At 39.4% G+C, this 288,358-nt stretch overlaps 3 protein-coding genes across 7 annotated transcripts; 2 read left to right on the top strand and 1 right to left on the bottom strand.

The window, feature by feature from the left end:
- Positions 1-5,563: 5,563 nt before the first annotated feature.
- Positions 5,564-14,351, bottom strand: Vim (vimentin). The gene is made up of 9 exons (XM_090318964.1): positions 13,693-14,351; positions 12,903-12,963; positions 9,729-9,824; positions 9,482-9,643; positions 8,959-9,084; positions 7,588-7,808; positions 7,141-7,184; positions 6,336-6,421; positions 5,564-5,929 (listed from the first exon to the last, which is right to left on the bottom strand). The coding sequence occupies exons 1-9, from the start codon at positions 14,253-14,255 to the stop codon at positions 5,888-5,890; spliced, it is 1,401 nt and encodes a 466-aa protein (XP_090175090.1). The 5' UTR covers positions 14,256-14,351; the 3' UTR covers positions 5,564-5,887.
- A 16,887-nt stretch (positions 14,352-31,238) lies between these two features.
- On the top strand, positions 31,239-76,544 carry Trdmt1 (tRNA aspartic acid methyltransferase 1). Of its 5 annotated transcripts, none has more exons than XM_090318961.1 (12): positions 31,239-31,358; positions 43,126-43,235; positions 48,911-48,987; positions 51,937-52,008; positions 52,712-52,777; positions 54,771-54,840; positions 56,296-56,379; positions 58,746-59,089; positions 61,032-61,089; positions 62,772-62,901; positions 68,687-68,809; positions 75,150-76,544. In XM_090318961.1, exons 1-11 carry the CDS (start codon positions 31,295-31,297, stop codon positions 68,785-68,787), a joined length of 1,176 nt encoding a protein of 391 aa, XP_090175087.1. In that variant the 5' UTR covers positions 31,239-31,294; the 3' UTR covers positions 68,788-68,809; positions 75,150-76,544. The 5 variants fall into 5 exon arrangements, with proteins under 5 accessions (XP_090175087.1, XP_090175086.1, XP_090175085.1 ...); XM_090318960.1 differs by lacking the exon at positions 75,150-76,544 and adding an exon at positions 71,928-72,484; XM_090318959.1 differs by lacking the exon at positions 75,150-76,544 and having other exon boundaries at positions 68,687-71,299.
- Positions 76,545-85,602: 9,058 nt separating this feature from the next.
- Cubn (cubilin) lies at positions 85,603-285,409 on the top strand. Its single transcript, XM_090318958.1, has 69 exons — positions 85,603-85,975; positions 86,676-86,704; positions 91,459-91,627; positions 92,382-92,511; positions 94,408-94,503; positions 95,133-95,171; positions 98,328-98,429; positions 99,553-99,656; positions 105,367-105,493; positions 106,580-106,736; positions 109,220-109,351; positions 110,419-110,514; positions 111,616-111,734; positions 112,556-112,742; positions 113,840-113,949; positions 115,833-116,067; positions 117,893-118,074; positions 120,660-120,822; positions 122,810-123,000; positions 133,503-133,647; positions 134,072-134,250; positions 136,601-136,766; positions 137,403-137,619; positions 138,289-138,419; positions 147,170-147,359; positions 148,665-148,825; positions 150,415-150,596; positions 152,665-152,821; positions 154,978-155,165; positions 166,518-166,668; positions 183,494-183,675; positions 188,311-188,479; positions 190,485-190,654; positions 203,044-203,203; positions 204,201-204,314; positions 205,926-206,036; positions 206,785-206,913; positions 207,585-207,717; positions 213,015-213,220; positions 214,529-214,713; positions 215,990-216,182; positions 219,249-219,446; positions 222,404-222,550; positions 225,715-225,908; positions 226,042-226,225; positions 226,671-226,845; positions 228,042-228,220; positions 229,359-229,565; positions 230,393-230,533; positions 231,373-231,554; positions 234,421-234,592; positions 236,363-236,569; positions 239,449-239,598; positions 241,598-241,719; positions 242,809-243,034; positions 244,664-244,851; positions 249,948-250,104; positions 250,949-251,098; positions 254,830-255,030; positions 256,073-256,199; positions 259,531-259,748; positions 275,971-276,176; positions 277,598-277,760; positions 278,370-278,575; positions 279,194-279,341; positions 281,152-281,333; positions 282,496-282,661; positions 283,591-283,826; positions 285,023-285,409. Exons 3-69 carry the CDS (start codon positions 91,536-91,538, stop codon positions 285,128-285,130), a joined length of 10,821 nt encoding a protein of 3,606 aa, XP_090175084.1. The 5' UTR covers positions 85,603-85,975; positions 86,676-86,704; positions 91,459-91,535; the 3' UTR covers positions 285,131-285,409.
- Positions 285,410-288,358: the final 2,949 nt, after the last annotated feature.

The raw sequence follows: 288,358 nt of genomic DNA, 5'->3' as shown, positions 1-288,358 counted from the left end.
TCCATGCATTGAAACGACTGAAGTCTTCGGAACCATTTCACGTCATTAAAAATAAAAAAGGAATCCTTTATAGACGAAGCTAATTAATAGAAGCTGTCTCCAGGTTCCTGACCACTAGAGGGGGTGGAAATGCAACAGATTTCTTCTACTCCGTTCTATCCTGCCCCAGCAGCATCCTGAGAGCACCATGGGTGTTTCCAGGCAATGGGGTATGTCAGGCCTTCCTCTGACTGTTTCATTGAGAACCTTCTCCCTATCACTCATGAGCACACTGAAGGTTGAGAAGCACTCTCAGAAACCACAGCTTGATCAGCAAGAAGGAAAGGGTTCCAGAATGCTTCTCTACTCTAAGTGTAATCAGAAGCTCATTATTGAAGGTTTGGTGTGAATGATGAATTTTGTATCTCTTGTGTATAGTTATTCATAATAAGAATCATTAATCCCCTTTCTCAGCAGAGAAAAAAAAAATGAGTTTCAAAGAGGTAAAGTGACTTCATAGAAACAAAGCCAATAAATGGACGTTGTTGGCTTTGCACATATATCTACCTTCTGACTGTGCAATATGGTTTCCCATTGTTTTTGCTGCTTTTTTGAAGTATTGTTTCTGAGAGCTTAAATTCTAGGGTTATAACAGAATTTTGTTTAGCTGCCTCTTCTTTACAAATGCTGCTTTCTGGCTGTTTCAAGGATAAGGTTTTAGTCATTATCCATGCACCTGCTAGATTAGATAGATTGTAATAAATAATTAACAAATAAAAAATTAGTCTTAGTGGTTACATAAGCTAACATTTTACTTTGAATATGTCTTCAGGAATGCTGTTAAAGCCATTGGATCCCAACACTCCCCTCCCCTCTCCCCCCATCTAAATGGCCCTTGGAAAGGGCCCATGGTTCCTGGAGCCACCAGCAGATGGCAGCATTTCTTTGGGTACATTCATGGGCATACCCCTTCAGACTAAGATCAATGACGTGTGAAGAAAGGGCAAAGACTCCTTGTACATTTCTCACTTAATTGGAACACTCTTCTGCGGTAAATATTTTCAAGGGAGCTAGTGACCCATAAGTAATTTTTTTAAGAAGAAGGCGACAGCAAGGGGAAAGGGTTGCTTAGAACCTGGGGACTTTGTGCATGCTGAACTAGAACGCATCACTGGCTCCAAAGCAATTCCTTCTATTTTCCATCTTCTCCCTCCCTCCTTCCCTCCTTCCCTACTTGCTTTATTTCTTCTCTGTGTCTTTTTCTCTCTCTTCCTCTGCCTAAATTCTTAGCTCCAAATCCACACTTACTTTAAAAAAAAATGAATGGTGACTTTTGCCTATGAAGATCCTTCTGTGCAGATGTTTAAAAAAACAAACAATTTTTAAACACTAAAGCCAGCTTTTTGTTGTTGTTCAGGTCTTCCACCTGGTAAACCAGCAGACCCCACCCTCCAGGAATTTAGCAATCCCATCATGCTAACTTTCAATCCAAAAAGAAATATCCTTGAGGAAAGGGAATAAGAAATCTGCCCAATAGGTGGCTCACTTTGAATTTCATGAGTTAGGGTAAGACTTAACTTTGCACCGTGACTTCATTTCTTTCTCAAATAACATTTCTTATGCAAATATTTCCTAGAGCCTGTTTCAGAACATCATTAAATGTGTAAGGCAGCTGAATAAGTGACCAGGTTAACTAATAACTAGAATTTAAGTTGACGTGCATTTGATTTTAGGTGCTACTGTCTGATTTGTGTGGCTTTTTGTATGCCTGCCAGCACTGCTAATAACAATTAGATTCTTCCCAGCTGAGTGCTTTTTCTTATTTGCTTTCCAGAATCATTCTGGAACTTCTACTTTAGATTAACCACATAAAAAATCATTTGACAGGTGTCTGAAGAGACTCACTTGTCTGACAAAGGAGGTTATTAGTAACTTCTCAGTGAGGGAAAAAAGAAATCCTGAGAGGGATTAAATAAGAGAAACACTTTCTGAGTCATTAGATGCTAGACAGGTTAAAGTACCAGAAAAATACACTGTAGCAGACAATTTGGCACTGGGTAATGACTTAATGGTTCTCTACATTTCTAATGTTCTATGAGGAACATGTAAGCCCTTCTGAGCCCTGATTAGCACAGTCTTACATTGCATTGCCAAAATGGATGTAATCAATTGTAACTTGAAAAATGCAGAAGTGTGTTAAGATTATTTGCAATGTCTATTTTATAATTTACCTATTATGTAGATTGGTGAAAACGATCTACAAGTTTGGAAATTGATTGCTTTCTTTCTTAGCACTTCAACTATTTACAAGCTATGGTTTTATTATTTGGGAATGGGGGGGGGGTATTTTGTAATTCCCTAGCTGGATGTCCTGTCAATGCTGCTTAACTTCTGTTTGCCTTACCTTTCATCTGTAAAATAGGGATTATAGTGGCTGAGATATAGGATGCTTGTTTGGTATTCACAATGCAGCTAGGAGAGTATCTTTTTTTTTCTGTCCCCATTTCCCATCCATGGGGAGGTGAGTCTACCTGATATTTGATGTCCATGTGCAATGCTCTATCTAGCACACACAGTGTGTCAGGCAGTATTTACTGAATGTTGATACAGTGCCCATGGGCAGAAGGAAGGACACTCCTGAGCTCAGAGGGTTCTTATTCTACTTAGAGTCACAGGAAAGCATTGAGTCAACAGACACATACATATAATAACCGATGGTAATGAGTTTGTTAAAGGAAAACAAACTCATTTTTGTGAATAATAAGGTATATTCAAGAAATAATAAGTAAAGATGGTCCAAGAAAGTCATTATGATGACATTTAAAGAAAGTGTTAACTTCAAAACTTCACCTAGGCTGGATGCTGGTGGCTCACATCTGTAATCCTAGCTACTCAGAAGGCTGAGATCTGATGATCATGGTTCAAAGCCAGCCCATGCACAAAAGTCCATGAGACTCTTTTCTCCAATGAATCCCAGAAAACAAGAAGAGGCACTGTGAGCTGAGGGGACTTCCAGGGAGCAGGATGTACCTGGAACATTGGCATCCATGGAGGAGAGCCCAAGTCAGAGGATGCAGAGACTCCCCACACGAGACCAATGGCATTGCCAAGTTGATTATGGGCAGAGAAAGAGACAGACGTAGGCATGTGAGAGATTAAAAAAAACAAAGTGAAGATTTATCATGCATAATGCTTTCCAGAAAGCATTCCACCACAGATGCCATAAGGCAGCCATTTCTTATGGACCACCATGAAACTGGAGCAATGGGCACTGAAGCAGGACCCACAATACAGACATCCATTTACCCCCAAACAACCCAGCTACTGCTGAATCCGATTAGTAAATTGGAGAAAGCCTGACCACTCCTGCTACATCCTCGAGAGATTATTTCCATTATAAAGTCTCATTTTTGTCATTGAGTTTAACAGAGACAATGAAATCTCTTCAACATGTTATCAAGAGAACTTAAAATGAAGTCAAGAAATGCCATCACACCATGGTCCTGAAAGGCAGACATAGGTGTCAAAATATCAGCTTCATGAATCAAATCAACTAGGGCTACATAGATGACATTCTGCCTCTGTGGTGCTCTGTCAATTAGAAGGAAAAGAACTCTAACAGTAACTCAGGAGCTTGAGAGGTGACAACTCAGAACAGGCAGAATGATTTGCTGAAGCTTATGGCAACTGGAACAAAAATTGCCTGTTACTGTCAACCCCATAGGGAGAAATGTTTTGAAAATGAATTTTGCCTGCAGGAGATTGCATTGTTTCATAGACACTTCATTGTATCTACCACCTGGGGACACTTCAAGCTATCCATTTCATTTTTTTCTCACCATAAACCAATTTGTGATCAATGAGACCCAGAGGGGAAGTGAATTTATCTGTTAGTTGTGGGACAAATGCTCGATTATGTTGCCATTCTCATACATACATAATCCTACATGTATTAGATCATGTGACCCCAGCTTCTATTATCTATAGTTAACTGAAATGGTGACGTGGATTGTAGATAGTGCCTTTTTTCTGTATCTTACTGGAAGAGGAAAATAAGCTCCTTTGGACTTCTTCTGTGAGGCTATGAATCCTATTGATGAGAGCTCTGCCCTTTTGAACAAATCACTTCCACAAGGTTCTACCATTACACTGGAAATTAGGCTTCACCCATATCCATTTGGGAAGGATACCACTTTCAGACCCCAGCTGGGGAAGTTGATATTCTTCTCCTCCATCATTTAACACTTTTATCCTTTCATACCATAGCCTTAGGAAAGAGATTTTTGTTTTCTTAACAGCTTTGGTAAAGGCTGATATTCAAGGTAGACTACTGCAGTTTATTATAGGCTAAGATAAGACAACTTCTTCCATCTGTCCCTACTGAGAGAAAACTCATCAAGGCTTTGCACTGATATTCCCACACATGTTACAATCCCCTCTGTAACGTATTTCTTGAGACTTACACATTCAGGAGGCTGAGATCTGGAGGACTGTGGGTTTGATGCCAATCTGGGAAAAAATTCACTAGAAAACAGCCCTGTATTCAAATCCTAATACTACCCCAATAAGAAAAATGTCTACCGCATGAATTTTTGAAGAAAGAGATAATGATCATATAGGAAGTTGGGACTCTGAGAAATCTAGGAATGTACCTAAAAGGGTTTCATTACAGAACACCCACTATCACCCATTACAACTGTTGCAGGAAAACATTTTCTCTCTTCCAAATTTTATGTTCCATTTACTGAATTCTATCTACCTTCTTACATTGAATGGCATGGGGAAAGCTTTGCATTACTAGATGATGTAGTCTCATTGCTCAGGCTTTGAATCCTTGCAAAGTTACAGTCAGTCTTGGTTTTTCAAGTCTGCATTTACAGATCTAAAGATCATGGCTCAAAAACAGCCAGGGCAAGAAAGTCCATGAGACTCTTATCTCCTCCAAGTATTTACCAAAAAGCCAGAAATGGAGCTGTTGGTCAAGTGATAGAGCATTATTAGTCTCAAGACAAAAAGTGCAGGGACAGAACATGGGTCCTGAATTCAAGCCCCAGAACTAGAACAAAAAAATAAAAAATAAATTAACTTGGGGCTGTGGTTTGCTGCTACCCCAAGTATTTCTAGAGATGATTGTACTGAACATCACTAGCCCAGAAAAGAAATGCAAACTTCAAAGTATTACCTCCTGAACATCACTAGCCCAGAAAAGAAATGCAAACTTCAAAGTATTACCTGCCGTCTTTGTAAAATTATGAAGTCTTAATAAGCAGAACCTTTGTAAACTAGGAACCATCTGGGTGTGTGTATACACATGCAAGGGTACATAAACTCTTGTGAATGCTCTAAGATTTGAACACCCTGGCCTTTGTCATGCAAGGTATACTTCTACCAATAAGCTGCACAACAAGCTTATGTAAAATAATAATAATAATAATAACAATTGAATAGAAATGAACTCTCTCAAACTAACCCTTCGGTATAAATTTCAATAAATTACCTTAAAACCTAAAATTGATTTTAGGAGCAAATTAACCAATAGAACCTAAAAGAAAATGGGTGATCTAAAGTAAAGAACACAACAGAAGAGTTTTTCCAAAGATTTATTAAAGCAGAAACAAGTTGGTCATATACTTGCTGGGAAAAAAAGCAGTTTTAATGGTATTCAAAAATACTTCTTAAAAAGTATTCTAGCACAAGATTTCTTTGTAAACTAGATTATGTTGTAAACGGTTTTTGTTTTTTAATCTTTTAGAAGTGTTGGTTGTTAAGAACTAGAGCTTTTAACTATCCAAATCTATCTTGCGCTTCTGGAAAACTGCAGAAAGGCACTTGAAAGCTGTTTCTGTAAGATATGGATCTTTTTTTATTCTTGCTGGTAATGTATTGCTGCACCAAATGTGTGCAATTTTTATTCAAGATCATCATGATGCTGAGAAGTTTCATTGATAACCTGTCAAAAAAAGAAATGAGACTTAAATCGGATAGAATGCTATATACAAACCTGTAAATTATCCCATCAATCATGGCAAAAACAAATCCTACTAAGCATTGCCTCATGTGTGGTGCAAGTTGGAAGCTCATGCTGTTCTACATGGCAAGGGTGACAAGGAAAAACAACTACACATGTAAGATCACCTTCATCTACAGGTAAAATAAATGTCCAGTGGAGTGCTGTGACATATCACAAGTTGCCTGTTTTTTTAATAGACACAAGGGAAGCAAGAACTTCTCAAGGCAGCTAGCTATGCATGATACATTGACTTAAATAAGAATGAGTGCCTATCTGGAATGACTGCATTAAAAAAAATTGTTATTCATTGCTTAAATGCTTTTTTTTTAATCTAAAACATACCAACCTGCCCATCTCTAGTTTCCACTGTCTTGATCAGAAGTGTTCTTTTTGAATGGGTATCAACCAGAGGAAGTGAATCCAGATTAGTTTCTGAATTAAAAAATAAAAATGAATAATAAAAATGAAAAAGTAATCATTTACTTAAGGCATTCTAATTTTTGCAACTGTTTGAAGAGCTATTTCAAAATATTTCTATAAGGCATTATTGCTTGAAAAGTTGGTAGTTAATACCTGCTAATTTCTGGGTAAGCTAACGCTCGAATGTGCTAGATTTCCTTTAGGAAATCTTGTGGTAGAAAATACAAGAGTATACTTAGGTTAGAAAATTATAGTTCAAATGATGAGCACTGGAATCATATCACAAGGCCATAGGTCTGAACCGCATAAAAGTAAAAATATAAGCTGGGTATCCTTGTCCAAGGCTCATGCCTATAATCCTTAACTACTCTGGAACCTGAGATCTGAGGATCTTGGCTTTAAGCCAGCATGGCTGAAAAAGTTTGAGAGACCCTTATCTACACCTCCCCAGCAAAACTGGAAATATGGGTTGGTTCATAAGGTCGGATATTATCTGTAAGTGAAAAAGCCAAGTGAGAATACCTGTCTGTGAGTTCAAGGACTAGTACTGAATTCAAGACCTAGTACCACCAGATAAATTAATTAGTTAATTAATTAATTAATTAAAATCTATGATGAAAAAGGAAATGATGGATATTTTATGTAATTTTTCTCTTGTAGGCATCTTGGGGCTATCATTTAAAATGAGTGTAGCAATTATTTTGGTTTCATAAATGAAATAAATTATTTACCTCTCAGGTTCAAGGAGGCAAAATTTGGAAGAGGCAGAGAAATCCTATAAAAAAGATAAAGAAAAATCAGTAAAATTGTTGGATAATAGCCAACAAGGAATACATTCTTACACAACATGTTTTTGTTAAATAGGCAAACTGCCTATGGTAATTTGTAGGTTGTTTTCTAAAGCATTTATGTTTTCAAATGTACATTTGTACATGTGAAATATTTTACTTCAAGTGTTTTCTCCACCAAGATGTGAACTACTGGGATTCTGGAACAGAATCTTTGACCAAGACTTGGGTTCAAATCCCAAATCTGCCATTGATTAGCTCTAACTATGGCAAGTCATTCAAATCCACAGCTATACAATGATCTTTCTGGAGGAAATGCCCTAGCCGAAGAGACAAAGCACTTTGTGAAAGTCAACCATTCATTCACACATGCAAGTCTGTGTCCTCTACCTGCTCTCCTCGCCCTCCAGCAGCTTCCTGTAGGTGGCAATCTCAATGTCAAGAGCCATCTTAACATTGAGCAAGTCCTGGTATTCACGAAGGTGACGAGCCATCTCTTCCTTCATGTTCTGAATCTCATCCTGAAGGCGCCCAATAGTGTCTTGGTAGTTAGCAGCTTCAAGAGAAAAGTTGTCTTCCATTTCACGCATCTGACGTTCCAGAGACTCATTCTGCAAGGAGGGAGAGAGGCCTCCAAGGTTACATTCCACAAACACCCAGCTATTCTGAGAATTACTTATACATCATGTGCAAGGATTTATCTTACTGACATTCATCCCCCCACACCCCCATCTAATTTGCAGTGGAGAATAAAAGAACTAAGTCTTCTTCTGGGTATTTTTGCTTTGTTTGGTTAGGGTCAGGTCTCACTCTACAGGACAGGCCACCTTCAAACTCACAATCCTCCTGTTGTACCCTCCCCCCCAAGGTGCTGAGATTACAGGCCTGCCACACCACTGTGTCCCTTGGAAGCAATGATATATATATAAACTAAACACCTAGGCTCTCCATCAAGTGGCTTCCCAACCTGTCCAGGCAATTCACTTAATTGGATTAAAAATATAAAAATTTAGGTTATTGTACAGAGGGGTTACCATGTCATAAATCAGGTTATGAATATTTCCTTTTTTATTGTTGTTGCTGTTGTTTTTTGAGTCATGGGGCTTGAACTCAGGGCCTGAGCACTGTCCTGGGACTTTTTCTCAAGGCCAGAGCTCTACCACTTGAACCACAACACCACTTCCAGCTTTTTTCTATGTATGTAGTACCAAGGAATTGAACCTGGGCCTTCATGCATGTTAGGCAAGCACCCTACCACTAGGCCACACTCCTAGCCAAATTTTTTAAACATCTTAATAATATCAATAAAATCATGTATGTATATATCCATATATATATACACAAGTATGTGTGTGTATATGTATATACATATAATTTTTAATCAACTACTTGTTGGCTCACACCTGCAACCATAATTCTAGCTACTCGGGGGCTCAGATCTGAGGCTTGAGATTCAAAGGCAATATGGGCAGAAAAGTTCATGAGATTCTTATCTCTAATTAACTAGCAAAAGACCAGAAATGGAGGTTGAACTCAAATAAGCAGAGCCCAAACACTGAAATGAAGAAGTCAAGCTAGAGTGCAAGGCCCTGAGTTCAAGCCCCCAGAACTAGCACCAGTCTATCTATCTATCTATCTATCTCTGTCTGTCTTAATATATATAATTTAATTTGAACATTTTCTCAGGTATCGCCGCTGGCTTGGTCACCAGCCTGGGTACAGACTCATTATTCCTCAGTTTCACCATGGCCTGGTACTTACAGTTCCTTTAAGCGCATCCACTTCACAGGTGAGAGACTGCACCTGTCTCCGGTACTCATTGGACTCCTGCTTTGCCTGGCGCAGGGCATCATTGTTGCGGTTGGCAGCCTCTGAGAGGTCAGCAAACTGTCAGAAAGAAATCAGCATGAAGACCAGCCACATTCCAACCTTTCCCCTCGCTTAGGAAGAGAACTCATAACCCTCAGTGCATTCTCAAATGTCACTGAATCTCTGTTTTTCAAGCCAAAGAAAGATCCGTGGAATGTTGAAGCTGGTATTTTGCAAGTGGAATTCAGTCCACTTTTCTCACTTAAAAACAATGGTGGAGGTCAAAGGCAGGGTGAAAGATAGTGAAAGGGTTCCCTGCAGTTCTAACAGAGGCTCTGGGAGCAGTTTGAGCAAGTTAGAAGCCAGGTTTGGGATGGAAGGGAGCTGAAATGATACCTAGGAATCACAAAAAGGCACACGTGTGTAGAGGAAAGCTCTTTGCTTTCGTTCTGGCCCACACTGGTTGTTCGCCTACCTTGGACTTGTACCATTCCTCCGCCTCCTGGAGGTTCTTGGCAGCCACGCTTTCGTACTGCTGGCGGACGTCCCGCAGAGCAGCAGTGAGGTCAGGCTTAGATACGTCCATGTCGATCTGGACATGCTGCTCCTGAATCTGAGCCTGCAGCTCCTGGATTTCCTGAAGGAAGAAGAGATGGGCTAGTCACGCAGATTCCTGGAGGTAGCTTTGACCTCATTCATATGCTCAGCCTTGGTCTACGTACCTCATCATGTAGCTTCTTCAAAAAGGCAATCTCTTCTTGCAATGATTCCACTTTGCGCTCAAGGTCAAGGCGTGACAGAGAGGCATTATCCACATCCTATTTGGAACAGAGAAATGAGGATAGGAAGAGGATTTATATCACTTATCTATTATGAATTAATCATTCAGACCTAGTATCTTTACTCAAGGGTAGCAGTCTACCACTTGAGCCATAGCACCACTTCCAGCGTTTTCTTTGTATGTGGTACCAAGGAATTGAACCCCAGTCTTTGTGCATGCTAGGCAAGCACTCTACCATTAGGTAACACTCCCAGCCAAGGTTAAGGTTTTTTTTATTCTTGAATAAGTATCAATCACTCAGGGTTGTGCTAACAATATTTTCTTAGCCCATGACTTTGAATCAGGAGATGCTGTGTTTATAGATAACTTATAAATAATTGTATGTCAAGATGATAACATACACACAATTCTCATTGAACCCACACTTTTATCATGGAGGTTTAATGTTTACTTTTTTTTAAAAATCCATGATGTTTTTAAGATTTAATTTTTGTAATTTAAGGAGTTAACAAGAGTTTACAACTCCATGAGTTTACAATGTATGACTTTGTTTAGCATAGAAAGTCATACTTCTGAAGTTTCCTCAGATTTTAAGGTACTTTTTAACTGTAATATGTCTTCTGCATTAATTTGGCATTTGGAATACATGTCTACATGTTACTGTCAAGTAGCAATTCCTTCAAGTTCAAGAAATGCACTGGTAAAAAGTAATTCAAGAATAAAGAAAAGGAATGTAACTCTCAATTGTATTTGCCTTTTTTTGGTGGCTTTTTTTTTTAGCCTGAAAACTCCCCTGACCTGTCTTCCAACGGTGTGTCTGTGTTTCTCACTTGCTACATGCCAATTTTAGTTATTTTATCTGCATCAGAATGACTGGTCAAGATGTGTACATAGAATCAAACTATGTGCATGAAAATTTTTTAAGGTTCTACATACCAAACTAAATGTGCGATCTCACCACTAAGGGTTTATGACCCATTAAGGGAATGACAGGAAGGTGACAATTGTATTTGCACTATAGTTTATGGCCTTACCATCTACGTTAGATAGTCTTATGATCATCCTGGGAACATAATAAATAATCAAAAGGTAATGATGATAAATGGGGTGGGAATTTTTTATCCTTGCTATTATCTTAAAGTTATAAAAGATAATTGATTATTCTCTTTTATAAAGTTCAATGGGACATTCTGTTTCACAGAAGAAAATGAAGAATCTTATTTAATCTCCAAATAAGGAATATTTTACATTCATTCATTTTAACTCACTACTCTGCAGAAAATATTGCAGAAGGAATGGCCATGAGCCAGGTATTGGTGGCTCATGCCTATAATCATAATTACTCAGGAGGTCAACTTGGCCAGTAAAGTCTGTAAGACTCCTGTCTCCAATTAACTACCAAAAATGTCAGAAGTAGAGTTGTGGCTCATGTGGTAGAATGCTAGCCTTGGGGGGAGGGAGGAGAAGAAGAAGAAAAGCTCAAGGACAGTGCCTGAGTTCAAACCCCAAGACCAACACTACACACAGACACACTACCTTAGACTATTTATCTGAAAGTGTTTTGTAGTTAATCCCAGTATTCTTGATAATAAAGTATACTAAAAATCTTCCTGCTGAGAATCTTTAGTTTTGAGTTTATTTTGTTTAAAGAGCATATGTATGTGAGTGTGTATGTGTTTTTAAAAATGTAAGAACTCAATAAAGAGAGACTTTTCAAAATGTGAGAAATGATTGTAGCTTTGCAGAATTTTTCACATCATGTCCTTCCCAAGTCTGGGCTAGATAATAGATAACGGAGGATAGCAAATACTCTGTCCAATTAGAACAGTGCTTACATCATTACATATTCAATAAGAATGTAGCCTGTTGCGAAGCTGCTGTGGGAACACAAAGACTCCTATTATTTCTGTCCAGAGCCACACATTTGCCAGAATGTCTGTATCTACATTCCGTAGTGAATCCCATAGAAACCATTAATACCCTTCAGACACGGGGACAGATGGGTTCTTTTCACCCTTATTAGATCACAAAATAGTTCTGCATAGTGATACGTCTATCTAACTTTACTTGCAACAGAACTTGCAGGGGGAAAATGTGCTGGCTTCATTCCAGTTAAACTAAGTTTCTTACTCTCAGGACAGTTGATGTTTAAATACTCAGAAAGAAAACTGGGCACCAATGGCTCATGCCTGTAATCCTAGCTACTAAGGAAGCTGAGATCTGAGGATCCCAGTTCAAAGCCAGCGCAGTCAGGAAAGTCCGAGAGAGTCTTAGCTCCTATTAACCACCTGAAAACTAGAAGTGGTGCTGTGGCTGAAAGTGGCAGAGCACTAGCCATGAGCAAAAGGAGCCCAGGAACAGAGCCCAGGCCCAGAGGTCAATTCCTAAGACCAGCAAAAACAAACAAACAAAAAAAAAACTGAGTTACTCAAGAAGCTGAGATCTGAGGATCTCAGGATCTCAGCCTGGCAGAAAACTTCTCAGACTTTATGCTTTCAACCAGTTAACCATTTCCAGTTATCCGTCTCCAATTAACCATCAAAACACTAGAAGTGGAGATGTGGTTCAAATGGTAGAACACTAGCTTTAAGCAAAAGAAGCTTAGGGACAGCAAACCAGGCCTGAAGTTTAAGGCCTAATGGTGACACACACACACTCACTCACACACACACACACACACACACACACACACACACACACACAAGGGGGGGGGTTGGGGGCACAAGTCTTCCAGGGACAAACCACTTTTTGGGACTTGGTTAAAAGTTAGCTAGCCTGGCTAAGCACACAAAGCCAAAGTCAAAATGTAGCTATTTGAAACAAGTGCTAAGGTGTTGCACAATAAAAAAAGTTACAACCCTCCTTTGGGAAGAAAAAAAAAGTATCTTGAAACAAAGGAGAGTCCGGTTTTCTTTTTGTCCTTAGGGACAGCTGAAATCCCAAGGTTTTGATTCCCAGAAGCTCCATTAAGGGAGCTCGCCTCCACTAGAGGACTGTGTCAAGCTCTGCAGAGTTTAAAAACTGGAGTGGAGTTTCACTTTTAGAATTTCCTGTGGGCTGGGTGGGGGGGTGAGGGGGGTCCGGTGGTCATGAGTGGTGAAGAGAGTCTACAAACCTGTCTGAAAGATTGCAGGGTGCTCTCGGCTTCCTCTCTCTGCAGCATCTCTTCCTGCAATCTGAAACAGTTTGCGCATGAACCAAAAGGGAACTGGGAAACTGCCACGGGTGGGGCAGCCACACCCAACCACCAAGTCGCCCCAGCCCTTGTTTGCTCCTCCACCAACCACCACCACTGTGAGCAACCAGCGACACGGTGGCTTTTAGAACTATCCCGGGCAAGTTTGAGGGGGATCCGTGGCACGGTGCAGAAAAGTAAATCACTTGAAGTTGCACAGTCCTGCAAGACAAACTCCCCCACCACCCCGCCTCCCAGAGAGAGGTCTCTAGGTCACCCCTTTGTCTCTCAGCCTTCGGGGTCACAACTCTCCTCCAGCCTGGTAAACTGGCCGCTCACCAGAAAGAGCCACAGAAACTTTTGGAAAACTTTAGAGAGAGCATTTGGAAAACTTGCAGTGGCCTCTCCTCCACCTTTAGGTTAAGGGAGTTTGCATTAATTGCAAAAGTTCTGGAACTGGGGGGTGGGGGGGCGAGAGAAGGGAAATAAGTGCCAGCTACAAAGTCGGGGTTCAGGGCGGGGTTGCAAGGCGCAGCCAGGGCCCTGCCCCCTCCTCGTTGTCCGCCCCCCCCCCAGCCACCGCCCCGCCACATAGCCAAGGGCGTGGCAGCCCTTTGAAAGGGGGTGAGATCTTTCCCTCGCCCTGCTCCCTCTCTTCCTCCCTCCCTCCTTCCCTCCTCCCTTGCGCGCTTTTGCTACTTGGGGGTTCGGGGGGGGGGCACCTCCTTACTTCTCTCGAAGCCGCATAATGTCCTCGCCCAGGTTGTCGCGTTCCACCTCCACGCGGGCTTTCTCGTTGGTGAGCTGGTCCACCTGGCGTCGCAGCTCCCGCATCTCCTCCTCGTACAGGTCGCCCAGCCTCGACTTCCCCTGGCCCTTGAGCTGCTCCAGCTCGGCCAGCAGGATCTTGTTCTGCTGCTCCAAGAAGCGCACCTTGTCGATGTAGTTGGCGAAGCGGTCGTTGAGCTCCTGCAGCTCCACCTTCTCGTTGGTGCGGGTGTTCTTGAACTCGGTGTTGATGGCATCGGCCAGGGAGAAGTCCACCGAGTCCTGCAGCAGGCGCACGCCGGGCACCGCGCTGCGCACCCGCACGGCGGAGGAGCGGGTCACGTAGCCACCGCCCGGGGACGAGGCGTAGAGGCTCCGGGTGGTGCTGGGGCGCAGCGCGCTGCCCAGGCTGTAGGTGCGGGTGGACGTGGTCACGTAGCTGCGGCTGGAGCTCGGGCGGCTCCCGGTGCCGGGGCCGCCGAACATCCTGCGGTAGGAGGAGGAGGACACGGATCGCGAGGACATGGCTGCGAGGAGACGCGGCGGGCGGACCGGCTGTGCGCAGAGAGGCTGCGAGCGAGGGCGCGCGGTGGGTGCGGGCGGAGGGGGGCCGGACTGCTGCGTCTCTGGCGCGGGGACCCCGGAGCAGGAGCGGCAGAGGACGGGACCCCGCCAAAGACGCGGTTTTTATAACCCCGTTCGGAAAGGGGGGTCCCCTCCCCCCCTCCCACGGCCGTCCCCACCTCGGAGCGCGCCAGCCAATGGGGACCCGGCGAGAAGTGAAGCCGGAGGGCGGGGAGGGCGGGGTGCGGCCCGGGCGGCCCCCCCTCTCCCTCCTGAGCCTTCTTTCTGGGGCGTCCCGGACCGGGGCACAGTCCCGTTACTTCTTAGACCACTCTGGGACGGTCGGGGGCTTTCCGGAGGGTGGCCCCCGACTCTGCTCCGGCTGGAGGGGGTGCTGGGAAAGATGGGGTGACCCAAAAGTTAGCCAGAGAAATCCAGCCTAAGGGGCGTGGAAGGGAGCGGCCGCGGGGCTGGGTGGGTGGGTAGGTGGGTGGGGAGAGCCGCGGGCAGAGGAGCTGGAGAGGGGCGGGGAAGTTCAGGGATCCAGGGGATGGCGAGAAACACAAAGGAGGAACAAAAGAGGGACCCGGGCCGGAGACGGGGGCGCGGGGTGCGGGCGCGCACAGCCCAGGACGCCTCCTTGGGCACCGCCCTCTCGCCAAGCGAAGATTGCAGCTCCAGGGCGTGCGCCTCGGTGCGCCTTCTTTCTCGGGGAGTCCTGATCTCAGGGACCACATGGATTCGGTCCAACTGTGGACGCTGGAGCTCGGAGGAAAGCCCAGGGGAGCGGGGTGGGGCCCTGGAGTCACCGGCCAATGAGTCACCCAGGCCCCGCCGAAATTGCAGGCTCCTAACGGGTTTAGGAGAAACCGTTAGATGAGATTGACTCACGCCTCCCCTGGCGAAGCCCGCGCGGCCAGGTTCTAACTTTTCCCGACTTAGATCCAGGCTGGTGTTTGGTGTGCAGCCCCTCGAACCCGGTCGTGGGGGAGCCAAGCGCGCCTGGAATTGTTAGGAACTCGCCCATTGGCTTTATTCCAATGTGAGCACTTTTCTTAGGGCGAAACTTTGTGCGCACTGGATGGAGAGCTGCCGAAGGCGGGGCCCGGGACCACGCACACAGTGGAAGAGACTTTTCTTGTGAAGTTCCTTGCCGCTCCCCTCCCCCCTTCCCTCTCTTCTCTTTCTATCCCCCCTCCCTCCCCGTGAAACCACACCCCACGTTTAGCACTAGCAGAAAAGTTCTGGGTGAAAGAGGAAACTCAGCGATTCGTGTTTCAAAAATCAAAATCTAGCGATCACGGCTTTTATTTCTGCTAGTGGGAGGTTATAAAAGTACAATCTGAACCAATTCAAGAATTAAATTAAATTAGGTTAGGCTCACCTCCCTCCTCCCCCAGTTTGATGAATGAGCTCAAATGGAAGACAGTTATATAACTCAAACGCTAGTGTTTGGAGGAAATAGATTTATGGTGATAATTTGAGGACAGAGATGGACACGCCAGCAATCGGATCATGTCTGTCTGGGTAATGTCAGAAGGTCCTGTTTTCCACAAGGGTATGTGCAATCAGATTTTTGGAACGACAGAGCTGAAACTCTCCATAGAGCAAAATGCCTGGGGTGCAGGGCTGTTCTGACCCAGCCACCTTCACATCCCCAGGGAAATAAATCCTCAAGTACTGAGAATGGAGAACCAGCACGACTCAGGGGTCCCTGTACTTGGAGCAGCAATTGAAAAATATGTACTGGGAGACAGCATTGGTGGCTCAGGCCTGCCTGCAATCCTGAGGTGTCCAGGGGCTGAGATCTGAGGATCTTGAAACTAGTGGGGCCTGCCTGTGAGACTCATATCTCCAATTAAAAAAAAAACAACAAAAAGCCAGCATTGGAGCTGTGGCTCAAGTGGCAGAACATTTACCTTGAGCAAAAAATCTCAGGGATAGCACCTAAGCCCCGAGTTCAAGCCCCAGGACACTTTCTCTGTCTCTCTGTCAATCTCTGTCTCTGTCTGTCTCTCTGTCTCTCTCTGTCTCTGTCTCTCTCTGTCTCTGTCTCTCTCTGTCTCTGTCTCTCTGTCTCTCTGTCTCTCTCTCTCTCTCTCTCTCTCTCTCACACACACACACACACACACACACACACATACACACAAAGAAATAGAAAAAAAAAGAAACATAAGGCTTCTTTTTCTCCTGTTTCAGAGTCTTTAGATTTACAAAGTACTGACAGAATTGACTTGAGAAACACTAAAAATGTGTTCTACAGTGAATGGTTAAGTGAAAAAACTGACTTTCCCGTTTGAGCAGGGGCATAAAGTGCTAGAGATTACTTGGCATTTAAAAGAGATGCGCCACATAAAGGATTTATGCTGACTTCTTTGTACAAAGCTCTTTTTTTTCTTCAAGCAATAATTTGTTTACCTCTTCTCAGTTAGTTTTGCTGAAAGTCTCTGCCAAGGTTGAGCTGCAAGACCCTCTGGGGCCCAGCTCTTCTGCTGTGGCTTTATGTTCTCTTTCATTGAGAGGCTGAGAGTCTTTCCCAAATAGCATTCCTGGGGTGAGCCCTGCTTCACATTACCATCTTGCTTACTGAGAGTCCTTTATTTAAGCCACTGGCCAGCAAATGTCACCATTGTGAGTTTGCCTGGAAGCCCTAGGCTGAGAATAGCCCCTTCCCTGCAGTGCCTGGGGAAAGGCAGGGCGGACCTTTCTCCCACATGGAATGTGGATTCCAGGGCAATGCAGTGGCATTTTCAGTGGACATTTGCTGCCTGACTCACTGTGGAAAATGAGGGCTAGGCTCCGGTGTGGCTTGGCAGGGTGCCATGTGGACACCCATGGCAGATTCCTTATAGCTGTGAGGACTTCTAGGATCAGCTCTTGCTTTCCTTACCATCTTACCATCACCTTTCTCCCACCCACCTCCATGCTCCAGCCTCAGGGACCTGTGGATGGCTGCTTCTGTACTGCTGATAAATGTGTTTGATATCTTTAAAACATACATACAAAAGAGTTTATCAGTGTGCATGGGTGCGTATGCGTATATATACACCCAATGTACGGTCTCCAATGTGGTTTTTGATTTGAAGTTGTCATTGTTTAGAGAGAATGGGGAAGTGAAAATTAAGAAACTGCTTTTATTCATTCCTGGAGAATGCATGAGATGTGGAAAGGCTTCATTTCTTGCTTTAGCAAAATACACAGTGCTGAGCCAGGCTCCAGGGGCTCACATTCTAGCTAGTCAGAAGGATCTGAGGATGGCAGTTCAAAGCCAGTCCAGGCAAGAAAGTCTGTAAGATTCTTATCTCCACTAAACTGCCTTCCCTCCCCCAAAAAGTGAAGTGGTGCTGTGGCTCAAGTGGTAGAGTGCTAGCCTTGAGCACAAAAAGCTCAGGGATAGATCCCAGGCCCAGAGTTCAAGCCCCCAGGACTGGCGCACAAACAAACATAAACACACATAAACACACACACACACACACACACACACACACACACACACGAATACACAATGCCAGATCACAGTAGCAGTCCAGTGCCTCTCTCAGATGGTGATGGGTAACAGGGAGAGAAGTCAAGTCAATATGTCTGAATGGATTCCTTTACTCCCACAATTCATCCTTCTATCTTTGCCACGAATATGCCATCTGGGAATTAAACAGAGATAGGTGTGTCAGCTTTCCTATTTATTTTTTGATTGCTGTGCAAACCTATCTCAGAAGTATTTTTTAAAAGTTATACCACACATGACGTAACCTGTGCATAAATAAGGACATGATGGTATGCTATGTAGGCCAGGCCTAAACACTACCACATCCAAAGCACTAATAGTGACTCTGGAATTTGCAGGCTGGGTGATATCAGTTGAATTGGGTGACTTGAACTGACAAATCAGCCAGCCATGTGGACAAGAGCTTAGTGGCCTGTAGAGCCTCTGGGAAAGCTGGCTAGCCAGATGCACCATCCAGAGGACAGCAGCTCCCTGGTCTCTCTGGATGGAATATTATAAATGAGAAGATAGGTAAATATAAGTTGGGAATATCACATAGTACTTTACGTGTGTACATATTAGTTTTCTTTTTGCTGGTCTTGGGTCTTGAACTGGGTGCTGTCCCTGAGAGTCTTTTGCTCAAGGCTAGCACTCTATCACTTGAGTCACAGCTCCACTTCTGGCTTTTTTTCCTGGTTAATTGGAGATGAGAATCTCACAGACGTTCCTGCATTAGCAGACTTTGAACCCCACTCTTCAGATCTCAGTTTCCTGAGTAGCTAGCATTACAGGCATGAGCTACCAGTATTCAGCTGAGTATGTATATGCTTATGTGTCAATTTAAGAGATGTTTTTAAAACAAGAAGTTGAAAACCTTAATAAAGCATAGAGGCTTACTGTCAACCAATTCAATTCACAATTAACACTTAGGTACCTGATATGTTGTGTAAACTGAAGAGTCAGGATGATTACCATGGTTCTTGCTTCAAGAACAGTCTTCTAGAGAAAACTGGCAAAGAATGTCTTTTATGTTGATGTTGAAGTGATGTGAGATTGGTCAAATATATTAAATATCAGAAAATAAAAAGAGATAACAGATAAGAGATAAGAATGGCATTGGCATCAAATGGCTTCTGTAGCACAGTGGTAAAGCATTCATCTAGCATTCATAAGGTCCTGGGTTTGAGCCTCAAACTACCAAAAATAAAACTGAGATTTATTTTCCACAAGTATTCTGAATCCACATTCTGTATGGTGTCTCTTTCACAGGCATCCCAATCAAAATTAAATGTGATGGGCTGGGAATGTGGCTTAGGGGTAGAGTGTCTGCCTAGCATGCATAAAGCCCTGAGTTTGATTCCTCAGTACCACAGAAATGGAAAAAAAGCTGGAATTGGCACTGTGGCTAAAAGTGGTAGAGGGACAGCATCCAGGCCTGGAGTTCAAGACCTACCACTGACAAAAAAAATTAAATGTGGCTCATCACACACAATAAAACCCACTGGAAGTAGCTCCTTCTTCCAACTTCCTTTTTGGGGGCAATACTGTAAAGCAGAGTAACAAAACTGAACATTTTAATTACTGAGCCTCCAGAGTGCATGTACTCAAGTAAATAAAAATTTAAAATTTCAAACTGCAATGGAGACCATGAAGAAATCTGCTGCTGAAGATGCTGAGGCTCATAATTAACTCAAGTATTGTCTTTGAGAGTTAAACGGAGTGTAATCTTTCTTCCTCCTTTTCCAGTGTTTCCTGTAAAGGAGCAATTTCAGTGAGACCCTGAGCACTGTGCCATTTGTATGACACATTTTCTCATCCTCGGATCTTTCTTCATATTTCCTCAATAGATTGCCATACAGTCGGGTCTACTTATTTGATGTTTTTCTTCTTACCCTTGGCCAATTGTGCTCCAGAATTATGGTACAGCACAAAAAGATGGTATTTTGAGAAAGAGACCACATTTATATAAGTTTATATTATATAAAATATACTATTAGTGGTGCTGTAAGTGCTCAAATAGATAAGAGCTAGCTTTGAACACAAAGAGGCTTCTGGATGGAGCTCAGGCCCTGAGTTCAAGGCCTCCCAACTGGAGAAAAAGTATCTTGTTGTCATTGTCCTATTTTATTAATTATCACTATTAATCTCTTAGTGTCAAATATATAATTAAACATTATAGATGCATATAAAAGGAAAGGTTTGAATCATTTCATAGTATATTCTGATGAGTCAGAAATTTTTTGTGCCTCTAGGAAAAGACTCAGAACCACATGAATAGCAACATACGGTAAGAGTAAGCCAAAGGGACATGTCAATGAAATGTTTTTGATAAGAAATGATATATTGAGGGAAAGGGAGGGGATCAGAAAATGTACTCAGAAAAAAATAGTACTTGCAGAGTGTGTAAGATTTCTGCACTATCATGGTAGTGAATGGTGACCTTCACTGACCATAGTGTAGATGCAAACATTTCATAGATGAGTGCCAGGGCATTTTAGAGAGTAGCAAGAATCCCAGGGTTACTGGAATTGTGGAGCAGTTGGAGGGGAGAAAAGGAATCGAAAGTTAGCATGGGACTCTGCGTAGGAGGACTAAATAGCAGAGAGAGGAGGTGATTCTTAATGGGGAGGGCAGTGAGAGTTCACTGCAGTTTTTCATAAGAAGAAAGGCGTGTTCGCTCATAGTGGTATTTCAGGGAGTGAGGGTAGCTCTAGCGTATCTTGGATGAATTGAGAGGCTGATTGGAGAGCTTTTAGTAGATAAAGGGAATGGTGGCTAGAAACTAAAGCAGAGATGATTGTCAGAGGAAGGATGTGTAACATTAAGTGAACTCTGAGCTTTCAGACCTGGGAACTCAAGGGTATAGTTAGATAAGAAATTCATGTAAGGTGAAAGATGATTAATGTGGATTCTGTGATATGAAATTCCTTTCTTTACTCTAGGCCTTGTAAACTAAAATTTCATAACTGTAACTGGATGGCATAGTCTTATGCTCTACAGGACTTCCAACCTCTTACCCATAGCAGTAGCTAATATTTGCTATCTTGTATTGTCTCTTAGCTGCATTGAGTGTGTTAGTTTGTTCGCCATAGCTTGTCTGAAATCAAGAACTTCTTCAGTATTCTTTAAAACAGCCCAAAAAATGAAACCTAAGGAAACTTTCTGGGAAATTTGAAAGGGAAAATAAAATAGACAACAGTTTTCCATAGAACTCTGCATGAATTCTAACTTCATAAAAGTCTGATTTACCATCCACAACAGATTAAGAAAAGTGGTAAACATGTAGAAGGAACAAAAACATTCATTTATGTTAACATGGGGGGAAAGAGTACAAAAAAAAAATCTCAACTGATATTGTACAGGGAAGTGAAGCTGGGTTTTCAGGATTGGTTCGCTTGAGGGGGGTTAAGAAGGAGAAAAGAAAAGAAACAACCCCCTCCACACACCAGCCCAATAATAAAAGTGAGAGGCCAATTGTAAGTGCACTAAATCATACTGCCACAGTGCAGGTACTCCCTAAAACAACCACAAGAAAACTAACTGGTGTTTTCCCAGTAACTTATAATGTTTTGTCACTTTTTTAAGGCCAAGGAAAGGTTGTGTTACCGCTAGAAAAAATGCCCACCACATGACATTCTGGGAATTTACTTTGCTTTATTTGGAGGAGGTGGCATAGTTCCCTTGGGAGTTCCCCAAGAAATATTTAAGTTAAGGGTCAAATAACACTAACTTTTTTACTAGCACAATTTTCTTTTAAAATACTGAAACAGCTTTGTAAAAACAATATTGGAACTTATTAAATTAGAAAGGGAACATTGATCCATATAGCCATGAATTATTTCATTTTATATTTGAGACAAATAAGGCAACTCCATTCTTTATCTCAAAAGTGAATGAAGGAAGAGAGAGAGAGAGAGAGAGAGAGAGAGAGAGAGAGAGAGAGAGAGAGAGAGAGAGAGAGATTTTCATGGTTTTGAATTTAAGTCCCAGTATTAGAGCCAGAAAGAAAAAAGAAAATGAGACTGGAAGTAATTATAGTGTTAACCTGTCACATTTCCCAGGGGGGAAAGCATGCATATGATTGTCAAAAAGCCCCCATGAAATCCTAAAGAAGTACCTTCAAAGATTCTGTAAACACACACACACACACACACACACACACACACACACACACACACACACACACCAACAACTGGAGTCAATGTTTCAGTTAGTAAAGAGCTAGCTAATGAGTAAAAGCACCAGGTACCAAGTTTATGGCCTGGTCCTGGGCCAATAAAGAAAGAAGGAAGGAAGGAAAGAAAAGGAAAGGAAAGGGAAAAGGGAAAAGGAAAAGGAAAAAGAATCAGCAACCCCATTCACTTGTTGTATTTTGAACCCTTCTGTGTCAGGTTCTCCACTCATTGCTTAGGCCACAAAAACCAAGTACAACCCCTCCCTTGTGCTTTGAGGGTGTCTTATGTACTTCTCTCTTCTCTGCTAAACACTTTCACCCCTAGGCCTTGCGTAATGCTAGGTCTACATTGAGCTCCATGCCTTTGTGAAATAATATTGACTTGGACTCCAAAATCCATGGAAATATAAAGTTTACCGTTTTGTTATTCCTTGGCAAAATACAACACAATACCTAGTTGCTGGGTTACTACATAAAACCCAGATTCCAGACTGCAGCAGGAAAGAGCAGTTAGCAATTAAGTAAAGGAAATGACTAGTGGGTTTGAAACTCAACCCACTACCCTGTACTCCTTCACATAACCAGGCGCTTCTCTCACTAAGGAAGTACTTGTGACTCATTCTCAAAGGACTTTAAGCCAGAAGGAGGATGATATGGTTTTACTGCTTGGTTACCTATTCTTCATTGGCTGGCTCCAATGTAGAAATGTAATGGCCTTGTAATGATCAGAGTAAAAGCTTACAATATATTTGTATGTTCATGGTAGCTCTAATCATATATTCCCTAACTAGAAATGTTATATCTCATAATAATATTTTTCATCAATTATTTTGTATGGAATATAATGGTACTATTATAGTATTATAGAATACCTTATTCTATAACAAACATGTCTTCCCCCCCCCCAAAAAAAAGAGACGAAAACTAGAATTAAAATATCTAAGACTTGTCTATGTAAAAGCATCCTGGCTTTGACTCCAGGTTTATTTGTTTGTTTTTTGGAATCTCTCTGGTGCCCAGACTCCAGTGGGGTCAGAAAAACTCACCTGAATTGCCAAAACAACTTTTGTCCTGATTTTAGTCATAATGCTATAAAAATTTAGATCATGTTATTTAGTTGTTTCATTGTACTTTCCATGTAGTTTAGTTCTGTTAAAAAATTCGTTTTTGCCAGTCTTGGTGCTTGAACTTGTGGCCTAGGCACTATTCCTGAGCTTCTCTGCTCAAAGCTAGCACTCTACTACTTGAACCACAGCACTGCTTCCAGTTTTTCCTGTTTATGTGATGCTGGGGACTCAAACCTAAGGCTTTGTACATACTAGGTAAACACTCTACCACTAAGTCACATTCCCAGCCCCTCGGCTTTTAATTATGTAGGTAGGAAGAGTCAAGCAAAAGCAATGAGTCAAGACAAATGTTCCTCTTTTCTCCATATAGAAGCCTCCAAGTCAAGGCATTGTGCCAACCTTGGCATGTGACCATTTTCTGGAAGGAGATTTTGAGAGACGGGGTAGAAGTACTAGCTCAGTGCTTCTCTTAGGGTGGTGCCCCAACAGGCTTGATAGAAACTTCAACTATCAGTCTTACACGAACTAACTGAATCAGAAACTCCAGAGGTGGGTGGGGTCCAGCAATCTCGGTCTTAATAAGAATTCCAGGTGATTCTGAGAAGTACTGTGATAGTGAGCTAGTGAATTGTTACTCTATGTGGCCTTGTAGATTATGAATAATATAATGCTTGGAGACTGGGGGAAACTGATGCGTCTTTGTTTAAGAAGTAATGAAGAAATGAGAGGAAACAATGCTTTCATGTCTTGAATTCAACCAAGAAGAACACGTTAAAAGCTCAGAGTTTAATTTGTGAAGCTAATTGCTTGCGTGACTGTTGTCTCCCAGAGAGGAAATACCGATGATGAGGTCTGTATGAAACAGAGTGTCTTGGTTCTGAAATTCTAGAAAAATCTCTCTAGTAAGAAACTGGTATGCATATTGCATTTTTAAGAACTTTTACTTTTAGTTTCTTCATTAAAATATTATGTCAATGATATCAAGGATTTCTGTAAAAAGATAAGAAAATGTTTTTATTTTTATTTATTTATTTTTGCCAGTCCTGGGACTTGAACTCTGGACCTGGGCACTGTCCTTGAGCTTCTTTTGCTCAAGGCCAGCAGCGCTCTACCACTTGAGCCACAGTGCCACTTCCAGCTTTTTCTGTTTATGTGGTACTGAGAAATCAAACCCAGGTTTCTTGCATGCTAGGCATGCACCCTATCACTAAACCACATTCCTACCCCCAAAATGTAGTTTTTAAAGATTAAACATTACCAAATTTAGTTGTGATTCTTTTGGCCATTGTTATTTTATGTATGGGTGGAGTAAGCTTCATGAATGTTGACATAATGACATCATTCAGGAGTTTAGGATAAGTATATGCATCAGCAAATCTTATGGCTGGGAAATACAGCTATGTTTATTTGTCTGCTAATTGTCCCTCCTGCGGAATGTTTCAGCCTTCTCATGAAATGCGGGAGATGGACATATGCTTTATTAAAGAAAGCAAGCATAATATTTTGAATCCTTTGAACTAGAAGACTACAAGTTCATTTCCTTTTTCAAAGAAGATAGGAGACTCTGTAGTCAGATGGCCTGAGTTAAATTTCTGACCAAGAAACTCCTAAGAAATAGAGATGTAGTTCAGTGGTAGAGCACTTGTGTATGAGGCCCTGGGCTCAATTCTAGCACTGTAAAAATTTAAAAATAGCAAACACATAAAAAGAAGACATTAGATCCCATGTAGATCATGCTAAATAATAGTATAGTGAGTTGAAAAAGAAGCATTACAAACCAGTCTTGAAAAACTGGATAATTTGATGGATATTTGATTTAAAACCACATATATGAAAAACAGTCATAAAAATGACATGAAAATATAGATAAATTTTGCTTACCTGGAGCAAAACATGAGATCCTAGCTGAAAAAAGTAGCAGAATCAAAAGAAGTGAATGGTTGGCTCAAGGATAGAGTGTTTGCCTAACAAGATTGAGTCCCTGAGTTCAAATTCCGTCCTGAAAATAATAAGGAAGAGCTGGGAATGCGGCTTAGTGCTAGAGTGATTGCTGAGCATGCGTGAAGCCCACCTCAGCACCACAAAAACAAACAAAACAAGCCAGAAGTGACACCGTGGCTCAAGTGGTAGAGTGGTAGCCTTGAGCAAAAGCTCAGGGAATGTGCCCAGACTCTAAGCTCAAGCCGTAGAACTGGCAAAAATAAATAAATAATAAGGAAAATGTAGATAATAAAAGCCTTTTTGCCCAGCAACTCCACTTTTAAACTTTATCTAATAAAACTATCAGAAAGCCTTGAATAGTAACAGGCAGGAATGTTCATTCCAGATTCTTAGAATAAAAGGCTGAAAGTCCTTAATAGTCAGTGCTGAATAAATAGGAGAATAAATTATTACTGTGTATATACCACAAAACAAGACAGGAAACAATATTCCATAAACCATTAAAAGTAGTAGCTATGCAGACAACAAGACAAAACCAACCTTTACAGGAGCACAAATCTCATTATTTTCTGTACTTGTGTAATTTGTTTTACCATTAACAACGAGCATATGTTATTTCTAAATTTCAGAAACAATAAACATCACATTTAAAATTTGTGTATCTCATTGAATGATTCCATGATATGGTAAGAGAACAATAGGATAATATATGTAACATAGCTAAGAGGTTTCTTTGATTTGTTTGGTTTTTTTTTCATTTCTTGTGGTGGCATTGGGGTTTGAACTCAGGCTCATGGTTGCTAGACAAGTACCTTACCACTTTAGCCACATCCTTCATCCTGTAAACTAGACCAGAGAATCAAATTAGCACTCTGATTTTGATAAAAGGTGATGAATACAAAGACAGAAAGGAACACCAAAGTGTTAGATATGGTTCTCTTGTGGATTCATTTTTTTCATACATGTTGTTGTATTGTACAATGGGTATAAATAGTTTACTATTACCCTAAAAGAGAAAGAATGGTCAAAAGGGTGACCTTTTGCAGTTGTATTGAGCATCCAATGTTCTAGATTTTTCTCAGTTTTGTCAGTTCGGTCCTTTTCCTTTTAGGCTATACTGGAAATTTTGTTTTCTTCATGTGTCATCCTTATAGAGAATAAGCTAATATGATGCCACTTGTTCTTGGGTTTTAAAACTACAATTGCTTCCTGTTGCCTCATTTTCCTCCCTGTTCAAAATTTACTCCTAAAATGATAGGAGTAAAGAGCGTTATAACACACATTCCTGACATTCTTTCCTAGCCAGAATCATTTTAAACTCCTAAGATAAAATTCTTCCTCAAAATTTATGCCAGCTCCATTTCACTTGTTATTTGTTGACTGTCAGACCTTTAAGGAAAATACTGGTGTTAAGTTTATTTTTAATTGTGTTTAAATATATGTATAAATAAATAAGTTAGCTGAGAGAATATGGATGTATGTGATACTGGTGTTTTCTTGAAAATTGAATGTTGAAGAAAAGCTTACAGAGCTAACATAGGTTAATGAACAATTTAAATATTTATGAAATAATTTGAATCATATAGTTTGATATTGTATTATTTTTCTTATTCTGCTATTAGTAAACTATACTTAACCTTATCAACTGAAATCTAGTCTATTTTAGACAACCAGTATTTTCTGAGTGACTAAACACAAGACAGTTCCTTTTGGGGAACTTAGATATTTTAACTCAGTAGTAATTACCTTAGATGGAAAGGAAGCTCTCAGTGGCTCTGCAGGAAAAAGCTTAACTCAATAAAGTCAGGGTTGAAGGTCTCTGCATTCCATGTATAAAAAGACAGGGAAATGAGATGTGCATGTGTGTGTGTGTATCCTGGTCCTGGAGATCTAACTCAGGGCCTAGGTGTTGTCCCTGAGCTTTTAGGCTTAAGGATAATGTTTTACCATTTGAGCTACAGCTCTACTTCTGGTTCTCTGTTCTCTGTCTCAGTGTGTGTGTGTGTGTGTGTGTGTGTGTGTGTGTGTGTGTGTGTGTGTGTGTGTGTGTGTGTGATTAATTGGAGGTATGAATCTCATGGACTTTCCTGCCCAGGTTGGCTTTGAACTTCAATCCATAGATCTCAGCCTCCGGAGTAGCTAGGATTATAGGGGTGAACCACCAATGGCTTGGCCTATGCCAGCTTTCTGAACTTCCATGTTTTTATCTCTAAATGTGAAGTGGGATGGAAGCTAAAGTTTATAATCTAGGTCTTCCAGGGTTATTTAGAGACCACCAGGCATGTGGGTGAGGGTAGTGGAATTGAACTGGCATTGTTCCATGCCCACTCCCACCACACTTTAACAACAGTTCAGAGTGTGTATGTGTGTGTGTGTGTGTATGCATGCTCCCACACATGTGTTTGTGTGCGCTGCACACATGTACCTGATCTCCTTCCTCAACTCTCTCTGCACTGATTCTAAGTAAGAACTAGTTTGAAAGACAGTCTCCATCTCTAAAAATAGTTTTAAAAAACCCACTGGACCAAATAGTACTTAAATTTCCTTCTAGCTCTAATTTTCTGTAAGCTTGTAAAAGCAGCTTTAAAGAGAGAATCCTACTACTTTTAACTTAACTGAATCATAATCTTTAAGGTGTTTCTGCAAAACAATTCTCAATTAAAATTTCAGAAATGACAACAGAATCAAATCAATGTCAACATTTCCAAATGAGGATGCACTCTTAGACAAACTGCAATTTGGTTTTTTTTCTTTTCCAGTAGAAACTATAATGAATTTTCTCCTCGACTTGAACTTAAAAAAACGTTTATTTTCTCGAGTCCTTCTGAGGTATGAGATTATATTATTTGTAGTTGCAAGTCACTGGAATATACTTTTCAATCAAAAAGTAAAGATAGCAGGATCTCCATTTTCTGTCCTTTTGTTTCTGGGAAGTTTGTTGTCTTGCCATGGAATCCATTTCTGCCTTCTGTTTCCTTTCTTAGGTGACTGTCAATCAATAAAGTATCAGGATACCAGAGAAATAAGGAGAAGAGAAGGCAAGCTTTGGCACAATTTTTGCCTTAAGTTCCTTCTAATTTCTTATTTTTTTTCTTTTTGCCAGTCTTGGGGCAACTGAAAAATAAAGATCTAGAAGTATGAATCAGAACCCACCTAAGAAGCAACAGGCTTTGTGTTCAAACCCCAAAGAGAGATTTTTCTAGAGTTACACTGGCCAAATCTGGAGATTTGAATTTCAATTAATTTAGTTAACATAAAATCTTAGTTCACTAGCCCCATCGGACACATACAAAATGCTCAGTGCTCCCCGATGGCTAGTGCCTGTTGCAGGCACAGATAGCTGATACTTTCATCATCACAAGAAGGTTCCATCAGTATATGCATTAATTACTTAATAGATCCATATTGAACACAGTTAGTATATGGCCCCCAAATAAGGAGTAGGGCCAGTAGTTTGGACTAGTGGTAGAGTGCTTGCCTAGCATGCACAAAGACCAGGGTTTGATTCCCTGGTACCACATACACAGAGAAAGCTGGAAGTAGTGGTGTGGTTCAAGTGGCAGAGCACTAGCTTTGAGGAGTATCTGTATCTCAGTAACTGAGAGAGACCAAGTACTTGAGCTGAAGCAAGAAGTCTAGCAGGACAGCTGCACTTGAACAAAAGGTTTTGAGGAAGGGTTAGAGAAGCAGCAGACAGGTAGAGTGAAAATGTGTCTGGGGAAGGCTGAGCAGGTCAGTTTATAGCAAAGTTCAAGAAAGCCAGGGTCAAGCAACAAGTGGGGTATCTGTGGCTTACACCTGCCAGCTACCCAGGAGGTGGAGATGTGAGAATTGAGGCTCAAAGACAGCCTGGGTATGAGACTCCTATCTCCAATTAACAAGTTAGATGTGGAGCTGTGGCTCAAGTGGTAAAGTACTATCTATCCTTGGGCAAAAACAGTGCAGGTTCAGCTCCCTGGCCAAGTTCAAGCTCCTAGACTGGCACCACTCTCCCCTCCCCACACACACCCTGAAAAAAAAGGGGAGAAAAAACGCTAAGAGTGAAAGTGTATTTGTGGCCACATCAGGAAGATCCTCAAGCATCAATGTAAACAATTTGAAATCAGCCTCTGTGCAAGGGGCTGGAATTTTCACCCTCTCTGTTGCCATGAGTATATCTCTTTCCCTCACAGATAAGATACTTAGTTATGTTTATTTTGATTTATAACACAAATGCTGAGCAAACTCTATAGAGTTATTTAATATATTGGTGGCTGACTATATATAAATTGCTAGGAATATATAGCAACTTGTATGTTATGTGTCCATATTATTTATGATATTGATAGTGTGTAATAAATACTAGAAATTGCTTTCATGAATTATGCAGTTATTAGTGTGTACATGTCTTCCATAAACTGGATTGATTTAAGAGTATATTTATATATATATTACACATAGTTTGGTTTAAACAGAAAATTGGCAGGGAGCCAAGAAAAAGCATACTTTTTCCAGCATGAATTCAGCCCTGTGATGGTGAAACTACAAAGCCTTCAGCAACATTGCTCTCTTTTCCTTCCTCTTTATTTTACTGATGAGGAAACCCAGTTTACCTCAGTCACACAACTGGTTACTGACAATGTCAAGGCCAAAACAGAGTTCTGTGGTATTTTTCTCTTTTTTAAAAATATATTTTTATTGTAATTAATGGAAGGGTTACATTATATTCGCTAAATAGAAGGTGCATTACTTCACAAACATTGCTATCCCTTCTCATGTTTTTGTCCCCATCTGGTATTTTCTAACATAAGACCTCTTCTCCTGTAAAAGAAGTGACCAACAAGAACATTTACTGTTTGATGAACATATGTTATTTAAAAAGCTAATTCACAGACCACATGGAATATAGCTGTCAGCTCTATAATTCAGATACTGAACTTTATACTTAACAGCATGGCATCCAAGTTTGGGGTAGGTCAGTTATTTTTATTCTAAGTGGAACCCCCAGATTCCTTTCACCAAGAATTAACTGGTGGCAGTGTTGAGAAATGGAAGGATGGAAGTGGCCCCTATTCAGAAACACATCAGATAGAAAAGCATCAAGGGCCACAACCCTCTGCTCAAACAACACATATACAAAGACAGGAACATCTCTATGACCCTTCTCAGCCTGAACAAGTTACTAAAATCAGGGTTTTTAGTATCCTGTCAGTGTGGTGTGGGGTGTGAATGAGGCCTCTTTTATGGACATAGGCACAGAGAGATAGCAAGGGCCAGGTGGAAAGGAGCAGTGAACCAAGTGGGTGAAGCTGGCTAACTACAACACAAAATGAGTCACAGATGCAACATGGGCAGATGAAATACAGATATGAAGACTCTCAGGATGGTCAGCCATCAGAAACAGACAGCCAGTCAACAGGATCCTCGCACAGACAGAAAGGAGATAGCTAGACATCCACGAATACCAGAGAATACCAGAGAGCCCCACAGAGCAGTGACAGTCACAGCAGTTAAGGGTTAAAGCGTTCTTGCCTAGCTGCTTCCAATCTTTCATTCATGAATGGCATCCAAATATACCTTTTACTTCCCCCATTTTCCTGGGTGGGAACATTCTTTTTCACTTGGCTGTATAGATTCCTTATCTTGGTTTAGTTTTAAATGGGACTTCTAGCAGTCTGGACACTCCTTCTAGGAGTCTCTAAGTGCTATCAACAGCAACATCATCTAAGCCAAAGGTGATTAACCCTATTAACCCTGTCAGCAAGCATCATCACAAGGACCCCCCCCCCCCCCCCACTCAGGGTGTCCTCTTGGGAGGTTCTGGGACTTGGTCTTAGGAAGAAGCCAGTGGGGTTTTTCTCCATCACATCACTGAGCATGCAGTGTGAGCTCCAAGAGGAGTGGAAGGAACGCTTGACCAGCTCAGACTCCCCAAGGGTCGACCGGGCTCCTCGCCTAAAAGAAAAAGACTTTTTTTTTTTTTAAATTCCTGAATTCAGATCAGTAATCCCCTTTGAAGTGAAAAAAGACAATTTTTTTCCCCCCCACCTAAGGCTTCAGAAAACTCCACATAAGGGAGCTCGAGCGTACATGAGGCTCCCGGGGGCGGGGCGCCGCCATTCAGTCGGAAGCCCTTATTATTTTCTGTCCTTTGTCCCCTCGCCGACCCCCGGCCAGGCCCCCAGGCCCCGCGGCGCCCTGCGGAGGCCACAGCTAGAGCGACCCGGGCGGGGGGGAACCGAAATGCCGCGGAACCACAGACGCCGGGGGCGGCGCGGAAGTGGGCGCGGGGGAAACCGGAACCCGCGGAGGCCTAGCACCCAGGCTTCGGCGGGGGAGCGGCGGCCAGCCGGGGATGGAGCCCCTGCGGGTCCTGGAGCTGTACAGCGGCATTGGCGGCATGCACCACGCGCTGAGAGGTGAGGGCAGGCCCGGCGGACGGAACGCCGAGTTTCTTCCGTTCGAATCCCAGCTCTGACGCCGGGGAGGGAGGCGGAGTGAAGGGGCGGGTGGGCGGGGGGAAGGGGGCGGGGAGCCAGGGGGCGGGGAGCCAGGGGGCGGGGCTCGGTTGTCATGGAAACCGCGCGCGCGCGCGAGGCGGCCCTCAGAAGTTGGGGAGGCCACGCGGTACCCTTAGCATGTGGATGTTCGATCCAAACAGTACAAGAGCGAGGACTCAATATGTGGGTCCCCAAGGTTACGGATATGGTAATGGAGGTATAAACATAAGTACATAGACATAAAAAAATCTACGATGGGGTATAAACTCTACAGACGTAATGTTATATAGATTGATATGTATCTATGACAAACCCTCAGCTTAATCTTAATTATGTTCAGAATTCTACGTGCCAGTGATTGTACATAGAGAATCCCTTCTTGAAGACTTGTTTGTTAAACATGAAATATGATGTAAAAATCAATGTTAATAACATCTGAGAAAAAAATACTGATCAAGGCTGAGTCGTAGACTGCTTGCCTAGGTTCAATTCCTGAGTACCACATAAACAGAAAAAGCCAGAAGTGGGCTGTGCCTCAGGTGACAGGGGGCTAGCCTTGAGCGAAGGCCCTGAGGACAAGAAAGAAAGAAAGAAAGAGAGAAAGAAAGAGAGAAAGAGAGAAAGAAAGAAAGAAAAGAAAGAAAGAAAAGAAGAAAAGAGAAAGGAAATAAAGAAAGTTAGTTTAAGAAAGAATATGACCTAGAACAAATCACACTTAAGTGATGTAAGCCAGGCTCAAAGAGACAAAAGCCACATTTTCTCTCATATGTGTGAAGCTAGATCTAAAATGCAAATATTCATGAAAACATATATAGAGATCAATGCATTTGCACACAAATAAAGTGACTAAAGGATGGCATGTTTAGGAACAGAATCCAAAGGCATAATTCCTCTAAACAACTGAATGCCAGGAAGTACAGACAAGATTTGGGAGGAGGAGGAGCACATGAGTAGAAAAGGAAGGGTGAGCATGTGTAGTCAATGTATTGACTCTACACTGTGTAAAAAAATGAGCTAGTGACTTGAGGGGAGAGAGAGGAGGAGAAAAATGGCGGAGAAGGAAGGAAAGGGTGGCATCCACCACGAGGCATTGTACTCATAACCTAACTTATGAAATTGTAACCTTTTTGTTCAACTGCTTAATAGTAATAAAAAATAGGAAAAATATTTATTGAGTGAGTTCCTCCGTTCTGTGCCAAGCCGGACACTTGGGATACAGAAGGACAAACTTTGAACGTGTGTGTTTACATGTTTGTGATTAAATTACCAAGGCAACCAGAAAACTGAAACCTTCCAGCTTCTCTTTTTAGTACCAAGGGTGAGGAGAGGTTGACAGTATAAAATAGTGACAGTATCTAATGAATTGAACATTACTGAATTCAGATGGCCATTTTAAAATTACAGGGTGGGTGTCCATGGCTCACCCCTGTTACTTAGCTACTCAGGAGTGTGGAATCTGAGGATCATGGTTCAAAGCCAGCTTGAGCAGAAAAATCCCTGTGAAACTTTTATCTTGAATTAACCACCTTGAAAACTGGAATTGACACTGTAGCTCAAAGTGGTAGTTATCCTTGAGATGAATATTTTAATATCTCAAAACTCTTGGTGAGACCAAGAATGACAGCTCATTCCTGTAATCTTAGTTTCTTGGGAGGTAGAGATTATTTAGAACAATTGTGGGTTGACACTAGCAACAAAAGTTAGGGAGAACCTATCTCAGCAAGCCAGCTGTGATAGTTCATATCTCTAGTCTTAGCTATAAGGGAAAATGTAGATAGTCTGATTGCATTCTGAAGCTGACCTCTGGGGAAAAAAAAAAACATGAAACCCTACCCGAAGAAACAAAGTTAAGGTAGGGTGGGGAGGGAGATGACTTGAGCACTTGCCTAGAAAGTGTGAGGTCTGAGTTCAAATCCAAGTATCATCAATATTTTTTCATTCTTAGAAGCTTATGTAATGTGCTATTGCATTGTTGCAATAATTATGCAGATGGCTTGAAAAAAATACAATATTAATACCTAACATTGAGTCTATGTGTCTTGTCTCAGTAGAAAAAGATTGGCAGATAATTATGTGGTTGAGAGGAGACTGCAAAGGGGAGGTGAGGAAGGAAGCCACAGCAGAGTATACACACCTAGCTGGCCTAGTGAGAAATTGTATAACTTTTTTTTCTTTTTAAAGCGGCCTGTAGCAAAACTTACAGCATTTTACGGGCTAAGACTTGAAACTTCAAGTCAATAATAAGGCAAGTATAAGCTTTCAGGAAAGGTTAACAGTAAAACAAAGAAAGTGCAGAATGGCAGGTCACATTTAGATAGGATTTTTTCTAAGTTGATTTTACAGATTTCTTTGATAACAATTATATTTTTGTAACAAATCCTTTTTGTGCAGTTTTCAGTGAGTATCTGGGTCACTTCATAGTAAATGTCTGGGTATGTTTTATATAAAAATTTTTCATGTTACAAAGAAACATTGTAGTATAATGTAATTAGTTGGCTAGATCACACGTATTTGTATTACTTGTTAATTAATTTTTATCTTTTAAATTCTATATGTATACGAATGGGTGACTTTCACCACGGGATCTTTAGCCATATTCCAATTACTTGGTGGTCTTTAAAAGACTATAAAGTCGTTAATTTTAATATTTTTGACAGTTGTTAAGTTGATTTGATAAAATAATGCATTGTTTTGCTTACTGTGTTTGTTTGCCTCCTCTAACTGGTACACTATTTTTCTTCATTTTGCTGTTTCTCAGGATCATAACCAAAAGAAATATTAAATTATTTTGTTCCATGGTAAAATAATAGTTCCTTTGTTTGTGTTATCCTAATTATAAAAGTCGTTCCTTCTGCTAGGCATGGCTATCCTGATCTATCATGTCAGTACCTGGGCTGTTGAGGAAGGAGAAGGGTTGAGAGTTCAATGGTAGCCAAGGTTCCATAGTGAGATCTTGCCTTGAAAAAACAAAACAAACAAGGAAAAGTTCATTTAGGAATCAGTAAATATTGATCACAGTACCCATTCTGTACTGACTGCCTGACAATAACACAATAGTATTATATTTAAGAAGTTTGCAAAATAACTAAATTACATAGGCCAGCCTGGGATCTTCATTGTAAGTGTCTTCAAGGTGAAAAGTTTGACCTCATGTAAACAATCTACTTTAAGGTGAACTTTCAGGTAGATATTCATAAACACATAAGTATAGGCTTACGAGACAATTTTTTCCCTAACGAGTTGTGTTCCTAAGAACAGAATCAATCAGAAATTGAATTTAAAATTCATACTTCTCTCATTCTTATGTATTTGTCCAGTCAAAGGGCCCTTCCTGGGTGCCTGTCTGCACCAGTTAACAGCCATATTTAAGTACAGGGAGTTCCTAGATGCGTGGGACAGGGCCTGGCTCTGTCAGATAGTTTAGTCTAGCGAGAGAGGAGATGCCCTTGGGAAAATGTGAACTAGATTATGAACAGAGCCTTCGGGACTAGGAGGCCTTAGGAGAAGGTGGTCATGCCTGATCTGAATCCCCAGGGACCAATAATAATAATCAGGAATAAAAGAGATAGTGTCAGAGGTTGGACAACATGAGGCGCGTCCTGACATGATATGCAGAGTTGGTAGGATTGAGAAAGAAGACCAGCAAAATGCTATGTGTCATTCGGTGTTCTCTGAAGGAAAAGTGGATGTATTTGAGCATGGTGCCTGCGAATTGGAAGCTGCTGTTTTTTTGCAGTACGTTTTTATTTTTTCCATATTTTTATTAGCACCAATTGGCTGTGCCAGCGGGTTTTATATTGACACATTCATACCTTGTGCCTTGAGTAGACTCACTTCCTCCTCCATTCCCCCACCGTCTTTCCAACCAGCAAGCTTCATTGCTCCATTATCACACGTGTGCCGAGTGTACTCACTTACCTTCACCCTCTCCATTTTTGTCCTCTTCCTTCCCACTAGTGCCCCTACCCCAGATGTGCCCTTCTTACAGTCTTGGCATTCAGTTTTTGTTGTTGTCTTGTTTTGTTTTTGTCAGTCATGGGACTTGAACTCTGGGCCTGGGCATTGTCCCTGTCCTCTTCAGCTCAAGGCTACTGCCCTACCCCTTGAGCCACAGCCCCACTTCCAGTTTTCTAGAGGTTAATTGGAGATAAGTCTCAGGTCCTTTTGTGCCTGGGCTGGCTTTGAACTGCAATTCTCAGATCTCAGCCTCCTGAGTAGCTAGGATTACAGGCGTGAGCCACTGTGCCCAGCTTGGCATTCAGTTTTTAAAGTATGTGTAAGTATTCAGATGGGTTTCACTGTGGTATTCCACATGTGAATAGATAGCATTTTAATCAGGCTGACTCCTCAGTCGCCCCTCCTCCCATGCTGTTATTCAGCAGCTTTCACTGAATTTAGTTATTGATACTGTCATTTATTTCTATTTTATTGGTGCCCATTCTGGAGCTTGAACTCAGACCCCAGAACTCTCCTTGGGCTTTTTGGCTCAAAGTTAGCACTCTAACACTTGAGCAACTGTTTCATTTATAGTTTTTTGGTAGTTAATTGGAGGTAAGATTTCTCACAGGCTTTCCCACCTCAGCTGGCTTTGAACTCCAGTCCTCAGGCCTCAGCCTCCTGAGTAGCTGGGACTGTAGGTGTGAGCCACCAGCGCCTGGTAGTGCTGTGATTTTTAACTAACATTAGGTCTCAGCCTCCTGATTATATGTACCAGTATATGTGGGTTTATCATAACCATGTTTATTTACTATCTTTAAGGGATCAAATCCCTTTTTATGAGGTTTCTAAGACAGGTCTTTCTATAAGAAACAATCCGTATGTATGTATGTATGTATGTATGTATGTATGTATGTATGTATGTATGTATTTATTTCCAGTCCTGAGGCTTGAACTCAAGACCTGGGCACTGTCCTTGGGCTTTCTCCACGCTAGAGCTCTACCACTGGAGCCACAGCACCACTTCTGGCTTTTTGTGTGTATGTGGTACTGAGGAACCAAACCTGAGTCTTCATGAGTGCTAGGCAACCACTGTACCACTAAGCCAAGACACAATCCTTATAAAGATGGACTTTTCCTTTAACACACATGATTTTAAAATAGTCTCATCACTTTCCAAGAGAGTTTTGTCTTTATTGTTCTCAAAAGTTGATGGAAGAAAGCATCTCAATTTTAGAACAGTAAGTTATTGAAAAACACCAAATACTATTTGGAAGAATTAGGGCTTATAAATGGAATAATTGTTCAAAGACAAGTTAGATGGAAATCTGAGAAACTGAAGGAGTTGCTTTTCCGGGGTTAATGATAGGGCGCTAGATTAGCAAGTACCAGGCTCTATAGCAGACCAAACAAGTGGTAATGACCCTGGACAGAGGAAGGGCGTGATGTCCCACAGCTCCCTGTGCTTATCACCTCAGGGCTGGGGGAAAAGCTTATCACTGCTGCTCTCCTGCCATTACATATTAGTCTGTTATTACTTTTTTGTTGTTTTTTTTTGTTTTGTTTTGTTTTGGTCATGGGGATTGGACTCTGGGCTTGTGCGCTGTCCCTGAGCTCTTCAGCTCAAGGCTACCTCCCTACCCCTGGGCCTGGGCGTTGTTCCTGTGCTCTTCAACGCAATGCTACCACCCTATCCTTTGAGCCACAACCCCACTTCTCTAGTGGTTAATTGGAGATAAGAGTCTCATGGTCTTTAGTGCCTAGGCTGGCTTTGAACTAAGATATTCAGATCTGAGCCTCCTGAGTAGCTAGGATTACAGGTGTGAGCCACCACACCCAGCTTACTTAGTATTTTTTTTTTTTTTTTTTTTTTTTTTGCCAGTCCTGGGCTTGAGCTCAGGGCCTGAGCTCTGTCCTTGGACTTTCTCAAGGCTAGAACTCTACCACTTGAGCCTCAGCACCACTTCCGGCTTTTTCTATGTATGTGGTACCAAGGAATCGAACCCGGGTCTTCACGCATGCTAGGCAAGCACTTTAACCACGAGGCCAAACTCCCGGCCCCTTACTTAGTATTTTTATAGCAAAGGTTAAAGCCATCTAACTTCTGTCATTTGTGAAAATACCTCCCTCTTAGGTTACTCTAAAATCTTTTGAAGATGTTTATCCTGAAGTTTGTCTCTAAGATGAGTAGTTTTATAACATTGAAAATTCTCTCACTAGTCTCATCTAATTTTAATTAAAATCATCATCATCATTAGCTCGTATACTAAATTATCTATTAAATTTACCTACAGTGTATTTCAAGTAAATGCCAGGCAGTGAATAGAATTTTCAATAATTACTGAGCATCTTCGTGTTGGCAGGTATTTTATAGACTCAATTTAATTTTTATGCTGCTGTAAAGCTGTTTTTATGTGAGTTCCATTGATGAGTAGGCGGAGGGTTGGAGATGATAAATTTGTTTCCCAAGGCTGCCCACCTAGTAAGTGGCAGGAATCTCCCCAATAGAAGCTGTGCTTCTATTCAGGACTTCTGTTTATGTGGCACTTACTAACTGTGCTGAGCGTCATGGTAGCCCACAAGACAGATGTATTTACATTTAAAATAGAGATGGAGTTCCTTGGTTGTACTGCTCACATGTTGCATGGGTAGTACTCATCCATAATGCGACAGCTACCACATTGAGCAGCATAGATACAGAGCAAGTTCATCCCTGTAGAAAGTCTTATGGAGGGTTGGGAATGTGGCTTAGTGGTAAAGTGCTAGTTTAGTAGGCATGAAGCCCCAGGTTCAATTCCTCAGTACCACATACACAGAAAAAAACCAGGAGTGGTGCTGTGGCTCAAGTGGTAGAGTGCTACCCTTGAGCAAAAGAAGCTCAAGGACAGTGCCCAGACTTTGAGTTCAAGCCCCAGGACTGGCAAAAAGAAAAAGGACGTGTCATTGGATGGAACAGCCGTAGTTTCAGAGTGACAATTTCAACTATCTGTGTATAGAAACAAATCATTTTGGAGATCAGTGTATGATCCTAGAAGTTGAGTCCACTCACGTCTTCAGGACTGAGAGTATGAGCAGTGTTGTTCAGTGTTGGGTAGCCACTGGCCAAAAGGAGAATGGGGTGGAAATGGGACACGGTACTAGCTACCTTTGTACACACTGTGTTAAATGGACTTTTCTGGAAACAGGGGAGATTTCTTATGCCTTAAGTTCCTTTCTCAAGGTTCTCCTCAAAATCTGTTGCCTCTTTGCCTCTATGTTTCACTGTTTGTTTATACAAATTGTTTTTTTTTTTTTTTGCCATGCTAACTCCCTTATCTGTGTGTGGTCTGTTTTTACTTTTAATATTACTTGGACGTATTCCTCTCCTGTATCAATTCTCCAGCACTGGCCTATCTTCTGGCATGGTTGAAGAACAGTGTTTCAATTTCCTAAGATCAGTGCCAAGGCCATCACCAGTTCACAGATGAGAAGCGCTGCCCAGCCATATCTGCCTGGTGGCCTCTAATGTGTACTCAGATGTCAGGAGCAGTAAAGGATGGCTGACCCAAAGAAAATTCATTTCATTGGATAGTAGCTGAACTTCTAAGGAGACTTTTCAAGGAAACTGAATGGTCATTACATGCAGTATTTAAACTCATTTTATATTTTATTCATAGAAATATCATTAGTGAGTTTCAAAATGCAGAAACAAATTAAGAGCCAAGAAATGTATTTTTCTTTGCTAATAGCAGTTAAATATTGGATGTTTATTTACTTTATTTTATTTATTTACTTTTTTTTTTACTTATTTATTTATATTGCTTGCAGAACTGGGAGTTGAACCCCAGTCCTCCCATGGCTCTACCACCAGAGCCATGCCACTAGTCCTTTGATTTTGATCTTAAATTCAGAATCCTTATATATCTATTTGTATTTTGTTCCAAGTTGTCACTTGGAATGAAAGGAAATAGACATTGGTTATACTCAACTGATTGAGCTCCCATTTCACAACTAGATGTCAGTGTTAGCATACCTGAGTAAATGGTTCAGGTGTGCTTATAATGAGGCAATTCAAATTCTTAACCTATGTGGGATACAGATCAGAAAATAAACCATGGGAAGTTCAAAGTGGGAAGATTAGTGCCATATTTACATTCCAAAAGTTTTGTGCTTCTTCTATTTTAATCATTATGTATGAACAGAGTATACATTTGTACCTTTTATTCCAAACCAAAAGTCCTCCACTACCAGAAATTGTAATCCCCTACCAGGTTTACCAGAAATCAAAGAGAGAGCATTCACATTTAAATGTAAATTTGCATTTTAGCAATCAGTTCCCATAAATAGAAGCATAGCATCTTTGTTCTTTTCTTATAGATTCAGTGTGGTAATCTTTAAACACAATGGAAATCATGTGTATCTAGAATGTCTGTTTCTCTATCTAGAGAAAATTCTGTTTCCCTATCAAGAATGGCTCACCTTACTGTGTTTCTCACCTTTTTTTTTAACCTATACTTCCTATTGTTCAACCTGAAATCCAGTAACTGAAATCTCATGAACAAAAGCTGGGCAAATTAATAGATTAAAATATTAAAAGCACAGGACCGGGAGTTTGGCCTAGTGGTAGAATGCTTGCCTAGCATGCACGAAGACCTGGGTTCAATTCCTTGGTACCATATACTTAGAAAAAGCCAGAAGTGGTGCTGAGGCTCAAGTGGTAGAGTTCTAGCCTTGAGAAAAATCCAAGGACAGTGCTCAGGCCCTGAGCTCAAGCCCAGGACTGGCAAAAAAAAAAAAAAAATAATAATAATAATTAAAAGCACACCCCTCCTTTCATCTCTTCCAAAATCTTGATGTGTTCTTTTTCCCAGTTCTTTCTCCTTTGAAAATTCTTGGATCACTTATATGAAAGAGTTCATATGAGAACATTTCCACTTTGACATTTTTAGAAATATAGTTTCCAAATATGTATATTCTACTTAAAGTTTTTTTTAAAAATTTTATTGTTGGGGTGATATACAGAGGGGTTACAGTTACATTCATCAGGTAGTGGGTACATTACTTCTTGGACACTGTTACTCCTTCCCATGTTTTTCTCCAACTTTACCCACCCCCATTTAAAGGGTTTTTTTTAAGAGTATAAGTTTAAACTATATGCTAGGAAATATTAAGGCAACTTACCTTTGGGGCTCACTTTAACATTTTGACAAAAATACTAAGCTTGCCTTTTCTATTTCTACTTATAAGTGTAATTTTTCCTTTAAAAATGAATTCATATCTAGAAACAATTCTATTTTGAAAGACAAGATGAACTAATGTAATTATCTCAGTTCTGGACAAATATCCCTAATCCCCAAACTCCAAAATCCAATTATTTTTAGTATCAATATGAAATCATGAGTGGAAATTCTTACTCCTAATCTCATGATTTTGGTTACAGTAAAATATGCAGGTGCACTAAATTTCTCTTTTTTGCAAAATCACCTTTAGGATTTGTGTTTTTGATTGTTTTTTGCCAGTTTTGGAGATTAAATTCAGGGCTTGGGCACTGTCCCTAAGCTGCTTTTGCTCAAGGCTAGCACTCTACCATTTGAGCCACAGGGGCCACTTCTGGCTTTTTATGTTTATGTGATACTGAGGAATGGAACCCAGGGCTTCCTGCATGCCAGTCAAGCACTTCACCACTAAGCCATGTTCCCAGCCCACCAATGAGTTTTATGTTTAGAGTCCCACTCCGAAGCTATGCAGCTGTTTTAAAATTTGAAACACTTTGGGTTCTAGTCCCAAGAATTTTGGAATTAGAATATCTAACTTATATACTGTATATCTGGATTTTTGGAGTTTGGGGGTTTTTTTTGGTGGTACTACATGGATTTGAATTCAGGGCCTCACCCTTGCTGGAAACGGGTATTCTACCACTGGAGCCATAACCTCAGCCCTTATATTCATTTTTGTTCACTAAAGGAAATAATTTTTTGAGTCGTTCTGTCTAAAACCTGGACATCAATGTATGAAACTGTATGTTTATTGACTTTAAAATCCATTCTTTTCTGAGAAAGAATTTTCAGTTCATCGGTTTTGGATCTTCACTAGAAACACCCACATACAATTACTTTTTGTCAGATTTTATGACCTGCAGGCACATCATGCACAAACACAAAATTAACTATTGATTTTGGTATAAATTTGGTACATCACTCTGGATTTTCAGTCAGCCTGAGAAGGAGGTGAAAGTCATGTTAACCAGCTCTAGGCAGACCTGCTTGCTGCATAAACAGTGGAAATGTGAGCACCACTACTGATGGAAGTAGATCTTATTCAGAAGACATTAAGTGCTATGGGGAATGTTTATTTACTCTTGAGTCTCATGCAATGATTAGTAATAGTTTACTTCTTAACCTGAATTATACATTTTGTGATTTTGCAAATTAATCTTTGACTAATGATTTTTGTCTGGTCTAGAAGCCTTCTTAATTTATGTTTCAAGATCTTTCTGATGTTTTTGACAAAGATATAATTCAGAACCTATTGTTTAAGGGAATTAAGTCTAAAGCAATTAAGCACCTGTTGATTTTAAATTCAGTTGGAGGCAGCTGACTAGTGGTATTACTGTCTAAACTCAAGGTTTGAAATTTCCCTTATAAAAGCACAGAAGACCATGCTTTGTAGAAGGATATCTGGGGAATCTGAGTGATTAAAACCTAAGAGACACTTGGTAAATACTTTCCTGGAGATATCTGACTTCATCTCATATTTTTGCCAGTCCTGGAGCTTGGACTCAGGGCCTGAGCACTATCCTTGGGCTTTCTCAAGGCTAGCGCTCTACCACTTGAACGAACCACAGCACCACTTCTGGCTTTTTCTGTGTATGTGGTACCAAGAAATCGAACCCAGGGCTTCATGCATGTGATGCAAGCACTCTACCACTAGGCCACGCTCCTGGTCCCAAGGTCACATTTTTTTTTTTCCTGACTGTATGTGGGCCATTCTTCTGCACTCCGGTTTTATTTCCAGAGTCTGTTAATTACGTTCTCTATCCTTACCCCAATTTTTTTTTTCTTATTCGCTTAAAAAAATAATGTTTACACTGATTTAAGATCTCCATCAAGCAGCAGATAGCTGTTATCAAAGAAATAACCACCATATCTATGCGTGTATGGTCCAAGGAGACAGCTATTGCTCAGAATGTGCAGAATTCAGTTCTGTGAAATTACAGTAGCTCTGAGCATCCATACCTGGAAACTTCATGGGATTAGGAGCATCACAGTCGCAAAGTTACTGCTGCTCACCAAAGATAAGATGGGTGCCCCATGCTGCTCAATTTATACTAAAGACACACTTTCAACAAATGTAAAATTTCCATCTTATCACTTCAATTCAACACATTGTAGGCCTTTTGAGTTTTAGGGTGTTATAGTTCTGGGCCCCATTTGCTTTGACAGAAGTGTGTCATTTATTTCTATAAAATTTCAAAGTAGAATATAGTAAATTTCATTTCAAATATGCTATGTTTTTCTATTTGTTTTAACTCAGGAAAATTTTCTAGTTGGCTCAAAAGCATACATCTTTATGATATAAAAAACCAAATATAAGAAGTAATAACCGAAATTTAAATCCTCCTTTCCTGATTCTCTATGGATGGGTTGAAAACTGGCTAGATAATTAAGGAAAGCCATATATTCCTAAATCCTGCAATTTTAGCTTTTCTCCGTGATGAACCGAGTGTTCCTAAAGGAGTTTTCTTTGTAAGACATTCCATTTATCATTTCAGAAAGCTGTGTACCCTCACAAGTGGTGGCCGCCATCGATGTGAACACCGTTGCGAATGAAGTCTACAAGCATAATTTTCCTCACACACCATTACTAGAGAAGACAATTGAAGTGAGTAATTAGTATTAATTTCAAACATATGTAACCAGAAAAATGGGACTGAAAAACACTCCCAGATCCTGGTTTCTCTTGGTTTAATTGGATGGTGAATCATGCAGATCATAAAAGTTTAGAAGGCAATTAATGGTTTCTATTCTATTAGAAGACAAACTGTTTCAATGGGATATTATATACTACAGTATGTGTATCTAGTCACATGCTGTTGTTTTCTGTTTGAGGCTATTACTAGTAAAGTTGCTCTGAACATTCATGTACAAGTTTTTGTGTGAATTTTTGTATTTTCTCTGTCAAGAAATCTCTTGGACATCTGTCTTCCAGAATGTTTTTAACACCCTAAGAGATAATCTTATACACATTAGCAATGTTATTCATCCTACTTCAATTCCTAGAAGCCAGCAATCTACTTTTTCTCTTTATTGTTTTGACTTTGCTGGACATTTGCTATAAGTGGACTTAGATAACATATGACCTTATGTCTAGGTTCTGTTGCTTAATATGTTTTCAAAGTTCATTTGCATTGTAGCATGAATTAGTATTTAATTTCTTTTTTATTGATACAGTGTTTCATTGTATGAATTTATTACACTTAGTTTTTGAAAAAAATTGTTTCATGCCTTTTGGAGATAAGCGTTTCAGGGACTTTCCAGCCTGAGATAGCTTTGAACTGTGGCCCTTAGATCTCGGCCTCCAGGATCTAGGATACAGGTGTGAGCCACTGGCACTGCTTAGTATTTTTAAAAAGACTATATGTAGCTGGGTGTGGTGGCTCATACCTGTAATCCTAGCCACTCAGGAGCTGAGATCTGAAGACCATGGCTCAAAGCCAGTCTGAGCACTAAAGTACATGAGACTCTTTATCTCCAATTAACCACTAGGAAACCGGAGGTGCCGCTGTGGCTCAAGGGATAGGGCAGTAGCCTTGAGCTGAAGAGCTCAGGGACAAAGCCCAAGACCAGAATTCAAGTCCCATGTCTGACAAAAAAAAAAAACAAAAAAAAACAAAGACAAATGTAGCATACTTGGGGAGGCTGAGATCAGAGATGGCCAATCCAAGACAGTCTGCTTTAGGAATCTGTTAGACTCTTATCTCCAGTTAATCACAGTAAAGGTCAGAACTGGCACTGTGGCTCAAGTGGTAGAGTGCTAGCTGTGAGTAAAAGGAGCTTAGGGACAGCACCCAATCCCAGAATTTGAGCTCCAGGACTGCAAAAAACAAACAAAAAAGCAGAATATACAAATCAAGAAACAACAAGATCTTTACTAAATCAAGGCATTTTCAAATAAGATATTAAGTAACAAGTAACTAGTAGCTCAGGGAGCAATGAGAGTGTCAGGAAAGTATTAGGTGTGGGAAATAAAAGTAAGGGCAGAATGAACCCATTGCAGAATGAGGACATTTAGGAGGAGAAAAAAGCATGTTACAGCAAACTGTAAACAATCTTCTGAACATTGGATCTCAAGGAAGTGAAAGGAGAGTCACATGGAAAATAATAAGACAGAGAATGTTATGTAGCTACTGAAGATGAGCATGGCCCATGAGGACTTTAATGAGTGAAAACTGTAAATGAAATGGAATGAAAATATAAACAGAAATAGATAGAAAAATTATAAAACACAAAAGAACTGCAACAGCCCTTCTAGTTATGACTCACTTCATCTAGCCAAGCAACAAGTGATTGAAAGTGGAGAACTAGGCGTGAAACTTCCATATGAGAAAGAAATTATGGATAGGGAGTAAAAAAAGTACCAAAGCTATTGTATATATGTTTACTTGTTTATTTGAAATAGGGAAGAGAAGGGGAAAAACAAGATGATTGGAAGGGGTGGAAGGAGGGAAAGTGAGAGAAAAACATGGGAAAGGGGTATCAATATTCAAGAAGTAATGTACCAAGAAACACAACAAATCAGAGAAAGGCTGGATAAGTGGGACTGCATTAAACTGCAAAGCTTCTTCTGTATGGCAAAGGACATAGCTAGCAAATTAACTAGAAAGCGTACAGAGTGGGAGAAGATCTTCACTAACGATACAAGGGACAAAGGCCTCATATCCAAAATATATCAACAGCTCAAAAAATTGAATCACTCCAAAACTAATCTCCAAAGAAACAACAATCCCATTAAAAGATGGGCCAAAGACTTAAAGAGAATCTTCTCTGAAGAAGAAACAAAAATGGTCTATAGACACATGAAGAAATGCTCAACATCTCTGGCCATAAAAGAAATGTAAATCTAAACAACTCTAAGATTCCACCTCACTCCAGTTAGAATGGCCATGATCAAGAAATCTAATAACAACAGATGCTAGAGAGGATGCGGCCAGGAGGGATCACTACTACACTGTTGGTGGGAGTGCAAACTTGTTCAACCACTATGGAAAGCAGTGTGGCAGTTCCTCAAAGACTAAACATAGAGCTCCCCTATGACCCAGCATTCCACTACTTGGCATTTACCCAAGTAAATTTACATACTAAATCCTCTAGCACAATGATGTTCATTGCAGCACTATTTACCATAGCAAAGATATGGAACCAACCCAGATGCCCCTCAGTTGATGAGTAGATCAATGAGATGAGGTATTTATACACAATGGAATTCTATGCTGCTGTCAGAAAGAACAACATTGTGCCATTTGTAAGGAAATAGAAAGACTTAGAAAAAAATCATATTAAGTGAAGTAAGCCAGACTCAAAGGAACATAGGCTCAATGGTCTCCCTCATTTGTCATAATCAGAGGAAACCTTGGGCTCTCCTAGCAGAGATTTACAATAGAACAAAACCTAGAGACATAAAGCCATATAGTATGACACTAAATAAAAGGACCTCCAGGATATAGAAACAAAAGGCATATAATGAGTGATTGTTGTCCTTAATGTACTATGTTATCTCTCATCTCTTTTGCTGTCCCTTGGTTATCATATTGTTACAGTATTTCACCTGCTTATATTGGATATATGCATGTTTGGTTATTTGAAATCGGATAGGGAAGGGGGAAAACAAGATGAGGGTCGGGGGTCAGGGGAGGGAAATGGGGACCAAGACATGAGAAAGGGTATCAATGTATGTGAAGTAATGCACCCTCTATCTGGTGAACATAATGTAACCCTTCTATTAATTACAATAAAAATATATGGAAAAAAAGAAGTAATGTACTTACCTGATGAGTATAACTGTAACCCTTCTATATATCACCCTGTCAATAAAATACAACTTCCAAAATAAAAAAATACCAAAGCTTTGGGATATAGATATAATGTCTAATTGAATAAGAAGGAGAAGGAAGGCTCATAGTATGCTTCTGGCAAATAAATGAAGCTGTGAGTTGTTCATAAAAACTAATAATATTGTCAGGAACTCATCAAAGCTGAGAGAACTGAGCTGGCAGGGGTCAGAGCAGTAGATCAAAGCAATAATACTATAATGAAAATTAAGTTGTACTCACCATGATGACAATAGCAAGGATTTAAAACCATAGAAAACACCCTCCTACCCCCATTCCATGTAGTACTGTGGACTCATGCAAATGTACCTTGGGCCTAGGAGAGTAAGGAGGGTGAGTTCAAGGGCAAAACTTCTTGACTGGAAGCTGTGGCAGGTGACTTCTACTCCAGTCATTGGTTGGTATATTCCCAGGCCAGTATAGTACTGGAACAACATATTCTGCCTATAAAGTGCACAAAGAAATAATAGACAATGCTCATAAAAGACAGAAGGATTTTCCAAATTGATATTATGTCAGATGGATTTCAAGGCCAAAAAAAATAGAAGAAAGTTATATTATAATGATAATTGGACCTCATAAAAGGTCTAATAATCATGTACATGCATACATAAAATACCTTCAGAGTTCATAGGGCAAGACATGATAAGGGAAATCCCTCCTCTCAATAAGCTTTTATTATGTACCTCAAAATAAGAAAACAATTATGAATAAGATGATTATATGTGCATGTCATGACAAGGATAATAACTGAGCAATGTTATCAAAAATTTAAAAAGTCATTTATGAATAGATATGTAAAAACTTCCTAGACTTTTTGCCAAAGACCATTACTTATATGATTGTATGTTATATATAATATGTAGTTTGTAATGTATTAATTATTTATATATAAGCTTGTTCATAAGATGATCATCTCATATATATCCATACATATCTATTTTAATCTTGTTTACAATCTTTGGAAGTTTTTTTTGTTTGTTTTTTTGCTGATCCCAGGGCTTGAACTCATGGCCTGGGCACTGTCCTTGAATTCCTTTTGTTCAAGGCTAGTTAGAACTTTACCACTTGAGCCACAACACCACTTACAGCTTTTTCTGTGATTAATTGGAGATAAGAGTCTCGTGGGCTTTTCTGTCTGTGCTGGCATCAAACCATGATCCTCAGATCTCAGCTTCCTGAGTAGCTAGGATTACAGGCGTGAGCCATCAGCACCCAGCTCTTTTTGGAAGGTCTTTGCAAACAGTGTCAAAACAACAAAGTAATTGTACACAGCAGAAAATGAAACCTTTTCTGTTTGTTGACATGTTATCAGAGATTACAGGACAAGGATGAAAAATATATTATCAAAATAAAAGAAAGTCATTAATGAGTAGATACTTTAAAAATTCCTAGAGGTATGGACATGGTATTGGAAATATAAACAACTACATAGACATAAAAACCTATGACTCTATAGACATAATGTTTTATTACATAGATTAATATGTATCTATGACGTACAAACCCTCAGCCTAACTTTAATTATATTCTAAAATCTAAGTACCAGTGATTGTATATTGAGATTCCCTTCTTGAATACTTGTTTGTTAAACAGGTCATTTGAAATATATAAAAAATCAATGTTAAATTCTTTAATAAAAAAATTCCTAAAGGGCTGGGAGTTTGGCCTAGTGGTATCGTGCTTGCCTAGCATGCACAAAGACCCAGGTTTGATTCCTTGGTTCCATATTCATAAGAAAAAGCTGGAAGTGGTGCTGTGGCTCTAGTGGTCGAGCACTAGCCTTGAGAAAGCCCAAGGACAGTGTTCAGGCTCTGGGTTCAAGCCCCAGGACTGGAAAAAAAAAATTCCTAGAATTTATGCCAAAGATTGTTAATTATAAACTAATGTTCTCTCTAATTGTATTTAGAAAACAAAGTAGCAGTGAGACACCCTAGAGACTGAGTACAAGACTTAGGTCAGAAGACAATGCTGTTCTATCACTGTGGCTGCCAGCCCACAACTTTGGGAGAAGTCACATGACTTCTTATCGCTTTAGTGTTGTGCCTTCTTTCCTCACAGGATTATATTGAGAAGTTAGCTTAACAGGCTCATTTAAAGAGTATTGTGTATATAAACTGTTAACTATTTCTGATACATTTAATTGGTTAGCAATTTCCTTCATTTATGTTTTGCACTCTCTTAATGTTTGAGTTCATATGTATTTTTTCTTTGTTTTACACTGCTAATATTTGAGTTCACATCTATTTTTTTACTATTATTATTATTTAGTAGTTGTACAAAGGGTTCTAATTCCACAAGTCAAGTTATAAGTACAATACTTATTTTGTTCTTTTGTCTTTCTTATTTTGCCCCTCTTGTCCCTAGCCACAGGTTACACAGTTCACTTTTTACCTAGTGTACGTTGAATGTTTGTGTTTTAATGTTCTTTTTCACTGATATTCTTTAGGGTATTACATTGGAGGATTTTGACAAATTATCTTTCAATATGATTTTAATGAGCCCTCCGTGTCAGCCATTCACAAGGTATGTTAAATATTCCTCTGATCAGAAATAATGCTTTGGGGTTGGGGGTATAGTTCAGTGGTGACAAGCTGAGACCCTGGGTTTCATCTTTGAAGATTCCCTACTCCCTTCCCACTAAAAAGAAGAAAGGAGCTAGGTGCTAGTAGCTAATGCCTTTAACCTTGGCTACTCAGAAGGTTGAGATCTGAGGATCATTGTTTGAATCCAGCCCAGGAAGGAAAGTCCTTAAGACTAACTAGCCAGCAAAAAGTGGGTCTAGGAGTGTGGCCTAGTAGTAGAGTGCTTGTCTAGCATGCACAAAGCTGGTACCACATACAGAGAAAAAGCCAGAGGTACTGCTGTTGCGGAAGTGGTAGAACTCTAGCCTTAAGGCCAAGGACAGTGTCCTGGTCCTGAATTCAAGCCCCACGACTGGCACAAAGAAAATATCTCACGGACTTTCCTGCCCAGGGTGGCTATGTAACTAAATCCTCAGATCTCAGCCTCCTGAGAAGCCAGGATTGCAGGAGTCAGCCACCAGGTATGGCTTGCAACATTCATTTCTGATCCAAATCACCTTTATTTATAAGTACTGAGTGTTCTAATATTGATTAAGAAGTAGTTTGTAAATTACTTAGTTTTAAAATTTGAAAGCTAGTCTAGAGTGCTTTTGTGCATTATACATTCCTTAAATTGATATATGTATTTAATGTGATTTTTCTTAGTTATGTTATAACTTGTTCAGTAAAACAATTACATTGTATTTACTTAGCTATATGTTTCAAGGAATCACTTCTTACAGAAATCTTGACTGATTCATTTTCACTTAGACATTTAAAAGTATTTTTTATTATTTAAATACTAATAATAGTAATCCTTTTAAATTTCTTACATAGAATATGTAATTTACTTTAATAATTGTATAGGGGTAGGCATTATTGTTGTTATTTTACAGGTGAGAAATTGAGACATAGAAAGCTTAAGGAAGGAAAGTTCCATGAATCTCAATGAGAGAATGCCAGAGGCAGGATTTGTTAATCATTTAAAATGTTTTAATGTACGGAACTTTATATGGAAGGTTACAGCTAACAAATACCTGTTTTTAGTGGATATTCTCATGCTCTTCTGTTGTGTGTTTATGTGCCATACATTGCTTTTGGCACTATAGTTCTTTCTCTGGAGTGACAGTTATAGTCTACTAGAAGAAAACAACAAATAATTATGACATAAATTATATAGTGCCGTGAGAGTATAGAGAAGAAAGTGGCTTAATGCCTAGCAAGAGAAGGAAAATATTTTAGGTGCTGTGTGCACTGTCTGGAACAGATTAGTTTATCAGAGAAGGCAGAGAACATTCCATATAAAGATGGCTCAAACGCATGTGCAAGAATGTGACCTGTTATAGACATTGAGTAGAGATGTATACTTATACACCACAGCACTGTAAAGCCGCCTAATTTACAGCATACAAACCATTAGCCCAACTCCAGCTGCTGAAGGCAGCAGGAACTCGTCATCACTGAGTGGTAAACAGTTCCTCTGAATCTGTTTATGCCCAATTTAATCTCCTAGTTAAGCTCCAGATCCACTGATGTTTTCTTCCCTGCAGTGTGAGGAAATTGATAAGTGATGTCAAGTAACTTATTTAAGATAGGAGGCTAATAAGCACCAAGGTTTTAAACCCTGGTCCCCTGTTCCTGTTATTCAGTCCCATCTAAGGCTTCCTTTTTGCTTGAACCTTGGTCATGTTGTGAACCTTCCTTGTGAGGTTTATTTGCTAGCCCAAGTACTGCCTGTTTACATGGCTTGATCTGATCCTAGTTAGTCTAACCAAGTTGTAACTCTGCTTATAGAATCAAGCCTTCAGATTAAGTGTCTGTTTACATTGGACAAAAATACCCCTGTATTGCTTATTATTTAACCTGCTGAGGTGATGGCCAATGCCATAGGTAATGAGCTTCTTGCTACCTTACCCTGGGTAGAGCCAAAGATGCCAGCGGCACATTATGGGTGTATATGTGAATTTTCCCTAAACAAGAGGATTTTAAAAGAGTGATCGATTTTTCTTCCCATTGGTTTCTTGTTCTTGTTTCATGTAAGTTACTTGGATAAATTATGTTCCAAAAATAAATGTTCATGGGCCGGGAGTGGAGTTTGGCCTAGTAGTAATGTGCTTGCCTGGCATGCATGAGGACCCAGGTTCGATTCCTTGATACCACATACATACAAAAAAGTCAGAAGTGGTGCTGTGGCTTAGGTGGTAGGGCTCTAGCCTTGGGAAAGTCCAAGGACAGTGCTCAGACCTGAGTTCAAGCCAGAACTGGCAAAATTAACTAATTAATTAACTTTCTGCATGTTTATTATGGGCGTAAGACTTTTATTTTGAATTCCTAGTTTTGACTTTTAAAAACTCTGGTAAGGGCTGGGCATGTGGCTTAGTGGTAGAATGCTTGCCTAGCATACATGAAGCCCTGGGTTCAATTCCTCAGTACATATAAACAGAAAAGGCCAGACATGGTGCTGTGGCTCAAATACCCCAGAAATGGGGGAAAAAAATCCTCTGATAGGGACTCTCCTACCAGAAGATTACAATCGCTCAAAACCTAGGCACATAAGATCATATAAGATGAGACTAAATGAAATGAGCTCTAGGATATGGAAATGTCATTTCTCCTCTCTTTTTTGCCCTTATGGTTAATCTCATATTGTTACTGTTTCTCACTTTGTTACCTGGCAGACTGTATATACATATACATTTATTTGTTTATTTGAAGGGGAGAAAACAAGATGAATGGGAGCGGGTGGGGAGGAAATGGGGCCAAAAACACGAGGAAGGGTATTAATGTGTGAGAAGTAATGTACCTACTACCTGATGAATGTAACTATAACCCCTCTATACTATCCCATTAAAAAACTGGTATGTTTATATGAAATTATTGATGAATTGTGAATTATGTTTAATCCCTGTAGAATTGGCCTGCAGGGTGATATGAATGACCCAAGGACAAATAGCTTCTTACATGTCCTGGAAATCCTCCCAAGGTAAGAACTTAGATTTTTTAAATCTTATGGACTTTAGTGATGGGCTGGCTTTGAACCTTGATCCTCAGATCTCAGCCTTCTGAGTAGCTAGGATTTATAGGCTTGAGCACTGTGCCCAGCTCTTAGATTTTTTTTTAAAGACTTACCTTAAATGTAATATAAAACTGTGTCTCTGGAAGAATGTGATGCTTATCATTTTATAGGTATTTAGGAATTCATATGTTTCATTTATCATCTTTGCAATGACTAATATAACTGAATGTGGCAGGATTCAATCAGGGTCTGCCATCACAATGAGAAATGAATCTACACTTGCTAAATTCCATTGCCTCTTCTCATAGCAATGCTAGCGGTGCTGATGTCAAGGAAAGCTATTGCCTAAGGCCTAGAATCTCCTGTAAACTGGGCACCATGGTGTTATCTGGAAATAACATTCCGTTGAGTTGGGCAATCCAGTGTCTTGATTCTACAAATCCAGGTTCTGAGACAAATTTCAATGGAAGTTAACATTTTCAAGTGTGAACTTTGCCAAGTGTGCCATGTTTATGGAGAAAAATTAGTAAAATATGGATTGTTTCTATCATAAAATATTCCTTTATAATAAAAAGAGGGAGTTCAGAAAATTACTTAACCTCATTCTTCTTACTAGCAGTTATTTTATTTTTTTCTTTATCATGAAGTTTTTGTAATTGCTTTTTTTTAGATTACAAAAATTACCAAAATATATCCTTCTAGAAAATGTTAAAGGGTTTGAAGTATCTTCTACAAGGTAAGAAAATATCTTTGGCTTTCAATAGGAAGTATAATGAATAAAAAATTTTTAAAAGTATATTCTGATATGTTTCATATTTTTTAGTAATTGATTTTGACTAATTAAAACATTGCAAAGTTAGACTCTACTATTCTCTCCCATTTTGAAATATTATACTTTTTGTACAAATGATATTTCTAGAATTCTCTTAGTTTTAGTCATTTTCGCTAGTGCCTCTCTCTCTTTTTTTTTTTTTGCCAGTCCTGGGCTTGGGCTCAGGGCTTGAGCACTGTCCTTGGGCTTTCTCAAGGCTAGAGCTCTACCACTTGAGCCTCAGCACCACTTCCGGCTTTTTGCTATGTATGTGGGGTACCGAGGAATTGAACCCGGGTCTTCGTGAATGCTAGGCAAGCACTCTACCACTAGGCCAAACTCGCGGCCCCTCTTTTTTTTTTTTCCCTTGGTCAGTTGTGGGGCTTGAACTCTGGGCCTAAGCACTGTCTCTGAGGTCTTCAGCTCAAGGATAGTGCTCTACCACTTTGACCCACAGTGTCACTTCCAGTTTTCTGGTGATTAATTAGAGATAAGAGCCTCAAGGACTTTCTTGCCCTGGTTGGCTTGAATCTCAATCTCAGTCTCCCGAGTAGCTAGGATTACAGGTGTGAGCCCCAGCACCTGGCTTTGATATCTCTTTTGAAGTCGAAATGTTCTGATTAACATAAAACCTCTTGTTTCTGTTTCTTGGAGTTCATTTCACTAAGTATCATTTTATTAGACGAGATCGGGTGCATTCAGGGTGGTATGGCCGTAGACCACTAAGTATCATTTTATATGATCATATGCCCACAGCTGTTGAACCTCTGTGATCTTTTCCTAAGAGTATCCTCCTTTGGGGACTGGGAATGTGACTTAGGGGTAGAGTGCCTAGCACGCATGAAGCCCTGGGTTTGATTCCTCAGTACCACATAAACAGAAAAAGAGAGGGGCCGGGAGTTTGGCCTAGTGGTTAAAGTGCTTGCCCAGCATGCATGAAGACCCAGGTTCGATTCCTCGGTACCACATACATAGAAAAAAGCCAGAAGTGGTGCTGAGGCTCAAGTGGTAGAGCTCTAGCCTTGAGAAAGTCCAAGGACAGTGCTCAGGCCCTGAGCTCAAGCCCAGGACTGGCAAAAAAAAAAAAGAAAAAAGAAAAAGAGAGAGAGGTGGGGGGGGAGGTAGGGAGGGAGAGAGAGAGAGAGAGGGAGGGAGGGAGGGAGGAAGGGAGAGGGAGAACAGATGATCGTGTTGGTGGGATCTGTCTGCCTCTACATTCCAAGAAGCAGTCCCATATCTGGGTTCAGTCAGATGGTACCTTAGGGAAAAGACTGACCTAATGCTTCTGTCTGTAACTCCTGCCATTCACTGAGGGTTTTCTATGTGATCTGCTGTACAGCTGTCATTCCCATCCCCTTGGCAGATTCATTATCATTGGTTAGCAATTTGAGTTTTCACTTATATGAGTACATTATCTGGTACTTTCATTTACTTATGACAGAATTGCCTATATGTTTATTAAAATGTGATCTTTGGCCTAGCAAGGGTGGCTCATGGCTATAATCCTAGTTACTCAAGAGGCTGAGATCTGAGGGCAGCCTGGGATGTGAGGATGGCAGTTTGGGGCCAGCTAGGGTGGAAACATTCTTGAATCTCCTATTGCCAGTTACATAGCAAAAAGCAAGAATAGGAGGGGTATTTCAAGTGGTAGAGCACTCCTGTGAGTTTAAGGCCCCAAGTTCGAGCCTCAGTACTGGCACTACACACAATAAATGTGATTTTTGACGAATAGACCTGCTTTAGTAAAGAATTAAGAGCATTGTCTTTCTAAACAGCTTGTTGTGCAGTTAGCAGTTTTACTTGTGGGTAAAGTTTTTTGCTTATTATTTACTATAAGAACCCCATTTCCGAGTGAAGAGTTAAAGTTTCTCTCTCTCTCTCTCTCTTTCTCTCTCTCTCTTCTCTCTTTTCATTTCAGGGATCTATTGATACAAACAATAGAAAATTGTGGCTTTCAATACCAAGAATTTCTGTTATCTCCAACCTCTGTAGGTACCACATTAAAAACCATTATATAAGTTGCAATTTAGGGCCCCGGAGTGTGGCCTACTGGTAGAGTGCTCATCTAGCATGCATGAAGCCCTGGGTTGGGTTCTGCAGTATCACATACTTAGAAACAGGCAGAAGTAGCACTCCTGCTCAAGCGGTAGAGGGCTAGCCTTGAGAAAGCTCAAGGACAGTGCCAGCCCCTGAGGACTGGCAATATAAATAAATAGATAAATAAATAAATAACAATTTAAACAGCTGTTTCTAATAATATTTTGTGTCCTGAAATTTAGACATGAGTCTTACTTCCTACAGAATTTAGTATGTGCATGTAGCTTTTTTTGTACATATCTGATGGAAAAATGTATGGTTTGAAGCTCATAAAATGTATTTTTCTTTCAGAAAATGTCATTATGTTTTGAAAATCTATGAAGTATAGTGCTTTAATCCAAAACAGGGCGGTAGCCGTGAGCTGAAGAGCTCAGGGACAGGGCCCAGGCCCAGGGCAAGTTCCAGCCCCATAACTCACAAAGAAAGAAAGAAAGAGAGAGAGACAGAGACAGAGACAGAGACAGAGACAGAGACAGAGACAGAGACAGAGAAAGAAAGGAAAGAAAAGAAAATGGGAAATGGAGCTATGGTTCAAGGGTAGGATAGTAGCCTTGTGCTAAGAGCTCAGGGACAATGCCCAGGTCCAGGGGTAGGGTAGTTTTGATTTTGTTTATTCATAAGATTTATTACTAAGGATTTTAGTAAAATGATAAATACAGATATGAAAGAAAACACTATCAGATTTATTACTTTTGTTTGGATTTGCACCAAATTTTTGGTTCCTAAGACCAAAAATTTGTGCCCGGGCACAAAAGGACCTGAGACTCTTATCTCCAATTAACCTCTAGAAAATGGGAAGTGTGGCTTGGCTCAAGGGTAGGGTGGTAGTCTTGAGCTGAAGAGCTCAGAGACAGTGCCCAGACCCAGAATTCAAGCCCCATGACCCACAAAAAAAAATTAGATGTACAGTAAACTATAGATATTAGCAGTATGTCTGATTTCTTAAAATATATTTCATATTTATTGCCTTTTTATTTTTAAAATATTGTTCTTCCTTTAAATACAGCAATAAATGACTAAAAATTTGAATGTAATTTTTTAATGCTTAATGTATTGGCAAGGATGAATGTAAAAATATCTCTATTCCTTTTTACTTGGGAAATATAAAATGAGAATTATTCATAAACATATGATTACCACATGTAATCTATTCAAATAAAGGTACAGAACAGCAGTTTAGTAGTTTTTACAATTGCTTGAACGAAGGCCTCCAAAATCAGCAAGCAGCTGATTTTGTGTGTCTGCAAGATCTAGATATCTGTGTGGGAGTTTTTATAGTAGTTGTTAAGTTTGTACAGATCTCTTTTAAGTTGGACTCCTGACTAACTGCTCTACTCTATTTATAGCTTGGCATTCCAAATTCAAGGCTAAGGTATTTCCTCATTGCAGCGCTTCAGTCAGAACCGTTACCTTTTCAAGCCCCTGGTCAGGTACCATTACTGCTGCTGTTGTTCTTGCTCTTCATTTGTTGTGCGCACATGTCAGTCTGCTAATTCGTTTTCAAGAACCTCTCTGTGTAGGGCTGCATATCCTGTGTTCTGTAGTATAGACCACTGCTCCACGTCCATCTTTAAGGCCTTTTCCTCTCCTGAAGCCATTTTTACTTTAAACAAAACCAACCCACACAAAATGTATTTTTAATAGGAATGTTACAATAAAAAAAATGTCACCATTAGTCTGTTTCCCTTCTGACTATTGACTTTTTGTTTATTATTTTGGCTTCTGAATTAAAACCATTGGTTATTTATGTTAAAATAAATACTTTCCCCAGAATAGCTTAAGAGTAGTTTAACACATTGGTTGCATTTTCTTTTTTCTTTTTTTTTTCTTTTTTGTGTGTCATGGAGTTCGAACTCTGGGCCTGGGCGCTTCAGCACAAGGCTATTGCCCTACCTACCCTTGAGCCACAGCCCACGTGAGATAAGTGAGATGAATGTCTCACGTTCTTTAGTGCTAGGCTGGCTTTGAACTGTGATCCTCAGATCTCAGCCTCCTGGATCCTCAGCTAGGAGTACAGACATGAGCTACCACGCCCGCTGCATTTTCTTTAAAGCCAATACTATTAGCCTAATTGATTAAAATCTAGTAAAAATTTGTGTAAGTGAGAGTTAAATACTCATTTGTTATATATATATATATATATATATATATAGGAGTCTAATTATGTGAGCAGCTTTATGCACTATGGTGAAAAGTGGGGGCAGGGTGGGGCACCAATAGCTCACACCTATTCAGGAGGCTGAGATCTGAGGATCAAGTTTCAAAGCCAGCCCAGCCTGTGAGACTCTTATTTCCAATTAAATACTGTAAAACTAGAAGTGGCACTGTGGCTCAAAGTGAGCAAAAGAACTCAGGAATAGTACCCAGGCACTGAGTTCAAGCCTCACAGCTGACAGAGAGAGAGAGAGAGAGAGAGAGAGAGAGAGAGAGAGAGAGAGAGAGAGAGAGAGAGAGAGAGAGAGAGAGAGAGAGAGAGAGACAGAGAGACAGAGAGAGAGAGAGACAGAGAGAGAGAGAGACAGAGAGAGACAGAGAGAGAGAGAGAGAGACAGAGACAGACAGAGAGAGAGACAGAGAGAGAGACAGAGAGACGGAGAGAGAGAGACGGAGATGGAGAGAGAGAGAGAGAGAGAGAGAGAGAGAGAGAGAGAGAGAGAGAGAGAGAGAGAGAGAGGGGGGCAGAGAGAGAGAGGCAGAGAGAGAGAGGCAGAGAGAGACAGAGAGGGGGGAGAAAAAGAGGAAGGAAGGAGAGATGGAGGGAGGGAGGGAAGGAAGGAAGGAAGGAAGGAAGGAAGGAAGGAAGGAAGGGAAGAAGGAAAAAGAGAAGAAAAATTGAGGGGACTGGAGTTTGGCCTAGTGGTAGAGTGCTTGCCTAGCATGCATGAAGACCCAGGTTCAATTCCTCTGTACCACATACATAGAAAAGCCAAATGGTGCTGTGGCTCAACTGGTAAAGTGCTAGCTTTGAGGAAAGCCCAAGGACAGTGCTCAAGTCCTGAGTTCATGCTCCAGGACTGGCAAAAAAAAGAAAAAAGAAATGAGGGTGGTTAATGTGAAATTCATTGTGGTTCAAGAAAATGGTCCATAATCACCCGTAACTATGCAAAGCCATGCCCTACAAGTAGTGGAAGGGTTGTCATTTGAATCACCTATCTACAATATCTAACTTAGCTTCCTTCCCTAGTATTCAGTTCCAGAAACAGTCTATAAGGGATATTCAGAAAGGCTCACTCATTAAAAATGCATGACTTTTTTCTTTCATATAATAGGACTTGGTACAAGGTTATGAGTTTCATAGAAATATTTTTCCTTAAGGCCTCATGAGCAGAAATAACTTTGCATGATCAAAAGTGATTTTATTTTTTTAATTACTAATTTTCTTTTGGATCATGAGTATGTTCCAGTATTTCTTTTTTAATGAAAGGAAGATGGCAAACCATTACCCCAAATTCAGGCTTTGAAATGTTAATATTGCTTTCTAAACTCTTTTTCCAATTGTGATGCTGTATTTGTATTTAATATATACTTCCTGTTACTTTGGTAAATGTTTTAAATTAATAAATACAGAAGACAATTCTACAGAGTAAATATTCTGTAGCCTTATAGCAGTATAGGTATATGATTAATTACTTATAATACCTTGTACAAATACAAGTAGAATACGATTTCTGACTTTTAATGGCAGCCATTATAAAGAACTAAAGAGATTTTACATAATGTTTATTGGATGTTATTAATTTAACATTTTATTTCTGATGTAATTTTTGTCAATTTTTATATTTTTGCTTAATGCCAGGTACTAATGGAGTTTCCCAAAATGGAATGTGAGCATACACAAAAATATGCAGTAGATATAAAAAAGAAAATTGAAGAAATAAAGATCAAAGCTAATACTTGCTTGGAAACTAACACACACTGTTCTGGAAAGGATAGCATTCTTTATAAGCTTGAAACAGCTGAAGAAATTGACAGAAAATACCAACAGAACAGTGATCTCTCTGTGAGAATGCTAAAAGATTTTCTTGAAGATGACGTTGATATGAGTCAGTACTTGTTACCAGCGAGGTCATTGCTACGGTACTCCCTTCTACTGGATATTGTCAGCCCTGCTTGTAGAAGATCCACATGCTTTACCAAAGGGTAGGTTTTCAAGAGGTTCCACTTGACTTTTATCCCAACTAACCAAGTTTGAATAGCTATTCTTTTAGTTCTCCTGAAAACAATGCATGTTTCATAAAATATTTATGCCAGAATGAGTCCCCCCCCCAATTGGCTGCTTGCTGCCAGAGCAGAGAACACGACAAAAATTCCTCTGGCAGGACATGATGTGTGCCACCCACAAATGAGTTCATAAAAGACAAGGGCATTATTCAGTGACCTTCATGGGAGTTTAGTGCTGTGGTATAAGCATGGCCTCTCTAGCTTGTGAACTGCTCATTTTTAGCACCTCTCTTTCTTGACACATTAAGCCTAAGAGAGTTATGTCCACTCTCATGATTAATGTATTAAGAAGCAATTAAATGATTACCTCGGGCCGGGAGTTTGGCCTAGTGGTAGAGTGCTTGCCTAGCATGCACGAAGACCCGGGTTCAATTCCTCGGTACCCACATACATAGCAAAAAGCCAGAAGTGGTGCTATGGCTCAAGTGGTAGAGCGCTAGCCCTGAAAGAAGTCCAAGGACAGTGCTTAGGCCCTGAGCCCAGGACTGGCAAAAATAAATAAATAAATAAAATAAAATAAATGATTACCTAAAGAAATGAATTATCTGCAGGCATTAGGGTAAACTGCTGGCCTCTCCCTACATCTGTCTCTGTCTCAGTGTCTCTCTCTCTCTCTCTCTCTGTCTCTTTTTGTTTCCAGTCTTGGGGCTAGAACTCAGGACCTGGCACTGTCCTTGAGCTTTCTCAAGGCTAGCACTCTACTACTTGAGCCACAGTACCATTTATAGCTTTTTCAGGATTTTGTGCATGGTAGGCAAGCACTCTACCACTAGGCCACCACACTCCTGGCCCTCAATTTTTTTTTTTTTTTTTTTTAAGTAGAATGAAGAGGCAAATTGGACCTTTTCAGGAAAGTTTTGTCTTAATACCCAGACTGTTTTATGAAAGCCATTTGGCCTCATTACTTAGGAATTGTATGATAAAAGAATTTATTGCTTCACATTATCTTAGATGATCTCTCCCAGATGTTACCAAGTTCAATAGGACTGTTTAGGACTATCATAAAAGAAGACTTATCAATTTTGTGATTAAAAAAACAGCCTTGAAATTATTTTGTAATTATGAAAATGGTATAAAACAAACTTTATTAAAGAAGTACATTCTAGTGTAGTGAATGCCCACATATTTCTTTGTGTGCGAGTGGCGGGGGGCAGGGTGCCAGTTTTGGAGCTTGAACTCAGGGCATTTATATTTTATATTCTATTGTGAAAAAAATAATACTGGGCTGGGAATGTGGCTTAGTGGCAGAGTGCTTGCTAGCATACATGAAGCCCTGGGTTCCTCAGTACCACATAAAGAGAAAAAGCCAGAAGTGATGCTGTGACTCAAGGGGTAGGGCACCAGCTTTGAGCTGAAGAGCTCAGGGACAGTGCCCAGGCCCAGCGTTCAAACCACACAATCTACAGTAAAAATAAGTTTTAGATGTCTTAGGGGACCTTGTTTCTCTGGCATTAGCAGGATTTGGGGTCCTGAGAAGAAATGATTGCTCAGCTATCAGTAAACAAAATAGCAATCTATTTTTCACTTTTAGCCTTTAATATGGCAGACTTGTTAGTATTAAATATCCTATCACTATAAAAGATACTCCAGTGAAATTTATTACAGATGGTATTTGACAGAAAACCATAACAATATATAATTGAGTAGTATTTATGTAACTCAAAGACTGCCACATTTTTTTCTGATAAGTTAAATAGAATGTCTTTTACCTAGTCATTTTTCACTTCATATGAATATTTATCAGACATCCAGCGAGGATATTTCAGAAGGTTGTGTATATTGAGTCATTCAAGAAATCTGTAAGAAATCTCGCATTACCAGATAGATCACGTACTGAATAACATTCATGTTAACTTTCCAGTTATGGAACCTACATTGAAGGGACAGGATCTGTGTTACAGACTTCAGAGGATGTGCAGGTACCATGTATGTTTAAAGCTTTCAAGCAATTTTATGTTTAATACTTAACTTGAGAATATTAAAATAATTTAAAATATTCCACTAGGAATGTGTACATATGCATATACATATATTCTAAGTATATGTGTATGTATACTTATGTATATAAATATGTACACATATACTTAGATATATACTTGTACATATTTCTTAACTTTCAAGTAACTTACATTGCTGTGTGTGAATTTTGCATTTGGAATGTTTTATACTTTTCTAATTTTATTTGTTTGTTTGTTTGTTTGTTTATTTATTTATTTATTTATTTATTTTTGGTCTGTTGTGGGGCTTGAACTTTGGGCCTGCACACTGTCCCTGAGTAATTCACCTCAAGGCCATCACTCTACCATTTGAAGCAAAAGCACCACTTCTAGTTTTCTGGTGGTTAACTAGAAATGAGTCTCATACTGTTTCTTGCTCAGGCTGGTCTCAAACCATGATCCTTAGATCTCAGCCTCCTGAGTAGCTAGGATTACAGGCATGAGCCACCGGTGCCTGGCTGCCTGGCTCTAATTTTTACTGTTGTGTCTATTTTACATTTCTTTTTATTACTTAAATAGCAAACTGAAGTTTAACCTGCAGTCATTAGTACTCTAAAAGTTTACAGAAAGATTTTTTTTTTTTTTTTTTTTTTTGCCATGTCCTGGACTTGGGCTCAAGGCCTGAGCACTGTCCTTGGATTTTCTCATAGAGCTCTACCACTTTAGCTACAGCATCACTTTTGGCTTTTTCCTGTGTATGTGGTACTGAGGAATTGAACCTGGGTTTTCATGCATGTAAGGCAGGTACTCTACTACTAGACCAAACTCCCAGCCTTAATATATGTTTTTTTATAGCACATACTTTCGAACTTTTTTGGCAAAATATATATGTTCTGGCAAAGCACATTTATCCTTTTGCTGTGGCTTCTTCACGATGTCATGGTTTAATATTAACTTGGTATACAGAAAGTATTATAGCTTTTTTAAAAAAAAACAATTCCAGTGTCAGGAGAAATTATGTTCCTTTATACTGATTTAAATTCTTGGTAGAATTTATTTATAGTAAATATAGAATGCTAAATGAATGCTTAGATTTGAGAAGTCATATTTAGTATATTTTCTTCATTTGTAAGACAGTATGTTAACTGGATGAAATTGATTTATAAACAATAAACTTTTAATGTTAGCTTATGAAGTTCACTTTGTTTATTGACCTCACTCACTTTCTTACTTTTCATTCTATATTGTTTTTATTATTATGAATTATGATTAATTTTAAGGATTAAAAATGACAGATGAACTGAGAAATACCTAAAGTGTTCAGTGTTAGTCTTTTCTTTGTTTCTTTTTTTCCTTTTTGGGTATTGGTTGAATTCAGAGCCTGTGCTCTGTTCATCTTTCTTGTTCATGGCTGAGGCTCTACAAATTCAGTTAAGCCTCTACTTCTAGCTTTTTTCTTTCTCAAAATCTATGTAATCATTATGGAACCAATTATGTAATTTGTTGTAGGGAGACATTTCTCTTATTATATTGCCATGTGATATAACAGAGAACACACCCAACATTTTTAAACTGTCACCTTTGGAAATTTGATCTTAACAAATTTGGTTTGCATTTACCTTTTTCCCTGTTATTTTATATTGACTGATTGATTGATTTCACAGATTGAGAATATCTACAATTCCCTTACCAGTTTGCCAGAAGAAGAAAAGCTAACAAAACTGGCGATGCTTAAACTACGATATTTCACTCCTAAAGAAATAGCAAATCTTCTTGGGTTTCCTCCAGATTTCGGTATGTGGGATTCATGCATATCACAGCTTTCATTTGTTAAAGGTCCCAGATTTTTTTCTTCTTTTTTCTCTTCTTTTTTTTTGCCAGGGCTGGGCTTGAACTCAGGGCCTGTGCCCATCCCTGACCCTCTTTGTGTTCAAGGCCAGTGCTCTATCACTTGAGTTATAGCACCACTTCTGGCTTTTTCTGAGTAGTTTATTAGTGAGAAGAGTCTCGTGGACTTTCCTGCCTGGTCTGGCTTTGAACCATGACCTTCAGATCACAGCCTCCTGAATAGCTCGGATTATAGGTGTGAGCCACTAATGTCAGGCAAGCTCCCCAAATTTTATCAGAGACCACACATATTTCATAAATAAGCTATTGCCCAGATAGGTTGATTCAGGAAGCTGTCATCGTTCTCTGATGGCACCATTTGGGGGGTTTCTTCCTCTCTGTTCCCTTTCCCTAATGCCTCACTCCATTCCCTTCTGAGCCCACTAGTGTGTCAGTTTACCAGGCAGGAGGCACAGATCAGCAGCTCCTGCATTTGTTCTTAACCTAGTAACCGCTCACTTGTGAAAGCATGTTTCCAATGGCTTCTTAATATGGAAAAATTGACAGGCAGTTCAGTTGAGGAATTTTCTTGTATTGGGATAGGAAGGTTTATTTCTATTTATTCTCTTCCTGCAGAGATCCATTCTTTTTTTTTTTTAAAATCATTTCTTTTTTTTTTTTGCCAGTCCTGGGCTTGAGCTCAGGGCCTGAGCACTGTCCTTGGACTTTCTCCCACTTGAGCCTCAGCACCACTTCTGGCTTTTTTCTATGTATGTGGTACCGAGGAATTGAACCTGGGTCTTCATGCATGCTAGGCAAACACTTTAATCACTAGGCCAAACTCCGGGCCCCGAGATCCATTCTTATCTGTTGTATGCCTCTGTCTTCCTGTAAGGGTTAATTATATGGAGAAAAGAGAAAGCAGAGAGGCAGTCTAAGAAGGAGTTTCTAAAGGAAAGAAAAAGATAAATCAAAGCCACTGAAACCAGCCTTGACTAAAGATTAGGAAATCTTCAGCAGGGTGCCTGAAGAACAAAAACAAAGAGAGCTCTAGAAAATAAAGTCCCAACTCCATGGGCAGTTCAAGAAGCCCAGGAGTTTTTACCATTAGGGGTTTGGGCACACTGTCCTGGCCTGCGATCTGCAGCCCAGCCCCCTCTTCCTGACTCCATTGCTGGCCCTGCTCTCCCCTGTGAGGAAGTCTGGGACTGTGCCATCTCCGTGCCCAGCTAATAAATAGGCAGAAGGAGGGAGAACAGGCGTTTATAGCTGCAGGAGAAAGAAATGCACCTTTGAGAACTTGACTGGGAAGTTGAATGTAGTAAAGCAAAACTTTGCTAAATTCAATGCTAGTGTAACATGAACACCGTAGCATTCTTAAATAATGGGTGAAAAGGATTGTGTAGATTTACCTTTGAGGCTTTAGAACACATTCTTTTTGTACATTAGAAAAAAAACACAATATAATTTAACCACTCCCTTGGTAGATGATTCTCTGAATATAGTCCCAGCAACCAGCTTTCTTTTCTACTCCCCCTCCCACCTTTGATGATCTCATTCAGTCCCAAATATCTTGGGGAGTATTATTGAAGAAAAACACAGACTTTCCTTGTCTTGGTTTATGTCAGAGTTAGTGAGAACATCACAGCACAAGGAACTGAGAGTTGGACTTGATTCTAATTTCCAGTTACTTTCCTAGTGATTATGTTTCTTCCTTTTTGAACAATCAGAAATACTTCACCTACCACTTGAGAGGAAAAAAAAAACAGTAATTATTTAATGAAAAGGAAGTCTCCCTTCAGTATCATTTATTCCAGGAGTTACAATCACTTTGATTATCCTGAGACTTGGTGAAGAGTACAGACAGAGGAGACAGTCAGAATGGGCTTCAACCTGTCTTAATTTACTCATTTGCAAAAGGGGAAAAATTGTAGTACTAATTTCATAGGGTTGTGAAAGTTTAGTGAGTTAGTATATTATAGATGTCCACATGATATTTGAGATAATACAAGATTTGTGTTGTGTTTATTTTTAAATGATAGATACTTTATAACTTGATATTTTTCTCATTTTTAAAAAAATTTAGGCACATTCAAGTAGAATTTTTTGTATTCTCTGAATATAATATATATGAGAAAAGAGACTTTTAAGTTACTGAATCTTTATGTGCTGTGTTTGTATGGACAGTTTGCCCTGATTCTTCCCCTGAACACTTCATGTATGTTTTCAAAGTTATAGGCTCTGGGTCCCAAAATAAACATGGTTTGATATTTGTCCACTGGCAATGACAGATAAGCATCAATTTCTGTGTACATTGTGTCCTGATTCTTTGTGACCAACAGCATTCACTACTGAGGCAGCAGGCTTTGGAAGAGAGGGGACCTAACCTCTGCTCACTGGATAGGACCTCACCTCTACCCTCTTGACCTTGAGAGAGACCTGATCTTCATACACCAGATGGGAGCTACTGTTTTGACTTTGTTAATTCATGTTATTTTTTTCTTTTCAAGGATTATTGTATTTATCTTAAGTTTTAAAAGTCTCTCTCCTTTGAAGTTAAAAATGAATGTATTTTCCCCCCAAGTTTAAACTTTTATATCAGTATATAAAGTATATTTAGATATACATAAGCCTTTTCTTTTTTTTTTTGCCAGTTCTGAGACTTGAATTCAAGGCCTGGGCACTGTCCTTTGGCTTTCTCAAGATATCACTCTACCACTTGAGCCACAGTGCAACTTCCCACTTTTTCTGGGTATATGGTACTGAACAGTTGAACCCAGGGCTTTGTGCATGCTAGTCAAGCACTCTACCACTACACTATGCTCCTGACCCACACACATAATTTTTAAAAATCTCATTTGTTCCCAAACTTTTCCTTCTCTTCAAAGTAATCTTTTGTTTCTTTTTTCTTTTTTTTTCTTTTTTGTGCCAATCCTGGGGCTTGATCATGGGTCCAATGTTGTCCCTGAGCCTTTGTCCCTAAACTAGCCCTCTACCACTTGAGTCACAGCTCCACTTCCAATTCTTTTGGTGGTTAATTGAAGGTAAGAATCTCCTGTAATCCTAGATACTCAGGAGGCTGAGATCTGAAGATTGCGGCTCAAAGCCAGCCCAGGCACTAAAAATCCATGGGACTCTTATCTCCAATTAACCACTAGAAAACCAAAAGTGGTGTATCACTCAAGGGATAAGACGGTAGCCTTGAGCTGAACAGCTCGGAGACAATGCCCAGGCCCAGAGTTCAAGCTGCATGACAGACCAAAAAAAAATCTCACTAACTTTCTAATCCAGGCTGGCTTCATACCACAATCCTCAGATCTTAGCCTTTTGAATAATAAGCAGAATTCAAGCCCCATGACAGATTAAAAAAAAAATCTCATTAACTTTCTAACCCAGGCTGGCTTCATACCACACTCCTCAGATCTTAGCCTTCTAAATAGTTAGGATTAAAGGTGTGAGCCACTGGCATCTGGCCCTTCAATGCAATCTTCATACTACAAAAAGTTATCCTTAGGATAGTCTAAAAGCTCTTTTGTAAATACTCCTGTACTTATGTCAATTTCCAACTAAATAACTCTTGAGATACATAGTATGCTTGCCTGTGACACATTGATTTTTAGGACATACACTTTATAATCACTTTACATTTGATTACAAATGCCAGCTATATGATAGTAACCACTATTTTGGTTAGGTTAGATCCCACATTAATGAAGCAACTTTACTATAGCTCTATCTTTTGGTTTTTCAACATCATAGTTCTACCTTTTGGTTTTTCCAAACAGGTAAAATTTTACTATTCTTTAATACTCTTTAAGTATTTCCCTCATTTCAATAACTAGTTTGTTTTTTCTTCAATTAATTGTTATGTCAAAGTGTTCTGAATATGAAGAGAAATACAATACAAGAAAATCAATTTGTAGAAACATAGTATGAAAAACAAGCCAGAGAGACTTGTATTCTGAATATTAAAAGAGCTCTTATAACTCAACAACAACAAAAAATAATCCAGCTTTACAATGTATACAGATTTTTTTTATTTTATTTATTATCAGTGATGTATAGAGGGGTTACAGTTATACAGTTGTTAGGTCGTGAGTACCTTTCTTGTTGAACATTGTAACCTCTTCCCATGTTTACTCCCATTTCTCTCCCCGACCCCCCCATACATAGAAATTTAATGTGCATTTCTCTGAAGAAGATAGACAAATAACTAATGAGAACATGAAAAGATACTTCTAGAGGAAATATAAGTCAAATTACAATGAAAATGACTTCTTACCCACTCAGATGACTGGGAAAAAAAAGCACAGAATCAGCAAAACCGGAGAAATTAAAGCTCATAAAACTGTTAATAGAAAATAATATTTCCACAAATATTAAACATAGAGATATTTAATAGGGCTATTAAGTTTCACTCCAAGATTTGTATTCCACAAATTGAAAGCCAGTGTCTACACAGAAGCATACACAGGAATGTGCACCGAAACATTATTTATCATAGTCCAAAGTACAAACATCCCAATTAAAATGTGTTCTATCCTTAGAATATTATTCAGGTATGAAAGTAAGTATTCATATATACAACAATGCAAAGAAACCTTGAAAAACACACATTCAAGAAGCTAGATATGAAATGTTCAAAACAAACAGATCCATAGATAGAAAAAGTAGATTTGTGGTTTAGAGGGTGAGGAGGTAAAATGGGGAGCTTTTGAGAAATTATTTTATTGTGATTATAAAGGTGAGGTGCAGAGGGGTTACAGTTATATAAGTCAAGTAGAGTACATTTCTTTTTAGACAATGCCACCCTCTCCTGTACTTCTTCCCACATGTCCCTCCCATCTCTACTCACAGTACCAGTTTTCTTTTTGAGATAATGAAACTGTTCCAGAATTAATAGAGTGTTTAAAATACTCTGTGTTAAAAATTACCCAATTGAATTTTGTAGTCTAACCTCCATTTCCTCCAAGAGAGCAGACAATATTTCTCTCTTCTATTTCTTTGTACTTTAACACTGGTATACTAAAACCCTTGCTAAAACCTTTATTTTAAAGGTTGAATAAGTAAAAGAAACAGCTTGGGGCTGGGAGTTTGGCCTAGTGGTAGAGTGCTTTCCTAGCATGCATGAAGACCCGGGTTTGATTCCTTGCTACTACATACATAGAAAAGCCGAAGTGGTGCTATGGCTCAAATGGTAGAGCTCTGTCTAGCCTTACGGAAAGCCCAAACTCAGGCACTGAGTTTAGTCCCCAGGACTGGCAAAAACAAAAACAAACAAGAAACAGCTTATCAAAATGGTAGCCATTGTTTTCTACAGTGTATTTACTGTGGACGCAGGTCTACACAAAGACTATCATATGATACTACGTAATATTGTGTGATATTTATATGTTTCTCATTCTGTAGAAAGTATAATCTGCTATCTAATATTTTGGTTTCCAAATTCTCATTTAGTAAAAAACCTTCATGGAGGCTTTGAGAGGTGTATGGTCCTATGTCTCTTAACAAAAAGGGTCCATTCTGAAACATGTTTCTTCAGTCACTTTCATCATTGTGTGAGCCATAGAGGACTTAGATGGACAAAGATAAGTAGAGTCCTTCATTCAGTGTCACGCAGTCCTCACTGACTGACTCATCCTCGAGGCATATGACCGAGGATGAACATTGAGTGCTTACGAAAAGATCCCTTTTACCTCTGAGAATTAGAATTGTAAGTGACTGTATTAAAATTGTTACCTCTCTTTTCTAGGATTTCCTGAGAAGATAACAACGAAGCAGCGTTACCGTCTACTTGGAAATAGTCTCAATGTGCATGTTGTAGCTAAACTAATCAAGATCCTATGTGAATAATTCTGAACTACCTGAACCAAAGGTCCCGATATTCCTTTACTTCCAGGCAGTAATTCTGAAATTGTGTTTTGAGCTAATTCTGATTAAAATTCAATGAAATATTATATTATATATATTATAATAATATTATATTTCCTTGGTAAGAAATTTGGAGCCTATTAAATCTGTTACTATATTTTGTAAAGAAGTAATTACTGTTTTGCTTTATGAAGAATATATATTTTATATGAAACTTAAATATGTATGTGAAATACCTTGATATCTAGTATAAGCAAATTTAATCTAAACAAATGCATACATTTTAGATAAAATTATCATCAAAACAGCATAGTATGTTTAATTTTTATAGTCTCTATCAGTAGACCTCAGAAAATATAGGCATATATAAGCTAGTTATCTTTTCAGGTCAAAACCCAATGTCCCTTCTCCTTTTACATGAACCTTCTTGAAGTTATCAGAGCTTTGATCTGAACTGGCTTTTGCCTTCTTAGCTTTTGAATTCACTTCCCCACCATTAGCTTCTAAGGCATATAATATGATACTTGTGACTCATGCCTATAATCCTAACTATTCAGGAGGCTGAGGTCTGAGGATTGCTGTTTGGAACTGTGAGACTCTTATCTCCAGTTAACCACCAGAAAATCAGAAGTGGAGCTATGCCTTAAAGCAATAGCACAGTAGCCTTGAGCTGAAGAGGTCAGGCACACTGCCCAGGCCAAGTTCAAGTCTCACAATGGATAGAAAAAAAAAAAAAGATTTTAGGAAGTAAACAGGTAAACAGTTCTCTGACCCCATTCTTTATGATGCTTGTTTCCACTTGTAGTGAAATATACTCTGAATTAACTTCCATAACTTTTAGCTTTTTCACACTCTCCTTAGCGAAACACTTTCAGGAACTAGGATTTCTATTCAGACCAAGTCTTACATTATAAATCTTGATTTTTTTTTTACTTCAGTACTAAAAATGATTTAAAAAATGTGTAAAGAAACCAGATTAGAAATTACATCATGAAGTTTTTATTTGTATTGTTATGAGAACAAAAACCATTTTTATGTGGCAAAATGCAGCCCTCCTGCATTGTGTATGGAAGTGAAGGATGGTACAGTGCTTTGGAAAATAGTGTGGAAGTCTCTCAGAAAATTAACTATCCAGCAGTGCCACCTTTGAGCCCACATTCTAGAGAACTAAAGGCAAGGACTCAAGCTCAGATGGGCACTCGTGTTCATGGGAGCATGAGTCACAATACGCCAAAGTCTTTGCGCCCCAAGTGCACATCCCGTCACAGACCAGTGGGCAGGCAGACGCCGGGCACACATACAGTGGAGAGGCAGCGAGTAGCCATGAGAGTAGCCGTGACAGCTTGTGCCTGGAGACATTGTGGCACATCACCAAAGAGATATGTAGGATAGTGGCTTCCAGAGGTGGGAGGAGGGACAGAAGAGTGGCCTTTACTGGCTGAGATTTTTCTGGGGTAATGAGAAAGTTCTGGAGATGGGTGGGGCAATGACGGCACCAATCTGTGAGTGTTCTTTATGGCATTGGACTGCACACTTACAACTACTCAAAATGATGACTTTTACATTGTGTGTGTTGTGCTGAAATTTAACAAATCATAGTCCACTTCCATTTCTATTTATATATAGATAAGGGCCTACCAAAGTTATAGACCGGCTCTCATGTATTATCAATTCCTAGCTCCACTTTGTCTATGTGTTTAAAGATAAACTATATTACGAGTCTCATAAATTTCACCAAACAATCTGGCATGCTTTTACATAGGATTTCTTTTATCACTGCTGAAAGATTGTTCATCAATAAAATGGTTTATAGTCTAACTATAATTATGCTATATTATAGTTAGGTTGTAATTAAAACATCTGATACCTCATTACACAATATTATAACAAGGTCTGAGTTCCAGTGCACCAACTGGAAACAATAAATGTCTGTGAAGATGTTTGCTTTCAAATTAGAAGGAGAAGTAGCTTATAATTTTAAATGATTGAAATATGTGGGTCTGGCAGTGTGGCCTAGTGATAGCCTAGCATGCACGAAGCCCTGGGTTCGATTCCCCAGAACCATATACACAAAAAACACCAGAAGTGGCACTATGACTCAGTAGCAGAATGCTAGCTTTGAGCAAAAGTGTCCAAGGACAGTGCCCAGGCCCTGAGTTCAAGCCCCAGGACTGGAAAAAAACATGTGTATCCACAGGGAGATGGTGATTTCTGTTCTTAAGTCATATTTACAAATATGCATAGCATGCATAAAACTCACATGTTAATGAAGATATATTTAGCAGATATATTACATACATACATAATACATAATTTATATATATGTATAATTGAAAGTATCATTTAAATTAAATGCTACATATTGCTGATAAATACACAGGATACTTGCAATGGAAAATTCTGCTTTCTTATATATTTAAATATATATATACATACATGCATATTTATTTATTTATTTGCTAGTCCTGGCACTTGAACTCAAGTCCTGGGCACTTTCCCTGAGCTTCTTCTTTTTTCTTTTTTCTCTTTTTTTTTTTCTTTGTCCATCCTGGGGGGTTGACCTCTGGGCCTCGGCTCTGTCCTTGGGCTTTCTTAAGGCTACAACTTGAGCCACAGCATCCCTTCTGGCTTTTTCTGTTTACGTGGTACCAGGGAATCAAACCTAGAGCTTCATGCATGCTAGGCAAACACTCTACCACTAGGCCATGCTCCTGGCTCCCTGAGCTTCTTTTGATCAAGGAAACACTCTACCACTTGAGCCACAGCACCACTTCCAGCTTTTTTTTTTTTTTTAATGTGGTACTGAGAAATATAACCCATGCATGCCAGGGAAACAATGTACCACTAAGCCACAGTCCCACCCCTGAATTTTGATATTTGAACTTCCACAATTATTCAGTATGCTGGAAATTACTGCCTCTTCTGGGAGAAGGGGATGTTTAGATTCTCCTTGAACCACATCTCAGCCCTATAGCTTTAGTTCCATTTCAGGTAAGATCTTGTGATTTTGCCCAGGGTTGGCCTCTGACCTCTATTTTATTTCTACTTCCTGTATAGCTGAGATTATGCATGTATATCACCAAACCTAAGCTTGTTTTTCTAATAAAGCCTCCTTTATCTAGACTTGCCTTGAACGAGGACCCTCCCCCTCTGTGCCTGAGAAGCAACAGCCAGCTTCTACTTTTCAAGAGAACTATACATAGCAAAATCTTTACATTCAAAACAAAAGGATTTTTCATTCTCCTTTTTCTATCACCTTTTAAAAGGACTTAGTAGATAATTTTAAGGTATGTATTACGTATTACCTTCATAATGTTAGTGTGTTTAAGAGCCCAAAACTTGGTTGGCACAGTTAGCTCGGGCCTGTAATACTAGCTACTCAGGAAACTGAAATTTGAGGATGGTGACTCAAAGCCAGCCAGAGAAGGAGATCCCATGAAACTCATACCTCCAATTAAACACCAAAAATCCAGAACTGGAACTGTGGCTCAAGTGGTAAAACACTGACCTGACTTTGGAAAAAAAAAATCTCAGGAACAGCACCTACGCCCGAAATTCAAGTCCAAGGACTAGGACACACAGATATATATACACACGTACATACAGACAGACACACAAACCACCATAAAAGCTAATGAATAAAGATAAGCCGGGCCCAGTAGCTCACACCTGTAATCCTAGCTACTTAGGAGGCTGAGATCTGAGGATTGTGGCTCAAAGCCAGCCCCGGCACTAAAGGCTGTGAGACTCTTATCTCTAGAAAAGTGGAAGTGGCACTGTGGCTCAAAGGGTAGGGTGGTAGCCTTGAGCTGAAGAGCTCGTGGACAAGCCCCATGACCGACAAAATAAATAAATAAATAAATAATGAATTAACAATTACATTGGAGAATAACAGTTGTACTGGAGTAACAGGGAGACAGTCAGAGCCTGGCCATTGTTAATGGCAGGCAGTAAAGCCAAATGACTGGGCTGGGGGTGAAGAGGGGATAAATGGAACTGGCTCCATTCTAGCCATGTTCATATAGAATCAAGGTATAACTATGGTTCTTCCATCATCAAGAATTCACTGTAAGATGCATTCCACAGACCAGTTATTACACCATCACTTAAACTGAAGTGACTCTGGATACTGTTTCAATAACAATTTAGAATCAAGAGGGTTCTAAGACTAGCACAGTGTAAGGACCCAGTTCTATGCTCACGTTGACTTAAGTAAAGGGTGCTTTCCTGAGTTGCTTTGTTCTTGTACAAAAATTTAACTGGGATAGGGTTACAGCTAGGGAAGCAGGGAGAAGAGGAAGGGGACATGTCCTCTACTGTGCTTTCGATCCTTGGTGCAAAAGAGAAGTTTAAGGTGTAGTTTGCTCTTAAGCTTGAAACTATTTTAGGCCACCACCTAAGACGTTGACTTAACTTACTAGCTTTGGACTTTGAGTGAGGCTCATATAGCTCAGCAGTTTTCTCAAAGCCTTTGATTAAACTCAGATTATGTAAAATTTTAAGATGTGACCTTTGGACCTCTTTGTACTAGTTAATCTTTTCCTCTGTCAACATTGACTGCCCAGTTGTCCTGTGTACCATCATCTATCACTGTCTTGATGGATATCTTCTGGCCTACTTTTCAGTCTTCTTATCTACCCAGAGATCCAACAGGGCATATGGCCTGTCATCCAGTAATAGCCCTCAGCTATATTACTACGGGGCCAAGGCTTTAGCATGTGTTCCAGACCGGCAGAGGCACCTTTGCATGGGCCACTTTCCCTCTTGTCACTCCTTTGGTAGGAAGATTTGAGTTTCCATTTCTTAAAAATATCTTTGTTTCCTAGTCTCTCAGATTTTCTCTTTAAGATTTCCAGGAAGGGCTGGGAACATGGCTTAGATAAAATGCTTACATGAAGTCCTGCATTCAATTTCCCCAGTACCACATAAACAGAAAAAGCTGCAAGTGGCACTATGGTTCAAGTGGTAGAGTGCTATCTTGAGTAAAAGAAGCTCAGGAACAGTGCCCAAGCTCTGAGCTCAGTGGCAAAGTGCTAGCAAGTGCAGTGTCCTGGGTTTGATCCCCAGTTCCAAAAAAGAAAAGAAAAAAAAAGTGGTCAAAATAAACAAAAATAGCCATTATCTTCTGAGGCATGTAATATGGCATTAAGATTTTAGGAAGTATCTGGCACTGGATGCTCACCTGTACTCCTAGCTTCTCACGAGGCTGAGACCTGAAGCTCACTGTTCAAAGCCAGCCCGGGCATTAAAGTCCCTGAGACTCTTGTCTCCAATTTACCACCAGAAAACCAGAAGTGGTGCTGTGGCTGAAAATGGTAGAGCTCTAGCCTTAGATTAAAGAGCTCAGGGACGGCGCCGAACCCCAGAGTTTAAGCCCCACAACCACCACCCTCACCTTTAGCCAAGACCCACTTCCCATTAAAATTTTTTCTTAGGAACTTTTTTTTGTTGTTGTTGTCAGTTGTGGGGCTTCAACTCTGGGTGCTATCTGTGCCTGAGCTCTTCAGCTTAAGGTTGGAGCTCTACCACTTTGAGCCACAGCACCACCACTTCTGGTTTTCTGGTGGTTAATCAGATAAGAATCTCATAGACCTTAGTGCCCAGGCTACCTTTGAACCTTGATCCTCAGATCTCAGCCTCCTGAGTAAGTAGGATGACAGGCGTTAAGCCACCAGAGCTGGGTGGGAGCATTTTACTCATGATATTTATGGTCTTCAAATGTTTATACAACCAACACATGTACTACTTCCCTGCCTCTTTTTTTTTTCTTTTTGGGTTATTTTCAAATAATTGTACATGGGTTTTTAGTTTAACATATCCATTTTTCTGTCCAATGCATCTTGGCTGGAGTTATCCTTTCCATCCTCTTACCACTTTACCCCTTCCCTATTCTCAGTCCTGTCACATTTCCTGCTTCATTTTACACTTATGGAATTTTCAGTATTGTGACTGTATTCATCCCATTTTCTTTTCCATTCATCTATCCCCTTTCACCAGCCCCTCTTATTCAAACTGTTTCCACTTCCTTTATGCATTTGTTAAACTTATTTGTTCAAAGTGTTCACACCATAGGATCGCACTCCTGTGCTTGGATATATATACATATATATATGTATATATATATATACATATATATATGTGGAGCATGTGACTATTGTAGGATATCTGAGCTATTTCCACATCTTGTCTGTGGTGAGCAGTGCTGCAGTTAACATGAATGTGCAGGTGTCTTTATTGTGTCCTGTCATATAATCTTTTGGATAATGCCCAGGACTGTACATCTTTATTTTTTTATCTTAGTTTTCCAAGTTTAATTTTCTTAATCTGTTATCAATTTGTTCTAGGTAATTCCACAAAAAAAATTAAAGCAAGATAACCTTCAAGTACATTCTACAAAGATCCTGTGAACATTTGAAGAAAATTTCCACTGACATCTCAGTAGCCTCAGTGTTAAGTTGAAACTCACGGAACAGGGACCAGTCACGTGCAGGTGAATTCTTTCCAACATCCTGTCAGGTTCCGTCTTTGCTGTTGAAGTGGAATCAGCAGCATGGCACGCAGAATTTCAACATCTTCGTGATAGGCAGAAGAACTGAGGCTGTTAGGCAATCTAACCTCTAGGAGGAAAGTTTGTTTTTCCTGTACATTCCTGAAGCTGACCTTTCACAGTTTCCATCCAAGCAGAATGGTGGGGGTCTTTTGAAACTCACCATCAGCTTCAGGAAAGAGATAGCCTGGGGTGTTGACCAGAGACTCAGCAAACCATATATGTAGGTCAGGTTTCAAAATTTCAGCCTCATTTATAATCAGAGGAAGTTCCTTGATAGTGTATTTTATGAAATAACTTTTAGAAATTCAGGCAGATAGCATAGGACATAAGAATTTTATGAGTATTCTGATGTATACATTTAATCCGATATGATGTTTTCTGTTAAAGGACTTTCTTATTTCATCTGAAAATTTTGATTTCCAACTGTAAAATAACCCACAAATTTATAAAAATAGTTTTTGTTTTTATTTATTGTTATTATTTTTGTCAGTCATGAAGCTTGAACCCTGGGCCTGGGTGCTGTCCCAGAACTCTTTAACTCAAGAGTATTGCCCTACCCCTGGGCCTGGGTGTTGTCCCTAAGCCCTTCAGGTCAAGGCTACCACCCTACCCCTTGAGCCAGAACCCTACTTCCCATTTTCTAGTGGTTAATTGGAAATAAAAGTCTCAGGTCCTTTTGTCCCTGGGCTGGCTTTGAACCTTGACCCTCAGATCTCAGCCTCCTGAGTAGCTAGAATGGCAAACATGAGCCACCTGCACCCAGAGTAGGATTATTTTTTACAGTCTTTCAGTGCTCTTATTCCTTTCCTTGAATAGCATACAACTTATTGCTTCCTTCAAGTACTTACTCCATTTTTTGTTTACATTTCTGTAGCTATTCATATCACAGAAGATTGATATTATGAGTACACATGGTTGTTTAGCTACCTTGCCTCTATAATCAGATGAGATCACCTAAAGAAGAGGAAGGAAGGGGGTGTTTAGAGTTGGATTCTTCCTGAAGATTCTTTTTGTGAGTCTCTCTGCCCTTAGTGTCTAAGCAGCTTTTCCCAGATCCTCATCCTTCACTAAAATGCTCCCCTCTTTTGCTGATGATACCCAGATAATTAAGATTTGAAATGTTTGGAAAATTCTATTCCAGAATTTCATTCATACATATTCATGTATAGGACATTTTCAACTTGGATAACTTGTTTAGCATGTCAAAAATCTAAACAAGAGCTGGAAATGTGGCTTACTGGTAGAGCGCTTGCCTAGCATGCATGAAGCAAGCCCTGGGATCAATTCCTCAGTACCACATAAGCAGAAAAGGCCAGAAGTGGTGCTGTGGTTTAAGTGGTAGAGTGCTGCCCTTGAGCATAAAGAGGCTCAGGGATAGAACCCAAGCCCTACATTCAAACCCCAAGACTGGCAAAACATTTAATTTAATTAAAAAATAAATAGGAGCAGGAGTATAGCCTAATGGTAGAGTGCTTGCCTACCATACATGGACCCATGGGTTCAATTTCTTGGTACCACATACACAGAAAAAGCCAGAAGTGGTGATGTGGCTTAACTAGTAGAGTGCTATCCTTGAGAAAGCCCAAAGTCAGTGCCCAGGCCCTGAGTTCAAGGCCCCGAACTGGCAGCAAAAAATAAAATTAAAATTAAAAAAAAAAAAAAACAGCAAGGCAAGGTACTCAAGTCTTATTCTAGCTAATTGGGAGGTAGAAATCCGTGGATTGTGGGTTCAAGACCTGGGCATCAAAGTTCTTGAGACTCCATCTCAACCAATTCCCGCTGCATGGGTATGCAACTGTCAAACTATAGGAGAAGCAAAAGAGCCAGGATTTGCAACACATACTTGTTATCCCAGTGACAAAGTGAAAAAGTAGAATCACAGTTCAGGCTGGCTGGGCATAAAGTGAGATCCTACCTTGATAATAACCAGCACAAAAAGGACTAATTGAATGTTCAACTGGAAGAGTACCTACTTATAGAATGTGAGAGGCCCTGAGTTCAAACAGCAATACTGTTAAAAAAAAACAAAACCTAAATAAATACTCTTTTTACTCATGATGGCATCAATTCTCTTTCTGATATTTCTGCTGTCTTTTCCCCAATTCAAACCCTGAAACCCCAAATCAGCACCTTCTTTCCCATGCACTGTTAATCATCTTCTATTAATAAAGTAGCCTTACTAAGCAAAGTCTTGTCTGATAAACATTTATTTGTTTAATTACTACTTATCTATTTGTATTTAATAGCTTATGGCTTGATTTCGGGGGCCTTGGGTTGGCTGGCATACTCTACCTCTTGAATTATGCTTCCAGACTAGGGATTTTTTTTTTAACTGGTTATTTTGCAAAGAGTCTCATGACCTGTTTGTTCAGACTTACCTTGAGCCTTGATCTTCCATATCTCAGTCTCTTGGGTGGCTACAATTATAGACATGAACTTTTGATGGCTAGCCAATGGTTATTTTTAGGAAATCTGAAAGCATTCATATTTTCAATCAGACTGATGTGCTTGACTGAATATGTGAACAGTAATAGATTTTAGCCTTCTGAAATTGTTTTCTTTTTCTTTTTTTGCCATTTCCATGGCTTGAACTCAGGACCTAGACACTGTCCAGAGCTTTGTTTGCTCAAGGCTAGCACCCTACCATTTGAGCCACAGTGTCACTTCTGGCTTTTTTTTTTTTTAATCAGATCCAGAGCTTTATGCATGGTAGGCAGGCACTCTACCACTAAACCACACCAGCCCTGTTTTCATTTTAATTTTTAAATCTGTTTTCAATTTAATTTTTTAATCTGTTTTCAATTTAATCTTTTTGTCATTTTTTTTCTAAAATAGTCTTAACTTACCTAGTTCCTTACATAGTTCCTTAAACAACTATAATAAAAATCTAACACGTGAAAAAAATGACTGAAAACACTTGAATAGCATGAACTTCCAGTGCCTACTTTGTATTTTGATCTCTGTTATTGACAAAGGAACATAACCTCATTTCTTCTTGTTCCTCCTTAAGTTCCATGATAAATTTCTGTTGCAAAAGGCACCAAAGGAACTCTGCAAGATAGATGAAGAAACAAACTGGTATGGAACCTCCAAAACTGGATGAAAAATTGCAAGAAATCTTCTAACCCCTTCACCCAGAGGAATATGACCTACTTTATGTTTCCTATCCCTAACCTAGCAACAGAAGGCAACCGAGCCTCCTCTCATCTGCTAAGGAGCAAGCATTCATTCTGGCAAGGAAGAGAAATTGACTACAAAAGGGCCTGGCCCAGGAAGTCTGTTTTGATGTGAGCCAGAGAACCTTCTTCCAGAAGCATTACATAGACCTGGCTTGAGAAAAATACTCTCTTCCCACCCCCCCCCAAATACCACTATCAAGATCCATTGAGATCACTAGAAGTACCAGATAAATAAAGCAGACCAAAATAACAGGATTGCTCTGCAGCCTTAAACTGCCATTGGAGTAACAGCCAATAAATGTAAGCCAGGACTTTCCTGAACATAAGCAGAAGGCTGGCCTGCTAAAATACTAGAATAAAATAGGATCCAGAGGCTGGGTACAGTGGCTCACATCTGTAATCCTAGCCACTCAGGAGGCTGAGATCTGAGGATCTTGGTTCAAAGCCAGCCTGGGCACTAAAGACTGTGAGACTCTTATCTCCAATTAACCCCTAGAAAAGCAGAAGTGGCACTGTGGCTCAAGGGGTAGGGTGGTAACCTTGAACTGAAAATGCCCAGGCTCAGAGTACAAGCCCCACTGACCAAAAAAAAAAAAAGATCCAGAGTGTCCCAACAATGTTTAAATGTCCAGGAAACATCAGTGCCACTGTTATCTAACAAGGAAAAACACATCTAAGAGTAAGAACAAATGATGATGACCCTGAGATAAATCAGATGTTACAATTATGCCAGAAGAATTGTTAAAGCAACCATCACAAAATGCTTCTAGCATGTAATTTTGAATTTATCACGGCAAAAAGTAGAACCTAACAAAGAAATGGAAGTTAACAAAAGCCACTGAGGTCTATGTGTTACATTCCAAATTTTAAAAATAATAATAAAAGATAATAAATGAAAATTCAATAACTGGAAAATACAATAACCAGAAAACACTGCAATAAACAGAACAACCAATTCACTGATAATAAAATTAGGTTATGTTTTGGACATTTTCTATTTCATGGTAATTGTTTCACTTTCAGAAGTTTATGACATCTTGGATTTCTGAGTTTACCTTGATTTGTTTTGGCTAGTTCATCACTATGATAAATACCTGACAGACAATTTAAGGAAGGAAAGATTCATTTTGATTCATAGTCTCAAAAGGTTTATGATCAAGGTTGCTTTGTGCCTACTACAAGACAGAATATCATAACAGTGTGATTATGAGGCAGAGGTGGCCCACTCTGTGGCAGCCAGGAAGACGAGGAGAGTATGGGAAAGAGCCAGGGATATACCTTTCAGAGGTCCACTCCCTGTGACCCACTTCCTCCAACCAGGATCCACCTTCCACAATTCACCACCTATTTTACTAATTTTGAATCCATTAGTGAAGGAAAGCATTCATGAATTAGGTCAGGGACTTCCTGATCTAATTATCTTGGGAAATATCATCACAGATATACCTGGAGGTGTTCTTTACTACTGTAGGTGACTCTTTTGTGCCATCAACTTCATAAGCAAGATTAACCATCAAGGTATTCACTCATTCATGTCTCTTCCCAAATTTTTAATTAACAGTAAAATAGAAAGGTCAGAAGATCCAATCAGCGGGCAGATCAGTCAATCTGAATAACAGACTGCAGACCAGAGAAAGAAAACTGAGCTAAATAGCTATCCAAATAGCTAACTTTCATATATGTACAGTGGTGGAAGGAGAGTAAAAAATAGAACTTGAAAGGGAGATTAGAAAAATAATGGATGAAAACAACTCCAAAGCTAAAACCTGTGATAAAAGCAACCAGAGGGAAATGACAAATTGCTGCCAACACAATGGATGGAAGTCTTAACAGATAACATGGGCCTACACAGGCGCCTGTGGCTCACACCTGATTCTTACTACTCAGGAGGGCGGGATCTCTGAGGATCATGGTTCAAAGCCAGCTGGCAGGAAAGTCCTTCAGGCTCTTACCTACAATGAACTACTCAGAAAAAGCCAGAAGTGGTGCAATGACACAGTGGTAGAATGCTCAGGGACAGTGCTCAGGCCTAGAGCTCAGACCGCAGGATGGCAAAAAAAAAAAGAGGACAGAGAAAGAAAGATAGAAAAGAAAAAAAATAAAAGAAACCATGGGGCCCAGAAGGAGATAACACTGTCAACTGTGAGTTCTATAGCCTAATAATTCTGCATAAGATTCTGCCTCTGTCTTACTATTATTTGCTCTCTTTATTTGCCTCTATCTCTACTTTTCTCTCCATGTCTTTGTTTCTGTTTCTGTTTCTGTCTCTGACTCCCTTATCTTTCTTACGTATGCAGCTCTTTACAATTATTAAGAATACCTAAGTAGTATCTTGAAATTAGGCTTATATGAAATAAAGAGGAGAAATCTAATTTTATTCTTGTTCTTCATGTGCCTATAATGATGTCAAATCAGAAAACAGATTGGTATTAACAATAGATAACAGACTATTGGAGTAATCAATAATGTTAGAGCAATTAGATTTTGTTTTCTTGTTTATATTTCTCAAATTTGAGTATAACTTTTATATCTTAAATGTCCTTTCAAAACATTATATTTCAAGTATGTTCCATTGAATCTGATATTGCAAACTTGTCTTTTCAAATGTGATAGTACACCATCCAATCTTCATTCCAGAGTGTTTTTTCCCCTCTAGGACAGAAATTGTATCTTAGCCAATTCTGTATTCTAAGCATGCTGAGCTACAACATGGTATAGACCTAATAAATAATTCTCCAATTAAATGATTTGACTATGAATACGCTGAGTGTTAAAATACAATTCTAGCTTCTTTCATAGCTCAGAGAATTGTTTGAATAATCTACTAGTCAACCAAAGGAGTATATTTGATATTATTGGAAAACATTTTTAAAGTCAACATTGTGTATTACTCTTAGGGAATTGCTTATGCTTCTAAACATAGTGCAGGAATTGTTGACAAAGCCTGATTTAGCAGTACTTCTGTAATAAATATAGTCCGAGCCAGTATAAAGAAAAAACGTACAAGGGGACAAAGGCTTTGTTTTTATAGATCTTGGAATAATGACACCGAGGAAGACTGAAGGGTGAGGTCATCCCATCCTTCTTCCTGCCCTTGATGACAGGGCCTTAAATCTTCCCACAGATCTGTGGCACTTCAATTAACAAATCTGGGAATGTTGGCCCTTTGGGGGATAGAAGCTCTGGTAAGTCACTACCCTCATCATAAATCACGTCAGGAAGGCTAAGCCACTCCTCTCCCAAGACAGAGGGGCCTCTGAGTTTTGTTTCTGCTTGTTTCTGATTAAATGTATCAGAGTACTCAGTAACCCCAAACTCTTCTTTGTCACCCCTCCCCGTTTCTTTGTTTCTCTCCTCATGAAACATGAAATGTATTTGTCAAAAATGCTTGCTCTCACTCTTTGCAAAATAGCAGATCAAATGTAGGGAGTTTGTGAGGATTTAGTCCCTGTACTTCTAGAATTATTCAATTGTAATCTGAATATAGACAGTTTTCCTTCTTGGTAGGAGTGTTACCTCATCTCACTGCTTTATCTCATTCAGAGAATTTCAGGAATTACCAACAAGAAAGTAAGAAAGTGTATGTATGTGCGCATGTGTGTGCGTGTGTGTGTGTGTGTGTGTGTGTGTGTGTGTGTGTGTGTGTGTATGTGTGTGTGTGCACACGTGTGTTGTATTTGTTGCTTTTTGGTTGGTTTTAAAAAGAGTTAAATAGAGCAGTCATCCATGGTCATCACCAAAGACAATCTTAGCACTTCATGGAAATTAAGCTTTAACTTATATGGTGAAAGACTGGAAAGTCCCAGTTCTGGGAGTTGTTAAGAGGAAAACGTGTTATTTCTTCGCCACCATTTGCAGCCCTTAATCCTAGCAGTATATGTGTCCTGTCCCTTACAAATCTGTGTCACCATGACTCAAGATTCACAACTACATATGTTTTCTGTAATAGTTAATGTGTGTAAATAGTCGTGTGCCATCAGTACCTTTGTGTGTCTTATCCATAATCTTATTCCTCTCTTCCATTTTCTTTCTTGCTGAGTGTAAGTTTTGAAGGGCTAGGGGATGTTAGAATAACATTGAAGTAATAAAAAAAAGGTAGGAAAGTCCTTCAAACTTACAATAATGTGTGATAATGTGCTTTATCAGGAAAATCCTGCCAAATCTGAATTCTTTCTCATTCTCCTCAGTAATAATTGTAATCACGGCAGTCATTCGCAGAACAGATGCCTGAATTATATTCCCTAACTCAAGAGCTCACTGCTTTCAGGAAGATTCATTCAAGGTAAGTGGAGACTTGGTAATTTCCTAGATTGTAAGACAGCCCCCATGAAATGAACCGAGAAACTGTTTCAGACTTAACATGTTTTTCCATAATTGGAATGATGTTGTCTTACCGTGAAATTTTGTAGAAAAACTGGCATATGGAAATGTACCTTTTAAGCAGTGCTATATTCCTAAAAAGAAAATGGACTGCAACAAGTGTCATCAAAGTGAAAAGGGACAATTATAGTCGCAAATGCTTCCACTCATGATTCATTCTACAGTATTTTATTTTAAACTGACGTGAAAATCCAAACGGACTGAAGAGAACACCAGAGCTAGACTGCAGCCATGAAACCGAATGGGAAGTGGCATAGAGCCACGAGAATGTTGCCAACATTGCCACCCAAGACACCTCTTCATCCATCCTCTCTGCTTGTGATCGTGATTCCCACTTGCATCCACAAACTTCCACTGGCCTGTCAGAAATTCCACATAAGGATTATTGCAGTCAGCCACACAAGCAGCTCCCTATTTTGTGAAAAGATTTGATCAACCCACTTCAACCTACCACATTTGGCCTTTTATTAATGATCCCACATGTATGTAACCATGTTTCTTTAAGATCTGTTGTCCTGGCCAGCATGCTGTAAAGATACTTGTGCATCCATGTTTATTGCTGCACTGTTCATAGTAACCAAGTTATAGAAACAGCCCAGATGCCCTACAATGGATGAATGGCTCCAAAAACTTTGGTACTTAGACACAATGGAATTTTACACAGCTGTTGAAAGAATTACATTGCTGGGCACTGGTAGTACATACCTGTTATCTTAGCTACACAGGAAGCTAAGATCTGAGGATTGTGATTCAAAGCCAGACAGAAAAGTCCATGAGACTGTTATCTCCAATTAACCAGAAGAAAATGGGAAGTGGTGCTGTGGCTACAATGAGTGCTAGCCTTGAGTGAAAATGCTCAGGGACAGACCCCAAACGCTGAGTTCAAGACCCACTGCCGACAAAAACAAAAAGAATAATAATGTCCTTTGCAGAGAAATAGGTGACCTACAACAAATCATGTTAACGTTAAATGGCATTAGTCGAGTTCAGAGAGACATAAACAGCACTTTTTTTCTCTCTCTCATATTTGGGAGCTAGAGCTAAAATACACCAGGAACAGCTGGGCACATGCCTATAACCCCAGCTAGTCAGGAAACTGAGGCCTGTGGATCACAATTAGAAGTCAGCCTGAGCAGAAAAGTTCCTGAGGCTTGTAGCTCCAGTTAACTATTCACACAGCTGCAGCTCAAAATGGTGGAGCACTAACCTTGAGCAAAAGAGCTCAGGACCGCACCCAGGAGCCTGAGTTCAAGCCCCAGGACCTAAAAATAAATAAACATCTGGAATATAATAAATTAGAGAGGACTCTAGGCATTCACACACAGTGAGAGCGAAGGAGGGTATTCTTAGGAGAGGAAAATAAAGACAATGCCTATGAGCTTTTGATCATAGAAAATAGTATTTATTGAAATGAACTCCACAAAATGGAAATAAGAGGCTTTTCTTCATTGCTATTTTTGTTTTCTTTTTATCCTGTTTGTTCCTTTATCTGTCTATGGAAGGTTATAAGAGAAATGGAACGATAAGGCGTAAACAAATGGAGCAGCGACACTCACTTGACACTATGTTGAAAATGAACTCTACAATTTACAGGTCCGGAGGAGAGGAGAAACCCTGGATAGAGTGAAGAAAGTGACATTGTCCAAAAAGATGTACTCTTTACTTGACTTATGTAACTGTTACTCCTCTATACATAACCTTTACAATGAAACATTAAAAAAAACATTTATTTTCCTGATCTGAATTGTCCTTCCTTCAAAACCTTCTCTGGATCAGTCCCTCAATTAAGGACATCTTCACAATTCCAAGCAAGGAACACAAGCAATAACTACCCGCTCTTAACTTTTCCGCAGAGACATGAGCGGAGTATTTTTCCTTTATTGAATGTTTTTTATTATTTCTAAATAGTTGTACAAAGGAGTTGCTGTTCACCAAAGCAGTTTTGAATGCAGTGTATCTTGACCACCCCTTGCACCTGGATCTGTGCCATCACTTTCAACTTTTCCCTGTTGGAAAGCACCCTTTCCCTTATATTTCTCAGTTCTCTGGTATTTACAAGGAATTCTTGCCGGCAGTCTTTCCCTTTCCCCGTTCCGTGTTTCATAATTCTGTCCCTCTTCCTTTGGCCCTTTCCTACCCTCTAGCAAGTATCCATTTCCTGGTATTTATTTCTTTAGTAGATCCCATTCTTACTGCTTCCTTCTCTGCCTGTCCTCTGCCTTAACTAGTAGTGCCTCTCCCCTCCCCAAGTCTCCCTTGTCTCTTTCATTGTGTTCTAATCTCTGAACTCAGAGACTTGTGTCCCCAGCCAGGCTTGTAAAATACAAGAATAACCAGGTTTGCATAATCTCTTCCCTAGAAGACTACCACTATCACAAAGAAAATAAAATCTAAGCCCATTAGAACCCACAGCTGTAGGTTCTTCTTAATGAGACTTCTTGCCCAAATTTAAGCATTCACTTTCTACATTGACATGCTGCAAGAGCTCTAGAGGGCTTTTCTTCTCTGTTTCTTCTCCTGAAATTCTCAAGCCCAAAGATTTTCCTGAGGAAACATTTGTTAATCTTGTAAACCCTGTATTGGTTGAATTTTCCCTTTCATTGTTTTGCACTCCCTTCCCTAGCCAGATTCTAGTATATTGAGATTCACTTTTCTTTTCTTTTTTGTTTTAAAGGTCTGAGACAAGGATTCAAGCTGGTATCTGACACTTTGGCTCATGGACTAGCACTCTACCAACTGAACCATGCCTCCAACCCTGAGATTTACTTCCAAGTATGCTTTTGATGACCTCCAGAATACTGTTCGTGAACTATGTTGAGGATTAGTATGGGGGCAAAGGGACACTGAGAATTCAGGATATAAAAGGAGATGAAGTGGATGACATGGAATGATCAAGAAATCTTGTGCCAAGATATCTTGGAGAAGTTAAAGATAGAAAAAAAATTAAGAAAGCAAACTCTGATTCTTACCATTACATTCTGGTGGCATGGGAAGGACAGAAGGAGAGAAGGGAGTCCAGACACTGTAAGAAAAGCCTGAAAAGCCAAGATACAGAAAGAAGGTGAGACAAGTCAAGAGGTTATAAATTCCTCACTAGTATCACATAATCCATTCAGATGAAGAAACAAAATCACACCCTCATCCCACATGCTATGGGTGGTATTTGCCATGAGGCAAAGTACAATTGTATATTCTTGGCTGAAAATGGGAAAGAGAGCGAAGGCCAATGAATAGAAATTAAGAGTACAACAAACTTAAGTTGTGTAAGCTGCCATTGGTGTTATTACTGTGCTGATTGAATCATTTTTGTTTTAATGAACACTAGAATTGTAGATGCCTTCGATGGCAATTGTCATATAGCATCTCCATTCCCAACAGAACACCAGATCAACCCCTTCTCTTGCAGGGGCATAGATGCTGCATACCACCCCCACATGCTAATAAAAAAAAAATCTCATCCTGTTTACTCAGCAACTCAGCAAAGGAGACACTTTGTGGCTCTTGGAGATACTAGGCTTAAATCTAATCTTGCTTTCCATCCTCCACCCGGAGTACAGCTGGTCTTTGCCTTACCTCTGCCTCAGACAGCACGTGATCTTCACCACAACCCCACCTCCAGGCCAGTGGTTATCTTCCTCACCCAAAGTCCTCCAGGCAAGGCTCTGCTCTCTACAGTCCTGGATGAGAGAGATTGCTCACCCCTTCTTCCCTATGATTTTAAAAGTTAACTTCAGATGTTTCTTTTCTTTTTATTCCTTCAGGAGCCTAAACTCAAGAAAGGTATAGAAGGGTGAGAAATAAATTATATTTATTTACATGATAACACATGCCAAAGACTAAAAGTGCTAATATATGGTGTCAGTGCTGTTACTAATTTCTGGTAATGAAAGAACAAGGTTTTGTGAAGTGGTGGAACTGAATTCTGAACCTAGACGAGTGATTGTCAGAGTCTCACCTTTTAGGTGTGTGGTATTCCCTAGAAGTGTCTCTTGGAGGAAGAATTAAAAAATGTATCCCGATTTAAATTTACAAGACACAAAAGATGAACAAAGGCAGTTGTTGTTCTCATATGTGGTTTCACTATGATGAAAATGAACTCTCACTATATGTGATTTCACTATGTTGAAAGAGCGAGGAAAGGAGGGACATTGTACCAAAAAGAAATGTACTCTTCACCTTTTTTTTTTTTTTTTTGTCAGTGGTGGAACTTGAACTCTGGGACTGGGTGTTGTCCTGGAGCTTTTCAGCTCAAGGCTACAGCCCTACCTCTTGAGCCTCAGCACCACTTCCAGTTTTCTGGAGGTTAATTGGAGATAAGAGTCTCATGGACTTTAGTGCCTGTACTGGCTTTGAACCTCAATTCTCAGATCTCAGCTTCCTGAGTAGCTAAGATTACAAGCATGAGCCACCATGCCCGGCTTGTATATCACCTTTATAATAATAAAAAAAATTTTTAAAGATCATTGCAAAAAGTTCACAGCACTGCATAGCCAATGATATACATATGTGGATTTTCAGTGGAATGCATCCTAGATCAAGCAGTAGACAGGAGCTTTGCTTCTCAATGAAAAATAGAACTTCAGATCTATGGAATGGACTTGGTGAAGTCTGAAGGTTGTGTATGGTCACACTTTAACAAACATTGTTAAAGGAATTCTGACAACAGCAAGGAAATAGAATGAGTGATATGCTTTGGAAACAATGATTGATTTTTTTTTTTTTTTTTGCCAGTCCTGGGCTCGGGCTCAGGGCATGAGCACTGTCCTTGGGTGTTCTCAAAGCTAGAGCTCTACCGCTTGAACCACAGCACCACTTCTGGCTTTTTTCTATGTATGTGGTGCCGAGGAATCAAACCTGGGTCTTTGTGCATGCTAGGCAAGCACTCTACCACTAAGCCCAACTCCGGGCCCTCAGTGATTGATTTTTATTGCTTTCAAAAAGTCATCCTATGCACACAGCCTGACTTGTCTATTGATTTTAGCTAGAGCTGAGTAAGTGAGCTGGATGTGAAATTCCCTAATTACCAAAAGTCAGTCAGACCTTGAAAGAACCTCTCCTCTCTAACCCTTTCTCTTCTCTCCTCCCTCCTTTCCCCCCCTTAGCGCTCTTCTCCTCTTCTCTCTTCTCTCCTCTCCTTTCCTCTCTTGCTTTTCCTTTCCCACACAGGTTTGCAAGATAATAATCCCAAACAAACTTAAAAACAGAGTATATAAACACATGCTAGGTAAAAAAAGCTAATCCAATTTCTTAAGATTGGCAAAAGTCTTGAATAGCCAACATAACAAAGAAAATACACAAAATGGGGGATATAAATGAAAAGATGTCCAACAAATTTAGTCATTAGCAAAAGGTAACAAAGGGGCTGACTTAGTGGTGGTGCTTGCCTAGCTTGCATAAAACCCTGGGTTCAATTCCTCAGTACCACGTATACAGAAAAAGCCGGAAGTGGTGTTGTGACTCAAGTGGTAGAGTGCTAGCCTTGAGTAAAATAAACTTAGAGACAGTGCTCAGGCCCTGACTTCAAGCCCCTGGACTGACAAAAAATAAGAAAGGAAAAAAGGAAGGAAGGAAGGAGAAAGAAAGAAAAAAGATAAAAAGAAAGGAAGGAAGGAAGAAAGGAAAGAAAGAACAAAAAAAAGAAAGAATGAATGAAAGAAAAGGAAGAAAGGAAGAAAAGGAAGGATGGAAGAAAAGGAAGGATGGAAGAAAGGAAGAACCTGGGTGCTGATGGCTCACGCCTGTAATCCTAGCTACTCAGGAGGCTGAGATCTGAGGATCAAGGTTCAAAGCCAACGCAGGCATGAAAGTCCGTGATATTCTTATCTCCAGTTAATCACCAGAAAACTGGAAGTGGCACTGTGGCTCTAGTGATAGAGCAACTAGCCTTGAGCTGAAGAGCTCAGAGACAGTGCCCAGGTTCAAGACCCATGGAAGGAAGTAAGGAACAAAGGAATGAAGGAAGGAAAGAAGGAAGAAGGAAGGAAAGAAAACAAAGTAAAATCACACTGAGATACCTACTCATTTTAGAATGGCTATAAATGTAAATGGAAGCAAGTATCTTGAGAGGAAGGGAGAGATAAGAAGAGATAGCACTGGAATGATGAAATGATCGAGATGCATTGTATTTGTAAACTGATTTGTTGACTAGTAACCTCTTTGTACAACTCCATAAGGCTAATAAAAACATAACAAAAAGATGCACTTTACTCACAAACTGACCTGGTGAATTGAAAGCCCTTTATACAACTACTTAATGATCATAAAAAGAACTTTAAATATGTAAACAGCTTTATATAAATATATAAATAAATATTATAAAATATAGCCCCAAATTGAAACCAATTCATGTATTTGTCAATGGGTAAATAAAAAAGCAAATGACAAAATGAAATAGAACAAAATGTTAGGAAGTCTTAAGTAGGATCCAATGAATGAGCAATGTTAGAGGGCTGATAGTTTGCATTATATTGAGTGATGGAATCAGAAACAACAGACTATATAAGAAAGTATGGTGAGGCCCAAAGTAAGAAATAAAGCAATGGATATGTATATATACAGACAAGGAGCTGTATGTTACCTCCTGCCTCCTTGTTTTCAAAGAGCCTGTAACCATAACATAATATACAACTTACCAAGAGATTTTCTCTTTTTCTTTTTTGCCAGTCATGTGGGTTTTTTTTTTTTTTTCTGTGCCTGTGATACCCGCAAGTTGAACCCAGAGCTGCACACATGCTATCACGTATTCTACCACATGGCCACACTCCTGGCCCCATCAAGAGATTTTTCTTAGAGTCGACCTTTTAGTCCTATTTTACCTTCTGAATTCAGTGCCATATTCTTTCTACATAGCTTAATGGAAGGATGGAAATTTGGGTTAATTAAGCTTTGAAACACCGTACTCCAAATGAATGTTATTTGTTATATTAGATTCGTTTCTGAAAAGAAACACAACACCCCCTCTCCACATACTTTGTGTGACCTCAGTAGCAGCTCAGATATGGCATGGCTTGTTGTACAGTACTGCTCAAAGTAACAGGCAGGCCTGTCAGGGTAGAAGATTCCTGCAGTCTCAGTGTTCACTAACCAAAGCTACAAAGCAAATTTGAGGCCAGTCTAAAACTTTCACCATAATGAGATCTTGTTTATTGACAAACAAAAACATGTCTGTGACTTACTAGTTATTCAGAAGCCTGTGATTTGAGGATCGAAGTTTAAAGCTAGCCCAACAGGCAAACATTTGAGAATCTTAGAGCCAATAACTAGGAAAAAGACTTCAAGTGGTAAAATACCAGTTGCCAAATGAGAGTTCAAGGCCGAATTCAAGTATTGCTGTACATCGATATCTTTTTTATTTGTTGTTTTTTTTTTCCTTTTTTTTTTCCAGTTCCAGGGCTTGAACTCAGGTGGTGCCGTCCCTGTGTTTCTTTTGCTTAAAGCTGGTGCTCTATTACAAGAGCCATAGCACCACTTCCAGCTTTTCTTGTGTATGTAGTACTGAGGAATTGAACCCAGGGCTTCATGCATGCTAGGCAAGCACTCTACTGCCATGCCACATTCCATGGGTACCTTTTGAGTCCCTAAATTCAGTTCTTTTGAGGTATACCATAAAATGAAATTGTTGGGTCAAATGTTAATTCTGGCAGGAGCACCATTTTAAATTCATATCAGACAGTGCCCAAAGATTTCAATTTCTCTACATCCTGTCAAAAGTAGCTATTTTAATGGGTCTGAAGTGGCATCTTACTGTGGTTTTGACTTCTCATTTCTCTTGTCAAGAGTATTTTCATGAACTCTTTGGTCATTGTGTACATTCTTTAGAGTACCTTTGGTTTGTTTGATCTTTCTTTGTTTTTCTTTAACTTACTTTTTTTTTTTTTACCAGTACTGGGGTTTGAACTCAAGGCCTGAGCACTGTCCTTGGGATTTCTCAAGGCTAGTGCTCTACCACTTGAGCCGTAGCACTATTTCTGGCTTTTACTGTGTACGCAGGAATTGCACCCAGGGCTTCATGCATGGTAGGTAGGCATTCTACTATTATGCCATGCTTCCGGTTCCTTAATTTTTTTTTTTTTTTGCCAGTCCTGTAGCTTGAACTTACAGCCTAGGCTCTACATCTAGTCCTTGTCCCTGAGTCTCTTTTTGCACAGTTCTAATGTTTTACCACCTGAGTCACAGTGTCACTTCTGGCCTTTTCTGAGTGTTTTTTTTTTTTTGGCAATAAGAGTCTCATGGACTTTTCTGCCTGGGCTGGCTTCAAACTTCATTCTCAGCCCTCCTGAGTAGATAGGATTACAGGTATGAGCTATTGGTGCCTGCTCAGATTATTTTAAACCAATCAGGTTGAGGGTTTTTGCTTGTTTCTGAATTATGTCTGTTACGTGAATTATTTATATATTTTGGATTATAACAAATGCTTTTCAAATATTTTCTACAACTACTTGCTACATTGAAACTGTTGATAGTGTCTTTGATATGCAAAACTTTTAAACTCTTATGTAGATAAGCAAAATTTGATTTAGACACTGTTATCTTTTCTTTCCCCAGGCTTTGTTCTTTTGTTTTCTGTGTTTGTGGCATCAATAAATGATTACTAACTGAGAAACTACTGCTAACTCAAAAGCATGAAGTTTTCTTCTAAGACTTTCTGGTTTTCACTCTTGGACTTAGGCCTTGTATGGATTTTGTCATCTTGTATGCCATTTTTTGGTACAAGGTAAAAATCCACCTTTTTGTTCCACGTTCCTAGCAGCAAGTTAAGTGTTTCCTAAGCAAGGATTGTGATAGTGGATGTTTCCAAAGCTTCTCGTTACTGTATCAAAGGTCAACCAAATAATGATTAAGTGGAATGTCTCTTAAAGACAGATTTTGACCTTCTACCCAGTTGAAGAGTAGTGAAGATCTAAGATCATTTACATTCCTCAGGAAGGTTAAAAAAAAAAAAGCCACATTGCCTTCTTGGCCAGAGAAGAAAAGCCAGAGCAGTTGTAAGATACGCTACCAGTCAAAGTACATCTACCTGGTTCCCAGATTTTCTGGACACTGCTGGCTGCAGTGGCTTGCCTCCACTGAGGAGGTTGCTGAGGGAAATGTCCTCACCTCTTCTTTGGAGTTTGGTGATTTTATCCATATTTACTGAATTGGATGCCGAATCTGGAGAACTTGAACATTTACGACCCAAAAGAAATGCCAATCTCCAACAGTAAGTCTGTGCATGGGTGGTTGGTACTGAAGGGCTGTTGCTGCTGCTTTCTAGTAGATAAATTATTTAGATATTGGATGATATTTGTAATTATTAGGGGGTAATTATTGGGAAATTTCCTGAGGAAGATATGAGAGATGAGTAGAGAGAATTTGGTTGGGTCGGTCACAATGTGAAGCTAGAGTCTAGCTATTCAGTGAGAAGCTGTATTTAAACTTTAGAACTATAGATGCTAATTCCAGATGCATTCTCTGGCTGGATTGTACAGGCCTCGGATCACTGCGGAGAGAGGACATTTAGTATTCCTTACTGGGTCTGCCCAAAACATTGAATTCCGAACTGGATCCCTGGGAAAAATTAAAGTAAACGATGAAGACCTCAGTGAATGTGTCCATCAGGTAATACAGTAGAAATATGCTCATGCTTTTCTTATGCTAATTTTGGAGTTTAAGCGTTGTCCCTGGGCCTTTTATTGCTTTTTTTTTACTTTTTTTTTTTCGTTTTGGTTTAAGGCTACTGTTGTAGCACTTAAGTCTCCAATTCTGGATTTTTGGTGGTTCATTGGAGATAGAATTTCATGCACTTTTCTGCCCTGGCTGGCTTTGAACCATGATCCTCATATTTCAGCCTTCTGATTAGTTACTATTACAGGCATGAGCTGCTAGTGCCTGGCCTTCATGCTTTATGTCTCCTTGTTTATGACTTAATTGAACAGCTTGGTATTCATCTGTACTTTGAACCATTAGCAGAGAAAATAATTCAAAGAGAAATAAATTTTCTAAAGGTCAATGACCAGAGTCTCACATGGGTAGAGGGAGTAATGCTAGCAGGGTGGCACATAGTGTGGGAAATGGGCCCAGGGGTTAATACTAGGGATTTCTTCAATAAGGAGGTGGGGAAGCTGGGGACCAGAGAACGGTGCAGGATTTCCCAGGTGCAGGATTTCCCAGTATACTTGCATCCCAGAACAGAAGTGGCCAGTTATTCTCAGGCTGTCTTGAAGGTTTTCAGTGTTCAGCATTAGGTACAATCATGCTGTAGATCCATCCTGGTGTCTGCTCTGTCACACTATGGGTCATGTGTTCTGCTACTAATAAAGTGTTTCTATTTCACTGACTGTATGCGATTCTCACAGCCACTCTATTAATGAGCTTTGTTATTACTTCTTTTTTTTTTGCCAGTTCTGGGGCTTGAACTCAGGGCCTGAGCACTGTCCTTGGGCTTTTCCTCAAGGCTAGCATTCTACCACTTTAGCCGCAGTGCCACTTCCAGCTTTAATTGAACCAGGGTCTTCGGACATGTAGGCAAGCACTCTACCACTAGGCGAAACTCCTGGCCTGTTTTTACTCCATTTTTAAGAGTACTATAAAGCACATTTAAGCAGTTAAATAATACAATTAGTGACAGAGCTGTTTTCAAGCCTAAATAGTTTATATGCTAGCCAAAGAACTCTATCTCCTCTTCCCCACCCCCTCCCCTTTCCCTTCTTATTCTCTTCCTATTCGAGTGTGTGTGTGTGTGTGTGTGTGTGTGTGTGTGTGTGTGTGTGTGTGTGTCTGGAAAGAGAACCCAGGGCCTTGCACACACCAGGCTAGCATTCTACCAGTGAGCTATATCCTTACCCCACTAAATACTCTTTCAAGAGTGGTCATGGGACCTGGTCACTCTCCCTATGCTCTTTTGCTCAAGCCAGCACTCTACTATTTTGAGCCACAGCCACACTTCCAGTCTTCTGAAGGTCAATTGGTGATAAGAATCTCATGGACTTTCTTGCCCATGCTGGCTTTGAACCCTCAACCTTCCTTCTCAGTAGTTAGGATTACAAACATGAGCCAACATGGCCCACCAGCCCTCTTTTTTTTTTTTTTTTTTTTTTGCCAGTCCCGGGCTTGAGCTCAGGGCCTGAGCACTGTCCTTGGACTTTCTCAAAGCTAGAGCTCTACCACTTGGTACTGAGGAGTCGAACCTGAGTCTTGGTGCATGCTAGGCAAGTACTCTACCACTAGGACAAACTCCCAGCCCCCACCAGATGCCCTCTTAATTACTACCCTAGATTGTAATTCTGGGAAGATGAACATACATTGTCATTTTATTAAAAAAGAACATGTGAAATTATTCCATGGCTATTTTACTCTTGTGCTTACTATGCATATATTACTCTGGCTTTTATTACAGATATGATGTTAGAGATTAAAACAGAATTTTGCCCAAGTTTTTAACTGCATTCTTAAAAGATATGCATGATTTTTTTCCCACTAACATTATTCTTTTCTTTATTTTCTTCTTAAAATTAGGTCCAGAGAAACAAAGATGATATTGTAGGTTTAAAAAGGAATGGGATTGGTCTTTATCAAAACGTATCTAATGAAGTCCATAGAATCCATTCACAGGTAAGTCTTACATCACACCAAAAGAGTATATGAGTTCTCCCTAAATCGGTTTTAGAAGTTGAGCTCCTTTCAGGGGATCTATCAACACACCATGCTCTTTAGATATGTCTTGTTACACTACCCAGCTTTGGTTAAGAGGTATAACTCTAGTAGAAGATACAGAAGTGGTGATGGATAGAAGGCAGGATGTGCCATGGTGAGGATTTGTCTTGTTCAAGTCCACTTCTTGGTGAAGGGGATACCTCAGAGCCATGTTAAAACTTATCTTCAAGAAATCTAGGCAATGGAGGAGACTAGGAAGGAACAGAAGACTGGTAGAGGGAGCTAAAAGGCAAAGAAAGCAGGAATAAAGGAAGCCCTTAAAAGACAATATTAAAGGGCCGGGAGTTTGGCCTAGTGGTAGAGTACTTGCCTAGCATGCACGAAGACCAGGGTTTGATTCCTTGGTACCAAGTGGTAGAGCCCTAGCCTCAAAGAAAGCCTGAGGATAGTGCTCAGGCCCTGAGTTCAAGCCCCAGGACTGACAAAAAAAAAAAGACAATATTAGAGAAACGTATTACAAGTATGTAGGACTGCCTTTGAAATGCCTTTGAATGAGCTAACCAGTGCCTTTTCTTCTCTACTGCTAGCTTGTGGACCTCGAAGAAAAATTTCGAAGATTACAGCAGGTAAGTCTATAGAGATAGGCTTTCACTGAAGACTATACAAAAATTCATTGATAAGGACAATCATTTCATTTTGAGAACAGTTGAATGATGAATATGAAAGACTTAGCTCGGGGCTGGTGGTTCATACTTGTAATCCTAGCTTCTTGGGAAGCCAAGAATGGAAGATCATGGTTTGAAGGTAGCCTGAACAGAGAAGTTTACAAGACATCTTCTCACCCCACAGCTGGGTGCAATGGCATGTGCCTGACTTTCTAAGCTGCATGGGAAGCAGAGATTGGGAAGATCAAAGTTCCAGGCCAAACCAGGCTGAATTATCCTTGAGGCTCCATCTCACCGGAAAAAGAAATTGGGCATAATGATGTGGAACTTCCCTGCATCAGGGAAGTGGTAGCTGATGATGGATAGAAGTGCAGATGCATTCCCTGGATGGCAGGAAGCAAGACCATGTCTTAAAATTAATCAGCATAAAACAGGGCAAAAATGTGGCTCTGTGCTAGAGTGCTTAGCTAGCAAGGGATACCTTGCTCACTCATCTCAAGTCCAAAAAGATGACTTAATGTCATCTCTAACACTAAGTTCTGGAGTCTGTGGGGTACTGCAATATATTCTAAGTTTAGTTAAAGCTATATTTGCTGAGAATTAAATTTGAATGATCTTCAAGAGAAAATATTCTATAAAAATTTTGCAATATAAACTGGACTATTATAAGTTTAGGCTTCGTATGATTTTTTGCTAGTCCTGGGTCTTGAACTCAGGGCCTGGGCACTGTCCTTGAGCTTCTTTTGCTCAAGGATAGCACTCTGCCACTTGAGCCATAACACTACTTCTGTCTCTTTCTGTTTATGTGGTACTGAAGAATTGAATTCTGGGCTTTGGGATAGGCACACACTCTACCACTAAGCCACATTCTCAGCCCCTTTTACCTATTTTGTAGGTAGTTGGACTCTTCAAGACAGTTATTGAAGCTATAATTTTCTACTCAGAAATATATTTACTGTATTTATCATGTTTGAATAGGAATTCTAGGAATTTCGAAGGATTTCTTCTCCATTGTCTTGATTTGTTTTCACTATGTTTCAGTCACTCCTCTACTTTTTTTTTTTTTTTTTTGGTCAGTCAGGGGACTTGAACTCTGGGCTTGGGTATTGTTCCTGAGTTCATCAGCTCAAGGCTACCACCCTACCTCTTGAGCCACAGTGCTACTTCCGGTTTTCTGTTAGTTAATTAGAGATAAGAGGCTCACGGGCTTTTTAGTGGCTGGGCTGGCTTTGAACCTCGATCTTCAAATCTCAGCTTCCTGAGTAGCTAGAGTTGCAGGCGTGAGCCACTGCTCCTGGTTTTGTCCTCTACTTTTGTCTTGTGTTTTAAGTTTGGTGAATAAGTTCCTTTTGGCCACTTGGAGAATGGATTCTTCCCTGAGCTTCCATGTGTCTAGGGACTAGTTGAGTGCGTGTGACCAGCAGAGACCTGTGCTATGAACAAGTCACAGTTTCCAGTCTCCTACGATCTTTTCTTGTTCCTAACAAATGTCAAGAATGGATGAGCATGTCTCAAAGAGCTTAAACTGTCCTTCTCTCCTTCCCTCCCTCACGAGGAGATATAAGAATTTGCAAATGGACATTTGAAAATGTCTTCCTTTGGATAGTGAAAGGGGTGTCTGGTTAACTACAGTCTCTGCCATCCCTATTGTCTTCCTTTTGATTGCTGATCGCATTTCCTGCCGAACCATGTTTTTCATCACCACACACACAATGTAGTGAACCAGAGAAAATTCCACTGAATTTGTGGTGGGTGTTCTTAATAGTGTCTTTTTTTTTTTTTTTTTTTTTTTTTGCCAGTCCTGGGCTTGAGCTCAGGGTTGAGCACTGTCCTTGGACTTTCTCAAGGCTAGCATTCTACCACTTGAGCCTGAGCACCACTTCCGGCTTTTTGCTATGTATGTGGGGTAGCGAGGAATCGAACCCGGGTCTACCACTAGGCCAAACTCCCGGCCCAGTAGTGTCTTTTGATAAGCAACGCTCATCGTGGTACTAGCACAAAGCTAGACAAATGGAAAGAAAAAAACCCGGAGTCCATAAAAAGACCCTCTTGACCTGATTTGTCATAACTTGAGAAAGAATGGACAATAATAGGTCACTCTCTGCTGGCTTTCAATTCACTTGTAAAATGATGCAAATGGATCCAATTTTCTCTGTGAGTCATTGTATATACATACTATATGTGTATGTGATGACTTATTCCTATTTAAGCAGAAGTGGGCTACTGTTAAAGTCATCAAATAGCTTCATTATCTTACCACCTGTCTTCTCTCTAAAGAATTTTCCTCTGCCCTCAAAAACATGACAAGTCTGGCAAGATTGAAGCAGGTAGCTGACATGTGGTAAAAAAAAAAAAAAAAAAAAAAAACCCAGATTGTATAGACAAAGGCAGGTTTGTGTGCAGCTCTGATCTGAAAGTGATCAGGTGAGCACACGTGGGGAAAGTATCTTAGCTGGCCACATTTCAAACAAAGAAGCTTGCAGTAAAATGAGCTCAGTCATCTGGACCCATCGAAAGGGTGGCAGTCAAAGGGAATTCAATTTCAAAGACTTACCTGGAGGTACCAAAAATAAGACTAATAGATTAAATATCAGGAGATTTCTATTTTACTTTTTTAGTGCAATAGAAATGAATCCCCACATCTGAAACCTTTATTCTTGTTCAGTGACAGGTATTTCTCAGATGGACACATTTTTCCCAAAGAATGATGGGAAAGCTTTCTTTGTTCCTCATCCCATCCAGGGTTAAAAGCAGTAAAGAAAGTGGGCTGGGAATGTGGCTTAGTGATAGAGTGCTTGCCTAGCATACATGAAGCCCTGAGTTCGATTCCTCAGTACTACATAAACAGAAAAAAACGGAAGTGGCACTGTGGCTCAAGTGGTAGAGTGCTATCCTCGACAAAAGAATCTCAGGGACAGTGCGTAGGCCCTGAGTTCAAGCCCCAGAACCAGAAAAAAAAAAGTAAAATGTCAAGAAATGTGAAAAGTATTGAAAGTAGAAAGCACTTATTTATTTATTTTTTTCCCACAAGAGAGTTAATTTGAATTGAAACCTACCCTTCATTGCTGTCCAGGGCAAATGCTATTGTCTCAAATCACAGACCTGTCTTTGTTTTAGACAGTGGACACAAATGTTTGCAGCAGCAATCCCTGCAGGAACGGTGGGACGTGCTTAGATCTGAAAGGTTCCTTTTTCTGTATCTGCCCTTCACAGTGGAAGGTGAGTCACTTGGTCTCTGATGAGAAATGAGAGTGTATCATCATCTGTGCTTTCCTTATTTGATTCTCTGTCCAAAGTTGCTAATGTGGAGTTGCTTCCTGAGAACTATACCATGCAAACCAAATGATGGCACATGTGATTTTATTACCCACTTGAATACTAAGCCATCTTAAGGCAGAGTTCACTTAATTGAAGACAACGCAGAAGGGAATGCTATATCTTGAAGTATTAGCATAGATGGCCTGAATCTTAACATATCTATATCTAAGTTTTCTTGCCCTTTCTTGAAAATGCTCCCAGAATATACATTAACAACAAACTTGTCAAGTAAGTATTCCCAGCTCAGCACTGTTGTGAAAGTAAGGACACATCTGTATAAGGATTCTTTCTGGGGATGGCTGTGATCTTTTTAAAAAAATATTATTGTTATTATAAAGGTGATATACAACTGGATGCCGGTGGCTCACTTCTGTAATCCTAGCTACTCAGGAGACTGAGATGTGAGGATCATGGTTTGAAGCCATCCCAAGGCAGGAAAGTCTGTGAATTCTATCTCCAAGTAGCAGAAAAGTAGAAGTGGAGCTATGACTCAAAGTAGTAGAGCATGATCCTTTAGCACAAAAGTTCAGTGCATAGGCCCTGAGTTTAAGCCCACTACCACTATCACCACCAACACCAAAAAAACCCCAAAATGTACAGAGGGGTTACAGTTAAAAAAATCAGGTGGCTGGGCCAGGAGTTTGGCCTAGTGGTAGAGTGCTTGCCTAGCATGCATGAAGACCAGGGTTCAATTCCTCGGTACCACATACATTAAAAAAAAGCCCGAAGTGGTGATATTGCTCAGATGGTAGAGTTCTAGCCTTGAGAAGGCCCAGGGACAATACTCAGGCCCTGAGTTCAAGCCAGGACTGGCAAAAATAAAATCAGGTGGCTGTGATCTTATTAAGAGCTCTTTGGTTAGGTCAATGAAAAAGGGTAGCCAGTGATTAATATTATAACTATTGTTCTTAGCTTACCAATCTCTTACTTACTGTCTGTGTATACGCATATTAGAATACTAGCTGTATATTGACCCTGTGTCTCTGCGTCTCATGACACCTGACTGTTCTTTCGATGATTTCAGGGACCACTCTGCTCAGATGATGTCAATGAATGTGCACTTTACTCGGGAACACTCATGGGCTGCCAGAATGGAGCCACGTGTGTGAATACAATGGGGAGTTACAGGTAATTTTCTTATTTTTTAAAAATATCAGGTGTGGGCTGGGAGTTTGGCCTAGTGGTAGAGTGTTTGCCTAGCAAGTGTGAAGACCCAGGTTCAATTCCTTGGTACCACGTACATAGAAAAGCTGGAAGTGGTGCTGTGACTCAAGTGGTAGAGCTCTAGCCTTGAGGAAAGCCCAAGGACAGTGCTCAGGCCCTGAGTTCAAGCCCAGGGTTGGCCAAAAAAAAATCAGGCACATTTTTTGAAGGATTAACACATCTGGTAGCTAAAAAGTGTCCAAATTACTATTCATATTACCTGAAACTGTAGCTACTCCCTGGAGAAAACTATATGACTCTCATTGAACATATGTATAGTTTTTGCATTGTTAAACGAAAGCTCAGATGAACAACTCTCACCCTGGAAGCAATCCTTTCTCTAGCATCCCTGAGAAGTAGAGAGAAGCCCACTGACTGCCCCAGGAACTGATGATAGCTAGGACAGGATGAACAGAAGCGTTAGCAAGAAGAGTCAGTCTTGGAACTTGCCTAGGAGATGGGTTTCAGTAGAATAGCACCACCCCTGTCCCCTCCTAGCACCCTGAAGTTCTGCCCATTCCTCATCATGTGATTAGTATAGCTTCATTCATCATTGTGCAAGAACATCAACCTAAACTAGATCAAAGATTGCCCTGAAGCTCCATGAATGAAATAACTTCATTGCATTTCTTCAGTTAGCCACAGAGTTCCCAGTCAGAATTCTCAGATGGCTTGATCTTTTCTTCTGATTTGTTTTCGTTCAGTGACCAGTCTATAGTATCCTACTACTTTCCCAAGTGAGTCGGTTGGCACAATACCTCCATGACTCTACCATATTATAGGAATGCTGGGTACTCAAACCATCCTGGTGCCACATAATAACTTTTTAATAACCATGTCTACAAATTCATAGCAGATCATGGTCATGTTGACTCATGCACAGTTTAGAAAAATCACGTGAAAAATCACTAGATGTTGTTTTCTCCTATATTTTTGTCTTCTCAATTTCTGAGATTGAGAAATTGGTTCTACTATGGTATCAATGAGTTCTTCTATTACTCTAGAGTATAAACTCACTGGATTAAAAAAAATAACTGCAGGGTCCTGCGTTGTCCAGCTCTGCTTATTTCATTAGCAGACCTGACAAGTGTTTGAGGTCAAAACCCTACCGTGTTTCAAAAACAAGTAATCTTACCATGTTAATAATAAATATTCACTTGCTTGAAAAGACAAAAAACTAACTGTTTTCTCTAGTATTTTTGCTATCTTGTTCTTCAAGGATTTTGTAACAAATAATATGCATTGTTTTCAGTAATCTTGTTTGTTTTTTTTTTAATTAGCAAACACTAGTTGTACAAGAGAAGATTTTATCATGACATTTTTTTTTCCAGTTCTGTGCTTTAGCTCAGGGCCTGAGCACTGTCCTTGGGTTTTCACAAGGCTGGAGCTCCACTTGAGCCACAGCACCACTTCTGGCTTCTTTCTATGTATGTGGTACTGAGGAATCAAACCCTGGTCTTTGTGCAAGCTAGGCAAGCACTCTACCACTAGGTCAAAGTCCCAGCCCTTATCATGACGTTTCTATGCATAGGAACAAGGTATTATATTGCAGTCAGTCTTATCCCTTTTAACACTTGCCCTTACCTAACAATCTGTGTTTCTTTCTGTCATCTGTTAACACATTATTTTCTCAAAAGAAAAGTTTCATTCTTTTTGTTCTTTTGAGTAGACCTTTCAAGTTAAAAATGAAAACTCAATTCCAGGTTATAAATGTAACTCATTCAAATTTCTCATTGATACTTTTATTCAATCATTAGGCAAAACCAAAATTAATATCTTTATCATATATTGCCTACAGTGTTATAAAGTGTCTTAGGCTGGTGTGAAATGAGCTGCAATTCTAGCAGGAGTTATAGCTTTCAAGGCACTGATATGAAACTGCTTTAGGGACTTTGCTTTTAGGACTTTGCTTCTTGTTTAAATAAACTGTCTGCCCCTTGCTTTTGTAAACCTTCAGTCTTGGACTCAACTTTTTTTTTTTTTTTGCCAGTTCTGGGCCTAGCACTCAGGACCTGAGCACTGTCCTTGGGCTTTTCCTCAAGGCTAGTGCTCTACTACTTGAGCCACAGCACCACTTCTGGCTTTTCTATGTATGTGGTTTGGACTCATCTTGTGCTTTTTGTGCTGAGTTGGGAAATAATTTTATTTTTGTTTCTAGTCTCTACCCTTCCTGGATTTGCAGGAGGATGTTTCTATCCAGCTTCTTCCTCTTGATACTGGAAGTTGTTTATGTATCTTATGTAGTTTATGAAGTCTTATGAATTCTAATTGATTATCTACTCATGATGATGGTGATTCTTTTTTTTTTTTTTTTTTACCAGTCCTGGGGCTTGAACTCAGGGCCTGAGCATTGTCTTTGGGTTTTCTCAAGGCTAGCACTCTACCACTTGAGCCACAGCACCACAACTTCTGGCTTTTTCTATGTATGTGTTACTGAGGAATCAAACCTGGGTCTTTGTGCATGCTAGGCAAGCACTCTACCACTAGGCCAAACTCCTGGTTTATGGTGATTCTTTTGGAGGAATGAAATAAAATAGAAAAATGTGCATGGGCATTAAATTTAATTCCTGCTTTGTGGGATCTATATGTAGTGAAAAAATGGAACATCTTGACAATACCTTGAGTTGTATTGATTGAGGAGGAAAGCCTTATTGATTGGTTGTCTTACTGAGGTTAGAAACATCTTTGGGGAACTTCAACACACATTTGCTAAAAAAAAAACTTCAGCAACTGCGGAATCAGAATCTGGAACAAAAATATGGACATGGCAGGCAAAGTTTACTTTGGTTTTGAGATCTCTATCAGTTTCATTTGACTTACTTTCAGTTTCACTCAACTTGTTGGGAGAAAAAAGGAGTCTTTATTTAATTAAGTTTATTCTATAATTTTAAAGACCTCTGAAAAGATCAAATGCAGTGCAATTAGACTTGGTGAAGCATTTCTTCCTGAGGAAATAGAGCTATCTTATCTCTAACCAGCAAAAAGCTATAAGTATAAAATAGCTCAAGTGGTAGAGCACCAGCCTTGAGCCAAAAAGCCAAGTGAGAGTGCAAGCTCTGAGTTCAAACACCAGGACTGATACATAAAAGAAAAAAATAGAGCTAGAATTAAACACTTTCTACTGGTTTTAATGTTTTAAAGCTTTGCCTCCCACTGCTTCAGAAAGCTAACAATGTTATTTTGCACTATTCAGTTCTGTTATGACTTCTTTATTCTAGTGTATTCATGTATATTTTATAGTTAAGAATGCATTGGGGGTCTGGAGTGTGCCTAGTGGTAGAGTACTCACCTAGCATGCACAAAGCCATGGGTTCAATTTCTTGGTACCACACAGAAAAAGCAGCAAGCGGCATTGTGACTCAACTAGCAGAGAACTAGCCTTGAACAAAAAGTGTCCAAGAATAGTGCCCAGGCCCTGAGTTCAAGCAGCAGGACTGGCAAAAAAAAAAGAAAAAGAAAAAGGAAAAGAAAATATATTTGGGTCAGAATATGCTGTGCATAAATGATTTAAACACATACACAAGTTATGTATATTACAATAACTCATGGGCTAGGAATGTGGCTTAGTGGGAGAGTGCTTGCCTAGCATACGTGAAAGCCCTAGGTTTGATTCCTCAGTGCCACATAATCAGAAAAAGCTGGAAGTGGTCCTGTGGCTTAAGTAGTACAGTGCTAGCAATGAGCAAAATATGCTCAGTGCAGAAGCCCTGAGTTCAAGTCTCAGGAATGGCAAAAATAAACAAAATAATTCAGAGTTCACATCAAAAAGGCCTTCTAGAGAAAAAAGTTCTTGTTTTCAAGATAGATGGTGATAAATGAGGAGCTAGGAGTTTGGCCGAGTGACAGAGTGCTTGCCTAGCATGCACAAAGACCTCAGTTTAATTCCTCAGCATCATATACATAGAAAAAAGCCATAAACAGTGCTGTGGCTCAAGTAGTAGAGCTCTAGCCTTGAGAAAAAAAAGTCCAAGGACAGTGCTCAGGCCCTCAGTTCAAGCTCCAGGACTGACAAAAAAAGATGGTGATAAATGAGTAAAATGTCTCATTTATTCCTATACACATCACTGGTGAATTTTTAAACACAGAGCTTATGCAATGAGGACAATCTGACATTAGCTCTGTGGGTAGTTAGGTATTAAATGCATTATCTTTTAGTTATTCAGTATTGCTATTGAACCATGAACTCAAATGCAGGTTAAACTGTGACTGTGAAAGTATATTTGTCCACTTCTCAATAGCTAAATATATCTGTACCATTTTGAAATTCCTAGCTTTATTTTTCGGGAGCAAAACTAGCAAATAGTACAGTGGAGTGAAGAATAGTCATTCTGGCCAGGTGTCTGTGGCTCAATGACCCACACTAATAATCCTAACTACTTGGGAGGCTGGGATCTGAGGAGAGTGGTTTCAGGCAAGTCTCCGCAGGAAAGTTCATGGGACACTTATCTCCCAATTAACCATCCAGAAATAAAGCTGTGGCTCAAGTGGCAGAGCACTAGTTTTGAGCCAAAAAAGCTCAGGGACAAAGCCTGGGCCTTAAAATCAAATCCCAGGACCCCCTCCCCCCTCTCTTTTTCTCTCTCTCTCTGTCACACACCACACACACACACACACACACACACACACACACACACACACACACACACACACACTGCAATGCCTGAAGATTAAGGAAACTTAACAGTTTTCTTGGCTTGTTTTTTTTTCTTCCCTTTTTTTCTTTCATATAAGTAAATTTAAATGAAAGAAACCTACTTTGCAGCTGGTTAACATCCACTCATCTTCAAGTGTCAATAGTAAGGAGAAAGGAAGCAAGAGATGAGAGAGGAATGTATTGCAAATCTGTGAACTAGAATGTCCTCTCTCAAATCTTAAGTCATTTTTTACAATATTTAAGTGCTCAATGATAAGATAAACTCTATTTCCTGAGCATTTCCTTCCGAGGAATGCCTATGCCATAGCAACCTGAGTTAGACAGCATAGAGATGCACAGTTAATAGATTTGTTCAGCACTTAAATGGAAAATAGACCTAGAACTATAGTAATCTCTTAGTAACAGAATATCCACTGCTAGCCTAGGGCTCATGTAATAACTGTATATCATTATGAGTTCAAATGTGACTATGAAAGAACTGTCACCACTTACCTACCTTTCATATGGATGGAAGACAGATCGCCTTTGAAATCCAATGATAATTAAAAAGTGGGCATTGTAACCATGGAGCACTGAGGGGGACGGGCTTAGTCTTGATCACGCATGCTTCCTGGCAGATCCAGTGTGCTAGATGAGGAATGAACTTGTGGTATCTCCCTTTCCCTTCTTTAGCTCACTCCATCACCCATGGTCAGTAAACTATGATAAAGAAATGTGCTATTTGATGACTGTTAGAAGAATTTCTGGTGGTAGCTCTGTATGATTTTAAGTCTCAGTTCACTAACATTTTATTTATGAATGTCACATATTTGCTCAGTTTTGTTTTTTTTTCCTCTCCCTAGTTTTCCTCCAGTATTCTACCCAGTTAACCTGCACTGTTAGTTTATGGTTCTGTGTTAAGATCACCGATCTGCAATTTAGCTAGCAGGTGCTGGTCTTCAGGCACACACCCTAATACCATGCTCTTATGTAACCAAACAGATGTGACTGTTCACCAGAGACATATGGAAAGCAGTGTGAACTGAAATACGATGATTGCAAAGGAGTCTCTAAGGAGCGCTGTGTCCATGGCATTTGTGAGGATCTGGACCGAGTACAAAATGAACAGGTGGGTCCCCCCACAAATACAAATGCTTGAGGCAGCCGTGGGTGTTGGCTCCTCATTCTGTGCTGTGTGGGGACACTTTCCCCAGGGATCCCCAGATGTGAAGTCATTTCCTATCCTTACTGGATACTTACTAGGGTAAGGAGAGAAGCTGAGATCTGTGGTAAAATACCACTCAGAAAATACTAACATTTCTATTATCAGCCTATGAATCTCCCTAGGAGATATGTCCTTCTCGTGGCCTTTGGAGTGTTCAGCAAGTGATGAGATATAGAAACATAAAAAGCTTAGTCTTGTCAGCAACATGTAACCATGAATCTGGAAAGAGACTGGTCTTGAGCCTATTTTTCTTTTGGCCTTCTCCAAGTCAGGGGTACCTGGGCTTCTGAGCCTCAATTTGGCCAGTTGATAGTTCATCAGCACTTCAGTTCTTAGTTCTATTGTCTCCCTACTCTTAGGTTGGAAGTTTTTTTCTTCTTTTCTTTTCATCATTCCTGGAGCTTGAACTACCCTGGCACTGTCTCTGAGCTTCTTTTGCTCAGGGTTAGCACTCTATCACTTGAGCCACAGAGCCACTTCTGGCTTTTTCTGTTTATGTGGTACTAAGGAATTGAACCCTGGGTCTCATACAGGCTAGACAAGCACTATAACACTAAGCCACTTTGCCAGCCCAGAAAATAGTTCTTTTCCATGGGGCATAGAGAGGAGAAAGGAGCAGAGGAGGGAGTGACCTTCAAAGGGAAGCAAATAGATTTTTCCAGGGTCTGTTCCCAGGGATGTTTTCCTCTCTAAAAACAAAGCAGGCAGAGCTGATTGACTTTAATTATATTGACTTACAGCTCTTGACCCTTGTTGCTATTTCCCTGGCATCTTTGAGGGTAAATTATAGAATTCTCTTACCCTGAAATCAAGATGTTTTCTTTTTCCATGGTCTGGTCTAAGTGTCTAAATCATATGGGAAGTAAAAAGAGGAGAACTTTGATTGGCTTAGTGTAAATGAATGTTAGACCGTAGGAGGTTGGGGAGATTTCCAAAGGCTTTTCTTGCTTCTTTACCTGTCTTTGTTGATGCTTCTTGTCATCCTTCCAGCCCAAGTTTAGCTGCATCTGTGAAGCCGGATGGACGTCTTCGCCAAACAGCTCTGCATGCACAGAGGATATAAATGAGTGTCTTCAGAGTCCTTGTTCAGAACTTGTGACATGTATCAACACTCAAGGCTCTTTCTACTGTGGGGCTTGTCCAGCAGGTACTTCCCGGGCCTCACAAGGCAGGCCCTGCATATCCGGGCAAACAGGGCCTAAGAACCTAGTCCCTTTTACTACTGATGGGTAACAAGACCATTCTTGGGTCATGTTTAAATCCAGTTACATGTCCTACCTATTTCATTAACCTACTCAGAACTGCCTTAATTCTATAATAGCTCCCTAACTCGAGTGGAAGATTTGTCCAAAAGGTTGGGGCAAGGTTAGCCATACTTTGAAAGGTTAACCTTAGGTGGCTGAAGCCATCAACCAACTAGACTCATGGTCAAGAGTCATATACTGTAGTTCCGCCTTCTAACCAGATAATTGCAAACTCAGGTATTATTATTATTATTATTTTGCCAGTCCTGGGCTTGAGCTCAGAACCTGAGCACTGTCCTTGGACTTTCTGAAGGCTAGAGCTCTACCACTTGAGCCTTAGCACCACTTCTGGCTTTTTTCTATGTATGTGGTACTGAGGAATCAAACCCAAGGCTTCATGCATGCTAGGTAAGCACTCCACCAGTAAACCACATTCCCAGCCCAAACTCAGGTAAATTATTTTGCTTCTTTATCACTGCTCCTTTGAACACCCTGTGGCCTTACTATGAATAGGGATTTCCATCACAGCTCTCCAGGAGAGCTCCTATGCTGAACTGCTGTGAACATGGAATCTGTACCCAGAGACTGCCTGGGTTCGCATCTAACCTTCCTTATTGAAATATATTTGTAAGGCACCTGTCGTTAGGGAAATGTCGTGTTGGGTGCATTGATGAGAAATAACAAGACTTCCTGGAACTTACAAGGCTCTGCTCCCTAGGCATGTTCAGAAAGTAGAGCACAAATGTTATTATAATGGCTGTTTGCCTTTATGAAAGCATCATTAGAGCATCGTTCAAGTGTAAGCAGTTGTTGTGTTAATTCTTGCAATTATAAGAAAAGTCATGATAGGAATTAGTCTTTTTCATATTTTGGGATAGGAAAGTTAAGTTTCTCAAGACTACGTAGCTTATAAGTAGATCAAACGTGAACCCTGGATCCAAGCTGAGCTGTTGAAAATCTGTCCCTGTGCGTTTTTTTCCCCCCTGTGTTTTGTGGAAGAACCGTTCACATCTGTTGCTTTCCTTTGTGACTTGTGATGTAGGGCGTATTTGTATGCTAGACATTTAGACCTTATTAAACTAGCAAGAAATTGAAATAAAATTTCAATTTTCCTTAGTTCTCTGAGGCAAGTAAAATTTGTAGCAAAAACACATTTTAAGGGTTATTTACCAATAATAATCTTTAAAAATTAGAAATCCAAACACCAAATTGTATAAATTAGAGGATGGTAATGTATTCTCATATTCTTTCTATGGTTGGGAAGATTTTTGTTTTAAATACATAAATGAAACAAGATTTAATTTTTTCCTGTTTATCTTATTTTCTCTGAGCATTAAAGTAATATAGGCTGCTTGTAAGACACAAAGATGTGGGAGAAAAGGCAAGAAAAAAAATGTACCCATATTCCTGTCATTCCAAGGTTTACATATGCTTTGCTCCAATTTTTCTCTGTATGCTCATGTTATGATGAGCATATAATGTAATTTGGGGGGCGGTAGCACAGTAGTAGGATTTGAACTCATGGGCTCCCACTTGCCAAGTAAATTCTACCATCAGAACCACATCCCCCCATGGCCCACAAATATAATTTTCTTAAGTCGTTTCTTATGACAAAAGGTTATATTGCTTTACAGAACTAAACAGTTTCAACTTCATTGTAACTTTAAGTAACTTGAATTATGAGAGGTACACAGGTTTGTTATTAGAATTGACTTTCAGGAAGATTAGAGTTAAAACATACTCTTTCTCCAGTTCTTTCTCATGCTCCTGATAAGAGTTCTATAGCCATCTGCACACACACAATACAGAAAGAGGGACTTTTTTTTTAAAGGATCCCAACTCTGATATTATTCTAAAATTTCACATTCAATTAAATATGATGTAGAAAATCCTTTCAGTGTTTATATGTGTTCCATGTATGCATATGCAAGGATGTGTGTTATGTGTGTATGCACGTGCACGTGCACAAATTGTTGAAATTATTCTTAGCATTCAGTGGTACAAATCACTCAAAATATTCAGGATTCCCCTTTTAGGCTAAGTTTAATTTCTAATTAAACAAAAACTATCTTCATACTTAATTTCAAGAAGTGGAACTTTTGGTCAAAGGACATGTATTTAGATTCTTAAAGAAATAACAAAAAAAATCTCTTTCCAAATTGTTTCTGATAAAACTAATTTACAACTAAGAGTCTGTAGATATACCACATTTTCCTCATTGTGTTGCCAGAAGTTCTAAGAATTTAAGACAAGTTGGACTAATAGTTATTTATCTCTTTAATCTACAGTATTTTTTTATTCTGAAGCAAAGAAAGATCTTAAGCATATGTATTGCTCTGTTGTCAGCGTGTCTATCGGGCTAACCTTCCAAACCTTGTGTTTCTAGGTTGGCAAGGAAATGGCTACTATTGCCAAGATATCAATGAATGTGAAGTTGACAATGGCGGCTGTTCAGTGGCTCCACTTGTGGAGTGTGTGAATACTCTTGGATCTTTCCGATGTGGGGACTGTCCTCCAGGTACTGCACCCAGCTTTCCAATCAATGGCAGAGAGCACATAGGTTTGGAAATAGAATCTTGTGTTGCACTGAATTTACTGTAGGACTTCTATCGAAGAAATGAAACTGAGTAGTAGAGAACAACAAATTGGTTCTGTGAACTCAGGATTCATGGTTACAACTGCATTATGAGGAAGAAAAATATACATTCCAAACCAATACATATATATATATATATATATATTTAAAGCCAATAGGATAAGCCCCTTCAAACTGTGAAACTGCCACTGAGATAACGCAGGATTTGGAAATTCTACTGTATGACTTCCAGGCCAGGTCTGAGTTCAAGCTCTCAGACTGGCAAAAAAAATTTATGTGTGAGAACAATGAAACTTGTTGTCCTTGGGCTTTCACTAGGCTAGATCTCTATCACTTGAGCCACAGCACCATTTCCGGCTTTTTCTATGTATTTGGTATTGAGGAATCAAACCTGAGACTTTGTGCCTGCTAGGCAAGCACTCCACCACTAGGCCAAACTCCCAGGCCCTCAAACACAATTTATTAATATAATGTACCCATGGGATGTTTTACCGATAAAGTTTACCAAATCACAAGCATATAATGTATTTTTGCTTCCTTTTCCTTCTGGAAAGAAGTCATTAATGTTTTATTGAATTAGTATCCAGGAGGTACAGAGATTCGTACAAAAATCTGGTAGGCTTTACGCACATGAAGCAATAGTTTGGATTTTTGTGTTATTTTTCTTCTAAGAATATCAAAGTTACTGAAATTAAGAAACATCAACTTCTTTAGTACCATCGGTTTCTAAGTCTATGTTTAATATACTTCTAAGGCATATAGTTAACATAGTAAGTTAGAAACAGTTCAGAATATTGTTTACAGAATGAGGTGGCTGATACTGGTTGCTCTGTTGTCAGTGATAACGAGTTATTTGTTTCTAAAACTCTGTTTGTGTCTTGTGTTTTGACAACGTGGAGCCCTGCTTCATGGTATCTGAGGCTCAGGTTGACATTTCCTTTCTCCTACACCCTTGACATTCTTTCCCCACCCCACTCTGCTTTGACCAGGGTACAGTGGCAATGGCAAAGTGTGCAGTCCCATCAACATCTGCCTGGTCAATAATGGAGGCTGCCATCCACAAGCATCATGCTCCTCTTCTCAAGGTAAGGATCCCTCTTTTCTCTTTCTTGGGTTTTTGGGGATTTTCATTTGGTTCTCTAAAACAATTCCACATTGTAACCCCAAGATATTCTGCCCTACGCATTCTTTTTTTTTTTTTGGTCTGTTGTGGGACTTGAACTCTGTGCCTTGGCGTTATCCCTGAACTCTTCAGCTCAAGGCTACTGCCTGGAGCCACAGCCTCATTTCCCATTTTCTGGTGATTAAATGGAGATAAGAGTCTCTTGGGCTTTGTAGTGCCTGGGCTGTCTTTGAACCTTGATCCTCAGATCTCAGCCTCCTGAGTATAGCTAGATTACAGGCGTGAGCCACCACACCTCATTTTTACCCTCAAGTGAAAAATGAAATTCATGTCATGAAAGCGTGGATGTTTTTTTAAAAGGCAGCACAAGGGCTAGGCTTGGTAGTTCCCATCGGTGACCCTGGATACTTCTTGTCAAGTCAGGTTACTAATGGCGCAAACTGGAGCAAAAGCATGAGAATTTATCTAAAAACAAACAAACAAAAATTTAAAAAAAATCAAAAAAACTTAATAAAAGGATTATGACTAAAGCAATGGAGTGCTTGCCTAATAAAAACAAGGCTTCAAATTCACTGAAATTCGATTGAAAACAATGTCTGTGCTTGCCCTCAATTCCAAAGGTATAAATGGTGATAGCAACATCTGTTCACAGCTGTTTAGCTGTAAGGAGCTAAAGTAATCTATATATAGCTAGACAATGGGGGCTTGCAACAGACACATTATAAGACCCAGATACATTATAAGAATCCTCGTCATCTGATAACCTTTGCGTGACAAAGAATTCCCATTTCTCTTGGGAACCAAGGCCGCCTGGCATATCCACATGGCAGCACTAGTGCTCATGCAGATACAGAATATTAGAAATATTGAATGGTTTTATCTTAAGATAAAAATGAGAAGTAAAGATGTCAGTATTTTCTCCTCCTACCTTTTCTCTGCCCATAGATAGGGACAAGTTTTCCTTGGTGGATTTTACTTAAATACCATAACCTGAGTTTAGTGATGGCCCTTCCAAATGAAAAGGATTTCTGTTTTGATACATGCATTTCTTTTTTCTGAACAGGTTCCATACCGCTCTGCACCTGTTTGCCTGGATATACTGGAAATGGTTATGGGCCAAATGGTTGCATTCATCTCAGTGGCCATTGTTTAAGCCACCCCTGTTTACATGGAGAATGTGCAGTGAGTCTTTTGTTCTTTTTAGGGGAAATGAGTGCTCTTGAGTAATTTTAGTCCTGCATCTACAAAATACATTAAAAAAATTTTTTTTGCCAGTCCTGAGGCTTGAACTCAGGGCCTGAGCACCATCCTCAGGCAGCGCTCTACCACTTGAGCCACAGTACGATTTCTGGCTTTTCTATGTATGTGGTATCAAGGAATTGAACCCTGGTCTTTGTGCATGCTAGGCAAGCACTTAAAATACATTTTATATAAGTCTAAGCTTAAGATAAAAAATGATGAATAACTCACAAATAAAGGTAGGGAGTAGTTTAGGTCTCAAGAAAAAAATCAATTCCTTTTTTGTTCTTTGATTTATTTTTTTAAACATTTCTTTGGTTGGTCATGGGGCTTGTATTCAGTATCAGGGCACTGTCCCTGAGCTCTTTCTCTCAAGGCTGGGGCTCTACCACTTGGAGATTTGAGCTAAAGCTCCACTTTCATTTCTGGTGGTTAATTGGAAATAAAATCTCACTCCCAGGCTGGCTTTGAACTGAGATCCTCAGATCTCAACCTCCCGAGTAGCTAGGATTACTCGTGTGAGCCACCAGGCCCTAGCTCAGTTCATTTTTTTACAAAATAGTAAACAAACCTTACAGTATGATCCAAATAAATTATCTTTAATGATTATTATTTAAGACTACTAATTAGTAAATTTAACTACTGCAAAATGCTTAGTATAATTCATCTCCTATTAAGTTACTTTTCATCATTATTTGGGTTGGTTCTCTTTTCGTTTTAGGAAAACATTTGTCTTATGGTCTTCCATTTTATTTTCTCTATAGGAAACAGTCTCGGGCTATTTTTGTAAATGTATACCAGGATGGACGGGTGTCAACTGCTCAGAAAACATCAATGAGTGTGCAAGTAACCCCTGTTTGAATGGAGGAACTTGTGTAGATGGCCTTAATTCCTTCAGCTGTATGTGTACGAGTTCCTGGACTGGAGATCGCTGTCAGACTCCCCAGCAAGGTTAGGCCAGCATTTTTTTTTTTTTTTTGCCAGTCCTGGGCTTGAACTCTGGGCCTGAGCACCATCCTTGAGCTTTCTCAAGACTAGTGCTCTACAACTTGAACCACAGCCCCACTTCTGGCTTTTTCTATGTATATGTGGTACCAAGGAATTAAACCCAGGGCTTCGTGTGTGGTAGGCAAGCACTCTACCATTAGGTCAAACTCCCAGCCCTACGGCCCGCATTTCTTATCCTACTGATAGCTCCTTCTCAGAAGTAATATCTTTTAATCCTTCTGAGGACACTCCTCCACCTGTGTCCTAGGCCCATTGCTCAGATGCAGAGAATGGCATGTTGCCTTGTAGAAATGGCATAGAATCCATTAGGGAGGCATGCATAAACCTCAATTCAAGTCAGAAAAACTTTCCTTCAAAACAAGTAAATTACTCTCTGGCCTTACCCCTTGTAGTCTTCTACTTTCTGAAATCTTAACTGGCTTTTCATTGGTGATTGCCTTTCAGTTACCTTCTGATTCAAGCCAGATATTTTCTTTCACCATGTGATTCCAAGTGGCTCCATGAACGTCACTGTGTTCTTTGTTTGGGACAATTCTCCCAGGAGTCTCCCCTAATTCTCTCCTTGTTTTCCCATCCCCATGTAGCAATTCTTCACATCCAAATGCCTCCAGAAAGTCTCTTCTGACCACTCTACGCCTCCCTTATTACTCTTTATTCGTAATCAATACATTTATTGAGATGTCACCATGTATTTAGGACAATGGTAAACCAGTTGAGAAAACAGGAGCAGGAAGCACTGTCTCCTTTTACTATATACTCACCTTCTATGGAGGAAACAAGGCGAACACAATATGGCGGAACTAAAGCTGTGCACTGTTGTGTAGGAGGAAATTAAGCTTCACACCAGAGTAGAGATGGGAGAAAAAAATCCAAGGAATGTTAGGTTGAAGGTGATCATTTAACAGTTAAACTTGGAGTCAGAGGTGGGATTTGGTTAGATGTCAATCGAGGAGGACAGAGAAGTGGGAATGGAAAGCAAGGGTTGCCTAGACTCTGTAGGAATTTCTGAAAAGACTATTTCTTCCTGTTTTCCTTTGCAGTTTGTGGAGAGACCCTTTCAGAGTTCAATGGAACTATCAGCTATCTGGGCCGAGATGCTCAGTATGTGCATGTCAATTGCTTCTGGGTTATCCGAACTGAAGTGGGAAAGGTAATGTAGCAACCATAGTCTCACTGGAGACTGTCTTGTATTTCAGGATATCTGTGTGTGTGTGTGTGTGTGTGTGTGCACGCACACACACACATACATACATGCAATAATTAAACTATTGTGTGTTCAGTATTTACTAAGTTCCCAGCTTTTTTTTCTTTAAAAATTAAGTGAGTTCCCAGCTTTTTGTTAGCTATTTTGCCAACCTTAAAAAAAAAACCTTACATTAATTTTCCAGTAGTACTATGTGTATTTTATAGCTTAAGTAATAGAAACTAGGAGGAGTTATATAAAGTTTTTTTAAAGCACTGTTTGTAATTGAAATAGTTGAACCTCTAAGTCAAGTTTACTTCCAAAGCCTGCTAGCTGATGCATGATTCTCTTCATTGATTGGCTAACAGTAAGCCAGGACCTAACTGGCAAAGTCCTTTTGTTACTGACAAAGTAATATTTGAAAATCATGAAGACTTTTTTGAGGGGGGGCCAGTCCTGGAGCTTGAACTCAGGGCTTCAGCACTGTCCTTGGGCTTTCTCAAGGCTAGTGCTCTACAACTTGAACCGCAGTACCACTTCTGCTTTTTCTATGTATGGGATACTGAGTAATTGAACCCTGGCCTTTGTGCATGCTAGGCAAGCACTCAATCTCTAGGCTAAACTCCCGGCTGATGGTGAAGATGTTGATTGACTTAGCATTGCACAAAAATGGTGACTGATATTAGGATAGTTTATCAAATGTCACCATATTTCACGTATAGTAGAGGAAAATGTCAGGCAGTAGGGAAAGTTATCTAGGTGTGGTGGCTTATACATGACATGCAGGACTCAGCTATACAACCCAAAAGCCTATGACTCTTAGCTGTGATACAAGTACTCTTAAAATTGAGATGGAGCCAAGCCCTGGTGGCTATAATCCTAGCTACTAAGGAGGCTGAGGTCTGAGGGCCACAGTTCAAAGTCAGCTAGGGAAGGATAATCCATGAAACTCTTATCTCCAATTAATCACAGAAAAAGAAGTGCTACTGTGGGTCAAATGGTAGATATAGCCTTGACACACACAAAAAAAGCCCCCCAAAACAAAGTTTAGGAATAGTACTCAGGCCTAGAGTTCAAGCCCCAGGACTGGCAAAACAAACAAATAAATAATGGAAATGGGAACCCTTGGGTTTCAGTGTTTTCTTCCAGAAACACAAATACTATGTATTTGTTTCTCAACTAGCTCCTACATTCATTCAAATAAAGTGGCCCATCTGAGTAATTTTCCCTTGAAATTCTATTCATTTCTTCTATTCAAGTAATACTGCAAATGACATTGTACAAGTACCTGAAAAATATTGCTTTCCCTTTAGGAGGATGGGGAGGCTCTTGGAGCCTGATAACTTCACAATGGAATAAATTCCAGGAGAAATTTCCCAGTGGGCATGTTGTATGAATTTCCTTCCTTCCATTTTGCTTTTATGAATTCTGCTTCCTAACATTGAAAACACTGTTTCCAAGGAGAAGTTCTTGTGTGAAAAACTTTCAATATGCTTCTTATAAGTTTGTTAGGGAAATTACCTTGTTTTTGCTGGGATTATATCTTCTCCCCATATCTATATATCTATGTATCTATGTATCTAGCTATATCTATGGGGTATAATAACTAGCATTTCAATGTCTTCAAGGATTGTTTTTTAATTTTGATACTAATTAACTGGAATTTTATAATGATAATTTTTAGTTTTTGTTTTTGATGGAACTGGGGTGATATTCACAGCCTCTCTCAGACTGGGCACACACTGATGTGTACCTAGGAATCAGTAGGTATTTTCCTGTATGAGTACATTTATAGTTAGGAGAACTAACATGGGAATGAAAACTGATACCTGGTGGCGTTCTGTTTTTAGGTGCTGCGTATCACTTTCACATTTTTTGAATTGGAGCAAGTGAACAATTGTCCACAAGAGTTCCTTCAGATTCACGATGGTGACTCTTCATCAGCTTTTCCCCTCCGAAGGCTGTGTGGCAACCAGCGCCCTCAGGATATCCTCAGCAGTGACAATGCACTCTACATCCTCCTCTCTTCTGACCACCTGAGAGAGGGCAGGGGCTTCACACTGAGATGGGATACAGAGCAGCCAGGTGTGTGCACACCTGCGGGGAGGGATACCTGAGGAACTCATGACACAATCCTGATGAATGTTCTGGTCCTGAGGGGAGCCTCAGGGGTGCAGCCATTTCAATGCCACACAAATCTGAAATGCATTGGATCTCATGTTCTGTTCAGAGATAACAAAGTTAGGATGTATTGGAAGGGGTTTCAATATACCAGCCTCTCTAGACACCAGTGGTTCATGGCTAGAATCCTAGCTACTCAGGAGGCTGAGATCTGGAGGATGGAGGTTCCATGTGAGCTCAGTCAGAAAAGTTGAGATGGCTTTATCTCCAGTTAACTAGCAAAATGTTAGGCCACAGTAGATATACTTACTGCTCCTTAGTGATTATGTTCCCTGGGGCAGCAAAGGCCATGTTGTGGGAATGTGGTTGAGTGAGGCCATCCTCTGGAATGTGGTTTTAGGGCAGAACTGGTGGGGCTATCTAAGTCGATAAGAGATATGCCACAAGGAGGAAATTGCACACCTGTCCAGCAGTTGCTATCACCTCTGCCTGACCTTTGCCTTTCTGATGAATGACCTGATTGTAAAAGAGGAGGAGGAGGTGGAGGGAGAGGGGGAGGAGGGGAAGTAGGGAGAGGAGGAGGAGGGGGAGGAAGGGGAGGAGGAGGGTTAGTTTCCTAAGTTAGATAGAGTGCATGGACAATGTTACCTGTTCCCACCATCTCTCTCAGTTTTTCCGTCCTGTCACCACTCACAAGTTGTCTAGCTCGTTTTCAACACAGTGTCTAGTGAGTGCCACTTGCACCATTTGTTTACCCTTTGTCCCTCCATTTTTTCTTGATTTTCCAGGTTATGCACCGGAAACTTGTTTGCATTTTCCTCCTCTTCTCTTCATTCATCTCTTCCTTTCCCCTTGACCCCACCCCACCCCTTTTGGAGTACCTGCTTCCTTGGTGTTTTGTTTAATGAACTTTGATTTTGTTTTTCTGTGGAGGTACATGGAAATTTTCCTTGAATTGACATTAGTTATGCTTGTATAGCACCCAACGTATTTACTTAAGACTTTGTAAGCTGAATGTACTTTCCATACATGAAGGAAAACATCGATCGGTTCTTTGTGTCTCTGGCCCTGGCTTACTTTGCTCTCCACAATTGAATATCTTCATTTATAAAATGCACATTCTAACTACTTAATAGTGTTATAAAATAAATATTTTAACTATGTAATAGTGTTATGCAACCTTGTTAAATGAAAATGATGTAGTGTTTAGTATTATTTATCTATTTTTGCCAGTCCTGGGGCTTGAACTCAGGGGCTAGACACAGTCCTTGAGCTTGCTCAAGTCTATCACTCTACCCTTGAGCCAAAGTACCACTTCTGGCTTTTTCTGTGTATGTGGTATCAAGGAATCCAGGGCTTCATGCATGTTGCTTAGGCACTCTACCACTAGGCCACACTCCTGGGAATGTTGAGTATATTAAGATAAAAAGGAAGCAAGGGGGCTGGAAGTGTGGCCTAGTGGTAGGTAGAGGACTTGCCTAGCATGCATGAAGCCCTGAGTTTGATTTCTCAATACCACATGCACAGAAAAAGCTAGAAATGGTGCTATAGGCTCAAGTGGCAAAGCACTAGCCTTGATAAAGCCCAGGCCCTGAGTTTCAAGCCTCAGGACTGGCAAAAAGGAAAAAAACAATGAAGCAGGAAAACTGAAAACCTTGTTTAATTTGTGAAGGAATCAAGATCTCATAATAAAGTTTGATTTCTTATAACAGGAGTATGACATTACTATTTGAGTAACTTGTATGCAGATGTTAAGAGGCCTTTGTTTATTTGTCCCTCTTCTTTTTAGAGTGTGGAGGTACTCTGAGTGGTACTTATGGTTCCATCAAGTCTCCAGGATATCCTGGGAACTACCCACCAGGAAGAGATTGTGTTTGGCGAATCATAACCAGTCCTGAACTCTTGATAACGTTTACTTTTGGGACCTTGAGCCTGGAAAATCATGAGGATTGTAGCAAAGACTACCTGGAGGTAAACAATTTCAGTATTTCAAATATTTCAATAGAACAGCACACTGTTTATTTGATGATATCAGTGGATGACCCAGATTTACTAGCAGTAATATGATGTGTTTCTCAGAAGCTAGCATATGTCTAAGTTCTTCCTAATTATCTTCAGGTTTTTTTTTTTTTTTTTTTTTTGTCAGTCATGAGGCTTGAACTCTGGTCCTGGGTGCTGTCCCTGAGCTCTTGAGCTCAAGGCTAATGCTCTACCATTACAGCCACAGCATCACTTCTTGTTTTCTGGTGGTTAATTTGAAATAAGAGTCTCATGGACTTTAGTGCCTGGGCTGGCTTTGAACTGTGATCCTCAGATCTCAGCCTCCTGAGTAGCTAGGATTATAGGCCTGAACCGTCAGCACCCAGCCCCTCAGTTTTTTTTTTTTTTTTTTTTTTACTTCTGATTTCCACTCAGATCTGGGGAACAGGCTGCCTTGCCTTTTCCTCTGTTCCTTCTTGGTAGTCTGGAAAGAGCAAAATTGGTTTGTCATTACTTAATAATCATTGCCTCCAATATATACTCGATTCTTTTATTCAGATCTTCAGTTGTACACATTCAGGTTTTGTCACAACTTGACTCTAGTATTCCATAAAGAAAAATAGTCATTTTGTTGGAATCACTGGGAAATATTTTGAAAATTGTTATTTGGAAGAAAGTTGCCAGTCTGAGTCCCTCTTGATTCCCAAGTAAATTAGAATATATAGAAGGGAAAATTCAATTATATCTGATACCACATGCATAAGGTTACATAAAATTAATTCTCTCCATTTGTTGCCAGAAAATATCATAGAAGAGATTGAGTTCTTAGGTTTCTCTTGATGTATTTTTTTTGGTAACCATAAATCTCAGTACATCATAGTAGTGCTAAAAAGACAATAAGCCCTTCTGAGTCCATTAGAAAAGGAAAGAGTGCTGTGGAATTATTCATAAAGGATAGAAGGATGCAGCTGTCAAGCAGCATGTCCACAAGTTGAAATTATTAATAATTTAGTAGCTATAATAATGGATTTTGAAACCTTTGGGAATGACTTTTCAATCTTCCAATTGTCTCTCCTTGGAAAATTTTAGCAAAATAACCTTTTAAATGTTGACAGTAAAAAGTGAGTTATCTTGAAACTCATATTCAGTAAATTCCATCAAGTTGAATAATTCTTTTTTCATTTCTATATATTAATACCTGGATATCATACAATAAAAAGTATCAATCATTCTGACACCATTCAAATGTCTCTCATTTCTCATCAAGCTACATTATTTCAAGGAATTAGTTAAAAACAGAAATAATACTACTGTGTAATTTTGTCACTAATGAGGAAACGTTATTAGAATAGATGAACTTGAGTTTATTAAAAACATTCTTTAGTTCACTTAACCTGGTATTTTATATAGTACATTCAGACTTTACAATTAGAACAGAACTATAAAGAAGTCCACATGATGATTATTGTTGTTGTTGTTTTAGTTTATTTATTTATTTGTTTTTTACTGGTCTTGGAGATTGAACTTGGGGACTGGGCATTGTCCCTGAGCTTCTTTTGCTTAAGGCTAGCACTCTACCAGTTGAGCTACAGCACCACTTCTGGCTTTTGCTGTTCATGTGGTACTAAGGAATTGAACCCAAGGCTTCATGCATGCTAGGCAAGCACTCTGTCACTAAGCCCCACTCCCAGCCCTGCACATGATCACTAAATAGAGTAAAAGTCAATAATGAAATTTTTTTTCTTTTTGATGCTTTCTGTGCTAGTAATGGAGCTTGAACTTGGGGCCTTGTGCTCCTGTTTGGCAATTTTGCTCAAGGCTGGTGCTGTACCACTTAAGCCACACTTCTTAAAAACTTTCTAATATTCTGTTTTTACTCTTGTAGTTTTTTACTGGTACTGAAGTTGTGCTTTTAAAAATTTCATTCAACTCCTTAGGCCATCTTTGTTCCATGTCTAATAGGCCTGCACTTCTTTTCTCTTCTATGATCCTCCTGAGCCTCTAGATAGAGTTGGACATTGGGATCACTAAGTCCTTTGTCAACTTCTTTTCCTATATATTCATTTGCTGTTAGGTCAAAATCAATATCTAGGGGACTAAAACCTCAGAAAACACTGTGATTAAGACAATGAGAGGCTAGGAAGGTGGCTTAGTGACAGAGTGCTTATCTAACATGCATGAAGCCCTGGACTCGATTCCTCACTCAGTACCATATAAACGAAAGTCAGAAGTTGGTACTGTGTGGCTCAAGTGGTAGAGGGCTAGCCTTGAGTAAAGAAGCTCAGAAACAGTGCCCAGGCCCTGAATTCAAGCTCCAGGACTGATAACAACAACAACAACAACAATAATGAGGATGATAATAATGGGAACAATCGAAAATATTGCAATCCTGACAGTACTGACAGGCATCTATCTATTGATGAGAAGGCTATGCCTTTTATGGAACTCACTTGATGTGTTGATTATGGGTACGATAAGTCCTTATCGTACCTTCTTAGAGACATCACTATTTTATGGTGGATTTTCTGCAGTTCATCTGCAAGATGAGCTTTAACATCTCAACCCTTGTGTTTTAGATTTGGGATGGTCCTTTGCCTCAGGACCCAGTTATTGGGAAATACTGCACCACTGTCTCTGTCCCACCACTCCAGACTACTGGTCCCTTCGCCAGAATTCATTTCCATTCTGACTCCCAGATTAGTGACCAAGGCTTCCATATCACCTACCTGACATCACCTTGTAAGTAGCCTGCCAGTTGCGAGTTTGCTATGCATTTTGAAGGGTGATGCTGTATTTACAGCTGTCATATTGTGAAGACTAGCTTCTTTCTTTTTCTTTCTTTCCTTCCTTCCTTCCGTCTTTCTTTCTTTCTTTCTTCCTTCCTTCCTTCCTTTCTTTCTTTCTTTCTTTCTTTCTTTCTTTCTTTCTTTCTTTCTTTCTTTCTTTCTTTCTTTCTTTCTTTCTTTCTTTCTTTCTCTTTTTTGCCAATCTTGGGGCCTTAACTCAGGGCCTGAGCACTGTCCTTGGGCTTTCTCAAGGCTATAGCTCTACCACTTGAGCCACAGTACTATTTCTGGCTTTTTTTTTTTTTAATGTATATGGTACTGAAGAAGCCAACCCAGGTCTTCGTGCATATTAGGCAAGTTATCTACCAAACTTCTGGCCTCAAGACTGGCTTTCTTAAACCCATGGCATGTGTGTTTATAAATACTTTCCCCATAGCTCCAGATTCTTTTTAATCTTCTCAGTGCTCTACTAGTAAGACTAAACTACCTTATGGCCTCTAAAATACAGAATCCACATGATGAGGCACCTAAAACTAAGTTCCCTAGCAGTGTGTGATGGTTTGCAGCAGGAATGGTTGCAATGTGAGTGATGCAGTCTGAGTTAACTCTCAGATCAAATCCAGCTGCACAGAGGCTGGCTTCTAGAATGGCAGTGTTTTGGTCCCTGAAATTCATTTCCAGTGAAATAATGTTAGCTGTGATACCTTTTGTTGCCTTGATTCCTTAAAACCAACAAACAACAAAACAAATGAAATGCTCTATTTCCATCTAAGAGATACAGAGAATTGTGTTCATGAGGCACATGATTATGTTTTTAATGGAAATTTATGGAAAAATATTTATGAAGTCTCAATATAAGGAAAAGTAACAACATATATCTCCATGGTTCCCATTCTCACATTCCTTTGCTTCAGGCTTAATATGCAGCAGGAATTATTTAATTCCTTATAGCCCCTACAAATATTATCTAACCTACCTTCTTCCTATGATCACCTGTTGCTATTTTATGGCCACCTGTTCTTATTCTCATTTAATCTACCTTATTTATATAGCTACGTATTTTATTTTGCTATATTATTTTTTATTAAATACAGTAAATCTTTCTGAATAAATCGAAGCATTAATGCATTTAAAAAGTAATGTATAGGGGCCGGGAGTTTGGCCTAGTGGTTGAGTGCTTGCCTAGCACGAAGACCCGGGTTTGATTCCTTGGTACCACATACATAGAAAAAAGCCAGAAGTGGTGCTGAGGCTCAAGTGGTAGAGCTCTAGCCTTGAGAAAGTCCAAGTACAGTGCTCAGGTCCTGAGCTCAAGCCCAGGACTGGCAAAAAAAAAAAAAAAAGTAATGTATAGATGAGAACAGTGGGTTGGAAGTTCTTCTATCTCTGCATCTCTTTTTATCTTTCTTTCTTTCTTTCTTTCTTTCTTTCTTTCTTTCTTTCTTTCTTTCTTTCTTTCATTCTGTCAGCCATGGGGCTTGAATTCAGGGCCTGGGTAATCTCCCTGAGTTCTTTAGCTCAAGGCTAGAACTCTATCACTTGAAGCACAGCACCACTTCCAGTTTATTGATAGTTAATTGGAGATAAGAGTATCAAGCCCCAAGACAGAAAAAAAAAATACAAAACCAAAAACAACTACAAATATCACAGACTTTCCTACCCCAGGCTGGCGTCTAACCACAATTCTCAGATCTCAGCCTCCTGTGTAGCTAGGATTACAGGTATGAGCCACCAGTTGTACATCTATTTCTTTAGGCACTTCAAGGATGCCTTACCTGTAATGTCAAACTAAAAATATCTCATAAGGAGGGGCATAAGCCTGAACAGGGTGAATAAAGTGGGTATATGATTTATAAATGTGTGTGCACATTTTTCTAATACCGGATCGAAATGAGAGCCAGAGGAATGTGACCTTTGATTTTCTTCCCCATTCTCCTTAGCGGATCTGCATTGTGGAGGGAACTACACCAACCCCCAGGGCGAGATCCTCCTCTCTGACTTCTCTGGGCCTCTGGCCCATGATGGGCAATGTGTCTACGTCATAACTCTGCCTCAAGGAGAGCAAATAGACCTCAAGTTCACCCACGTGGAGCTGGAAGGCCAGAATGGATGCTCTCACAGTTACATCGAGGTAACTTTGTCTAATCAGCTCTTCTTAGATCATCTTCGTTAACATTTTTCTATTCTGTGTAGTCTTCACATGGTTTTCAAGCTGACAACATCATGATCTTGTTTTTTTAAAAAAAGCCATTTTATACCCTATCCCAGCCCTGCTGAATCAACCTACTGGGTGCTTCTGATTGGGGAGCCTGGAACAACACTAGAGCAACTTTAGAACTGTTTTAGAGAATGTGAAAGAATCTTTCTAAAACAGATCAAAGATCTCTACCATTAATCATATTAAAAAATTCTTTAGTTCACTGAGTCTAGCTCCAGATTCAGTGACTAAAAGCAACACTGAAAGAAAATCTGGGACTAGAAACTTCTAACAAGGACAAATTATGGGATGTTAAACTGAGTCCCAATCACCAAGGTGCATGCAGGTAAGTAAGTGTAGTAGGCTTTGCTAACAGGAGAACGATTTCAGATATTATTTAGGATAATTTTCTAAGTGAGGGAATTCAATCTGGAGTAAGGAGGTTTTCCTACATGACCCAGCTAGTCAGTGACAGAGTGATATGGAAGTGTGTTGTGTGTTGTTGCTTGTGTTACTAACATTCAACGTTTCCTTCACTATCCCTGCTAATCACCTTCAGAACATGATCACTTTGTTTTCAGTGTATAATGCTCACAATATGAGACTATCTAAAGGAAAAAACAGGATGCTTTTTTTGTTGGTCCTGGCTTTTTTGCTTAATTATTCGTCAAGCCACAAATCAGAGTGGAGAGTGAGATAAACAAAGGACTCTTTGTTGGGCTCAATCATTTTACATAAACTCAGAGAATCATTTACAATTATGTTTGCTCATGGAGGTCAGAGATTTGTTTTCCAGAAAAGTCTTTATAAATTCCTGACTTGTTTCTTGAATGTAGACAGACAAGACATAGAGCTTGAATATGTGATCTGGGCTTTGTAGAAGCACAGAAGTAAAGTGTTTACTATACTCACCAGTTACTCTTCTACTACCTTCAACTCATGCAACAAATTAAGTTAATAATTTGCTTCTCGCATTACCAAGATTTGGTAAGTTCTTTACCTAATTTGATTTCCTCATCACAAAGCCCATTATCTTTCCTTTCTTTCTTTTAAATTTTTTTTGTGTTGGTCCTGGACCTTGAACTCAGGGCCTGGGCACTAATCCTGAGTTTTATTGCTCAAAACTAGCACCCTAGCTGGGCGTGATGACTCATGCCTATAATCCTAGCTACTCAGGAGGTTGGGTTCTTTAGTGCCTGGGTTGGCACTAAGAACTTGAGATTGGTATCTCCATTTAACCACCAGAAAAATGGAAGTGACTTTGTGGCTCTAGGGGTAGGGTGGTAGCCCTGAGCTGAAGAGTTCAGGGACAATGCCCAGGACCAGAGTTGAAGTACCATGACTGACAAAAAAAAATAAAATAAAACTAGCACTGAATCACTTGAGCCCCAGTTCTACTTCTGGCTTGTTGTGAGTAATTGGAGATAGGAGTCTCACAGACTTTCTTACCTGGGCTGGCTTTGAACCATGATCCTTATATCTCAGCCTCCTGAGTCCATAGGATTACAGGCATTAAACCACTGGTCCCTGGCCTACTTTTTTTTTTTTAACTCAGGAAACTGAGGCCCAGAGGAGTGAAGTTACTTGCCTTTAGTATTGTGTATAACAAGTAGTGGAGCTTGGATTTGAATTCAGGAGTTCCAATCATAGCAATGTCTAATAAGAATGGAAATGTAATAGCCTGCATTTGATGAAAGCACCTGTCTTATCTTCTCTAGAAGAGAGGGTCTCATGGATTTTCCAATTCCATACCTGGCTTTCTAGTCACATGATTAAAATATAGAGGTAGGCACAAAGGTTTTCTCAGATAGGCATGAAAGTAGCTCTGATATTCTATAATGGTTCTAATAGCTCTGAGGAACTGTCAGCCCATGACATAGCCTCTCTGGTTGTACAGAACACTCCCACTGAATTTCACTGAGGAGTCACATGAACTGCTCTGAATTGTTCTGGAAAGTTAGGGTGGTACATATGTATACTCCTAGCACTCAGGAGGTGGAGGCTAATGGATAGCAAGTTTGAGGGCTGGTCCATACTACACAGCCTGTTCTGCAATGGCCTGTGTTATATAGCAAGATTTTTCAAACATAAATAAAAATTGAAATTCAGTTTTTATCATTAAATATCTCTATAACACGTGAATGATTTTATACCTGGGTAATTTAATTTCTAGTCCAGTGAGATGCTTCCCTGTTCCTCTTTCCTGTCATGAGGCAGAATCACCAAGGATGTTATGTATTGGGTCTACAGATGAGGACTTAGCAATACAAAGATCCAAGGGAAAGGATGGGTATTCCTACATGACTCCAAGAGAGAACAGAGATAAAAATCTAATTAAACTCAAAGAATTGGACTTGAGTTACAGTGGCTAGATTCACAAAGGAGCTCTAGTCTATGTGAACTGATAGGCTAAGAGAAGGAGTTTAAAGTAGCATGAAGATGACAAAATGGAGTTGGCAATAATGAAGGAAGTAACTCGCCTTGATTTTGGAAAAGCAGCTTTCAAAAACCAGGTGATATTGGTGCAGATATTAGGACAGACATTTTCAAGAGACCGAAAACTCTTTCAAGTGTCAACCATGAAATTGTAAAGCATATTAATGAAGAGTAAAGGACATGTGATTAAACACTTGTGGTCCAACCTCTCAGGAGGTAAGGAGAGTGGCATCACTTTTAGGGTGACCTTGGAAACAGCAGGAAATCATACCTCAAAAAGTATGTGACAAAATGAATTGGGGTGTCGTCGTGGCTCATATGGTACTGGGTGGAGTCCCTGAATTCGAGCACCAGTACTTAAAAATAAACGCAAAGGGAAATAATCGAAAACCACAAATTTCTGATTCTGTATAGTTTGTCTCATCTTCTAGTCAATAAAACCCCCTTTTTTGTCATTTGGGATAAGCTTACATTCCTTTCCCACTCACTCTGACTAGCCAAAGACTCATTTCTAGTTTCCAATATCAAGTCTCTGCTTTACTTAGGGGTGTGTCAGTCCATAGTTCAGTTGGCAGGCCGCTACATGTTAAGCACAACCACATGTGGTTCTGTTTAGCTTTTGGATGGTTCAAGGTTATTGTCAGCATATTTGGTTTGTTTGCTTGGAGTTAAAAGTTGATGCTTAAATGCATTTTAGCAATTGTAATATACAGAACAAAAACAAATCTGGAGTCACAGCGTACAAACACATGAACACGTGTGTTAAGACATGGCTTTGAATGCTGATCCATTCCAGATGTTCAAGCTCACTGCTTGCTAGGCTCTAGGTCTTGCGCCTCAGTTTCCATTTAAATTATGTCTTTCAGCTCAGCTAATTTTAGCTCTTCAAACAGGAAATCGTTCCTTAACAAGAACCAGGTTCTTATGAGTAGTTTCTCTTCAGAAATTTGAATGTAAAGATCAGAAGCCACTTGGACAATTCCACAGGGCAAAATTCCTGGGTCACGGAATATCTACTGGGCTTTATGACTGATGTCGTCGTCGTCGTCATCATCACCATCAATATGTATTAGATGGATAAAGAAATCAGTAAGAAATATGGGCCTGTTCTGCAGAACGCTAGGAATTTGTGTTTTTCCTTGTGATTCCTTTGCAAGTATAATCCTCTGTGATCCTTCTACAAAGGCTCACTTCATAGCTTCACCTGATTTCACAAAACAAATGAACAAGCTAACAAATTTTACTATCAAACAGGTTCATGTATTAGTCATCTATTTTTTGTTGGTGGGGTCAGTTATGGGGCTTTAATTCAGGACCTGACTGCTATCCTTGAGGGTTTTTTTTTTTAATCAAAGCTGATGCTCTACTACTTGAGCTGCAACTCCATGTCTGATTTTCTGGTTAATTGGAGATAAAGAGTCTCAAGGAGTTTCTTTCCTGATTATTGCCTCGTTCCTCTCACTGTTGGCATAAAGGAAGGCAGTTGATTTTTGAGGGTTGATTTTATAGCCTGCTACTCTTCCAAAGCTTTGAATCAGCTCAAGGAGCTTGGGAGTAGAGTCTATAGGATTCTTTAAATACAGAATCATGTCATCTGCAAAGAGGGATAGTTTTATTTCCTCTTTCCCTACTTGGATCCCCTTTATGCTTGCTTCTTGCCTTATTGCACTGGCCAGGAATTCTAGTACTATGTTAAAGAGTAGTGGAGAGAGTGGGCATCCTTGTCTCGTTCCTGATTTTAGAGGGAATGGCTTTAGATTTTCACCATTAAGTGTAATACTAGCAGTAGGTTTCTCATACACAGCCTTTATTACATTGAGGAATGTTCCATGGATTCCTAGTTTCTCCAGAGCTTTTAACATAAAGGGGTGTTGGATCTTGTCAAATGCCTTTTCCGCGTCTATTGAGACAATCATGTGATTTTTGTCCTTGCTCCTGTTAATGTGTTGAATTATATTAATTGATTTGCGTATGTTGAACCAGCTTTGCCTCCCTGTGATGAATCCAGTTTGATCACACTGTATAATTTTTTTGATGAGTTGTTGTAGACGGTTGGCCAGTATTTTGTTGAGAAGTTTTGCATCGATGTTCATCAAAGATATAGGTCTATAGTTTTCTTTCTTTGATGGATCTCTGTCTGGTTTGGGGATGAGGGTTATACTGGCTTCATAGAATGAGTTTGGTAAGGAACCTTCATTTTCAATTTCGTTGAAGAGCTTGAGGAGTAGTGGTGTGAGCTCTGCTTTGAAGACCTTATAGAATTCAGCTGTGAATCCATCTGGCCCTGGGCTTTTCTTAGGTGGAAGTTCTCTAATTGCCATTTCTATTTCAGAGCTTGAAATAGGCCTGTTGAGTTGGCTTAGTTCTTCTTGGTTCAGTGTGGGTATGTTAATATTGGCTAGGAATTCATCCATTTCATCTAGATTCTCAAATTTGTTGGCATAAAGGTTTGAGAAGTATTCCCTCATGATATTCTGGATCTTGGTAATTTCTTTCATGATATTACCATTTTCATCTGCGATTTTGTTTATTTCGATATGCTCTCTTCTTTTTTTGGTAAGATTTGCTAAGGACTTGTCAATTTTGTTAATTCTTTCAAAGAACCAACTCCTTGTTTTGTTGATTCTTTCTATAGTTTTTTTGGAATCCAAATCATTTAATTCTGCTTTGATTTTAATTATTTGCTTTCTTCTACTGGGATTAGGGTTGGTTTGTTGCTCTTTTTCCAGGAGCTTAAGGTGAGACATTAACTTGTTGGTTTGCAATTTTTCCAACTTGTTGTTGTAGGCACTCAGCGCGATAAATTTTCCTCTGAGTACTGCCTTTGCTGTGTCCCAAAGGAGTTGGTATTTTGTGTGCTCCTTACTGTTAAATTTCATAAATTGTTGGATTTCTGTTCTGATCTCTTCGATGACCCATTGGTGATTCAACAATGTGTTGTTCAGTCTCCATGAGTTACAGGGTTTTCGTTGGTGGAGATGTGTGTCAGTTCCAGTTTGATGCCTTTGTGGTCTGAGAGTGTGCATGGAATAATTTCTGTGTTTCTGAATCTGTCAACCACTATGGAAAGCAGTGTGGTAGTGCCTCAAAAGGCTAAACATAGAACTCCCCTATGACCCAGCAATTCCACTACTTGGCATTTACCCAACCACCCAGAAACAAGGACATACTAAACCCACTAGCACAACCATGTTCATTGCAGCACTATTCACCATAGCAAAGATATGGAACCAACCTAGATGTCCCTCAGTTGATGAGTGGATCAACAAGTTGTGGTATTTGTACACAATGGAATTCTATGCTGCTGTCAGAAAGAATGACATCGCCCCATTTGTTAGGAAATGGAAAGACTTAGAAAAAATCATATTAAGTGAAGTAAGCCAGACTCAAAGGAACTTAGGCTCAATGGTTTCCCTCATTCGTCATAATCAGTAGAAACCTTGGGCTCTACTAGCAGAGATTTGCAATAGAGCAAAATCTTGATACATAAGGACATATAATGTGAAGCTAATTGAAAGGACTTCCAGGATAGTGAAACAAAAGCCATATAATGAATGATTGTTGTCCTTAATGTACTATGTTGTCTCTCATCTCCTTTGCTGTCCCTTGGTTATCTCATATTGGTATAGTATCTCACCTTGTTATCTGATTTATTGAATTTATTTGTATTTGGATATTTGAAATTTGATAGGGAAGAGGGGAAAACCAAGACGGGTGGGGGGTGTGGGGGGGGGAGGGATACGGGTACCAAGACATGTGAAAGGGTATCAATGTATGTGAATTAATGCACCTTCTATCTGGCAAATATCATGTAACCCTTTTACTAATTACAATAAAAAAATAAAAAAAATAAAAAAAGTCTCAAGGACTTTCCCCAGGCTGGCTTTGAACATTGATCCTCAGATCTCAGCCTCCTGAGTAGTCAGGATTATAAGCATGAACCACCAGTGCCTGATTCACCAGTCATCTTTATTTAAGTTGCTGCAGTAAGAAGTAGTAATATGAGCTGGGAATGTGCCTTAGTGGTAGAGTGTTGCCTAGCATGCATTGAAGCCCTGGGTTCCATTCCTCACTACCACACACACAGAAAAACCTGCAAGTGGTGGTGTGTGTGGCTCAAGTGGTAGACTGCTAGCCTTAAGCAAAAAGAAGCTCAGGAACAATTTCCAGGCCCCTGAATTTAAGCCCTAGGCCTGCCAAAAAAGATGAAGAAGAAAAAGAAAAGCAGTAACAATTATTGGACATATAAAATATGATAACAAACAAAAGCATTATGTGGCTTACAAGCAGTGTTTCTCTTTTGTTCATGTTACCACATTTGTTTTTGATCTATTTGGCTCAGGGATCTGTTGCTGTTTCACCTGTCTTTGCCATTGTAGGATCCAGGCTTTTGGTCTTTCAAGAGGGAAAAGTAATAAATAATAATAATAATAATAATAATAATAATAATAATAATAGTTGAAGCCCACAAAAATCTAGTTGGAAATCAGCCCATCACTTGTACTTTTATTCTATGAGGGAGGCCCAACAATTCTTTAGCCTAAGTGCACAACCAATGGAACCATTAGAGATGATTCTCCACAGGAAGATAAAGCAAAGTTCTATGGCAAAGGGCAGATGCAAATCTCATCTAGGAGAGACAGGTATCATTATTTTAAAAAAATAATGCAGTTTATCTTAGTTCACAAACACAAAGGAAACAGACTTTTCTTGGAGAGGAATACAAATTCAATAGACCCAGAATAGCTCCTGCAGGTTGTGCTGGGAAAATACTGAGGTTCACTTAGAGCATTTGATACATTTTATTTCAACATCTCTTTCAAAAGCTTGGTGGTTAAAGTATTGTCATGGCTGAGATCCTAGGAGAATACAGGCTTTCAGAATTAATAAGGTTTCCTTTCCACAGAGAAAGAGAAACATAGCCAGAATCAATTGCACCTCCTAAATTTAGGGCCCTGGAGCCCTGTAAGTTTTTTTTTTTTAAACATTTGGACTACAGCTGCCTCTCCTTGCTAAAGTCCTTCAGTTTCATTAATTGGGGCCCAGGGGAATAGCTCACTTTAGATTGCTTGCGATGCTATTTGCTCATTTTTTTCCTTCTTGTCATCGTCTAATGGACAACATAGAAAAGAGAGACTATCATCTTAGAAGAAGCAAATAGATCCCTGGGGGAAGGGAGAACAGGAAGAGATCTTACCCAGTGTTTCATACTTGCTTTTCAAGAACTGTAGTAGGACAATTCTCAACAAACAGATCCATGAAATCCTTAGACTTACCTTAAAATGAAAGAATTTGTCAAATACCTGTTTGCAAGATGTTTGTAGGCTGGTGTGGGTGGGGACAAATTATCCCTTCCCTCTGAGGTTCAGTCTGCACAATTGGAAGGAAATTTAGCGTGACTTTACCTCAGTGAGTGAAGTTTTGGTGGCAGATGTTGTAACTGGTATGAATCTGAATCAGTGGAGAGACATGTGGCTCTTTTATCTGTGTAACCCTGGATCATATGCCAGGGCCATAAGTTATTTGATCACTGTCTATTTTTAGACCTTTAGAAAAGTTTCCATTCTTGTCATTATAGAGCAGACTTTGATTATTATTCCATGAGCACTTTGGCCTACATTTTGGAATCCTAACAATGGAATATTGGAGGTGTAGAATTCAGGATACATAGTGTCAAGTAATCTGCAGAACTCAGCATTTATCCCAGTCATGAATGACAAATGCTTATAATTTTTTAATCTTTCCTTAACTCTTTTTCCCTTCCTTTATCTTAGACAATTCCTGATTAGCTTCCAAGTCTCAATGTCAAGATTATTTCTGCTGAGAAATAGCCTTATTTTCCCCTCCCTCCATAAACTTACAGCCTTTGTTAAATTGGTAGTTGTCTACTTGAAGATAGTTTTTTTTTATATATCAGGGTTTTAACTGTTCTAAAATGAAATTCATTGATCTTACCTTTCTATATACTATAATAAAAATAAGAAGTTGTAAGGGAAGCCAGGTGCCAGTGGCTTACACCTGTAATCCTAGCTACTCAGGAGGAAGACTGAGATCTGAGCATTGTAGTTTAAAGCCAGCCTGGGCAGGAAAGTCCAGCTATGTAAGTTGGGGACTAACTATGCTGAAATGGTGACAAATACTTGGCAAATTTCCAGGAAGAGAGAGGGAAGAAGCTTTCCTTTCATCTACATTCTACAAATCAGCATTTCTTAAAATTGTTTCCAGTACTCTGTGTTTATTAAATATGGTGGAGCTAGATCTTGTGCTTAGTAACAAAACTTTTACCTGTGTGTTTGCCACCCATTCAGGACTTTGGAGATCTGTGGTGTGTGATTTTCTCACACTGCTCTGACACTTAGCTCTCTCTCAGTAGTGGCACCCTCCTCTCCCATTATGGTAATAGTTAAAAATGACCTCAACAAGAAAATGACCTCACCCACTTCCCAAATGTCTAATCACTAAGCCTACTGAAAATCACTCAAGTAATAAGTCAATACCTTGCATTTTTCTGGACATGCTATGCTTTAGAGAAAGTTCTTCACCTGTTATTTAGTTCATTCTTAGTAGCTCTGCCTCACAGTGCCATTGTCAGCTCAGGTCTTGGTACTTACTGATAGCTTGGTGATGGGAGTCATGTGTACATACATGAAGTAATTCTCAGGAAGGCAAGCATGCTTTTTGGCAAATGTGGCTTATTTTATTGCATCTATTAATGAAAAAAATATATATGGCTTATCATTTCAAACAACCCCCTCAGTACTTTTGTTCTGATACTTGGTTTGGTATACGAGGTGAACTGTAGATTGTGAATTTGTTTTTCTAGAACTATGCTTAGGATATATATACATATATATATGTATATATATACATATAGTGGATCATGGGGCTTGAACTCAGCCTGGGCACTGTCCCTGAGCTCTTTAGCTCAAGGCTACCACCCTACCCTTGAGCCAAGCCCCACTTTCCCTTTTCTAAAGGTTAACTAGAGATAAGAGTCTCAGATCCTTTTAAGGTGTGAGTGTCTGGCTGCTTAGGATTTTTCTATATATTTTCTATATTAGGAGAAATCATTCCATGGTTTCTAATTTTTAATAGGGATTTGGTAAGAGCATTCTGAGAAAAATTAGTTGGAAATTGTTTCATATTTGAGAATAATTTAGAACAAATTATATATGGTACTTATTCCTTAAAAACTTTAAAAAACTTAATCGAGTAGACTGCCTTCTGGGAGGTCTTCCGTGTGTGTGTGTGTGTGTGTGTGTGTGTGTGTGTGTGTAGGAAGGTAGGCAATAATTATTTGGTAATGTTTTCAGTTTTATTCATGGATTATATCTACTCAGATTTTTATTCTTTTTCACCTTAAGATAACTTTAGTAATTTTTATTTATTCTGTAAATAACCCATTTTAAACATTTGAATATATTGTCCCAGAACTGTACATTTAATTTTATTTAAAATACTTCTTAAGCTCTATATGTTTGTGACACCTTTGCCATTCTTAATCTTGTGTCTGCTTAGTTTGTCTTTAATAGACTTGCCAGAGATTTGTCTTTTATATCCATATTCCCCCAAATCTCTCCAAAAATAGTTATTCATGTCTCTATTCTACTTTCCTTCATATTTTATTAATTTTTCTATTATTTTTTCTTTATTATTTCTCATTTAATGATTTTCTGTCATAGTCTGTTTCTCGGCCTCTCCCTCTCCTTATTTCTCTCTTATCTACTGATCTTTTCTTTTTGATTTTCAATAATCATAATCAGTTTCTTTCATGTCTTCTTTTGATTAATATTTTGTGGAAACATTTATGTTTTGTGTACTTGTTTGAATAGTAATCCAATATTGTGCATTGATTTTGTACATCTTCCAGATTCTTACGCTGTGGAACTTCATTGGCTTAAGATATTTATAAGTATTTCATGTGGTTGCATTGGGCTAAAAAAAGCACAACAGAAAATGACTATCACTTAGGATTACATATGTTTTATTTTTCTGTTTAGGTGCGAGATGATGAGACCTTACTTGGAAAAGTATGTGGCAATGAAACCCTGGCTCCCATTAGATCTCTTACTAATAAGGCCTGGATCAGGTTTAAAACAGATGATTCCATCCAGAGGGCCAGTTTCAGAGCTACTTATCAAACTGGTAAGGCTGCTTTATTTTAAAGTATCTAGTCTTAACTGACAATAGTATTTTAATTTGTTGACGTAATTTAGTCACTTTATGTTCTCAAGTTGTAAGCAAAATATTCTTGAAAATGTCCTTATTAAGCTGGGCACAGATGGCTCAGGCCTGTTGTAATCATAGCTACGAAGGAGGGTGAGATCTGAGGATCACTTCTTGAAGCAAGCCTTGATGGGAAAGGCTCTTATCTCCAATAAACCACTAGAAACCCAGAAGTGGCATTGTAGCTCAAGTAGTAGAGCACTAGCCTTCAGCAAAAACAGCCCCATGACTAAAATACCATATATCATCTTCTGCTAGACATAAAATTAGACTTTGCAAGAAAATTCAGGGCAATGGATTATTTATTTGTGGGCAAACACTAGTATCAATTTTGTATTTACAGTTTGTGGGGGAGAATTCACTGGAAAAGGAACCATTCGCTCGCCTTTTTATCCTAATGTGTATCCTGGAGAAAGGACCTGTAGATGGACCATCTACCAACCCCAAAGCCAAGTAGTTTTCCTCAATTTCACTGACTTCAACATTGGAAGTTCTGCCAACTGCGATACAGATTATGTTGAGGTAAGAACAAAAGAGAAATTCTTGGCATATTACTAAACATACTGTAATCTCTCTTATGGCTATACATACAATACTATTTAACTGAATCTAGACCTAGGAAGTCTAGGTTGTTTTAACATCTGTAAATCAGTGAATGAATATATGATGTCAATGATCAATTTACTAGATGCAGAAAAAAAAGCAGTTGGCAAAACCCAACACTTTGTATGAACTTTCTTAATCTGGAGCAAATAATGTATTTGCTGGTCTTAGGACTTGAACTCAGGGCCTGGGTACTGTCCCTGAGCCTCACTGTGCTCAAGGGTTGCACTCACCACTTGAGCCACAGCACAGCTTCTGGATTTTTTTTTTGTCATTTATTGGAGATAGAAGTCTCACAGGGACTTTTCTGCCTAGGCTGGCTTCTACCTGTGATCCTCAGATCTCAGATTCCTGAGTAGCTAGGATTACATGTGTGAGCCATTGGTACCCAGCAAGAACATTTATTTAAAACAACAACATATAACATGCTTAAGGATGACATATAAAATGCTTTGGAACTTCATTGGATGTTCTAGTGAAATGCTTTGCCTTATATCAGTAAAAAAAGAAAAAAAAAGATTTTGTTCTTGTCACTACTGTTCATATTATATAGAATTTCACACCAGAGCCACCAAACAAGGAAAAGAAATAAAATGTATTTTGGATGTAAAGAAAGGAGGAAAATCTTTATGCACAGATAACAGAGACTCATGCAGAAATGTCAACATGCCCAAAATTGATCAAAAGATTCCATTCAACTCCTATAAAAATGTCAGTGTTTCTTTGAAGAAATTCCATAAATCAACTGGAAAATCCCTGTGAAACACGAGAGAACCAAAATAATCAAATCATTTGTGAGTAAAGTTGGAGAACTCACAGTTCCCAAGATCAAAATTTAGAACAAAGCAACACTTAGTACAGTGAACTATAATAGGAGTAGTGATATAAAAACGGATCCATGGGAAAGATTGTGAAGTTCAAAAATAAACCTATGTTTTAAGGACAAGTGATTTATTGAAATGATGCCAAGAATAAAAGGGTATTTTTTCCAACAAATGTTCTGAATATCCATATTCAAAGTCTGAAGCTGGACTCCGTCCATATACTCTCAAATGTGAGAGTTTCATTCTCAAATGAAACTTTTTAGCTTATGACCCACAGTGTACACACAACAAAAGGGAGAGACATAAGACTTCATTAAAATGGAAAATAACTTGGTTTTAAAAATGGGCAGAGGATATGAATACATATATCTTTAAAGGTATAAATGTAGAGTAAGCATTTGATAATAAGCATTGCTGACACCATTGTTCAGGGAAGTTTAAGTCAGAACCATGATGGTGCTTCTGAATGGCTATAATCAAAAGCTCAGATAGTAGGAAGAATGACCAGGGTGTGGGACAACTGACCCTTTGCTTATTGCTGGTAGAACTGTGAAGTCACATAGCCACTTCAAAAAACACTTGGCAGCTCCTCAGAATCTTTTTATTGTTGTGGTGGTGGTGGTTGTTTTTGCTGGACATGCGGCTTAAACTCTGGACCTGGGATCTATCCCCGAGCTCTTCAGCTCAAGGCTAATGCTCTACTACTTTGAGCCATGGTGCCATTTCTAGTTTTTCAGGTGGTTCATTGTAGATTGCTTTGAACAATGATCCTGAGATCTCAGCCTCCTAAATAGCTAGAATTACAGGTCTGAGTCAAAGGAACCTGGCAGCATCTCAGAATATTAAACAGAACATTACCATTCAATTCAGTAATTCAACCCCAAATAAGGGTGGTAAATCAAATATAGATAGCCACACAGAAATGCACATGGGAATATGCCTACAGTCATAATTTATCACAGCATATAAAAATAACACCTACAAGAAGTATTTAGAATTTTAGAAGTAGAATCAACTTAAATATTCACCAGCCACCAAATGGGTATGTAAAATAACATACCCATTCAGCAGAATATCATACAGTCTTAAAAAAATTGGCTAGTGATATCAGAATACGGGTTAATTTGGAAAAGCATGATATCGCTTTATCACAAAGTATGTAATTGTATTTGTTTAAAGTAAGGCCTGGAATAGTTTATGGAAGCAAAGGAGCTAGTACCTGCCTAAACCTCTGGTATCAATGGCTAGAAATTGACAGTTAATAAGTATGGGGATTTTCATTGGGTATTTAGAATATTCAGAAACTGATTGTGTTCTCAAATTGATTCTTAACTGTAGCTGTCGTTGTTGCAACCGCATTTTGAGAATGTTTATTTAGTCTCAAGACAATTTTCTAAAGTTCATTATCTTACAGAGTAAATTTGGTTTTGCCTGTTTTGCTTTAGATTGGCAGCAGCCCTACTCTTGCTTCTCCTAAGAACATAAAGTATTGTGGCTCCGACAGACCTTCCTTTATAACCTCAGTGTACAACGTTCTCTATGTCACCTTTGTGAAAAGTTCTTTTCCTGAAAATCACGGTTTCATGGCTACATTCGGTTCTGAGGATCTGGGTAAGTAAGATATCTTCCCTTCTCTCTGTAGGCTGATATTAGGACAAGTTAACAGTAGAGCTGGAAATGTAACATAGTGGGAAAGTACTAGCCTAGCATGGGAAAGGCTTTGGCTTTAACTTAAGGCTCAGAGCTGCAAAATGAATATTCCCCAGAATAAGTGTGTGTACAATTGAGATAATAAATTAGGTAAACATTATCCATGCTGTGAAAATGTAAAAGTACATGGAAAAACAATAGATTTTCAATCCATATATCAACAGAGAGAAAAAAAAAAAACCAACACTTTTTTTTTTTTTTTTTTTTTTGGATCATGGGGCTTGAACTCTGCCTGGGCGCTGTCCCTGAGCTCTTCAGCTCAAGGCTACCATCCTACCCTTGAGCCAATCCTCACTTCCTGTTTTCTAGAGGTTAATTGGAGCTAAGAGTCTCAGGTCCTTTTGTGCCTGGGTGGCTTTGAACCTTGATCCTCAGATCTCAGCCTCCAGAATAGCTAGGATTACAGGCGTGAGCCACCATGCCTGGCCAAGCACTTAATCTTAAGTGACAGATGAGAAGCACTTTGGAATCCAGGTATCTTGTTGGTTCTTTGCTGTGATCATCATTTCTGGTTATTAATTAATTTATTTTTGACAGCATGTGGAAAAGTTCTTACAGAGCCAGAAGGAAACATTGCCAGTCCAGGCTTTCCGAATGTCTATCCCAATGGCGTCAACTGCACCTGGCATATATTAGTTCAGCCTGGCCACGTGATCCGTTTGCATTTTGACACATTCCAACTGGAGTTCCACTACAATTGCACCAAGGACTACTTGGAAATTTATGACGCTGGCTCAGAGACATCTCTTGGCAGGTGAGTTTATTTCATTTGTTCTTTTTGTGTATGTGTGTGTGTGTGTAAGTTGGCTTACTCATTGCTTCATAGACTATTTTTCAGAGATCGACAAAACCACTATTACACTTACCATCACTTTTTCTTATTTCTTCTTCTAAGTTGATTGCATATTTTTATCTGATGTTACCATGGTATTTTGAATTACACATACACCACCACATGTTTAAATGTATGCCATTAACAAACACGTTACCTCACATAGTATTTTAGTGGTAATAGCATAAAATATCATTATAAAAATACAATATAGGGCTGGGAATGTGGCTTAGTAATAGGGTTGGCTCTAGAATTTGTGCTTTCTGAACTCATGCTATGCTGTTTCTCTTTATTATATCTTGATGAACAAGTTATTAACGTGCTATGTAGTGATCTATTATAGCGTGTGCTTTCTATATTATTAAAATTTTTGTATGTGTAGTGATGCAGCTATATACACAAAACCATTTTGCCAAAGTAATCATGATCTGCAGTAAGTGTGTAAATTATTTTTAGTGAAATACGAATTTAAGGTGATTAAAGGTGGATTAAAAAACATTATCATTCTATGCCCTAAGTTTTTGTATGTCATTTCAAAATATACAAAAAATTCTAAAACCCGTATGTCTCTTCTTTCTTGGTTTGGAATAGATACTGTGGAAAATCCATCCCTCCATATCTTACCAGCAGTACCAACTCAGTAATGCTGAGATTTGTGGCTGACTCTGACCTTGCTTATGAAGGCTTCATAATGTCTTATATCACAGTCAATGCATCAGCAGGTAACTAAACATTATTACATGCTCAGTCTCATTGGTTCCACTCAAAACATTATTGATGTTTTCTAACACACAAGAAGACAATGAAAGCTGTGTTTTGGAGTAGATAACAAATAGTGTCATGATTAGGCAGGGGTATTGTATTGATATGAATACAATACAATGTTAATTATGTACTCATTAAAATTAATGAAAGTAGCTATTGAATTCATTTCACAGACTTAATTATATCAATATCAGTCAATTTTCATTTTTCCTCAGCGTTGTTTTCTAAATTTAATAATAGTACTGTATTTTTTCTTCTGTAAGGGAGTGTGTTTCTTTTTAGGAATGGTACACTGGTCACTTGTGGTTGTACAAGCTTATAATCCCAGCTAGTCTGGAGACTACTCAAAGGTAGTTCAAAGGTATCTAGGGCTACATGGTGATATCTTTTCTCCCCCATCCCCAAAATGTACAGAAATAGTATTCTGAAGTTTTGAGGGAAAAAAAAAATCACACACACAATGCCTATAAGATACTGTGTGAATGGTTCACTTAATAAATGAGTGATAGAGGCAGAAAGAGGTAAAGAATAAGAGTACAAGAACAGTACAGAAAAAATGATACAAAGCCCAGTCACTTTTTTTTTTGCCAGTCCTGGAGCTTTAACTCAGGGCCTGAGTACTGTCCTTGGGCTTTCTCAAGGCTGGCACTCTACCACTTGAGTCAGAGTACCACTTCTGGCCTTTTCTGTGTATGTGGTACTGAGGAATTAAACCCAGGTCTTCATGCATGCTAGGCAAGCACTCTACCACTAGGCCATGCTCCCAGCCCCAGTCTAATCACTCTTATAATTTTTTTTTGATCAAGTTGAAAATTCTATCCAAATAAAAAGTTACCAATTAGGGTTGGGAATATAGCTTAGTATAGAGTGCTTGCCTAGCATGCATGAAGCCCTGAGTTCTAGTCCTCAATACCACATACATAGAAAAAGCTAGAAGTGGCTCTGTGGATTGAATCGTAGAGCACTAGTATTGAGCAAAAGAAGCTCAGGGGCAGTGCCCAGGTCCTGAGTTCAAGCCCCAGGACTGGCAAAAAAAAAAAAGTTACCTATCAGGAAAACTTTATTTGAGCAGAAGAAAAATAAGGGAGAGCTTTAGTGACTTATACAGCAGCAGGCCAAAACTTTCTTGGCAAAATGTACATTTTTATAAATTTGACCTAATAGAATTGAGCCTTTTCAGTATGTCTTTCTTTGCATACTCCTTTTCCTATTATTTCATTTCTATCATTAATGCACTCCTTGAAAATGTAGTATAGTAAGAAGACCTTTGCAAGCAAAGTCTTTGAAACATCTCTATGCCTCTAACTCAGAGTCTATGGGACATAAAAAGGCATCAAGTTTTGTTAGGCCGAGGGGCCCATTTGAGATGTGTGGCATTTTAGTGAGTCTGGATGCCTCATGTTTGGAAGATATTTAATGGACACAAGTTATCATACAATGCAGATTTCTAATAGACCTAAGGTGACCCTGCTTACAAAGCATACCACAGCCTCTGGATTGTTCCGGAAAAACATGGCATTTAGTGAGCTCCTTTGAGAAAAAAGTTGGGAGTTTGGCCTGTGCCCATACATGCTCCTTCAACACAATTTTGTGTCCAGAGATCTCCAGAGATTTGTGTGTGTGTGTGTGTGTGTGTGTGTGTGTGTGTGTTGTCAGCCAGTGCCTAGGTGCTGTCCTTGAGCTTTTTCCTCAAGACTCCTGCTTTAAAACTTTGAGCCATACTAACACGTGTGGTTTTCTGATGTTTTTGTTGTTGTTGTTGTTTTGTTTTGTTTTTTTTCTTTTTTTGGAGATAGAAGTCTCATGGACTTTTCCTGCCCAGGTTGGCTTTGAACCATAATCCTCATATCTCAGCCTCCTGGGTGACTAGGATTATAGGCATGAACCTATAATGCCAGCTCCTGCCATTACTAAGCATTTTTTGCTAAGGGTAACATTCTACCATTTGAACCACACCTTCATTTCCAGTTTTCAAGCAGTTAATTGGAGAGAAGAGTCTCACAGGCTTTTCTGCCTTGACTGGCTTTGAACTTTGATCTCTAAATCTCAACCTTCTGAGTGGCTAGGATTATAGGAACAAGCCACCACTCTCCAGCCCCAGGAATTCTCTATTCTGTGCAATAAATCTCCCACTTAGAACTGTTACCAATCTCTCGTTTACTTCTCTTCAGAGGGTCTAGCCACTACTCTAACATTCCATGCAAAAACTACTATTCTCTGCAGTAGTTCAAATTCTGTTTTTGATGCAGGCATTTAGATATCCTGCATGCAACAGAATGCATATTTTTATCTCTGGTGAAACCCTGTGGAGGAGATCATTCATAGCACATGAGAAATAAAATCTGAGGATTCATAATCAGTTATGTGATGGATGTGTTCTCTGGACTCTGTTCAGGTGGTTAACATCCAATAGCCTAATTTGGTTTCTCAAGAAATTATAGTGTGCATACAATTTTCCATACTTCTGTAGTTTTATCTATCCCATATGTTTGGCCCCAAATTACATTGAATATTAGATTTGGAGTAAGTCACTTGAACTCTTTGGGCTCCAGTTTTCTCATCTGTGTAATTAAAGGATTGGATTTGATAGCGTCTGAAATATCCTCGTTCTAATCATCTATGTACATAATTTTAATTTGATGCATGAATAAACTGGATGTCTCTTAAATAACATACTGTAAGCAGAGCCTCCTAAAAATATCATGGAAATCTTTGTAATAACATACAAAGTAAGACACAGCTCTGTAAGGAGTGAAATTACTCTTGATACTCTACTAGCTTGTGAGGCAGTGTTTCATGCAGAAACAACTAAGAGCAACTGAAATTGTGGGGAAAGAAGCATGTTAAAGTTTAATTAAAACAAATTTTCAGGAAGATATGAAACAAGTTAAATGGAGGTAAATTAAACAAGAGCAAAGAAGTGAGCTAGACAGAAAGGAAGCCGATGAGGGAGATGAGATTGGGATTATAGCTCATTCAAAGTAATGGCTTGTCATGCATGAGACCCCGATTTAATAATCGCAACATGGGGGGGGGAGAGAGACAGAAATATAGAGAGACAGAAATATATATAGAGAGACAGAAATAGAGAGAGAGACAGAGAGACAATCACTGTCCACCCTGCTTTCCTATGAATTAGTCCTTATTTTACTTTGACAGACCAGGAAGAACATATGTTCTTGCTTGGCTTGGTCCAGCTTTTTACTGGATCAGCTCATAGGTATGACTCACAGCTAAATCATCCCAAAGAGCAATCAGATGGTCAGATGCAGAAAGCCATATGGCACCATCAGCTTCTAATGCTGAGGCCTCTCTCAGGGTGCGAGTCACTGGCTTGTATGCACTTCCTAGAGGTGGCTCTGCTGTAATTTATCTTTAAGATCTGAGATCATATGGATTCACCAGAGACTAAATCTCATAAGTACTTTAGGAGCTATGGTATGCAGACTGATCCTTAATTTAATACGATTAAACGATGATATAACATATTCCAGGAGACAAAGCTTGGAGATGATGTATTACTGTACACTTAGGACCTTTCTTATTTTACACAATGTCTTCCTCCAGCCCTGGGTATCCTGTTCCTGTGGTTCAGAGCTTGTAGGATTGATACACCATTATGGGTTGGCCCGTTATTATCACGCTTCTGATTTTCCTCTTTGATCATAAGCTTATTGGTGTGGTACAAATGCTAGGGTCCAAATACTTCTTTGAAAATGTACACTGAAGGCAGACAAGCATTATCATTTTTAGAAAAGTTCACAAAAGTGACTTTTGTAATGGTCCACAAAGGACATTTGCACATGTTCTCTGCTTTCTTTTCACTTGAAGTTGGTCAGAAAGAAATAGGAGTTCTGCCAGCAGTTGGCTTTAATCTTCAGAGATAGGCTTTTCCATTACCAATTCTGTAGAACGCGTATGATAAAGGAATGTTCTTTTCATCTTCATCTCTTTGGAAATGCTTTTAGAGCAGAGTAGTAATCCAACTGCTACTGGTACATATTTTTTCCTTGTCAACAGAAGATAAAAAAGTCATAGATATTTTTATGTTTGCATCTTATATTGATGTGATAGACCTCATGAAAACACATATTCCCTGTGGAAACACATTCAAATTAATTTATTTGTACTTTGTTTGAAAGTACCGGTGGAAACCAAGCAATATTGTTTTCCACTATGAACTTTAGTTTTAGAAAGAGCCATTTATACTGTCAAAGGAAGAAAAATGAACATTTTACATGCTTCAGTGTTAGGTAAGATACTTTTTGTTATTGTTGTCATTTTGATTTTTGAATCTCATTAATTAGACCTGTCTGGCCTTAAACTCATGACCTGTCTGACTCTACTTTCTGATTCTATATATATTTATTGTATTATTTGGTTTTTAATTTAGCATAGTTAATCATCTTATGAAATATTCTCATGGTGTGTTACTGATTTGTTCTAAAGATTTGTCCTTTTAATTTAATATTATTTATTTTTATTACCTTCAAGTAGTTACTAGATTTAAACATACTTGGCCAAAAAGAAATTTCCTAACCTTTCAAGAATTAAGATTTTTTTTCTTTTTTGGTCAGTTGTGGAGCTTGCACTCTGGGCCCGAGCATTATCCCGGAGCTCTTCAGCTCAATCAAGGCTAGCACTCTACCACTTTGAGGCTCAGCATCACTTCTGGCTTTCTGGTGGTTAAATGGTGATGAACTTTTGTTCCCATGCTGGCTTTGAACTCTGATACTCAGATTTCAGCCTCCTAAGTAGCCTCCTGAGTCCAGGTACTCAGCCTCCTGAATACAGGTATGAGTCGCCTGCACCTGGCTTGACCTGTTTCTAAAGTCTCTTTTTCTTGGTCACTCCCGTATGTGTGCTAGTCTGGTATGGCCCTATCCCAGGATACTCACTGTGCATTTAATGCAATTCTTTCCTCTTTGGTGTTCAGAATAAAGGTGTTTCTGTAGAAACACCTTTAATTTTTCTGATCTCTTTTTCTTCAGAGTCCAATCATTAACCCTTCATGAGTTCTATTTCAGTCAGTATGCATTTAAGTTGTAGAAATTCCACATTGCTCTTATTTTATTTGTTTATTTATCTTTTTTTTTTTTTTTTGCCATTCCTGGGGCTTGCACTCAGGCTAGCACTTTCCTCAAGGCTAGCTAGCACTTTACTACCTGAGACACAGCACTACTTCCAGCTTTTTTCTGAGGTTGTGGTTCCGAGGAATTGAACCCAGGGCTTCATGTATGCTAGACCCTACCATTAGGCCACACTCCCAGCTCTGCTCTTATTTTTAGTATTTCTTCCTCTATTAATATTTTGTTTACTCATTAAGACTTGTTAAATTCATCAGACATATGTCTGATGTTTGCTTTAAAGCTCTTTTGTGTTTTGAATCCAATATCTAGGCCACCTGCATTATGTGACCACATTTTCCTTGATGATTGACCATAATTTTCCTTGAATGTTGGGTTTACAGTACTCCATTTTTAAGTATTAACAGCAGTTTTTTAGATTTATTCTAAACCTTGTGGATGACATGTTGTAGGCATTTTCTTGTCTGGTTAATATCTGACCAATTGTCTTATATTTGTGTGGGGTTTTTAATTTTTTAAGTTTGTGTTTATTTATTTTTTGCCAGTCCTGAGGCTTGAACTCAGGGCTTGGGCACTGTCCTTGAGCACTTCTGCTCAAGGCTAGTGCTCTGCCATTTGAGCCACAGCACCACTTCCAGCTTTTTCTGTGTATGTGGTACTGAGGAATCGAACCCAGGGCTTTGTGCATGCTAGACAAGCACTTTACCACTGGGCCACATTCCTGGCCCAGCTCTTTTATTTTTTAAGGTACATTCATGGAAATCCCTGGAGGCTTTCTATGACTTTCTACCTTGCTGGGTTGCAACTTCCAAGACCTAATAATCTCTCCAGGCCTTGCTCAGATGTATGGTTGCTTGATTGTTGATAGCGAAGCATTTGGAGAAGGTGTGACGCTGAGGTCTTCAGTTTATGATGTATAGACTTGTTTCGCTTGGATACCTGGGATGGAAATAAGGGATCTCTGCTCTGGTTGGTAGAGAACTCTACAGTCTATTGGAAATGTCTTGACCACTATATACTGCTTCTGCTTCGAATTTAGTAGCATCTCTTGCATGTTCACTGAAGTCTCCTTATCTACATACCCCGTCCATGCCGAGTAATGAACTCACAGGGACCCTTCACCAGATGTTTTAGCAGCCCTCAGCTCTGGTCTCTGCTTTCTCAGCTTCATATCATATATTTTACTGCATAGGCTTTAGCTGCCTTCTCTGGTCAGGCACTTTTGCTGGCATCAAACATCAAGGAAATCAGGAGTCCCACCTGTCAAAGGGCACAGTTTTATACTGCCCTTGTGTTCCATATTTTGTCCAGTCTTGTAGTTGCTAAGAAGAGGGGATGATTCAGTATCAGTTTCTTATCACAGCTAGAAATCAAATCCATAATTAAGACTTAATGACTATTATAGCATGTTGAAGAACTTCAGCCAATCTAGTAAACAGAATTGAACGGAAAGAACGCAAGAAAATAATTGGGGACTAGGTTACAGGGTGAGGAAAGTGGTCAGCCCAAAGTGAAGAGTTACGTAGGGTACAAAGAGAGAGAGAAACTTAGATACATTTCTCATCGCACTCAGTTTTTAAGACATTATCTAATTTTAGCCAATGTTATTAGGATTCAGTGTTGGGAAGGTATTGGGGATCATAGTTAATAATGGCTAATAGGGTCTTCTTTATATCATCAGACCTAGTGGGAGAAATAGACTCCTATAGAAACAATTATGGAAATACATTTGGTGCTCAGTTTTTCTATTTATATAAAATTTTATTGAACAAAAAGGAATTCATTCTGCGTGGCTGGGATGGGTAAGTACAGAATGGTATTTGGCCTAGACCTGAATTGACAGGCAAGGATTTTTTTTTTAATATAAAGAATGGGTTGGATGAGGGAGTATTTTAGGCTAACCATTTCAGGCAAGGTGGGCAAATATGAAGATCATTTGGGGACAGTGGCTGACTTTCATGCTAGCAATGGAGAAGCTTGCAATTCAGTTTCTTTCAGCAGAGATGAACAAGCTTACCAACTGTGGTAGATACCCACTTGTATATGGGCAAAGCACACTGAAGTGACTCATTCTGACTGCTTCAGTCAGCTTCCCTTTCCTAGGAACTGGACTGTAACAGTCACGTTCTCCTGCAGACTAGTGGGGGCTTGTACTAGTTAGATGTACTAATGTTTTTCCCACTGGGAGCAAAAGAGAGAATCAAGAAGCACCATGTCTTTATTCACAGTGGCATGGGTAGAGATTTGTTTAACTGGTTAAAGCTATGAACCATGTCTGTGTTGGGCATTGGGGCTTCAGTTTCATTTAATGTCTGTTTGATCCATGAAATTCTATCCTATTGATATTCATTACTGGGTCTGAAATCATCTTCTCTTTTCTTTTTCTCTCAATCTGAAGAACTGAATAAAGTAAAAAACTATTACACTAAGACAGTTGTATTTATTTATGACAAAACTCTGTCCAAGTAGCCTAACAAAATTTTATACTTTATCTTTTACAGTTAATTCATGCTCATCTTACACCTAGTCTATTTTGAAATAGAATGATGGCAACTACCATTTATTGAGGATATACCATGAGGCAACCACTTCAATTATATTGTCTGAAACTCCCACATTTTACTTCTTAATGAGAGAAACACAAGTTTATTAAAGTAAATATAGTGCTCCATAGCATTGAAGCCAAGCAAGAGAGCCCAAGGCCCCAACCAATAATATTTGGGATTTAAGTGAGTTGCAGCCAGGGTTAAAGGTCCTCCACAAGAGAACCCTTCATGATGCATGTTTTAAATGTCAGGAGGTCACATAATATTTTCTCTATTGCATGTTTTTGCATATTATGCATCAGAAAAGTCAAAACTACAGTGCAAATCATATGGCAATGACTACAAAAGTCATCTCAAGACAGAGTAGCCGTTTTGTTTTCATTTTTTTTTTTTTTTTGCCAGTACTGAGGACTGAACTCAAGGCCTGAGCTTTCCTCAAGGCTCTACCACTTGAGCCACAGCACTATTTCCAGCTTTTCTATGAATGTAGTACTGAAGAATCAAATCTGGGTCTTTGTGCATGCTAGGCAAGCAGTCTACCACAAGGCCAAATTCCCAGCCTCGCCATCTTTATTTTTGAGATAAGGGAGTTGGAGACAGTTACTCCAGTTTACATATCTTGTCTGTATTTAGATGAGTTTTGATCACCAAGCCTGGCTTATTATTCTCCACCATCTTTCTTTGGTACCTATAGAAGAAAAAACATTTTAAAGGAAGATTATGAAAAAGGAACTGAATTATTTTCAAGTTCTTTCTAAAATCTGTGTAATTTAATCTAATTTTTTAATATGATAGTTTATATGGGTAAAATTTTTTTTATCATTTCCTACACTAATATCATGGTTCTTTTAAGACATGGATAAATATTACCACCACATAACTGAGGCTTACTGATTATCTTGCCTTTGAGATTTAAAAAACCCTCTTTCAAAATGAAGTCATTTTGGGAACATTCCGGAAAGAGGTACTGGAAATCAAGTTCATTGGTACAAATTAAAGTAGTGTATTTGACTTCATGTATTTTAAGCAGAGAATAATCTCTTCAATTTTGTTCCTTGTGCTCTCTATTCACAGAATGCTCATACGACTATACGGACGACTATGGGTTAATCACCTCCCCTAATTACCCCAATCCTTATCCAAATGATTGGCAATGCACTTATAGGATCACGGTGGGAACCAACCAGCAGATAGCATTACACTTTACTAACTTCTCTTTGGAGGATGGCATTTCTGGAGATTGTGTGGATTTTCTGGAAATCAGGTCAGAACCTTACTTTATTTCATTTACAGTTCTTTTAAATATTACAAAAGCAGTGAGGGTATATTAATACATTTTGACATCTTCCTTTATTATGCAGAATAACAAAGAAAAAATATTGTATATCATTTTGGCATGTCTCAAAATTAATTTTATTTTGAGCATTTTATATCTGGGACCTTATAAAGTATTTATTTAATTTTATTTTTTTGCCAGTCCTGGGCTTGAGCTCAGGGCCTGAGCACTGTCCTTGGACTTTCTCAAGGCTAGAGCTCTACCACTTGAGCCTCAGCACCACTTCCGGCTTTTTTCTATGTATGTGGTACCGAGGAATCGAACCCGGGTCTTCATGCATGCTAGGCAAGCACTTTAACCACTAGGCCAAACTCCCGGCCCCTATAAAGTATTTTTTATTCTCTGATATGAAGATATTAAAATATAACAAGTTATAGCTGAACCATATCATGCTAAAATGACATAATTTCCAAAAACTGTTAAAACATTCTCTATCAAAGATTTCCTATGAAGTGAGGTTTGACACAGCTGATGGTAGGTGTATGTTGTAAACACTGGGATTTAATGTTGACTGTATAACTTATTTTTTTTTGCTTAAAAAACATGTATTATAAACTATCTTTAAAACTATATAAGTTCTGGGCTGGGAGTTTGGTCTAGTGGTAGAGTGCTTGCCTAGCATGCATGAAGACCCGGGTTGGATTCCTAGGTACCACATACATAGAAAAAAAAGCTGGAAATGGTGCTGAGGCTTGAGTGGTAGAGTTCTAGCCTTGAGAAAGTCCAAGGACAGTGCCAGGCTCTGAGCTCAAGCCCAGGACTGGCAAAAAAAACCCCAAACTATATAAGTTCTTAGGGAAAGAATTATTTCCATGATTGTATTAAATAAACCACACATAGTGTATTGAGTTGTGAAAATTTCCAAAGTAGACACATTTACTATTTCTCAGTAATACTAGGCAATATTTGTTTATTCTGTTGAAAATTATAATTTCTATATTTTGCATTCTTTGAAATATTGCTTTGAGAAGGTCAAGATTAAATACATTCTCTCGATGTGGCACTGATGACAGAAGATGCTATTCTATGCCAACATGGCATGCTTTACTCTCATCAAATATTTTATATTAAAACAAAAAAGTTGGGAGCTTGAAATTGTGATTATTTTGAAGTAATTCTGGCAAAAGTCTAATGATCTGGTAAACTGGCAAACCCATAGTTTAAGTTAGTCTGGATGACAGTTAAATAGTATTATCAATAATGTGTTTATTTCTGTGTTCTGGATGTGTACAGAGATGGAGGATATGAAGATTCACCAGTTGTGGGAAAATTCTGTGGCAAAAATCTCCCTCCAATAATCATCTCTCATAGTAATAAACTATTGTTAAAATTTAAGAGTGACCCAATAATCTCAGATTCTGGATTCTCAGCTTACTGGGATGGATCAGCAACAGGTAAAGAACTAAGATAAGATTGTTGAGCTGTCTTCTTTTCCTTACCTGTGTCTAGTCAATACTCTTTGTCACACATGTTCAATATCACAAGTATTTTTGAATTAACAGCAACTATCTATTTTTTTTGAATTGAGGTTAAGTAGTTATATACAATTTACAGTACTGTGGCATAGTGATACTTAGCTAATTTCACAATCATTTTTTCTTAATTTCATAGTACTAAGCATCACTGATATAGTCTACAGATTTATCAATGTTAGATATACAAAACCTTCTAGACTTACCTAGAGCAACAGGTTTAACTCTTTGAACATTGACAATAATGCCATTTCTTCCAGATCTGGTGTTATGTACCTTTCTTCCCTTTGCTAGGGTTATCAGTTATTCCTTCTTTTGGTTTCATCGAATATGGGCTTCTTAAGTTCTGTGTTCTGTTTATTTTGTCTGGTTTTGTCTAGTTTTAGATCTAATACCTGCATGTTAGAGAGACTATGCATCATTTTTCTCATTGGTCTTGACTTATCTCACTCAACACGATTTGCTGTATTTCCATCCATTTCCCAGTGAATGCCATTATTTTATCTTGTCTGGTTGCTATGTAAAATTCCATTCTATATGTACCACATGTTTTGAATGCGTTCACCTGTAGTGGGGCATCTGGCTTGTTTTCCTCACTTGACTATTGTGAATAGTCAAGTATCTTTATCATACCCTGGGTTATGATGCTCAGGGTAGATGTCCAGGAGTGGTATGGCTAGATCGTAGGGAAGGTCTATGTTTAGATTTTTGAGGCACCTCAAGACTGCTTTCCAGAGTGGTTGTACTAGTTTACAAGACCACCAGCAGTGTAGTAGGCCTCCTACCAGCATTTGCTGTTGTTTAAATTCAGAACATTGGTCATTCTGATTGGGGTAAGGTGGCATCTCAGGGTTGTTTTTATTTGCATTTCCTTTATGGCCATTGATGAAGAGCATTTCCTCATATGTTTCTTTGCCATTTTTATTTCTTCTGAGAAATCTCTCTTTAGATCCCTTGCCCATTTAGCAATTGGTTTGTTGGGTTTGGAGGGAATTAGTTTCGTAAGTTCCCTGTATATATTGGATATTAAGCCTTTGTTTGATGCATTGCTGACAAATATATTTTCCAATTGGAAAATTTTTGTAGATATGTCTTTAGCTGTGCAGAAACTTTTTATTTTTAAGTAGTGCCATTTGTGGAGACTCTCTCCAATCTGTGGTGCCTGTGAGTTCCAGTGTCTCTCCTACTCTGTCTTGTAGTACTTTCCGACTTTCAGGTCCAATATTGAGGTCTTTGATCCATTTTGAGTTGATGTTCATGCATAGTGACAAGGTGGGATCTACTTTTAGTTTTCTGCCTGTGCAGCCATCTATTTTAAAGAATAAAATGGCAACATTCTTAGGTCCCTGGTATACTTCATGAAGCCAATCAATCATCTTAATTAGAAAAAAAAAGGACAATACATAGATACGAATGAGCTACTCTCTGATGAAGTTTTACTCTGCAACTTGATTTAAGGACATGGATAAGTTGTTTAGTTCACATTCATCATTCACTTCTTCCTTCCATAGGCTGTGGAGGCAACCTCACCACATCTACTGGCGTGTTCACGTCTCCCAACTACCCAATGCCATATTACCACAGCTCTGAGTGCTACTGGTGGTTAAAAGCCAGCCACGGTAGTCCATTCCTACTGCAATTTCAAGATTTCCACTTGGAGTATCACCAGAACTGCTCTTTGGATTATCTGGCTGTATGTATCAATTATGTTATCCACATCTGCCATTTCACCCAACACAGAAAAAGTTTTTACTTTTGTGTTGAGATTCAGGAAAGATGGGTTTTATTCCTTTATTAATTTTATTGTCTTTAAGTAGTTGTACAGAAGGGTTTCAATTCAACATGTCAGTCTACCAGTACAATGAATCTTGAGCCATGTCATCACGGACATGATATCATATAAAAACTCCACATAAAATAGAAAGCTATGCCAAAGAAATTTGATGATGTTAGTGACAGTTTTCTAAGTACCCTAAGTAATGAACTGCTAATATTAAACTATTTTGAATATAAACTCCAAGATACAGTGAAAATATCCTAAGAGTGACTATTAAATTTATAACCCTAATCCACATAATTTCTACATGTGGACTGGAAAGTAATAATTGAAGGGGCTAGAGGCATGGCTCAAATGGCAGAAAGCTTCCACAGCAAGTAGGTCAAGTCCAGATTTCAAAAACCAGTACCACCACCCAAAAAAGTTTAAAATTTAGAGGATTGTTTTGGTCAGTTAGAGGAGATATTACTTCTTCATAATTTCATTGTTATTATTAAAGTGTACAGAGGTGTTACCATTTCATAAGTCAGGTTATGAGGTGTTTTGTTTTGTTTTGGGTTATGGGGCTTAAGCCCCAGACCTGGATCTTATCCCTAAGCTCTTTCACTCAAAGCTAAGGCTCTACTACTTTGGACCACAGTTCTACTTCCAGTTTTCTGGTCTTTAATTGGAGATAAAAGACACACAGACTTACATACATGGGCTGGCTTCATACCTTGATCCTCAGATCTCAGCCTCCTGAGTAGCTAGGATTATAGGCATGTGCCATGAACACCATTTCTTTTGAGGGGAAATTTCACCTCTGTTTCACTTTCCTCCAGTTTCCCCCTCCCATTTCTTCTCACAAGGTACATAGGTCATTTTCCACATGGTGTATACTGAATAGCACACTTATATTTGTTTGCCTTCCTCCCTCTGTGTCTGCACTTCCCCCATTATAATAAAAAAGGCAAAACCAAACACTATCACCACCACCAACAACAACAAAAAAGAAAAAATCATGTTTTCAATGGAGTTCATTGTGATACATAGAATTTTAAATGTTCAGAGAAGTTATACCTTTGTGTTCCTCCCCTAAGGATGTCCTCCTGTAGTTTCACAGGATACTAATTGCTTTGTTTTTTTGTTTTTTTTTGTTTGTTTCTTTTTTTTTTTGCCTGTCCTGGGGCTTGAACTCAGGGCCTGGGCATTGTTTCTGAGCTTCTTTAACTCAAAGCTAGGGCCTGGTGCATGCTAGGCAGGCACTCTTCTACTAGGCCACGCTCCTGGCCCCAGGATACTAATGTTTCAGAGAATATTTTTTAATCATCTTAAATGAATTGTACAAAGGGGTTTCAATTCAATATAACAATATTTGAGTAATTATGCATCCTTTTTTTTTTTGCCAGTCCTGGGGCTTGAACTCTGAGCCTGGGTGCTGTCCCTGAGCTCTTCAGCTCAAGGCTATCCCCCTACATCTGGGCCTGGGTGTTGTCCTGAGCTTTTCAACTCAAGGCTACCACCCCACTCCTTGAGCCACAGCACCACTTCTAGTTTTCTAGTGGTTCATTGGAGATAAGAGTTTCATGAACTTAAGTGCCCCAGCTGGCTTTGAACTGCAATCCTCAGATCTCAGCCTCCTGAGTAGTTAGGATTACAGGCGTGAGCCACCGTGCCCAGCTAGTACTATACATTTTATCAATGGCATCTCTCCCATTATTAGTGAAACCAGTATCATCCATATAGGACTGTTTATAGCACCAGTAATTCACCAGTGGTCTACTAAAACCATATAAATGAAAAATAAGTCCAGAGACAAGTTGTGGTTTCAAAATAGGTATTATACTTCAACCTGGGGCACACACCAGTTCATACCTGCCATCTCTGTTTAAGAAGTATTTAATTCTGTTCTAGCATGCACCTGTCTTTCCCCACGTCTGCATTCACAGTCCTCTAGATCACATTTATAGCTACAGCCATCTGATGGGACCGTGTTTTACTCAAGGTGTATGATGGCCCAAGTATGAGCTCTCACCTGCTAGCTCAGCTCTGTGGGGAGAATATGCCGGCCCCCATCCTCTCCAGTGGAGACAACCTGTTTCTGAAACTGAGGACTGACGAAGGTCAGCAAGGACGAGGCTTCAGGATCGCGTATGAACAAAGTGAGTATGTACTTCATTCCGCAGCCCAGCCAGCCAACTGCTGTCAGCCTAGCTCAATGAGCTGAGTCGTTGAAATGAAATCCTACTTTCTGATACCAATAGTGTTGAATTTCATTTGAGGGAGAAATGAGCATGTCTTCAACTTAACTTTCTACTACTAAAACCTGGAAAACGGTGGAAACTTAGAAAAGTATTTCTAACCACGAGGCAGTTGCGGCCAAGATCACAGTGCAGCGGCATAGTGGCTAATCGTTTTCCAATTTGCATCACACATTCTAATCTCCCAATAAAACATTGATTCAGCTTTGTCATCTACCTTAAAATGTACTTTATAAAATGTACCTCAAGAAAGATGAAGGGGAGCTGTGGGCCCCGGAAGTCAAGTATGGCACATTCTTCACTGTGGAAAGAAATCCTGAAAACCTTGCTTCAGTAATTTGTTCTTTGGTTACAATGCAATTTTTTATTAACAGCATCTATGTTGTTGTTGTTGGTACCTGTCTTAGGGCTCGAACTGGGAACCATCCCTGAGCTGTTTTTCTTTCTTTCTTTCTTTCTTTTTTTTTTTTTTGCTTAAAGCTTAGATCTCTACCATTCTACCATTTTAGCCACAGTTCCACTTCTAGCTTTTTGGTTGCTAATTGGAGAAACGTGTCTCATGGACTTTGCTGCTTGGGCTGGCTTTGAACCACAATCCTCAGATCTCAGTCTCCTGAGTAGCTAAGGTTGCAGATATGAACCACCCTCTGCTGGCCAAAAGCCCCTACTTAGTTATTCCTGTAATAATTTTTCTCATGTATTGAGTACACAGAATGAATAAGAACAATACAGAGTATAGCTACCTAAAGGTAAACTTAGAATGAACTAGTTCCATTTCCTATAATATCTGTCACTTGAAATTGGAGGATTGTAAATAATGTAAATTGTTAGGGTTGAGAGCAGCTCATATAGTTTGTCAGAATATATAGTTTTATTTGTTTCTGATTTGTGGTAGTCATTGAAGTTAATGAGGCATACACCTGTCTGCCTAATAGGTATCATCTCTCACAGGCATCTACAACAACAAAATTACTCTTGGAAATCCTCTGCAGACACGACTGAGCTAAATATTTCCAAAGAGAAATACATTGGCTATTATCTATGCTCTAGGAAAGGAAGACTTTGGAGGACAGCAAGTGCAAACCATAGCAAAGTCTGGAAATGGTCTTGCAGTCCCCTTTCAGAATACATAAATAGAAATGTTCCTTCTACCTACATTGCTAGGATAACTCAGTAAACATACTGTTCATTTCTTCACTTTCTTTTATTTCATGATTTTTTTAAAGGTTCAAGGAAAAGATGCATGTCCTTTTCAGATGAATTTGGTATTTACTTCCAAGGAGACATAGAAGTATTCAGTATGGTTTTGTCAAAAATCCAGCTCAAGAAAATACCACCAGTAGATTGAAGAGTTCTGTTTTTCAAAATTTTAAATTTTAATTTATGCTTTAAATCTTTTATGCTCCCCTCTCTTTTGTGGCCCTTCCTGTTGACTGACTGGAGGAATAACGATGACTTTGTCATGAATTCAGGCAGATTATTTGAATGTTCAGCAAAACCACATTTCACATTCACATAGGACGTTGTATCTTCATACTGCTAAAATGTAAAGATTAGAATTTCTGTTTCTTCCAAATATCAAAGCTAAACAACAAGAAACCTAGTGTACTTATTTAATATGTATTTCTAAACAGATACTCTCCATAGTAGAGCCTGGCTATTCTAATATACACCAACTCAGAAGAAATGCAATACCTATTGGAAATGACTGTTCAGTGTTCATGATCCATGAGTTTATTTAAGTATTATTTCTCATTTTACATCTGAATGGTTGTAGCTCAGTGGTAGAGTACCTGCTTAACATGCGGAAGGCCAGAGTTCAATTCCTAGCAACACACACACACACACACACACACACACACACACACACACACACACACATAAAAGAACATGAAAATACATGGGGTTTTCTTAGCCTAAACATTTTTTTACATATCAACCACACACACTCACACACACACACACACACACACACACACACACACACACACTTTGGGATAATTACGGCAGGTTCAATAATAGTTCATCACCACCATGATTTCATTTTATTTTTCCAGCATGTAACAATGTGGTAATAACCAACCAAACGTATGGTATCTTGGAGAGTATCAATTATCCGTATCCTTATTCTTCGGATCAGCGCTGCAAGTGGACCATCCAAGCAACGACAGGCAACACTGTGAACTACACATTTTTAGCGTTTGATATGGAATACCATGAAAACTGCTCGCTGGAATACCTGGAGGTAGGCCCACAAGTCAGCAGATTGCTTAAAGTTAGATCCGGTGAGGAAAAAGCAAGCCAAAGTCCTTCATACTTTTCCAGAGACGCCTCTCTAGCTCTTTCCTACGTGTGAATATAATGCATCAGTTACTCATAGCACTTGAGATATTGGAAAGGTATATATTCTTATATTTTTATGAAAAGTATTATTTATTTTATAATCTTTAAGTAGCTGTATAAAAGGTTTTCAGTTCAACAAATGAGTTTACAGGTATAGTACATCTTGGTCAGTGTCACTCCTTCCATCTTTCTCAACCCCATCAAACACATGATCTTTATTTCCATCTATATTATTAATATGTAAAACATTTAATACACATATTATGCTTTCCCCATGACTGTTTTCTTTTTTGTTGTTGTTGTTGTTGGTCATGGGGTTTGAACTCTGGGCCTGGGCACTGTCCCTGAGCTCTTCAGCTCGACTACCACCCTTCTCCTTGAGCCACAGCCCCTCTTCTAGTGATTAATTGGAGATCAGTCTCACAGTCTTTAGTGTGTGAGCTGGCTTTGAACTGAGATCCTCAGATCTCAGCTTCCTGAGTAGCTAGGATTACAGGGATAAGCTCCCATAACTGTTTTCTAAGACAATAACTTCTCACTGTAAAGGCATTAAAACATTTCCCCCTGTTTCTCACTTACCCATATCACATTATGGCTTAGTGTAGTTCTCTTAAAGGTAAACAGTGATTTTTCAGATATCTTGCTTGCAAAAACTTCCAATGTTTTCCTCTAGAACTCTGAAACCACATTTTAGGGTGGGGGAATCTTTATAAAATGTTAACATCTCACCAGGTTTATTTAAAACAAAACTAATATGATTGAAATTAAGATTACTAGGTCTTTCCCCAATAAGCATTTTTACTTATAAAAAGGGATATCAATGTGTGAGAAGTAATGCACCCACTATCTGGTGAATGTAACTGTAACCCCTCTATACATCACCTCAATAATACAAAATAAAATGAAAGAAAAAAAAAGAAGGAATCACATCCTTGCATTGAGATGAGTATAAGAAGATTATCTTGTTTTGCAGGAGCTAAATTTGAGTGAAAAAAAATAATAAAACCCAGCTTAAATCAGTGTGGTAGAGCATGCGTGTAATCTTAGCTGTCAGGTGCTCAGGAAGCTGAGGAAGCAGGAATGAGAGTTCAATGCCAGAATTAGATCCATCATGAGTTCAAGTAGCCTGGGCTACTTTATGGGTTCCTTTCTCAAAAGCAGAAACAAACTAGCAAACAAAACCTACCAGAAACCAAAAAAAAAAAAAAAAAAAGCACCACACACACACACACACACACACACACACACACACACACTTCTTGCTTTATATTTAGAACACAATTGTGAAAATAATACAAAGTCCTCTTTACTAATGTTCAAAGAAAATATAACACGAAGTGCATAGATATCCAATTCAATCTTAGAATTTTGAGCACAAGTCCAAATCAAAAACAGAAATTTGCAAAGTAGAACTATATTCTGTGCTTCAGAACCATGATCTGACAAAGTTCAGTGGGAAATGCTAGAGAGAGAAAGAATCTTTTGAACTAAACTTTAAAATGGGCTCTACTCTTAGTAGAAAGAATAGGGGGAAAAATAGAACTTTTACAGGAACTGGACTCCATTTCTTTGGACTCATTTGAGTCCAACAACAAAAGGTCTCATGGGTAGTTTTTGGAGAGGTTTGAAAACTCAAAAGTAAAAAAAATACTTGTTCCAACCACTGCAGAGCAGTTAATGAGAGACCCCTTGGTAATACTGGGTCTGTTGTGTTACAGGCATGCTCTTTTTCTGGTATAACTTTTATGGTGAAAGCAGCAAAAATTACAGAATGAGAACCAGAAGTTCAGAAAAGCCTTCCAAAAAATGACATTGCCTAGAGGGAAGAGATTATTTTCCATTTCTGTATGCCAAGGGCACAACCACAGCAATAACTACAGTGGTTGGTTTATGATAGAAATGTGAAAAGCATAAGTAACCATTTAAGGAGAGAAAAAGTCACAAGCACAAAAATCAAGCTTTTAATATTTTAATAACTTCTGGTTAAAGTTTTTTTCCTAAGTGACTTAGTCAGTTCCTAATTAAGTGACCATTTCCAGAGCCAGCATTTAGTTATTTTGAATTAATAAAACTAAAACTATTTAAAAAAAAAAACCCACCTGATTAGGTGCTGATCAGACACTGTGCCAAACCTTTCTAAAAAGTGTGGAGGGGTAAAGATTTCATTGGGAAAAAATCCATACTTCACTTTTTTTGTTCAAGTAAATTTTTAAAAATGCATCAGGTTTGAAAACAAAATATTAGTCTGATAAAGGGTCATTTTCCCAAAGGAGGAAGAGCCCAGGCAATTATGGAAAGTAAACCTTAAAAGATTCGATCGATGTTTTGCAACTTGACTTCACTTTTATTTTGATCCTTGGTTGAAGAGATGATTTCTAATAGGTGACTGAAGACACAAACAGGAAGTGGTATATGGGGGAAAATCAGCAGCAATGTGTAGATGCCCGAGACAGTAGTAAGTCAACAACGAGCAGATGTGTAGAGACTCAGAGGAAGGAGAAACCCTCATAAGCAATTGCATCTTATGTGGAAGCCATGAGAAGTGAGAATAACAACAGAGGTCAGCAATCAACCTGGTGACACTCCCCAAGTAATGGAGAGAGGTCAGGATTGAGAAGTGTCCTTTGGAGATGAGTGTGACTGGGCAGTAGTTTTGTGGATCAGGGCTGCAGTGTGGAAAGGCATGAAGAGAGAACGTGGTATGGACTGAGCTTTCTGGAGCAAATCAGAAGGGAAAGTGACAGCCTTTTTTTTTTCTGTAGTCCTTGTAAATTGCTTTCCCTAATGGGTCCTCTAGTGACCAAGCTCTCATGGGAATGTTATTTACCCTTACTTTCTATAGCTATGGTAAGATTTGCACTGTCTCACAGGGCCTGATGTTATAATGACTCATTTAATTTTCAGATTTATTAGTCTGGGAGGGATGAGGGGAGCTGTTTCAAGGGCTTAAATTCAAAGCCTGGGCACTGTGAGAGTGTCCTTTTACTCAAGGCTAACACTACCACTTGTGCTACAGTGCCACTTCCAGCTTTTTCTGAATTTTTTTTTTTTTTTTTTTTTGCCATAAAAGTCTCATGGAGCTCCTGCCTGGCCTGGCTTCCAACTGAGATTATTCAAAATCGTTATTCAGATTTATTATTCAGATTTTAAATTTCCTCTTTGTTTATCATGTTTTTTGTGCCGTGAAGGAAACACACTAATTGATCAAACAATACATATTTACCACAGGATGTGTTAAGTGCTGAGAGGGAAAGCTAAAGACTTGTGGGTCAGGGAAGGCATTTCTGTGACAGAAAGATGCACTGAGGTGTCAGAGGCCAGAGGGATCTGTAGGGGAAGGGGAGCTGGGTGTGGCCCCCAGAGTGTCCTGTGGGCTGGTTGAGTTTCAGTGACCTCCTTCAGCAGGCAGGTGCATCCAGACCCACACTTGTAGAAGCAAGATCCGGTGAAGATATTGCTGTAGACCACAGGTAAAGGCCACAGGACCAAGTTCTCACCATTAACTGCGGGAGAACATTAATGGAGGAATTTGAGAGCACTTAGTAGATACAACTGACAAAGATGGATGGATGATTAGATTAGCGTATGTGTGTGGGGGAGAGGTCCCCAGTGAATGAATGGAAGACATCCAGGCCCAGTTCACAGACCCACAGGCAGACACACCAGGAGTCAGAATGGGCTGCACTGTGGAGTGGTCTACTATAGGGAAATGAGCATATGGAAAGAACTGGAGCAGAGCCAGGCACCTAGCTAGCACATGAGGAAACAAAAGTTTTTATTATATAGTCGACGCCTTTCAAAATATTATTAAAGCTCTACAAATCTGTTTCTAGAACTCTCCACGGATAACATTTGCTTGAGTTGCTAAGAACTATAAGAATTAATGCCTAACTTATTTGAAATAGCATAGGGAAGGGGGGAAAAACAAGATGAGGGGTGGGGGTGGGGAGAAGGAAATGGGGACCAAGACATGAGAAAGGGCATCAATGTTTCTGAAGTAATGCGCCTTCTATCTGGTGAATATAATGTAACCCTTCTATTAATTACGAAAAAAGTATATGGAAAAAAAAGAATGCCTAATGCAGAGTAAGTGCTAACAAAATGATATTCGATTTTATTTTTACAAACACATACTTTTTGTGTGTTTATTTTTCATTTTTTTTTAGCTTTCACATCTTTCACTAAATAAGAAGCTATGCATTGCCAAACAGTGTGCCAAATAATATTTAACATGGATTGCCAGAGTGGTCCATGTGTGGAATCCAGGGCTTCCATCCCCCATCTCCCAGTTTTCCTATGAAAGCCACAGGGATTCTGGATCTTAATCTAAGCAGGGCAATAGGGAACTGGTCATTCATTGCACCAATACTGTCAGGTGGAAGACATTTTGCATCTTAGCAGTAATAGGAAGGAGGGCTTTCCTCCTACACACTTCCTGCAAAGATGACTCAACACTTCCTGGAACTGTCTTGACAGAGGAAGTTGGTTTCTAGAACTATTGCCTTCTATTAAATGTTGAGAGATAAAGTATTACAATTCTGAGAACAGCTGCAATTTGAAGCCATGCATGAAGGGATACAATAGCATATCAACTAATACAGTTTACACCTTGACACGAGATAGGAGCCTAGCTCACTACTAGAATGATCTGCTTTCCAAAGAAGTTTAAGGATAAATACCATAGAAATAGATTACTGACAAGTATGAAAACGAAACAAAGAAGCCTGTTGGGGATACTACTTTTTGTGGGGGATGCAAGGAATGTGATAGAAGGGATGAGATCAATTGCAAATCCATGTAAACTTGTAATGATAAGCAGTGAGACCTCCTATAATAGAAGCTAAACTACTAAAATATTAACATACTACTTTCAAATGATAGGAGCATAATATAAGCTAAACTATTAGCTAATATAAGGTAACTAATACAAGTAATCAACAGTTTAGTTGATATTATGGGAGTTATGAGTCTCATAACTAATATAAGCCAGTCACAATTCTTAAGTTTAAAGGGAAGCATATCTAGTAAGCCAAATTCTGCAGTGTCCGTGAGTCTGGCAAGGAGGCATTTCAAAGAAAATTTGGCTCCAGCCTTTCCTGAGTAACACGAGTATTTTTAATCACAAAATTTAAAAGAAGAGATTTTTTCTCTTAATCTGAGCGTGATCAAACATAAAAACAGACTAGTCTTACTGGTCATCCTCAGACAAAAGAATTTTCACACATGAAAGCCTATGACAGTTCCCAAACTGATCATTTTTTGCCAATCTCTGGCACCCCTAAACTAATTTTTAAGCCTTTTAGATGCTCCGACCTGGCTTTGATTCTCAGACAGTCCTACAGGCAGTCAATGGATATGAGGTTTATCTCACCATAGAAGCAAGCCCCCTGCATGAATATGAACAATTGATTTGGGGACAGAAATGTGGCCTAGTGTTAGAGTGCTGGCCTAGCATGTACAAAGCCCCAGAAGAAGCCGGAAGTGGTGCCGTGGCTCAAGTAGTAGAGTGCTAGCCTTGAGAAAGCCCAGGGACAGTGTCCAGTCCCTGAGTTCAAGCCCCAAGACCAACCAAAACAAAGTAAATGCATTGTTCAGAGTGGATTGCAGTCAGCCAGCACACAGAAAGGGGTCTATGTGGTCTGTGGTCTGTTTGAGACAAATCTCTGATTCAGAGTGACACAAAAAATTCAGAATGTGGTCTCTTGATGGTTTCTTGCTCTCATGCAGAGTCCAGCATTATGAGTAATTGTTGAGATGGATAGTTCCCATTTCCTGCCTAGCCTATGGCCCCATGGCAGTATGGCTTTTCCTGCGTCTGGAAGTTCACTGCGAGCAGCCATGTGCTGCAGCCTAGGGGAGGGGCCCAGCCTGGTGCAGGGCCCATTCTGGAGCCCTGGAGCAGGACATCACCCCACTTGGTTTTGCTTCAGCATTCACCTACTTTACCCTCCACAAACTGATCATGTGGTGTCCTTCTCCACACTCCCACCCCCAGATTGCTCTCATCCACAATGAGAGCCTTGAATCTTAAATACTCACAAGTTCATTTTCCACGTGGTGTCTAGTGAGTACCTCTGACACACACACACACACACACACACACACGCACACACACGCACGCACGCACCCCCCCACACGCACACGCACACACCATGCCTACCTTTATCCCACCTGGGATGATCTGTGTTGGATGCTGCTGTACCAGGCACATCAGGCCTTTGTCTTCACACAAAACCAGGTTGTCATAGCAACACACTTCCCATCTCTGGCTTGATTCATTGCTTCCCAATGATGATTTCTATGAAGCGTTCTACATGAGTCAGCTTCACTTTCCTACACCCCTCACATGTGTTTCCTCAAAGCTACTTTAGAACAGTTTCTTTTGGGTGGGGCTGGGGGGTAGGGAGCTTAGTTCCTTTTGACTCTGAGTTAGAAAAATATTTTGAGTACATTCTTCACACCCAGCCCCATACTAAACTTTTTATGTCGTTTATATCATTTGTCACAGCCTTGTGTGTACTGTTCTGACGCCCAATTTATGAATAACGTTTAGTTTAGAGACAGACTTTAAGTAGTTTCTACAGGATTATGTCCTAAGTAACTTTTCAACTTGATTGTCAGCCTGGGGGCTGCCTCTTACCCTGATGCGCCACCCCTACAAGAAAATGCGGTTTCAGATGGCATTGTAAATGAATCCTAGATTCATAATACGAACTTCCAAATGCCTCCCTCAGAATTCATCAAGTACAGTTTGGGTACATATATTACGTTGACTAGAGTTTTGTTCTCTACCAAGATAAGGCATTCCCCACCACCCCCTTGTCCCTCCTCATAGCGAATAAATTGTTTCAGTTGGATATAGTTAGTTTTCCCTAAGCTTTTCAAAGATTTATAAATGGAAATGAGCCAAAGATTTTCCAGAAAATCTTTCCTATTGTAGTCATCTCACCCTAATGGAATTCTCGATGTCTCTCCTCTATATTGGCTATGTTTAAGTCTTAAAATAAGTCACCTCCATTACTAAAAAAAGGAATTTATTTCCAGAAACAGTTCAAAGAAGTAAAATATTTAAAATACATGAGTTGCTTGACCGTCCAAACTAGAAAGAATTGGATCTTAAAAAATAAATAAATAGTTATACAAAGGGGGTATCATTCAAAAAATCAGTTTCTAAGTACAATGCATCTCGAGTGATGTTACCCCTCTCATCCTTCTGCCATATCCCTCCCAGCTAAACTCATCCCCTCACTCCTAGTTTGTGGTTTTATTGGTAATTCCAACATGGGTTTTGGGGGAAAAATCAACCTATTCCTATAGATGCTTATATATATGTGTGTGTGCCCCATTTCAGATATCTCCTCCATTGCAGTTATAGATTTCAAAAGTTCACAAAACAACCTTGCAACAGCACATGCACAGTGTGTGTCAGTTCCTAGAATTCTTGGAGTTGGGTGATCGTGTGGTGGGACCAGACATACTTTACTGAATCTGGTTATTCATAATCCACCTCAGCATTCTTAATCTTACAAGAATCGGGCTCTCTCTGTCCTTGCTCAACTACACGGGGTCTTGACTTTCATGTCTTCCATCTGGTTTGGATCCTTAGCATCTGCAGAGGAGCACAGATCCCTCCCCAGCATTAGTGGAGCCCAGATCCACTCTCTGTGCTGCATTTTCTGTCTTGTGCACAGGATGTAGGTGGACGTGGGTCAGTGTGGTTCAGGAAAGACATTTGCTTCCTCTTTGGATGTCTGAGGCATTTCAAAGTAGGATGGTGGTTTTGAGGGAACATAAGCCGAAAGGGTCTTAAATGAGTAGTTGCCTTAAGAGAATAATTGAAAAGATTCAACACAAGCGAAATTGTAATATACAGATATGCACACTGAAATCCATTAAATAATCAACTTGAAAAATGTATCATTTCTAGCACTGTCAAGATAAGAAAACCTCTACACACAGTTATACCAAGCAGACTTGCACACTCGAGATGAGAATCTCCATCTTGCCCTGCCTAGCTTTCATTAGCTTCCTTTAATAACTAGGGGCTTCACATATTGTTCACTCAGAGTAAAATCTCTGGCTCTTGTTCTAAAAGCTGAAGAAACTGTGGGCTTGCCAGCAGTCTCAGTGACTCACAGCTGGAATGTCCTGTGGTTAACATTCTGCTCTGAAAACAGAATAAAGAGCAGCAAGACACCAACTGGTTTCCATGGTAACCGGTATTTGTGTACTTTGAAAAAACGACTTACTTTTTGTGCGGTAAATTTAGGCGGGAATGAATTATACAAGTGACGTTCACCCTCTGTGTGGTTCTAAACCCACCCCTTGATTTAGTGAAGTGTATGTGTCAAAGGGACATAAAACTGCTAAAAGCTTATAAGCCTTTTCTCTTCTCCCTTTCATGCAGGCCTTCTTTTGCAATAATTAATTCATTAATTTATTCCACATTTCAAATATTCCATTTGGTTTTTATTTCAACATGTGATCCTCTTCAAAACCAAGAATCAACAGCAATCATTCACTGGTATCCCTCCCATTCCCTTCTCTCTCCTATTTCCACTGACAATGTACTGTTTAAGACCACTGGACATTGAGATCTAGGGCTCTGCTTTAGCTCAACAATCCATCTGAAGGGGAGGAAAGTAAGGCCCCTCGAAGTCATGTGAAATGTCATCTCTCTTCACCTTGTCAAACTCAATGGTAAAATTCCTGCCCCTGACCTTGTCTAGATTGGAAAAGAAACAATCCTCCATCCTTTGTGTTACTATGTACTTTATAATGATTGTGGGATTTAATGAGGACAGGTTCCCGATATATCCCCCAAAGGCATGAACACATGATTCCCAAAGAACTTTAGTTATTTTAAGATTTTACTCTGCATTACCACTTGAACTGCATAAAAATATTACAAGCAGACCATCTATATTTCAGCCTAATCATCTTAGGCAGTAAAGGGTTTGGAGCTTTCATGCCATTCCATGGAATGTGTGGTTCTGGCCTAACATTTCAGTAAATTAAACCAATTTTGTCTGTTTGCATTCGATTGGGTTCATATTATACATCTACCCAGAGATTCATGCCAACTCATGTTTGCTTCACACGGACAATTTCCAGACAAGAGTCAAGGGAGTCCGTGTAAATCTTATTGCCCTGGGCAATGTATCTATCCCAATAGTAACTAAAACACAATGTTTAAAACAGCAAGGAAATTTAGAAGAAACTACAATGGCCTCCATCTTTTTCTATTGTCATTGTCATTGTCTCCCTTGTGAACACAGAATATATTCTTGTTGGTTCAGGGATTTGAACTCAGTTCCTCATGTACTTGGCAAGTATAGATGCTTTACTACTTGAATGATGCCGTCAGCCCATGTTTGCTTTAGTTAGGCCTTTCATTTTTGTCCAAGCCATGATCCAGAATACTCCTGCTCAAGCTATATGCATGGCTGGATGACAGCTTCACATCATCACCCCCAGGTATTAATTGAGATGAGGGTCACATGAGCATGAGCATTTTTGGTGTGGGAGGGGATTTCCTTATAATGCACCCTTCCTGATCTCTGTCTCCTGAGTGACTAGACTGCAAGCGTGAATCACCATGACCAGCTAAGTTATCTTATTTTTAAATTCCTATTAGAGATATATATCTATAGCTGATGAGGTTATTCATTAAAGCAGATAAAGGTACAAAACAGATGGTAGAATTATCTCAATGCAAAGATGAACCAATAATCTTAGCAGAAAAATTCCAAGGAAGAAATAATTTTGTACATTCACTGCAAAAAAAAAAGTCCCCAAAATTTCCATCTTCAGAGTCTCAGAGTAATCAACATAACACAAATTTATAATCACAAAGAAACTCTTTTATACTATTTTAATAGTATCATTAGGTGGAAAAATTATGTCAGACAGAGGTGATGTTTATTGAAAGATGCATATCTGTAAAACTCTTAGTAAGATGATATTTTGTTTAAGAATTCTGTGGGAAATTTAATAATACTGCATGAAGGACCACAAACAATTATATTGTTTATTGTTAGACAGGATTCCTTCCTTCCTTCTTCTTTCCTTCCTTCCTTCCTTCCTTCCTTCCTTCCTTCCTTCCTTCTCCTCCTCCTTCCTTCCTTCTTCCCTGCTTGTCTCCCTCTCTCCTTTCCTCCCTCCCTCCCTCCTCTCCTTTTTTCCCTTTCTCCCCCCTCTAATCTCTCTTATAAAATACTTGAAAAAAACAACAACTTAAAGACAGATTTCTTTGAGTTCCTGGTTCCTGTTTGTCATGAATGAAGGATGAGACAGAGAAGAGAAGCTCACACTAGAGTGGCCAGGAAAGAGAGGAGAGCCTGAGAATGATTGTGCTTCAGGTTTTCTCCTTTCCCACCTTTTATACCATCACATTCAGGCCAGGCGTTTGTTTCCCCTTTGGTAATCCTCTCTGCAGATACTCTCGACACACATAGGGTACACCATAGCCACAGAGAACTTGACTCCTAGGCTCTTGTCATTCCAATCAAGCGGACAATCAAGATTAAACATCACAGTGGTTCATTCCCTTCATTACAATTTTTAACTAAAGAGTTAAAGGTGTTCATACTGGCAAAAGAATTGTACACATCTGAAGTGAGAAATAAAACAGTAATGTAAATGCAGTGTAACCGTAGCGACCAGTGACTTTTGCACTGCTGTCAAAAATGTTTACACAGGCCGGGAGTTTGGCCTAGTGGTTAAAGTGCTTGACTAGCATGCGCGAAGACCCAGGTTCGATTCCTTGGTACTACATACATAGAAAAAAGCCGGAAGTGGTGCTGAGGCTCAAGTGGTAGAGCTCTAGCCTTGAGAAAGTCCAAGGACAGTGCTCAGGCCCTGAGCTCAAGCCCAGGACTGGCAAAAAAAAAAAAAAATGTTTACACAGACTACTTAAGAGAAAATAAGGAACACAATGAAATATATAACCCCAATTTATTAGTATATACACAGAAAGAAACATCTGTGCTAATGTGTATATATGTATGTGCGTGTATATATATGTATATATATATACACACACATACACATAAAAATATACACACAAAAAGTTATTGATGAAAGGATTTTCTGGCACTAAGAAATTATCATCAATATTTATCTTCAATTAGATCAATCTTCATATCTTCAGGGATCGGCTAGCATATATTGGCAGAGCAGGCTTGACCTTTTTCCTCCAACAAACCATGTGAGAGATTTTTATGTTTAAAAAAAAATGTCTCTTTGATTTCAGCTCTTCGATGGGCCAAATCAGATAGGACGCTACTGTGGAAAGGAGATCCCTCCGACGGGAAGCACCACAACCTCTCTCCTCCATGTGCTATTTCACACGGACGGGATCAGTCAAAAAGAGAAGGGCTTTCAGATGCAGTGGTCCGTTCATGGTAAGTCTTGTGCTAATGCCAGTTGTATTGCCATTGGTCTCTGACGAAGGATTGCCCCATTCCCAATTCTTTCCTTGGGAACAAAACCATCCACACATCAGGCAACCAACTAAGATGGTAATTTTTTTTTCCTTTGCCAGTTCTGGGGCTTGAACTCAGGGCCTGGACTATGTCCTTAAGCCTCTCTGTGCTCAGGTCTAGTGTTCTACCACTTTAGCCACAATGCCACCTCTAGCTTTTTCTGTGTATGTGGTACCGAGGCTTGGAACTCAAGACTTCATGAATTCGAGGCAAGCACTCTACCACTAAACCACATTCCCAGCCCAAGGTGGTAATCTTCTAGCTAGGTTTAGGTAGAATTTAGAGAGTTAACACTGGGATGTTCAGAGAAGTTAAAAAATAATGGAACAGGTAACTACTTAGAGTCGGTGATAAATTGGCATGGGGAAGGAAGGAGAAGGGTACCATTTCTAGGATGAAGACCTGTGGTCAGGACAATGGTGATGACAGAGCGACTCGGAACTTGAACTACGAATCCTCAGTGCAAATGAGCTGTGATGTTAAGCCTGGATGTTCTTCTTGGACTGAGAAGGTCTAGCCTTAGAGTGGTCAATGTATTGATCTAATAAATGCAAAGATCCCATTCATCCCTACAAAATAGCCCATTTCTGGTACTCTATGATTTAACAGTAAACCAGACACAATCTGAAATGACACAGAAGGGATGGGACAATCCTGCAAAATTAATCAGATTTTCAGTGATGTGGAATATACTTTAGAGTGGGATTTTACACTTAGCTATATGCACAGAATCACTCGGGACCTGGGGTGTGTGTGTGTGTGTGTGTGTGTTTGCACCTGGGCTGAGTCATTTTTCTAGTCATTGCTAAAGATATTGTAAAAAGGAAGATTTGTCTGCTGGGATGGGGTAAGACCCATCATCCTTCATTTCTAAGAACTTCCCAGATGATGCTGATGGTTCTGCTCCTGTGGAGTTCATTGCAAGGAGCAAGGCAAGAATGGATGTTGAGCCTGAGAGATAAACCTGGAGAAAGCCTCCCTAGGCACTATAGAATCCTTCTGGCTTCACCAGGGGCCCGATGTCCTCGTGGCAGTAGGATGGTAGTTGGGGTTTTGCAGGAAGTAACTCTACAAATAGCCAAAGGGGACATCATTTCTATCTCCTCCCAAGCCCACAGAAGGAATGTTAGGAAATGCTCCAGAGACTTGGAATCAAAGTCTCAGGGGCGACCCTGACTCTAGGTATTAATTGCAATTTCCTGGGGTTTATTTTTGTTTAGGGCCCAACCCTTAGAGACAGGATTCAATTGGTCCATGCATGACTACTGCTAACTTTGAAACCTTTCCTAACCTTGCCATCCTGGAAGAATGGGGTTCAGAACCAGTGCTTTTGCTGGTGGTATGTTTCTACTCAGGAAGTCTCTGTTCCTTTACTCCAGGCTATTCTAAGCACCCTGGTCCAAGGCTTCTCTAAGGAGCTTGATTAAGTGGTCCTTACTGGCTAAACTCAGATTTCTGAATCACTGCATTCTTCTAGCTACAGTGCTGAATCCTGTTCTGGAAGCTCTGAGTTGTTGCTGGGAAGAGAGTTGATCTACTTCTATTTGGAATCTGTCTTCTAGAGGAGAGTCAAAGACACTCTCTGTCTATTCCCTTTTCCTGTTTACTATTTCAAAACTTTCTTCCCAGTTACTAAAAACTAGCTAAATTTAGAGCCAGACTTATGCAATAACATTTTGCCAATTGGGATCAAAACTGGGGAATATTTTTTAACCCTGTTCTTCCCACTGTGTACAAATTCTACTAGAGAAAAGTCCTGTGGAAGGCGGTTGTCAGTAATGTATGTGAGCACAAACACAGTGACTATGATATGCGATAGGCTTGCTGGGCCACAAGCATGGTTTACCCTCTGGGTCTGAACTAGTGCATTTAATTGAGATGGTCTAAAAGGTCAACAGAGAGGGTAGGATCAGAGAGAAGGTCTTCAGTAGAAACAGTGCTCCTGTCATTTTTCCACTGAGAGTAAGGCAAAGGTACAGATCGTGAGCTAGCACTCAGCCATCTATTCATTAGATAGACACTGAGGAACGATGCTTTTACTCAGGAACTGTGCTGGAGACATGGTAATTTCTGACATCCAGTGGCACATTTCTCCTCTCCTAGAACTCACAGATAACTGAGAGAAGTAGGGAGGCAGCAAGGAAGTAAGCATAGAAATATGTAGTCAGTTAGAAGTGTGGTAAGTGCCATGGAAGAGATACAAAAAAATGTCATATGGGTTGGGCAATTAGATTGTCTCCGAAATTAGACTCCTGTGATAGGTGGAAGTGCGAAGAGTGGAAGACCCAGCTGGTCTAGAGGAATCCACTCAAGGGGTGTGGTGGGGGAAGCCTTTGAGAAGGTGAGAGAGCTGAGCAGTGGCCACTGCACAGGAGTCACAGAGAGCAGGGACTCACAGAAGACAGGGACTGGGACAGTAACCAATGGGGCCGCACCCTCTTTCCCCCTGTAAATCCTTCAGGCTGTCTAGGAAGAGGTTTTGAGTAGGATGAGAACAGCATAGCACAATGTGGAGTTCAAAAAGCACAGAATAAAAATGCACGGTGAATATTAACATTAGAGTTACGCGTCATTTCATGACAGGAATATGTGCTGAAAAAACACATCGCTGGTCCACTTCATCAGGGTGTGAACATCACAGTGTATCTTCTACATCAGCCAAGACTGATAGGCTGTCACTAGGCCATACAATTCATGGGATGAATAAAGTGCCCGAGCTTCTGTTGTTGACTGAAATGTCAATGTGCAGCACATTTATAATCTCAATTTACAAATGCAGGGGTAATATTCCTGAATGTGTTTACATGAGTGTGTGTGTGTCAATGCACATGGTATGCCATCCAAAAACATATTTCAATGCCCTGCCTGAAAGGCTCCAGGCCAGATCAAAACCTCTTTCTTTCTTTCTTTCTTTTTTTCTTTCTTTCTTTCTTTCTTTCTTTCTTTCTTTCTTTCTTTCTTTCTTTCTTCCTTTCTTCTTTCTTGACATAAATCAAATCACATTTTCAACCCTCTCTCCTCCTACTCTTTCCCAAACTATGCAATAAGAGTGTGGAGATGCTCCTTGCTGATTGCTCAGAGCCTGAAAGTCACGTCTTTTCCCAGTGCTGCTGTGGAGGAAGACTCTCCCTGCCATTCATTTTGCTAAGGAATAAATAAATCATTGATCGAATGCTTTTCTTTGTCAACTGCACAACTTTTCTATTTACTTTGAGAAAATGCATCTACCTACAAATGAGCTTTCTCTGGGAGCCCATTTTGAAAGTAGCTCTGTGGTTGTGAGTTGAAGCCACATTGTTGATGCCTTTACTCGCAGGCCCTCATAGAAAAGTCCCACCCTGGCCATAAAGAAATCGCCACAGTTGCCCGGCCTCCATAATCATTTCACAGTATTCATCAGTGACAGCATTGTCCAGAGGCTGAATTCAGCCTTGGGGGCCTCCATTTGAGTGGCTGAAGGGTATAGAGAACTTTGCATGAGTTGTGTGAATGGCTGCCTGGCAGCCAGCTGTATGCAGCACACCCCACCCCTCTTCTGCCTGGCTCCCCAAGGGGCGCCTCCTTTCACTTGGCAATGGAATCCAGCTGACAAACAAAGGTCAAGGAGCTTTGTGGAGGAAGGGAAGACTGACATTTGCAAAAGAAGCACACAGACTTCAGCTGGGAGCTAGCAGAGGAAGCCGGCAGTGGCGTGTGACCAGGAGATGATGTCACTCTAGATTTCCACAGAGACAAGTATGGCCTTTTCTTTGGGGATAGAGGTGACATCAGCCCCTCCACTGGGGGGTTGTTTTGTCTCATCTTCCTTTCAGCCATTAATGAGACTTCTCAAGCTTTTGAGAATGTTCAGAAATTAGTTTAAGGAGAACGCTTTAAAAGCCATAGCGAGATGCTCCATGTACAACTCTGTTTGAAAGGAAGCCAGCACTTCTGGCTGTATGTCCATAGCAAAGGCTTTCTATCACACTGCTACTGGGTGAGATCACCCACACTTCTCTTTGATCTTCCTTCCATTTCTCCCTCCCCTCCCCCCCCTCTATCCAGGGACTCCAAGGGCCTTTGCGTATTGTTGATGTTCTAGGAGAATTCCTTGTAATTATTTTGTTTTCCTTTCTCTCTGTGACTTAGTGATGTGAGGTGTTATTCCCCAGAGAGAGAGAGAGCTTCCTCCTCGGAGTTGTATCTGTTGTAATTCCCTTGTGCATTTGTCCTCCATCCACATGCTAAGTGCTCATCTCCAGGCTCAGTCAGTCAGCCAGGCTCCTCCCCGTGAGATCTGCTGGGTAACGGGCAGCTGCCACTGTGAATCACACACAGTGAGCACTGTGAGTCACCTACAGGAACACCACCTGGCCTCCACGAGCAGGCATTTCATCATTCATTCAACCAACAACCAGTATGTATCCATCCCCTTACCTAACATGCTTAGAGCTTGGAATCCGCAGTTGCTTTCTCCAACTATCAATAACAAAGTGCTATGTACTGGGTGGGTTGAACAGCAGAAATGTATACTCAGGAGGTTTTGGAGCTGGAAAATCTAAACCCTAGGGATCCTCAGAGTTGATAACTACTGTGATCTCTCTCCTTAGCTTCAGAGTAACCTTTACCTGGCTTTTCCTCGGTGAATACATGCTGACATCTCTTTATTTGTCTCTTATAAGGATGGCAGTCAGATTGCATTAACACACATACAGCTTCCGTTTAACTTAATCACTTTGTGAAAGGTCTGTCTTCCAGTGCAGTCACTTTCTGACATCTGGGAATTAGGACTTCAAAATGTGAATTTTGACCCGCTCAAAACAGAGAAAGAGATAGCATCTGTGATTTGGAGGAGCTCATTGTGTGGTCAAGAGACCCCCAAATCAAGGGGAGAAATACATAATCCCTGATGTTGTAGCCCCAGATAAAGATTCTGGGGTCAGCGAAGGGAGTTCTTGAGGCAGGCCAGGCAGTCTTGTGTGTTCCTTCTCTGTGTTCCTGGAGCTGAGTTGTTGAGAACAGAATGTCTAGAATTATTTGAGAAGGAAAGGCATTTCTCAGTAGAAGCATGGATGCCCAAGAGCCCGCAGTTTGTTCTTTTTTGTGTGTGTGGGGGTCATGGGTTTTAAACTCTGGGCCTGGCACTGTCCCTGAGCTCTTCAGCTCAAGGCTACTACCCTACCACTTAAACTTCAGCCCCATTTCCCGTTTTCTAGTGATTAATTGGGGGTAAGGGTCTCACATTCTTTGGTGCCCATCCTGGCTTTGAACCTCAAGCCTCAGATCTGAACCACTTGAGGAGCTAGGATTTCAGGCGTGAACCACAGCACCTGGCTCCGTAAGTTGTTCTAAGGGCAAATATCTCTGTTGAAGCCTATATTGTTCTTGGAGCAATGGCCTCTTCAAAGGAGGGAAAACTGGTTTTGTGTATATGTGAAAAACAGCTCCTCCAATCCATGAGATATAGGTATGTGTGACACATAAAAGATAGACAGTATATATTGCCTTTTACACTATCACATTTTCATGGTTGGAATGGGGGAAAAAATCTGGAATAGCTCCTTAGCAGGCTGATATTGAACAAAATGATGGAGAAGTACTAAGCAAAACATGTTGGAAGACAACAGGTTGTTAAAACAGAGGGTGAAAGCAGAGAGAAATTGATTTTTTTAACCTTTTTATTTTTTGCCATTGGGAAAGATCACAGATGATTTCTTTTCTTTTCTTTCTTTATTTTTTTGCTCATTTTTTTCCCCCTCCATGCTAGTGGTGGAACACAGGGCCTTACATATGTTAGGAAATCATTCTACCAATAAGCCACCTCACTAGTGTCCCACAGGATGCTTTGCGGGAAGGGTGGGAGCCTTGTTTTGCTAAGTTACCCAAGCCTGTCTTGAACTCCCAGGGTCAGGTGATCCTGGCCAGCCTTGGAGTAGTTGGCACTACAGGCGCATGCAGAGACTGAGCAGTGTCAGGAGGGGACAGTGCAGCTGCCAGTGAAGATGGTGATGATGCTCCCCGTGACACTGAGAGCTAGGGATGCAGGTTTGCAAGACTCAAAGAACCAAGACGAGTGGTGTTCCAGTGGACCCCCAACAGAAAAAAATGTTGTGGGGACCATGTGGCCGACACTGTGATCAATGCTAAATTCCCCATTCCCAACAAGCTCTGCAAAGCTATCACTGCAAAATGCAAAAACAGGCTGGATAGATCCCACAGTTAAAAACCATGTTAAGGCCTTTTTTAACGATCAAGCCATAGCCCGCCTGCTGCCTGCACTGAATCTTGCTTCCTTATGGTCAAATCATTCACAGCAATCTGGAGGTATGATATTTGCAAGGAGAGTTATTTTATGAATCAGCAGAGATGTCCCAGGGTACGCTCAGAAAGCTGAGCTGTGAATCACTGTCTGGCCCTGATCACGGGTGGAGACATTTCCTGTTAGGCTGTGACAATTACAATGCCACAGGGACAGAAGTGTTAAGACACCCATTTTTCTACCTCTAAAGAAACCGCTATGTAATCAAAGATACATCTTTCATTTACTAAGTCAGTACTCAAATGCTTGACATAGATGAATGAAAAAAAAATAACCACATGAAACCAACATGTGGTTGGTTTATTATTACCAAGTGATGTAAGATAAATACTGTTTGGATCGGGTAGAAATTTTGGAAAAGGAGAAGCAAGAACCACTAATTCTGCTTAAACTAGCAATTTCCCTAAATTATTGCTACACTTTCTCTCAAATTTTATATGCATGCTATATCTTCAAATAGCATTTCTGTTTCAGCCTACTTGACATGTTGGTTTTGTCTTTGTTATATTTTTAAAATACCTTTTATAATGGAAAATTGGTACTAAATGGTGACTTAGTATGAAACCAGAAGCACAGAATTCTGTATAACAATACTATATGTGAGTTTTATTTCTCACAAATTCTCCCTTGTATCTTTTTGGAAAAGAAATACTTCATAAATGACACTAATTAAAAAAACAAACAAAACTGGGCAGTGGTGGCATATGCCTGATAGTTCTATGAGGCTTTGTCTCAAAACTTAAAACCAAATCTGTTTCCCACCAACTTCTCTTGTGGGATTAAAAATGTAATAATTTGTAAGATAACCCTACAATTCCATGTTCTGTGGTATCAGAGCTTTTCTATCAACGTCACAGTGATAGAGGCAACATTAAATATATTCAAAATGAGGGGAAAAGCTAAGTCCTGACTGTTTAAAAATTAGTTTTGCTTCCTTGACAACAAGAGTAAACAGACATACACACAGTTGATCTTCATTTGGTGTTGGCTCTGAATCTGTAGCATGGAAGTTCCCTTTAGCAGTCTTATGTCCCAAATCTCACGTTGTTACTGTTTCAAAAAAAAAGTTGAGCTCTATTTCCATTGCTACTCTTTGAAACAGTTAGGAAAAGAAAAAAATATCCTCAAACAACTATGACCTCTCTAAATTCTGTTGCACAATTTGGAATAGTCTTGAGTTTGGGCCAAAGAAAGGGCTTTCTTGAATTTTCTGTTTGTGTTCTGGTTTCCTAGCAACAAACATCCCTGATAACACTTGCACATACTTTTTAGGGGATTCCACACTTTTTTGTGTGTTCACATAAAAAGAAAAAAGAAACCCTTGTTGTTTTTTTTTGGGGGGGGTGTTCAATGGGTGCAGCCAAAAGAATGACTAAACATCCTTGTAACAAACATGATGTTAAATGTGGAACATGGCTTTTTGTTTTCAAGATTTGACCATTTACTTAAATATGGACATATTTGTTTCAAGCATTGTATATTCAAGAACTTGTCTCAACAAAACATTGAACTTGTTGTGAGGAAGACTTTGAGAGTTTGATATCCTGAATGTAAATAATCAGATTAATAGATTTTGCCCTGGATTTTTTTCTCCTTATTATGTAGTCTACTCACAGGCAAAACAATATACGTTTACCACCTAAACATAATTGAGAATTTATCTTGAGATTGAGTATGAGGAGAAAAACTACATTTTCCTAAAACACGATTGAAAATATGGATAAATGCTTAGTGCACCTGTTTAATCAGCCACCTACTTGTTGTAAGTACTGGTGATGATGGCTTTTTAAAAATAATGAGCACAGGGCCAGGAATTTGGCCTAGTGGTAGAGTGCTTGTCTAGCATGCACAAAGGCCGGGGTTCGATTCCTTGGTACCACATATGTAGAAAAAAGCTGGAAGTGGTGCTGTGGCCCAAGTGGTAGAGCAGTAGCCTTGAGAAAAGTCCAAGGACAGTGCTCAGGCCCTGAGTTCAAGCCCCATGACTGGCAAGCAAAACAAAACAAAAAAACACGAGTATAGCCAGTCTAGGCTCTTGCCTATAATCCTAGCTACTCAGGAGGCTGAAATCTGAGGATCACAGTTCAAAGCCAGCCCAGATAGGAAAATCCATGAGTTTCTTATTTCCAATTAATGAGCAAATTGAGTGGGGAGTGCCAGTCTTGAGTATTACTATATGATCCAAACTTCAAGCCTCAGTACTGGCACACAAAATAAAATCTCTGAAAAAAGCATCACCAGTCCTATATTGAACATTCAAAATGAAAAAACAGAGGAAGGAAGCTTCATGAAGTTTCACCTCACCTGGATCCACAAGTCCAATAAATGACTGAATCAGGACACAAATCCAGATGCCGGCGTTTATGCATTAAGCAGCAATGCTCACCCTAAAAGCAGAGAGTTTCCCCAAATTTCATTGCACAGAAGATGCAATGATGCTGAAGAGCAAACACATTCAGAGGCTATGTAGGTAATGTTATATGTTATACCTAAATGCCTAATAATGGCCATGTAAGAGGTGTATTCAAGTTATGAAAACAAGGTTCAGGCTGCATGTGCACATTTCCTTCTTTCTGTAAGTTCAGGTGGCAGTCAAATGTGAAGGACCTGTGATTGAGTGAGACCTGACTACCTGGCAAAGGACTGACTACCTCACTGCTGTGTCTGTCTGCCCTTCAACACAACACCTATTTTATTCCTGCTTATCATTTTGGTCTAAGGGGATTTGAACCCAGAGCCTCACACATGCTAAGTTCTCTGCTCAGGGCCCCATCTGTTTATTGCTCATTTATAAAGTGCTCATTTGTGGGATCACTCCACAGGGACAATTGACTAATGGATCTGGGAGAAATCACAGAGACAATCTTTGTCTGTTACCACGGCCGATGACACATGCTTACAGGAGGGAGGAGAGAGAGGACGGTTGCTCCTGGAAGAAATTGGCTTGAATGGGCTGAGTAATGGGAGATGGAGGCAGGATCTGGGGGTTTGGTTCTTTTACTTCTTTTGACCTCCTGTAAGCTCCGGAGTGGCAGCTTTGGAACTAGACTAGCTAGCTGCGGGCAGGTTTTGAATGTGATGGACTTGTAGCTCTGGGCTTAATAGTCTCAGAAAACAATCTAGAAGCTTCGGTTTGGACAGAACAGTGTAGGGCCAGTATACACCACTAGCATCAGAGCGATACTACCCTGGGTGTGCCCTTTTGCCTTTGGGGTTAGTAAGCTCTCTGTGGAGGAGAGGTTGAATATTTCCATCAAAGTGAAGAAAAGAATTAGGGAGAGCTGGGTGAGGCAGTGCCCTGGAGATTCGCTTAACTTTTCCCTCCAAGAGGCAGTCTCTACTAGAACAATGACTGTGGAAAAAAACAGGTTTAGAATAAGAATAGAATACTAACTGGAAGTAGAAGTGTTGAGTGTGTAAGTTACATGAAGAAATGGTACCCTCTATTTACAGGATTCCATAACTTAGGTCCTAGTAGCCTTAGGTATGCAGGCCCTGGCATATGTTTATATTTAGTTTTGTTTAGATACTGTTTCAGCAGTATCTAAGGGAAATGGAGGGAGGGAAGGCAGAGCAAGAGAAGATGGAAGAGGAGGAGGACGATGACAAGGATGAGGAGGAGGATGAGGAGGAGGAGGAGGAGGAGGTGGTGGAGAAGGAGGAGGAGGAAAGAAAAAGATGTGGGGGGGTTTGATGGATTGATTTCTCCAAAAGAATTGTAAGCCAAGCATTTCTACTGGAAAAATACTTTTAAGTAGACTAGAAAATAATGGGTATAGTTAATCAAAATGAAAAGAAAAAATAGTGAGATTGGCTATACTTCTCTTGGTAAAAATGAAAGATTTTATCCTTTCCTATATAGGGAATTGAAATTTATATTTTGTGAAAACTCAGAAAATATGACTACACAGATTTATTTCATGGTATACTAAGGTGTAGAACTTCAATATTTATCCAGAGTATCTCAGATACTCAGAAAGGAATGATGGCTCAAATATGAAATCAATATGACATATAATACATAATTTAACATTTTTATAGCTATGGACAATATTGATATTTTAGTTCTTTATATTTGAGTTTATTTATAGCTTATTTTTCTTGCCCTTGCTCTCCTTTTGTCTCTAGTATTAAAAGCAGAGAAGTCTTCTCCATATGTATTGCTATATAGAAATCAGTCAATTAAAATGGTTTACCACAAAATTTGGGACAGGACTGAAGCCCTGGGATAAAAGAGTTTTTCTAATACCTTTTGGCTCTCTAGAAGATAATACTCACTAAAGTTTAGCTCCTTGTCTTTCTCAAGTCTACTTGTTTCCCTCTATTATGGTGTCTTGTACTGTATATCTTCTCAGTGAAGTCTTTTCTATGTGCTAACCTTGACCTTGAATAACCATCTTCTCAATCTCAATGTAATGCACAGGATGTAAGGGGAAACATATATACACTCCTTTAAATGTTACACTCCTTTTTTTTGCATGGCTGTGAGTTTGGCCCTTGTTCAACTTAGGCAAAGGAGGGAGATAGATAATCTTTCCAAGACTGCTTACAAAATACCAAAAAATAAATGTCAAAATTTATTATTTGTAATTCTGTGGGCAGCTCATTCCTTTGTGAAATCACCATTCTGACTTGTTTCTGTCCCTTTCCTTCCCCTTTGTGTTTTTAAGGACAATGCCACATTCCTTGGTCATTGACTTTTCTTTACCCGAGTTCTTCTAACTTCATCTCATGCACATTCAAGTTGTATCTTTTTATTCTTAGAGATGTGGTTATTTGATAAGTCACTAAATTATTCAGAAAATTAATCTAAAGACTCTGAAAGTCAGTCCCTTATGAATATGGGGAATTTTGCTCTTGATTCTCTTGTCAGAAAGGAATAATGACTTGAGTTTAGGGCTTTTTTTGTAACAAGATATTTGTGATTTGCCTATCATTTCTTAGAAGAATGTCTATGGACCCTTCTAGCCTGTGGGGAATTAGCAGGTAACAGCAAGGTGGGCTCTTTTTCTATGCCAGCCACTTGTAAGCAACTTTGGCCACTGTTAGAAACCTCTAGCACGCTCTAACTCTGTGTCCTCTTTGCCCTGAAAGCTTCTGGTCAAAATAGTTTCAGCATCATTAGTACATTTTTCATACATGCACTAGAAATAAAGCCTGGATGCCAGGAAATGGTTCACTTGTCATGAGGTGGACTGTCCCCAAATCTGATCTCTTAGTTACCATTTCATACCACAAATATCCTACTAAAGGATCTTTCCTGGTAACTTCTCTCTGAGGCCTCAGACCTATGGACTACTCTTTTACTGGAGGGAGGAAAAGTACCCCAACTTTTGAGACACTTCTCAAGGTTGTCCAGAACAAAAAGATATTTTATTTTTAAGCTACAGGAAACAAAGAAAACTATTAAAATATAAATCAAGATGGGTGCCTAACTGACTGCTGAGATCTAAGGATCTTGGGTTGACGCCAGCCCAGGCAGGAAAGGCTGTGAGGTTCTTATCTCTAAATAACCACCAAAAAGTCAGAAGTGGAGCTGCAGCTAACCTTGACCAGTACTGACCTTGAGCACAAAAGCTCAGGGACAGTGCCTAGGCCCTGAAGTTCTATCTATCTATCTATCTATCTATCTATCTATCTATCTGTCTGTCTATCTATCTTTATGTCTATATATCCATATATTGATATGTCAATATGTATATATTTATTTAAGTGTGATTTTATTAGGCTGAAAATTAGTTCTCTTACTATACTTTAGTGTTTTGGCTTCTGATTAACATCAACTGCTATTTCCTCAAGCATTCTTCTAAAACTGCTTCTTCTGAGAGGATAAGGACAGGAAAGTGTCTTAGCAGGGAGGGTTCCCTTTGCTTCCCTTGGCCCCAGAGGTATTTGACTGTATCTGTTTGCTCACATCTGATACTCTCTTGAGGGTATTGGTTTATAGAATATAGTTTCAGGAAAATGCGGAGAGTAAAGACATGATGGAATTCAAATGATTATAGGTTGAGACAGAATGAACTGAAACTTCATTGTCTGTGGTCCCATTTGGCTGCTTTAGTGCTTTTAGTGTTTTTTATTATAAAGCTCTTTTGTTTAAAACATATGCACACGAAAGCCAGCGGGCAGAACACTTATAGGAGATTCATTATTATGTTTTTTTAATCTTGAATTTAAAAACTCATGGCTTGTGTTAGACAACCCAAAAAGAGTATTAGCAGAGTTGTTTTTTTTTAAAGGTAATTGTTCTATATAAGTAAGCTGGTGTGGCAACAGCATTTAATTCTTCCTTGTTATGAATTTAGTGGATGACTCTGCTTCCTGCTGATAAGGTAGCACTTCCTTCCATTTGATGACTCAGATTTTAGAAGAGAAGAAAATCAAATAGATTATCAGTCAACAGCAAGAGTTTTTGTAGAGATTAAGTACTTAAAACTGAAAAGCATGTGATTCTCTTCAAAATGTTTTATTCCATTTCAGTTGCTATCTAATGAGGTTCTGTTAGATTTTTTTGGTCAGATTTGCCTCAAAGTCAATATAAAAGATTTGTATCTTATTATTAATTTTTCTGGTTTGCTGTGGTGATTATCTTGTTAGTCAATGAGAGGGCAGTAACAACGCTAATATTTAATATTGCATTTCCACTGCCTGAGGCCCATATGATCATACAGTAAAGGCAACACAGCTGTAGATGGTGTTTAGTGTGTGTGTGTAAACTGAAATATTATATAATGTATGATATATAATCATATACGTATATATGAGATTGGCTGACACTGTACCCATGTCCCCAGCTTGGCACTTTCGCTGAATTGTTTTGAAGATAGAGTCTAATAGACACTCCCGCTCAAGCTGCCTTTGAACTGCCTTCATCCAGAGCTCAGCTTCCTGAGTTGCTAGAATTATAAGTGTCAGCCACTGGCTCCCAGATTTTTGGACTGTCTTTAGAAGATAAACTTGGAAACAAAAAACAAGTTTTATAATAGCTTTATGAGCAAACCATACCTCTTGTGTTATTATTTGGGAAAATGATTTTTAGCCAGTCCTAACTCATCTGCTTTATTCCCTAATCTTGTCCCATGTCTGGATAACGTCTTGCTAAAATATAATACACAGTATCTGTGGAGGAAATATATCTAATGCATTTGTATAAAGTCCTTAACTTTGTTTCATTTAATTAATACAATGACTCCATGAGGTAAGAATTACTACAGATGAGGATGAACCAGCAGTTATAGAATGTTACATTTCTTCTCCATAAGGTATCTCAGCTAGTATGGGAATCTATGTAATTTTACTCCATAGCCTGTGCTGTACCTGGTATGTTAGAAGCTTTCTGAAAGTTTTTTGTTTTTCCTTCTCTAACATACATTAAGTAGTTTTGAAATTATGGCACTGTTATGAAAACCTTCTTGCTAATTGGATGTAAAGAGCTACTGTGATTATTTCTTTTAAATTTGTAACTGCATTCACCATGCAATTATTCTCTCCATGGTAGTGTTTTTGTCTTCAGTCACTTTCTTTATGTAGATGCCCAAAATGTTTCTAAATATCTTCCATCTACTTTAGATTCTCTATTTCCTTTACATTTGATTATTTATGTATCACTTGAGTAACATGGTGACAGAAAGTATATCAGTAATCTAAAAGTTACCTCCTATGTTACTTCCTGTATTATTCTATGTTACGTGAGTTTATTTTTCTTTGGGAGACATTATATCTACCTGATTTCTACAATAACTGTTGCTCCTATGGCACATGCTCTATAAATACTCATTTGGTAGAGGAGACTAGAAACTTAATTTATTTTTCTCAAAATATAGGACTACAGTGATGCAGTTATATGTCTATTGCCATTATTGAAATTAACTTGACTTTCTAGGGTTTATAATTTATAGGGTTTATAGGGTTTATAGCATCATAAATGCTACCAAATTCATATTATACTTTGCATCCAATAAAAAAACTCAAACTTGCTACCTTGTGACATGTAAAACTTTAGAAGTACTGTTGAGTGCAGTTTATATTGACTAATGTGAATTTATCAATAAAAAACAGAGAAAGACATAGTGTGGTTATGCAAATGACAAAGAAATGGTTCAAGTTTGAAATCCTGTTGATTTTTTCTTTTTCTCTTCATGCTCTTATCCCACTCCCACCCCAACATACCCATACACACGTGGTATTATTGAGAACAAAATATAGCACACCTATAAACAGGCACTAAATCTTTGGAAAAAGGATATTTGTGACTATGGAGCTATAACTGTAATTTTTCAGAGCAGAATTGAATGCCAAATTTCTGATAGTATCTTTTCAGACTTAGTGCGTAGTTTCATGACATTAGATATTATTTACAAGGAAACCTAAAACAATTGGAAAAGACAACAGAAAATGTTACAGCATTTTCAGTGAGTCGACTATGATTTTAAAAAAGAAAGAATAAGTTGACCCATGAACTGAAGCAAAGTAAGAATGCAAAGATGAGATCTCTAAGAATGCAGAGATGAGATCTCTAACCTTCCATTTCTTTTCTCTCCATCACCTTTCTTGCTTGGATTATTTGTGGAGTTTTGTTTTTTTTTTTTTTAGAAAAATATTTCTTTCTTTATTTTTGGCCAGTCCTGAGGCTTGAACTCAGGACTGGAGCACTGTCTTTGGGCTTTTTCCTCAAGGCTAGAGCTCTACCACTTGAGCCACAGCACCACTTCCAGCATTTTTTTTAAATTGCAAATTTCCAGCTTTTCTATGTATATGGTACTGAGGAATCAAACCCAAGTCTTCATGCATGCTAGGCAAGCACTCTACCACTAGGCCAAACTTCCAGCTCCCACATTAATCTTTAAATGGCATGTTTTTTGTAGCGCCTTAGGCCAGCAATGAGAGAAGTGATATGGTCGAACATAGGAAATATACTACTTAGAATAAAAATTTAAAGTGTGGAAACACAAGGTTTGTAAACAGAAGCAGGAGACAACTCAAGAATAACATAGCTAGAATTAGGCTACTTTATGAATCATGCTTCTTCCTAGACATTTCTTTTTTTAAGCTAAGTGAGAATTCTGTGTGAAGTTTTTTTTTTAACTTTTGACTAAAAATTTGTATTGTTATTGTAAAGGTGATGTACAGAGGGGTTATAGTTACATAAAGTCAGGGTTAGAGTACATTTCTTCTTGGACAATTTCAACTCTTCCCTAACTTTTTCCCAGTAAACTTTTAACTTGAAAAAATAATATCTCACTTTAGAGATGGAACTTGTAGATCTCTAAATTACTTATAATATCTAAGCTAAATATTAGTGTATTTTTTCCATTGTTGTATTATATTGTATAGGGAATAAGGACAAGCCACAAGTCTGAAAACCTTCAGGAGTGTACAATATGTTTCAACATTTGGTTATCGGTTATAATGATCTGGCCTCGTTGATCTCTGTGGCATGATATTTTCAACTTTTACAAACACCTTCTTCTGCTTCTTTCCTTAGTTAGATTTCCATATATCTAGTGCTTTTTGTTTTCATTTTAGATATAAATTTACTTGGTCAGGGGGCCTAGTGGTAGAATGCTTGCCTAGTATGCACAAAGACCTGGATTTGATTCCTTGGTACCACATACATAGACAAACAGGAAATGGTGCTGTGGCTCAAGTGGTAGATCTCTAGCTTTGAGAAAGCCCAAGGACAGTGCTCAGGACCAGTTTAAGCCCCAGGACTGGCAAGAAAATTTTTTTACTTGGTCAGTACCTAAGATAAAGAATGAAAGTACTACAAGTTCAAGGTCATGAGAAGTAGGGCTAATAATGTAATCAATGTTTCTTCAAAATGAACCAGAAGTTATCATTGATTTCTCTTCTCTCAGGTTCTCCATCCATATGCTTTTTCCTTCCTTCCTCCCTCCCTCCCTCCCTCCCTCCCTCCCTCCCTCCCTTCCTCCCTTCCTTCCTTCCTTCCTTCCTTCCTTCCTTCCTTCCTTCCTTCCTTCCTTCCTGGTCATAGGGATTGAACTCAAGGCCTGGGTTCTGTTCCCGAGTTTTTGTGCTAAAAACCAGTGCTCTACCACTTGAGCCACATGTCACTTCTGGCTTTTAAAAAGGATTGGCAATTAATTGGAGATAAGCCTCTTATGAACTTTACTGCCTAGGTTGGCTTTGAACCACATCCTCAGATGTCAGCCTCCTAATTAATTAGGATTATAGGTATGAGCCACTGGTGCCTGGCTATATTTATTTTTATGTTAGAGATTGAACCTAGGGTGTTATGCATACTTTATTACACACACACACTTATCTTTTTCTCAGTTTTATTTTTATTTTGTAACTGTAGTATTAAACTGTATTTTCTCCTTATCCAGCCATTGTGTGTTTTCAGTTACCTTTGGTGCGTTGTTTGGAATTCATTCCAGATGCTGCTATATACTTTGAACTAACTGAGCTTTGCTGTTTAACCAGGTTGTGGTGGGGAGCTGTCGGGAGCCACGGGTACCTTCAGCAGCCCTGGGTACCCTCATAGTTATCCATCCAACAAGGAATGCATCTGGTACCTCACCACCGAACCGGGAAGTAGCATTCAACTCACCATCCACGACATGGATTTGGAATTTAACAAAGAGTGCAGATACGATGCCCTGGAGGTAAGAACAAGGCCTCTGTTCAGTAGTATACACTATTTGGGGTAAGACCAGAAATCACCCAGGGTAGATATGCCTGACCTTTTCATTCTCCAGCCCTATTCTACACCTCGACATCCTAACGAGTATGAGCCCCGCTTGAGAAATGCTAGCAGGTGTTTGGAACTGATATCTGAGTTTGGCTGTCTCTGCCAACACAGCCAGCATGTGTTGGCTGCAGGCAGTTCAGTTAGTAGATGAGGGCAGCATGAGCAGGAGAGGGAGCACAAGGCAGAGAGAGAGGATTCTGTGTGGGGTGCCAGGCTGTCTTCTGTGAGCCAGCGAACACCTGAACATCTGTTGCAGGTGGCTTTTTGTTTGTTTATTTGGGTGATGCAGTGGGCAGAACTTGAGTCTTGTAGGGCTTTATATGTGCAGTGCTGCCAACAGCTCTATCAGTGGGTTATGAAGCAACTCCTTTTTCTTTTTTCTTTTGAAATAGAATCTCATTATGTACCCCAAACTGCTGATCTTCCTTCCGCAACTTCTTGAATAGCTGGGCTTACATCTGTGTACTTTAATTCCTGGCTTTCTTCTTCTTCTTCTTCTTCTTCTTCTTCTTCTTCTTCTTCTTCTTCTTCTTCTTCTTCTTCTTCTTCTTCTTCTTTTAATGGTCCATTAGTGCACTGAATTTTGAAGGTGAGAACTTTTCTAAATTCTACTGGCAAGGATGCCTCTTAGAATAATAAAGTCCTCCTTGAGAACTTTAGAAACATGTTTATTGCATGAATGTTATTAGCCTCTGTTATTAGCCTCTGAAGTTTGCAAAAACATAATGACTTCTAAGTCCACACAAAATTCCCAGCACTTCAGCTCTAGGATCTTGTATTTCGTATCATAACAAGTATTTAAAATTTAAATTCCAGGAAGCTGGGGGTGTTCTTTTGGTCTGTTTTGCCACTGTGTCTTTAGTTCCTAAGTACTTATCAAAGTGCTAACATACAGTGCGTTTGTGAGCTTGTGAACTGAAGCATGTAAATCTCTCACTGACATAAGGGCATGCATGGGACTAGTGGTTTTGCAGTGGAAGTTTTACAACCATACACTCATATGAATATGAATAAGTAAGAGAAGAGTTTTGTCCCTGTATTATAGTCTGGGGCCAAACTCAAATTCATGGGCTTTTCTCCATGATCACTAGAAGAGACATGAACCCAGTTGCCACTGCATAGGACAGTATAAAACCATTCATGTGTGTAGTGTGTCGAATTGAAATGAACTAGGAAACTTTGTAGGAAACTTTGACACTTACAAAGCTTTAATTACAGAACAAGTGTTTACCCTGAGAGTTCCTGGGGTTCTCATTCAGTTGGTGGGTGAGGAATTACCTTTAGTACCTCAAATCTCTCTGGAAAGGGGTAAAGCTATAGGAAGTGAAAACAGAGACTGAGTAGTTAAGGTCCTGGATTCCAGCCATGCCTTTTTGCCTTCATGGTGGGACTGCTTCCAAGTCCTGATTCCATCTCTGAAAAGGAAAAGGGCACAGGGGAAAGAGGAAGGCCCTTCCTGCAACATCCCGCAGTGGGAAGTGGGAAAAACTCTTACTCTGGGAATGCTGAACTGCTTTCTCTTGCCAGCAAGGTTATTACTTGGTTGCATAAAACTCCTTCACACTTACCCATGACTGGCAGGCCCTCTTCTCCAGCACTGTGCAATGTGCCAGCTCTTCATTTTCATATTCCCAAGGGTCTGTGATTTGTGCCCAGTTGGCAAAATGTAAGTAGGTTCATTGTGCTTTAGGTTTTATTGCACTTCTTAAGGCAGAAAGCAGAGACAGAGTATGCTCCTTGCAAACAGCTTCTAGAACTGAGAAACAAAAAATCAGGAGTCCCAGGCAGCCAGAAACATCCACAGAGGGTTATGATGCCTGTTCAGAAATGTTTCTAAGAAGAGACATGCTTGGGGTCCGTTTGTATTAGAGCAAACGGACATTAAAGTGGTTCCTTCATTTCAACACAGGGAAGGGGAGTGAGGAGGAGTAGTTCAGAACCTTAAATATATGTAGGAAGAATTTCTTTCTTTACTTCTTATGACTGAAAAGCTGAGCCCTTTGGTTTTTTGCTCATCAACTTTAATCCACTTCTCAGTCAATGCTCAGCTCAAATGGAGAGAGCCCTGTTATCTGGTTGGGCTAATGATGATAAAATGATTTTTCCCCCCTGTCTCTCTGTCCTTAGTCACTGATGATGTACTGGCAGTGGGCTTCAAATCTGCTACCCCCAGTGGGTGTGCTGGGGTATGTCAGGGTATCAAATGGCCTGGCTCTGGGCCATCTAAGGTCCAGATTCTTAGGGTTCATGGGCAGGATAGACACATACTATACTTATTGCCTGCCTAAGGCCAGTTTGCCTTTATTGATAATTTTGTGTGGCCCAGGAATGAAGGTATTATTCTAATAATCCTTGGCAGATAGAAGGTTCCCCAATGCTGGGAGAAATATGTCTGGCTCATCTTTCCTGTTCCATTAAATGCCGCCAAATAGTTTCTTACTATCAACAGCAACTGGACTTGCTGGGAACCATATAATTTAACCAGTGGCCATTTTTTCCCCTCCAAAAAAAATCACTGTCAGAAAGTGACCAGTTGCATAAAGCCATGTGGTTACTCATAATCCTGGAATGCTGACTTGACCCTAACAATCAATGGAGCCAACAGAGCAAAAAGAAATGTTCAAAACAGATTAAAAGCATAGTCCTTGAAATGTTCTCCATACCGAGCCATTTGCTAAAACCACATTTTCATCTCTGATCACCAGGCCAATTCTTCCTTACCCAGAGATGAATCATAAACTGAAACCACACCCTGAAATTCTTTCCATCATTCCTTCCCCCCCCCCTGCCTTTTTTTCCCCGTCTTTTTTTCCAAACATTTGTGCTATTGGGTTTATTGGTGGAAGCCAGAATTGCCATTCTTTTGTTTTGGCCATGGAAACATTGGGCTGATTTCACATCAGTTTCCTGAGAGAGCCTGAAACTGGCATCAGGCAGAAAAGGAAATGCCCACCCAGGATATAAACCAGGACAATTATGTGGGTGAGCAGCTAGGCAGGGCTGGTTGTTTGTGTGCTGGGCCCAGTGGGAGGGGAAACAGAAATGTCACAAGTGGCAGTGTTTATTCTTCTGCAGGCTCCCAGGTCCAGCCAGCTCATACCGGTTATGTTGTGACCTCAAGGGGGATGCCTGAGCAGGGGAACAAAGAATATTTTGCCGACGTGTGGGTTTTCTTTGTTAGCTCTTTGTGCTTGGGCACAGTGTTCTCTCTCTAAGTATGTGCTGGCCTTGGGGCTCCGGTGATTAGGAGCACATGTCCTTTGGCTGCAAGCTCTGGGGACTGAAAATGGGAAAAAGGGCTTCCCAAATAAGAAGCAATCTTGGTCCTTCAGTTGCATGTGTGTACGTGTAAAGGTCCACAGAGCACTTCCTTGAATCCTGCTTTTGATGGCTCCTTGGAGGGCTGCACAAACCTCAGTTCTTCCTAATGAAAATAAGCCTGAAGCCCTGGGCCTGCTTCATTCCTTTGCAATTACAGTCCCTGTGCTAGGCCCTCTGGGAAACAGCACTTTCATTCATTTTGGCCTTCTCAGAAGGGATGAGGAGGACCTAATGAGACAAAGACGTCATTATAGATTCAAGTCATGTCCTCCTCCCCTACAGGAGGCTTCTTGTTCTTAATGTCTCTGGAGAAAGCACTTGAGTAAATTCCCTCTCTGTTATTGAGAGCCTCTGGGTGGACCAAGGTGCTGGGGGCCTGAGAGTAGAAAGGCAGTGAAGAGGCCCTGATGGGGAGGCGAGGGTGGAGATGTTCAGCACAGACTTCCCTGAGAGCTGCTTCCTGGGCTTGCGCTAAGCTGGCCTCTGGGGACAGGAACGCAGGGTGGTAGTGGCAGATGTGAAAGGCTCAGATACCAATTCACTTCTACAAAGTCAAATTTGACAACACCCCAAGATGGGTGAGGAGGATCAAATATATTCTGTTTGATTCTGATCGTCCTATCACCCCCATTCTACGCCATGCTGGAGAAGTCGGGGTGTCCAGGAGAAATTCGGACACTAGTGCTTAAGGCCAAGGACAGTACTATTTAAGAAATACATCACTTAGTTATTGGCTCTCAGTAAAACATTGTATGTTTCTAGAGGTTGTATTTCTACTTCTGAAGAAGCAAAAAGCAAATAGATTTGGGGCCTAATCTTATGAAATATTCATTTGCAGATTAGATGCAAATTCCTAAGACTATAACTAAAGAATTAATAAAACTCTTTCAGAAACAAAATTGATTTTGGGGTGGGGATCAGAGGGAGGGGAAACAGATTTTTTTCCCCATATAACCCAGGCTATTTTTGAACTCATGAACTCATAATCTTCCTACCTCAGACTCCTGAGTGCTGAGGTTACAGGTCAGCACTTCAATTCAGTCTACCTCTACAACGATCTGATGAAACAAGCAGGTATTTGGTAGGTGACTGAACTCAGTTTAAGTTTATTATTCATAACTGCCTCTATCAACTCCCCCCACACACACAAAGGAGGGGCTGAAGTTGTTTAAATATGTCTTTTAATTCATGTTTGGTTGGTTGGTTGCTTTTCTCTGTCTCTTCTTAGATCTTTGGAGGCCCTGATTTCCACTCTCCCAGAATAGCCAAGTTGTGTGAAAGGACATCGAATCCACTGCAGGTCTCCAGCACTGGCAATAGAATAGCAATCCGATTTAGCACCAATTTCATGGAAAATAGGAAAGGTTTCAATGCCTCATGGCAAGCAGTCCCAGGAGGTGAGTGCAAACAGGAGTCTCCTCAAAGTGCGTAGGCTGGAAAAGGTATGAAGGCTACATTCTGATGACTTTGTGACTTCCCAAGTGGCTAATCTAATTCTTCTTTGACTTAGACTCTTGTGTTTTGGTTTTTAAAAAGTGATAGAACAGATGAAAGTATGCTAGCCCATAGTGAGAGTAGAATTTTAGGGTGATTGTCTAAACTCTGTTACTTGCTAAAGGCATTACACCTATTCCCCAACCTTAAATTTAGGTATCAATGCATGGTAAATTAGTTCATCCCCTACCATAGGACCTTCGGATTTTTGGCAAGTGCCAATATTGCAAACATTAGCCAGGTGCTGGTGGCTCACACTGGTAATCCTAGCTACTCAAGAGGCTAAGGTCTCAGGATCATGATTTGAATCCAGCCCAGGCAGAAAAGTCCCCATGAGACTCATATCTCCAATTAACCACTCAAAAATGGGAAGTGGTGCTTTGGCTCATGTGGTAGAATGCTGGCTTTGAGTACAAAGAGGCTCAGGGGCAGTACCCAAGCCCTGGGTTCAAGACCCACAATCAAAAAGAAAATCATAAACATTAAATTTTCTCATTTCCAGGAATGACTCTGTGTTATTCAATGATCTTCTGTCCAAGGGCTCAAGCTGTCTAAATAAATTACCTGTTGAGGATTTTAAAAATTAGAAATTATGGTACAATTTTTAATCAATATTCATGTTTATCATTGCTAATAGTGATTATTTGTGGAAAAATTTCTGTGTACCTGATCCATACTCAAACATTTTTAGTAACATTAAAATTTTTTAATTGTTATAAAGGTGATGTGCAGAGGAGTTACAGTTATATAAATCGGTAAAGGGTACATTTCTTTTTGAACAATGTCACCCTTCCCTCAGTCTTTCCCTGTTCCCACCTACATATTCGCATCACACATTTTTTTTTCAGTCCTGGGGCTTGAACTCAGGGACTGGGCACTGTCCTTAGGCTTTCTCAGGGCTGGTGCTCTACTACTTGAGCCACAGCACCACTTCCGGCTTTTTCTGTGTGTGTGGTACCAGGGAATGGAACCCAGGGCTTCGTGCATACTAGGCAAACACTGTACCACTAGGCCATGCTCCAGCCCCATTGAACATTTTTTTTTGTGAGAATTTTCTCATTTAATCCTTATGATTAGTCTATGAGGGAAATTTTTTTGTATCTTCATTTTACTCGCAAACAGACACTTAGAGAAGTCAGTGGTTTGTCCAAAGTTCCACAACCTAGGAGTACCAACTCAAGAAATGTGACTCCAAGACACCATAGGTCTCTACTTCAACTCCAAGATAATGTGGTAGCTACTTGAGGTTTCTTAATGTTAGTTACATGTGAATTTGCATATACATAATGTCCTAATTAGAGGACAATAGTAAGTTTTCCTATTGTTGGTGTATATTATGCTAGGTCAAGGAACAATGGCTTAGAAAGAAAGTCATTTCAGTAAAAAGTGTTTAACTATATCATATAAATTAAAATCAACCTAAGTAATTATACCTAGAATATTAAATTTGTAAATAGCATACACTTATTTTGTAAAGTCATATATTGTAGTTTATCCAGTATTATGATGGAGATGATTGTTCTTACAGTATGAGATATTTTGTAGAACAACAAAGAGACCTTTTATGGCCTTGTGAAAATATAACTTCATTTTCACTCATTTATATTACCATCTTAAATCACTTTGGTCATCAGTATTTAATTCCTTGAAGCCATTTTCCTACTATTATCCTTGCCTCCCTTTTTTTTTCCGTAGAGATAAATGAGTTAACATGGATATTAAGCTCTTCAGAGTTTTAGCATAGATCAATATAATGTAACATATTGACACTTGTCTTTGGGTAGTGGCATAATTTTGTTTTTTAATAATTTTTTTATTTCAATGTATAGAGGGGTTACAGTTATATTTGAGTGGCATAGTTTCTATCAGTGATTCTTGCCATGGCTGAACTGTATTTTCCACTTGCAGGTTGTGGCGGCATTTTCCATGCACCCAGAGGAGAGATCCATTCTCCAAACTACCCTAGTTACTACAGGAGTAACACCGACTGTTCTTGGGTTATTCAAGTTGAACAGCATCACCGAGTTCTCTTGAACTTTACTGACACTGACCTTGAACCTCCAGACTCTTGTATTATGGTAAGTGACACAAAATTCCGATATTGTCATGAGTCAAACCAGAGTCAACACATATGAGCCCATCTTGTGAGTGTACCCATTATGTGTGTTTTTAACTCCAAAACACAGGAAAGGCAATATGTAGCAACATTTTTTTTTTGCACTTTGCCTAGAAACAATTGAGGAGGTAGATAATAACATAGTTTGTTAAAAACTCAGTTTTGGCTCTACCAGTATTCGGTTTCATTATGTTTACTTCATTGTGAAAAATAACTGTAATAGTTTGAGGGTTTTTTGAACACCATATCTGAGTCTATATCTGAAGCAAAAAGAAAGGAATGGCATCAATTTCTGTGTATGTGTGTGTGTGTGTGTGTGTGTGTGTGCTTGCGTGTGATAATCAGAGTAGGATTGGGAGCCAGTGTGGAGAAGGGATATGGTTATTATTTAGATGGTGAGATTCTACTATTGCCAATAAGCTTAATGCATTAATAGCTGAAACAAATGCTTTGTGTTTCATGTGAAAGAAGTGAATGAGGTCTAATTTTTCTTTTTGAAGTTTTTTGCTTGTTGAAAAACATTTTCCATGTTTCACTCACTTTTGTAGACATTTCATTCAAACAGAAACAAGATTCTCTGGGTTAAGGGATTTTTCTATCTTGGCTTTTTTTTTTTTGATAGTTTCTTATTCAAACTCCAATTGGGTGGTTTCTGTAGAACTGAAATGGAGAAACCTTAAAGAGATTTGTTTTTTTCCTCCCCTCTATTTTTCAAACTTTTCCAGTCTAATTGCATCTATTTCAAATATAATTTTATCAGATTAGATCATTAATAAGAGATCAGTACCAATGAGCCTTTAGCATCTAAGGGGGCACTAAAGTATCACTCAGCTGTAGAGCAGCTAGTTTTTAATGTAGAATTGGATCGACTGTCATGGAAAAAGATTAGTTAAGAATCTAGATCTGCTGGGTGCTGGTGGCTCACACTGGTAACTCTAGATACTCAGAAGACTGAGATCTGAGAATGGAGGTTTGAAGCCAGCACAAGCAGGAAAGTCTGTGAGACTCTTTTCTCCAATCAACCATCAGAAAATTGGAAGTACAGCGGTGTCTCAAAGTGGTCAAGCACTAGCCTTGAACAAAAGGAGTTTATGGACAGTACCCAGGCAGTGAGTTTAAACCAGCAAAAGGAAAGAAAAAAAGACTAGGGCCGTCCAGCTTCTTTCCTTTGGTAAAGTTCATATTACAGAACGTTTGACAAAGCCAAAGCCTCAGTTAGAAGCATGGCTTTTTTTTCTTCCCTTCTTTGGTCATGAGGATATTTTTCCATGTGTCCAGGATACAAATGCCCTGATGAAATCCACTCCATATCTCAGCATGCAGCAGGGCTTGGCTTTAACAAACTGTGACAAGAGAAAACAAACAAAAGAAAGTGAAACTTCACATAAGCCCTTGTTGGGCCATGGTGCTGGGAAAGGAAACTTGTACATAGATCCAGCCATCATCAGGCTGCTGTGATTGATAATATAGGCTTTTCCATGGAGGTCTGTTAGTGAGTAGTGGAGGAGACAGTGCAGAATACTAGGAGAAGTCATGGCCTTGGGAGCCAGTGGGAGTTTCTTGTGCTTTGGCCTCAAGCTCTTCTGCAGCAAACTCTCCTTGAATCTTTCCAATGGTATCTACCCCGGCCTTGAGGGAATCCATCAGTATTCCACTTAAGATTGCTATAAAAAAAAATGAGGAAATTGCGAGAATGATTCATGTGGGCCTGGGAGCCAGGAAAACTTTCCCACTGGAGGAGATATTTAAGTGACCAGGACAGGAATCTGAAGGGGCAGGACATAGAAAATGGCTCACAGACTTTTGGGAAGGCCTGCATTGTGCCTGACACAGATAGGCCTTGGACAATGGAGAAAGCATGGAGGCCATAAGATAGAGATGACCTTCAAGTTGGAAAAACTCTTTTATGTTCTGGTGAAAACTTAGACTTTTTTTTAATGGATGCCTTACTGTACATGAAAATTTCTTGCAAGACAGAGCTATAACCTATTCAGAACTACATTTTACAAACATTCAGGCAACAGTGAAAAAGAGGCAAGTAAAAAGCTCAAAGTTATGAGGAAATCCTGGAGTAGAGATGATAAGGATCTTACTCTGGATGGTGGCCTTGGGAATGGAGAGAAACCATATTCTCCAGCCAAACCCTTACAGTGGTAGAGTCACCAGGACTCAGAGGCTAATTCCATTGAGAATGTCACCTGAGAGACAGAAGGAAGCAATGACTATTTTTTGCTTGAAGAAAACAGATGAATAATTCAGCCTTAGCTAAATGAAGAGGTAGAGAATGATTGGAAACTTACACATTTAAAAGTCTAATCAATGGTCCTTCAAGAGTATGAGTTCAGGGTTTGCAGTGGAATATGATTTAGTTATATACCTTGTAGGATAATTTTCATTTGATTGTTTATGTCAGTCCTGGGGCTTGAACTCCGGACCTGGGTGCTGTCCCTGAGCTCTTCAGTTCAAGGGTAGTTCTCTACCACTTGAACCACAGCGCCCTTTCCTGTTTTCTGGTGGTTAATTGGAGATAAGACTTTAGTGTCCAGGGTTGGTTTTGAGCCATGATCCTCAGATCTCAGCCTCCTGAGTAGCTAGGATTACAGGTGTGAGCCACCAGTGCCCAGGTAGGTTAATTTTTTATATATTTAGGTGGTTGTTAAAATCATGGAGTATATATGGTCACTTACAAGATAATTTTATAGAGTAAAAAGGGCCTTGTATATACTTGCATGTAATTCTACTACTTTAAGAGCAAAGGAAGGATCAAAGGAGTAGGTGGGGAACCAGTGAGTGGTCCAACAAAAACTGAGGATGAAGACAGTTGTGGGGAGTGGGTGATCAAAGGTGCCACACCCACCAGCAATTACCTAAAATGGAACCAAAGCCAAATGGATCTGATAACCTTGTAAAGAACAGGTCTGCTGTGGGTAGTGGTGGAAGACTCTAAGGTTATAATGGGTTAAGAGGTGCAAATCTGCTTGAGGTTTCCCCCAGAATTATGGAAAGGAAGGGCAAAATGAAGTGAAAGGTAACATATGGCTTAAGCTTAAGGCAAAACCAATGGGAAATTATCTTTGAAAATAATGGAGAAGCTTAAGTTATGTGATGTGGATGAAGTACTGTGAGAAAAGAGCAATTAGATAGAAGAAATCAAATAGTTCTTAAAATAATTTTTATCAGGGTAGAGACCTGAAGATAGGCTTAGATTGGCCCTACAATTTTTCATATTTTCAGATTGAGAAACTAATCTCTAACTTATCAATTTATATTTATAGTTCTGATTTATACATTTTTTCTTACATAAAATATTATTGAAAAATTACATAAATGGTACCTAAGCTGAGGTACAATTATCTTGGAAAGAAAGGGGGACAGGTAAATTGGAGTCAAGTTCTTTTGTGTGTAGTAGCCATGAGCTCAATTATGAGGATAGGAGAACTGCAAAGCTTTGGCACCAGGCCAATCAACGTCCTGGCAGGGTTGGAAGTTTGGCTCCAAATTATCATTAGTTGTCCAGGGATTCATGAAGGCCAGTATTGAAGGCTCAGCCATCAATCTTTATGGCCAAATGGACACTGGATATGAAGTGTAGCCTAAAATCCAACCACTTACATAATAATATCTGCAGCTTAAGATCATACAAAGCCAATCATTCATTTTGGAGATATTCAATTTAACTTGTTGGTCTGGTTCTTAGATGGAGTCATTAGCAAAATGAAAAACAAGTAGTTGCCAATGATGCTGTCAGATAGTGTTTGTATTCAGGGATTTTAACAGAGCTCAAGTGAGCCATTCAGTGCCAAGGTAAATTATGCTTAGATGGAACTAGCTTTTTTTTTTTTTAAGTCTTGTAATAAATTTAGGTAGTTAGAACAGAAACATAAATTTAACACTTATAATTAATAGTTATAAACAGTCATAGTTAACACTCATGGTTAATAGCTATAGTTAATAGGCACAGTTAATAATTATAAACCTTTATCTACAGGGAATGCTGAAGTTGAAAGAATAGGGACTGGAGATCATTTAGTGTTATGTCCTTACTTAGAGAAGAAAAAAAAATAATTGAAGTCCAGAAAGGTCAGAATGAAGGTTGGATAGAAATTAATGAAAAGACTAGCACAGGAAGAAATCCTTATTAAGTATTCCCTAAAGAAAAATTATTTTACTAAACTGTGAAAGAGTTTGATTTAGGAAACTGAATTACAGAATAAAGGACAACTGGAAAAATGGAGGAAGAAAAATAAGATCAGCAATACTTGAGAGCTAGTTTAATTTTGATTTCCAATGAATCCAGTTATGAATACAAGAAAGTGTTTAGAATTCAAATACAGAGTCGAAAGCATCACTGTTAGGAGTCAGGAGGTTTGGGTTCCAGTTAGCCATTTGTTCAATCTTCATGTTCCAGATACATGGGTGTCTAGTTAGCTCACTTACCAAATTGGGGGCTTAGGAAATCTAAGTAAAAGGAGAGAAACGAATGGAGACCATCCAGTTAGGACTTAGGTTTATGAGAGGGAAAAGGAAGACAAAGTAGCTAGTACAATGGATCCTACCATTCTTACTAGTCATGTGAGAACAAAGTTAGGCTCACAGTCACTAGAAATCACTGGATAGGATAGGAGGCATTGAGCAGGAGTCATTCTCCCATTCCTTATCTCTCCCCTTCTCTCTCTTCTCCGATGAGAGGTTTTCTTTTTTTTTTAACCAGTCCCCATTGATCCAAAGTGAAGGTAGGAATAAATCTACAGATAACTCTAAGCCATTCCTGCAGAAGAAACCAATGGGAATTTCAAAATGGAGCACCTAAGAGACAGTCTCCATTTCCTGTTATATCACCCACAGCAATCATGCCTTGTACAACATCAAGTATCACAGGTTTTATTCATATGTAAATAAATACTTGCAGTCTTTACTCCTGCCAGGATCAGCTCTTTGGTAAAAAGTTACCATAACCCCTGCAGAAATGTGCTGTCTCTAGGTCACACCCTGGCTCTACTGATAAATGAGTTCAGGAGCTTGAGCCACCGGAGCACATTTAATATCAGAGGTATTTTCTAGAATATCATGCTGCTGGAATAAAAAGAGAACAACTGAGCGTTTTTTGTTGTTTTGTTTTAGCTTTTTATTTCAATTGAAATGGTATCATGAGAAGCAAATCAGATGATTGCCCTGTGTGCTCCGTGCTTTTCCAGTGTCCAGTGCTCATTAACCTTAGCCTTTAGGAGTTTTATCGGGAGTATTTCTTCCTACGGCAGCAGTGGGACCCACTGTCTGAGGATATTACCAGAAAGAGGCCAGGTTCTGTTTCCCTTCATGAATTGGGGAGTAAAGTGACCTTCCTCAATAAGTCTAATGGCTTAATTAGCCTCTCCTGTAAGCCTCAGATTCATGGCACTCTGTGAGATCTTATTGATCTGCGAATGGTGGGTTGTAGTTCAGCGTGAGAGAGGGGGGAGGAAGGCAGTTACATGGAGCCAAGGGCCCAGGAGACTTCCAGCTCAAAGGAATGTCTGCCTGGTGAGAATCACTGGGGGACAGATAAAAGCCAGCAGATCAGAGTCCCCACGCAATCTCTCTTTGTAGGAAATAGGCACTGGGCCAAAAGAACTGAGCAGAGGGAGGCCCGGGACAGCAAATTATTAGTAACTGTTTTCTTTCTGAAGCCTTTTGTGTTTGTCTAGGAGAAAGAAAGCAAAGTGTCTGAGTTGTACTTAAATAAATAAATAAATACATTCAGGTCCCCCTGTTCTCTTCAAGGGAACAATGTGTATCCTTCACTATTATCTGACAGAAAGCACTGTAAAACAGGGCAAGGCCTTGCAACAAAATATCTATATTTTAAAGATAGCTCCCAGGATAGGCTTTCTTTTAAAACATCAATTATTTTCCAGCAGAGAAAATAAAAATACAAGAAGAATGGAACTCCATGTTTCAGAGAAACAACAGAAAGAATCCTTCTTTAAATATTTACAGTTTTACAAATGAATCCGTGGCAGAAATCCCCCTTCATCCCCTCCGTTTCTGTCTCTGCCATTTCTTCTTCTTCTCCTTTATACTTCACAACAGAAAATTTTAATTTCCACTAAGCAAATTGAGGCTGCGCTCTTTAAAATGTTTGTTTAGGAATTTACTGTTGATAACTCGACTTTGCTGTTTGCATTCCAGCACCAAATTAATGTCCAGAAGCCATGCCAGTCCTTTGAATTGGCAAAGCAAAGGGAGAGTTGAATTGAAGCCCTAGCTTTCATTCTGTGGGCACGGGGGTGTGGCTTTTTTTTTAATATTTCATCTCAGGAATCTAAGCCACTAGTTGCAACAACTGCACACTGGAGTTCATAGTTTCCTATAGTCTGTGATAAAACTGACTGGAGTAATGCAGAGTGCCAGATCAGGAAATGAGATGTGAGTTTGTGTACTAAATTTGGTACTTAATTTCAGAGCAATGTACCTGGAAAATGTCAGTGGCTGAGGAAATCCATGCTTCCTCTCCCATCCTCAAGCAAAGCTGCTGTGATGAGCAATATTTTCCTTCCTTCCTTACATTTATGATTTTAACAGCTTGGATAATTTCCTGAGGGATTCCCCTCTCTGAAAAATATTTCCTCCAGTTTAGAGGGGCTGCTCAGATTCAAAAATGGGAATTTCATGAGCAGCCACACTGCCATATGCAACACATAAAAATATTGTACTGACTCTCTGTGCTCAAAATTAATTTTGTACCTAGATATGAATTATCCCTTTTGTTCCCTGAACATTTTATCCTTGAACATTTTTCCCCACTTGGATAACTAGGCAACTAAAAGCTGGAATCAGAAGTTGCCAAGTATAAATGAAAATGAAATAAAAATTACAGAGCAGGTTGAATGCCAAATGAGGCCAGGGTCAAGGCCAGAAGAAGGCTGTGCAAGCAAGACTCAAGAATTACAGTTAAACTAGAGAAAAAGAAGCTATGCCTTTATAACTGGATCTAAGGACAGAAGAAAGCATAGGAGTCAGGACTACAAACTTGGAGCTTATGTATAAGCCTACATACTGATTTTTCCTAAATTAACCAGGCTGGGAATTCCATAAATGCTGTGTGGAATGGAACGAGTGACAGATGCCAGCCAGCTATAATCCACAAGGGCCCAAAGTAAGACTATCAGAGATATCACTAACAATGCTTTGCTGTAGTCTAGAGAAGTGTTGGGAGGCTTCAGTTTTGTTTCTAGAGCTCTCACAACTATTCTTGCAAGAGAACATGGGTATCTCATGAAGCTTCTTAGAGCCCTGATCTTTCAGTAGGTAGCTGAACAAATGAAACTTTTCTCTCAGCTTCATGACAATCGATAAAATGTCAAAAAGACAGAATGTGAATTGCTTGGCTGTAATGACTGTGGAACTGAGGTCTTGTCCTCGCATTTTCAAATCTTCACTTTACCAACTAAGAATAGTGAACTTTAAAGTAAATGTAATTACAGTACTTAGCAATGTCAGGCATACATAAGTATTCACTGCTACTCCTGGTTTTGCTCTTATTCCTCTACTTCTATTATCAGAAGTACTCTGGTAAAGAATACTCTGTTTTGCATTTGAAAATTGTGAACCTTAGGTACACTGAACTAGAGCAAGAATCTACCATTCATCACACACTACCCTCCATCCATAAACAGTCTACATTTTCCTTTAAAATATATATATGTATATATATATATATGTATATATTTGCCAGTCCTAGGGCTTGAACTCAGGGCATGGGCATGTCCCTGAGCTTTTGCTCAAGGTTAGCATTCTGCCACTTGAGCCATAGTGCCACTTCTGGTGGTACATGACTGTTACCCCATACACTTAGAAGGCCAGCTTGTGGAAAATCAGGAGATGCTATCTGAAAAACAAAAGTTAAAAGGGCAGGAGGTATGGCTCAAGTGGTAAACCTTGAGCTTCAACCCGAGGATGACCTAAAAATACAAAAATACAAAATAAATACTTAAAAGGGGAAAATATAGTAATGCAGAAAATGAAAAATAAAACTCTATTGACAGACATCCCTGGTGTTTTTACCTGGAAAACTCAGCTGTGCCACTGTGATGCACTATTTTCTTACTTTGAGGATTATAAGACGTGTGGTGTATTTTGCTTTGTGCTAAAATAGTTCCTCCGCTCTCTGGTTTAAAGCAATTGTAGTCCCCATAGGAAGCTGACTTATTTTCTCCCTGAGTAAGATAAAAGCAAGAAAAAATGAGATGCAGCAGAAGTAATTCCCCACCGCCTGCTCTACAACAAGCTGAAGGAATATATCGTCATTTCTAGAAATAAAAAATTCAAGTGTTCCCGAGGAAGCTAGAATCCATTTTCCATTGCAGTCATGTGCTTTGGGGGTATGATGATTGCATCTTTGTAACAAGCCAGCCAGTTCTTCACAGCTGAGTCTGGATCATAGCAGAGTGGAAGGCTGAGGGCAAAAAGTGTGTCTGACACCAGCTCTCTAGCAACGTCGTCCATGATTGCTTATCTTTATGCTTAATTTTTTTTAAGTACAGGACAATGCAACTTTCCTTTTGTGTTTGAATGTACATTGAAAAAATAGGACTTGGCACGTTGAACTCTGGTTGGAGACTGAATTGAGATGGGAAAATATGACCCAGACAACATCCAGACACTAATATCCACAGAGAGAGATTTACAACCCAGACACTATGATCCCTAGAGAGGGGACCCAGAGCTAAAGATGCCAAGGGTGTATGGCAGAAAGTGACAAAGAACACTAAGCCAGGTTGGAGAACTTAAGGGAAAGATCTAAAATGGCTTGTCTGTTGCATTAGTACTTCTGGAATTTGCTGAGGCAAGAGCTGCAGATGCAAAAGGAATGAGATGAAATTATCTTAGGAGGCTGATTTTTTTTTTAATGGCTGTGAAGCTCTGAGTTGACATCTAGTATACAGCTGGTGAAATGATCTTGAAGCTTAGGACAGAGGGCTGGGGTACAGTTATAGATATGAGTTAACTGACAAATGTTTTGGAGATGTTTAAACAGAAGCCATATCCATTAACCTTGATGTATTTCTTTGAGGCTGCAAGAGCAGATGAAATGGCATTAGTGTACACATGGCTGGGACTCAGGTCCTTATGGTCTTGCAGGGAAGACTATACTTCCATGCCTATGGAGTTATGTGCATGTCTCAATGGCTAATTTAAATGATTATAATATAGATTTTATATAGAAGTTTTGCCAGTTCCTCATATTGAATTTGTGAAGATCAAAAGCAAAGAATAAGAAATTGCTGCCACTTTTAATACTACAACTTGGTTACAAACGACTAAATTTTTTTTCTTTTTATCCCCAAACCAAATATGTATGTAGTCCTACATATAGACCTAAATAGTTTTAGATAATTCTTCATTTGATTTTATATTCTGCCTTCTTCACTGAATATTATTTGAATGATTCTTTTGGAAAAGTAATCAGTGATATCAGCATACTAGAATATATTCATATGTGAATCTTAAGCTATATTCTCTATGTAGGCTATCCTTTCTTTACTGAAAATTCTAAAATATTAAGTATGCAGAAAATGTGTAATAAACTTTTGCATTGCTGCATTCAGAAATATCTACAAGACTATTCACAACAGTAATGTTGCTTTCACAAAGTAATGGAAGTAACTAAATATTATGAACAGCAGAGTGGTAAGTGACTTATGGCTCATAAATAAAATGAAATGCCATACAATCACAACAAATGGCATTAGATCCAGATATGGTATATGGAGGGAAAATGAGTGAGCAAAGTGAGTTGAAGAATATATACTGTGTGACATTTACATACAGTTAAAATGTGCTAAATAGGGCTGGGAGATTGGCCTAGTGGTTAAAGTGCTTGCCTAGCATGCACGAAGACCCGGGTTTGATTCCTTGGTACTACATACATAGAAAAAAGCTGGAAGTGGTGCTGAGGCTCAAGTGGTAGAGCTCTAGCCTTGAGAAAGTCCAAGGACAGTGCTCAGGCCCTGAGCTCAAGCCCAGGACTGGCAAAAAAAATAATATTTTATAGCATGTGGATGTGTACAAATACATGTATTAAAATATAAAAAATAATCATGAAAACCATAAACCACATTTGTCACTATTAGATTTGTCTGGGACAGAGGACAGGAACACATGTGTCTTTAACACTTCATTTCTTTGTAGGGAGAGAAGTTGAAGCAAGTGTGACACCCAGACGGTCTGGGTGTCAAAATGTTTTTGTACAGTTTTGGTATGGCACTGACATATAATTTCAATTCACAGTCATTTGGGGAATTTGGATCCTATTTTGTGAAGCAGTGTCCTAGCCTGATTAATCTGAGTAGAGTCCTTCAGCTGGGAGGGCTGGGGGGGAGTGGGGCAGGAATGGGCTAGGAATCCTGCAATCAAAACCCCTAAATGTGCACCTATCAGAGGATGAGCTATAAAAGGTCTCATTCATATTACTTTCTAAGATTTCTAGCCTTGATTCCTGTTTATCTCATTTCTTCCTTTCCCTTGAGAGCTCTGGAAAGGTAACAATAAGAAGAAATAGCTATTTACTTCTGATTGGGGGTAGAAACACTACAAAACAAAAAAAAACCTAGATAAAATTTTGCCTTTGTGAATCTGTGGACAAAAAAGATTCAGAATTTTCTTTTTTTCATAGAATGCTATAAATCATAGCATTCTGCCAGTTTAAGAAATCAAGTAATATCATCCAAACAAAAAAAATTAAATAAATTACCTCAGAGAAGAAAATAATCTTTCCTTGATCAAGTCAATTGCTGTATTTTCCAAAACATTCCAAGATATATTTTATTCTTTGATTTTCAATGAAATTAGTACTAACAGACTATTACTAAAACCTCAAGAATATTATATTAATCAGCTTAGGAAGGTATAAAACCAATGACAATTTAATAAAACCCTGTAGTAAACCAAGGGTGGCATTATTTGAGAGAAGGTTGAAGTGTCCATGTAGTAGATATTGTTTTGCAAGATGTTTTCCATATCCAAGAGATGTAGACTGGAAATCATACTTTGAACTGTTAAAACAAAACTAAACAATTAATGTAGGGGCTGGGAGTTCGACCTAGTGGTAGAGTGCTTGCCTAGCATGCATGAAGACCCAGGTTTGATCTCCTGGTACCACATACATAGAAAAAGCTGGAAGTGGTGCTGTGGCTCAAGTGGTCACTCTAGCCTTGAGAAAGCCAAAGGACAGTGCTCAAGCCCTGAGTTCAAGCCCCAGGACTGGAAAAAAAAATGTAGCATTCAGCCAATTTTTTGGTGAATAAAAAACTTTTAAAGTTTAACTTGTTGGTTATTTAGATTTAAATAAACATTTATGAAAAATAGGGAAAAAAGAAGGGAAATAACACTTTAATTTTTTTTTTTTTGCCAGTCCTGTGGCTTGAACTCGGGGCCTGGGCACTGTCCTTGAGCTTTCTCAAAGCTAGCACTCTACCACTCTACCACTTGAGCCACCACTTCTGGCCTTTTCTGTTTATGTGGTACTGAGGAATCTAACGCAGGGCTTCATGCATGCTAGGCAAGCACTCTACTATTAGGCCACACTCCCAGGCCACTTTTATTTTTTCTTTTTACATAAAATTTAGTCCCCTTCTTTGTGAATGAAAAGTCTAGTCAATATTTGATTCATTTTCTTGTTTACAACAAACCCAGACTAGCTTTCTAGTCATATTCATGTGTCAGAGAGGGTAATAATTATAACGACTGGATGTTTAAAATTGTTTAGGAACCTCTTCCTTTCCTTGGATCCCTGAACTTCTTATTGTCCTCCCAATATTTCCTTACAACAATATAAATGGCAACTGGCCTGGTGCAGTGGCTCACTCCTCTAATCTAGCTACTCAGCAGGCTGAGATCTGAGGATCAAGGTTCAAAGGCAGCCCAGGCACAAAAAGACCTGAGACTCTAATCTCCAATTAACCTCTAGAAAACGGGAAGTGGGGCTTGGCTCAAGGGTAGAGCGGTTGGAAGAGCTCAGGGACAGCACCCAGGCCAACTTCAAGCCCTGTCACACACACACAAACACACACACACACAAACACACACACACATACACACACACACACACACACCAATATAAATGGCAATTGGTCTTAGGTAAATGTTTTAATTTCATTCTTTCACATTCATGTTGGTGATGCACCAAACCTGTGAAGGTTTACAGAGTAACTGCTCCTGAAATCTCTATGGGTGTCATTGGCAATGACCACAGATTCAGACGTCACCCGAGACTCTGCAGCAAGACCACATGTGTAGATGGTCTGTAGAACATGGTCCTTACAAATGTACGCTGGGAGTTCTGAGCCACTCCCCTGTCTCCCATCTTCACAGACATATGATGGCACAAACTTAAGAAACACCCGCCTGACCCGAGTGTGTGGGAGAGAGCAGCCACCGTTGTCTGTCACCTCCTCAGGAAACACCTTGCTTGTCAGATTCCAGTCCGGCACTTCCAGAGCAAGCAAGGGCTTCCGTGCTCAATTCCAGCAAGGCAAGTATTCTGTGGGTCTCCTGTATGCACTGTCTTCTGGGTGGTAAAAATAAAATGGGAGAGATCTATAGTAACTCATCAGAGCTTCCTACTGACCTTGCAAGAGTTTAAAGGCAAGGAGAGATCTGTGATTTATCTTGTCCCAGCTACAGTATTGATATGCTTGAGTTATCTTTGTCTGACTCAGATGATGCTGAACTCTTAGCGCCTGCTTATCTCCCAGCACTATGTATTCTCTGCAGAGTAAGACTGTGAAGTCTTTCTAAGACTACAGACGTTATAACAAAGTTCAATCTATACCTGTTTAAGGCGTTGCCACAAAAAGAGATAAGCCACAATAAGTCACAAGTCTTGTGTATAATAGAGTCCAGTTAGAGTTCCCATATTGTGATCTCTCTCCTTTCTGAATCCTGTCATTGTCTAGTGAAGGTGTCAGGGTTGTTTTGCTTGTTTTTGTTCTGAAGTCACTGCTTCTTGGTTTTCCTTCCAGGCTTTTCCCTCCATTGTCTTTTCCCCTTGCTTTCTTAGTCACCTTCAAAAGTCCTACTCCTATTATGCTCCACAGAGCTTTAAGTTTCTCTGATGAGGTGCAGTTTCCTTATAAGGCTTTGTCCACATGAGTATTTAGTTTTCTGATAAACTGATTATCCCTGTCTCAGAATTTATGACTGCACCAAGTAAGGGAGTCCAGGCTAGAGTTTTGTTTGAATGCAGAACCACTTAATCTTTTGTCCTAGGCCACTGCCTGACTTCCTGAGTAGTATATTTGTTGAAATGTACTGAATTTTAATAAATATTCCTGTGTTGTAAATATTTAGCATTGTAAATGTGAAGTGTTTCCCATGTTCTACTGGTTTATATGCAGCTTCTTCAACACAGAACTTCCCTAGATGCATTTAATAAATAAGCAGAAATCAGTTACGTTTTCATTCATCAAGTAATTTTAATACAGACAGTAGAAATGGCCAGCCTATGACATGTGTGTTTGTGCTTCCAGTCTGTGGCGGCTACTTCCTTGTGGATTCTTCTGGTACTATTTCCTCTCCATTCTTCCCCAACACGTATCCCAGTAACGCGAGGTGCAACTGGATACTTCAAGCTCAACCTCCTTGTAAGTAAAAAAAAAGAAAGGCAAAAGCATCATCATAATAAATAAATACATAGAAAGAGAAAAGAACCCTGGACCCATGGTGTCAGAGGGATAGTCCATGAGCAATTCCCATCTCCTCAAGTCAACCCTCCTGTTCTTTTCAAAGTCTCAACTCCTCATAGACAGGAGAAAAATATGTCATCTAGTAATTTTTTAACTGTTTTATCTTCATTTAAAATACTTAACAAAATTTTAGCAAGGCTTACTAAACCCTCCACAACCAATCTATATAACCATACTGTCTTGACAGGCATGCGAGACTGAAGATAAGGCACAATAATCAATACATAAATGGTTTTTGGCATGTGTGCCTTGGGTGTAGTAGATGCTGAAGACAGTTGCTGACAAAAAAAGAAAAAAAATGACAGAATCTCTCAACCTGAAAATACAATGCCTAAAGTCTGTTGATCGCTAATCAATGTGGAAGCTAATTATAAAACCTGGCCTTACTTGCAATGCATGTGTATTAAAAAAATCCCAGCCCAGCCCTGCTCCCAGCACTCAATAAGTATCTATTGGATTTCTTCTTTGGAATCCTTGAATCCTGTTTTCTGACCTAGTTTCTGACCTGTCTTTGTTTTTAAAGGAGTCACATTTTAGTGGCTGAGAAAATGAGGGATCAACCTCTATGGAACCCTTGAGGCATTCTGAGTCTTGGTTCATTCTTGAGCTTTTGAAATTGTCAGGAAAACTATGATTTCAGGTGTGACGTAGACAAGTCCTCCAGTCCACTCTACCAACAAGTTTATAATCAAGTCACTTTGGATAATCAAGCCCAGTATAAAATAATTCACAAAAGGAAGAGTAAGATGAGTGCTATCTTTGTTGACATGTCTGATGGGGGAAATAAGTATACCTTAGCTAACTGCAGAAGGTTAGGATAGAGGCCTAATAAACCATCCTCAAAGAAACGCCTAGCCTGTGCTTAACAGTTTTGTGCCTAACTGCTCTAAGAACTGAACCTGGAAGAGATCCTGCTCTGAAGATTAGGGACCTTGGAAGAATAACAAAAGGAAAATGGACTCAGGCACTTAGTGTTCTGCAAGGGATTCAAAGCTTTCCTGAAAAAATGAACAAACCTCTAGGGCAATGACCCAAAAACAAAACCTCAAGGCCTTGGGGATGTTTGTACTAGGCAAAGACTTATCAACAATTTCAAGGAAAGAATCCAAATTTAGGAAACTCTTCCACTGATGAAAATGCTTACAACAGGAGCACAGAAATGGCTGATTAAAAAAAAATATATAGCCATTTCCAGCATTGTTCATAATCCCGGGAATGATGCCCCAACCGTCTTGTTTTTTCACTGGTCTAGCCTCTCAGATTCTACAGGCATTTCTTTTTAACTGCTTCTGTTTACCCTTCAAAGGGGATCCTTTAGCACAGAAGTTGTGGCTTTCCTTTTTTTTTTTTTTATTTTAAATCCCATTCAGCCCCTGGGCAAGTCTACCTTCCTTCCCTATTAGTAAGCCCTTCTCTGAAATATCACATGCAAAAATCTCTTCCCTTTGTTTTGTTAGCCAGTGCTTTATGAAATAATCTCCTCTTCTGTGTGTTTTTTTTTCCTTGCAGTTAATCATATTACTGTCTCCTTTATCTATTTTGGACTTGAAAGCAGTCAGAACTGTACTCACGACTATCTAGAAATTTTTGATGGCAACTCCAACCATGCACCCTTCCGAGGTACTCTTCCCCATCCCCCACCCCTGCACTCATTCCCATTTTTGTTTGTGTGCTAGTTAGGTATCTACATGTTTATACACTATCATTCAATGTTAGAACATTTCCCATAAATAGGAACCACTGCATAAACCAAGTAGAGGTAATTGGAAAGTAAGAAAGGAGGATTTCATGTGGAGTTCAAGGAACTCAGCTTGTTTCCTTTTCTATGTGTGTATCTTTTTAAATATTAAAAAAAAATCACAGCTCTGAGACAGTCCTGAATGAAGTCTATTCCAATATAAAATAGAATTCCAATGTCAAATATTTCAGGTCAATATTTGCCTGGAATCCTTATGTTGAAATTGAATGTACTTTTCTTTGCTCTCAGTGGAAACAAAACAAAAAGGTTTAATTAACTTATAAAATTTATTGTTTTGTTTTCATGTTATCTCAGTAAAATTAGAGCATATTCCTATTTTCTAAAATGTCTTCAAAGGAAAGAATCCCAGGTCATTTAAACTTTCTCTATTAGCATTTCCTATTTTTTAAATAAGTTTTGTCACATAAGCTTCTCATGTAGCCTTTGATTGTCAAGCTCTAGTTGCTTGTATTTAGAGTTCATTTTTCATTCTCAGGAATTCTCAGGATTTCTAATTTCAATGGCCGTTCATGCACTGATTTCTCCAGTATGCTCAAGTCCCTTGTCATTTCTAGTAAAGATGTGTTTTCAGTCTCCTTCCCTCTCCCTAATTCTGTCTTTACTCTATAGGCCGATACTGTGGCAGCTCCATTCCCCATCCCATCACATCTTTTGGCAGTGCCTTGGCACTGAGATTTGTCTCTGATTTGGGATTGAATGGTGATGGTTTCCAGCTTTCATATACACCGTCAACATCAGGTAAGAAACTTTAGCAAGCCTTGGCTTCTTCCATCCAGGCCTCTGTGATGTGCGAAGGCTGGATCTGTGTATGGATGGGGATGACAGGATGGACGTATTGAAGGGTGTGAGGGGAGAAAGGTGCCATTCAAAACTGAGCATCTTGGACGCAGATGCTGTTTTCACAGGCTTCTCCCTCATTAGAAATAAAAATACCCAAGAGCCCAAGGATGCCTGGATGGCGCCTAGCAGATGTATTTTGGTGCTATCCTGAGAGGGAAAGGCTGCAAACAGCTTTTCTTTCAACTCAGAATTGCAGATGATGCTGGTTAGGAAACAGAGAATTTCCAGAATTAAAAACAAGGTTGTTTTTTTTTTTATCACCCAAACTTATAGAAACTTATAGTTAGTTCACAGGCAAAAAAAAAAAAAAGGCTTAGAAAAGACACTGTGTGAATTCTCTTTGGTTCACCAGACAGAGTGGCTTCAGGCTTTCAGGTTTTGTAATCTCTCCCTCATTCTGTAGCATGGATTTTTGAAAACGCAGATGGAAATGCTATGCCATTGATGGAGATGGAAATATTACGTCCTTCAATGCTGAGAATGGCTATAATGGTATTGGCTTACAATGCCTCAACTTTGTTCTTTGTTCTGACACTCTCTTTTATTTCTCTCTCTCTCTTTTTTTCCAGCTTGTGGTGGAACCTTGAACATGCGTGAAGGCATTTTCGACAGCCCTGGCTACCCAGACGTTTATCCCCCTAATGTGGAATGTGTCTGGTCCATTGTCAGTTCCCCTGGCAACCAGCTGCAGCTGTCCTTCATGTAAATATTTTTTTGATGGTGTATTGTTTCAGGACTGATAAATCTGGAGGAAGGAAGTGCTGTTAGTAATAGCATAGAGAGTTAACTACACGTGTGCCCAAACAACTGTTAGAGAAAAAAACGTGGTGGGAGCTTTGGGACGTGTCTCTCCAAATTTCCTGCTTTGGTCAGAGTCTGGGTTATAAATACCACTGAAATGCTCTCAAAAATGATTTTAGAAGCTGGGCAGTGGTGGATCATGCCTGTAACCCCAACTACTCAGGAGGTTGAGGTCTGAGCATCCTGGTTTGAAGCCAGCTAGGGCAGCAAAATCCCCATGAGACTTGTTGCCAATTAACCATTGGAAAACTGGAAGTGGCACTGTGGCTCAAAGTGGTAGAGCACTAGCCTTGAGCAAAACAGCTCAGGGACAGAGCCCAGGCCCTGAGTTGAAGCCCTACCACCCACCCCCCTCCAAAAAATTGTTTTAGAATCTGACTTCGTTTTCCCTGACATATGTTCTTGAGCTCTTGGTGAGTAAATTTATGGGCAGTCATTCAGAGTTCTTCTAGAGTACCTCAAAACAGAGAACCTCATGCTAAATTAAACACCCTTTACCCTTTGCCCGAGTTAGGGGCTTTCTTTCTCCAGTCACAGGAATGATTTTTGGAAGTATTTTGAACATAGAAGTTGATGTGTTGAACTAAAACACTTTCTGAACATAGACTACAGATCCTATTACATTCCAAAGTAGATTGAAATTGAAGGTAAAGGACAATGAAAGTATCTCCAAGCAGTAGATTTGAAAAGCCCACCATCCAGGATGGGACTTTTTCATCTTCAATAGAGAGGTACAGGTGCCACAAGTATGGACTAGTGGTAGAGTGCTTGCCTAGCATGCTCAGAGCCATAGGTTCAATTCCTTCATACCCCATGCAGAGAAAAAAGCTAGAAGTGGTGCTGTGGCTCAAATGGTAAAGTGCTAGCTTTAGAAAGCTCAAGAAGTGTTCAAAGCCCTGAGTTCAAGCTCAAGGACTGGCAAAAAAAAAATACTTGTGACACACTGCCTTGGTAATGGGTATTTGACCAATACGGAATAATGATACATCTATATTCCAATTGACATGTTTAATTCAAAAGTAATGTACTATATTATATTACACATTAATGGGCTATATTGGAATAGCTAATTCTGTTTTGAAGAAAGTAGAAATAACAATATTGATAGAGGAGGCTTATCTTGACATTATCCTATTTATTCAAGTCTGGCTCTTCCTTCTGAACATGCCAGTCTGTGCATCAAGAGCTAATTGAAAATATGAATGATTCTATTTGTAGAGTAAAGCTCAAATATTTCAATGTGTTTCTTTGATCCATCAACAAGACAATGCCCCTGCAAGGTGAGGTGTCATTGCCTTAAGTCAAAAAGGCATTTTGCATGCCCAAAAGGCAATTCATGATGAAAGCTTCAGTGTTAGTATGAAGGAAGTTTGGCAGTATTTTTGTCCTCATTAGCACCACACAATTCCTAATGGGAACAAGCTATGAACTGAGTTCTTACCTAACATAGGTTGTTTTATTTAAAATAAATACTTGTCAAGACCATACAATGTGATTCACTTAGGTCTTATGCTGCTATTACTAGATGATTTGTATGTAATCATTGTCTTTGTGACAGGATCCAACATCTTTCATTCCCTTACTAGTGCTCTTAACTGGCCAGATAAAAGAGCTTCCTGTTTGGTCTTTTTCCTCTGGTCAGGTCTTTTACTTCCTGGTCTTTCTTACATTCATATTATTGACCACTACACCGGTTGTCAGAAACCTGGGTTATGCACTGGAAATATTCTAGTTTTTGGTAGACATAGTGATGCATACCCGTAATCCCAGCAACCCTGGAAGTGGAGGTAGAAGGATCATGGTCTGAGGCTGGCCTCAGAGCAAAAGCACAAGGATTTCTCCAAAAATAATGAAAAGCCAAAAAGAACTTGGAGCTAAGGCTCAGGTAGTAGAGCATCTGCCTTGAAAGAACAAAGCCATGAGTTCAAACTTGGAAATTAATTAATTAGTAAAGATTCTAGGTCTTGGCCAATTAGTGATCAATCAAGGTCATGAAGTTCTTTAACTGAACCCTCAATGGATGCATTTCATTCACAGGAGAACTTAAAAAACAAACAAACAAAAAAAACCCTCTTAATCCTAACTTGACAGTTAGGATTAAAGATGTCAAAGTAAAATGTGTAGCACAAGACACTTGGATTTCTCAGACTTCGCTATTTCTAACAAATTTTCTGTGATACATCACATACAAATCCAAACGGACATTAGCCTCTCCTCCCAGAGAGGGAGTACAGTGCTAAACACTGAAAGCAAGTTTCCTTCTTTCTAACTGATTCATAGATGTTAAGGCATAGTTACTGTATTGGAACATTGTAGTGGCTTGACTGTTCTTTCCCTCCTCTGTGAGAAGCTGACTTTAACTATTTTGTGTTATTGCTCGTCTCATGTTTTACTGTTAAAATGAGTCTTATAGAACATATGATGCTTCTTTTCTTGTGGATGAGGGACAGGATTTTGAGTTATTTTTGCCTTGGTTTAAATGGTTTCCAGATGGGTGCTTAGGCATTTCCCTGGGGCATGAGAGAAGCAGAGGAGAAGCATGAGTCACTCATTCCTAGTTCTAAAACACAGGGTTTGCCTTGTGGATACTGTAGTTGTAAGTCTCAATAGGGAGAAAACTGGAGATGGTAACATATGGTGGAATTTGCAACCAAATAGAGAGGAAATAGAAGACTCAAGGGGATTAAAAAATATATTTAACAGAATCAGCAGAAATTCTACTTTGGGCTAGCAGAGTGCTTTTACAAATTGATGGGTTTGGGCTCTGAAGTGAAATGAGATAATGGGAAACAGAAATGTATTATTTTTGTTTCAGACTGTATTTTTATTAGCATAGTTTAACCAGGAGGGTAAATTTGATTATAAAGTGTGCCAGCTTAAAACAAAGACTTCCAAGAATTATAAAGCTTTTCTAAGTTTATTCTGATAGTGTGTTGCAATAATTACTAAAACAATGTCATCTCTACCTTTAGCCATCAGTTATAGTCTGGAACTTAGGAAAGATTTTGCCATCTTCTGAACCAATGTCTAGAACACTAACTTATGTTTTGGTGCATGCACGGATCTGACTAGCACTTATCTTCTGCTTCATCTACTCCATCTAGTATTCACCTACTGGGTATAGAGTTGATTTCATGTAATTCTCCTTTAGAGGAAAACAATATGCCTTTCTTCCCATTTTGTTTTCTGAGAAACAGAAGAAGACAATTGTAGCATATTTCATATTGTCAGTAATAAAATGGAACCATGTTAAAGAGGGATTCAGATTAATTTCTTGCCAAAAATGGTTGTAGTTATAACCCTTGTATTATAAGGCATCAGATCATCAACACAGTGAGGCAACATAGTTTATGTTCCCTGACTTTTCCAGCTTCTTGACTATTAAGCTTGCTGATAAAACTACATCTAGAATAATGTCCAGGTGGTCTGAGCCAAACATCCCACCGTGATGGTCTCAGAAGAGCAACAACTCTCCGTTCTTCTGCCTAGAGACCCAGCAATGCTGGTGTCTGCTTTCGTGAGAAGCTAGGAATAGAATACAGCAACCAATTTGCTCCTGTGTCATCAGTATGTGCCCTCTAGACTTATTCCATAGATGCTTGAGGTGGCTGGAGGCTTCAGGCTTGCCGTCCCTCAGGATCATAATACAATGAATTCGATAAGGCCAGGCAGCGCTGTCCTCACCATAGCAGTCAGTCATAGCACATTTCATCTGACCATTTACTGAAAGATAGAATGAAAGAGAAGGACTGTTTGTGTCCTGGAAATGTGCTTATGATTTCCTTCCTTACAATAAGTTTTAGACCATATTTTCCTTTCTTTCTCTGTGTGTGTGTGAATGTGAGTGTGTGTTTGTGTTAAAGGAAAATCTCCCTCTATCTTTCTATCTATATGTTTGTCTGTCTATTCATCTATCCATCTATCCTTCTATCTGTCTATTTGTCTGTCTGTCTGTCTATTTTGGTGGTACTAGTGTTGATCTCAGAGCATTGCTCTTGCTAGGAAGAAATTTTACTGCACTCTCAAACTTTTTGCTCTGGTTATCATTCAGATAAGGTCCTCAGACTGCTTTCCACATAGCTAGAACTAAAGGAATGTGCCACCATGTCCCATTTTAGTTTGGGGTAGGGTTCCACTAACATTTGCCTCTTGTTTGGCCTCAAATCTCAGTTCTTCTGACCTCTTCCTCCTCCCAAGTAGTTAGCTGTATGACAGGAAGAAACCACCAGGCTTTGTCCTAAAAATTCACTAAACATCATGGGGCAGCAAAAGAATCCTAAACAAGTTACCTTTATCTTCTTATCAAAGAAGTGATCCATGTTTTAAATGTCATGTGCATCCTCTCTTTACACTTTTACTGTGTGCACATGCCTGTCTCAGGGTATTGGGTTTGCCAGTTAAATTATCCACGTTTTACTTTTGTGTTACAAGAGTTATTTCATACTCCAGATATTAGAACTGTCTTGTGTTTGTATTTTTCTTGAATAAATAACCAGGAGTAGGGGTTCTTGAATAACTTAGTATGTATTTAATTTTGTAAAAAGTATTCAAAGTGCTTCAGCAGAATGTAGCCCAGCAGGAATTTACCAAATTTCCAGCGTATCTGTATTCTCATCAACCTTTGTCTAGTCACTCTTTTCTTCAGCCATTGTGATAGAGGTGAACTCATATCTTCTTGTGATATTTGTTTTGCATGACTCAGAAGTCTACTCCCTTTTCTCATTCTCACTGGATATTCATTTACCATCTTTTATGAATGTCTGCTCCAGTGTTGTCCACTTTTAATTTGCTTACTTCATCACTATAGGAATACTTTTTCTATTCTAGCTTTGAGTACCTTTTAAATACAGTTACCTCCCCTCACCCTGACTCTGTGTTGTTTATTGTCTAGACATTGGCTTAGTTATATCTTTAATGAGGAAGATTTAAATATTTTTGATGAAATTAGATTTATTAATTCTTTGTTTTACATTTATTGCATTCTATCAGAGAAATATTTGCCTATCTCTAAGTTCCAAAAGAATTTTATTTTTGTGATATTGAAGCAGGACATTAGAAAGTTCTAGGCCAGCCTGGACCTTGTTTTTTTTTTTTTTAATTTTAAGTAGACATGTTAAAAGCAGTATATGAGTGTAATTCAGAAGAACCCCTAAATATATTGTTTTAATCCCTGTAATATTTTTTTCTCTCCAAATCAGTTCTTTCCAGCTGGAGGACTCTCGCAACTGTAACAAAGACTTTTTGGAGATCCGGGAAGGAAATGCTACAGGTCCCTTGGTGGGTCGTTTCTGTGGAAGCTCTCTGCCTCAGAATTACTCATCCATCACTGCACATATTCTGTGGGTCAGATTCGTCTCTGATGGCTCTGGCAGTGGTACAGGCTTCCAGGCTGGCTTTGCTAAGAGTGAGTTGGTTCAGTATTGCATTACAAAAGAATCATTCTAAACTCTCTACCCTTCTTCCGTCTTGACTTTGTGAAATTATTTGATAAAGTACTGAAAAACTAAATTATATATGACTGTCTAATGAAGAGCAAGGAAAAGCATTACCAGTAGTTCTACTATTTTTAAGCTGCACTTCCTACCTAATGTTAAATTGAGTTTTTATGATATTGTACTAATCTAGTCCACAGTCCTGTCAAAAGTGTTTTATTTGATCATATAAATTCCATATTTTTCAATTAAAGGCATTTGTTATGAGAGTTGACCTAATACTCAACCCCACTAATTTTTATTTGTTTTTATGACCCTCCTCTGGAGGTACTGCCAGGCAGAGGCTCTCTCCTGCAGCCATTTTTGTGCTGGTTGTTTTCAAGATAATTTACCATACTGGAGAGAGGGCTATCTGTCTGTATTTGATTTATCATTGTAGCCAGGATAGCAGGCACATGCTACCAGGCCAAAACTCTGGATTAGAAAGAGCCTGGCAAACCTTTTGCCCAGACTATCCTCTAACCACAAGCTGCTCAGTCTCATCAGTATGTTGATTATATAGGATTATTATTATTTTTTGGTTGGTCGCGGGACTTGAACTCTGGGCCTGGGTGTTATCCTTGAGCCCTTCAGCTCAAGGCTACCACTCTACCCCTTGAGCCACAGTGCTTTCTGGTGGTTAATTGGAGATGAGTCTCATGGACTTTAGTGCCTGGGCTGGCTTTGAACCGTGATCCTCAGATCTCAGCCTCCTGAGTAGCTAGGATTACAGGTGTGAGCCACCATGCTCGGCTTATAGGATTATTCTTTAACTTTACTTTTATATAATTGACTATTCTATATGTCCACTTTTTTTTATTGGGGAATTTTTAAAGAATAAGGAACAGTTGAGGGCAAAAAACCAAGGTGTTAAGAGAAATAAATTTTCCTTTTTGTAAAACCAAGTGAAATAGGCAAATTAAGAAGGGGAACAATGCTCCCCACTCCTTCTCATGCCCTGTGGGGACTGGGAACCCTTTTCACACGGAACATTTCCACCTCTTAGTATACCATGCAACCATGTAATGTGATGGCATTCCATTCACAAAATCACCCTTCTCCTGGGAATCAACAGTCAAACAAGTAACAGTATGTCTTTCAGTTGTCAGAAAAATAATCAATGTCAGTTAAAATGCACACCTTTTTCAACATCTTTTGTCTTTTGTTTTGTTTTATTTTATTTTCTCATTTTAAAGCTCTAGTCTAAGTAAACCTGACTTACTCCTCTATTTCCCTCCTAGTATTTGGCAATAATAATATTGTGGGAAGTCATGGTAAAATTGCCTCTCCCTTCTGGCCGGGAAATTACCCCCATAACTCTGATTACAAATGGACAGTAAATGTGAACACATCTCAAGTTATCCATGGCAGGATCTTAGAGCTGGACATTGAATCAACACAGAACTGCTATTACGACTTCTTAAGGGTAAGTAGTAGGGCAATCTGGTGTTTATAAATGTCTATCCATTCTCATTGACAAAAGTAAATCCAAATTAATACTTATTCAAACAAGTGAAATCATAATTACCACCTCACCTTTACTTGTATAAAGAGAATTCCACTATTGTATTTATCATGTTCTATTCTATATTGAACAACTTTAGAGCACAATTATAATTTACCCATTGACATGTTAAAATATGCTTGTGTGTCATTTATTTTGTCTCACATCCAATTGCCCTGATGGTTTTTATGTTGAAAAAAAAAATCCTTTAAGATGCCCATTAAAATAAGTAAAAAACAGGCCAATCACTGGTAGCTTACACCTGAAATTCTAGTTATTCAGGAGGCTAAGATGGAAAAATCTGTGGTACTCCATCATCAGAAAGGGCTAGATGAGAGTTCACGTGGTGGATAGAGTATTAGCCAATCAAATGCAAGAGCTTAATTTCAAACCCCAGTATTGCCAAACACACACACACACACACACACACACACACACACACACACGCACGTGAAACATGCCATATACTATGCTCATATTGAATACTGTGTACTGTATTGGATCCCTGATGGATGGGATACTATCTTATTCCTATTGGATATGCAGTGTCTTGCATAACTCCAAAATATAATAGAACCTCAAAATATATGAAAATAATTGTGGGATAATGGCCCCTACCCTGGGGAGAGCAGGGAAAGAGGTTCAGTCAAGGATTTATAGTACCATTTAGAAGTGAAATTATTGCCTGTATTTTGGAAACTACCACATAACGTATTTCTAAACAGTAGTTTGGATATTTAAAACCAAATGCGAGAGATTTATTGAATGATTTGAATACATGGAGCCCTCCTTCACACGAGTTTTTGCTTTTCTTCCTAATTCCTTTCTTTGAGGCCCCCAAACATTATTGAGTACTGTTGGGGAACTATGCTAGTTTCTAGTTTACTTTTTTTTAGCCCAGAAATTTTACTGCAAAATCATCTAATAAGTTGTATCCATTAGAGCATCTTATTAATGTAATTCTGTCAAAAAGCTGTTAATATTTTTAAGCACCTTGCATTATTTGTAATTAGATTTTATATTTGATGGCATTTTCTGTTTTAAACTGAAATTAAATGTTTACATGTTGATCCCCCACCCCCATTCTCATAAAAACTGTAATAGCGTAAGGTATCTTTTTGTTTTAATTTTTTTCACAAGGAAACCTAGAAGCACTTTCTTAATTACGAATGCTCGATCTTCTGTCCTTTTCATGCAGCTTTACGATGGGGTGGATGTTCATTCCCGTCTCCTTGGAACTTACTGTGGATCTGAGACTGGATCTTTTAGCACCGGTAGAAATTCTTTGACGGTTTACTTTCATTCTGACTATTCAAAGTCGAGTAAGGGATTCCTTCTGGAGTGGTTTGCAGTGGACCTTCCCAATGGGGTTTTATCTACCATTGCTCCAGGTATGTTCGCTAATGAGTAAGGTGCTTTCAAAGACTGAGAATCCAAAGACCACCATTTTACGAGATTCACTAAAAAATCTAAAGAAGAATAGCCAGAGCCCCAAGCATCATCCTAAGAAAGTCCACATGTCTGGTGTGGGGGGTGAGGGAGAGGTTGTGTATGTGTGTTTGTGTGTGTGCCAATAATAACTTGAATTCAGGGCCAGGCAACTCACTCTTAGCTTCTTACCAATCACTAGTAGTCTCATGGGGCCTGGGTAGACTTCAAACCATGATCCTCAGATCTCGGTCTTCTGAATAGTTAAGATTATAGACTTGAGCCACTGGCACCCAACTATTTAATTTCTTGAAAATGCAGATATTTTATTGTATTTACACATAAATTTGGTATTTGGTATCCACACAAGGTTTACCTTTTATACTTTCCAACAATCATGTAAAGATCTCTCAGAATTTTGTAGTGTAAATACCACAAACGTGTGAACATGTTCATACATACATACACACACACATAAAGGATAAAGCATCAGACAGACGTAACTGGCTTTTGTCTCTAGATTCTCCTTTGTAAAAATACCACACTGAAAGTTTTTATTAAAACCAATAAAGCTTAATATTTCCAAGCATTTCATCAAGGATCATACACAATTATTCCTTATACTTACATGTTTTTTTATTTAATTCAAGATATATTTATTGAGGAGTTATCATTTAGTAAGGGCATTAAGAAAATAAGACAAGATCTCTTCAGGAGCATAAAAGAAATTGCAGAAGACAAAGCCCTCTTACACTGTTTAAATAACAGTAAGTAAATGGTTACTGGCAGCAAATAAGGAAGCCAAGAAAACACCTTTCTTTCACCTGGGTCTAGGCCCATCTACAGGTACAAAGCCAGCCACAATGTGATTCAGGAAATGCACTATCATGCTTCAGGAACAAACCTCGTGACCTAACACAAGATCTCTTTCATGGTAGTTAGCTCAGCTACCTAGGTATCTTCCATCCTCACTGTCTCTCTATAGATCAGGTTCTTGTACTTGACAGACCTAGGACTTTGCCTGTGACCATAATTTGAGCCAAAAGAGCTCAGGAATATCTCAATCTAAAAGTGCTTAGTTGGGCACAATTGCTCACTCCTCTAATCTCAGCTACTTGGGAGTCAAAAATTGGAGGGTTGCAATCCAAGGCCAGTCCAGGCAGAAAGTTAGCGAGATCTTGCTGAAAGTTAGCGAGAACAAGCTGAAAATTGTGGTTCACATAAAATCTGGCCCTGGGCAAAAATATAAGACCTGTTTTGAAAATTAATGACAGGAAAATGTTTTGCCTAGCAAATTAGTAATCAGATAGCAATGCACATATATATTCAGTTCTGTGTTTGATTTTTACTACTTATTATTCTGAGTAAAGTCATTAAATAATTTTTAAAATATGAAAAGAAACAAAGCAAAAATGCTTAAAGTGAAAGAGCGCTAGAGCTCTTATTTAGCAAACATAAAAGGATCCTGAATTCAAACCCTATTATCACAAAACAAACCAATAAACAACCAAAGTGCAACATGCAGAAGTGACATGTCTTTTGTTCATAGTTCAGGGAACCAAAACGAGGCAAAAGCCTGACCCAAACAGAAGAGTATCAGGAAAGGTGATGGCGCCATGCTATGAACTTTCAATTGATCTTTACAATCCAAGTATCACTAGCAGGCTTTTCTAATACCCATGGAGTATCCCTTGTCCAGAATTCTTGAGACCAGAGTTGAGCGTTTTTGAGGATTTGGGAATATTTCAATATTTTTTTAACAACTGAACAATCCTAGTGTAAAAAATACAAATTATTAAATTCCCTGTTGGGGCTCAAAAATATTTTGGTTTTCAGAGCATTTCAAGAGTTCAGATCTTCATATTAGTGATGTGTGATAAACAGTAAGACTGCGCAGAACACCAGATTCCATCATGGAAGCCAATATAAGTACAATGAGAGTCCCCAAAGAGGGGGTCGTTGAGAAAGGAAACAAGGCTGGATGAAGTAATGTCTGAACAGCTCTCATATTTCATGAAAAATATTAATCCACCAAGCCCAGTGAACTCCAAGAAGGATAAACTTAAGAGTTCTATACCTAACTACAAGACTGTCAAAGTTGAACAGAAAAGTTTATCTTGAAAACACCAAAGACCTATGATTTATCATGTAAGAAATTAGCAGTAAGTCACCTTTAACCTTGACTCTCACAAGATAGCAGCTGACTGATCGAACATACTAGATACAATGACTATTATTCAAGAATTCTGTTTTCAGCATCATGACATTCAGACTAATTAAAATCTTCACAGATAAACACAAACTTTAAGAATTCATTGCTCATACATTTGCCTCACAAGAAACACTAAACGGAGGTCTTCAGTCTGAAATGTAAGACTTGAATATCTTTACCACCAATTAGTCAGTAAGGGAGTAGGGGGTGCCTATGTAAGTAAATATAAAATATAGCACAAATGTAGTTTTGTTTGTAAAGTTTCTTCTACCTTCCTGTTATTAAAAGGGAACGCCATAAAGCAACAATTATCAAACTACAACTAGATTTAAAAAGTATTTAAAAAATAAAACCTTTTTCCTGATTCTTTATTGAATATTTCAACTAATAAAATTAGACATTATTTCAAAATCACACAGAGGGAAGTAACATTAGCCATGCTTAGAAAAAAGATGAAGAAATGTGACAAGAAAGTAGACCATGTAATAGTTTTATCTCCATGACACAGGTAGAAAAATCTTTCTGTATGTATTTATTCATGGCTCATTAAAAACCAGCACTCAATAACAAATGGGTTGTACAGCAAAATTTTGGCAAAAAGGTAGAACACAACCTGTTTTTTGTATCCAGAGGTGAAGTATAGAAATGATGGTCCTGTGCTCATTGGCTATGACAAAATACCTATCAGTTTCTTTCAGGAAGTTGTCTCTCTGGTTTTGCTTTTCTTCAAGGTAGCACTGATAGCACGTTAAGGTGGAAATGTTCTGGATCCTTTCCCATTATGGGTGTCTCAAAGATACTGCTTTTCTCTCTCCAGGTTCTTGTGGTGGGTTCATGACCACAGGAGATCAGCCCATGATTTTTTTCTCTCCTGGCTGGCCCGAGAACTACGATAATTACCTGGACTGTACCTGGGTCATCCAAGCTCCTGGCTCTACTGTGGAACTCAACATCCTCTCTCTGGATATTGAGGCTCATTGGACATGTGCATATGATAAACTTGTCATCAGGGATGGTGAGAACCATTTTGAAAACACCTAATTTCTGCTCTGACATACAGCTATGTTCAGTTATTCTCTGACTTGTGGGTCTCCACCATCCATTGTGCATGAAATTCCGTAGATACTGTGATCCTGAAAGCCATCAAATTCCAGAACTGCCACACTTTCTAGACAATATAAGGACAGTGTTACATTGTCTGTTAAGGACATCACATCATTCCTAAAAGAAACAACAAAAAATCTTTTGTGACAGGTCTTAGTAAGGACAGTACTCTGAATTTTCTTTCTTTTAAAAAAAATTTTTTTTTTTTTTGCTAGTCCTGCACCTTGAGCTCAGGGCCTGCTTCCTGTCCCTGGGCTTTCTCAAGGCTAGAGCTCTACCACTTGAGCCTCAGCACCATTTCTGGCTTTTTTCTATGTATGTGATACCAAGGAGTTGAACCTGGGTCCTCATGCATGCTAGGCAAGCACTCTACCACTAGGCCAAACTCTCTGCCCAGTACTCTGAATTTTCAAAGTGTGCTACTTTTATATTCAAATAACAAATCTTGATATTTTATGTCTATGTCTGTAAGATCCACGTGAAAAAGTGTTTATATTTTGAATGTATGTATTTCTCATTGTCTCCTGAACCTGCGGGGGAGAGGGGGTGGTAAAATAGGTAGAATTAAAGGGCAATAATCATTATATATTTCCTCTATATACTAATTTGATGGTGTTATATGATAATGAAGAGTAATGAATAATATTAATGTGTACAAAATTTTGGTTCAGAATTTGCATGGACTGAAATGAAAAGGGTCATAAGGGAAACTAGAACCTCTATTTTAACACATTAGTGTTTGTTTCTCAGTATGACACTCCCTCCACCCATTCCCATCCCTCCACCCCAGTGCTATTAATATCACCTGGAAAACTGCAGATTCTTGGCAAAAACAAAGATACATTTCCTTTGTCGCTCAGGTTGTGAATTCACATTTTACCTCCTAGACTCTTATTCTTTGTCCCCTGACCACCAGTGCAGGGAGGTGAATCAAATGGTGGGTATATTTTATTCCCCTCTATTAGAGACTCACGCCAATCCTATAACCTGATGAGACAATACCCTCTGACCTCCCCATGGTTCCCCATCAGCAAGCAGTTGTAAGCACATTGCTCTGAAACAATGCAAGCTTGTGAATATTAAATTTAAACTTTGCATAGTGAAATAGATCTAACCCCTACACACATATATTAGTGGTCAGAATCAGGGTAAAAGCTTTTAAAAAAGTCTTCAATAGGTAACCATCAGTGAGGTAGAATGTGGTTGTTCTTTTAAAGATCCTAGTCTGTTGATTTTGCTCTATCAGAACTTGGTCTTGGAAGCTTAGATCCATAAAAAGTGGTCTCTTACCTTCGCTGTGAGTGCTTGCGTAAGTCACTGTGTGATCTCAAGTCTGTTTCATCTTTTGTGAGAGAAGAATACTTACCTCATGGGATTTTTGTGTGGTGTTTGGAAAGGAATAAATGCAAAGCCCTAGCAAATCCTTAGCATTTGCAGGTGCAGAGTTCAGATACGTTTCAGTTTTCTTTCCTGCAGGTAGACATGGCTAAGAGGTGTTTATCAGCATCATTTCTCAGATAGGGCAGGACTTGAAAGAATTCACAATAAGGAGTGATTCTTGTAGATTCCTTTTTATCTTTTTATTCACAAACGGTAGATCCCTGAAACCTTCACATCTTCTATATTCATACGATGGTTTATGCCTGTAATACCAGCAGGCTGAGATTTCAAGACCATAGTTAAAAACCAGCCGAGACAGAAAAGTATGTGAGATTTGAATCAACAAAGCCGGAAATGGGGCTATGACCAAAAAAAAAAAAAGGAAAAAAGAAAGAAAGAAAAAGGAAAAAGAAAAAAGAAAGAAAATAGTCTCTGAATCCTACATCTGTGTGTGAGGTGATGGGTATTTTTCCATTCATTTTCACAGTGTTAAGTTTTCTTAGGAATCAGATTTGAAGTGCTACTTTGTTCTTTACATCAGCAGGCTTTAGGTTGTTGGTTTATTTATTGCTTCTGAATAAGAGTCACATGTGACATTCCATAAAGCCAGTCAACTGTCTGCCAGCAGTGACACACACCACGTGTGCAATTGGCAGACATCAGAGGCTGCTGGCCCTTCTCCATGTGTGCTGGGGGCCAGCTCAGCAATCTTGGGAGAATGGTGTCATTTTCCTACCTGCTGGTTCATTCCTATTGCTTCAGACGGAATCAATGTTTTCTAGACCATTCTTCAACACATTTTACATAGCAAACATTTCTCCAGACTGAGAATCTGTGGAGCTACATTGAGTTTTAAAAAGATTCTAGAAGGAAGAATATAAAGGTGAGGGAAGGAAAGAAAGAAGGAAGGAAGGAAGAAAGGAAGGAAGGAAGGGAGGGAGGGAGGGAGGGGAGGAGGGAGGGAGGGAGGAAGAAGGAAGTTTTGAAAATTTCACTGAAACTGAGGAAAGGTCATGTGAAAGTTACGATCCTCTTGTTGAATGACCTCTTGATGTTGGTTAGGGTCAGAGGCTGAGATACTTCAGATACTTGACCACGAGCTGTCTGAATTACTGCAGTCAGAGACTCTAATTAACACAAACACAAACACAGCTCCTTCATTTCCTAGCCTCCTTTCTCTTTCAGTTTCAGCTCCACTAGCCAGTTTTTAGAATCCCAAAAGTGGCGTGCGTGCGTGCGTGCGTGTGTGTGTGTGTGTGTGTGTGTAATTCGGTATGCAAAAGGGAAAAGGGAAAGAGCAGGCAGCTCCAGAGGCACGCTGGAGGAGGCCCTACCATGTCCTTCTTTCGAAGAATCCCACAATCTCCTTCGGAACTCTGGTGTTGGGAAGGAAGTGCGCCGGCCACTCTGTCTGGGATTCCAATGATGGTGGAGCAGATTGTTAAGACATTGCGGGTTCACATGGATGTTTCCTCTCTTCTTTCACAGGAGCAAATGCCATGGCACCGGAGCTGGCCACTGTGTGTGGCAAAGAGCTCCCTGGCCCCATCCGGTCTACCGGAGACCACATGTACATCCACTTCACCTCTGACTACAGTGGCAGCGGGGCAGGCTTCAACGCATCCTTCCATAAGAGTAATACTCCTGCCATCTGCCCTGACACTGGTTCTCTCTCCTCAGATCTGCTTTGTTCTCTCCCTTTCTCCCCTGACCCCAGTTTATTTGGCTCATTTTTTTTTCCATGCCAGGACACAGATTAGAAATCAGGAGACACAGGTATCTGTTAACGTAAAGGTGACCATTCTTGTATGTAGTACTGAGTTACTACTACCAGAAACTGTGAGGCAAAAAGAGTGCCCCGCCTTCAGGTGTCTGAGTGGTTATTTTGCCTCTGTAGGAAGCATGAGCAGGATAGACCTAAAGTATCCAACCTTCCTCAGCATACATGCTGGCTCTGGAAGAAAATGCATATACACAGCACATCATAGGGGTAGCTAACCAGGGTTTCTTCAATCTACAAAACAATCAGCAAACAGGATGCTGAAGAGTTTTTCAGCACCAAGTGTTTTCCCTGAAATCAACCGTTTGAAGTTTGGTACAAAGAGTTTATTATCCTTGGACTTCAAATGGGTGAGTTACAAAATGAAAGGTATACACTATTGTTTATATAGGATGCTACCATTTCTTATATGGTAGAGATGCAAAACTTGACAACTTGTGAAAGATTGTTAAAGACCTTAAATCTAAAGTAGATCATGGAATAAGAAAAGACAGCCATGTATGCAAAACATAATTTAAAGTAGACTTTAAACCTCATATAAAAAATTAAGCCTAATTCTTTCTATGCTGTTATAAAGTATGGGTGACAGAAAAAAATTATCATTCTCATCCTCAAGTAGTTGTAAACAATAGTGTAGTTTAGTGGTTTAAGACATTAGGTTTGGAAAGGAAAACTCATTGTACATTTTCTTTTTCTTTTTCTTTTCTTTCTTTTTTTCTTCTTTTTTTTTTGCCAGTTCTGGGGCTTGAACTCAGGGCCTGAGCACTGTCCTTTGGCTTTCCTTACCTCTGGAGGCACAGCACCATTTCTGACTTTTCTATGTATGTGGTATGAAGGAATCAAACCTAGGTCTTCATGCATGCTAGGCAAGCACTCTACCACTAGGCCAAACTCTCAGCCCCCCATTCTTTCTTTCCTTAACTCTCAACCTCTCAGTCTCTCTGTCTCTGTCTTTGTCTCTGTCTCTCTCTGTCTCCCTCTCTCTCAACCCCCCATTCTTTCTTTCCTTAACTCTCAACCTCTCAGTTTCTCTGTCTCTGTCTCTCTCTATCTGTCTCTTTCTCTCTCTCTGTGTCTTGGGACTTGAACTCTGGGCCTGGGTGTTGTCCCTGACAATTCAGCTCAAGGTTAACTCCCTACCCCTTGAGTCACAGCACCACTTCCAGTGGTTAATTGGAGATAAGAATCTCACAAACTTAGTGCCAAGCTGGCTTTAGACAACGATCATCACATCTCAGCTTCCCAAGTAGCTAGGATTACAGGTGTGAGCCACCGCACCCAATTTCTCTTTCTTATATATGTGTATTTATGTCTGCTCATTATTGTGTTTGTCTACCTGTCACTGTGCAGCCAGTGTGACATATGTGTATATGTTTGCAATGTCTGCGTATATATGGAAATATATGTGTATGTCCATATTCAATACAACTATGTCTAGAAAGACTTCAAACTTTCATATGAAAAATGAACTCCAGATTCTGCTCCCCATACACACAAGCTTGCCCATTCCCCATTTATATAATCCTATCAAATGGAAAATAGATCTTCTAGTTACTTTAACACAAAATCTTGACAACTACCCCTTACTCTGCTTTTCTCATACCCTTTATTATAACCACGCATAGTTCCCCATGGTTCTACCCTCACACTACATCTAGATTCTAAGCAGTGTCCTCATTTCTCTTTGTCCAGGCCTCTATTACCTGTTCTTGTACTCAGTAACTCCTCCTTGTTAGATATTTTACCTCTGCCTTCCCCTAGCTCACATCCTATATTCTGGTGCTAATCATTGGATAACTCACATCAGATTCTGCTGTTCTGACATCTTAAACCTTTGATGTCTCCCTCATCACAGAACAAGTCCTTCCTGATGTCTGCATGACCTACTTTTTGGTGTTTTCATTCCACATATCCAGTTTGATTTCCCCAAGGTCTGTCATAACAGAGCAAGCCTTTCTACTAGAGCCTGTCAGATTCTTCTCCCACAAGGCCGTCTAGCTTAACCACTCATATCATCTATGTCTCTGTTTAGCTGTTACCCTAAGGACAGATCTTCTCTAACTTCTCCAGACACTAAATACTGTGCCTTTCCTTCTTCCCTTTTATTTTTCTTTATACCACTTGCAGGTAGTATATGTTTACTTTTTTCAAATTTGATAATTTATTAGTAGTCAATTTACATACGAGGTGCTACACGGCAAATGAAATTCTTCTATCTTACGTCTCTTCACCAACAACTTTGGGATATAGAGAATAAAGACCCTAAAGTCCATAAATGAGCCACATTTAACACCTCTCAAAGACTTTATATATCCACCAGGCCGGTGTGCAAACTGTAGGATGGTCCGTCTGCTGTGAAACTCATAAGCAGCGGAAGGTGTGATCGCAATCTGCTCCCAAGATTTGGGGGTGAAGTGTGTGAGGCACTTCACTCCCTGGCACTCTCCTCCACTGTCCACTGCCTCTGGATTGAGTAAAACATAGCACATTTTCCATAGAGACTGTCAGAACATGCCTTTGCCTTCTCCCAGTTCACATCTGTGGCTAGTCAAAGAAGGAAGATGGACAGTCTCTCTGAATGAGGCACATCGTTGGCAGTCAGGAGTGATCAATCAGGTTCTCTTCCTCATCGGTTTCCAGGGTAGTCAGCAAGCATCTCTGCTTTCTTCCAAAACTCAACGATGTATTCTGCACATCCTTCCTAGGCTGTCTTTCTCTGTCCAGCCTCTCTCAGGACTGTCTAAGGCAAACTATGAAAGCCTATGTCTCTATTGCTTACCTCTAAATACCAAATCCTAACAGCCACCATAACAGCATTAGCATCCAATAGGAAATGTTCACTCAAAGCTGCTTCTGCTAACCACTTCCTACCCCTGGGCTCCAATTTTTCTTTGGGTCTCATTTCTTTTGCTTATATTTTGGAAACCCTCAAGAGAAAAGCAGAACAACAAAAAAGCAAAATTTAAAACCCAGTGGTTAATGCCCTTTCAGTAACCTCCATCTTTCTTTTTTTGGGAAGGCTGTGGTGGCTATTTGCATGCTGACAGAGGGGTTATCACATCCCCCAATTACCCCGACGTCTACCCTCCCTACCTCAACTGCTCTTGGCATGTCCTGGTCCAGACTGGCCTGACCATCGCAGTCCACTTCCAGCAGCCTTTCGATATTGCAAACGGAGACTCTTCTTCTTGCAACCAGGGAGATTACTTGGTGGTAGGTCTTGGTTGTTATTCATTCTAAATCCCAGCATGATCGTTTCTTTCACAGCCTGTACATGGAAGGGGTCATTTTCACTCTGCCTTTCACAATATAAAGGAGTTCATGAGATTTTAATATGTCTTTCCAGCTAAAGAGTGGAGCCGACATTTCTTCTCCACCATTGGGGGTCCAAGGAGGACATGGTCGTTTCTGTGGCAGCCGTCCTTCATCAACTCTGTTCACGTCAGATAACCAAATGTTTGTTCAGTTCATTTCTGAACACACTCAAGGAGGGAAAGGATTTAAGATCACATACGAGGCACAGGGTTTAGGTAAGTATTTGCATTGGTCTTTCTATCTGCATTTTCCCCACAGTGGCTGTCTGTTTTGATGAAATTTACAGGGTGGAAAGTAACATATAATTTTTTTTTCTAAATTAAAAGTAACTTTCAGGGGTCAAGTTGTGATCAATGTTCATTGTAAATGAACATGGAGATGGGAGTCTTACCAACTTTCCCTCCCGGGCTGGCTACAAATCACGATCCTCAAGTCTCAGCCTTCTGAGTAGCTAGGGTTACAGGCATGAGCCACCAGTGCCCGTCTGTAGTCATTCTTTAATAACATTTAGTGACCTACAAGATAACATACCCAGCAGCCCTACTTAATAGCAAATGGAGACTGTACTTGCCTAAAGCCCAAAGGAAATTCCCCATGGAAGGAAATACAGACAGACTGAAATGCAGAAGGGTTGATTGATTATACCATGTTTCCTGACAGCATGTGGGGGGACGATCTACATTGACGACGCTGAGTCTGAGGGTTATGTGACCTCCCCCAACTACCCTGCCAATTATCCCCAGCACACCGAATGCATCTGGATTCTACAAGCTCCTCCAGGCAGCAGCATCATGCTGAAGTTTGAAGACCAATTCAGTATTGAAGGAACATCCAAGTAGGTCACTTCTCTTTTAATGTTTCTCCTACCAAAAGTTAGTATTTTGTAACTGTCATGTTTGAGAAGGATCTACTCCTTTTCTCAGCAGTATAGGGTACAGAGAAGGATAGGGACAAAAAGGCAAGCTTTGTGTCTCCGGCCTCAAAGCCTTGAATCACTGTGGCTTCTGCTGAGCCCATCATGAACACACAAAGTGTCCCAGTGACCCTGACCCTGCACACTTGCTCCAAGAGACACAGCGTAGCTGATAGAGATTTATGTTATCCATTCTTCTTCCCACAGGAAAATATTGTGCCTTAGGTAGATATGTATTTATCTGGTTAGCCACTCATTCATTGTCATAGATGATAAATAGCCAGTTAACAAATGAGAGTTTATGTGACTTGACACCAGGTCACAACAGGGTAAGAAACACCACCAAAGCAAACACGGTCTAATTTCTTAAGTCTTGATTAAGTAAGCCATCTTTAAGGATTACAACACAGGGTGCCCCTTATATCATAGGAGATAAAAGTACACAGTCTATAAGAGCCCCTCTGGGGTTTTCCTTTTCATTAGACCAAAGTATGTACACATTTGCATGGATGCATGCGTAATGGACATATATACATTTACAGACCTTTACTTACCATATAGGACCATGAAGTGCAGCTTTACTCTTCTCATTTTGCATTAATTGGCTGGTTTGTCTTTCCCAGGAAACATTAGGTAAAGACTTGGCTTTTTTTGTGGATATAGAATATCCCAGCTGACAACACTCCCTTAGTCCAGAGGAAGCTGCTAACAGAATTCATCATATGTAATCTATAGAAGATTATCCTGTGAAACAAAACACCAATTCTGTTGAATTCCAAGGCATCAGTTTGAATATGACTTTTAAATTCGTAAAACTAATACAGGATGGGAAAGGCAAATAACTATTCTTCAGTGTAGTTGGTACAAAGAAGCTGCCTTCCTGATCTACTAAGGAAATGTTGTATTATCATTAGAAAAAATATACAGCCCTTAAAAATGCCATGACTTTTTCATTTATTTGGTTTATGATGCTTAAGTTGCTGACAAAGGAGGTTTCAATTGAACAAAATAAATGTCATGATTCTTAAACTGAATGCAAAGCTTTAATAGGGTTCTTGAAGAAAAGTAGTGACATGTTTATTTTTAAAACAGTTGGTCTTATTTTTCCCCCACTTTAGCTGTACTTCAAGTTATCTGGAAGTGCGGGATGGAGATGGTTCAAATGCCCCAGCACTTGCCAAATTGTGTGGAACATCTTTGCCCAGGAAGCAGTTGTCCTCAAGAGAGATGATCTATTTGAGATTTCAGTCAGACAACAGCCCCACCCATGTGGGATTCAAGGCCAAGTACTCTATAGGTAACAATACATTTTTTACATGAAATAGCACAGTAGTAGTAGTACAATGAAGATATTACAAATTTCAAGAACAATTTACTGCCTTTCTGTTTGCCTAATCTTAAGAATTATTTTAAGAATATGAGTGAGCATGAAGTTTAAAACTATAGGCATTTAACAGTAATCATGTCTCCTTTCATTTATATTATATTTAGTAAATGAATATTGCATATGTTTTCTTAAATTTGTTTGTGCAAAATATTTTGTGATACCGGTTTCTTGTTTTCTTCCTCTTGCCATGAAGTAAGCATAATAGTATTCAAACACTGAACTTATTATTCAACAACTCGATTTAGACCACCAACCTGATCTTATTGTCAGTGACAGAATAGTTGAGTGTTCTTCTTGCCAAGTTTTGAGGGCTGTGCTAGTGGAAAGCAGATATTACTATATACATTGAAAACACAGTCCAGGATGGTCCCATGTGTAAAATTATAATTTGCTATCTAGTGATCTGGACATTATCTGAACCTATATATTTAATGTTGTAAAACCTTTAAAAAGCCTTGCTATGACAAAATTTAACCTACACCAAGTCATTTTGTATCCTGAGTCAGATGACATATAATTCAGTCTAGCTCTCCCATCCAGCTGATAAGAGATGATCTAGTGCTACTGGCTACTGCAGTGTATTGTTTATTGATAAAGGAACAAAAAAAATGGCAGGTATCACCAGTCCAAGGACATTACCCATTTTAACTGAGTTTAGGCAGCCTATTGATAGACTCACTGTTCAGAAGACTACCACTCTATTGAATCATTGCACAGGATAATAGATAAAGTGTAGCAATCTTTCAGTTGGTTCTTGACATAAAATGTACTTGCAACAAATGGCACTCATATAGTTTCCCAAGAGACTTAATGTGACATTACAGAATGTACCATTCAGTAGTCACCTTCCACTTCCCAGACGGACTGGACTTACAGCATAATTTCTCTTCCTATGAATAATAGATTTCAAATAGCCAGGCAAGGTTCGCTGAACGTTTTCAGAGTTTTTGAAACTTAACTTTATATGTGGTACTTACAAAGTTTTCAAATGTGTTGGTTTAATTTTTTTTTTAATCTGTATCCAAATCCTTCCTCTTGGTTTCTGTAGCTCAATGTGGAGGAACAGTAGCAGGTCAAAGTGGTGTGATTGAAAGCCCTGGCTACCCAACCCAGCCATATCCACACAATTCATTCTGCCAGTGGCATCTACAGGGCCTCTTGGGACACTATCTCACCATCCAGTTTCAAGATCTTCACCTGCAGAATTCTTCTGGCTGTGAAAAAGACTTCGTGGAGATTTGGGAAAACAACCCTGGTCAGTGAACTTTCACTGTGGAACTTTCATGTGGACTCCCTTTTACTTTCTCATGTACCTCTAAAGTTTCCTTACCTCTAAGGAAGGCATAAAACCAAAGTGTACTTTCTATAGAAAAATATAGATCATTTCTCTCTGGACAGCACAGCCATTCTTTCTCTTGATCCTCTACCTTCAAAATGAATGCCCAGAGCCCCAGAGCTCATTCTGGAGCTCATCTTGAAGCCTATTCTAAGGGGCTATGGTGGGAAAATGTCTTGTCCTGCTGAGACTCAGGGCCAAATATAGTTGTTGGAGTGGATTTACTGTAGTGTTAGGAAGAGAAGGGGAATCATATCAAATGCACACTTGTGACTATTGGCTCTGAGCATTTCCTTCACCACATGTACAAGCCTTTTTGCTGAGATACTCTTCCTGTAGGTGGTAGAATTGTCTTCAGATATTTGAATACATGGACCTTTTGTTATGACTCTTTGCTTTCCTTGCCAGTAGTTATATAGCTTCTTCTTGAAAAAGTTTTGTCTCTTATTTTCTCAGAATGCTTCAAGGAGAGATGAAAAAATATGTATAGGAGCCAGGAGTTTGGCCTAATGGTAGAGTGCTTGCCTAGCATGCACAAAGACCCGGGTTCAATTCCTTAGTACCACATATACAGAAAAAGTTGGAAGTGGTGCTGTGGCTCAAGTAGTAAAATATTAGCCTTGAGAAAGCCCAAGGACAGTGCTCAGATCCTGAGTTCAAGCCCCAGGACTGGCAAAAAAAACCCTATATATGTATATATGTATATTTGGGCATATATATTTACACTTACTGTTTCACTTCTACAGCAAGCCTTTTGGGCAGATACTGTGGAAATACCATTCCTCGCCATGTAGAAACTTTCAGCAATGTTGCCTTTGTCAAATTTGTCACAGATGACTCTGTTGCTCTCTCAGGATTCAGTCTGAAGTTTCAATCCAGCATTGAAAGTAAGTTTATTGATTTGAGGAAAAACAGATCGACTCTTCACAATGTAGAGGTACCACACTAGCAGTGGCACTACAAAAGTGTGAAAAACAAAACTTGGCCATCTTATTAGCCCTTATAGTTAATAGAAAAGTCTTCATCTGTTCCAGTAATAGATGAGAAATTACCAATGTGATAACTGCTACAAAGGATGGAAATGAGCATTAGAGAACTGCAATAAGGGGTTGAAAATTGACTAATTAACCCTAGAGTTACCCAGAGTTCATATTCTCCAGTACCCAGGCACAATCAAGTGCTATAAGCTCTTGTCCAAGAAATTGATGGTTTAGCTTTCTTTAAGTTTACTACATTTATTAGCACCTTGTGTTTCTTGGGCCATGATGATAATTAAAATACTGCCAGTAGGCTATCATCTATGGAAACAAAGATTAAGTATTAATTGAGATGAAGAAGTGAAATTTTGTATGTCCCCTAAAAGTGTTTGCTCACACTCATACAGGAATAATTCCTCCCTTGGGCTGTGGCTCGGTGGCCGAGGGCTTGCCCAGCATGCTAGCATCCAGATGTCCTGCCTCTATGTCCAACATGAAAAAATAACTCATATGATAGACTGATATCCTTTAGAAATAAAAACCTCAGGCCCTGAGTTCAAGCCCTACGGCCTACACACACACACACACACACACACACACACACACACACACACACACACACACCATATAGTAATAAATAAATGGAACAACTATCTTGTCTAGAAATTACTTCTGTTGCAGAAGCATTCCTTGCGGAAGGAGTCGTTCTGATTTGGTTGTGAATTGTCTCATTTATTCCCTTTGCTCAGTGTGTGGTGGAGAGTTCCATGTCCCAGGGGGAACATTCACTTCTCCCAACTACCCCTACTTTAACCATCGTGGCCGGCTCTGCGAGTGGAGAATCATAGCTGAGGAAGGAAAGAGAGTCACCTTAACTTTCAATACCCTGCGGCTGGGAATGCATCCATCCTGTGAGAATGAATATCTGATTGTAAGTGTTCCTCGTGGAGCTGTCTGGGTTATCACGTTGAAGGAGTTGATGCTCCCTGTAAATCAGTTTGAAAACTGGGCCAGAATATTGGCATGTAAGCCACCAAATCGCAGACAAAAGAACAAAGCCACCATAAGCTATCAAAAGAACTGTAAATGCTGCTTTAAAAGACTATTCCAGGTCATTATATCCATCACGATCATGCATAGGATAAATTTTTGTCCTGTGCCAGGTGCAAATGACTTTCCCCAACACATCTCTCTTGATTCTTACGGTACCATATATTTTGGCATTTTCTTTTTTTTTTCTTTTGACAGTCCTGGGCTTGAGCTCAGGGCCTGAGCACTGTCCTTGGACTTTCTCAAGGCTAGGGCTCTACCACTTGAGCCTCAGCACCACTTCTGACTTTTTCTATGTATGTGGTACCGAGGAATCGAACCCGGGTCTTCATGCATGCTAGGCAAGCACTTTAACCACTAGGCCAAACTCCCGGCCCCTATTTTGGCATTTTCTTATCTCTTCTGGGCAATGCATAATGTCATGTGGCCATAATTATGTGTTATGAATTCAGTTGAATGCTTAATTTTAAACTTCTTGTGATTATAAGTATAATGGATGAATATCAAGCAAACCTTGGTTACTCAGAAGAAAAATTATATAAATTATTGTTAGCCTAAATATCTATTACTAAAACATTCACATATATGTGGGATTAGCACCTTTGAATTTATTTCACTAGTTTAAATGATAATTAAATCACACTAATTACCATGATTATGAGGGTTCTTTACAACAGATATGGGAATGCCTTACACTAAAAATAAAATGAACTCATAGTTTTAGAATCCAAATAATAAAACATAATGTATAACAATCATTACAAATTTCAAACCAGAGCTGATTTATCATTTCCATATATCTTAGTCATTGATGCTGTATTTTTTCCCAACTTAATAATAATTATAATAATAATACATTACTTGTTACATGTTCTTGTTTATCTACACAGTGACCATTTACTTTCTAACCTACAGCACATATTTGTATAATAAAATGTAATTGTTGGCTCATTTATTTTATTCAGTGCTATCCTTTGAGCCTTTATGTGCCTTCTGTAAGCTGGAGTCCAGCTGTCGTTTTAGGATTTCCCTCTATTCCTCTTTGGGTCTTCCTGCCTGGCTTCACGATGCTATGCAATTCCTTTTCTCAATTTCTTCCTCATATTGAAGCACATGTTCCAGTGGCTCCCTAAAGAAATGAGCACAGGTGATAGGTTTTTGTTTTCCAGAACCTGTGTGATTGAAACTGTGATTATTTTATCATCCTTATTTGAATGTACAGAGTCAACTGTTGTATGATTCAATATGTTTCTATTTATGAATGCATTAATCATCATCTTGAAGTTTGATATTACTTCTTTTACAGTCAGTTTTCTCTCTTCTGTGGTCTGTATACTCATATTGGTCTCTACCTCTCATTTGAGACCTTCCCCTGGAAGTATGAGGATCCTTGTCTGATCATTCATACTGAAGACTGCAGCTTGAACACGTTGATTGGAAGCCTCCATTGCATAGCTGAGGCTGTGAACTTAGGTCTTCATCAGCAGTAGCTGAGGCTCAGATTGGACTCCAACTAGGGAAACCTACCAATATTAGGCCTACATACTCTTGGAGAGGTTAAAATTCTATCAAGGAACCATTGTCAGGATTAACTTTTTTTACATACAATGTCCACATTACTTTACTTAAAAAATAAATTATTGTATTTTTATTGTCAGGGTAACGTATTGAAAATATGTTCCACTGTCCATGCTTTATTTTTTTTTTAAAACACATAGGAGGGCTGGGAATGTGGCTTAGTGTATGCTTGCCTACCATGCATGAAGCTTCAGATTCAACTCCTCAATACCATGTAAGTGGTCAGAGCTTAGATCCAAGTCTGCTCCATAAATGACAGACACTTTTTTCATCCAGTTCTGGAAGCCAGAGTACATTTTAAACAAGAAGCCTAAAAAAGTTTAATATAGAAAAGGAAAGCTTGCATGTTTTGTAATATAGCATATTCCCCTTCTGCATAGGATTTTGTTATCAGAGTGTGAGTCTTATTTCTAATTGTGAGCCAGGAAAACCTTTTTTAGAAGAATACCAACCATCACTCAATTAGTGGATTATTGTTTTATTTCTCATTTCTATTTACCCTTTGAAAAACAGACATAATAAAATATTCACTTAGGGTTTTCTACTTTGCCAATTATTATAGCTATGCAAATAGCTACAGTTAATATTTAATATTTTGAAATCAATAATGATCCTTTTAACAATCAAGAAGGGAAGTTTAAGCTTTGAATCTATAAGTAATTAGGAAATAACCTTATATTAAGATCGACTTTTTAAAATTAGTTTTCAAGGTATTTAAAAATATTTGAATTATTGTATACTTAAAATCACCAAAGGGTAACATTTATGCCTTAACTCTGAATACCGAAGGTCCTGAGACATTGTTATTAAATCTGCTTGCCATGAATTCTGTGAACCATAGGGGGAAGCATGAGGGCACATCTAATTCACACACTAAGTGCGATTTCCATTTGCAAACTATACAACTACTTTTCCTTAATCACTGTGTGGTAGGAAGACATTTCTACATGACTTTCACAGATCCTGAGATCATTTTATAAAAACATATACCCAGGCTGTGGTGCTAGGATGGATACTACTCGTGCTCCCAGGAAGAGTGGCTAATCACCATTTCATGTTCACACGGGGTTCCCATAGAAGAAGGCAGATCTGAGCTGAGACTATCACCTCCTAGGAAATTTTGAGGCATATGGGCTGCATATCTGAAGGTCCAATTATTTCTCCAACAGGTGTACAACGGCATTCGAAGTAACTCACCTCAGCTGGAGAAGCTGTGCAGCCGTGTGAACACAAGCACCGAGTTCAAGTCTTCAGGGAACACAATGAAAGTCGTGTATTTCACCGATGGAACGCGGTCAAATGGAGGCTTTTCAGCTTCCTACACATCTAGTGAAGCTGCAGGTAATGTTGGATGTTGCAGTTTACTTCTGTTACTCATGCCTCACAGACTCAACAACTGCAGAGGCTCCAACATTCCCTTCCCTGTACCACATTATTCCTCAACACAGGAAAAAAGATACAGGCAGAAATAAGTCCACTCTGCCCAGGGAATAAAATTATCATTTTAGAAACAACACATGGCTTATGAATTATAAGCCTTTTCATTACAAAATGCCATGAAGTGAACTTCTAGCACAGTTCTATGTAAAACTGCAATTAGGATTGTTTCCAATCCTTGGTTGAAGAGACCATCTTGAAAGGTAACTTAGTCTCTGAAAGTAACTACTTTTCTTGGAGACAGACACATTGTATTTTTGTTTTAGTAATTCATCCACATGCATATTTCTGGTGGAAATAAATGAAGTGTCTGCCTTTAAAATAGACTGTTTCTGGCTGGGAGTTTGGCCTAGTGGTAGCGTGCTTGCCTAGCATGCACAAAGACCTGGGTTCGATTCCTTGGTACCACATACATAGAAGAAAGCCGGAAATGGTGCTGAGGCTCAAGTGGTAGAGCTCTAGCCTTGAGAAAGTCCAAGGACAGTGCTCAGCCCCTGAGCTCAAGCCCAGGACTGGCAAAAAAAACAAAACAACAACAAAAAAATAAAATAGACTTTCAAAATTAAGCCAAATGTGGCCTTGACTGTAAATACTCTCCTAGTATTTGAGTTGGTCTTGCTATCTAAAGGTTTGTAAGTTTAGGAGAAGTGGAAGTGAATTTATTTTTAAAACTTACTTTGTTTGGCCTAAAAGGCATTCATTCACAAATTCAAAGGGCCAAATTTGTTGTTACTCAAGAGTTGTATTATCTATTCGATACAATCACATTTTGGATCAAGTAGCAACTTCAAATCAGATGCCACTGAGGTACCAGCCTCCAGTATATTTGAGTGTTTCTCTAAATTAAATATTAAATGGACAAAAAGCCAAAGTTTTGGGGATACTAACACACAGCTCAACTCTAGCCATGCACTCTCAAACAGCAAGGAAAATTTTAAAACCCACTTATTTCCCAGTGTGAGCCTGCAACTCCTTTCTAGAAGAATACCAATTAGCGCTGGGAGTGTGGCCTAGTGGTAGAGTGCTTGTGTAGCATGCAAAAAGTCTGGGGTTCAATTTCTCAGTACCAACATACATAGAAAAGGCCAGAAGTGGTGCTGTGGCTTAAGTGCTAGATTGCTAGCTAGCTTTGAGAAAGCTCAAGCACAGTGCCCACGCCCTGAGTTCAAGCCCTAGGACACCCTGAGTTCAAGCCCTAGGACTGGCCAAAACAAAGAAACAAACAACCACCACTCACTCCATTAGTGGATCATTGATTTTTTTTTCTTTCCTTTTTGCCTAGTTTTCTTTCATTAAACACACAGTAATTTCTCCCATAATTTGCAAACATTGTGTCTACAGTCCTGATGGCATCCAGAAAAACCAGCCAACGCCTGGGCAAGGTGATATCTACTTTTATTCCAGCTACTTAGAAGGCAGTGACAGGAAGATCATTGCCCTAGTAAAGTTAATGTGAGACTCTATCTGAAAAACCAACATAAAAATCAAAAGGGATGAGGATATGTAGAAATGTGAGGCCCTAAGTTTAATCTTCTATGTGGCAAAAACATGCACACAAGCAAGGAAATAATAATAAGATGGTTGATGACATTGTTATGTTACTTGCAATCCCTCGATTGTTGGTACTGTCTCTTTATGACACAACTCTTACTATTAATTTCTCTGTTGTCTTAGTGTGTGGTGGATCTGTTTCAAATGTCCTTGGAGGAAATGTTACTTGGCCTGGTTTTCGTACATTCACTAAGTACCCAAAGAACCTCAACTGCGAATGGACCATCAGCAATCCAAAACTGGAGAATTCATCCATTTACATCCAGGTTGACTATTTTTTCCTGGACAGACATCAGAACTGTGTATCTGATGCCCTTGAGTTTCGACTGGGTGAGTTCAACCAAAAAACATGCCATTTACTTGTAATATTCTCCATCTGCCTGCAGATGGCCAATGTCTGCTATAGGTGCCTAAGATTAAAAAAAAAAAAAAAGCCAACAGTTATTCCCAAGGTAGTGAACTTTGTTCTCTTCTTCATGATTTACAAAAAGGATTAAGAACTGAGTATTATGGCTCACACCTGGAATTTTAGCCACTCAACCAATAGCTGGGTACAGTGGCCTTTGCCTGCCATCCCAGCTATGTGGAAAGCTGAGAGTGGGAGTTTATGGGACCTCATCTCACCTGAAGAAGCTGGATGTGGGGCTATCTCCATCATTCCTACTACTGTGGGAACAGAAAAGGAAGATTGTAATCCATGTGCAAGCCTGGGCATAAAGTGAGAATCTATCTCAAAAGTTCTGGGAACCATAAAGAGGAGAGTTTGATCCTTCACTTACTCCATTCCCATCTCAAAAATAACCAAAGTAAAAAGGGCTGGAATCATGACTCAAGTGTCTGCTTTAGATGCATAAATAAGGTCATGTGTTCCAAACTCAGTACTACCAAAAAAACAAAATTAAAAATAGAACCCAACTAAAGGAAACAACTCTATATTCATGAAAATAAATCCATTTCACTTTCCTTTCCCCAGAACCAAAGTGTATTTTATTCATTAGCTTACTCCTATTATTAAACACGTTCTTAGTTAATAAGTAAATAAAAGAGGAAAATAATACTATAGATAATCTGTATTGTCTCAGATTTGCTTTGATCCACTTTGTTACAAACATTGAGAGAAGGTCGAAAGTAGCTAAATCCCTTGGCAGAGATTTTCTTGGTTAGCTGTCAAAATCACTGGTAGCCATCTTGGATAACATGTAAGACAGAACTACTTTCCTGGTTGTGAGACGATGAGCTGAGACAAGAGCAAGGCATGTTGTAGTTTGGCAATGTTCTCCATGAAATTCCAGTAAAAGCTCCCCATTTCAACCGGGTTCAAAACCACTGGCTTAAAGAATCCAGCAGAAAAACAACTATATATTAAACTTCAGTCAGTTAAATGCAATCATCTCTTTATTCCTTCTGATTTGAAGACACAATAATACTCCATCTCATTGATTTATAAGGGCAGTGATGTTCAGCTGACAGAATAAATAGGGAGCAGATAAATGTGAACTCCCAAGCTAGTCTATAAATGTTAGTCAAATTTCCTTGAAAAGTAATCTTCATAAAACACAGAGTTCAAACCTGACAGTTTTTTGTTTGAGGGCTGAATATTCTGTTCATTTCAGTTGATTGGATTTCAGGAAGAAATTGTTAAAATTTCAGGCATTTTTTACTTCCACACTGAGGATGTTTTATCAATATTTATATTACATTTCTTGCCAGTGTTATTCCATATTTGATGAACTTTAAACAAGCAAAATATAATAATAGTATTTATTTAAAATAACAGATGCATAAGCATATACAAAAATTCAATTTATAGAAATACCCTGTTATAATACTTACAGAAATTATTTCTTTTTCTCCTCTTTCATCTTTTTAAAGATTATTAATGTAAAGGTGGTATGCAGAGTGGTTACAGTCAGATAGAGTAAATTTCTTTTTGAACCATGTCATACTTTCCCTTGTTCTCTCCCAGGTTTTCCCTACATCACCACACACAAATTGAATACTTCATTTTCTTTTAAAAAATTTTTAGAGTAAAGATGATGTACAGAGGGGTTACAGTTATCTAAATAAGGCAATGAGTACAGTTCTTTTTGAGCAGTGTTATTCCCTCCCTTATTTTCTCCCATTACCCCCACCCCAACTCCCTTCCTCCACATTAAGTTCAGTATATTATATTAATCAAAGCAAACCAAGACCCATAGAAACATTGGCTTTGTTGTTGGTTTCCCTTATTTGTATAACTAGAAAAGTGTAAGATATTCCCAGCAGAGTACCATAATAGTTCAATAGCCATGTGCATTTGGCTATATAAAATGATGCATATTGAAATGAGCCCCAAAGAATAATTCATTTTCAAATATAGTGTGCATTGAGTAAACACCGCTCTATTTATTCACCCTTTGTCCTGGCATTGCTCTGCCTTCCTTTACCCTTCCAAAGACAGATAAATGAACAAATTCCAGAAAAGGAAAGGAAAACAGAAATAGCAATAAAGGAAAAAAAAAACCGACAAAGCACTCTTGTTTCCACTTCCTGGAGTGCATTCATTTCAATAAGTATCCATTTATACGGTCAGATGCATATTACTATTGTGCCTAAGTGATCCTCTCCCAGGAACATCCGCTTTGCTCTCACTCTATATGAATGCCTAGACACCTTTATAATTTATCATGTCCCAGCGATTTTTTTCTTTTATCACCCAGTGTGTTTACTTTTAGATTTATAGGCCCATTCTAGTATTACATGTCTTACTCCTTAAAATATTTCCAAAGAGTGTTTAAGTTAATTGCAAATGAATATGTTGATACACTCTCTATTCCTTTTTCTCTGGAGATGGAAACAGAAGGATTATGAGTTAAGGGATAGCCTGGACTACATCATGAGAATCTGCCTCAAAGAATAAATAGAAAGTAAACATTTTAATTTCTATTTATATATGCTAAAACAATTATGTAAACACTAACTAGAATAAACAGGAATCTATGGTTGAGATCTGTCCATGCCCAAGCTGCAAGGTTTTGTTTTGTTTGCTTCCAGTGGAGGAATTTGTTGTTTTGCAGCTGACAAAGGTGCAATGAACACTATTGTATATGAAATTACATGTGCATCAATGAATAATTGGAGTACTTATTCTTATTTGTTTCTAGTAAATTCATTTAAATACATTTCTCTAAAGATTATAAACAGTGTACTTTGGTTATTATTTTATCCAGGCGATGCTGATGGGCCTCTCATAGAACAATTTTGTGGCCCCTCCGTCCCTGTATTTCCAATGGTTATACCTAATCCTAAAGTGTGGTTACAATTTTTCACCAGTGAATATCATGAGCGTTCTGGATTCCACTTGACGTATGTTTTTACAGGTAAGGCTCAACAATTAAGGTCTCCATCTCTGGCAATCAAATAATAGTTGATCATTTATGTCTTTTATAAGATATGACCATGTATTTTGTTAGTTTTGCTTCTATGTTGCTATGGTTTTGTTGCTTACATCAATGAGATTTTTTTTTTCAAGTTAATAATGTTATACTGGATAATAATTTTCTCTATAGAACAAGATACTTTAGAAGCCAGGTGCTGGTGGCTCAGATCAGTAATCCTAGCTACTCAGGAGACATGGATATGAGCCTCGAGGTTCTAAGCCAGCCCGGGAAGATAATTCTTATCTCCAATTAATCACAGAAAAAGCAAGACATGGTGCTGTGACTCAAGTGGTAGAGTGCTACCCTAGAGCAAAAGTTTTCAAAGTCAGTGCCCAAGCCCAGAGTTCAAGCCCTAGGACTGGCAAAAAGTAAATAAATAAAATAAGAAGAGATACTTTAGGCCAGGAGTTTGGCCTAGTGGTAGAGTGCTTACCTAGCATGCACGAAGACCCAGGTTCGATTCCTTGGTACCACATACATAGATAAAACCCAGAAGTGGTGCTGAGGCTCAAGTGGTAGAGCTCTAGCCTTGAGAAAGTCCAAGGACAGTGCTCAGGCCCTGAGCTCAAGCCCCAGGACTGGCAAAAAAAAAAAAAGAAGAGATACTTTAGATAGTTCCTATATTGTTATTGGTTTTAGGGGTTTTGCCTCCAATATTCTAGGCAAACAATCATTTCTTCAGTAAACTATAGGTTTTTATTTTAAATTTTTTACATCTTATTTCCCTGACTAGTATTGCCATCATAATACGAAATGGAATGAAAGACTACATTATGTTTCTGACTTCTGTATGCATGTTTATGACATTTCATTGTTAAGTAAGTTGATTGCTCTTATGTTTCAAAAACCCCTGTATCAGAGTAGGGAAAGTCTCTTCAGTTCTTAGTGTATAAAGTCTAACTTTTTTTTTTTTTTTTGGTCATGGGGCTTGAAGTCTGGGCCTGGGCACTGTCGCTGAACTCATCAGCTGAAGGCTAGTACTCTACTGCTTGAGCCACAGTGCCACTTCTGGTTTCATAGTGGTTCATTGGAGATAAGAATGTCACAGACTTAAACCTTGATCTTCAGATCTCCACCTACTGAGTAGCTGGGATTGTAGGCCTGAGCCACCAGTGCCCTGCTATTTTGTTTTGTTTTGTTTTTAATCTAGCATTTCTTCATGTTATGCCCCAAGGAAGGAGTGAAATTGATTGTAATTTATACGCATAACCTTCCTGCCAGTTGATTCTGTTTTTTCAGTCAGGATTCAAAGCAATAGCATTTGAAATAAGCCTCAGACCTTGTCAATCCTTTAGAAGTATATCATCTTTTCAACTTAATATGCTAATGAAAATTTAAAGCAATACAAGCTCATAATCAAATGGCAAGTATTTAATTATAGAACTGATAATTTTGTCAAGCTTACCTGTATTTTCGTGGCCTACTTTTTTTTTTTTCAAGAAAGGCAATGTTACTTACTTTGTCTCTAGTTCATTTACTCTCATTTATAAAATGTGTTCCTTGGGGCCTTAGAGTGTAGCCTAGTGCTTGCCTAGCAGGTATGAAGCCCTGGGTTCGATTCTTTGGTACCACATACTCAGAAAAGGCCAGAAGTGGTGCTGTGGTTCAAGTGGCAGAGCACTAGCCTTGAGCAAAAAGTGCCTAAGGACAGTGCCCACACCCTGAGTTCAAGCCCCAAGACTGATACATTAATTCATTAAATAATTAATCAATTTAAAAATGTGTTCCTTCTCCATTATACTAACCCCAAGGCTGTATTTCCTATGTTGTTCTGTCATGAACAGAGTCTGGGGTTTTGGCCTATTCTTCCACCAAACTTTGTCTTGGTTCATTTACTTGTCTGGGGTTCCTTTATTGTCTTTATTTCATTTACTGTATTTATCATAAAGTATGATGACTATATTGTATCCTATTTAGAGAATTACTCATCTAATTTCAGATTGTGGCGGGATCCAAACTGGTGAGAGTGGGGTAATCACAAGCCCAAACTACCCAGGGCCCTACAAGAACTCCTCCCACTGCGCCTGGCTCCTGGAAGCCCCTCAGGGCCACACCATCATTGTGAGTTCCTGTTCTTGGTAAAACACTTCTAAGACCAGGGAAGTAACAGTCCTTCCCGTGGCCAAGGGATCAGAGTAGATTTGATCATCCTCAATCTACGAGTCTCCCAGCAGAGGACAAGGAAACATCAACTAATGAGAAATGCAACTCAAGCTCAGTGTATGTAGAAAACAATCCGGCTTGTAGGAGAGAGATCTCTTCCCAGTTGTGGCATGAGCTCCTGTTTTGGACAAATACACTGCTGATGCTCTCCAAATGACCTCAAGGCCTAGAACCACATCCCTTCAGTAAATGCTTACAAGAACCTTCAGTCCAGGAACTGGTGGCTCAGCCTACCTATAATCCTAGCCAATGAAGAGATGAGAGCCAAGGGATCGTGGTTCACACAAAGCCAGCCCAGGCAGGAATGGTTTATCAGATTCCAGTCAACAAACAAACAGCAAAAAGACAGATGGTACACACTAGCTGAACACCAGCTGAGCAAGCCAACAAGCCAAGCAATCATGAGACCTTGAGTTCAAATTGTGGAAGAGGGAGGGAGGGAGGGAAAGAGGGAGGGAGGAAAGGATGGGGAGAGAAAGAGAGAGAGACAGAGAGACACAGAGAGACACAGAGAGGCAGAGAGAGAGAGAGACAGACAGACAGAGAGACACAGAGAGAGAGAGATCCTTAATAAGGAAAGAGTGGTAGGGAAAGGGGAATTAAAGAAGAGATAGGAAACCTGGTAGTGATGGCTCATGCCGTATCCTAGCTACTCAGGAGGTTGACAACCGAGGATCATGGTTCAAAGCCATCCTAGGCATAAAAGTCCTCATGAGACTTACTTCCAATGAACCAGCTCCAAACCTGGAAATGGAACTGTGGCTGCAAGTGGCAGGACACTAGCCTTAAGCAAAAGAGCACAGAGACAGTGCTTAGGCCCTGAGTTCAAGCCCATGAGCCACCCCACCCCCCAAAAAAATATAAAAGAAGAGACAGGAATGCAAAGCATGTGATCTAAGACAAGAGACTTGAAAGGACTCCAGCCTCAAGGTAGAGACACTCATGGAAGACTTTCTGGTACATCATGATTTCTTTTCTTTTTTGCAGCTTACCTTTAGTGACTTTGATATTGAGGGCCATTCACACTGTGCCTGGGATTCCGTCACTGTCAGGAATGGTGGCTCTCCTCTGTCACCCATCATAGGCCAGTACTGTGGAACCTCTGGTCCTGGAACCATACACTCTGGTTCCAACCAGCTTGTGGTGATTTTTAACTCTGACCACTCCGTGGACGGTGGTGGATTCTATGCTACTTGGAGCACAGAAACATTAGGTAACAGAAACCTTCTCTGCACTTGTTTTTGGTCAGTTGTGCATTTTCTTAACTAATTTAAATTGTCATTCCTTGGTATCCAAGTGGAATTAGTTCCAGGAAGCCAGCAGGTACCCAGGTCTGCAGACAGATGTCCAAGGCTCTTCATAAGATGGCGTGGTCACTGTGCTGAATCATGTGCATCTTCATGGCTATACAAACTCACTTGCAGCTTCCTTAACAATAACTAACACAATTAAGTGCTATGGAAATAGTTGTTAGGGTGTTTGTGTAGGTAATAAAATGGCAAGAAAATATCTGAACATGTTCTATGCAGATGCCTTTTTCTTCTAATACTTCTGATCTGCAATTGGTTAGTCCATTGATGGGAAGCTGACGTGAGTGGCTGAGTGTACACATATATTGGGCCTACTCTGATAGATCTAGTTCTGGACAGTCACATATGTCATCCTATATAGCAACTGGCAAAGAATAACACAGTATCTATCTAACCATTGATCGGTCGATCGATCTATCTGTAGAAACTGGATAAATGGTGTGATAATTTGCCCACGACATATAGCTTATAATTGGTAATTGGATTTGGACATACACAGTTGCTCCTGAAATTTTTGATTTTACTACCTCATAGCTTATTTTTTTTTTTTGTAGATCAAAGGTATGGCCCGTCAAGGGATTTCTAACTAAGGAATCTTAAGTAATTTAAATGGATGTTTGTTTCCCAAGCAGTTTAAAATTTTCAGAACTTAGAGTCAGAATGCTGAGGGAGGTAAAGACAAGAAAACCAGTTACTCACATCATAAGAATCCTCAGTTTATATGTTTTCCTTTGATTAATAGAGAGAGAGCTACTGGGTTCTTATAGATGACAAGATGAAGTTTCTGCTTTAGAACAACTGCTGTGGTTTGTGGGCACTCCGGTGCAAACCTATGATTTGAAAAAGTATGCTTTGTGGCCAAAAAAAAAATGAAACTTTGTAAATCTTCTAAAAAATAAAAGGAGTTGTATTAGATACTGTATTTAGGATTTCAGTCAATCCTAAATAGGATATAGGACAATTGTTCTTGGTAGAGCCAGTTATGATGAAGATACCTGTAGCACATGTCAGACATTTGCCCTTCATCTACTGTTGCTGTTGAAGTCACAAAGGAGTTTTAGATAGGCCCCTTGTGTCAATGGAAATGATTTCGAGAACGCCCTGAGTTGTTTGAGAGTACAAATACAATTCTAGGTTTTTCTTCCTTCAATTTCCTCTGACTCCTTGTTATCCCATCAGTCAGTTTCAATATGAATGGGTGTGGGGGCTAAATGGAACGATGTCCTCCAATTCAAAATCATTTTCTCTAGTGTAGTAAGTTACAGCGACATTACCAGTGAGCTCGAGTTACATCCTCATGCGTTAATGGTACTAAAATGCAGAACTTGTATTGCTAGAATGTTAAGTGCTCCTTCACCTCTAGAAGAGATAAAACATTGCAGTGGTATGAAGACATGAGGAAGTTTCTCCTCTCCATAGTAAGAATTAAGTGTTCTCAGCAGAGGTATAATAAAGTATGAGGGGCTGGAGTTTCCCTTCCACTCATGTATCTTACGTGTGTTGTGTTCTCTCTGCATCCCTGAACAATTCAGGTTGTGGTGGCATAATCCATTCGGAGAGTGGCACAATGAAATCACCACACTGGCCTCAGAACTTCCCCCAGAACAGCCAGTGTTCCTGGACAGCCATTACCCATGAGAGTAAACACTGGGAGATCCACTTTGACAGCAACTTCCGAATCCCCAGCTCAGATGCACAATGCAGTCACAGCTTCCTGAAGGTTAGTGCACGTGTTTACTTTACTGGAGGCAAGCAGAGCCTTGGGAACATAAACATGGGGCTGCAAAGCATTCAGAGTTGGTTCTCAAAGCAAGAAAGGAATAGCTTCACTGCTTAGATTTTTTTGGATGCAAAAGGGAGACAGCTCCACTTGGAGATAAGAAAAATATCTAAATTGGGGAGATATTCTCTCACCTTATTAAAATTCTCATGATCATTAATGATTCTTTTTTTCTGCAGAAATTAAGGAGGAAAGGCTATATTTCCCCTCCTTTTTCTTCCCTTCCATCCCTCCCCTCCCCTCCCCTCTCCTCCTCTTCTCCCCCACTTCCCTCTACTTCCTTCCTCTTCCCTCCTCCTTTCTCCCTTCCCCTCTTGCCCTCTCTCCTCTTCCCTTCTCCTTTTCTTTTCTTTTGCTCATCCTATAGGAAAAAATAATTTTAAATAGAAGGCACCATCGCAGACAAAAATTTAACATATGCTTACAAAAATTAGAGAAGGTTGGAGAGAGAATTGAATCTTGCCTGGGCCTTTCAAAGCCTGCAGGATGAAGCAACCACGAGAGACCCACATGCAGATGAAGGTTCTAATGTTCCGGATTTATGCTTTCCACGGATATGGCTGTGATTGGATTATCTGATCTGTTCTGCTATGCTAGTTTCATTTTATGTGTTTTGTCTCTAGAAGCCTTTGCCTTTTAGTGGGAAGACCACTGATCTTAAGGTCACACTAGCCTGAAATCCATTTACGTTTTCTATTCGCACCATCTGCATGTTGTTTTATGAGCTAATTAAACACTTGGGCTCCAAATTATTCAACCAGAAAATGAAAACATATTCATACTTTATGAGGGCTGTTTAATACAGAAGTATCTGATATAATGACAGAAATAGCTCTCAGAAGCAGGAATATCAAGTCACCTAATGAGTAGAAGTAGTTTTTATTTTATTTTACAGTCAACGTTATTATTTCATATCATCTCTCAAATTATGTTTTATATCTTATCAACCTATGGTTCTCCTTTTAGCAAAAAATCGATACTTAATATATAATCTATACATAATAAAATGCATTTAACACACACTTTTCCAAATTACTTTTCACATAAGTGAGCACATTACTCCTGAAATCAATTTTACGTATACAGACTTAAGTGAAGCCCCACAACTTCTCCAGTTGGAAAAGTAGAATCTGAGAAATGACTCAAGCTCATCCCTCCTCTGGACTCACTGGAAATCTTACTGACAACATCACACAAGCCAAACAGTAGTAACAAATGGGATCACTGGGAAACTTCCAAGGATAAATGCCAGAGGAAATGTTCTGTCTTCTACTGGTCTTGAGACTTCTGCTTCTGCCAGATGTTGCCTGGTTGAGAAGAACCAGTGAAGGTACCTAGAAATAGAATGAGATCTAAGGTGAGAGGCTCCTGCCTGCCAGTGAGCCAGAGACTTGCCTTTCCACCAGGGCAGATGCGTAGAGCAGGCAAAGATCCAAGAATGCTCTTTGTGCCCTTATGCCAGAGATGGTCCACCCCTCCTCAATATTATGGGACTTCCGTTTAGAAACCCAGAGGCCCAACCAGGTAAAGCACCTTCCACCTCCTCCGATAACAACAGCAAGATTTGTGTGAACCCTGCCAGTGTCACATGAAACCAGGCGGGCCCAAGTGATTCTAACAACCATGGAGAGCCATGGAAATCACAGCGTGCTCTAAAATATGCACAATCACAGATCACGCCTAAGCAGGGTGACACTCTCTTAAAAATACAACACTCAAGTATAATTCAGACTTTACTAATATAATAAATAAAATGTACAGGGCATAATAAATTTCATCATAGCAATAACAAAGAGTGAACAAGAAAGTTAAATGATGTCAACCCTGTAATAAATCAGATATGGGAATTTTGTAACAAGGATTTTGAAACCGCTGTCATAAAAACATTTGAACCATCACTGTCATGTTCACTTGAAACAACGGAAAAGAATAGAAAAATCTCAGTAAAGAAACAGTGCTTACAATAAAAAGCCAAATGGCAGCTAAAGAATTGAAAAGTACAATAGAAATAAATAGCTTACTGTGCAGGCTTACTAGTGAAATGGAGTTGACAGAAAATAAAATCAACTGGAGGATGGAACTTGACAATCCCCCACCTTCCAACAATTAATACAAAAGACACTTAAAAACATACTAACAGAGATGTAGAGACCCATGAATCATATTCACAGCCCTACAGCCCTGCAAGACAGAGGAGAGAATAGTTAAAGAAAAAGGCTGGGAGTATGGCCTAGTGGTAGAGTGCTCACCTCGCATGCATGATTCCTTGGTACCACATACACACAGAAAAAGCCAGTACTGGTGCTGTGGTTCAAGTGGTTGAGCACTAGCCTTGAGAAAGCAGTACCTAGGCCCTGAGTTCAAGCTCCAGGACTGGCAAAAAAAAATTATTTTGAAAGCAAGCAGGAAGGAAGGAAGGAAGGAGGGAAGGAAGGAAGGAAGGAAGGAAGGAAGGAAGGAAGGAAGGAAAGAAAGAAAGAAAGAAAGAAAGAAAGAAAGAAAGAAAGGAAGAGAAAGAAAGGCTGAGGTAAAAGAATTGATGACCATAACTTGGACAATGAGAAAATTATCCTTTCAGGAGTAAGTGAGAATTATGAAGTTATCATATCAAGAAAAACCGAAAGAAACTAGGACATCTACCAATAAAGATTGTTAGTGGAACTTTTCCAAACAAGATGAAGTGATACAAAAAGAAATCTTAGAATGTCAACAAACAACTGAAAGATCAAAAAAGAAAACCACTAGGATCTCAGACGTGACTGCTTCCAAGGCAGAGATTTATATGGTGTCTTGAAATGGCAATATTTTTAAATTTTTAATTGGTGTTATAAAGGTGAAGTATAAAGGGGTTACAGTTATGTGAGTCAGGTAAAGAGTACATTTCTTTCTTTTTTAAATTTTCAACAATGTCCACTAATTTTTTTTAGTATCAGTCCTGGGTCCTGGGTGCTTTTCTTGAGCTTTTCTGCTCAAGACTAGTACTCTACTTGAGCCACAGCTTTACTTCTGGTTTTCTGGTTATTTGGAGTGAAAAGTCTCATAGTCTTTTCTCCCCAGTCTGGCTTCAAACTATGATCCTCAGATTGTAGTTATGAATCACTGATGTCCAATATGGAAATCTCTTTGAAACGGAAGTTCGAAGTGAGAGTTAGCTTGAGTCAAATGCAAATTTAATGACTTCAACTAAGGTATAAGCACTCTAACATTGATGACATTGCATTTAAAAACTTGAGATTCGGTGGCTAATCTCTAATGCTAGCTATTCAAAAGGCTAAGATCTGAGGATCACAGTTTGAAGCCCCCAAGGCAGGAAAGTTTGTGAGACTCTAAGTTCCACTAACTTACCAGAAAAGTCTGATGTGAAACTGAGGCTCAGTGGTGCTGGGCTTGCTTGAGCAAAAAATGCTCTGAGCCCCTCGGTACCAAATTTATGCCCCAGGACTGGTATAAAAAAAATCTTTGATGTTCTTTATAGCAAATGTCTAGCTCTTCATGTGTTTTCTCTTCAGTGAATACAGTGTAGATATATTCCACTCAGTCTATTTATAATTTTACTAAATGTATATAACTCATTACATATATATCTTCATAAACTGTATAGGACTTCTGCAAGCTGCTTCACTGGATAGTTGAGTCTGAGGAAAAATCTTTTAAGAGCTTCATTAGGTAAAATTGGAATGTTAGATAGAATTTGTCGTTCCTGAAATCTTTATTGATCATAGCCATTTGGCAGAATGCCTACACTTCGGTTCTCAGTAGTTGTGCTGTCCGGTGCCTACTATCTTTAACAAATGGCAAATAAAATTTGTCTGCCATGAGATGACCAGCTGGGGGTACTCAATCTCTGAAAATCAATAGAAAGGGCCCGGGTTTAAGGATCTGAGTGATACTCTATCAGCACTATGAATCAGAGCTACTTCAAACCTCTTCCCACAGATTGATTTCCCAGCTGAAATGTTCTTTATGGTTCAAGATTTTATTACTCCTCCCCCCTCCCTTTTTTTGGCCAGTCCTGGGCTTGGGCTCAGGGCCTGAGCACTGTCCTTGGACTTTCTCAAGGCTAGAGCTTTACCACTTGAGCCTCAGCACCACTTCCGGCTTTTTTCTATGTATGTGGTACCAAGGAATTGAACCCGGGTCTTCGTGCATGCTAGGCAAGCACTCTACCACTAGGCCAAACTCCCGGCCCTTTCCCCCCCTTTTTGAGGAATGTTCTCAAAAGAGATATATTTGCCACTGAAATATTTATATAATTTGATATGGGAAAAATGTTTAATAATCACTATATCCAGTGACCATTTTGGACCGGGTTTTCTCATGGAGTGATAGGGAGTTTCCTATGTATTATAAATTGTTTATCAGCATCCCTGTCTGCTACCTGCTAGTTACCTTCTCTTCAACAAATGTGATGAATAGTAATGCCTCCTCATATTAACCAGTGTCCATTAAGAAGAAGCTTGAAAATGATTGAGTTTATAAGAAAAAAATCACTGTCCAGGCCAGATGGCAGTAGCTCATGCTTCTAATCCTAGCCATTTGGGAGGCTGAGATTTTAAGATGATGGTTCAGTGCTAATCTGGATAGGAAACTCTGTGAGATTCCAATCTCCAGTCAACTACCAAAAAGCCAGAAGAGGAGCTGTGGCTCAAGTGGCAGATCCCTTGCCTTGAGCAAGAAACAAACAAACAAAGGAAGGGACAAAATCCAGGGAGAGCATCCAGGCCTTGAGTTTAAGCTCCAGGGCTGAAACAGCCTCCCTTCCCCAAATCAGTACCCAACTACATAAAAGTAAACAAACTGCTCAGTGGAGTGTAGAATGATGGGTTATTTAAAATTCAGCTAAAAATTTAAAAAAAATTCTTCAAATAAAATAAAAGGTAAAAAATCTTCAAGGAAAACATTGTAGATTCACATATGATTTATTTACCTTCCATACTTTTCTATATGTACATGGGTACCATTCATATGAAGCCTAAGTACACTGAAGTGTTAAAACTGGAGAAAACTGAGCACTGTCTTGTTTATTACCCTGCTAGGTGTGGTCAGGAACACAGAAGACCAACGACACTCTGTTATCCACCCTCTGCGGGAATGAAGCCCCCAGTCCTATCATCCTGCCCACAAATACATTCACCGCCCTCTTCCAGTCTCAGGAGATGCCAGCCCAGGGCTTCTTTGCATCCTTCGTTAGCCGTAAGTAGCACAGAGCCCATGGGATATGGAAAGAGTAAGGAGCCAAAAGCCAGCGGCTCTTATTTATAATCCCAGCCATTTTTCTAAGACCTTTTGAAAACATTAGATGGAGGAAAGAACTATGGAAAAGTGATTTTGACCAAGATTCATTGTAGTCAAAGATAGACGTGCCACATTGCAACTCTTTTGAGCAACTATTTAAAGATAAATAAGAATTTAAAAGCCAGACGTGGTGGCTCACTTCTGTAATCCTAGCTACTAAGGAGGCTGAGATCTAAGGATTGTGATTCAAAGCCAGCCCGGGCACCAAAAAGTCCGTGAGACTCATATCTCCGATCACTCACCAGAAAACTGGAAGTAGGACGATGACTCAAGGTGTAGGGCAGTAGCCTTTAGCTGAAGAGCTCAGGGACAATGCCCATGCCCAGAGTTCAAGTCCTATGACTGACCAAAAAAAAATAATAAAAATTTAAATAAATTTTAAAAATCTTAAGTTCCACTTAGGTACGTTTCACTTTACATCCATTTTATTGCTGAACCTACAAGAACCTTACTCAACCTTTCTGACATATCTTTTAGTAAGGAATTTGCCATTTATATGTGGTAGAATTTCTCTTTATATGCATCTGAAATTCCCTAGCATTTCCTAGAAGCTATGGAATGTTCTTTTGCATGTATATTTAGTTTAAAATCAAAGCTTCCTTTGCATAGCTGGTGCTTCTTTCCTTTGGAGTATCTTCAGAAACTGTTTCTAGAAAACAAAGGCAATGGCATCTCTTCCTTACCCAGGAAGCATGTGTCCTGGAGAACAAGAGTTCTAACGATGGTCTCTGTTCCTCTGTAGGTTGTGGAAACAATTTCACTAAACCTGTGGGTAACATCCTCTCTCCAAACTTCCCAAAGCAGTATGACAATGATATGAATTGTACCTACATGCTAGAGGGTGATGCTCATTCTCTAATCTCCTTGACTTTTGTGAATTTCAATTTGGAAGGTAAGATTCTTTTCATTTTTGTTTTGTTTTGTGTTATCACTTCTGCAGAATCACCTTCTGCCCCCTGCCAGCAACTGGTATCCACCTTTCTACTTTGTGTTTCCATGTTACATAGAAGTGGCATCATGCAGTCTGTGTCTTTCTGTAGATGGCTTATGTCACTGGGCATAACGTCCTCAAGTTTACCCATGCTGTCTTTCTTTTATTACCGAGCCATATTCTACTGTGTGTTTCCCATTTAGCCATTAAATTTGTATGTGTGTGTGCGTGTGTAAAGGTGAAGTTACTTGGTCATATGGTAGTTTTATTTTATTTTATTTTGCCAGTCCTAGCTTGAACTCAGGGCCTGAGAACTGTCCTTGGGTTTTCTCAAGGCTAGAGCTCTACCACTTGAGCCACAGCATCACTTCTGGCTTTTTCTATGTATGTGGTACCTAGGAATAGAATCCTGGTCTTCTGGTATGCGAGGCTAGCACTCTACCACTAGGCCAAACTCCTGGCCACAAAAGTTGTTTAATTGATGATCCTGTGACACAGGAAGTGATTTTAGCCAGTTAAAATCATACATACTTACACACATACACACATAAGTTTAGCCAAATATAACTTATAATCTACAAGTTTGTCAAGCTACTTCTACACAGGCAAGATTTCATTTTATTTGGGTTACTGTCTTGGGGCTGTGAAGTTACAATTAGCAAAAGGCTCTAGAGTGTTCAGCTTCCAAGATATTTGTTAGGAGATGCTAATAAATCAACTATAATGACATAAATATGCAGGATTAATACCAATGGTATGTGTGTTAGTGCAAGGAACCCTATTTCTGCCTTAAACATCGGCTCCATGAGCTTAACTGATGAGGTGGAAGAAAGGAGGATTCATATGTCCAGAGTTCCAGGCATGTACTGTAGGGGAGAGGGCACAGCATTTTAGGATGAATCATAATGCCAGCCCAGCCTCATGACTGTGGGCAAATCAATCCTTCCTACTGGTAACATAGAGTCATGCACCACATAATGCTGATTCAGTGAACGGTGGTTTGCATGGTGACACTCAAGAGTCTGCTGACTTTGCCGCCATTTGGGTCTATGCAAGTTTTCTATGTGCTGTTTGCACAGTGAAGTCACCTTCTGAATGTGCAGAGTGCATGACTGTACTTCTAAGATGGTAGTTCTGAAAATCTATTAGTGCTGCTCCACTAAGGATTTGCCAATTCTCACCCAGTTGAGCAGACTGATTTTTTTTTCCGGTTAGATGATATCCTTGTGGTAATGTGTGTGACATTTCCGGTGTTACAAGTACTTAGCATTTTTAAACTGCTAAGTGGATAATTTCTGGCTGTAGATTAATTGAATTACAATGAGTCCCCAAAGGGCAACATTAATCAAATTTATAATTAGGTTCTTATCACTAACCATATCAATGGTGACAGGTATTGAATACCAAAACATGTTAGAGATTCATTAGCTGCAATGAAAATAACCTTTTCCCTTAGCCCTTCCTGATGGGACCTGCGTGCGTTTTATCCTGATGTAACTGAGAATCATTCCAAAGGAAGGTCATAGTTTTGCCGAAGGAGCATTGGCCTTGCCAGCTGCTCTGGACAACAGGAATGTGTTGACTCCAAGCATTTCTGATACACACACACACACACACACACACACACACACACACACACACCCCAGAGACATGCCATTGTGGACATAGGTAGAACAGAATGGAACTGATGTGGAGAAGATGGGTTTGCGCAGGCTGGCTGCAAAGCATGATGGGCAGCGCTGTTATCCTAGATTGTGCCTACTCCACACCCATGCCTGCTTAGAGGAGGTTTCATCTTCCAGGCAGATCTACTGATACGCCCCCCCACATCTATTTTTTTTTTGCCAACCCTGAGGCTTGAACTCAGGGTCTGGGCATTGTCCTGAAGAACTTTTTGCTCAAGACTAGCACTCTGCCACTTGATCCACAACACCTCTTCTGGCTTTTTCTGTGCATGTGGTACCAAAGAATCGAACCTAGGGCTTTGTGCATGCTAGGCAAGCACTCTACCACTAGGCCACAGTCCCAGCCCCCACATCTATTCTTTTGACTTAAAGAGTCTAAATTCCACACGTTTCTATTATTTGCTGAACAACTCATCCAATTTCTTTTCAATTTTCTCCAAGTGTTTAGAATCCATGTGAAACCCAGAATTAGACATTGTACTGTAATAGAGCCCCCCCAAGATACAATCATAAGTACATTACCATATAGCCTTAACCAGAAGAGAGGCAAATAACCATAAATTTAAAAAAAAATCAGTTCTACTGCTCAGAGATTCCAACAGTAAATATATATGAAATTACTTACTGAAGACAGATGTAAGAATGATGGTTGCTCTCTGTCCTGTGATATGGGCTCTGGTCCAGAGTCAAAGTACTGTTCAGATTCAGGTTGTTCCTCTTCCTGACAAGTTTTCATGGCTGACTGAAAGCCACATCTTGGCAATAAACTAAGTTTGATTTTCTGCATTTTCCATATTTGACAAAATCATATATATGTATAGATAGATAATATATAAAATATATGCACTTAGCTCCTCTTACAATTATGAAGAAGTGTTTAATTTGTTTTCTGATGCCTGGGATCTTCATTATCAGGTATTTTCTCATCTTTGACCTTGCACAGCGATGTGCTATACCATAGTTTGATATGCCATTCAAATGTTTTAGAAGAATACTGTATATGAAATGTAGAAATGCATGACATTATGTTATTTACATTGATGAACTCTGAATTACAAAAGATTGTGCTATGTGTGATCTCAATTAATGTTTGAACTCTACTTACCTATAAAATTGACCAGGTGGGTAGTAAATGCTTTTGTAATTTTTTTTTTTTTTTTTGCCAGTACTGAACTCAGGGCCTGAGCACTGTCCTTTGGCTTTCCTCAAGGCTAGTGCTCTACCACTTGAGCCACAGCACCACTTCTGGTTTTTCTATGTATGTAGTACCAAGGAATAAAACCCTGGTCTTTGTGCGTGCTAGGCAAATACTGTACCACTAGGCCAAACTCCCAGCCCCTGTAACTTTTGATTAATGCTATTTTCTAGCTTTTTTTTGGTGAGTGGAGGTTGGAGTGTATATTTGTTTCATAATTAGGAAAACAACGTTACAGAACATTACAATCACTAAATCCTTGGCTAATAGCATTTGTATGGATGTTGGAGAAAGGTTGTTCAATAAGCACTCAGGGCATTGCAATGATCTGTCATAGTAGAAGTTTCTTATCCATACATAGCTTGGAGTAAAGTTTCTCAGGAGGGGAGCTATTGGCTTGTTGGCTAGGATAACTTTTTGCATCTGGAGGGCTCAGAATGTAAGTAACCTTCTGCATACCGCATCCTGCCAAACAAACAAAAACTTCATGTATTGACAGAAATCCCCTGAGAAGCAAAAAAGAAATGTTTATAATCACTGAGTCAAAGGAACCATTTCATAAATAAATTCTGAATTGATTTAAAGCAGAAAGTATCCAGTCTGAAATTTTTCTTATTTTCTCATGACTTATCTTTGTTTTGTGTCTATGCTTTCATCAGTACCCAGAGCTCCATGCTGTCATAACAACACGAGCCTCCTTTCAATTCCTCTCTCAGGGGTGGGAATCATCCAAAGTATTTGCTTTCGTGGGTATTGCTTTGCTTGTTGTGGGTTTTGGGATCCTAATCCTGGTTGTTCTCTGCTCTGTCCAGCCCGCTCAGCCATCACTGGAAGCTGTGACAATGACGGTTTGCACATTATCAGAGGCCACAGCCTCTCCTCCACTCCTGTTGTCACCATGTGTGGTTCTGAGACCTCTAGACCACTCACTATAGTTGGTCCGGTGTTACTCAATTTCTATTCTAACTCACACATCACAGACTTCGGATTCAAGATTTCCTACAAGATAAACCGTGAGTAGTTACAACAGTGCCCCCTTTTTTTTCTTGAGTAATTCACATAATGCATTTTCATTGTGATTCATCACATGTCACCACATCACACACACACAAAAAAGATTTAGAGACTTTAATGAAAAAAAAAATAGGTACATGGTACAACAAATACTAAGCTAGTATTTTTTTTTTCTTTAGAAGAGATCTTCCCCTAAACCTTGGATGGAAACTAATCTTTTAAAATCAAATGAGAAATTGAGATTTAAAAAAAAAACAAAACAAAAACAAACATTGTGTCTTCAGTTTGGGGTTTCTTGAGGGGGGGAGCTGGATTATTATGTTAATCAAAAGCATGTTTTATTTTCCAAATCACTTTTTTACTGTGAAAACTAGTATTTATAATTGTAGAAGAAAAAATAAATAAATGTAGAAGAAAAAAATAAATGTAGAAGAAATGTTAGAGAATATCTTTTTTTTTTTGGTTGTGGGATTTGAACTCGGGGCCTGGGTGCTGTCCCTGAGCAATTCAGCTCGAGGCTACTGCTCTACCACTTGAGCAACAGCACCATTTCCAGTTTTCCAGGGTTAATTGAAGATAGGAGTCTCATGGACTTTTGTGCCTGGGCTGGCTTTGAACCACAGTCCTCAGATCTAAGCCTCCCAAGTAGTTAGGATTAGAGGCATGAGCCACCAGTGCCCGGCTAAGAATATCTTTATGAAAGTCTTTTGAAAAATATGTACAAAGGATCCAAACCTTAAAAGAAAAGACTGACATATTCAATTATTCTATCAGGATATTAAGGTCTGAGGATTATGGTTCAAAGTCTGCCCAGGCAGGAAAATCCCTAAGATTCTTATCACCAATTAACCACTAAAAGGGCTGGACGTGGATCTGTGGCTCAAGTGGTAGAGTGCTAGCTTTGCAAAGAAATCTTAGGGACAAAGCCCTGGCCCTGAGTACAAGCGGCAAATTGACACACACACACACACATACATACACACTTTTCCATGCACTGAGTAGTAATTGCGTGTGTGTGTGTTCCTTTGCCTTCTTTTGCAGGCTGTGGTGGTGAGTTCAGCTCATCTTCTGGGACGCTCAAGAGCCCTTCCTACCCACGCAGATACCTGGACAACCTCCACTGCATATACAAAATCACTGTGGGAAATGACAGAATCATACAACTCAAGTAAGTGAGACTCGGTTGCTTTCAAGACACTTTCTGCTTAATTCACAGAAAAGCTATCTATGACCGACAGAAAACACTAATTCTCATGGGTCTAGAAGGAATCTTCTAGAAAAAGAGGTAAAGGTTCTCTGTGCAGCAAAACCTGGGAAATGGACTGCTCACTCTCCACACAACCCAATGGGGATTCATGGAAAATAATTGATAAAATACTACTTTGTTACAATTTCCCAGCAATCCCAGAAGAGCCCACTGATTGTCAACTGCTAAATTCACCTTGAAATCCAGGAACGCAGTTGCCATTTGTTTGACACGTAAGATATACCAGAAATATTGCTTAGCACTTTCCTTGACTTTCTTATTTTATTCTCCCACGTTCCACAATGGAGATTAATTAAAATTTCACATTTTATCAATAAGAAAATTGAGGCTCTCAGGAGTGGCTTTCCCAAAGTAACAAACATTGAAACAGAATCAAAGTCTGAATCCCTGTTAGGTTTCCTCCCAAAACACATGTCTCTATGCTGTCCCTCAAAATAAATTTCCTAAGAAAATTGTTTCTCCCGGGAAATCAACTGTTTTTAGAAAACTTCTAAACTGGTGCTGTATGAGATGCATTATATCATTAGGAAATTCTCCTTCTTATTCTGCTTCCTTTCAGTAGAACTGATGAAGGGTGAGCAGCTTCCTGCTCTTTAGAACAGATCATGAATGCCTGTACCTCAGATGGCATAGATCTAACCCACCAGTGTCTGAAATAAACAGGGCATGGCTGGAAATTCTGAAAGTGGGTGTAGTTTGTGGAAATACGGCATCTTCCACACTGCAGTTTGAAGGGCAGGGACTCCAATTACTTCCCCTTCTCTCTTTGTGAGTATTTCCTGCCCAGAAGATTATAAACTCTACTCTTCCTAGGACGTTGTATGTGTCAGTGGGGTCTTTCAATGGTGAGACAGTTCTCACATAGCTTTCTTTGGTTCCCTTTTTAGATACTAGGGATAAAAGAAGAGCAAGAATTGCCAGGTAGTTAGGAGCAGGATGCATGCAAGGGGAACACCTGTGACAAGGGTTCTCGTTCAGGAATCTTAGGATTGTTATCTTACTCTGATCAGGCTGCTGTAACAGAATGCCATAAACTGAACCGTTTATAAGCACTAGCAATCCTCATCCTTTTGGAGGTTGGCAGGTCTAGGACAGGCATCTGGTGAGGATCCACTTTCTAGCCCATGGAAATGTCTCTCCTATGGGTCCTTCTTGGGACTCTTTTCATAGGACTACTAATTCCATGCTGTGGTCTCTGCTCCCAAGGCCTAATTGCCTTTCAAAGACCACACTTGGTAATGCCATCACTTTAGGGGTTAAAACTTTAGCACAGGAATTTTGGGTGACACAACATTTAGCATATAACTTATAGCTATATCAAGGAATATATATATATATATATATGTGTGTGTGTATGTGTGTATATATGTATACGTATGTATATATATGTATTTATCCCATACATCTGGTATATATAACGTGTTTCAGCCTAGATTTGGAGGTTTACCATATTATAGTTCATATCTGATTGCTGGAAAAAAATATTTATTGTAAGTTTACCAAAAAGTTCCATTTTATAACAAACACACTCATATAGGGGTTGTGAAACAATTATTTTCTACTTAGTTTCTGAAAAATAACACGTGCATTTTCACACATGGCCACATGTGCATTTTCAGATAGGTTCTGTTCTTTTCTGAAACAGTGATGTCAAATAAAAAGCCAAAACAGGGTTGAGTTCCCTTGGAAACTCAGCTCTTTCTCTGTTTTTATATGTGGAAAATATGTTATCTGTAAGGAAAAAATATAAGTGAAAATGGTGATATGACTGAAGTAGTGGGGAACCAGCTGTGAGGAGAGAAAATCTGTAGTGATAATGACCTAGCTATTGTTGTGTCCTGATCTTCTTTTATAAGAACCTTGGATGGTTATGTATAGTTGAAGAAAATTAGCAAACTTTTCAACTTGATCTTCACGATTAGCTTGAAAACGTTCAACTGTCATGTTTTAGAAATGAAAAGGATTAACAGATGGTTTTTTTTCTTGAGGCTTTTTAAAGTGCTTAGTTATTTGCTATTTTCCATGTTATATTGTTGTTATTTATTCAAACCACTATCAAAAATATTAAAAAATCAGGCAGACAAACATAGAAAAATAAGGATAGGATATCAGATAATTTAAATGAATAAAGAAAAAAGGTGCTATAATAAATCTCTATTATCAAGTCCTGAAATAAAATTATAGAGGAAACCTTGCTTGTTTGGGATTGCTGAGACTCATTACTAAAAATATTTTCATAGATTTTATTTTAACTTAGATTTTACTGCCTAAATTTTATGCTGCTTAAGGTCCCCAGCAAAAAAGTTAGGGATGCATTTGTCTGGAAAGGTTATTACTTGTAACAAACAACTGAGAGGCACATGGGCTAGCAGTAAGAGTAGTTCTCATGTGTGAGACTATGTTCAGCCAGGAAGTTCTTCTGGTCCCTTTGCAGCCCAGGCTGATGTGAACTTCATTTTGGTGCAGTGGGAAGGCATTGAAGCAAAACCAGTATTAGGTTTTAGAAACTCTTCCATAAGCCGGTGACAGTGTCTCACAGCTGTAATCCTAGCTAAACAGGAGACTGAGATCTGAGGATGGAGGCTTGAAGCCAGTCAGGCAGGGAAGATCAGCCTGTGGCTTAATGTGGTAAAGCTCTATCCTTTTGCTATACAGTTCTCAGGGACAGCACCCAGGCCCTCAGTTCAAGCCTCAAGACTGAGGAGGGTGTCAGGGGAAAAGGAAAGAAATTCTTCCATATTTACATTTCTTTTTTCGTTTTTTTTTTTTTTCCTTTTGTTTTCCAGTCCTGAGGCTTGAACCGAGGGCCTGAACCCTCTATTTCTTTTTGCTTAAGCCTAGGGCTCTACTACTTGAGCCACAGCACCATTTACAGTTTTTTTTTTTTTTCTGTGTATGTAGTACTGAGGAATTGAACCCAGGTCTTCATGCTTGCTAGGCAAGCACTCTACCACTGAACCACATTCCCAACCCCTGCCTTACCTGTCTTTATATCCCTAGCTCCTAGCATAGTTTTGTGCATTCTGTGGTTATTCCAAAAAAAAAAAGAAAATGTAGGACTAAATTTTGAATTTATGAGTAAGTTATGTCTTATAATATTTCCTGCCAAGTGAAGCTTGCCTGCTTTGCTATTGATTTCTGCGTATGTCTGTTTAAATGTTACAAGAAAGAAAGTGACCATGTAATGGGCCTCTAAAGGAAGACTATCATATTAACAAAAAGCTTTTTACAGGTTCAGTGATTTTGTAGTGGATCCTTCTGCCTTCTGCTCTCAAGACTACTTGGGGATTTATGACGGTTCTGACACGAGTGCTCCACTTCTTGGCAAATTTTGTGGTTATACACCCCCTGAAAATATCAAGAGCAGTAACAATAGCCTGACCCTGCTGTTCAAGACAGATTCTTTCCACACAGCAAGAGGCTGGAAGGTAGATTTCCAGCAGACACTAGGTAAGAATCTTGAACATATTCTCTTCATGACTCTTCTTTTCCTTCCTTATTTAACTATTCTTTTTTTCCCACTCAACTATAACTGCTTTCTATTTAAGCCTAAAGGAGGGCCAAGACAAAAGGCCCTATTGGCTTTGTTGACTTTACATTAAAGTGGCAGAGTCTTGGAGAATTTTAAGTCATGACTACATGGTCAGACTAAACTATTAAAAAAAGGAAGGCTCGCTACCCTTACAACGTGAAAACAAAGAATATTACTACAGACACCAGAACAACAAAATACCAAAGGTTTGAAAACAGGTAAGAGTAGAGGAAAAGAAAAAGGTAGGAATCTTCAAGGTCTTCAGAGAGTGAAATATACATGGAAGATAACATTGCATGAGAAAATGCTGGTTGAGATCTTTGGGGAACTGGCTGGAGAATGGTACCTTATTATAATACTTAGGGGTAAAATATATTTTGTTTGGAATGGCAAACATATCAGATATCTAATGGAAATATGTACTATGAAGTTGGAACTTGAAATGAAGGCTAGAAAGAGCATCTTAGAATCACTGGGAGATGTCAGGTATAGCTAGCTATGCAAATAAATTAAAAACAACAACCCAGTTTACTCTCACTGCATAGGAAAGATAATTACGTACATGAAAATTAGCTCAAAAGTTAAAATCATTTAAAATAAAAGGCAATTAATCAGTTCTCTGCTTAGATGTACAGCCTCTGGAGCACAACTTATATTTGAATGGGAGAAAGTGTTTTGATTTCTCCATTTGAATATTGATGTGATTAATGTTCTGAATTTTTACAACTAACTGATACATTGTGAAGACTCAGAAAAACCAGAGCACGTTCCTGAAATAAATGATTGTGACTCATTTTTTTCTGGCTTTTCTTTCTACTTTATAGTATGATTCCTCTCCATCCTTCTTATAAAAATGCACAGCTTCCCTGTAACTTCTTTATTCTTGATGGGTGATGCTTATGTATATTTCTTGAAGGAATGAAATAGACATTTAGATTTGGAAAGCACCTCTGCAGTACAGACATTGCAAAAAATAACTTTATCACCTCCTTTTTTGTTCTCCTGGCCCACAGAGTATTGCCTTGTTAAAATGCTGCTAGCAAACTTGGGTACAAAACACAGATGGCCACTTTGAAAGGAAAAAAATGCATTTTCCTTTGAAGATGGTTTTTGCATAGAAACACTCATATTCTGACCTTTGGTATGAATTGTACTGCCAAATGACTTAGGTCTATATTTGCTCCAGGTTTTTTGTTTGTTTGTTTGTTTTTCTCACCCTAATCTGTGCTTGCGACCACTGAAATGGCTATCCTGGACCACTTTCACACAGTTGTCCTGTGCCAATTTAGCCAGACTTCTCTAGCTTCATTAAATTACTATGGCTTTCTGAGCTATAAAGGAGATGATTTTTGAGTGACTGTGATTTTACTGAAGTTGCTTAGAAGGAAAAGCCATATATAGTCAGGGCCACTGTCCCTGTGTGATTCACTGAATGCATATGATGAATTGCTGGATAGCCTGGTCTCACAGAGAGAGTTAAAGTGGAGAGAAAAGAAATAGAGTTTCATAACTCATTGGCATTGTGCTTCTCTGAGGACTTTGACCTCTGTTTCATCTATATAAATCCAATTGGAAACTAGATCCAAAGAATTTTAACTCGACCATAGTCATCATTTTTACTGAAAATCTAGGACTGGATTTTCGTTGTACATGTAAATGTACTGATTACTCAGAAAAACTTTCAGTCTTGTTTTGTTAGGTTTTGTGCATACTTTTATGTGTGAGTATGTGTGAGTGTGTGTGTGTGTGTGAGTGTAAAAGGAGAAATGATAACAGATGTAGTTTTAATTATAGAGTTTAGGAAATCTTTTAGTTACATCTCTGCTTTTAAAACATTTCAGACTTGACTAATTGTGCGCACTCTCCACTTCCTTTCTCATCCATGGCTATCCACCCTGCCTTTCCTGTGAGCAAAGAGGCACTGACTTTCTACCACACAGTGAAGTCTTGTTTCCAAGGCTATCAGTTCACCCAGAAAACAGTATCTCCACTGAGTAAATAATTCACAGAAAGAAGAAACCCATTGTTGTCTGTGACATTTCCATTTCATTTTATCTTAACAAAGTCCCCAAGTTTTGCTGCTTTGCTGTTTGGATTACACACTTGACAATAATTTATGTGCATCTGCTTTCATTTTTCAGCAGTCAGAAAAGAGCCAGGTTTACATAAGTTGTAGTTACAAGTTAAACTTTGGTGCATTTGTTACATTTGGATTACTAGCGGGTGAGTCAGAGGGAATTTGAGGGAACTATCTCTTGGTTGCTGATTTACTAAATATATAGTGAAGTTAGGTTTCCTTTAGTGGAGCTGGGGGGTATTAGAACCACGTGTGGTGTGTAAAGTCAGGAGAAAGCAAAGCAACTACTATGGGAACATAATCCAAATTCACCTTTTTCTGTCTCCCTGTATACTTCGGCATGGCAGCGGTAATTGATCCTCAATGCTTGACAATTTGTTAAAAGATGATGGTATGTCTCAGGGTTGTAGAAGACTCTGAATTTATCAATATTTCTGAACTGACCCATGACTACACGGCTTCAATTTGCCCCTGGCTCTGTAATCCTATAATGTTAAATCATGGCCTATACAGATTTGGCTAGAATCTCCAGGGAAGAACTGACAAAAGCACCCTTTAATCTAGTAACCTATTTAAACATCAGCCTTTCCATTACCAGAAGCAGGTGTCTGCTTCCCAGGGGTAGGGATGAGGCTATTCGCCCTGTGAGCCTGTGTAATCCATCCTTACCCAACTCCTTCCCACTGGCCTGATCTCATGCTGCGTGTTGCTAAGGTAGACTTTACAGGGCACAGGTGGCCTGTGTCCCAGACTTCCACGTGCAGGATTGGGCTAGAGACTTTAAGTAAATTCACTGGTTGTAGAGCACATTGTAATCTTTTTTATCCTAAAATAACATTTTCTGTACCACTTCAGCAAATCTCCACCATACAGCACTGAATATGGTTCACATAGTCGCTTAGGCATTGAAATCAGTGCACCCAAGAGAGATGAAGATTCCTCCGCCCAGGGGGTGGCGTATTCCAGGACAAAGCACTGTCCCTAGAGAAGACAGCAGGGTCAGAAGCAAGTGATGTGTGTGGCTGGCGTCAGCCATGCAGAGGCTGCAGCATTCTCCATCTTCCTTCACCTGAGCATTTGCCAGATGGTGAATGAGTTGGGACACTAAAACTCAGAACTTTTGCTATGAGACAGAGTCAGTAGTATCAAAGTGTTACAGCCCGTGTCTGTCTGTCAGGGACAGAAGGAATCACTCTGTGAAAGTAGACATACCAAATGGGAAAAGCTACAGACCAGGATTCATGTGGTGATGACCCAGTTGATTTATTATGTTGCTACCTGGAGACATATCTTTAGAGAGTCCCCTAACTTTTCCAAGCTCAATTTCCATTCACTCTGAAAACATCAATCTGCAGTGATACCACTCTCTATCTTGTGAGAATCTGGTACACATGAGACAGATCATTCCTGTGCAGCACCGGAGGATCCTGTTAGGAAGTAAGGATGAAGGGCTGGAGTTTCTAGGTTGTATCTAGGTGGAGCTGTGGCGATGACCAGGATTGTCACTCTCCTAGCAGTACCTCTCAAGATCATGATCTCTTGCTCTTTCTTAACCACTTCCTGCTGCCATCTAACCATTCAAACACTGAGCTACTTTCTATAACCAAAGGTGAATTCTAGTAAGATCCTATAGCTCCTGAAAAGGCTAAGCTTGTATCTTTGCTCCATCTGAATTAAGAGTAAATGGCTAGTCAGGGTGGCTCATGCCTATAATCCCTATTACTTGAAAGGCAGAGATAGAAGACTGTGAGTCAGTACCAGGCTAGGAAAAAAAGTGAGACACCCCACTCCTGTCTTAACCAGTAATTAAGCATGGTGGTTTTGTATGGGTCTAGAATCCCAGCCACGCAGAAGACCCAACATGGGAGATTCTCAGTCTGAGTCTGGTCCTGGGCAAAAATGTGAGCCCTTATCTGAAAAATAACTGAAGTAAGATAGCTCTGGGAGCATGGCTTAGGTGGCAAGCAAGTGTAAGCCCCTAAGTTTAAGCCCTAGCGCTATCAATAAACCAAAAACAATAACCAAACAAACAATAACAAATAGAAACATTTATGATTCAAAATTTAATTTATTTTACTTTGGGGCAGTACTAGGATTTGACCTTGTGCTTACTAAACCAACCTTCTATCACCTGAGCCACACATCTAGCCCTTTTTGGTTTTATCTTATAATTTGTGTTTTGCCTGCTGCTGGCCTCAGGCCATGATTTTTCTTCCTCCAGCTCCTGTGCATATACCACTCTACAAGCCCTGAAAATTCCATTTCATTATGATGTGTACTAGTAACTTAGATTCACTTCTAAAAGAGTATAAGAAAAGAAAGAAAGAAAGGCTGGCGAGAGTCTGGGTCACAAGGATGAATATTATGAGCTTATCAATTGGGAACAAATATAACATGTCTGCTTCAGACATCGGTTTCTTGTTTTATTTAGCGTTCCCATTTGTGCTGTTAAATTGAAAGTCTGAGAGACATTCAGAGGTGATGTAGCTAAACAACAGAATAAACTTTAAAATATTTACTGACATTAAAAATGTGTTTGTGCATTTCTACTAAGAGCAGTCTGATACATGCTCCCACCCTCCACAAAGGTCAAAGCACAGGGCAGTAATATTGGAGTGACTATCATTTGAACAATGTGATAAGCGACAGGACTCTGGAGTTAGCAGTAATGAGGTATGACTCACTAGACAGGGGTAGGGGGGATGTTAGTTATCTGATTTCTTAATGTCATTTGCTGTGGATTATGATGTCTGTGAATGAGATGAGCTGAAACCCTAAACCTATTTAGAGCAAACTAGACGGAGCTTACTTCCGTCTTTTCCAAGCCTGGTAACTCTCACTGTTGATTAGACATCCCGTGGGGGACGATTCTAAAGACAAGGTTATCTGAAGGTTATTCTTTGTGAGTTGTATTGAAATTTTTTTGTGTGTGCGCTGAGCTTAGAGTGTGGGAATTGGATCAAGAAACCAAGGAGTGTTTAATTCACCAAAACCTTACAAAAGCAAACAGACTGAAGTGAAATTCCATATCAGCAGAAAGAAAGGAAAGGTTGTTTTTTTGTTTTTAGTAAATATATATCCAGTTGGTGCTTCGATCCCATCCTAATGACCAGATTGCTTCCCAAGCTGTCTTGGAGGAAATAAAGCAGATGGCCTTGCTCAGACCAAGTTAAGTGACAACACTAGGTGACTGGTAAACTATAAAAGATACACAATGAAAAAATAGTCAAGTGAACAAGAACTAAAGAAGCATTTATTTACTCTCCACCATTGAGCCCTCCCAACAGCCTCTCAATGCAGCCAGGTTGTGGTGACATTTACCTTTGGGTTTAAATTAGTTGTAAGCATGAATTTCTATTATAAGCATTGTTCGGCGATTTAGCATTGATGAAATGGGCCCGGGAACACAAAAGCAAAACATATTCAGTCAGTAACAAAATCTTTAAACATTGCTTAGATACAAATGAATCATTTAGAAACAAAAGACTGTTAATGATATGAGCTGCTTGATCTCTTTGGTTTAAGATGAGAAGAGACTGCTACCCTGGCTTTACCTTCTGCTCACTTGCTTGCCCCAAGCCAAATGGAATCCATATGTCCCCAGTAGCTATCTCATGCCAGATGAGGCATAAACTGCCGGGTATTGATTGCTCTTTGTAATCCACATAGCTACCCTGCTGCACAGAGGGAAACAAGAATTTACACGATGAAGTCCTTCTAGTCAGAGTGTTGGTGAGCATTTGAACTCAGTTGCACTGTCTCCCACACTCCTGCCTTTCTAAGTCGGCTTTCAGTGCCTCTGTGGCAGCTGATAAAAACACCTAGAATGGAAAGAAAGCCTAGGGTGAATTTCATGAAAGACCACTTTCCTTACCCACAGAGATAGCACTATTTCTCTCTGCCTTCATCATGTGGTAATGCCAGGTTTTGAACCAAAGCCTATCAATCTGGGCCCAGACCTATGCAGCACATTTAGTACCACACAGTCACTGTAGAAACACCACACATGACAACCACAGTGCTCTTCCTCTTTCCCCCACAATAGGAACAGTATTCCACATGAACTCTACTGCCTGCTGATGCAATCTGCAGGATAATCAACTACCTTAGGCTGGTAGTACATAAGGTAAATGATATTGACCTCCATGTATAATTATATTCTCAAAAGTATATATGATATATTTTTCTATCTTATTGTTTATATAAATAGCAAATGTGCAAATACAATTTATACAATTATGTTTATAATTGTGTATAATATAAATATGTACTTACAAAGAAGTAGATGAATATATGGATAGGTAATCACATAGGAATATAAGGATAAGAACTATGATAAAGAATCTGTAGCTTCAGATTATGACTTCCCCCTTAACACAGGACACAACGATGATGAAATAATGTGGACATTTATTTTTGTGGTATGGTGGTCATAGAATTCAGCTCACAAACTGGGGCTCTAAGGCACCATGAAGCAAATATCTTACCAAGATAATTTAGCCAAATCTTAGGACATGGGAAAATAATTCCTTCATCATTTAACAATGCTGCCACAAAAGTTGAAATACCAACAGTGCAAGGCCCAAACTAACACATCAACAGCAATAATAAAACAATTGCATTCCTTTATTTTATTTTTAGAAACTCTTGGACACTTGGTATCCAGTAAATCCCATTTCCTTTATATTGTAGATCATATTACTTTTGATCCTACTTTTTAAAAAATAGAATATTATAAAATTTTTCTGATGATTTTTCAATTGTCATTGTTGAATAAATGAACACATACTTCTTTTAAATAGTGTGGTGACACATTAGTGTGTTCTGAATTTTACAAATAAATGGATTTGCTGTTCCTTCTGAAATCTAATAGTCGGGGATTAAAATTTGTAAGGCAATAGATCCAATGTCATTTATTGTTTTATGCTTTTAGCTAAAGAAGCATTTTCCTACCACAAAGTTGCCTTCAAGCAGCATTTTAAATCTTTTCATGACATTTTTATTGATTCTGTTGAAATCTTTGCAATCAAATATGCCACAAAGGTCAACTAAATTAGTTTTAGAGATGAGCTGATTCACAAGAGCAAAAATTCATTTTGTTAACAATATATATATATACATATATGTGTACACATACATACAAGTGTATATAAGGAAATAGACTTAATTACAAGAATTTCACTCATAATCTGAGACTAGAAGGCAAAGATTCATCTAATTAGAATAATTTGCATTTCTGATAATTCCTTTATGGTTGATTAAATGGTATTCCATCTGCTTTCCATGCAGACAGCAAGCTTTTCTTTGAGGATATAAAGGTGAATTTGACAAGGTTCCTTTCCTTGATAAGTTTGCCCCAAGAAGCAAATTCAACAAATCAAATAAATTCAGCATGTCAAATACTTTTTAACAGAAAAGAATCAAGGAAGCTTTCTGAGAATGTGAATCCCTAAGTCCAGTAGAGCAGGAACAATTATAGGTATCACCTGCTAGCTTCAAACACAGTTTGTGCTTCCCAAAAGTCCTGACCTTGGAAAAATGGCCTTAGCTGTTCTATCTTGATTTTCTTTATCTATAATATAAGCACACTGAAGGTGATTACTTCAGAAAGTTGTGTTGATTAAATTTGAAAATGTCTGGCACTTAATTAGCATGCAAGAAATTCTAGGTATAAGTAGTAGTTTGATCTTTGAAAGGCTGAGAAGGGTTCATTGGGGAGTGAACATTCTTCATTCTATGAAGAAAACATATGCATATATATTAATATATTTACGGATGCAGCCCATTTCAGGGGATACAGACTCAATAAGAATTAGGAAGCTCCAGCCCTGTGTCTCTGTTGGCTGGCAGGCTGCTATGATGACTGCTCTCTCAAATTCCTGGAAACTAACTTTAAATGTGCTTCCGTCATTCTGCCTCCTTCAGCTTCTGTCTAAAGCCATAGATTTTGTTGGGAAACAGGAAAAATGCCAGTTACGTCCAACTAGCTCCCAACTACTTCAGCATTTGGTGTCCAAAGAAAGGTAGACAACAGGGATAACATCATAAAACCTCAGAAAACGTCAGCCACCAAAAAAAAGTCAGTTCTTGAAATAACTGCTTTAAAAAAATGCAGCGTAGGCCAATACAGCCTTCAAGATTCAGCTAGAGTCTAACTCCTTCTTTTATCAGATTGATCCTGGCTTGAGTGTCACTCGGAAGTTTAATCATTAGAGGGAAATCATTTAGGATTCAGTTACTGATTTTTAATTAAGTAGATCTGGCCCCAGAGCCTCGCTGCTTATTATAGTTTTCTATTTCCAACGGTTCTTTAGCCAATACATTTTCCTTCTTTAAAGACATAGCTGGTTTTGAGTGAATTCCAACTTAGGCACAAAGGTCAGAGTGACATTTGTTCCCAGGCACAGGGTATGTCATTAGGGTGTGGTTAGGGTAACTTTGACAATCTGACTGATGAAGTGGCCGCTGATGGATGAGTGTTGTCTGGACAGTGAGAAAATGCCTCATAATGAGAAAGATGATGGATGTGCTAGGAGAAACACAGCAAGGTCAAGATGTCCTCTGTCAGAGCGATTTCAAAACATCAGCAACTATACACAGGCGATTTACAAATGGGAATGTTCTTCACAGTTTCTTGGAAAACTGAAATAAAGTAATAGTAATGTGGCATTTTTTGGTAAGTGCCTTTCTTCTCCCCCGCCTCCTGGTCATGGGGTCCAAATTTAGGTGCTATCCCTGAGCTCTTTTGATCAAGGCTAATGTTCTACCACTTTGATCCACAGCTCCACTTCTAGTGGTTTTCTAGTGGTTAATTGGAAGTGAGAGTCACACAGACTTTCCTGCCTGGCCTGGCTTGAAACTCTGATCCTCAGATTTCAGCCTTTGAGTGGCTAGGATTACAGGTGTGAGCCACGGGTACCAGGTTGAAGCCTTTCTTTCTCCTGACTGTTGCTCTTTGTATTTCCCATGAGCACTAGGGTATGCACTCGTTCAGCTGGCGCTTGACCACTGGAGCTAAACCTCCATCTCACCTTTTGCTTCTTATTTCAGAGATGGAGTCTGTTGGACTTTTCTACCTGGGCTGGCATTCAGTGCAGAGTTTTTAAATCTTAGCTTCTTCAGTAGCTAGGGTAACAGACATGAGCCACAATTGCCCAGATAACTTGATTTATTATTACTAATTTTTTGTCTGTTGTGTGACTTGAACTCTGTGCCTGGGTATTGTCCCCGAGCTCTTCAGCTCAAGGCTATCACCCTATCCCTTAATCCACAGTGCCACAGTTGGTTTATTTTTTTTAATAGAATTGCATTTTTGAGCAAATGTATTATTGTGATAATATACACAAGCCTCTGATTTTATTGCTTCTCATAGCTGCAGTTGCACTGTGGCAATATTCTCTTGTTGTTGCTCTAGTTTTTTTTTTTGCAATGTTGGGGGTAGAACCCAGAGCCTTGCCCTTTGCCAAACTACACTGAGCCTTACAAACCCAGCTTCACAGTATTTACTTTTTATGAAAAAGAATTTTTAGTAACACATTATTTGTACAAAGGTGCTTACAATTTACACATAACATACTTTGATCAAATTTACCCCACTCCTTTTTCCTTAAAGTTTTTGATGCGTTTTGTTGTGATATGTGTATACGTATATATGTATTTCATTTCCTTTCACCTTCTCTTTTCCCCTTCCTTCTACTGGTCCCTTCCTCAAATAGTCCTTTTTTTTTAACCATCATATCATATTAATCCTTTAGGTCTAGATTTCCATATATGAGTAAAAATATGCAATATTTGTCTTTCTTACCTTTTATAAAATATTGGTCTCCAGTTCCATCCAACTTTTGTCCATAATTTTAATCTTATTTATGGCTAAGTAGTATTTCATTAATACATGTACCACATTTCTTTACTGAATCATCTGTTATTGTATACCTAGGCTGGTTCCATATCTTGACTGTACCCCTCCAGATACATGTTCTATGTTCAAGAATTGTTTAGCTAAATCTTGGGGTAATTCTGGTTTGGGTTTCTAAAGAAATTCCATACTGATTACCATCTGAGCTGCGCTATGCTGTACATTCTTTTCATCATATATATAAAAGTTTTTTCCTGTCTCCCCATAATACTTCTCATCGGCATCTGCTGCTATTTGTTTACTTAATAACATAGACCGACTATAGTGAGATGGAATCCCAGCTTTTAAAAAGAAATACCTTTATGGTTAAGGGTTTTAAAGACTTCTTCTTGTGTTTATTATCTATTGGTACTTCTTTGAGAATGGTCTGTCTAATTCATTTGCTTCTTTATTAGTTGAGTTATTGGTTCTTTTGAAACTTAGTGTTTGAGTTGTTTCATGTTTTATGGATATTAATCCTTTGATTACTAGCTTGCAAAGATTTTCTCCCATCCTGTGAGTTTCTCCTTTGATTGTAGAAAGCTTAATTTGATACAAACACAATTTTTAGCCATTGCTCTTATCTCCTGGGAAAGTGGAATCCTGCTTTAAAAGTAAATTTGTTTGGCCTAAATTATCCAATGTCTTCCTCTAGTAACTTCAGTGTTTCAGATCTTATAATCAGATCTTTGATCCACTTTTAATTGTTTTTTTTTACTACAGAATGAGATAGGAAACTAGTTCAAATCTCTTACACGAGGATAGACAGCTTCTCCAGCATCACAGATTACAGACTGTCTTTTCTCTAGTGTGTAGTTTGGGCTCTCTATGGCAGTAGCTGTGCAGACCTAAAATGTTCTTTTAACTTGTCTCTTCTTTTCTGATCCCCTGCCTATTCATGTAAGATCCTGTTGCCAGATAAATGTTTAATCAAAATAGATATGAAATTGCATTTTGATCTACCACTCTTCCAATCTGAAACCTTTAATGTATATCTCATTACCCAAGGAATAAGGTCTAAAGTCTTTAAATCTGATATCTATAGATAGATAGATAGATAGATAGATAGATAGATAGATAGATAGATAGCACTTGAGCCAGAGCTTGAATTCAAGGCCTCATACTCCCTTGGCTTTCTTGCTCATGTCATGTTTGGTACTTGAGGCACACAGCCCTGCTTTATCCTTGTTGGAGATAGCGTCTCTCAGACTTTCTGCTTCGGTTGACCTTGAACTGCAAGCCTTCATGTCTCAGCCTCCTGAGTGGCTAGGATTATAGGCATGAACCACTGACATTAAGCTCTGGCATCGCTTCGCTGAACAATAAAGCAACCTTTAACAAATGACTAGGCATAGCACTTCATTATTACTCTAAGTAATTGCTCTTGCCTGCCTGCCAATAAGCCTGAGTGGTTTCTTGAAGACACAGTCTACCACGGCTGAAAGTAGGTAGTCCAGTGTGCCATTGGAAGTCCAGTGTGCTCAGAGCTTGTAGACACAATCATTAGCAACCTTGGTGCGTAGCTGAGTAGTGCTTGGGAGTCCAAATGATTTCATCCTAGATACTAATTGTGGTTATGTTTGGGATCAGGCCTTTGAAGGCATGTCAACTCCAGGAAATGTATGACTGCAGAGGTAGCTTCCTCTCCCTCAGAAGCTACAGGCGGGCAGCCATGACTGATGGAAGAACACACCTGCCCTCAAAGTCGCTCTGCATTTTGGCCATGCCTTCGGTTTGTAATCAGGGTTGAGGAAGGCTGTCATTGGTTTTTTTGCCTGCTTAGACCCAAGTAGAACATCTGAACATCCCCCAATGCGGAAAGCAATCTTTTCATAAGTGCTGGACTGGAACGAGACCAAGAGTGCTCATCAAGGCAAGAGAATTGAACTTTGCAGTGCTCATGGCCTCTTGTTTGTGTAGAATGAAGGCACTTTCTGTTGTGTGTGTGTTTGTGTGTGTGTGTGTGCCCATGCGTGCACATGTGTGCGTGTACATGTGCGTACTGGTAATGGGGCTTGAACTCCGTACCGGCACTGAGCTTTTTTTCCATATATTTTTTATTGCAATTAAAGAAGGGCTACATTATATTCACCAGATAGAGGGTACATTACTTCACAAACATTGATACCCTTTCCCATGTCTTGGTCCCCATTTCCCTCCCCCACCCCCGCCCCTCATCTTGTTTTCCTCTCTTCCCTATCTGATTTCAAATAACCGAATATGCATATATCCAATATATCAGATAACAAAGGGAAATATTGTAACAATATGTACTGTAACATAGTACATTAAGGACAACAGTCACTCACTTTTGTTTCCATATCCTAGAGGTCCTTTCATTTAGCGCCATACTATATGGCCTTATATATCTAGGTTTTGCTCTATTGTAAATCTCTGCTAGGAGAGCCCAAGGTTTCTATTGATTATGACAAATGAGGGAAACCATTGAACCTATGTTCATTTGAGTCTGGCTTACTTCACTTCATATGATTTTTTCTAAGTCTTTCCATTTCCTTACAAATGGGGCAATGTTGTTTTTTCTGACAGCAGCATAGAATTCCATTGTGTATAAATACCACATCTTCTTGATCCACTCATCAACTGAGGGGCATCTGGGATGGTTCCATATCTTTGCTGTGGTAAATAGTGCTGCAATGAACATCGTTGTGCTGGTGGATTTAGTATGTCCTTGTTTCTGGATGATTGGGTAAATGCCAAGTAGTGGAATTGCTGGGTCATAGGGGAGCTCTATGTTTAGTCTTTTGAGGAACTGCCATACTGCTTTCCATAGTGGTTGAATAAGTTTGCAATTCCACCAACAGTTTAGTAGTGATCCCTCCTGGCCACATCCCCTCCAGCATCTATTGTTATTAGATCCTGGCCTTCTAACTGGAGTGAGGTGGAATCTTATCGTTGTTTAGATTTGCATTAGTTTTATGGCCAGAGATGTTGAGCATTTCTTCATTTGTCTATAGGCTATTCGTATTTCTTCTTCTTCAGAGAAGACTCTCTTTAAGTCTTTGGCCCATCTTTTATTTTTTATTTATTTATTTTTTTTGGCTCATCTTTTAATGGGATGGTTGTTACTTTGGAGATTAGTTTGGGAGTGATTCATTTTTTTTTTAGCTGTTGATGTATTTTAGATATGAGGCCTTTGTCCATTGTATGGTTAGTGAAGATCTCCCACTCTGTAGGCTTTCTAGTTAATTTGCTAGCTATGTCCTTTGCTATACAGAAGCTCTGCAGTTTAATGCAGTCCCACTTATCCAGCCTTTCTCTGATTTGTTGTTATTCTTTGTCCTTATTAAGAAAGTTTCGACCTGTGCCAAGGAGGCCTAGTGTATCTCCTATTTCTTCTTGTAAAGTTTTCAGTGTGTTGGCTTTTACCAGGAGGTCTTTGATACATTTGGAGTTAATTCCAGTGCAGGGTGACAAAGAAGGATCCAACTTTAGTTTTTTGCAGGTGCTTAACCAGTTCTGCCAGCACCACTTGTTGAAGAGGCTGTCTTTCTTCCATTCTAATTTTTGGCTCCCTTATCAAAGATTAGGTGGCCATTGGTCTGTGGGTTAATATCTGGGTTCTCAGTTCTATTCCATTGGTCTTCAGGCCTGTTCTTGTGCCAGTACCAAGCTGTTTTGGCCTGTAATAGCTCTGTAATAGAGTCTAAAGTTTGGTATTGAAATTCCTCCTGCGCTGTTCTTTCTGCTAAGAATTGTTTTTGCTACACGGGGTCTTTTATTATTCCATATAAATTTAGGATTGCTTCTTCTATTTCTTTAAAGAATGACATTGGGATGTTGATGGGTATTGCGTTGAATTTGTAGATAGCCCTTGGCAAGATTGTCATTTTCACGATTTTAATTCTTCCAATCCAGGAGCATGGGAGGTTTTTCCATTTCCTCAGTTCTGCTTTAATTTCCTTTTCAGGGTTTTAAAGTTTTCATCAAAAAGGTCCTTTACATTCTTAGTTAAGCTAATTCCTAGGTACTTTATTTTCTTTGAAGCTATTGCAAAAGGAGTTGCTTTCCTGATTGTTGCCTCTCATTGTTGGCATATAGGAAGGCGGTTGATTTTTGAGGGTTAATTTTATACCCTGCTATCTTGCCAAAGTTTTGAATCAGCTCAAGCAGCTTAGGAGTGGAGTCTATAGGGTTCTTTAAATACAGAATCATGTCATCTGCAAAGAGGGAAAGTTTCACATCTTTCCCTATTTGGATCCCCTTTATGCTTGCTTCTTGCCTTGTTGCTCTGGCTAGGAATTCTAATACTATGTTAAAGAGGAGTGGAGAGAGTGGGCATCCTTGTTTCATTCCTAATTTTACAGGAAATGGCTTTAGCTTTTCTCCATTAAGTATAATGTTAGCTGTGGATTTGTCATACACAGCCTTTATTATACTGAGGAATATTCTATGGATTCCTAGTTTCTCCAGAACTTTTAGCATAAAGGGGTGTTGGATCTTGTCAAATGCCTTTTCTGCATTTATTGAGACAATCATATGATTCTTGTCCTTGTTCCTGTTGATTATTGAATCATATTAATTGATTTGCATATGTTAAACCAGCTTTGCATTCCTATGATGAATCCTGTTTGATCATAGTGTATAATTTCTTTGATGAGTTGCTGAAGACGGTTGGCCAGTATTTTGTTGAGAAGTTTTGTATCAATATTCATCAAAGAATGGGTCTATAGTTCTCTTTCTTTGATGAATCTCTGTCTGGTTTGGGGATGAGAGTTATAGTGGCTTCGTAGAATTCTTTTGGCAAAGAGTCTCGTTTTTAATTTCGTTGAAGAGCTTGAGGAGTATTATGAGCTGTGCTTTGAAGACCTTATAGAATTCAGCTGTGAATCCATCTGGCCCTGGGCTTTTCTTGGATGGAAGGTGTCTTATTGGTATTTCTATTTCAGTGCTTGAAATAGGTCTGTTTAGTTGGATTAGGTCTTCTTGGTTCAGTGTTGGTATGTTAATATTGGCTACAAATTCATCCATTTCTTCTAGATTCTCAAATTTGTTGGCATAAAGGCTTGAAATGTATTCCCTCATGATGCTCTGGATCTTGGTAATTTCTGTTATGATATTACCATTCCCATCTGTGATTTTGTTTATTTGGGTGTGCTCCCTTCGGCACTGAGCTTTTATGTTTAAGCTAGCTCTCTAAGACTTGAGCCACAGCTCTACTTCTGGCTTTTTGGTGGTAATTAGGAGATAAGTCTCACAGGCTTTCCTGTCTGACCAATTTGAAACACAGACCTCAGATTTCAGACTTTTGAGTAGCCAGGATTACAGACTTGAGCCACTGCATCCAACTAAAATGCAAGCGTTGTGATCATGACCTAGAGCAGCAATTGAACCCTGTTTCCACTCTGATTATTTTTAGCTTAATCATTTCTTTCAAAATGATCAAGAAGGCTTTCTTCTTTTTATGCTCTTCCTCCATCACTTCTGAGCTACATGCTGTGGCAGTGGAGTGCCCAAAATCTAAATTCACTCTTCCGAGGATTTTGTTCCTCTTTTTTTCCTACGGTGGTCTAACTGCCTTCATAGTAGTCTCTACATCTTTATTCTATATTACGAAGTTCTCATTTGCAAGTAGACTAACTTTCTTTAACAAACTCCCCCTTCCTTTTGGAAAAGAAAAAAAAAAGTTTGGTTCAATATAATCTAGACAGTAGTGTTAAATACTCAGCCTCTCTAGCACACTATTTCAATAAAAAAATGTAAAGCAGTCAGATTTCTTAAGTTGCTGGATAAGCCTTCATAAATTCAGTTTTAAGTCTTGACATTATTCATAGAAGCAGAAGGTAAAAGCTTGTCTGCATTTTCCAACCAGTATTATTATGCAAAATACTTGATATGGAATGAAATTGGCTGTTTTAAGGTGGGGAAAAACTTGAATAAATCACCTGAGCTGTTCCCAAGAAACACTTAAACTTCACTATGATTTCTTGAGCTTGTAGACTATTGTGCAGTAATAAGGAGTGACATGAGCTCAGAAATTGTAGTAGAGAGAAAAGAAAGAAAAGAAACAGCCAAGACAACTGGGTGGGGAAAAAAATCCTGCCCAAGCCTATCAGAGCTCTGTAAACAGCCTTATTGTGATTTACAAATCATCCAGACAAAATTAAGGTCCTCCTGTTTCATCCTCATGGATATGGTTTGGTTTGGACAGGACCCATGCATGGATGTGGTGGGTATCTGAGTGGTTCCCAGGGAAGCTTTGCAACTCCTGATTCTGATTCCAATGGAAGATACGACAAGGGACTGAACTGCATATGGGTCATCACTGCACCTGACAACAAGAGAATCAACCTCACCTTCACCACCTTTGATCTGGAGGATGCAACGATTAGGGGCAGATGTTATGATAGAGTAAAGGTAAGACTGTATGGTAAGATCTGCCAATCCCAGACTATGATATAGCCTATTCTAATTTATGACCCGTGGGAAATCTTTCTGCTTTTAACCTTCAGGGATGAAGCAAATAGGATACAGATGCTGTGTCCTCATATCAGGTTAACCTTTAAGAAGGATGAGTTTAAAAAAAAAATACCTGTATATCAGGTACCAATAGCTCACACCTGTAATCCTGGCTGCTTGGCAGATTAAGATCAGGAGAATTGAAGTTCATTCCGTGGAGATCTGAAGTCTGATTGGGAAATTAAAGGGTGACACATGCAAATCCACCAGGAGAGCAGACATTTACATGCTAACACATGCATTAGATACAGGCTTGGAGCACTGTGCACATTGTACAAGGAGATGGACTGGGTGGGTAGCTCCAAGCTAGAATACCTGCCTAGTATGTGCAGGGCACTGAGTTTAAGCCTCATCACTGTAAAAAGTAAGAAAAAGGTTAGAGAAGAAGAGAGGAGAGGGCCTGCCTACTGTTTCATCTTGGATTGAAGTAACTGAAAGTGTCTTTACTAAAGTATACACTGCCATCTAGTGCCATGTTTATTTTACTTTTTTAAAATTTGGAAATGACATTCAAGCTAACATCCATGATTGTGGCTATTCTCAAGTCTCTTACTTGCTATAATTCTGTTAGACAATAGATATACACGATGTACACACATAGACCCCATTTCAGTGAATTATAAGATGATGAAACTTCTTACAATAGAAAAGCAACCCTGTGTTCTAGTGAAGTGTTTAAAAGAAACCTAGTCTCCTGTGTTTCCTCCAAAGTTTAGAAGACAATGAGAGCTGTGAGTGTTCTGAGTAATGGAGAGACCACGGTGAATTATTAAAAGTCTGACCACCTGTCAGACTTACATGCCCCTTGAGACAATCAATAAGATATGTTGGCTTATACTAAAAGAAAAGAAGATAATAATGAGAGAAGACAACCCAACAGACTAAAGAGGGACAAGAGCAGAATCGGGAATCTTCCAAGAGATAGAGAGACACGCGGATAAGAGTCCAGTAGAGACAAAGCTGGAAATGGACATGATTACTCAAGATATATTGGGGTTTTTTGAACCACAAATTATTTCTCTGGAGAGAAAAATATGTCAAACCCAATAGCAGGTTTTCCTGAAAAGCTCTATACTAGTAATCCTATGGTGTTTCAAAATTAAGACTTGCTGTGTGGTCACACATGGTGGCACATGCCTGTGGTCCTGGCACTGGGGAGTTGGGTCATAAGTTCCAGGCCAGCCTAGGCTACAGAGTAAGATAAACAAATGAAACAGAAAAAACCCAGATGTATAAGATCCCTAATCATAACTACAGTGACTTCCTAGCCAATGTACAACTCTGTGAATACCCAAAACTCACAAACCTCTTCTTTTCAGATATTTGACGGGGAGAATGAACACACAGATTTGGCTGGGACCTTCTGTGGTTCTACTGCGCCTGCTCCTTTTATCTCTTCTGGTAAATTCCTTACGGTTCAATTCATCAGCGACCAGTCTTTGGAGAAAATTGGATTTAATGTGACATACACCTTTGTGGACAGTGAGTATATTGAGAGACTTTAAAAAATATATTAGCAGGGGCCAGGAGTTTAGCCTAGTGGTAGAGTGCTTGCCTAGCATGCATGAAGACCTGGGTTTGATTCCTCAGTACCACATACATAGAAGAAAGAAAAAAGCTGGAAGTGGTGCTGAGGCTCAAGTGGTAGAGCTCTAGGCTTCTGAAAGTCCAAGGACAATGTCCAGACCCTGAGCTCAAGCCCAGGACTGGCAAAAATAAATAAATAAATAAATATATTAGCCAATACATGCATGTTTATTCACAGAAAGTGACATACTATTTCTAGACTCCACATCAGTTATGGAACATAATGCCATTTAATATCCTACTTGGCTACTTAGGCACCTGTTATCCCACTTAATCTGTAATAAAATTTAGGCATGGTTTTTAGTCAGAGATGTATTTCCCAAGTCTTTAACAGAATAATGTTAAGTATATCTGAAACCCTCAACAGAATGGTGTAAGTATATCCCAAAGCCTTCATAGAGTAAAATGCTGGAGAGGCATATTTCCTGTGGAGCAGCGCGGGGAAGGAATGGAGAATTTTAAGGATTGCATCTATAAATGACAAATTCTTTCTCCCCTTCCCAGTGCCTTGCGGCGGAACATATAATGCAACGTGGATTCCACAGAGTCTTTCGTCCCCCCAGTTGTCCAGCCCCAGTCTCCCCCTCTCCACGTGCACCTGGGTCATCCAGGCACCTCCGGAGCAGCTGGTGAAGATCACCGTGGCGGATTTGAAGCTGCATTCTCAGGACTGCGCGCAGAACTACTTTGAGCTCCGGGCTTTGCCTCAGGTAAGCATGCAGGCCCGTCCAGCAGCCTGGACACCAGCATTCTCCACACACAGCAAGTGCTGAAGGCTCTCCAGCTCAGGTGCATTGAGAGACTCGAACCTGCAGGACAAGAGTTCTCCAGCTTCCCCTGTGTCTGAGAACATCTGGGTGTCACATTGGAAATGCACATCCCTGGGCTCCACACACTGAGACGGAGACCCCCACACAGCCCACACCTGTAGCCAGCTGTTCTGTGCAGAGGCTGAATCCAAGGGGGTCGGGTGGGAAGCCAGAAAATCAGACAAAATGATGGGGAGGGAGGGCTGAGTCTGATTTGCCCACTGGTCTGGTCACTCGGGACACAGCTGAGGGGTGTGATATGAACAGAGGCTCATAGGGTCCTTGCCGAATGGGTAAGGGGGCTGGAGTAATGAGGGGATGCCATTACTGGGGAAATGTCCTTTGATTTAATTAACTAGTTAATCAATTAACTACTCCACAGATCTCAACCTACTGAGTAGCTAGGATTACAGGTGCCCAGCTTACTCCATAATTGTTATGTGGCTTATTTTGAGGTATGAGCATTCTCTTTGGAAACTCAGTCTCACACACTTTGGCTCCATTGGGCTTTCATTTCAGAATAATGGGAATTCCAGAATGCGGTACTGCAGCACAAATGCCTCTGCTGTGCCAGCGTTTTATTCTTCCACGAGCACAGCGATTGTCCTTTTCAAATCTGAGGTACTGGACAGAGACTCGGAAGTGAGGTTCATCTACCAGGTGGCGGGTGAGTACGGAAGCGTCAGCATTATTCCAGTTATTGCTACAATGATTCCTCTGAGTAGACTTGTTAAGAGCCAGACCAACTCCATAAATTGACACACATTTGTAATCCCAGATACTTAGGAAGCAGAGGCAGGGGAAGGAAGGAAGGAGGGAGGGAGGGAAGGAAGGAAGGGAAAGAGGGAGGGAGGGGGGAGGGAGTGAAGAAGAAGTGGAGGGAATGATGGAAGAAGAGACACTGATGAGGATGCATTGTATTCATAATCTGACTTAGGAAATTGAAACCTCTTTATACAACTAATTGATAATAAAAAGAAAGAAATGAGATTCAAAGGAAAGGAAAATATTTTCATTTCCCACACAGAGACACAGAAATAATTTTTTTAAAAAATACTTTGAAAAAAGTTAATGCACATAGAGATGGTGTCATAAGTTTCAAAATATTCTAATATTAAAATCCAGGAGAGAGAATTTGTTAGACTTTATGGAAGATACCAAACCCCATAGCTAATAAATCCAATAAGTATTAAATGAGTACACAAAAAACAACTCCACTTTTACATATTGTAATGAAGTGGAAGATGAAAGACAAAAAATGTTTCCCTTATTAAAACAACAACAACAAAGCAAAATGAAATGGAGTGGCAGGATGCATGGGAATAGCTCAAGTTGTAAGAACATTTGCCTAAATAAGAAGGCGAGTTCAAATCCTAGTACTGGCAAAAAAAAATGACTCCTATACCCACATCAATATTCTTCAGAAGAAGGGCCCAGTTTAGCAAATTACTAATGTTGATTTCCAGAAGAAAACAGAACATAAATGTAATGCAGTTAAGTTGAAAACATACCAATTATTTAATAATTGATCTACTTGACAATGTACAAGGGCTCATCATTTATGTTTTTTTGTAAAAACTTTTTGGAAATGTTGAGTCTCATATAATTTTACCCATTTCACGCTGATAACTCAGTAATATGTAGAATATTCACAGAGCTAAGAATTACTCTACCTTGGGAAATGGTTTTGTAAAATGAAGAGAGTAGGGGAGAATGCAGTCAAGAATGAAATGTATATCCTACAACATGAGGAGTGAGGGAAGGGGTGGGTAGAGAGGGATGGGGGAATGTTGAAAGGACTGACATATGGCATTCATAAACTTCTTTGTTAAATGGAAACTCCTTTGTAAATTTAACGATAACTTTTTTTAAAGGAACAAAAACCTCGAAAATGTTATTTGGTTTTGTAGCTGCAAGCTAGTTTCCAGCAAAAACTTGGATTAATGTTGATATTGAACTTGATTATAACTAAAACTGCTTTTGATTCAGGCAAAATTATTTTGACTTTTGCTTTAAATGTAAAAGAACAAGAATTTGCTGGTTCAATCAGAAGAAATTATTCACTAAATGATTTTTAAGAAAAATCCTCATGCAGAACTGTTACGTTGAAATCAGGGTCTTTGTGTCCAAAAACAACAACAACCAAAAAAGGTCTACATGCTGTTAGCTACTGATACCTAAATATGGTCAGAAAAGCCCAAAGGTATCTAGAATGTTCTTGGGAAGAAATGCTGTTTCTTGCTTCCCCCTGGGGTAGGGTGTGTGTGTGTGTGTTCTGTGCTAACAAGCTGTGGGCTGGGTTTGCACAGTGTGCGGTCTTCTCTACGGCCCATGTCTCCCTCCTCTCAATGGTAGACTGAGAGGCTGCACAGTCTGGTCAAGTTGAGTGGATGTTTGAAATGATTCCTCTCACACTGGAGCAGCATTCAATCAGTGGATACACACATCAACTTTCTTTTTTGTTCCCCGGGTCTAAGACTGCAGCAGAGATTATAACCAGGCATTTGGCACGCTGAGGAGCCCTGGGTGGCCAGGTCATTATCCTGGTAACTTGGACTGCACTGTCACTCTCACCGCCCCAGGGGACCACAACATCTCACTGTTCTTCCACACCTTCGCGCTGGAAGACTCGAATGAGTGCACACAGGATTTCTTGGAGGTAATGAGAATTTGCAGATCATTGAAATGATGTGCAAATCATTGACTTGAGAAGCAATGGTGGGTTACTTAGAATTTTCTTTTCTTCATCTACAGCAGGTTTCTCTTCTGCTAGATTTTTGTTTGCTGAGATTTTTTTGGGGGGGTGTTGTTTGTTTTAGCTACTTTTTATTGGGAGTTATAAACAATTTTCCCCTACAAAAGGCCTCCTCTGCTTCTTAACACGAATCGCTGTAGCTTCTTCCTTGCCTCTTACCCCATTCCCAGCTGACTTGGCCCCTTCTCACCCAGAGATGCCTCTGTCTCTCTGCCTTTCTCTTTCTTTCTCTGTCTCTGTCAGTTTCTCTCCCCCCACCTTTGTGTGTGTGTTAACCTGTTCCTCCTTGGAGGAGATGTGTGGGTACGGAAAACTGTGAGAACCATCAGAGGAAATTATTGTCTCCCTCCTCCTTCTGTCCCTCAGGGACATAGAGCCAGAGTGGAGATTACAGTGGGGGCAGGGGAGGCTGTCCGGCAGCTTTCACTGGCTCTCCCTTCTGGCCAGGGACATTTTATTTAAATATTTAGCAGAATGATAGTCAAGTAGTTGGTGCTAAGATCCTACTGTCTTTTCTTTGGAGGAAACTTTTAAATACTACAAGATGAATTTCAGAAATGTAGGGGAGGCAACACTGATCAGTACACACTGGTGTGTGCGTGTGTGTGTGTGTATGTTGCTTAGTGGCTATGAAAACACAACACACAAAGTATAATGAAGTTCAGAACAAGAGGGTTTTTTTGTGTGAAAATCTTGCAATAAATCTATAAAAATTTTCACTACTGTCTCATACCTGTAATCCTAGCTATTAAAGAGGCTGAGATCTGAAAATTGTGGTTCAAAGCCATCCTGGGAAGGAAAATCTGTGAGATTTTCCTACTCAGAAAACATGAGAAGTGGTCCTGTGGCTGGAAGTGGTAGAGCCTTGAGCACAAAGAGGCCCAGGGACAGTGCCCACACCCTGAGTTAAAGCCCCAGAACAGGCCAATAAAAAAGAAAAAAGAATGGGAAAAAGAAAAACCACAATATTCTTCAAGTTAACCATGGCTGAATCTTAATGCCCAGCCATGGTTAACCTGAAGAATGTATAATGCAAGCATACTAATTAAGGACTCACTGTTTGCAGGTAAGAGATGGAGGTGACAACAATTCGCCATTACTTGGCAAGTATTGTGGAACCTTACTGCCAAACCCTGTCTTCTCTCAACGGAATAAACTGTACCTACGGTTTAAGAGCAACAGCAACATTTCTAACCGTGGCTATGAAATCCTCTGGACTTCCTCCTCCTCTGGTGAGACACCCACACTCCCTTAGCAAAAGTGATGGTGGTATGAGAGACAGGTGGCTCAGACCTGGAATCCTAACTTCTCAGGAAACGGTGAAGATTGGAGTTCAAAGCTAGCCTAGGCAGGAAAGTTTGTGACTTTTATCTTCAATTAACTACCAAAAGCTGGATGTTATGCTGTGGCTCAAGTAGTAAAGCACAAAACCTCCAAGACAGTGCCCAAGTCCTGAGCAAAAACCCCAAGGCCAACAAGAAAGAAAGGCAGGCAGGCAAGCAAGCACACATACCATGATGGGGTTATTGTTTTAACTTTTAACTGTAGATTGATGACTTTCTGATACAATGGATATTTGCACAAGGAATGCATTCATCGCATATTATCTATCTATATCTATATATGAATGAATTGGTAAGCTCTAAAACTTTAGAATTCCTATATAAATTCTATTTGTCATTTGATCTGGTCAACTACTATGGTTGACAACTCCTGAGTCTCTTCTTGTCCTTTCTGGGCAGTCCTTGGAGTCGCATTCTAGGGAAGTAAACACCTTTCTCTCAAGAGTTAACTTTTATGAAAATGTCCCCAAACATCTGAAAAACCTGCAAAACAAAGTTGGTAGATGAGAGTATACTCTTTCCTCTGGAGACATCACCTCCCACCTGTGTTGTTTTTCTGTCCCCCACATCAGCAGAGGACAGTTGTGGGGGCAGCCAGGGTAGGTCAGGGACAGGAGTCTGTGGGGGCCATAGGCAGAAAGGCGGGCCATAGGCAGGAAGGCAGCCCAGAGAAGGAACATTCCTTGCAAAGTCTCAGCCACTAGGGACAAGAAAACTATTCTCATTGCTTTCCACGTGTGCGTGAAAGGTAGTTTGTCCATCCACTTATATGCATTCCAGGGTTCCTAATCAAGCTTTTGGCTCTTGTTTCCTGGCAGGCTGTGGGGGTACCCTTTATGAAGATTCTGGCTTGTTCACCAGCCCTGGGTTTCCCAACACATACCCCAACAACAGTCACTGCGAATGGACCATCGTTGCTCCTTCTGGAAGGCCCATCACTGTCAACTTTGACTCCATCAGCATTGATGACCCAGGAAACTGTGTCCACAACTACCTCATCCTCTACAATGGGCCAAATGTCAACTCCCCACCCTTTGGGCCGTACTGTGGAGCAGTGAGTGCAACCTTTTTCAATACCCACTCGTTACTTTTAGACAACGAAATCAACTTCCCGTGGGAGTTTTAAAAGCAGATACTTGCAATGTACAAAGAAATGCAAAGCCTTCAGCAAATCTAGTTTCTCACTTCTCTGTTGGGAGTATGCGTGCCACCTGGTGGCTAACATGTGACATTACTATGACTTCCTTAAAGATCCATCACCTATGGAGTTATTTAGCATTATGAACTTCCAGTTCCACTAAAAAGTAGAGCTACTGGTCAGAATGTCTAAGGGCAGGAAAATGTATTTTAAAAAACCCTCTGTGTGATCTTACCTCGTCTCCCACAATGGAATACTTACAATCACTCGTAGACACATAGAATAGAACTGTGAAAAGTTGGACACCCAGCTTCATTTTGAAAGCAGTAGTTTCTGAAAGCTCTTTGAAGAAATGGTGACTGACAGAGTTGGATTGATTTTGAAAAGTTCTCATAGGTCCTTAAACATCAAGTAAGCCTCGGACACAGATGCTGGATTGTGGGTACACTCTTCCCACCTCTCATTCTGTAAAGCCGTCACGTTCTTGGAGGGCTGTCAGGTGAACAGAGCTAGCCAGGAGTCCGTGAGTTCTGCTCACTCAGGCCTTCTGACCAATGTGGTCACAGAATTATGGAAAGGGATGTGTTTACCAGCAGTGTCACAAAGTAAATAATAATAATAATAATAACAACAACAATAATAATAAAACTGGGCACTGGTAGCTCACACCTGTAATCCTAGGTACTCAGGAGACTGAGATCTAGGGATCACAGTTCAGAGTCAGCCTGGGTAGGGAAGTCTGTGAGACTCTGATCTCCACTTAACCACTAGAAAACCGGAAGCGGTGCTGTGGCTTAACATGGTAGAGCACTAGCCTAGAGGAAAAGAGCTCAGGGACAGCACCCAGGCCCTAAGTTCAATCCCCCAACTGACCCCCTTACCCCCCAAAAAGGATGATGAACTGGATATTTTCATGATTCCAAAGAGGGACCACATAGCCATGTCTTGTCAAGCCCCCGCAGGGCTACTTCTAGAAATATATTCAGCTTCACTGTACTGCTACAAAGATTCTTTATGCAGTATGTATTTTTTAAAATAAGGCTGCCATTTTTAGTAAAACATGTGTAAAATTTGGGGCAATGTGACTTACACCTTTTTCCCATCTGTTTTAGGACACTAGCATAGCTCCCTTCGTGGCTTCCTCAAGTCGTGTCTTCATAAAGTTCCACGCAGAGTCTGTCATGCATCCATCCTCATTCCGACTCAGATGGCACAGCTGAGAGGGAGAGGCCTGGGTTCTCACCTTGCCTGGACTGTACCTCAGAGCCTCCGGGCATCATCCTGGACAGAACTCTACCACCCTGGGCTTGGAGCCCTTCCAGAGCAGAGCCAGGCACCCGGCAGGGCAGCGCGGCCAGTGCTCACACATGGATAACTTGGAATGTGAATTGTTTAGTCTTGGTTGTGTAGATGTTACTTCCTTCCTAGGTTTTCTACTGAAAAACAAAAAAAGTATTCTTAAATGGTCGGAATTGTACATGTAATGTAATTTTTTTTTAAAAAAAGTTAATGATGCCATAGATGTCTTATTTTCACCATGGATGTCAAGATCGGGGAAATAAACGTCGTTGGATTATGAACGTTGTATGTAGGTGGCATTCACTCACTGTCATGCGCACAGAATTCTTCCTGGTCGTGAGACGCTTTCATAGTGGAGTGCACGGTGTCCAGTTACCCACTCACGGCACTCATCATGAACCCCTATAAGTCAAGAGCATGCCTCTTCTCTCTTTGTGGGGGCCTTTCCTTCCACATTCTTCACACGAAGGATCTTCCCCCCACTTTTTTTTTCTTGAATATCTTACTGTTTAGAATTCAACTCAAATCAGCAGGGAATTCTCCCCCCCATTAGGGTGTGTGTGTGTGTGTGTGTGTGTGTGTGTGTGTGGTCACACTGGACTTTACTCATGCTACACTCCGATGCCTACTTTTTTCTTTACCATATTAGTTGTATAAGTTTAGTCTCTGTTTACTTTTTAAAAATTATTATTTTTATGTTTATGTGGTACTGAAGAATTGAACCCAGGGCCTCATGCATGCTAAGCAAGCACTCTACCACTAAGCCACATTCCCAGGGAAGTCTCTTATTACATTGGGCAGTTCTTGGGTGTCCCTGTGAGGGTGAAACTGTAAATGGACTGATAAACAAACTGACAAACATCACTGCCATTCTGCTGTCATGTCCATTTTTTTTTGTCACCCACTGACTGTGAAGTGGCCCACAGACCATGGCAGGTGGAAAGTGAGTGGTAGCTACCCAGATGAGACAGTGTTGAGCTTTCTGTGGCTATCAATGGCTGTGGAGGAAGAACATTATGGATCAAGGAAGACACCAGCTCTAAGCAATGGCTTCTAGAATTGCTGAAATGCGTCGTGACTCACGTGTTCTTCAGATCAGTTAGTATGTATGTTAACTCCCAGAGCTCCTCACACCTAGCCCAGACAATCCATTCCTCATATTCCAAGCCCCTACCCAACATGAGCCTTACTTCCCATCACAATGCAACAAGGCCTACCTCTACACTCTCCTGGCTTCTCCCAGCCAATGCATGAAATAACTCACACCACCGAAATGCTACTGCATGCAGGCTAGCTAGCCTCCATATACTACAGTTAGAGCCCAGCCAGGTTCTAGAATTCTCCACCGGAGTTTAAAACACTTAGTCTATCCATTCCTACGCTCTGTGTGTCATGGCCTACATTTTCTATTGCTTACTTTGGTTTGAACCCACTGTAGACGAGCATTGGGTGAATGGCATTTTGACATCACCTTGAGACCCTTTTGTATTGGAGGTAATTCATTTCTGTAAAGCACTGAAAAGTTGCTAAAGAGAGATCTGATGGCCTCGTTACCCAATGTCCTCCAAAATTCCAGAATAATTATAATTTGAGAATTATATCCAATAGGTGAATTTCTAATAAATGAGAATATTCTTTTTTACCTCTTGACTTACATTGCTAAATAAGCCAGTAACAAGACCAGAAAATACTGACAGTTCCACTACCACTCAAAACAGGAATGCCAAAACAAACATCAAACACAAAATCAAAACCCAAACCCAAACCAACTCTAGGTGGAAGCCAGAAGCTATTTTTCATTTGAGCTAATTCAACTGGAGAAAATTCCACAAGTGTATTCTGCCTTTGAATTAAAAAACCTCTAAAATAATTTCAAACTGATGTCTAGATCTAAGTATGGAGGGGATATGCTCTCACATTCATGTATTTGGAAAGATCATGTCAGTTGTGGGGCGTGAACTCTGGGTCTGGACACTATCCCTGAGCTCTTCAGCTCAAGGCTAGTGCTCTACCACTTTGAGTCACAGCATCACTTCCAATATTCTGGTGGTTAATTGGATATTAGAGTCTCACAGACTTTTGTACCTGGGCTGGCTTTGAGCCATGTCCCTTAGATCTCAGCTTCCTGAGTAGCTAGGATTACAGGTGTATGCACTATAACCCAGTATGTTGCAGCCTTAAAACACAGTTCTGCTCATTTCTGTTCAGGTTAAACAGTGACAGCATTTTTTACCAAAGAAAATCATATTCACTTTCAAGTATAAAGAAAAAACAGTAACTCTGAGAAAACTATTGCACATGCCCACTTATCCCTCCATATCGGGGTACTTTTCTCAGTCACTGGGTATGTTGTAGTTAATTGCGTGAGTGAGACAAACCCCTGTTTGTGTATTTGTTCGCAAGAAGACAGTGCATCTATAAAGTATCACCCTTGCCTTTTCTAATTTTGCAACACAATATACTCCGTTAAGTAATATCGGATGCTATTTAGGAAGAATTTGGACATTTAATATGTTATCTCCAAAGTTGCCAGACATGCATCTAAGTGAAGTAATTCTCAGATTCTTTTGCATGAGAAAATCCAATGCGTTCACAAACTTTCCACTGTCTCCAGTAAACTAAAAGACTTGAACTTGGAGCCTGTCTTCCATGGTGGACTGTCTGCAAAAGAAAATCAAACAGATATTCTAAAAGGGGTTTACTCATTATGCTTAATATACCAAGTGAAGACTCACTAAATGAAAAGGCTCCATGACATTATTTTGTCATGCTCTTGTGGAGTACTGCATTTCTCTGGGGATCTCTGTCATCAAAGCTACGTGGGAGTCAGTGATCAGGAGGCTTGTAAATCTAGACCAGTTGGGACAAAAAGGAAGACCCTATCTGTTACATTACAAGAAGCTGGATACAGATCTAGTGATCTAGTGGTGGTGTATGTGCCTAGCAAGCACAAGATACTCAGTTCAACCCCCAGGACTGCCAAAACAAATGTAAAACAGGAACTATTCTCACCTTAAACATTTCTGCTTGCTTTATTCATACATTACGAGTGTGAACTTTATGGATGATATTGAACTGAAAAACATAGTGGATGTAATGGATAACAGCATCAAACACAAAGGGTCTCCACCAGGGACCGGGATGTAATT

This window comes from Megascapheus bottae, chromosome 26, assembly GCF_031878675.1.
Source record: "Megascapheus bottae isolate mThoBot1 chromosome 26, mThoBot2.hap1, whole genome shotgun sequence".
Lineage (NCBI taxonomy): Eukaryota > Metazoa > Chordata > Mammalia > Rodentia > Geomyidae > Megascapheus > Megascapheus bottae.
The sequence above is the reverse complement of the archived record's forward strand: the minus strand, read 5'-3'. Positions and strand labels throughout refer to the sequence as shown.

Coding starts and splice junctions, on each gene's coding strand:
- Vim (XM_090318964.1), bottom strand. CDS start 14,255: ATGTCCTCGCGATCCGTGTCCTCCTCCTCCTACCGCAGGATGTTCGGC. Junction 9,825..12,902: donor CCCTGCAATCTTTCAGACAG/GTTTGTAGACTC, acceptor TGTTCCAAATAG/GATGTGGATAATGCCTCTCT. Junction 7,185..7,587: donor CTGGAGGGCGAGGAGAGCAG/GTAGAGGACACA, acceptor TCTTTTTTATAG/GATTTCTCTGCCTCTTCCAA.
- Trdmt1 (XM_090318961.1), top strand. CDS start 31,295: ATGGAGCCCCTGCGGGTCCTGGAGCTGTACAGCGGCATTGGCGGCATG. Junction 31,359..43,125: donor CATGCACCACGCGCTGAGAG/GTGAGGGCAGGC, acceptor TTATCATTTCAG/AAAGCTGTGTACCCTCACAA. Junction 54,841..56,295: donor TTCTGTTATCTCCAACCTCT/GTAGGTACCACA, acceptor CTCTATTTATAG/CTTGGCATTCCAAATTCAAG.
- Cubn (XM_090318958.1), top strand. CDS start 91,536: ATGAAGTTTTCTTCTAAGACTTTCTGGTTTTCACTCTTGGACTTAGGC. Junction 94,504..95,132: donor TCCATAGAATCCATTCACAG/GTAAGTCTTACA, acceptor CTCTACTGCTAG/CTTGTGGACCTCGAAGAAAA. Junction 136,767..137,402: donor ATTCGGTTCTGAGGATCTGG/GTAAGTAAGATA, acceptor TATTTTTGACAG/CATGTGGAAAAGTTCTTACA.